Source organism: Gopherus evgoodei, chromosome 7 (assembly GCF_007399415.2).
Source record: "Gopherus evgoodei ecotype Sinaloan lineage chromosome 7, rGopEvg1_v1.p, whole genome shotgun sequence".
In the NCBI taxonomy this organism is placed as follows: domain Eukaryota; kingdom Metazoa; phylum Chordata; order Testudines; family Testudinidae; genus Gopherus; species Gopherus evgoodei.
In genome coordinates, this window is record NC_044328.1 from 71,628,743 (window position 1) to 71,917,100 (window position 288,358).

The following is a 288,358-nucleotide window of genomic DNA, read 5'->3' on the forward strand; positions in this document are numbered from 1 at the left end:
TTAGTGGGAAGGGAGGGAAGTGACAACAAGCATGGTTGAGCTCCTTTTGTTCAAAATATCACCCGGTGGAATAATCATTAGGTTTTTTGGTTTGTTACCATCCAGTTTTTAAGTTCTCAGCCATCTTGAATTGATTAATTACTCCCACAGGTACAATAAGGCATGTATTTAGGCCCTGCCCAGAATCCTAGACCATTGTAATATCCCGGGAAACTCAACCAGTCGCCACCTTTTTTCTACAGCTAACTTGCATGCAACAAATTCATTGGTTGTATGAGGAAGACTGCATAGAGGGTGGATTACTTGGACCAGCTGCCACACCCGAAGGTCCAGATGCCCCCTGTGCAAATCCACACAGCTCTCCCAACACAACACAACCACACACAAATCAACACAGCAACACAACCAGCATACACAATAATCGCAAACATCACATCGAAGCCCAGAATGTCTGTAGAGTCAGTGTGAAGTGAAGGAAACAGCTACAAGCATGGCTGAGAGTTCTTGATGATTAGAGTATCTCTACTTTCAGTCATCGTCTGGATGTGCAGCCTGATACAGTGCAGTTTTTAAGTTCTCAGACTTGTTTGGCTTTTTTGCACACATGACATTAAGAATTATACCTGTGCGACAGCACAGACTTTCAGCTACTAGTATTTATTTTATGTCACTATTTAATCCAGTTTTACAACATATAGATTTCAAATGGAGAGAGATAAGGGCATCATATGCAATTGGAAGATACCAGTAAGATTAAAAAAGAAGGTGTATAAAACTGGTTCATCAACTTTTACTGCACAGCTGTGAGTGTTGGGCAACAAAGAAGAAATATGAGCTAATGATCCAGTCCAGAGAAATGTAAATGTTGAGCTGGATGAGTGGTCTAAGTGAGAAAGACCACTTGAGGAATGTGTATGTTAGACATGCTCAAAATAACATCCATGAATGAAAAATGAGGGAGTTCAGGCTCTGATGGGTTGGTCCTGACAACTATATAGGTAAGAAAGTCCAAGAGATCAAGATTGAAAGGAAAAGAGAGGAAGCTGACCCAAGAAGAAGTCATGGGATGTCCTAAAGGAAGGCATGTTAGCATGTGGTGTAATAGAGGATATGGCACTGAACAGATCACTTTGGAGAGAGATGATTCATCAACCCCTTTTCACAGGATTAATGCAAGGAAAGAATCTCACTTACATTACACACAGAGGGTATGGGAAGATGGGACTAATATCAGGACAGTCCCGATGAAATCAGGATGTCTGGTAACCCTACTCAGAGCAGCTGTGGTAGGGAGGAAAAAAAACAGCTGAGCAGCACAGAGGTATGGTGCTGCCACCCTCAGAAATTGGTGCCCAGGGCAACCACTTTATTCACCTGCCCTAAAACTGGCCCAGGGAAGCCTGGAGGTGAATGGGGTCTGATGGAGTCTTCCCCATTGTTCTGCTTCCTGTTAGTCTCCCCCAATCAACCCCTATAGCCTGGGCCTGCCCCCTCCAGCACCTCAACCCTCTAAATTCAGTTCTGGGCCCAAGCCTAACCCCACATTTCAACTTCTGCTTTCCCAAGAGTCCCCCCTGCCCCCATTAACCTCTCATTCTCTCCCCAAGAGCCCCTGCTGCCCCCACTCAACAGCTTATGTCCCTTAGCTTGTGCCTGCTCCTCCCAGTACAGGGGGCGCTGACACCGAAACCCTCGCCTTGTGTAAACTGACCTCTGAATAGGTTTCTTGTTATAGTTTGAAATACATCCAAGGGGCACCCTATCCCCAAACCATTGACCAAGATTTAGTAATGATCCATCACAGAGGTGGTATAAGTTACTCAGCAGGTGAGAACTGGGAAGAGCGGGTTACATTGTGATAAAAGGTTGTTTAATGGTAGGCAAGATAGTAGAACTGGTTGTAAAAAAAGAATAATATAACAGGGATTCTATTAAAACCGGAACAAAGAGAACTGGATTCCACCTACCTAGAATAACATTTTAACCCTTCTGCCAGGTGGAGCCACCAGTAACCAGGGCCACGTTCAATATCTAGGGGTTCCTTTTCAACAATACAACACAAAATTGATTCGAGTCCCCACCCAGTAACCTAGAAAAATTACACATCATCCCTAGGTACCTCTGAGAGGCAATACTTCCCCACTCATAAGCACAGAGTCTGGGTGTAGAAAAGAAACTTAATGAAAGGAGAGAAGTCACCCAACATTAATTGGGGAAAGTGCCACAAGCAGGATTCATTAAACATAAAAGTGTGAGCAGGACACTCACCCCAGAGTGTGTGGGGCAGTGCCTTCCGCCTCATGTTCTTGAATCCTACAACCAAAAGTTTCTTTACTGTACCCATTTCTGCTCCCTCACCAGACCCCACTCACAGTGAGTTGTCCTTGGTCAGTGAGGACGCAGGGTTCAGAGGTAAATCTCTGTGAGTTCACCTTCCACCCAGGGAAGAAGACACCTTGCTTGCTCTGGTATCTGAGTGTTTGCCCTGGCTGCCAACTTGTCACTCCACTGGCCATGGTCCTGCTGGCTCACTGCTCCCATTGGCTGCTCCTGCTGGCTGCCTGCTGCTCCCACTGACTTGTCAGTCACCTTCTTCTTGGCTGACCTTTGCAGGTCAGTCTGTTCATGATTTTTAGCTCTTAGCAGGCTGGGCAGATACATAGTCACACCACAGCACATTTCAACTCTAATTGAGCATTTAAAATAACAAAGTGGTTCCTAAATGTAAACCTATTTAGCTCTGTCTTTGAGCAGTGGGGAGAAACAGGTTATACCTAGACCACCAACCCTTGGGGCGTGTCCACATTCACTGGCTGGAGCACCTATCCCCACCCTTTTACTTGAGCCCCGGACTCAACGAGGTTCTTTCAGTTGAGGGTGACCCACTCATTTGGGACAGGTTAAACACAATTCGGCTCCCCTTTATTCATACAATAATAACAACATTTGTAACAGCATTTCACTTCCATTGCATTCAGTACCAAAGTAATTTGTAACCCAACACCAGCCAAAGTTGATTACTTTGAGCAACACCACTCTATCTACTGGATATCTAAGCAGAGTAGATATGTTCATGTAAATACAGTTTGCTCCTGAAGTCTCTCCCCCTTCCAGCGAGCTGTCAGGGAAGAATTCATTCAGACCCTGCTTACACATTAAATATATGAAGAATATATATACTAAAAAAAAAAATTCAAGCACACACACTATAACTTACTACTAACTATACTTAACTGAATATAACCCTCTAAATAAAAAAAATCTCTCTATCTATCTCTGTATGCACAAGCTTTTATCTGATAGGTTAGTGATTCTCAAACAGAGGTCCATGGCCCTCTAGGGAGCCACGAGCAGGCTTCAGGGGGGCCGCCAAGCAGGGCCAGTGTTAGACTTGCTGGGACCCAGGGCAGAAATCTGAAATCCTGCCATCTGGGGCTGAAACCAAAACCTGAGCAACTTACCTTTGCGGGGACCTCATTGTTTCTTGTCCTATTCTCAGAGGTTAAAGAGAACAATTTTTCTCCCTCCTCCTTGTAACAACCTTTTATGTATTTGAAAACTATTATCAGGTCCCTCCTTAGTCTTCTCTTCTCCAGACTAAACAAACCCAATTTTTTCAGTCTTCCCTCATAAGTCATGTTTTCTAGACCTTTAATCATTTTTGTTGCTCTTCTCTGGACCATCTCTGGACTTACTTCAGTTTGTCCACAACTTTCCTGAAATGTGGCACCCAGAACTGGACACAACACTCCAGTTGTGGCCTAATCAGTGTGGAGTAGAGCGGAAGAATTACTTCTTATGTCTTGCTTACAACACTCCTGCTAATACATCCCAGAATGTTGTTTGCTTTTTTTGCAACAGCATTACACTGTTGGCTCATATTTAGCTTGTGATCCACTATGATCCCCAGATCCTTTTCCACAGTACTCCTTCCTAGGCAATCATTTCCCATTTTGTGTGTGTGAAGATTGTTCCTTCCTAAGTGGAATACTTTGCATTTGTCCTAATTGAATTTCATCATGTTTGCTTCAGACCATTTCACCAGTTTGTCCAAGTGTCACGGAGTGTGGGGGAGACCAGGCCTTGCACTTCTGGCTTCCTGAGATTCACTGTGACTCTCAGCCAGCCAGTAAAGCAGAAGTTTTATTAGATGACAGGAACACGGTGCCAAGCAGGGCTTGAAGGTACAACCAGGACCCCTCAGCCAGGTACCTCTGGGGCAGGGAGCTTAGACCCGAGACGTGGAGTTCCCTGCTTCTTCTCAGCCAGCCTAAATTGAAAACAAAACTCCCTCCAGCCAACTCACTAGCCTCCCCCCGGCTCCTCCTCTCCCTTTGTTCAGTTTCCCGTGCCAAGGTGTCACCTGGACCCACCCTCCTTTCAGCTCAGGTTACAGGCTCAGGTAGCGTCTCTCACTTAAAGTCATCCCCTGCTCTCCCATCCCCCATGCAGTCAGTTCCAGTAAAACTAAACAACATTCCCAGGTCAATCCGCCCCGCTCCCTACTGCGTCACACCAGGTCATTTTGAATTATAATCTTATCCTCCAAAGCACTCGCAACCCCTCCAAGCTTCGTATCATCAACAAACTTTATAAGTGTACTCTCTATGCCATTATCTAAATCATTGATGAGAATATTGAACAGAACTGGACCCCACTGGCTATGCCCTTCCAGCTTGAGTGTGAACCACTGATACTAAGGCTCAGATTTTGTCACAGATATTTTTAATAAAAATCACGGACAGGTCATGGGCAATCAACAAAAATTCACAGAAGTCCATAACCTGTCCGTGATTTTTACTAAAAATATCCTTGACAGAATGGGGAGGAAGGAGGGTCCAGCACCCACAGCAGCTAGGCTACTGTGGGGTGCCCCTGCCCTCCCCTGCCACCCACTGTGATGGGGCTGCTGCAGGAGGTCCCCCTGCCACCTGCCATGGCTGGGCTGCTGGGCGGGATCACTAGCTGTGGCTGGGTTATTGCAGGGGGATCCCCCTGCCCTCCCCCAATGCCCGCTATGGCTGGGCTGTTGGTTGGGGGCTCCTGCCACATGTCATGGTTGGGCTGCTGTATGGCGGGGGCCCCTCTGTCCCCCATGCCATGCCTGGGCTGCTGCAGGGTCCTTTGCCACGCACTGTGGCTGGGCTGCTGTGAGGGGTCCCTCTACCCTCCCATGCTGCCTGCCATGGCTGGGCTGCTGTGTGTGTGTGGGAGGGGGGTCCCCTTGCCACCCAGTGAGATTGAGACTTGTCTACCTACAAAATTTTGCTGGCATAGCTATTTCAGCCAGATGTGAAAAAATCACATGCCCTAGTTGGCACAGTGATGCCAGCAAAAATTCTAGTGCAGATGCAACTATGCTGATTTAGCAGCAAAGAGTCCTGTGGTACTTTATAGACTAACAGACGTTTTGGAGCAAGAGCTTTCGTGGATGAATACCCACTTCATCAGATGCATGAAATTTCCAGGGGCATGTATATATATGCAGGCAAGGTAGAGATAATGAGATAGTTGAATCAGAGAGGATGAGGCCCTGTTCTAGCAGTTGAGGTGTGAAAACCAAGGGAGGAGAAACTGGTTCTGTAATTGGCAAGCCATTCACAGTCTTTGTTTAATCCTGAGCTGATGGTGTCAAATTTGCAGATGAACTGAAGCGCAGCAGTTTCTCTTTGAAGTCCAACACCTACAAAATCTTCAACAAGCATTCTCAAAACTACAATACCCGCATGAGGATATAAGGAAACAGATCAACAGAGCCAGACATGTACCCAGAAGCCTCCTACTGCAAGAGAAACCCAAGAAAGAAACCAATAGGGCTCCACTGGCCATCACATCCAGTCCCAAGCTAAAACCTCTCCAACGCATCATCAGGGACCTACAACCCATCCTGGACAATGATCCCACACTTTCACAGGCCTTGAGTGGCAGGCCAGTCCTCACCCACAGGCAACCTGCCAACCTGAAACATATTCTCACCAGTAACTGCACACCGCACCAGAGCAACTCTAGCTCAGGAACCAATCCATGCAACAAACCTCGATGCCAACTCTGCCCACATATCTACACCAGCGACACCATCACAGGACCTAACTAGATCAGCCAAACCATCACCGGTTCATTCACCTGCACGTCCACCAATGTAATATACGCCATCATATGGCAGCAATGCCCCTCTGATATGTACATCGGCCAAACTGGATAGTCGCTACGGAAAAGGATAAATGGACACAAATCAGATATTAGGAATGGCAATATACAAAAACCTGTAGGAGAACCCTTCAGCCTCCCTGGCCACACTATAGCAGACATTAAGGTGGCCATCCTGCAGCAAAAAAACTTCAGGACCAGACTTCAAAGAGAAACTGCTGAGCTTCAGTTCATCTGCAAATTTGACACCATCAGTTCAGGATTAGTTGTGCCCACATTGACTCTATAGTGTAGACATTCAGATTGTAAATTCTTCTCAGCCAGGTGCTTCTCTTTGTTATATGATTGTACAGCACCTAGCACAATGGGGCCCTGACCCATGACAGATACCTAGGTACTACCAGAATAAGGAGAACTGACCTTGGGGATAACGTATTGTCTGAACTGGGTGTTTCTCACTGCAGCACATGGAATGTCCAGGGGGGCAACAGAGATGAACCTCAATCTCATGTACCGTGGTGTCCATGCAGGGTATTTGGCTTTGCTTTGCTATGCAGGGCATTTGCATTTGGCCAAACACACGGTCAACCTCTTAATGACATTTAAGACAATTTGTAAAGAACAAGCTTCCAAGCAAATTGCCCAAATTTTTGCCACTTTGTTTGCAAAGTATCTGCTTAGGCAGATTAAGACAGGCAATAATACAAACCTGGCTAATTTTATGTTATAGAAACTACTATCTATGATACCTAGAACAAAGTGCCAATAATGCAATTACTGGGCAGTGAAATGACTCATGCCTGGTTATATTACAGACTAGAGCACAATGTGATGTCATTGCCTGTGCACATTAACTGCAAAGCAAAAGAGTCGTAAAGCCCCTTCCTCAAAGCCAAACATCAACTTGAGATTGAAGGAAGCCCATGAGGTGAGAATTTGCTGCAATTTGAATAGCCTCCAGCATGGGCAGAGCTTTGATTCAGACCCTTTCATGACCCTGACACCTACAAGCTGATTAAATCCAAAGATGAAAGGACTTTGCCTTTATTTGAAGTGAAGGTGCCCATCTGCCAGCCCTACAATGTGAAGGTACCTGTTATCTACAGAACAGGAACAGCTCAGGTAGTGCCACTGCAAGCTTCTCTTGCACGAGCACACACATCTCTTCCCCTTGAACACTGCTCTGGAGATGATCTCTTGTGCCATGCAATACCCACATCTCCACAACACTCACAATTAGGTGTGGGTGCCAGACTGCGTGTGTATGTGTGTGTGTTAACCTTCAGTCCCTGGGTATTTCAGGAGGATCAGGAGTCCATATTTCAGGGTGGGGCTGGTTGTCCCCGTTCCCATGAGGAATAAGTCTAATGTGCTTCTCACCAAGTCATCGACATAAAACACCAGCTGGCTGTTCTGTGGAAATGCATGAGACAGTCTTGTGATTGTTGGCTTTAAACCCAGGTTCGGCTCTTGGTTTTTTGCCGCTGCTGAAGCAAAGATGCCGCCCCAAAGTCCGGAATGCCGCCCCTTGAGAAGTGCCGCTCCAAGCACATGCTTGGGCCACTGGTGTCTAGAGCTGGCCCTGTTTAAACCTACAGGAATTTAATCCCATGAGCAAAAAAAAAGTCTTATTTTCTCAGCAATATGTAGCCCACTTCAATGGGCTGACTTGCCCCTTGCAGGCTAGAGGCCTGGGGCCAGTGAACCCTGATTACTAAGGAAGCACATCTGAGCAGAGGTCCCCTGAGTCCCCTACAAAGAGGAGCAGGAAGGGGTGGGTGGTTGTTGAGGGGGATCAGAGGCTACTAATAGTGAGTAGGCTCCAGCAGAGGGTCCTGGGGCTGAGACTGCAGGGAATTCCTGTAGAAAGCAGACTGGGGGGAGATGAGAAGCCTGGCAACTGAGTTTTTTGTTTTCTGCCACTAAATTAGACCCCGGAAGAAGGACATTAACAGAGGAAAAAAGCCTATGTGGAGTTTATCTCAGGAGCTCCTTGACGGGGAGATGGACCTGGGTTGCAGGGCTGCCTTATGTTCACTCAGCGGTGCCATGGCATGGCAACTTGTTCAAACCCACCTAAATCTGGTGCTTACATGAGCATTTCTGCAGGGCTTTGGACCACTGCTCAGAGTTGCCATCTTTTTTTAAAAAAACAGGTGAGAATTGGAGAATGACTGTGAACAGTTTAGTTTACCTATCGTGCTGAAGTTGTTGCTGCTAAATATTGCAGGGAATTAGCAGGCCGGGCTTCCCTTGAAGAAGGTGGTCATTGTTTGACCTGTGGGTGTGGGCACAGGCCACAATTTTTGGTTCCTGTTTTGTGAGGTCTGTCCTTTTAGAGCTATGGTATGTGCAGCTTATTCATTGGAGTAGAGCCACTGTCAGTGTTCACATGAATGAGGCCAAGAGGCCTGGCCATTGTATTGTAAATTCCTTGGGGCAAGAACAGTGTCTTCCTTTCGGTTTTATATACAATACTGCAGCCTGTTGCATGATCCTATTCTGTTGTACTGTTTCTTGGGAGTTAAAGCATTTGAATTTCTCTGGGTGTGGATGTGAATGTTGCAACTGGTAAGTTCCTTGATTTTTACCAGTTGCATTGATAAAGAATGCCTCTGATTAAACTAACTCTGAGCTAAGTGTTTTGTGGAGCAGTATAAATCATCCTGAGGTGATGTACATGAAAAAAATAACTTTGGTTTTTATTCTATTAGCTACAGTGCCCAACCAGTGACATATAAAAAAAGTAGAGATAAGGCAGGAGAGGTAATATCATTTACTGTCTCATTATCTTTTACCTTTATTATTTATTTACCTCATCCACCTTGTGTCTCTAATATCCTGGGACCAACACAGTGACAACACTGCTAAGAAAGATAATGTGGGATGATGTCAAGTTACTTAGAAGGATTAAGATGTGGGAGGATATCTGCTGGTTCCTGCCTGGGACATGATCTCATTAAAGTAGATGATAGCAATGCCATCTGGTGGCAAACTTTTGGAAGGTAAAGTGGTCAGTCTCCTGCTGGGACCTATTGCATTTAAGCTTTGCATTTAAGATGTTCTGAGTATTTTATTTTTATAAACAGTTGGCAGGGAAACACCTTGGTCAGATAAATGACTCTATGAAAAGGACATCATGTTCCCATAGAGTAGAACCTCAGAGTTTCAAACACCAGCATTATGAACTGACCACATACCTCATTTGGAATCAAAAGTATGTAATGAGGCAGCAACAGAGACCCTCCTCCCACCCCAAATGAAGCAACTACAGTACAGTGCTGTGTTAAATGTAAACTGCTAAATAACAGGAAAGAACAAGGAAAGAACAACCATAAAGTTCTGTTCAGAGTTACAAATGTTTCAGAGTTACCAATAACCTCCATTCCCATGGTGTTTGTAACTTTGAGGTTCTGCTGTATTTTCTAAAGACCTTTAAGAACCTGAGGGCCTCAAGTGAAATAATATTAAAAATAACCCTTTGTTCATTGTGGGTTCTGCTTAGTCTAGTGAGGACCATGAGAGGGAATTGTGGGTATTTTCGGCAGCATATACTTAGAATAAGTGTCAAGTATCAGAGGGGTAGCCGTGTTAGTCTGGATCTGTAAAAGCAGCAAAGGGTCCTGTGGCACCTTCTAGACTAACGGACGTCTCATGCATCCGACGAAGTGGGTATTCATCCAAGAAAGCTCATGCTCCAATACGTCTGTTAGTCTATAAGGTGCCACAGGACTCTTTGCTGCTTTTAGAATAAATGATGGGGCTGGGGCTAGCAATTAGATATATACAGAATCCAGAAACATATCTTCAGTAGCCCTCCAAAAAATATGTCTGACATGCACCCAAACCAATTTCAGATCTCCCAAACAAAAATAACACAATCCAAAACCAGCTCGAGCCCCTACCCAGTGACCTAGGACAATTACATACCACCCCCCCAGGCGCCTCTAGAAGGCAATACTTCCCCTCTCGCAAGCACAGAGTCTGAGTGCAGCAAAATCCTTTTAATAAAGGAGGGAAACAATGTGGCATCATATTGAGGAAACACCACAAACAAGATTCATAACGTAAAACATGAGCAAAAGACCCACCAAGTAAGTTTTGGCAGTGTCCTTTGCCCCTTAGGGTCTTAAGTCCAATCACCCCAAAGTCTAACAACCCAAAAATCTCTATCCCTGGTCAATGCCAACCCAGAGTTCAAAAATTTACCTGCAGAGTTTTACCGCCCCGCCAGCCTGGGTGGAAATGGGGGGGGACACACAGGGTGTTAAGGGGCACCTTACGTGGTCTGAGGCCGATGCTCATTCTCTCCGTGGAGTTCTGCTGCAGCCTTCACCACGAACGGCTCCACTTCACCAGCCACTCCGCTCCTCCAGCCGACCCGTGAGCCGCTCCAACCGTACCCGCAAACCGCTCTGCTCCGCTTGCTCTTCCGTGGGCTACTCCAGCCATCCCACAACCTGCTCAGCTCCGCTCCACTCACTGTTTTGTGGGCTGCTCCCACCATCCTGCAAACTGCTCCGCTTTGCCAGCCGCTTAGTGATATATCTTCAGGCTCCCTCCCTAGTTAACACAGCACTCAGCTCAGTAAATTTAGCTCTTTTAGTGATTTCAGCTTGTAGTAGGGGAGCCCCAGTACTGGTGCACCATTCAAGCACATAAATAAGAGACCTGATTTGCAAAAGGACTGAACACCAGAAGGCTCTCAGTTACGCTGATGGGAGTTGCTGACACAGGTCAAGCCATAAGTCTTGAGTTGGAAGGTCTGTGGAGCTCAATATGGACACGTTAGCATGGCTGAGAGACCTGAGTCTAGTGGTGGAAGCGCAGGTTTACATTCAATGTGGACACTCAAGTGTGGGTGTAGAAACACCAGGTCCACATGCCTGGGTCCCACAGACCCAGGTTTACAAAGCAATTAAGACATACCCAGGGTCTCTGCTACAGCAAGTTAGCTGCAGTTGTAGGGCCTGTAGTATAGATGTACCCTAAGTTACAGTCTGTTCCAAATAACATTATGAGCAAGATTTGTCTAGTGAGCTACATGGAGTGACTTGCGCTTTTCCATGGACAGCACTTGGGTTGCACAAGGCACAACTAGAAGAAGGAGGAATTCGTACAGGTGTTGCTGAGGACCCACTAGGGTTGGCAGATCTGTTACTATTGTTATTGATGTAGGAGCTAGGAAGTGCAGTGTTCCTTGCTGTGAAGAAAAGACAAGGCTCAAGTGTAATAAGACTCACAGACTTTAAGGCCAGAAGGGACCATTATGATCATCTAGTTTGACCTCCTGCACATTGCAGGCCACAGAACCTCACTCACTTACTGCTGTAATAGACCCCTGGCCTCTGGCTGAGTTACTGAAGGCTTCATATCATGGCTTAAAGACTTCAAGTTACAGAGAATACACCATATACACTAGTTTAAACCTGCAAGTGTCCTGTGTTCCACGCTGCAGACGAAGGCAAAAAAAACCCAGGGTCTCTGCCAATCTCACCAGGGGGAAAATTCCTTCCTTACTCCAAATATGATGGATCAGTTAAACCCTAAGCATGTAGGCAAGACTCACCAGCCGGGGAAAGAATTCTCTGTAATGCTTCAGAGCCCTCCCCATTGGAGATATTTGCTGCTAGCAGTCACAGATTGGCTACATGCCACTGTAGCCGTCCAATTGTACCATCTCCTCCATAAACTTATCAAGCTCAGACTTGAAGCCAGTTAGGTTTCTTTTTTTGCCCCCACTGGTCCCCTTGGGAGGCTGTTCCAGAATTTCACTCCTCTGGTGTCTAGAAACTTTCATCTAATTTCAAGCCTAAAGCTGTTGATGGCTAATAAACACAAAAGGGATTCTTTACTGAGGACTGCTGGGTGCACACAGACATTAGGTGCCTGACTCACTACTAAGGGTGCTTCACAGTCTTGTGGCAATGCAAAGGGTTCATGCTGCCTTTATAGCCCCCTTGATGCTACCCCAGGGGGTGTAAAGCAGCTTGAATGCAACAGGGAATTGGGCCCAGGCCCTCCATAGATCTCTACCTTCCAGGTTTTACACCAGCTTAAATCAGTTTCAAAAGAAAAGTCCACTTCTAGGTAAATTAATGTACCTTTCGTATGTAGATAAGGTCTTAGACTCTGGAGCAAAGCTGAGAGGGTGTATTCTGGGCTAACAGGGAATAAAATATAAAATATCAGGGGGGCAGCCATTTTAGTAACTCCCTTCTCTTCATGTGCCAGTATATTTATGCCTGTATCTGTAATTTTCACTCCATACATCTGAAGATGTGGGTTTTTTACCCATGAAAGTTTATGCCCAAATAAATCTGTTAGTCTTTAAGATGCCACCGGACTCCTCGTATGTTTTTGTAATACAAATATTATATTAGCATTAACAGTTTATTTAGTCAAGATGAAGGATGTTTGTGAAAACCATTTTTTTTAAAGCCTGCAATACGATGAGTTGGACTATCTGGGATTGCTACTGTGCAAACGCTGGAAATGTCTCAGTTCTACTTGCATCAGACTTAATTTTATGCCCACCTACGACAAAATAGCTAAGAAGGACTCTTACGGCTTATCTTCTCTATACTTTGGGGGCAAGTTCTTAGTAGTCAGGTGCAGCAGGTTCCCTAGGATGAGAAGAGTGACAGGGCCTGGTGGTAGCTTCCCATTTCCAAACATCTTTCTCCATGCTGAAAAGAAAAGAAGGCAGAGAGACAAACCACCAGGAAAACAGTTTTTGTTAGAACCCAGAGGTCATATTCTGGGTTCTAGCACAGAATTTATTTTGTGGTTCAGAGTCCAGAATACAGTGCAAAAAGGGGCACAGGTAAATGGCAAATAGCAGTTCTCAGTTCATCGAGATAAACAAGATTAACTCCTGAGTAGCAAAGGTTAGCTGACATTATCAAACTAGGAACGAACTCCTGTGAACCTTTATTTGTATATTTACTGTGTTTGGCTTTCCTGTCTTTATTTCTTTATGTATTCCCTTTCCAAACCAGCCCCACACGTGTATCAAAAGGATATCACATCAGTGCTTCAGAATCTGGGCTAAATGGAAATCAAGGTGCTGGTTTTGCTCGTCAAGGCCCTGGATGGTTTGAGGCCTAGTTATCTGGAAGCCACGCTTCCCAGTTGAGATCAGTGGAGGCTCTTGAGCTGAAAAACTTTCTGATTTGTCCACATCCTTCTTAAAATGTGGCACCCAGAACTGGACCCAGTGTTCCAGTACTCTGCATGAATGAGAGAGTCCAGAGAAGAGCTGCAAAAATGGTTTTGAAACCTGACCTGTGAAGACAGGTTAGGAAAACTGGGTATGTATATGTAAGGGGATTGTTGCCCCCTTACTAACATTCGGTAGGGGTGTTTTGGTTGCTAGCTCCCAGCACTAAAAGGGGAGGGTCGATGGGAAATCAGGGGCCTGAGAGTAACAGCCCCCAGGAACAATGCGGAGAGGCCAGTCCTCGAGATCAGCCTGATTGACAGGGCAGGCAGGCTAATAAAGGAGTCAGGAGGCCAGGAGGTCCCGTCCTCCATGTGAGCCAGAATTGCCTGAGTCAGACAGAGTGGGGCCGAGCTAAGGAGAGAGCAGGGGCCCAAGCTGAGCTGCTGGAAGCAGAGCTGCAGCAACCAGTCAGAGGGACCAGACAAGCAGCCCAAGAAGCAGGTCAGAGCTGGGAGCAGAGTCACAGAAGCAGCCTGCAAAGCAGACTCTCCCTGGGAGCAGAGCTGCAGCAACCAGAGCCAGAGAAGCAACCCAGGGAGCTGAAGGCAGAGCAGCAGCAGCAGCCATGCTGAGGCAGTGTGGAGCTGGAGCTGGAGCTGGAGCTGGAGCAGTCTGGAGCCCGGTATGGTGAGCAGCTGGGGAGAGCAGTGGGCCCAGCACAGGGAGACGCCTCAGCTAAGGGGTTCTGCAGGCCAGACTTGGAGGGGAATTGTAACCCTGACAGGGCAGGGCTATGCTGGGAAGAACGGTCCTGCCACCTAGAGCCTGAGAGCCTGTGGCCACCGCCAGAGCAAGTGTCCAACCCGTAGCGTCCCTGCAGCACAACCAGGGCCTGAGAAGGAGGCCTGGGACCTACAAGGAACAGACTGTGAATGGCCCTGACATTCCAGAGACACTGTTTGTGATGTTCCCTGCCACAGAGCAGGGTGATGATTTGGTTTAACTTTTCCCATTTTTCCTTATTCTTTTTAAAAATTAATTATTAATTAAACAACTTGTATTTGCTTTAAATTGTATGAAATGATCAGTGGGTCAGGGAGGTGCCCAGTGCAGAGAGAGTACCCTGGAGTGGGAACACTCTAGCACCTGTCCTGGGTGACCACAATAGGGTTGGGGGTCGAGCCCTCCAGGAATCCTGGGCCCAGCCTTCTCGGGGTTACGAGGATCTGCCAGACGGGAAAGTGAAAGGGGAGTCCTCAAGGGCAGGGAGGCTTCTGGATAAAGGAAGTGGGAGCGAGGATTCAGATCCTTTCACTAGCTCACTTCATTGGGGTAGTGCAGAAGCCAGGAAAGATCCCCACAAAAGCGGGACCATTCCCACGCTTACATATAGCTTTGGAAACTAACAAGGGATCTGACAACTGTCTTCAAATATGTTAAGGACTGTTATAAAGAGGACAGGCACCAATTGTTCCTATGTCCGCTGAAGGTAGGACAAGAAGTAATGGGCTAAATATGCAGCAAGGGAGATTTAGCTTAGGTATTAGGAAAATCTTTGTAACTACAAGGATAGTTAAGATCTGGAATTGGCTTCTGAGGGAGGCTGTGGAATGCCCATCCCCAGAGTATTTTAAGAATGAGTTAGACAAACACCTAGATCATCCCTGACAGGTCACCTGACCTGCCTCAGTGCAGGGGGCTGGACTTGAAGACCCCTCCACGGCCCTTCCAGCCTTGCATTTCTGTGATTCTATGGGACAGTGTGGCTGGCATCTCTGAGGCCCCATTAGCCCTGGGATTTGGACACCCCTCCCCCCAGAGCCTTTCTTTAACTTTCAAGACATGCTGCAAGGCCCAGTTTTTCTAGCAGGAATTTGAGGAGAAGACGTTTGGGGATGGTGGAAAGGAGTAATTTGTATAATTTTTTCAGAGTTCTGTTGGGAACATCATGGGGTGATAAGCTACAATTATATTTATATTAGATTGGGACAACAGATGTAAGAGCATCCAGAGTGGAGGATGGGCCCCTGCAGAGCGACTGCCTGCCTTTATAAATCAATATATGTAAAAAACAGAAAACTGTCTGATTCCACTCAGCTTAATTTGTATAACTTTATATCTAGGTGACTTATTTAGACAGCTCTTATTAATCATGTGATCGTTGTGTTTAGTTCACTAAAGTCTGTTCTCTGTTTTCAGTCATTATCTCTTTTTAATCACTGTGTGTTTGTTCCCTGCAAACCTTTGGTTGAGGACTCTCCCTCCTGGTGTTTATCAGTTCATGCTGGTTCACCACAGGTCTAGCTAGTTCAGGCAGTGTTTAGCAGTTCAGATGGCTCTGGCTAATAGCTGCTGGATAGGCCTCAGACACTCCTAGTTGATCATTGCAAAGTCCCCCTTTCCTAAACCGAAAGGCCACTTACAGGCATCTCTGCCCCGTCACCCCATGCTACACCGCCCACACAAACCTCTTGCTCTATCTTGGGGCTCACTGTTACCTTTCTGCAGCTTCCTCTTCCTTCCAAATGTTGCCGCTTTTTACAGTTTTATATGTGTCTTAGATCATTTAATATATATTTTAATTGAATACAAAGTAACCATCTAGATTTGGGAAATGTGATAGGTACATAACTGCACACTTACTGCCTTGGGGGTGAGTGGGAGAAAACGTATGCAGTTAAAAGGTTTTTGGGTCACAGTGCATGCCCTCCCCAAAGACTGAAGACAATACTTCGGAGCTTGAAGACAACTTGTACTGACCTGACATACTGGGAGTCTTGTGTAACCCCTTTGGGGTTTAGAGAGCATGGCCCCTTTAAATCTTTTTCCCAGGGGGGAGGGGGAGAGTAAGAAAAAAGGAGGAAAACTCCAGGGGGTGGGTCTGGAGCTCCAGGGAGGTAGAGAGGCAGTCTGCAGGCCCTGGGAGAAGGAAGCAGGGAGAACCTGCCTGAGACCTGAGGAGAACAGGCCCAATCAGGGGCAGCTCAGGAGAGGAGCCAGGGGGAGCACCGTGCCAGGTGGGAATCGCTCGAGAAGGACAGGCCGGAGCTGGACCCAGTATCACGACTGCCCAGAGCTGCGTGGGGCTTTGAGTACTGGGGCGTGTAACTCTGCACTGGGAACAAGGAGAGATGTTGCTAGATAGTTAAGTGGGGAGGTGGTTGCTCTGTGTGGTTTTGCAGACAGCGGCAGAAGAGGGCACCGGAGGGGTTTGCTGGGGAGAGTTCACTGGCGCCAAAGACGACCAGGAGCACCCAAGACTCACCACCAGACTGGAACTTTGCTCAGGCCTCCTGAACTCTGTGTGCAGACACATTTCTCAGGCCATGGCTACACTGGAGAGTTGCAGTGCTGGTGATGGGGTTACAGCGCTGCAACTCACTCTGTGTCCACACTTGCAAAGCACGGCCAGTGCTGCAACTCCCTGGTTGCAGCGCTGACTGTACACCTGGTCTGCCTGGGGTGTAGCGATTCCAGCGCTGGTGATGCAGTGCTGGTCATCAAGTATAGACACCAAAAGCTCTTTTATTGGCCTCCAGGGTATTAGGAGGTATCCCAGCATACCTTTTCAGCCACTCTGCTCATCGTTTCACACTCCACTGCCCTGGGCTCAGGTGACCCGCCCTTTAAATGCCCTGGGAATTTTAAAAATCCCCTTCCTGTTTGCTCAGCCAGGTGTGGAGTGCAATCAATCAATCAATCACTGACCATGCTCCACGCCCCAAACAAGCCCCAGCATGGAACACTTCCGAGCTGCAGGACCTCATCACTGTTTGGGGTGAGGAAGCTGTGCAATCACAGCTGCACTCCAGCCGTAGAAATTATGATACCTATGGGCAGATATCAAAGTCCTTGCTGCTAAGGGGCCATGAACGGGACGCGTTGCAGTGCAGGGTAAAAGTAAAGGAGCTGTGCAGTGCCTATTGCAAAGCCCGTGAGGGAAACCGCCGCTCAGGTGCTGCCCCCACGACCTGCCATTTTTACAAGGAGCTGGATGCCATACTTGGGTGTGACCCCACTGCCAATCCAAGGAGTACGATGGAGAGTTCAGAGCAGGGGAAGTGGGGGAGGGTGTAGAGGAAGCCGAGAGTGAGGCTACTGGGGTGGAGGGAGACACCCCGGAGTCCCAGGAGGCATGCAGCCAGGAGCTTTTCTCAAGCCAGGAGGAGGCCAGCCAGTCGCAGCAACTGGAACTTGTTGGTGAAGAAGAAGCAGAGGAGCATGTTCCCGGTAAGCAGAGTTTATTTTTAGGATGGCAATGTTTTGTGAGAGGAGGCTGGGGGTTATGGCTGCCTGCATGCATGCCTAAATGTGTAATAGCCCATTGATTTGGTCTATCACGTCTCTGTAATCGGCCTCGGTAATCTCTTCAAAAGTTGCAGCCAGAGTGTGGGCAATGTGCTTGCGCAAGTTTATAGGGAGAGCCACCGTGGTCCTTGTCTCGGTCAGGCTAACTCGTCCGAGCCACTGTGCCGCGAGGGGTGGGGGGACCATTGCTGCACACAGGCAAGCTGCATAGGGACCAGGGCCGAATCCAGATTGCTGCACAAGACCCTTCCTCTCTTCCCAGGTAACACGCAGCAGTGATATATCTGGCAGTAGAAAATCCTGTTGAAAATGTATTGATGACTGTTCAGTGCAGGTCCCCAAGTATCTGCCCTCTGCTTTCCCCAGTGGAGGTCCCCAAGTTGCTGCCCTCTGCTTTCCCCAGTGCAGGTCTCCAAGTACCTGCTCTTTGCTTTCCCCAGTGCACAGAACCCCCAGCCCTCCAGCAGTTACCCTTCCCAGGTAGAAGTCGCGGCAGAAACACTCACCCCATTGCTCGCCATGCCTTCACTGCCGTGTCCTCTCTGTGCTATGTTTGGTATGTGGAAATGATGCTACAAAAAGTCTACAAACTCCTTCACTGTGATAATAAACAATGTAGCCTCTGTATTAAATGTTTCTATTTCTGTTATTTTAAGTGTCCTTGAATACACCAGCCCTGTCACCGCCTGCGCGAAGACTACAGAACTTGAGGAAAAATCCTCGAAAATCAAAACAAGATTTGATCAAAGCAGTTATGAATCAGTACGCCAGAGACAGTAAGAGGCTGCAGGACTGGAGAGAGAAAATGCATGAGTGTAGGCAAACACAGATAGGAGAAAGGAATTGGCTACCAAGAAAAGCACAAAGCAGCTGATAAGCCTCCTGGCTCGCCAAACTGACTGTATGCAGTCTCTCGTAGCCATGTAGGCAGAGCAGTACCATGGCAACCCCACCCCTCCCAAAGCTCTTTCCCTTGTTCCCCAGTGTTTGCACAAAAAACCTTTCTCCAGCAGCCTGGTTCTTACCACCACCAGCTGCCCCCAACACCTGTACATTCACCTACCAGCCCTGAGAACTACAACCCTTACCCTATGCATTCAACCCCCATCACGATGCAGCATATTAATCCTGAAGTGCAGCAGGCATTGAACAGCAATCCAAGCAGGACATATTCAAACCTCTGAATGTACAGTCCACCACCCTACCCCCCTACCCCCCGTCCTTTTATGTACTGTATTTTTAATAAATGATTTCTTGGCTTTTAAAACATTTTTTATTATTGCAGAAAGTGATAAATACTGTACCCCAAGGGAAAAACGGGCACAGCAAAGGCACTAAACATTACTGTTGGCTTTCAGCCTCAAATTGCTCCCTTAAGGCATCCCTAATCCTTGAAGCCCTTTGCTGGGCCTCTCTAGTAGCCCTGCTCTCTGGCTGTGCAAATTCAGCCTCTAGGCGTCAAACCTCGGAGGCCCATTCTTCACTGAGTCTTTCACCCTTCCCTTCACAAATATTATGGAGGGTACAGCACGCGGATATAACAGCGGAGATACTGCTTTCCCCCAAATCTAGCTTCCCGTAGAGACACCTCCAGCGCACCTTTAAGCGGCAAAAAGCACACTCCACAGTCATTCTGCACCGGCTCAGCCTGTAGTTGAACCGGTCCTTGCTCCTGTCAAGCTTCCCTATATACGGTTTCATGAGCCATGGCATTACGGGATAAGCGGGGTTTCCAAGGATCACAATGGGCATTTCGACATCTCCTACTGTGATCTTGCGGTCTGGGAAAAAAGTCCCGGCCATCAGCTTCCTGAACAGGGCACTGTTCCGAAAGATACGTGCATCATGCACCTTTCCAGGCCATCCTGAGTAAATGTCAGTGAAATGCCCACGGTGATCCACAAGCACTTGGAGAACTAAAGAGAAATACCCCTTGCGATTAATGTACTCTGATGCCAGGTGGAGTGGTGCCAGAATAGGAATATGCGTCCCATCTATTGCCCCTCCACAGTTAGGGAAACCCATTTGTGCAAAGCCATCCACAAGTCCTGCACGTTCCCCAGAGTCATGGTTCTTCTTAGCAGGGTGCGATTAATGGCCATGCAAACTTGCATCAACACTATTCCAATGGTCCACTTTTCCACTCCAAACTGGTTCGCCACCGATCGGTAGCTGTCTGGAGTTGCCAGCTTCCAGATTGCAATAGCCACCCCCTTCTCCACTGGCAGGGCAGCTTTCAATCTCGTGTACCTGCGCCGCAGGGTAGGGGCGAGCTCAGCATGAGTCCCATGAAAGTGGCTTTTCTCATCCGAAAGTTCTGCAGCCACTGCTCATCATCCCAGGCTTGCAGGACGATGTGATCCCACCACTCAGTGCTCGTTTCCCGAGCCCAGAGGCGGCGTTCCACGGTGCTGAGCACTTTCCTTACTGCAACAAACAATTTAGTGTCTTGCGCGTCAGGCGAATCAATATCATCGTCTGACTCCTCATTGTCACTTTGGAGCTGAAGGAATAGCTCAACTGCCATGCATGATGTGCTGGCAACATTCAGCAGCAAGGTCCTCAGCAGCTCGGGCTCCATTTGTAACAGAATCGTGCTGCAGACTCACAATGGTGCCAAACTGCTTGGAATGTGTAGCAAAGCACCACTGGGCGTTGGAACAGGAAGCGGAAAGACCCGCACCATTCCGTCCCCTTCCCGCAACCCACAGCGCCAAAATGGGACGAGGTGCTCTGTGGGATAGCTGCCCACAATGCACCACTCCCAACAGCACTGCAAATGCTGCAAATGTGGCCACACTGCAGCGCTGGTAGCTGTCAGTGTGGCCACACTGCAGCGCTGGCCCTACACAGCTGTACGAACACAGCTGTAACTCCCAGCGCTGCAGAAATGTAAGTGTAGCCATACCCTCTGTGTCTGCCCTTCCAGACTGTGCTTCCACTAGGCCTATGGGACCTTGGTTTGGATGCAACCCTGTTCTACTGCTCCCCTTATATTTCCTCTTGTTGTATTTCTTGGGTATGGCTACACTTACATTTCTGCAGCGCTGGGAGTTACAGCAGTGTTCGTACAGCTGTGTAGGGCCAGCGCTGCAGTGTGGCCACACTGACAGCTACCAGCGCTGCAGTGTGGCCACATTTGCAGCATTTGCAGCGCTGTTGGGAGTGGTGCATTGTGGGCAACTATCCCACAGAGCACCTCGTCCCATTTTGGCACTGTGGGTTGTGGGAAGGGGACGGAACGGTGCGGGTCTTTCCGCTTCCTGTTCCAATGCCCCGTGGTGCTTTGCTACACATTCCAAGCAGTTTGGCACCATTGTGAGTCTGCAGCACGATTTCTGTTACAAATGGAGCCCGAGCTGCTGAGGACCTTGCTGATGAATGTTGCCAGCACATCACGCATGGCTGTGGAGCTATTCCTTCAGCTCCAAAGTGACAGTGAGATGTCAGACGATGATATTGATTCGCCTGACACACAAGACACTAAACTCCTTGTGGCAGTAATAGACGTGCTCAGCACCGTGGAACGCCGCCTTTGGGCTCGGGAAACGAGCACTGAGTGGTGGGATCACATCGTCCTGCAAGCCTGGGATGACGAGCAGTAGCTGCAGAACTTTCGGATGAGAAAAGCCACTTTCATGGGACTGTGTGCTGAGCTTGCCCCTACCCTGCGGTGCAGGGACACGAGATTGAGAGCTGCCCTGCCAGTGGAGAAGGGGGTGGCTATTGCAATTTGGAAGCTGGCAACTCCAGACAGCTACCGATCGGTGGCGAACCAGTTTGGAGTGAGAAAGTTGACTGTTGGTATAGTGTTGATGCAAGTTTGCACAGCCATTAATCGCACCTTGCTAAGAAGAAGAATGACTCTGGGGAACGTGCAGGACGTTGTGGATGGCTTTGCACAAATGGGTTTCCCTAACTGTGGAGGGGCAATAGATGGGACGCATATTCCTATTCTGGCACCACCCACCTGGCATCAGAGTACATTAATCGCAAGGGGTATTTCTCTGTGGTTCTCCAAGTGCTTGTGGATCACCGTGGGCATTTCACTGACGTTTACTCAGGATGGCCTGGAAAGGTGCATGTTGCACGCATCTTTCGGAACAGTGCCCTGTTCAGGAAGCTGATGGCCGAGACTTTTTTCCCAGACCACAAGATCACAGTAGGGGACGTTGAAATGCCCACTGTGATCCTTGGAGACCTCGCTTACTCCTTAATGTCATGGCTAATGAAACCATATATAGGGAAGCTTGACAGAAGCAAGGACTGGTTCAACTACAGGCTGAGCTAGTGCAGAATGACTGTGGAGTGTGCTTTTGGCCGTTTAAAGGCGCGCTGGAGGTGTCTCTACGGGAAGCTAGATTTGGGGGAAAGCAGCATCTCCGCTGTTATATCCGCGTGCTGTACCCTCCATAATATTTGTGAAGGGAAGGGTGAAAGATTCAGTGAGGAATGGGCCTTTGAGGTTCGACGCCTAGAGGTTGAATTTGCACAGCCAGAGAGCAGGGCTACTAGAGAGGCCCAGCAAAGGGCTTCAAGGATTAGGGATGCCTTAAGGGAGCAATTTGAGGCTGAAAGCCAACAGTAATGTTTAGTGCCTTTGCTGTGCCCATTTTTCCCTTGGGGTACAGTATTTATCACTTTCTGCAATAATAAAAAATGTTTTAAAAGCCAAGAAATCATTTATTCAAAATACAGTACATAAAAGGGCAGGGGGTTAGGGTGGTGGACTGTACATTCAGAGGTTTGAATATGTCCTGCTTGGATTGCTGTTCAATGCCTGCTGCACTTCAGGATTACTATACTGCATCGTGATGGGGGTTGAGTGCATAGGGTAAGGGTTGCAGTTATCAGGGCTGGTTGGGGTACAGTATTTATCACTTCCTGCAATAATAAAAAATGTTTTAAAAGCCATGAAATCATTTATTCAAAATACAGTACATAAAAAGGCAGGGGGGTAGGGTAGTGGACTGTACATTCAGAGGTTTGAATATGTCCTGCTTGGATTGCTGTTCAATGCCAGCTGCACTTCAGGATTAATATGCTGCATCATGATGGGGGTTGAGTGCATAGGGTAAGGGTTGTAGTTCTCAGGGCTGGTAGGTGAATGTACAGGTGTTGGGGGCAGCTGGTGGTGGTAAGAACCCGGCTGCTGGAGAAAGGTGTTTTGTGCAAACACTGGGGAACAAGGGAGAGAACTTTGGGAGGGGTAGGGGTTACCACGATACTGATTTGCCTGCATGGCTACGAGAGACTGCATACAGTCAGTTTGGCGAGCCAGGAGGCTTATCAGCTGCTTTGTGCTTTTCTTGGTAGCCAATTCCTATCTCCTGCTCTGTGTTTGTCTCCACTCATGCATTTTCTCTCTCCAGTCCTGCAGCCTCTTACTGTCTCTGGCGTACTGATTCATAACTGCTTTGATCAAATCTTCTTTTGATTTTCGAGGATTTTTCCTCAAGTTCTGTAACCTTCGTGCAGGCGGTGATGGGGCTGGATTATTCAAGGTCACTTAAAAAAACATAAATAGAAACATTTAATACAGAGGCTACATTGTTTATTATCACAGTGAAGGAGTTTGTAGACTTTTTGTAGCATCATTCCCACATACTTAACATAGCACAGAGAGGCCACGGCAGCGAAGGCATAGGCATGTTGAGCAATGGGGTGAGTGTTTCTGCCGCGACTTCACCTGGGAAGGGGAACTGCCAGAGGGCTGGGGTGTCTGTGCAGTGGGAAAAGCAGAGGGCAGACAGTTGGGGATGAGCAGTGGGGAAAGCAGAGGGCAGATAGTTGGGGACCTGCAGTGGGAAAAGCAGAGGGCAGACAGTTGGGGACCTGCATTGGGGAAAGCAGTGGGCAGACAGTTGGGGACCTGCAGTGGGAAAAGCATAGGGCAGACAGTTGGGGACCTGCACTGAACAATCATCACTACATTTTCAACAAGATTTTCTACTGCCAGATATATCACTGCTGCGTGTTACCTGGGAAGAGAGGGAGGGTCTTCTACTGCAATGTGGATTCTACCCTGGACCCTATGCAGCTTGCCTGTGTGCAGCAATGGTCCCCCCACCCCTCGCGGCACAGTGGCTCGGACGAGTTAGCCTGACCGAGACAAGGACCACGGTGGCTCTCCCTATAAACTTGTGCAAGCACATTTCCCACGCTCTGGCTGCAACTTTTGAAGAGATTACTGAGGCCAATTACAGAGAAGTGATAGACCAAATCAATGGGCTATTCCACATTTAGGCATGCATGCAGGCAGCCATAACCCCCAGCCTCCTCTCACAAAACATTGCCATCCTAAAAATAAAATCTGCTTACTGGGAACATGCTTCTCTGCTTCCTCTTCACCAACAAGTTCCAGCTGCTGCGACTGGCTAGCCTCCTCCTGGCTTGAGAAGAGCTCCTGGCTGCATGCCTCCTGGGACTCCGAGGTGTTTCCCTCCATGCCAGTAGCCTCACTCTCGGCTTCCTCTACACCCTCCCTCACTTCTCCCTGCTTTGAACTCTCCATCGTGCTCCTTGGATTGGCAGTGGGGTCACACCCAAGTATGGCATCCAGCTCCTTGTAAAAACGGCAGGTCGTAGGGGCAGCTCCTGAGCGGCGGTTTCTCTCACGGGCTTTGCAATAGGCACTGCGCAGCTCCTTTACTTTTACCCTGCACTGCAACGCGTCCCATTCATGGCCCCTTAGCAGCAAGGACTTTGATATCTGCCCATAGGTATCATAATTTCTATGGCTGGAGCGCAGCTGTGATTGCACAGCTTCCTCACCTCAACACTGATGAGGTCCTGCAGCTCGGAAGTGTTCCATGCTGGGGCTTGTTTTGAGGCATGGAGGCATGGTCAGTGATTGATTGATTGATTGCACTCCACACTTGGCTGAGCAAACAAGAAGGGGATTTTTTAAATTCCCAGGGCATTTAAAGGGCGGGTCACCTGAGCCCAGGGCAGTGGAGTGTGAAACGATGAGCAGAGTGGCTGAAAAGGTATGCTGAGATACCTCCTAATACCCTGGAGGCCAATAAAAGCGCTGTTGGTGTCCACACTTGATGACCAGCGCTGCATCACCAGCGCTGGAATTGCTACACCCCAGGCCGACCAGGTGTACAGCCAGCGCTGCAACCAGGGAGTTGTAGCGCTGGACGTGCTTTGCAAGTGTGGACACAGAGTGAGTTGCAGCTCTGTAATCCCATCACCAGTGCTGCAACTCTCCAGTGTAGCCATGGCCTCAGTCTAGAAGTTATTTCTAGCAAGATCAGTAAAATGCTGGAATTGGTCAAGTAGCCATGACCAGAGAAGGGAGGAGGGATATTGAGGGGTCTCACTGTAAGGGGAGAGCAGCGAATGGCTTTTGGGAGCTGCACCGTGACATGGATCAGCTGAGAGAGGAGCTTCCTTGTCCTGAGAAGTAACTAGCTTGTTTGGCATCCTTTGGCCCCAACAAAAGTTAATTCTTCAACTCACTTAAGAGAGGATGGAAGGGATCTATTTCAAGTTTCAATTAGAAATGTCAACCTGTAGCTGTGTAAACTTCTCCAGACCTGGGCATCGGGTCTCTTTGTGGGGGGACCAAAGAAGCGAGAACTATTTTCCAACTGTGAAAAGAATACAACAGTACACACATGGAAGAATTGAAAATCACAGTGCGTTGTACAATCTGAACACAGACTTTCCAGTACTGCAGTGTTTAATAATTTAATAATAATTATAATATTTTTTAAATTACTGTCATAGCAGACAAGAAAAAAATGTAGTTGATTACATACTCAACATTTCTTATCTTATTTAAATACACTCTTTGACTTCTTTGCATGATGACTTTAAAGCAATGGTTCCCAAACTTTAACAACCTGTGAACTCCTTTCACTAAAATGTCAAGTCTTGTGAACCTCCTCTTAAAAATTAATATTTTCAGAGATTTTCTCCTTTACCTGAGTATAAATTATAAAAGCCGTGATCTTGGAAATATAAATTTTGTTTTTTCTTATTACATACTGTGTATTATTTATTAATTATTTATCATTACAGTATTTGTATTGCATTATGAAAACGGCAACACTGTTCCAAGATCTCACTTTCGTAGCTTGTATCACTTTGAATAAGCCTGTTATAGGACAAGGCTCCTATGTTTCATCAAGGAGTGTCAGATGTGAAACAGCATAAAGGTATTTAAGAAGCCAGCTCAAAGAGTTCCTCCTACATAAGCATTCAGGTCTTGAGCAGTCCAGGCAAAGAATGCACATTACAACACAGCTTAAACTTGTTCTTCATAATAATTTTAAAAACAATACTAGCTGCCTATTTAATTTTAAAAACAGCAAAAAATATCAACCTTAAAGACTCCTGATAAGAAATGGAAAGTGAAGTGAAGTCTCCTGTGTGATAGATCTACTTGCTTTGATCTGCTTAGCTCTTGGAAGTCTAGGGGCTCTGGGCTGCTGGCCCCATGCTGCCTGAGGTCCCTAGGGACAGCTCTATCGGCCATTAGGGAATTTTTCCCCGAGAACCTCCTGTAAAATTTCGTGAACCCCAGTTTGGGAACCACTGCTTTAAAGTAATCAACTATACAATCTGCACTGTCGAAACTTTGTGTCATATTTACAGTCATAACAACAGCAACAGTTGTATTTTTCAGTGTGATTTTTTTCCCCGTTCTTTGTGCACACTGAGTGGTAGTGTGGTTGAATTGAAATTGTGTATTAGAGAGGATATTATTACTATCTAGCAATGTTTCTTAAAGTTTGGTCCCAGTAATATGAAGGGCCCTACTGGACTTCCTGGAGGTTTTGACCCTTTTCCCCTTTGGGATATAGAGAGCTTTTCTGCTAGTGAAGTATAGACGTTTTTGTTTGTTTGTTTTGAAAGGAAAGCTCAGATTATGGCACATCCATGAGACATAAGTGTCAAGGGTTTTGGTAACTTTTTGTATGTTTTAACAGTGGCTAACCCAATGGGGCTTCAGAGCCCTACCGGAATAAAAATATTTAATACGTCCCTGTGTTTGCACGCACCTTCCTTGGTGCTACATTTGACAGTTTGCAGAGTTAATTCCCTACACTGTTGTAAGGAGACTTAGTTTCACACCTGGTTCACTGATCTGATGCCTAAGTGCAAGTTAATAACAAGATTGAGGTAACTGACAGAAGCAGCTGGAAGAAATGAGTGACTATAGCAATGTCTACATTAGAGATCTTACAGCGGCACAACCATACTGCTTCACTGGGAGGCTAAGGTCTCCCGTGTAGCTGCTCTATGCTAAAGGGCTCCGGAGAGCTCACCCATCGGCATAATTAAACCACCACCCAACAAGCAGTAGTACTATGTCAGCAGGAGAGCATTTCCCACTTAACTAGCGCTGTCCACATGGGTTCTTCTGTCCATGTAACTTATCTCAGGGGTGTCTTTTTTCACTCCCTTGACGGACAAAAGTTTTACCGACAAAAGTGCTAGTGTAGACAGTCTTTGTTAGCCTCCTCGATTGATGCAGTGTGCATGGTGCTTGGTACTGAAGTTTCTGGTTTGGCATTTGTGTTCCTAACCTCATCGAAGAGCATTTTCCCTACCTATGCTCGGTGAGATGGGCGCATCTTTCTCTCCTAGGTGTAGTCTGTGCTACAGTTATTCTTGTCTTCATCACCTTGATTGCAATGCTGCAGTGCAGCCTGTTACGGGGCTGCAGCTTAAAGTGTAGCCCGGCTCTGAAAAGTGACTTTGTGTAAATAGTGCAGTCGGGCTCCATGTTTACTGCGTGTCAGCAATTTCTAGCGAAAATCTTCTCAGTATGGCAGTAAAATGGTGTTATTTTTCTAACCACTGTCCTGGCAAAATGAAGGTAGGGAGGAGATCTGGTTGTGTTCTATAAATACATTAAGGGGTAAACACCAGGGAGGGAGAAGTGGGAGTCAGTGGGAGCTCAGGGTGGTGGAGGGGGTAGGGGCTCATCAGGATAGGAGTTTGAGTGCAGGGAGTGCAATGGTGGTGGTCTGGATATAGAGGTGGGGGTCTTGGGGCAGGGAGTCTGGTTGCAGGCGGGCTCCAGTTGCAGGAGTTGAGGTTCAGTGGGGTGGAGTTTGGGTATGGAGGGCTGGGGAAGGGTCTGGGTGTTCAGGGTGAGGTTTGGTGGAGGATGGGGTTGGGTATGGGAGGTCTGCATGCAGAGGGATTGGGAAAGCAGCTCCTCATACAGTGACCCCTCCTGCAGGAATGATGCTGAGCTTTCTGCTGCCAGGAGAGGTTTCTGGGGGTGGATCTGACACATCCCCAGCTACTCCTTGCAGGGGAAAAGGAAGGGTTGGGATGGGGAGTGATGGGGGTGGGAGGGGGGTTGGGACGGGGAGGAATGCAATGACGGGGGATGGGAGTGCAGGGGACATTGGGATGGGGAGGGATGCAGTCGTGGGGGGGAATGCAGTGATGGGGATGCAGTGATGGGGGATGGGGTGCAGGGGAGATTGGGATGGGGAGGGATGCAGTCACGGGGGGGCAGTGATGGGGATGCAATGACAGGGGGCTGGGGGTGGGGGGGTTATGATGGGGAGGGAAGCAATGATGGGGGATGGGGGTGCGAGGGGGTTGGGACACAGAGGGATGCAATGATGGGAGGGATGGGGGTACAGCCCCATTCCCAGCACTCAGCGATAGGGATACACATACCTCCAACTCCATCACTCAGAAACAGGGATATACATACCTCCTGGGTGCTGGTGATGGGGCGACAGTCCACGGTTCGCAGCAGGGCATGCATCGCAGCTTGAGCCGAGCCACAGGAGGAGCAAGACGAGAAGAGGGCCGGGCTACAGCGGGAGAAGCACATGTCACGCAACCCCTCAACAGCCACCTGTTGAGGGCTCATGAGTGGCACTAGTTCCTCTCCTGTCCTGACCCAACCAATGGGAGCTGTGTCTGAGGGCAAGGGGGTGGGGCTGCACCTAAGGCTAGGAACTGGATATGCTGGCTGCTTCCAGACCCAGGTGCCGCGGCACTTGCCAGGAGCCTGTCAGCCCCACTGCAGCGCCGCAAACCGGACATTCAATGGCCTGATCAGCGGTGCTGATTGGAGTTGTCAGGATTCCTTTTCAACCAGGTGTTCCGCTCCAAAACTGGACACCTGGTCACCCTAGCTCACCAGCCTCTCTGAAGTCTCCCTCTGACATGCAGGCTCCCTTCCTGCAGTGAGTGCATGCCAAATCCTCTAGATCTCTCCCACCCAGCTGTCAGTTCCCAGATTCCTCCAGGAGCCCAGTTAATGTTGCCAGTTCCTGTGAATTCTGTTGCGAGTCTTGTGATATTTGGTCATATTTAAAGCTCTTGAAGTCAAGCAATTCCACAAGAACGTCATCGTTTTCTAAACTAAGTTTCTACCCTTCATTGTTGTGGGGAAAGACTTGAAAACATGACTCTTAAGCTCAAAAACCTGCAGGCTGTTAACAGGCTTAAAAGTCATGAGATTTGGGGTGCTTATCTCGTGATTTTGAAGTGGGGGCATAACCCATGTTCTTTATACACCTGCGGTTGGCAGTACTGGACATACCAATTTGAGCAGCCTGGGTTCTGATTCAGCTTCTCTGAAAGGAAGCCAAATTCAAAATATCCAGCCAGCTAGGAAGCCCCCAGAGAGTCGCAGCTGGGAATGGTGGGGCCATAGTTGCTTTTGAAATCTGCTCCTGGCCACTGCATCCAGCAGCACCTCTGTGATGGTGCAGGTGCTTTCATTCTCATCTTCCTAAGCAAAGTGCCTTGGAGCGCCAGTCTCGAACAGCACTTGCCTCATCGCGAGGATGCTTGAATCCTTCATATTTGGTAAAGCTGAATCAGGAGCTGGTAAACGGATCCCAAATCAGCAGTTCAAAAAGTGAAAAGGCACCAGGGAATCTGGAAGGTGTGGGGGAGGAGGAGAAGAAGCTGCTTTTCAATCTTCCTCCACTATGGCTTGTCTCCAGCACATCCTGCCAAGCTGTCAGGATATGTTTTTCTATTAATAAAACGGAAGCAACCTCCCCCCAAACTACAGTAAATTCTCAGGTTAGCCTCTTTTAATAGGAAAACAATCTTGAAAGCTGCCTGTCTGTAAGCTCTGTTATATTGACCGTGACATTTGTTCTCAATACCAAGACTTTTTTCCTTTTTGTAGTTACTGTATTGTCATTTCTTAATCTTTGTATTGACTTAGTAGTTTCCTTTGAATAGTTTTTGTCATTTTATCTGGTGTTCGATAGGTTTTGTCAATTTCTCTCTGTCTTATAGAAAATATTGTGTTGGTTTGTGAGTCATTGGGAGATGCAGATATCTTTTAATTTAAATTGCTAGTCACTGGTTAGCATTAGGACCTTGAAATATGACGACTGTGGTCTACAGAGAACTGTTCACGTGTCTCAGTATAGGTCAGATTAGTTCAAAGAACCAGATGTGACATCTTGGGCTAATGGAGACACCTTGTCAGCCTTCAAATCCAGGTCTGGCCATGTAGGTTAGAGGGCTAATTCTGCTAAAAATCATGATGTTGCCTGTGCTTCAAAGGGGCTTCAGCAAGATCTCGATATTACCTGAATAGAGCTTTCACTGCTGTCCTTTTCTGTAATTGTTGCCCTGCGCCATTCCTCTGTGATCAGCATAGGAGCACTGATCATCATTCGCCATAAAAACATAACTGAATATCATGTTGGATTTATCTCCTGATTAGTTGGCCTCCCATTTCTCAGGTTGACATAAAGGGTTGGGGGGAGAGTAAGCAATGACACTGTCCAAAATACTATGCCCAATTGTAATATCTAGATTGTACAGCTTTTGATAATATCACTGTCCCTCTTTCTTATATGCTTGATCAGCCATGAAGAAGTTAAGTGGTGACAGACTGCCACTATTAGGCTTCAGAATCAACACACTAGTGATATAAGTTCACACCCTCTTTGAGCTATTGTTTCAGGATGTCTGCAGACTCTGGCAGGGATCGCTGCATCAGATTGCATTTGGAAGATTTTCCTTACCACCATAAGGTCAAGAGGGATTTAGCCCTTGTCTTCGCCTAAAAAGTTTTGTTGGTGTAGCTGTGGTGGTATAACTATTCTACCAAACCCTCCTAATGCAGGTGTAGTTTATACTGCCAAAAGAGTCCATGTGCTGATATTTTTGCTTGGGGAACTGCCTCAAATAATTTTTTTTTAACTCTATAAATTGCATCTAGACTGTGGCTTTTCAGCAACAAGTCACGCCCCAACATAGCTATGTTGGCAAAACATAAGTGTAGAGTAGGCTTTAATTTCTTCCTTTTTTTTTTTCTGTAGCATTAGTTGTCAAACAGGCAGGGAAAGTACCAGGTCATCAACACAATGCAACTAAGAGCAGTCCAACTCCCAAGTACATCCCCACTATTTCGTAGGTCTAAGTACTAGCTCAGCGAGACCCTGATCCTGCTAGTGGCCAATGAGTACTACCTCAGTAAAAATGGTTTTTTTTACTAGGAAGGAACAATCAGTTTCACACATACAGAATGGGAAGAGACTGTCTAGGAAGGAGTATGGCAGAAAGAGATCTAGGGGTCATAGTAGACCACAAGCTTAATATGAGTCAACAGTGTGATACTGTTGCAAAAAAAGCAAACATGATTCTGGGATGCATTAACAGGTGTGTTGTAAACAAGACACGAGAAGTCATTCTTCCGCTTTACTCTGCGCTGGTTAGGCCTCAACTGGAGTATTGTGTCCAGTTCTGGGCACCGCATTTCAAGAAAGATGTGGAGAAATTGGAGAGGGTCCAGAGAAGAGCAACAAGAATGATTAAAGGTCTTGAGAACATGACCTATGAAGGAAGGCTGAAGGAATTGGGTTTGTTTAGTTTGGAAAAGAGAAGACTGAGAAGGGACCTGATAGCAGTTTTCAGGTATCTAAAAGGGTGTCATCAGGAGGAGGGAGAAAACTTGTTCACCTTAGCCTCCAATGATAGAACAAGAAGCAATGGGCTTAAATTGCAGCAAGGGAGATTTAGGTTGGACATTAGGAAAAAGTTCCTAACTGTCAGGGTAGTTAAACACTGGAATAAATTGCCTAGGGAGGTTGTGGAATCTCCATCTCTGGAGATATTTAAGAGTAGGTTAGATAAATGTCTATTAGGGATGGTCTAGACAGTATTTGGTCCTGCCATGAGGGCAGGGAACTGGACTCGATGACCTCTCGAGGTCCCTTCCAGTCCTAGAGTCTATGAGTCTATGAGTTAATAATAATAGTAATAGATCCTCACAGGCTGAAATAATATCAGAACATTCTCTTCCCACAAGCTGCTCTTACATGTTCTCTCTCTATCTGCATTGTACACCACCACCCCAATATAACGCGACTCAATATAACACGAATTCAGATATAACGCGGTAAAGCAACGCTCTGGGGTGGGGGTGGGGGCTGTACACTCCGGCGGATCAAAGCATGTTCAATATAACGTGGCTTCACTTATAACACGGTAAGATTTTTTGGCTCTCGAGGACAGTATTATGTCAGGGTAGAGGTGTACTTAAGGTTGGGACTACTTTACTCTTTAACAGATAATTTTTCTAAGTGTTCTAAAATCCACGTGCTTGGTTGGATAGTCTCAAAAGTTATTCATGCCTATCAGTTTCACCCCTCAACGTGCTATTGTTTCTGTTAAAAAGGGATCCAAGGAAAGTGTTAGACATTGAAAGAAATGTGGTAATATGGCCGTTTTTAAAACATGTAGAACAACCCTCAAATGGTATTCCCACCCCCCACAAACTGCTACAGAAAAACCAAGCTGTCCACAAATTGCAGTAAATATTTTCAAAGTGATACTGTAACCCAAAAGAGAGAGTTTTTTTTAAAGGTCTTTTTTCACTCCTTAAAATGGAACTCCTGGTGCAACCTTAACTGGAGTAGTGTAACCATCGCACTGTACTATTGCTTTGCCACATTAGAACCGGGGTGAGGCATGTTGAGGTCATTTAGTCAAGGGGTTTGTTAGGGGGCTTATTCCTTCACCCTCTGACTTCCCTGGTCCTTCTCGCATGAACAGAGAGCAACAATACCCGAAGTCCAAAGGCACAAACAATTAGATGTTTATTAGGGTGAATTTCCAGCAAGCATGATTCCAGTTTCCTTCCTTAGTGTCCCCCTTCCCAGCTCTGACACCAGAGCCTTTCCTGTGTCCCTGTTTCTGTTCCCATCCCCGTTCCCATTTTTCCCTTTAGCAAAACATGATCCCAATTCCTCCATCCCCATCCCCAGTCCCTGTTCCCATTCCCCCCCCCCACACTTCCTGATTGTCTGCAGACTATATAGTAAAACTTGAATTCTGCTTAGCTATACCTTAACCAATCATTTTACTGAAATTTAACTAACCAATCCTAACATACTGTAACATGGTTATTTAACCAATTATATCCCACCACCTTAATTGGTTTACACCCAACAAAATTAATTATACAGCAGACAGAAACACTCACAGAACCAGACAGAGACCATGCAAGTAACATACAAAACAATACAACAGTGAGGATTTCACAACTACATCTATAGAGACCTAAGGGTTTTACAACTGGGGGTACGTCTACACTACAGCATAATTTTGAATTAACTAAAACCGGTTTTATAATACCGATATTATAAAGTCAATTTTATGCGTCCACACTAGGGCACATTAATTCGGCGGTGTGCGTCCATGGTCCTAGGCTAGCGTCGATTTCTGGAGCGGTGCACTGTGGGTAGCTACTGTAAAAGAATGAGGCCAATAATGTCGATTTGGGTCCACACTAACCCTAAATCGATATAGTAATATCGATTTTAGCGTTACTCCTCTCGTTGGGGAAGAGTACAGAAATTGATTTTAAGAGCCCTTAAAATCGATTTAAAGTGCATTGTAGTGTGGACGGGTACAGCGTTAAATCAATTTAACGCTGTTTAAATCGATTTAACTGCGTTGTGTGGACCAGGCCTACATCTATACAGACATAAGGGTTCTCCTGCTGTGTCTATTGATAAGTGAGTTCTTACCAGACAGAAAACTATCAAACTAAATTTCCTTTTACATGTTTTAGGCTCTTCCCTTTCTCTGGAGGTGATAGATTGAATCACCTTCCTAAAAGCCCCAGATTGCCTTATTTCAATATGACTAAACAAGGCCTCAGACTGTCACAGTGAGAGAAGGCACTTACACAGATAGACAATGATTTAGATTCTTTTATATCTCTATAACTAGCTGAGTGATAAGAATACCCTAAATTCTTGAAGTATAAGCCTTTGCAGACAGACTTGAGTATCTATATCCTAACAGGGTTCATCAGATACAGCACCCCCAATAAGGAAATGATTTTAATACACCTCTACCCCGATATAATACGAATTCAGATATAATGCAGTAAAGCAGTGCTCTGGGGGGCGGGGCTGCACACTCAGGCGGATCAAACCATGTTCGATATAACATGGTTTCTCCTATAACACAATAAGATTTTTTTGGCTCCTGAGGACAGCATTATGTCGAGGTAGAAGTGTATTCAGATTGCTCTAAAATCCACATACATGATGACGTTGTCTTGAAAATTGGTATGGTACAACAGGGGCTGAGGCAGAGTGGGGATGAGAATCCCCATTGACACAAATAGGCCAGTTCACAGCTCTTAGAGCTATTGTGACTGATTGTATTCATCTCCGTTGAATGTTCTGATTCATCTGCAGTCCTCTTATGCTGTAGTGGCTTGTGTAGAGCCCCTTCCCCCTGCATTAGCCCCGAAGTGAAGTGCAAAGACTGGGGTTCCACTCCACTCCCTCTTGCTGCCTCTAGCTGGTAGATGTGGTCCTTTCAGGTAGCAACTGATCATTCACCACTTCTCTTCTCCCCATGGTCCCTCCAGCTCTATTGGGGCCTTAGAGGGGCAGAGCTAGTGTCTGATTGGCAATGAGGTGTTGCCAAGAATCCTCCTTGTGCTCCACAATCCTGTCCCTTGCACTACCTCAATTTTCTTAAAAAACAAGGGAAATTCACTGCTCCAAAACTTGATTAATGAAGGGTTCAGGTTGACCAGCAGTTCCTTCTACTCTTCTAGAACACTGAGTGCACTTAACTCTGAAAACCAGGAAACAGAGTTAAGGTCCGCACCGCCCCCACCTTGCAACATTAACTCTGCTCTCTTTAAGCTATGCTCTCTCCCACCCCTCATACACAGCCATCCATCCAGTAGCACTCTGTCCCTCCACATGGGATGGAGCTCTGTAGAAAGCTAGGAGTGGGGTGCAATCGGATAAACTATTAGACCATGTCCTCACTTAAAAAAGCAAATTTAGGGTGGACTTAGTGATCCCAAGCTGACTATGCCTGGCCTGTACTCGACCACTTCACCTCCTACTGTGCACAGACCAAGATCAGAGTTGCCAGAGGTAAACAGATTCCCTTTCTTCCAGGGCTTCCTTCTGTAATATTACCTGCACTTTGCTCTGCAGTGCACTCTCATATATGCCACTAGACTATTACAAATCCCCAAATGTTGTAGGCAGTTTTGTTGTAGCCGTGTTGGTCCCAGGATATTAGAGAAAAGGTGGGGGAGGTGAGATCTTTTATTGGACCAACTTCTGTTGGTGAGAGAGACAAGCTGTTGCGCTTACACAGAGCTCTTCTTCAGATCTGGGAAATGCATATAGCTGTGACATGTGGAACACAAGATGAAACGGATTGTTTAGCATAAGTAGTTAACACACATTTCAAAGAGATCGTTCAAGGTGAAGTGGCCCATTAACACACCTCCAGTCATAAGGGGGAAAGGAAAAAAAATCGGAGGGGGGGCTTAAATGGGTCATAGATTGTTGTAATAAGCCATAAATCCAGTGTCTCTATTCAGTTCAGAATTCTTAGTGTCTAGCAAAGTTATTAATTTAACCTCCCAGGCGCACATTTTGAAGATGTTGTGCAGGTTTCCTTTGAGGATGAGAACTGAGAGGTCAGATATAAAGTGATTGTGAAAAGTGTTCACCCACAGGTGATATGGTGTTTTTGTCTCTTATTGTCCTTCTGCGCAAGTTCATTCAAGAGCATAGTGATTGTCTTGTTTTACCTATCCAGTTGTTGTTGGGGCATTTAATTCATTGGATGAGGAACACCACAGATTGTGATAGGACCCATGGATCTTGAAAGGTGTGTTGGGAGGGGTGTTGATTATTGAAGCAGTGAAGATATACCTATAGGCCATCTTTCTTGATCCCCTCCCCCACTTCTGGCCTTCAAACAACCCCCAACTTCTCCAATCTCATCAGCAGAACTAAGCTACCCACAGACCAGGACACACCAACCAAAGGTGGCACCAGACCCTGCCAGAACAACAGATGCAAAACTTGTAGATGTGTCGCCACTGCTACGATGATCAATACTTCCACAATGCACATGAGTCCTACACTTGCCTGTCACATGTGGTTACCTCGTCCAATGAATTAAATGCCCCAATAACAATGTCCCATTGCAAGAATAAACTACTGTGTTCCTCTGCTTGCCCAACAGACATAACTCAAAACAGAAACATGGTGTCCCTGGTCCATTTGGGTGCAGATACACCCTTCTCCATATTGCAGTATGAGCTGTGACAGCCTGCCACAAGTAACCCCTGCACCAGTTCAGTACAGCCGTACCTTCCACTATGAAGAGCAGTCCGAGTGCATGCACACAAATGGGGAACACAATGCTGATGGATATAACACAGAACTTTACTTAGGGCATGTTCACGCTACAAACATAAGTTGACCTATGTTAAGTCGAGTTACAGCTACTGCAGTAATTACTGCAGTGGTTCATGTCCACTTTACCGTCTTTCTGTTGGTGGTGAACATCTTCACCTGGAGCATTTTCACTGACTTAAGAGGGGGTTGAGAGCCCAAGCTCTCAGCTGCAGCCCAGATGCCCCTGGATTCTTGACTCACGGCAGCCACCCGAGCTCCAGATGCAGATCTCCCTACTGGGAGCCCGGCTTTCCTTGGGCTCTTGGCTCCTCACTGGAAACGTGGTTCTTCACCAGGAGGCTGGCTGACACCGCCCACCTCTCAACTCCCTCCCAGGAGCTTGGCAGCTGCCAGGGCTCCGGGTGTGGATCTCCCCACCAGGTGCAGCCAGGCTGACAGTGGGAAACAGGCAGCCCAGATTGCAGTGAGGAGCTGGGATCCCAGGCTTCTGAGTGTAGAGCATGGGCAGCAGCTCAGCTTGGAGCAGCAGTCCAGTGGGGAGCCAGGAGCAGGTTTTCTTGTCAATTTCATGGCTCCACCATGTGAAATTGACACTAAAGCCATTAAATTGACAATAATGACAGCCAACAGTCATGTAAGTACCCTGCAGTGTCTACACAGAAACTGCAGCAAAAAGTCCTGTGGCAAAAAGTCCTTATAGACATGGCTTTTACAGAGCCATACTGACACGGCTACTCCTCTGATACTTTACACAGAAACTGTTGCCCTAACTGCGCTGACATGAGCCCTATGCCTCTCTTGGCGGTGCAGTTATGATGCTGGTGTAGTAGGGCACTTATGTCAATGGGAGCAAGGCTGTAGTGTAATAACTGACATAAATAGGTTGGCATAACTGTGTAGTGTAGACCAGGCTGTAGTTATTCCTCAAGTCACTTATTTTAGGGCCACCCTAGCTGAAACATACAGTATAATCCTTGCCAGCTCCAGGGGGCAGAATTAATGTGCAGGGCTGGTATGTACTAAAGCTTTGTATTTCTGGGTTTTCAGAAGTTTAAGATTCAACTTTCTGGAAGAAGAGCAGCAAGAATTTACACACAAACTCATTGGTGGGTTATGCAGGAACTCCCATCTCGAGGTGAACCTAGATTTCCTGTCCCAAAATGTCTTGTGCGTGTGTTTAAAGGGTCTTACTACCACAATTTTCAAACAGTTCTTTTTCCTCTATGCAGTTGCAGGCCGTATTGCTTTGCTAGGTGTTCTCATTGCACGCATTATCATACTTCACCTTTTGCTCCTCTAGCATTTATTAGAAAGTGTTTTCACTTTCTACATATATGCCATGTAGCAGCTGTTTTTGATTTGTTAAAACACAAATTGAAGCCTTCTCACATGTTTGACTCCAGAGGAGATGTAACATACTTTTCACTGAGAGGAAAAACAAGATGAACATAAATACATTTGAAATGAAGCTAAGGGCATCTGTAATACTGGAAAGCAAGAATTTTAAAAGGCAGAGACATGGGCTCTGAACAGCAGTAATGTAGCAGAAGAGTGTAATTAAAATAATATTTGCAGTTTTAGAAAAAAAAACCTGTTTTGAGAGTCTCTTCCATGCTTCATGAAGAACAAATTGAGCGTCGCAGCACTTCTGAGAGGTAGGGAAGCATTATTATCCCCACTTTTTAAAAAGTACAGGCAGATCTGGGAACAGAACTTTACACACCTGCCTCCTAGTCCTGTGCTGTAACTGCAAGACCAATCAATCTCTCACACTACAGCACCTGTCTATGCTACAAATAAAATCAACTAACCCATCTTTTAATTCTGCAGTCATTTTCGGGATTCCCCTTCTTGCTCCTCCAGTTACAATATCCCTAGGGGTGAGGTGTGTCTCTATCTGCCTTGGGAGCTGCACAAGCTGCTGTTGTTGAAGCGCTCAGTTACTGCAGACAGAGGTTGAACCCAAATCAGTGCAGATTCCCTATACTAAATGAAGCCAAAGTATAATTTGACTTCATTTTAACTACATTTGACACAAAAGGGAAAACTATTTTCCCCTGCCTGCTCCTAAAAATATTTAATAAGCTAGCATGCATCCCTTTCATTTATGTTTCACCCACTTGTATCTCATCCTGAATTAGACTGTAAACTCTTTGTCCAGGACTGTCTCTTATCATATATCTCATATCCATAGCACAATGAGGCCTTGATCCTGATTTTTGGACTGTAGACAGTACTGGTGCATAATAATAATTACTAGTATTCATATTTACAACAAGCAAGGAGGCACATGGCATTCCACATGATTTTTAAAATCCAGTAAAGAATTATTTACAGTATTTAAACCTAAATATTATTAGAATCTCCTGAATTGGCCACTAATGAAATTGCATCCCCCTGTCATAAACAGATAGCTAAGGGTTAATGTCTCTTTCACCTGGAGCACCTGACCGGAGCACCTGACCAGAGGACCAATCAGGAAACTGGATTTTTTCAACTTTGGGTGGAGGGAATTGTGTGTCTGGGGTCTTTGTTTTCTGGCTGCCTGCTTTCTCTGAGCTTTGGAGAAGTAGTTCTGTTTTCTAATCTTCTGTTTCTAAGTGTAAGGACAAAGAGATCAGATAGTAAGTTATATGGTTTCTTTTCTTTGGTATTTGCATGAATATAAGTGCTGGAGTGCTTTGATTTGTATTCTTTTTGAATAAGGCTGTTTATTCAATATTCTTTTAAGCAATTGCCCTGTGTTGTGTCATCTTAATACAGAGAGACCATTTGTATTTTTTCTTTCTTTTTTATATAAAGCTTTCTTTTAAGACCTGTTGGAGTTTTTCTTTACTTCAGGGAAATTGAGTCTGTACTCACCAGGGAATTGGTGGGAGGAAGAAATCAGGGGGGAGATCTGTGTGTGTGTTGAATTGGCTAGCCTGATTTTGCATTCCCTCTGGGTGAAGAGGAAAGTACTTTTTGTTCCAGGACTGGGAACAGAGAGGGGAAGCCACTCTGTGTAGTTTCACAGAGCTTGTGTCTGGGTATCTCTCCAGGAGTACCTGGAGGGGGGAAGGGAAAAAGGATTATTTCCCTTTGTTGTGAGACTCAAGGGATTTGGGTCTTGGGGTCCCCAGGGAAGGTTCTTCAGGGGGACCAGAGTGCCCCAAAACACTCTAAATTTTTGGGTGGTGGCAGCAAGTACCAGGTCCAAGCTGGTAACTAAGCTTGGAGGTTTTCATGCTAACCCCCATATTTTGGACGCTAAGGTCCAAATCTGGGACTAAGGTTATAACATGGTGGCAGCGGTGGGAGATAGACAGAATCCAGAAGCCAGTAGGAATATTATATTTTTCTTTTCTCTGCTAAGGGCTTTTTAGCAGAGAGAAACAGTTGGTTTTAAAAGGGAACCAGAGAGAATTTTTTTTTCTGCTCTCTCTGGCAGTTTGTGGCTTGCATGTTAAGCAAGAAGTCGTTAAAGACTATTAACAGTCTTTTGTCACACAATAGCACTCCCATTGAGAGTCATACCAGCACTATATGAATGCAAATAAAGTGGTTTTTCAGGTTTATTTAACATTAAAGATTAGCTAAAGGCGCTGTTGCTAGGCAGACTTCAGGAGGCAACAGAGAGCCTGCAGTTCAGAAGAGAAACACCGGAGGGCACCCCAACACAAGAAAACAGGAACCATGTCTACCAAGGCAAAAATTGAGGCCGAAGACCAATTCAGAGAAGCTGAACACAGGCGAGAGATGGAAAAACACAAACAGGAACTAGAAATAAAACAAAAAGAGATGGAGATGAAAGAAAAGGAAGAAAACATCAAACTGGCAGCCTACCAAAGAGAACAGGCAGCCCAAGAGGCAGCACACAAAAGAAAGCTTGAAGAAGAAGAGGTGGCCTACCGAAGGAAACAAGCAGAAGAAGAGTTGGCCCACAGAAGGAAGCACGAAGAAGAAGAGGCGGCCCACCGCCGAGACATGGAAAAACAACAAAAAGAAAATGAAGAGAAGGAAAAACAGAGAAAACATGAACTGGACTTGGCAAAAGCTGGGCTGCATGTGCCAGCCAACCCTAACAACCCGGCGCCAACTATTGCTCCACAGCACAGGAAATTTCCCACCTACAAGGCAGGTGATGACACCGAGGCCTTCTTGGAAAATTTTGAAAGAGCCTGTCTTGGGTACAGCATCCCCAAAGACCAGTACATGGTAGAATTAAGGCCACAACTCAGTGGACCTTTAGCAGAGGTGGCAGCTGAAATGCCTAAGCGGCAAATGAATGACTATAAACTTTTTCAAACCAAGGCCAGATACAGAATGGGGATAACCCCGTCGGCGCTTCAGAACCCAAAAGTGGAAACCAGAGGTGTCATTTCCCAAACACGCCTACTACATTGCAAAAAACTATGAGGCCTGGATAACAGGAAACAACATTCAAACCTTGGAAGAACTGAACCTCCTCATACAAATGGAGCAGTTCTTGGATGGTGTTCCTGAAGACATCACACGGTACATACAAGATGGAAATCCCAAAGATATCGCTGAGGCGGGGGAGATTGGAGCCAAATGGATGGAACTGGCAGAAAGCAAGAAAGCTACTGTCAAGGGGAACGATTACCCCAGGGGGCACACAGACCATAAACCCTACAACCGAGGACAGCCAAAGACCCCACATACCACCCAAGTAAAGCCACAGACACCCTACCCTTCCACCTCACCAGTCTCCAGTAACTCACCTCGGCCCAGTGACCCATCAGATGGAAGATGCTTTAAGTGTAATGAACTGGGACATATCAAGGCCAACTGTCCCAAGAACACCATGCGTGTGCAATTCATTACACCACCATCACACCAAAGATCCCCAGGCCCGGATGCCTCTCAAATACCCTTGGAGCGAAGGGAAAATTTGAGAGTGGGCGGAAAGAAGGTTACTGCGTGGAGAGACACGGGGGCACAAGTGTCAGCTATCCACCAATCCTTCGTTGACCCCAAATTCATCAACCCAAAGGCCAAAGTTACAATTTACCCTTTCATGTCACAAGCTGTAGACTTGCCTACAGCTGAACTGCCTGTCCAGTACAAAGGCTGGTCAGGAATGTGGACTTTTGCCATCTATGACAATTATCCTATCCCCATGCTACTGGGGGAAGACTTGGCCAACCAGGTGAGGCGGGCCAAGAGAGTGGGAATGGTTACACGTAGCCAAACCAGGCAAGCTTCCAGACCCATTCCTGTTCCTGAGCCGTCCACAGACGCCCCGTCTGTGTTACCAGAGACCCAGACAGAGGTAGTGGACCCAGATTCCACGCCAACCACTGAAACAGCCACAGCACCTCCAGTCCCAGGCCCGGAACTGGAACAGCAACCAGCACCAGCAATTGCAACCCCATCTTCAAACTCCAGACTTGCGTAACATACTGACTAGTAAGTCTATGTGATCACATCCTTTTCCTTTTAATGGTTGGCACACAGAGAGCAGAGCCTACTACTACTAATAGTTTGAGGAGTTATTCCTTCAGCCCAGAAGGTAGAAGCTAATGCCATCGTCCCTGAAAATCGTGAGTTCTATCCCCACTGATAACCCACGATGCAAGAGAAGGAGGGGCTATTGCAAAGATCTCAAATTGTGGTGAGCTGCAGAGTTTGGGTCCAGGTGTGAATTTCCCCAAGATTCAAAGGGTTCTGAGCCAGATGCTGCTGTTTTGGATCCATCTTGGTCCAGCTGTCAACTTTGGGTCCAAAGTGGAACTTCCCTAGAGTTTGAGTAGGCTCAGGTCTAGGCTGGGCCACATGAGACATGCAGTTTTAAACAGTGCTGCTTTTCTGTGGTATTTGTACTGCTGCTGCACACTCCACAACACATCCCCAATAGCATTAGGATGTATATAATCACTAGAAAACAAGACAGAGGCCAAGCTAATTATAACATCAAATGTCTCTGTCAAACCAAAGTTAATCTAAGCTTCTCCTACCATGAAATGGCAGGTGAGTCTTTAAGTCATCATTCAGTGTGCCAAAAAACTGGCACATTTTTTCTTTCTGATTTCTCAATTCTCTATGAATTGTGTTTCACTGGTTCTACCCCTTCCTGCATCCCCAGTATAAATAAACTCACAGGCAGAGTTATTTAATTCATTGTCTTGCTGGGAAAAGAATCACTGCCTCTACGTTATGTGTTTGACTGGGTATGTCTGCACAGCAAAGAAAAACCCGTGGCTGGCTCATGCCAGCTGACTCAGACTTGGGCTGCAGGGATTTTTCATTGCTGTGTAGAATTCCAGGCTTGGGCTCAAGCCCCGGTTATAAGACACTGAGGGGTGGGAAGGTCCCAGAGCATAGGCTCCAGCAATGAAACAGCCTTGCAGCCCAAGCCCCGAGAGCCTGAGTCGGCTGGCATGGGCCAGATGTGGGTTTTTCTTTGCTGTGTAGACATACCCACTAGGACCAGGGCCTAGCACTTCACCTTGTAGGGCAATAGTTAGCAGGAAAGGAAAATCCTCTTGGATTGAAAAATTGTGTTGCTTTCTGACGTCAATCTTTGTATCTAGGCTTAGATAATTTGAAGATGGCCGCTTGGCTCATTGGGGAAAAGAATATGTCCTAGTATATCTTTCTAGACATTCTTGTGTTTATAACAATATTTCATTTAACTTTTATAATGCATTGTATTAAACTGCATCCTCAGATTGCTTTATAGAGTTTTGTTAAATAGAATTACAAAGCTAACAGAGAGAAAGAAATTGAGGCAAAAGTAAGAGAAAGGAGAGTAGTTTTCAGGCCCTTTTTGAAAATGATGAGGCTTAGAGAAGGAGGAAAGCTACTTTATTTGGCAAGAGGAAATGGGAATGGAAGAGAAGGCTTTTTCACCTGCCCTCATGAGATGATATGAATGGGTGAAGAGCAAGCATCACATGAGTGGAGGGAGTGAAGAAACAATGAAGATGTTTGAAGATGTGATTAACATGGTCATTGCTTGCTTTATCTCTTACTGTTGAGTTGTAAGAAGCAATGCTTTTTTAAATATACTCTTGAGGCTAGTGTTATACTTAGATTCTGCTGTTTTTTTATTCTGCCACTCTCAGGAGTAGCTCTTAGGCCAGGGATGGGCAAACTACGTCCCACGGGCCACATCAGACCCTCAGGACCGTCCTGCCCAACCCTCGGCCCGTCCCCTGCTGTCCCTCCTCCCCCACAGCCTTAGCTCGCTCACTCTGCCACCGGCACAATCCTCTGGGCTGTGAGATCCTGGGGCAGTGCAGCTGCAGAGCCCAGCCTGACCCAGTGCTCTGTGCTGTGTGGTGGCGGCGGCAGTGTGGCCTGGCTCCAGCTGGGCAACGTGGCTGTAGCGCCGCCAGCCACCAGTGCTCCAGGGAGCGCGGTAAGGGAGTAGGGAGGTTGGATAGGGGGCAGGGGTGTGGATAGTGGTTGGGGGGAAAAGGGTTTGAATGGGGGCAGCGGTCCTGGGGGGTTGGATGGGGCAGCAGAGGGTAGTCAGGGGCTGAATCTTCACCCTCCCTCACCTTCGGCCAAACCAGGAATTCAAGTGGGAGGTTTCACTTGATTCCCCAGTGTTTCCAAGCAGACCCATGCCTGAACCAGAATCCTAGATCCAAACACCTCCCAGTTTGGGGGCATTCAAAATTCAGATCTAAACTGTGTAAATGGCTTGTTACAGTCCCAGGGTGAACTGTATTTTCCACCTCTCATTCAGCTTGTCTGTGCACAACCCTTTCAAGTGACAGGACTGCACCTCTATTTTGTCTTTGTTCAGAACCAGGGCAACTTCCTGCCTGCTGCAATGTTTCTTTTCACCTCCAAGTGGTTTTGATTGTTTACATTTGTCTTTGATGGTTTTCCATTGACAATTCTGGGATTATGGCAAGGGTAGGCTGTAGAACCTTGCATTACCATTGCCTGCTGACAAGGGAGGGGTTACAGCTCCCTCTTGCTGGAGTGGGTCGTCGCTGAGACACGTTACCCGTGGTGCCTAATATTTACTCCAAGTCCACATAGTGTACTTTCAGTATAAAATACATTATTCCATAAATATTATCCGTACATACATGTTGCAATGCCAAGTTACGTGCTTTCTGTAGATACCTTACTTGTTGCTCTTTGTGGATAAATATCCTGTAAGACATGTCTTTGGTGTAGAGGGTTTGTCAGCTCTGAGATGCGAGTTGTTTGCAAAAAACAGGGGATCCTTTGCCAAGGGGTCTCTGAGTCACAAGCCTTGTTCGCTAATCATAAGTAAAGTAAAGATTTTGTCTTGGTTATTTTTAGTAAAAGTCACAGACAGATCTCAGGCAATAAACAAAAATTCACGGAAGCTCGTGACCAGTCCCTGACATTGACTTAAAACAAATTGACAAAATGGGAAACGGAGGTCCAGCACCAACTGCTGCTGCAGCTTCGGGGTCTCCCCGCCACTCAGGGCAGCTGAGAATGCCAGGGTCTCTCCACTGCCTGTGGTAGCTGAGAGTTCTGGGGTCTCCCACCTCCTGTGGTAGCTCAGAGCTGCTGGACCAAGAGGGCTGGGAGCTCTGGGACCCCCCGCTGCCCACAGTGGCTGGGAGCTGCAGGGGTCGCCCTTGTTGGCTGGGAGCTCTGGGATCTCTCCGCCGTCCATGGTGGCTGGGAGCTGCAGGACCCTGCCAGCAGACAGCTCCATCCCTGCTCTGCCCTGGGGCTGAAGTGGAAGATGTCACGGAGGTCTCTAGATGTCATGGATTTTGTGACCCCCATGACATAATTTAAGCCTTAAGCATAAGTCTTTAGCAGCTCCATCTGGGCCCTGCTATAAACTTCCCTTAGAGAGCTTGTGATCAGTGGAAAATACAATAACATGGACCAGCCTCTTCAAAACAAAGTATAATTTATCCATTGGAACATAAGAAATAGAGAGGAAGGGTTAAAACAACAAAAGGCCCAGATGTGTATTATCTTAACTAAATCTTAGCTCTTCTTTGCAAGTTTAGGTAGGTTCCACTTGTCCCAGGCACCCTAGTACTGGGGCAGGGCAAGACAATCTGCACCACTGCAGCCTCTGTCTCTGTCTGATCTTCATTCACCGTTCCCCTCTCTGAATTGACAGGCCATCTTTTATCCATTCCAGGTTCCCTTGGCTGCCCTGGCACCATGACACTGGTCTGCCATTTATGTACCCCATTAGGGGTAGGAAGTAGACTTCTGGCAGTGGATTGTCTATTAAGCACCAGTTATTGAGTTAGTCATTGCCTACCATCCTGCAAAAGAGTTTAGTCCCCTCCCCCAGGACTATGTTAATTCTTTGTACCCAAAGAGACAGACAGCATGATCATAATCATTAAAGATACCTCTGCACTGCAACTGGGAGGTGTTAATTCCCATCCCAGTGGACAGTCATACACTAGCTCTGCTTGAGCTGGCATGCTAAAAATAGCTCTGCGGCTATGGCAGTATGGGCTAGCCACCTGAGGACACCAGGGGATCGGGTGGGATTGTACTCTGGTGGCTAGTCCAAGGCACATCCGTGCAGCTGCAAGCACGCTGCTATTTTTAGGTACTAGCTCAAAGAGAACTAATGTTACATCTACCTGAACTGGGAATTACACCTCCGAGCAGTTCTGCAGGTATAACCATAGACGGGGTACACACAATAGTTATTAAAAATAATACAAATATCTCTCACGTTCTTCGCATAGCTTCCTACTCTTTTATAATGATATATACCAAAACCCCAACTCATAGCATCCTCCAAAATTGGAGTGTTTGGTATCTGGATTTGTGGTTTGAGCCCAAAAGTGGGTGCTCAACAGTTTATGTTCTCTCATAATACAGACCAGTTATTCATGCAGTTCTCCATCCATCTTCCATGCTTTTGTTCTTCAGCATGTCTGCCGGCAGCTCACCAGCATCAGCTCACCCCAGATTAGTAACACGGTTGGCTCAGCTAACTAATCTTGCAGTGACTGCCTGCACATTATCTAAGTTTCCTTTTACAGTTGATCTTTTCCAACAGGTCTCTCCACAAATGTGTGTCTGCCTCCCTCCCCCGAAGAATTAATGCTACATGGAGAATTTTTGCCTTCATAACTATTTGTTTCTGCTGACCAAATCAGCAGTTATGCTTGCCTGATTTTAGACTTTTAAAAGAAAATATTTCCAAGGCAGCAATTTCTTTAATCTTCTCTAAATAATTTAAGTGGCCATGTCAATGTGTATATGCTCCAATAATTACCTTCTCTAAACCCAGGATGCATAATTTAATTATGCATTTGTATTTTGGTAGCACCTGCAGCCCCACTGGGTGACAGAGCCACATTGCGCATCCTAAAAAGGCCATGCTTGCCCCCAAGGGCTTCCAATCAAAGGCTCTAATCCTACAATGGAATCCACATAGGCACCAGCAGGCACCCTTGCTGAGCAGCCCGTGGACTTCAATTCAGTTCCCTGCAAAGTCAGTTTCAGGACTGGGGCCTAAGTAAAATCATCTAACCTCCCTAGAGGGTTAATTTTGAGTTTAAAGTTTAGAGAGAGACACTTTATTTATTTTTTTTACATATAAATAAAACTTTTTTAGTCCTTAGTTGTCTGAGACATTTTTGAAAGCTGTTAGTCTTTTGAAAATGCATAGTATATTTAATAAATTATATCATCTGTTGTTCTCCAAAGAGACTGTATGGAGTTTACCTCTCTTTAACAGAGGGGTAAATCTGGAGACCTAAACAAGTTCTCAGCGTCCCTTTTGATCAAGCAAAGTTCACCGTAAAGAGACTTTCCAGAGAATTAAGGCCTTGATTCAACAAGATATATAAGCATGTTAGGCCACTGAATAGGGTTCTTCCTAACTGCACAAAACGGAACACCCTTGTCCAAAGCCCCACCCCTGTCTTGCCCCTTTTCTGAGGTTCTGCCCCCACTTGCTCCAGCCCCCGTCCCTCTGTCGCTGGGAGTGTGGGCTCTGGGGTGGGGCCAGTAATGAGGGATTCAGAGTGCAGAAGGTGTCTGCAGGCTGGGACAGGGAATTGGGATGCGGAAGGGGATGAGGGATCCAGCAGGGGGTGTGGGATCTGGGGTGGGGCTGGGGATGAGGGGGTTGGGTTGCAGGAGGGGGCTCTGGGCTGGGCCAAGGTGTTTGGAGTGCAGGAGGGGACTCAGGGTTAGGGCAGGGGTTGGGGTGTGGGAGAGGGTACGGGCTCTGGGAGGGAGTTTGGGTGCAGGAGGGAGTTCTGACCTGTGGTGCGGTTGGGGGTGCAGACTCTGACCAGGCGACACTTACCTGAGGTGGCTCCAGGTCGGCGGTGCAACAGGGCTAAGGCAGGCTCCCTGCCTGCCCTGGCTCTGCGCTGCTCCTGGAAGTGGCTGGCATGCCCAGCCCCTAGGCGGAGGCACCCCTAGGCGGCTCTGAGAGGTGCACAATGCTTGTGCCCGCAGGTGCCACCCCTGCAGCTCCCATTGACCATGGTTCCCAGACCAATGGGAGCTGAGGGAGCAGAGCTGACACGCGGAGCCTCCTTGTCTCCTGTGTCAAGGGGCCAGACATGTTACCACTTTTGGGAGCTGCACGGAGCTAGGGCAGGCACGGAGCCTGCCTTAGCCCAGCTGCGCCACTGACCAGACTTGTAACAGTCCGATCAGCGGTGCTGACCAGAGTCATCAACCGATCGAAAACTGGATGACTGGCAACCCTACCACTGAAGTTGGTTTATATCTTCCTCATAAAGCTCTGAGACCTCATCTTCTGGAAATGGCTTGAAATGTACTTTTATTCCATCTGATCTAAACTGACACTACAGTTCCATAATTGCCAAAGCCAGTTATGATATATGCATAGAATTTTACATGGTCACCTACAGTCAGTGATGTAAAATTTCTAAACCTGTTGTAATATGTATGGGCTTTCTTCATTAGGTGGAGGCTGAATGGAAAAATGGAATAAGAGTTAAGGTCATTTGTGGAACTTCTGTGAGTGTGTGTGTATTTCATATGTCTACAGTTTAAGTGCAAAGTCGAGCAGTCAAAAGTCACATTCAGTGTTGCCCTTGCAACCATAATTCTGTTCCCTTATGCATCTATTTCTGTGTACTGAACAAGGAAAGGAATCTTGTGGAAAAATTAATATGTGATCATATGTACTTGGGGGGCAGAATTAAGGTTGTATGGGCAACTATAAATTTATAGCATGTGACTTTGCAACTTAAATATCCTTCTTTTTAACATATGGTTAAAACATGTGGGTTTTAAAAAAATACTATTTCTTAGAGGTTTTTAAAGGAAAATGTTTACAACAAATTCTGTTATGTACAACCGTAACAATACCTCCATCATTTATAGCAGGATTTGAATCCTGAACCGTCAGCTCCTCAGCACAGATTGCAGTTACAAGTGCAGTGACCTGGCTAGTCTAGTGTATGCTAACTGGGAAGAGAGGTAGAGGCAAACCAAGACAAAAGGAATAATTACAATTTTTTAGAACTTTATATGGGAAATTGTACCAGGATTATAAATATTATAGAACATTACCAAGTATTCACTCACTTATGGTAAAAAAATACCATATGTCTGACATAGTGAATGCCAGTGTAAATGAGGTAGGATCAGAGTCTAAAACGGAAAGAACAAGTCAAAAATTACTTAGGCAAGTTAGATGTCTTCAAATCACCGGGGCCTGATGAAATGCATCCTAGAATACTCAAGGAGCTGACTTATGAGATATCTGAGCCATTAGCAGTTATCTTTGAAAAGTCATGGAAGACAGGAGACATTCCAGAAGACTGGAAAAGGGCAAATATCGTGCCTATCTATAAAAAGGGAAATAAGGACAACCTGGGGAATTACAGACCAGTCAGCTTAACTTCTGTACTGAGAAAGATAATGGAGCACATAATTAAGCAATCAGTTTGCAAACACCTAGATGATAGTAAGGTGATAAATAAGTCAGCATGGATTTGTCAAGAACAAATCATGTCAAACCAACCTGATAGCTTTCTTTGACAGGGTAATAAACCTTGTGGATGGGGGAAGTGGTAGATGTGGTATATCTTGACTTTAGTAAGGCTTTTGATACTGTCTCGCTTGACCTTCTTATAAACAAACTAGGGAAATGCAACCTAGATGGAGCTACTATAAGGTAAGTGCATAACTGGTTGGAAAATTGTTCCCAGGGAGTAGTTATTAGTAGTTCACAATCCTGCTGGAAGAACATAACGAGTGGGGTCCCACAGGGATTGGTTCAATATCTTCTTCGGTGATTTAGATAATGGCATAGAGAGTACACTTATAAAGTTTGCGGACAATACGAAGCTTGGGGGAGGGATTTGAAAGCGCTTTGGAGGATAGTATTAAAATTAAAAATGATCTGGACAAACTAGAGAAAAGGTCTGAAGTAAATAGGATGAAATTCAATAAGGACAAATGCAAAGTACGCCACTTAGAAAGGAACGAAAAGCTGCACACAAACAAAATGGGAACTGACTGCCTAGGAAGGAGAACTGCAGAAATGGATCTGGGGGTCATAGTGGATCACAAGCTAAATATGAGTCAACAGTGTAATGCTCTTGCAAAAAAAGCAAATATGATTTTGGGATGTATTAGCAGGAATATTGTATGCAAAAGAGAAGTAATTCTTCTGCTCTGCTCTGCGCTGATTAGGCCTCAACTGGAGTATTGTGTCCAGTTCTGGGTGCCACATTTTAGGAAAGATGTGGACAAATTGGAGAAAGTCCAGCAAAGAGCAACAAAAATGATTAAAGGTCTAGAAAACATGACCTATGAAGGAAGGTTGAAAATACTGTGTTTGTTTAGTCTGGAGAAGAGAAGACTGAGGTGGGACATGATAACATTTTCAAGTACCGAAAAGGTTGTTACAAGGAGAAGAGAGAATATTTGTTCCTCTTAACCTCTGAGGATAGGACAAGAAGCAATGGGCTTAAATTTCAGCAAGGGCGATTTAGGTTGGACGTTAGGAAAAACTTCCTGTCTGAGTGGTTAAGCACTGGAATAAATTACCTTGGGAGGTTGTGGAATCTCCATCATTGGGAATTTTTAAGAGCAGGTTAGACAAACACCTGTCAGGGATGGTCTAGATCAGGGGTTGGCAACCTATGGCATGCGTGCCAAAGGTGGCACACGAACAGATTTTGCCTGGCATGCGGCTGCCTGCCGGGGTCCCGGCCACCGGCCCCACTCAGCCCACTGCTGGTTGAGTGAATGGAACCCCAGGCCGGCAGGAGGCTGAGTGAGGCCAGCAGTCGGGACCCCAGACCAGCGGCAGGCGTGCCCCCCGGCTCCCCCTCACCATGCTCAGGTACTGCAGCTCCCAGGAGTGTGACCTGCTGGAGCACAGGGCCCTGAGTGAGCTGCGGGAGGGGTGGCGGTGGCTCCTTACACTCCTGGGAGCCACAGAGCCAAGCGCAGCAAGGGGGGAGCCGGGGACTCACGGGGACCACCGCCCACATGCATCCGCTGCGGGACACCCCGGGGGGGGCACTGGGCTGTACCCCAGGCAGGCGCACCCCCTGGCACCCTCCTCACTGCACTCGGGTTCTGTGGCTCCCGGAAGCGTGAGCCACCGCTGCCCCCTCCCGCTGCCTTAGTGCTCCACGTGGAGTTTTGCCTCCATGTGGAGCCAGCATCTGACCGGCAGGGCATGGTAAGAGGAGTCCAGAGGAAGGGTTGAATGGGTCGCGGGGAGCAGTTGGATGGGGCGTGGGAGTCCCAGGGGTCTGTCTGGGGGCGGGGGTGTGGATAAGGGTTGGGGTATTCAGGGGACAGGTAGGGGGTAGGGCCCTAGGCGGGCAGTTAGTGTGGGGGGAATCTCAGAAGGGGGCAGTCAGGGGACAAGGAGCAGGGAGGCTTAGGTAGGGAGTGGGATTCTGGGTGGCAGTCAGGGGCAGGGGTCCCAGGAGAGTGCAGTCAGGGGACAAGGAGCGGGAGGGGGTTGGGGGTTCTGACGAGGGCAGTTGGGGTGGGAAGTGGGAAGGAGTGGATGGGGGCCGGGCTAGGGCAGGGCTCTCCTCTCTTTTTTGATTGTTGAAATATGGTAACCCTAAGCGAGGGGTAAGCCGGGGGGCACATGGGGGCTGGCACCCACATACATCCACTGCAGCCTGTAGGAGCCCCCGGGTGGGGTGCCAGGCTGCAGCCTGAGCAGGAGGGGCAGGGGGGCACCACCACCGCCATCCGCTGTCGCCACCGCCGCCTTTGCTGGGCTGCTGCCCCTCTGCACCGCACCGGCTCCTCCATGGCTGGGGCTCGCTGCTGCCGCAGGTGGGAAGCTCTGGCTCTCCGTTGCCTCCGGAAGGCGGCTCCTCCCTGCCAAGCTGCTGCAGCGGCCCATGCCCAGCAAAGCCTCTGAGTGTACTCAGGGTGGGGGCCACCGAGGTAGGGTGCGGAGGGTTCGCGGGGGAGCTGTGCACCCTCCAGGGGAGTTCAGGGGGCGGGGAGGGGGGACCTGGTCTGAGGAGCAACCCCTGGGTAGGCTGGCCCCTGGAGTCTATAAAGGCTCGTTGGGATTTGCCCCTCAATGAACCGATGTGCGGGGATGGGGTCGCAAGGTGGAAGTTTCGCCTAGGGCACAAAATATCCTTGCAGTGGCCCTGCCCCAGGGGTGCGTGCACACCAGATTAAGAATCACTGCACTAAACTGATAAGATCTGAATTTTAAATTAATTTTAAATGAAGCTTCTTAAACATTTTAAAAAACTTGTTTAGTTTACATACAACAATAGTTTATAGACTTATAGAGGGAGACATTCTAAAAACATTAAAATGTATTACTGGCACGTGAAACCTTAAATTAGAATGAATAAATGAAGACTCAGCACACTACTTCTGAAAGGTTGCTGACCCTTGGTCTAGATAATACTTAGTCCTGCCTTGAGTGCAGGGGACTGGACTAGATTATCTCTTGAGGTCCCTTCCAGTTCTATGATTCTGTGACTCTACTATCAGAGGGGTAAGCATGTTAGTCTGGATCTGTAAAAAGTGACAAAGGCTTTGGCTACACTGGCACTTTACAGCGCTGCGACTTTCACACTCAGGGGTGTGAAAAAACACCCCCCTGAGCGCAGCAAGATACAGCGCTGTAAAGCCTCAGTGTAATCAGTGCCGCAACGCTGGGAGCGTGGCTCCCAGCGCTGCAAGCTACATCCGTAAGGGATGTGGTTTACGTGCAGCGCTGGGAGAGCTCTTTCCCAGTGCTGGTGCTCCGACCACACTCACACTTCAAAGCGCTGCCGCGGCAGCGCTTTGAAATTTCAAGTGTAGCCATACCCAAAGAGTCCTGTGGTACCTTATAGACTAACAGATGTATGGGAGCATAAGCTTTCGTGGGTGAATACCCACTTCGTCTGATGCATGATTCTAGGGCCTGGTCTACACTGGGGGAGGCGGGGGAGAAACCAGTCTAAGATATGCAACTTCAGCTACGAGAATAGCGTAGCTGAAGTCGATATATATTAGATTTAATTAAAATTACTTACTTCGCGGCGCGCCATGGCTCCCCCGTTGACTTTGCTTCCTCCTCTCGCCAAGCTGGAATCAGCAGTTGACAGGAAAGTGATCAGGGATCGATTTATTGTGTCTATATTACACACGATAAATCAATCCCAATAGATCGATCGCTACCCGCCAATCCAGCGGGTAGTGTAGACGTGCCCTGGGTTACTGACACGTTAACCTTTGTGAGCTTGTACCCGCTACTCTTCCTTACTCTGTGTAGTTAATACCGAATGCATTATTACCAAGAACAAACATGATTACTCAACAATAAACTGTCACTTCAGAGAAGAATCAACTTTTCCTCTCCTTGGCTTTAAGTCCAGCTGCACTCTTGCTCTCCTGTTGTTTTCTTTGCTTCAGCTTGAAATGAGCCTTAAGCTGTCTACACTACAAAGTTTTACCAATGCAAGTGATGTCGGCATACAGCCATTGGAGTTAGTATATCGCTTGTGCATGTGCATACTTGCTCCTTGCATTGCTGCTGCATGTCACTGCACAGTTGGGTGCACAATGGGTATGTATCCCAGCATGCAACCCGCCACCATTCAGCTCACTAACTTTTGAGTTGTTTTGGCAGTGCATGATGGGGCAGGAATGACTCGCACTAGGGTGACTAAAAGGACTCAACTTCCCATAATGCATTATTTCTCCATCCCGTAATATCATCTGTATCTTGTAGTTTTCACACGTATTTTCAGTTTCCCACAAACTCACATGGGATTTGTCACTGTCCACCATCTCTGACAGAAGCATAGAGCCTGCACAGCTCTGCATGATTGTCATGAGCATCACAAACACAGGATGCACGATCCTCTGGTATTTGCAGAGCTGCAAGAAGTACCATGGGGAACATAATTATTTTCTGGCAGTCAGTTTGTGGTGAGACATAGCGATAACCAATTCAAGGTTGTTACTGGCACTTATAGAGTAGCTGCAGACACTTCTGGGCCCGAGAAACAACTACTGATTGGTGGGATTGCATTGCATTGTTATGTAGGTTTGGGATGACAAGCAGTGGCTACAGAACTTTTGAATGCACAAGGCTACATTGCTGGATCTGTGTGCTGAGCTCGTCCCAGCAATCCAACACAGGGAGACCAAAATGAGAGCTGCACTGACAGTGTGGAGAAGCGAGTGGCAATCACACTGTGGAAACTTGCAATGCCAGATTGCTACTGGTCAGTGGGAAGTCATTTTAGAGTGGGAAAATCCACATTGGGGCAATTGTGATGCAAGCATCAAGAGCCATTAATCATCTTCTACTATGCTGGACTGTGACTCTCAGCAATGTGCAGGACATAGTCGATGACTTTGCAGCTGTTGGGTTCCTGAACTGCAGTGGAGCAATAGACGGCATGCATATCTCTATTTTGGACCCAGAGTACCTTGCCACAGAGTGCATCAACAGAAAGGGCTACTTTTCCATGGTTATGCAAGTGATGGTAGATCACCCGGGGACACTTCATTGACATCTGTGTTGGCTAGTCAGGGAAGGTGAGTGACGCTCAAATCTTTAAGAACGCAGGACTGTTCAGAATGCTACAAGCAAGGATATTCTGTCCCAACCAGCCAATTACCATTGGCGATGTTGAAATGCCAGTAGTCATCCTGGGGAATCCAGCCTCATGAAGCCATACACCAGATGAACCTATCCTCCGTGAACTTATCCTGTTCTTTTTTAACCCTTTTGTCAAGGTTCCTTCCCCACTCTGAACTCTAGGGTACAGATGTAGGGACCTGCATGAGAACCTCTAAGCTTAATTACCAGCTTAGATCTGGTTTTACTGCCCCCACCCAAATCCTTTAAAAGTTATTTGGGAAACTCTGTCTACCTTCCCCCCAGACTATCTCCCTCCCAGTAGCCTTGAGAGACCTCTCCACAAGTTCCTGGTGAACACAGATCCAAACCCTTGGATCTTAAAACAAGGAAAAATTAACCATTCCCCCTCCTTTCACCCCACCAGTTCCTGGTGAGTGCAGATCCAACCCCCTTGGATCTTAAAACAAGGAAAAATTAACCATTCCCCCTCCTTTCACCCCACCAATTCCTGGTGAGTGCAGATCCAACCCTCTTGGATCTTAAAACAAGGAAAAATCAGTCAGGTTCTTAAAAAGAAGGCTTTTAATTAAAGAAGGAAAGGTAAAAATCATCTCTGTAAAATCAGGATGGAAAATAACTTTACAGGGTAATCAGATTCATAGAGCCCGGAGGAACCCTCTCTAGCCTTAGGTTCAAAGTTACAGCAAACAGAGATAAATCCTCTTAGCAAAAAGGAACATTTACAAATTGAGAAAACAAAGATAAAACTAACACGCCTTGCCTGGCTGTTACTTACAAGTTTGAAATATGAGAGACTGGTTCAGAAAGATTTGGAGAGCATGGATTGATGTCTGGTCCCTCTTAGTCCCAAGATCCAACAACGCCAAAACAAAGAGCACCCAAACAAAAGCCTCCTCCACACCAAGATTTGAAAATATCTTGTCCCTTTATTGGTCCTTTGGCTCAGGTGTCAGCCCGGTTACCTGACCTTCTTAACCCTTTACAGGTAAAAGGATTTTGGCGTCTCAGGCCAGGAGGGATTTTATAGTATTGTACACAGGAGGGTTGTTCCCTTCCCTTTATAGTTATGACACCTTTATAGTTTTGGCCTTCACAACATCCCCTGGCAGTGAGTTCCACAGATTGATTGTGTAATGTGTGAAGAAATACTTCCTTATATTTGTTTCAAACCTGCTGCCTATTAATTTCATTGGGTGACTTTTGATTCTTGTGTTATGTGAAAGAGTAAATAACACTTCCTCCTTTACTTTCTCCACATCAGTTATGATTTTGTAAACTTCTCTCATATCACCTCTTACTCATCTCTTTTCCAAGCTGAAAAGTCCCAGTCTTTTTAAATCTCTCCTCATACGGAAGCTGTTCCATATCTCCAATCATTTTTGTTGTCCTTCTCTGTACCTTTTCCAGTTCTAACATATTTTTTTGAGATAGTGTGACCAAAACTGTACACAGTATTCAAGGTGAGGCATACCACGGATTTATATAGAGGCAATGTGATATTTTCTGTCTTATTATCTGTGCCTTTCCTAATGGTTCCAAACATCCTGTTAGCTTTTTTCACTGTCCTTCTTTGTCCTTTTTTGTTCTCCTCCATATCTGGATCAGTTGTTTGGGTGTGGAGAGGGAATCCCTCAACTCCACAGTAGCCACAGCTATAGATAAAACACTCAGAGGTACCACTGTCAGTATAGTAGAAAGGGAAAACTTAAGATTCAGGGCTTCCACCTTCTTCTGCTCCCATCAAGTGTTAAACAAGACGTGCTGTTGACACTTCTGCTTTGGCCTGCTTGTGCCTGGTGCCACTCTTGGCTCAAGGTAAGTATGGCGCACCAGAGAACGAGCAGGGAATTGCTCCGTTGCCAGAAACTGAATATTCAGGGGCTCTGAATACTGGCACCATTCTCCACAGATAATGGTGAGATAATCTCATATTTCACTCCTGAGGGTAACAAAGGCAAAGAGAGCGCTGCTGGTGGTGAGGGAGGGGAGTCTTCCAGTCTCCATGAACTCTGGGCAGTGGAGTTCACAATTGTTACCAAAGTGGTCAGCGTTGGGCATTATGGGACAGCTATTGGAAGATTGTTAGGGTTGACATAGATAACACAGTGTCTACACTTGTGCTGTGTTGACCTTCGTACATCAACTTTGGCTCAGTGCCACTCAGGAAGTTGGTGTTACTATGTCGGCAAAATAGGGCACTTAGAGACAAATTTAAGTGTAGGCACCATGAGCAACTAGGTTGACACAAGGTGGCTTACATTAGCGTAACTTTGTAGGCCTTAGGCCAGGCCTTAGATTCAATGTTCCTGTGGCTGTACCTCTTTTCACCAAGTTTATCTTCACCTAGTGGGCCCTCACTTGTACATTAAGTACCTTAGAACTGTATTCCTTGAATAGATGTTCCCACAACTGTTCTTTCAGTTCATGTACTTTAGGTCCTTTGTGGGTGGGCTTGTCTCTTTTCAGGATCTGTTTTCATCTCTCTTAGCTTTTTGATAAATTACCATTTTCACCAGTTATATTCCCTTTGGTTTTTTCCTTGATACACTCTAGTACGTCCATAGATTTTATTTACCAATACTTCTCTTCCCTAAAAGTGTCTGCTCACATTCCCAGGTCTATGTTTTTCTACTTCTCCTGACCTGAAACCTTTCCTATTTTTCTTCTTTTCTCCATCTCACTTCCAAGTCCCCTGCTTTTCTTCCCCCGTTCTTTTATTTTATCACCTTACCTCCTACCCCAGCTCTGGTTTATCTGCTAGCTGAGCATCTAGGTTCTTCTCCTTCCCTCCTCCTCTAACAACTTTTTCTAACTGTTCCCTTCAGGGAAATTCTGAGTCCCCACCCCAGCTTGAGGTACCTTTGCACTGGCTATCTCTCTGCCCAGGACGGCATTCTGTGCTGCTGTGAGTGACATAAGGGAAATAGAGATTTAAAAATGTTTATATCTCAACAAAATCTGAGTGGAATTTCATGGGACAAAGAGAAAGGTACTCCTCTGGCCAAAGAGCTTTCCCCCTGTCACTTTTCAAGAGGCTGTAGCAAATCGAGTAGATGTTAGAGTTTCTCAGAGGCCCCAAGAATCTTTTTTAATGGAAACTGCTGGCAACCAACACATATGGGTCACTACCAGTTCCCTCTATAATATTTATGGATTTTTGTTACTGAATTTACAATCTTAATCATCTAATTCATAAGCAAAATAATTGTGTATGGTACAGTATATCAATGAATATAGTAATGATCTAGACTGAATTATACAAATCTGGCTGCTGTTCTTTACTTTTGGAGTCAGTTTGAAACCAGATTGACAATAGCCGATCACAGAATATCAGGGTTGGAAGGGACCTCAGGAGGTGATCTAGGCCAACTCCCTGCTCAAAGCAGGACCAATCCCCAGAGAGATTTTTGCCCTAGATCCCTAAACAGACCCTCAAGGATTGAACTCCTAACCCTGGGTTTAGCACAGCAATGCTCAAACCCCTGAACTATTTCATATAAACTAATATACAATATTTGGATTTTGAAAAATACTTTGATGCGATTTTATATGACAAACAACCGCTCTAGTTAAAAGTTATAGGGAATGAAGGATAGGAGATTTACTGCAAATACAGGATTTATTTATAACCCATTCCCTCTAGGAAATACTTTTTAGAAAATGCTGTGTCAGCTTATTTGCAAGAATGAAGTCTGTTCCCCTAGAGGTCAGTAAGCACTCTGACAGCTGCAAGTTGTTTGTGTTTTAATATAAATAAATGAGCTAGACAGGCGGCCAGCTAAGTTAATTGCTTAATATTGCTAGTTTTCATTTGCACTTGCAAGGTAATTCACGTGTCTCAAATAACCTCAGGAACACACTGAATAGGATTTACTGTAACTGGAACACGAGAGCTTCAAAGGGTAATGAGATAAAATGTCTTCATTTAGATGGATAAGCAGCAATTCCAATAAACAAATGACTCAGAATTTTATTTTGAGTACAAACTATAGTCATTCCCAGGGTTGGTGTGGTAAATTTATAATTCTCCTCTTCATCTCATCAAGCAGTAAATGGCATTTAGCTCATTCAAATATACTAAAACCTCTACCATAGGCAGCTACCTGTCTTTAGAGACTGTCTGTCTCAAAGGATCCCTGAATGAATGGAGTACATTTCTGCTCCAACTATATTGGAAGACTATCCCTCTTCAGCAAACAGGTTGTGTTAGACCCCCAATCGATTGCTTAAGATAGCCTTCATTGCATATCTAATACAGATGATGCAGGTTTGATGGCTTGAGTCATACTTGTTAACCAAAATGGCCTCCGACAGGCATGGGCAGCCATATTGCTGCTGAGGCTTCTGTACTGTATGTGGTGGTAGGTGTAGATGCTTTCGGCGCTGTGCTTTGTGGTCATGCCGGTGGCTCTTTTGTGAGAACATCACTCAGTTATTTACTGGTCATTTGCAGATAGTTCCACTGGCCATTCTAGTGTGCATGAGTCAATTTGTGTCCATGTGCCTTAGTGTCAGTATTACGCTGCTGTCCATTCCAGTATGTGAGTTTCTTTAAAATGTTCCCTTGGTCTCCCTTGTGAGCATTTATACCATAAGGGTTATGATTTCCCCATGCAAGAGCAAAGCATATAGTTCTCAGTGTAGCTGACTGTTAGGTTATATGTTTTTTCTCTGTTTATTCATTTTCCTTTATAGGATGAGATTTTCAAAAATGCTTACTAAAATGCTTATTGACTTCAGTGGGAGCAGTTAGATCAATGCCGAGTGCTTTGGAAACCATGCCCATAAAGTTTCAATAAGAGACAGTACAAGTTACTCACTTTGTAATAGCCCATTTGAATTAACCACACCTTGGGCTATGTCTACACTACAGGATAACTTCGAATTAACATAAACCGGTTTTATAAAACAGATATTATAAAGTCGATTGCACGCGGCCACACTAGGCACATTAATTCGGCGGTGTGCATCCATGGTCCGAGGCTAGCATCGATTTCCGGAGCGTTGCACTGTGGGTAGCTATTCCGTAGCTATCCCATAGTTCCCGCAGTCTCCCCTTCCCCTTGGAATTCTGGGTTGAGACCCCAGTGCCTGATGGGGCAAAAATCATTGTCGCGGGTGGTTCTGGGTACAGCCTCACCCCTCCCTTCCTGAAAGCAGCAGACAACCATTTTGCGCCTTTTTTCCTGGGTGAACTGAGCAAACGCCATAGCACAGCAAGCATGGACCCTGCTCAGATCAATAGCGCAATCGTGGATGTTGTAAACACCTTGCGCATTCTCGTGCAGTCTATGGTGAACCATGAACTGCAAAGGCAGACGAGGAGGAGGCAGCTACTGCAGTGTGGCGACGAGGGTGATGAGGACCTGGACACTGAATTCTCCCTAAAGCGGGCCCCTGCGCTTTGGAGCTCCTGCTGGTAATGAGGGAGGTTCTACCCATTGAACGCCGATTTTGGGCCCGGGAAACAAGCACAGACTGGTGGGACCGCATAGTTTTGCAGGTGTGAGACGATTCACAGTGGCTGCGAAACTTTCGCATGCATAAGAGCACTTTCTTTGAACTTTGTGACTTGCTTTCCCCTGCCCTGAAACACCATAATACCAAGATGAGAGCAGCCCTCACAGTGGAGAAGCGAGTGGCAATAGCCCTCTGGAAGCTTGCAACGCCAGATAGCTACCGGTCAGTCGGGAATCAATTTGGAGTGGGAAAATCTACTGTGGGGGCTGCTGTGCTGCAAGTAGCCAAAGTAATCATTAAGCTGCTGCTACGAAAGGTTGTGACTGGAAAATGTGCAGGTCATAGTGGATGGCTTTGTTGCAATGGGATTCCCTAACTGTGGGGTGGCGATAGATGGAACCCATATCCCTATCTTGGCACCAGAGCACCAGGGCACACAGTACATAAACCGCAAGGGGTACTTTTCAATGGTGCTGCAAGCACTGGTGGATCACAAGGGATGTTTCACCAACATCCACGTGGGATGGCCAGGAAGGGTTCATGACGCTCACGTCTTCAGAAGCACTGTTCTGTTTAAACAGCTGCAGCAAGGGACTTACTTCCCGGACCAGAAAATAACAGTTGGGGATGTTGAAATGCCTGTCGTTATCCTGGGTGACCCAGCCTACCCCTTGATGCCATGGCTCATGAAGCCATACACAGGCAGCCTGGACAGTGGTCAGGAGCTGTTCAACTACAGGCTGAGCAAGTGCAGGATGGTGGTAGAATGTGCATTTGGCTGTTTAAAGGCGTGCTGGCGCACATTACTCACTCGCTCAGACCTCAGCCAAACCAATGTCCCCTTTGTTATTGCTGCTTGCTGTGTGCTCCACAGTCTCTGTGAAAGTAAGGGGGAGACCTTTATGGCGGGGTGGGAGGCTGAGGCAAATCACCTGGCCGCTGATTACGCGCAGCCAGACACCAGGGCGATTAGAAGAGCTCACCAGGAAGCGGTGCGCATCAGAGAAGCCTTGAAAACGAGTTTCATCAGGGGCCAGGGTATGGTGTGACTGCTGTGTTTGTTTCCCCTTCATGAACCTCCCCCCCTTATTGACTCCTTGCCTGTAAGCAACCCACCCTCCCCCTTCAATTACAGCTTGCTTAAGGAAATAAAGTCACTGTCATTTAAAAAGCATGTAATTATAAAAAGAGGAAGAGAATTAACAAGGTATCGCGGGTGTGGTTTCGGAGGAGGATAGGAGGGAAGGAAAAGGCCATTAAGCACATTTCAATGTAATGACAGCCTTTTGGTTGGACTGTCCATGGGGGTGGAGTGGGTGGGTGCACAAAGCCTTCCCCCACGCGTTCTTACACGTCTGGGTGAGGAAGATATGGAACATGGTGAGTACTGAGGGTGGTTAAACATGGGCTGCAGCGGCACTCTGTGACCCCGCTGCTCTTCCTGAAGATCCACCAGACGTCGGAGGATATCAGTTTGATCACGCAGCAGCTCCAGCGTTGCATCTCGCCACCACTGATCTTCCTGCCTACACCTCTGATCTTCCTGCCGCCACCTCTCATCTCGAGCATCTCTCCTGTCTTCATGTTCGTCCCTCCTATCCTCACGTTCACTGGCATCTTTCCTGTACTTTGCTACCACGTCCTTCCACTCCTTCAGATGAGCTCTTTCATTGCGGGTTACTTCCATGATTTCAGAGAACATTTCATCTCGCGTCCTCTTCTTCCTCCACCTTATCTGAGCTAGCCTTCGGGATGGAATAGGGAGGCTTGAAAAATGTGCAGCTGCATGAGGGAGGGAAAATAGGGAGAGAAGGATTTAAAAAGATACATTTTACAGAACAATGGTTATACTCTTTCACAGTGAACAACACTATTCACCTTACATAGCACATGTGATTTCACTACAAGGTCGCATTTGGAAACTTTTAATATTGAGTGCCTGCGGCTTTGGTGTTACAGATCTCAGAGACGCAGGTCCGGGCATCACAATTCAGCTTGCATGCGGTCATAGTAAGCCACAGCTTCTCCAGCCTTCATATACATAGTGCCCTCTGATGCTTCTTTCCTGTTAACAAGCAGCAGCAGATGCCAACCCCTTCCCTCCCTAATCCAATTCTCTAGGATTGCTTTACCCCTCCCCCCACCACATGGCTGGTATCATGGAAGATCACTGCTAATCACTCCCCTTTCTCCCCCTCGCCCCACCGCGTGGCTGGTAGCTGGGAAGATTCCTGCTGGCCAAACGCTAAAAAGCTCAGCGCCATTACCCCATCCCTCCCCCCGCTTTGCTACATGCAAGGAGGGCTTTCTTTTAAGCAACAGCCCAGTAGGAAAATGGCCATCTCTGTCCCCTTAATTAAATTCCTTAATTTCAGCCAGGTTACCATGAACGATATCACTCTGCTGAGGATAACAGAGCGAGATAAGTAACGGATGTTTCTTAAATGCCAGCAATCACCGGGACCATACGCAGCTATGCTTTGTCATGCAGTGATACCTGATTACTTGCTACATGCGTGGCGTGGTAAAGTGTCCTTCTATGGTGGACGGAACAAGGCTGCCTTGCCCAGAAACCTTCTGCAAAGGCTTTTGGAGTACCTCCAGGAGCGCTTCATGGAGATGTCCCTGGAGGATTTCCGCTCCATCCCCAGACATGTTAACAAAGTTTTCCAGTAACTTTACGGGCTGTGAATGCATCCCAAGCCCTCATGGCAAATCAATCATTAAAAAACGCATGCTTTTAAACCATATTTTATATTTACAAAGGTACGCTCACCAGAGGTCGCTTCCATGGCTTCACTGTCTGGGCTAGTGGCTTGGGAGGGCTGGGAGGGTAATTCCGTCTGGGTCACAAAAAGCTCCTGGCTGTTGGGGCTAACGGAGTGCTGTGTGCTCACTGCAAGGTCGTCCTCCTCTTCCTCATCCTCCTTCTCCTCATCTTCCCCCTCCGCTGAATCCTCAGCCATGGTTGAGATTATAACCCCCACCTCGGAATCCACGGACAAGGGGGGGGTAGTGGTGGCGCAGCCCCCTAAAATTGCATGCAGCTCAGCGTAGAAGCGGCATGTTTTTGGCCCTGACCCGGATCTTCTGTTTGCTGCTTTGGTTTTCTGGTATGCTTGTCTGAGCTCCTTAACTTTCACTCTGCACTGCACTGAGTCCCTGGTGTGGCCTTTTCCCATCATAGCCTTGGAAATTTTTTCAAATATTTTTTCATTTCGTCTTTTGGAATGGAGTTCTGTTAGCACTGAATCCTCTCCCCATATAGCGATAAGATCCAGTACCTCTCATGCGGTCCATGCTGGTGCTCTTTTTCTGTTCTCAGGAGACTGCATTGTTACCTGTGCTGATGAGCTCTGCATGGTCACCTGTGCTGATGAGAGCTCCACGCTGGCCAAACAGGAAATGCAATTCAAAAGTTTGCGGGGCTTTTCCTGTATTCCTGGCCAGTGCATCAGAGTTCAGATACCTGTCCAGAGCGGTCACTGGTGCACTGTGGGATACCGCCCGGAGGCCAATAACTTCGATTTGCGACCACACTAACCCTAAACCGATATGTTAATATCGATTTTAGCGTTACTCCTCTCGTTGGGGAGCAGTACAGAAATCGATTTAAAGAGCCCTTTAAATCGATATAAAGTGCATTGTAGTGTGGACGGGTACAGCGTTAAATCGATTTAACGCTGTTAAAATCGGTTTAACTGCGTAGTGTGGACCAGGCCTTGCAGACAGGCAGGAAGGCTCCATACACTGAGGGTATATCTCCACTGCAATAAAAGACCTGTGGCATGGTCGCAGCTGGCCCGAGTCAGCTGACTAGGGCCATGTCTACACTTACAAGCTCACAGCAGCATAGCTGTAAGCTCTCATGTAGCCGCATTACGCTGAAGGGAGAGAGCTCTCCTGTCAACATCATAAAACCAGCTCAATAAGTGGCAGTAGCTATGTCAGCGGGAGAGCGTCTTTATACCGGCAAAACTTACATCACTCAGTGTGGTGGTTTTTTCATGCTCCTGAGTGACAAAAGTTTTGCCAACATAAATGCTAGAGTAGACATGGCTTTTGGCTCAAAGGGCTGAGGCTGCAGGGCTATTAAATTGCAATGTAAACATTCAGGCTTGGGCTGGAGAGGGAAGGGTCTCAGAGCCTGGGCTGCAGCCTAAGCCCGAATGTCTACACTGCAGTTTTATAGCCGCAGAGCCTGAGACCTGCGAGTCTGAGTCTGCTAACCAGAGCTCTGAGACTCAGTGCCGTGGGGTTTTTATTGCAGTGTAGACGTACCCATAGACATACACCGAAAACATTAACTCTTTTACATGGACATAAGCTACATACTTCTTTCATATCTCCTCTCTAAACTAGACAGGCTGTCTCTTCAGCCTCGCTTCATGTAGAAGTCTGAAATCCTGTCCCCAGCGAAATAAATATCAAAACTCTCACTGGGGCCATGATTTTACACTGAGTGATCAGAGCCAAACACAGCATTCCTATTGAGGCTGTCCATTGGTTTTCAGTATTAATCTCCACCCTGGGCCTTATCCATACTAGCATTTTGTTTGCTTTATTGACTGCCATTCCATTTTGAGCAGAGGATTTCACTGAAACACCTGATCACTTTTAATTAAAGGCTACTGCCATACAGAGACAAAACTCCAAAATGGCACTCCTGAGGCTGATGGGCCCGTGTTTTACTTACTGTGCCTTACTGGAAGTATTCTGCTTTGCTCTATATTACTATACTTTTTGAGAATTTATTGATCTTGGTATCATGTCTGCAATATCGTTTAAATTAAAATGGCTTTCCTGGGAAACAACACTACAAAAACAAAGCTGGTGTCCTAGAAGCGGGGTAGTGCAGAGGTTGTATGGATGTATATTCACATAGCATTTGCCTTCACTGTGATGCCTGTCTGCTTCTTTCATGGGAATAGGAAACATCAAAATTTACGCCAATCCCATCTCCTGAGGGCTTACCCTGGCAAGAGCCTTGTAAATGCCACTATAGCATCTCCCCACCAGGAAAGATAAGATACAGTGGGGAAGGTGGGAACATGATGTACATTCATGCTAGTGACAAACTTCAGTTAGCAGGGACCCTTTTTATTGCACAGGATGTTACTAACTAAATCAAAGCTGCATGCTGAGTTTCTACGCTAGTGCTAATGCAGCTCCCACTGAAGTCAGTGGGAATCTTTTGGTTGACTTCATTGGAAGCTGAATCTGGCTATTAGTGAGCAATATTCAAGAGGTACAAAATGGAAGATTTCTAGAACTCTGGTTTTGTCATTCCCCTTGACAACTGCAATATAAATAACACACAAAAAGCCAGGCAGTGGATATATTTATCATCACTGTTTCAACCAAAGAGTTAGGAGCATCGTAACTCATCACAATTTCACCTCACCTGAGTAATAGGCTCCAAACATCTCTCCTGAGTGAGCAGCAATGCCTTGTCTCTGCTCTCTATTGTACAATGTAACACTTCTCAGCCAGTCTTTCATACAAACTGTATCCTAAAACTCCTTGCAGAATAAATGGGGTAAAATTCAAAGGCATGATCCTGAGGGTGTTCAGCACTAGCAGTTCCTGTGGGAGATCTCAGTAATTACAGGTTCTCTGTCCTGTCCAAGGATCGACCGGAAGTGTGGGTATAAAAGCCCGTACCTAAATCTTTGTACACTGGGAGAGGGGGAGGACGCTTTTGAGCACATGTTGAATCCTAGTGGTAACATGGACTTTTGTCATTTTACACCATATCAGATGATCAAATTAATAAATATATTTGTATCAGTGGGAAGTGATGAATGAGGAATCACTGTTTTACACACAGAACAATTAGTGGATGGAACTAACTGTCCATCAGGCTGATTTGTTAAAGCAGGAGCAGCGATGGGGTTTGAGAATGAGGCCCCAGGCACTTAGGGAAAGAAAATCACATTTAAGAGGAATAACTCTAATGGCCAGAACTGACTATTATGATGATCTAGCCCAACCTCCTGCATAACACAAGCCATTTGCTCCCAGCAGCCCACATTCTAATAGACCATGCCATAACACTAGCTGCAATAGTTCTACTTTTTGCCCAACCACAGAGGAACCTGACACCCTGTGTGCATAGTGCTGCATTTCCTGCTAGTTTAGTGCTGTTGTTCAAGATACTTTATCAGCTGGCAGGACAATCAGCACTGTACAACTACCAGGGCAGTTCCTTTCATTTATTTCTCTTTTTGAAACACCTTTAAATTGCAGGGCTTCCTGTGTTTTTTAGAAAGTTAATTTGTTTGGGGAAATATTCGTTTGACACCTGAATTTCCTGTATAATTAATTAGCCTGGAATTCAGAGTGATTCTATTAAGATTCCTTACTTCACTGCTCAAGTTTTCTTGCTATTAATAATTTTATTTCTCAGTAGGTTCTTGTTACAATTTAATTACATTACCTTTTAAAACAGAGAATTTACATTTTCTCTTAAATTAGTTTAGTTTCCTTTCCCCCAAGAACAGTGTTTTACTGGGTTTGGTTTATTTTTTTAAAATTTAATGTGGGTCTTTTGATATTTTTAAACATTAGTCCCCTTTGTTAACTCACTATTTTTTTTTCAAACTGTTGAGCTAGAAACGTGTTAAACGTGTGCTTAAAAACACTTCTGAATATTACAAGCCAGATTTTCACAGAGGCCTCAATCCAGCCTTTCTCTGTGTGCAAGCCCAGTTTATCCTGGCCTACACATTGTATAGTAATTGACACCACCAGTACAAAGTGGGTGTAGAATGCTGCCAGATCAGAATAGGAGCCCATTGCACATATTTTGTCCTGTTGTAGTTCATTGTTGACCTGCAGAATGACTGTCTCCATAATATGTAGAGCAGATGTTCTCAAACTGTGGTCCATGGATCATTGGCGGTCTGCTGAGTGCCTGCTGGTGGTCTTTGTCGAACTGGCTGGTCACATAGTGCTGACCCTTCCTTCTTGCCATTTGCTTTATCATACTTTTAGTGGTGTTTGATGTCTTAAATATTTCCCAATGTCAGTTGTGCATGTATATAGCTGCAGCGGGGATGTTGTGAGCACATGGGCCAGATGTGATCACAAATGGGAGAGAAAGTAGTCTATTAGACGCTGTCTATTAAGATGTGAAAAAGCATGAAATTCCTTGATCTATGATAGAAAAGATCTGTTACAGCATACAGTCCATCCCACTGCCAAGCTTTGTTCTCTATTATTTTTCTTGTAGTTTGCCCAGTCTGTTTTAAAATATCCCAACCAAATGGGCTTCCACTGCTTCTCTTGTGAGGTTATTCCACAATTTAGCAGTTTAATAATAAATTGCTGGTCTGTATGCACATATCCCACTCACATTTAACTTATACATCAATTGTGTCCACATGTTCCATCCTTTACAGAGACAGGTGGTAGCATGCAAAATAGTCCACCCGCCGGAGACTTCATGTGCAACATTAGGCACATGCAGGGAGAGGCCATGGTTTGAAAAGTTTGGCCTGGCTACAAACTATGTACATCTGCTGGCAGATTGAGGAATTTTAAATTGCTGGTTTCCTAGAGGGTTTTTAAAACTGTGGAAGTTTAAAATAGTTGATTGCATCGCCTAGTGGCTTGCTTTGGCATGTTGACATGTGTAGTGTACCATGAGAATTACAATGGTTACATTAAATGTAATTACTTTCCAAAAGGTAGAATATGTCAGTCCTTTCAATCTTATATAATTACTGACTTCTTCTGCACTGTATCTCTCTTGCCTGTGTTAAATACATGAAGTTATGAGTGGCAGTGCTGTACCAAACACCCAGGTAAGCTTAACACATATTGATTCTGTTGTAATAAAGGAGTATATTTTTTGTCATCTCCTTTGTAGTTCATACTTTTTGTTCCCCGAGGGGAGGATTCATTTTCTGTGTGGCATCATAAAGAAGTGCTCCCAGTTGAGGCAGGCAGGCTCTCTGGCAGAAGAAAGATAAGAAGAGTATCTACAGAACTTCTTGCACATGCCAAGTCTTTGCAATTTAGTTCCTTTTTATAAACTAGCCACATACATGTGCCCACATTAAAATTTAAAATGAATGTAGTGATGGTGAAAAGTAACAGACTGACAATCATTGAAACTGAAGTGCAGCGTGCAGGAAGTTTATGCCTAGTTCTGAGCTGAACAGTCAGAAAAGGGGGAAAAGATCAGAGGCTCACCGTTTCTCAAAGGGATCTGGGTCATGCAAGTTACCCAGCTTCACCTGAAATTCCTGCGCACTATCTGGCAGTAAAGTAGAGCAGCGCAAACTAAAGGGAAACTATAGTTTTGGGAAGGTGAGGGGGATGCAGATCAAAGGTGTGGTGAATAGAGGCCTATTGTAGTCAGCATTGGCACAGCTTGGCCCAATCCCCCTTTGGTCTGACACTAGTTGTTTGTGAGTAAACCCAGTTGGGTCGGGAGAGAGCTGGGTCACTTTTCCTAACTCTATCTGACCCCACGCAAGGCACTAAATTTAGCCATATGGAGTGGAAATCCATGTTCCTAACTCTGGGTCTCTAAGGCACACACAGGTACCAGCCTTCTTTGGGATGTGGGGCTCTGCAGCCTGGCCACCTGGCACCCCAAAACCAGTGCCTCTGCCCTCACGAGCACCAGTGGTTTATGTGTGTTCTCTTAGATTCCCACTTCATTGTGGGAGCTTTGAGCATCTTGCTTAACCCCAGCATGGATGCCATGGCAGGCGAGCAAGGAACCCAGGATTAGTAAAGGGATTTCTTACCAACAGACACTGTTACTCTCAAGAAAGCACTAGATGGTTACAGTTTTCTGTAAAATAACAGTCCTGAGATTCCCCTCCACCGTCTGATCTCACCTGTTCTGTGAGTCCAAGAGCTGATCAGCATTTTAGGCTAGGTAGAGTCCATCATGCCTTGTCTCCCTCCAGCCCCATCATCTGGTATGTGGCAGTGGAGATGCTTTCTCCTTAAATCCATTTTATGACTCTGTGTGCCTTGTACCTCAGCTGGAAAATTCCAAACCCCTCGATGCAAGTCACACATGGAAAAAAGAGTAGTGCCCCTGAGGAGGGTCAGTGCTTGAGAGTCATTCAAAGATCCTTGATAGCTCTCTTCTTGATGGTCTTCTCTGAGGTGTCCCACACCCCTCCCTGGCAGGGCAGTATCTGGAATTGACTGACCTTGTCCAGGTTAAGTTGGCTTTTCAACACCAAACACAAAATGGAAGACAGGGTCCAAAAATGAGGTCACAAAACAAAATGGAGTTCACAGTTTGATACAGACATATCCCACTCTGTCAGAAACATAGCACCCCCAGCTAGCAATTTAAGGCAGAAGAAGACAGCTCCCTCTCAGTAATCTCTGGAGGGGGTGAGGAGTTTAGGCCTACAACCATCCCTGTATGCTATTCCTGGTCTCTCCCCCTGCTGGAATGATTGGAGGTTATTACAGTCTGAAGTCTGTGATGTCACAATCAAGGCAACTTAAAAAAAAAGGGGGGGGTACAAAGTAGGCCATCCTCTGGAATAGCAGCTCTTGGTAATAATATATTAGCCAGCTTGGTTTGTGACCCAGCTGCTATGCTCTTTAGTCCCATTAGAGCTTTCTGATGCTGCTGTGACTGGAAAAGCAATACTATGCCCAATAGACATAATGCAAAGTGCTATTTTCTGCTGAAGTAATAAAATGTTGAATTCTATCAAGTCACAACATCCTAGTTCAGGCAATGCTGGGAAACTTTTCTCTTAATTGGAGAATTCATTGGCTTTGACAAAAATAATGAAAATAATGCACACATCTCTTTTCCCCCAACACGAGTTAAATCAGATAATTAGATGCATGTGCATGTATTGTCTTGTTTTCTGCTTTTCAGCTATAAGATTGTAATGTGAGATTTAAATAATTGCCTGGAAATACTTGATATGAAACATAATCACAGTTGCAAAATTTGTAACAACAGGGGTTTTTTTGTAAGTAAGGTGCATTTCTGGGATAGTTGTGATCTAATGGATTGATCACAGGACTTTGTATGAGGAGAACTGAGTTCTGCTCCTGACTCATACAAACTGCCTGACCTTGAGTGGTCATTTAACTACCCAGTGCCTTGGTTTCTTCATTTACAAAATGGGGTTGATGTTACTAGGGTAACCTACTTCGTAAAAAAACACTGAGATCTAAGGATGAAAACTGCTGCACAAATGGGATATATTATTTATTTGGATGCTTTTGGAAAATCTTTTTTTTTAGAAAGAAAATGTTTAGGTAGAGGACTTTCTCCAAACACTGTCTGTGCAGATTACTGCTGAGGCTGTAGCAGTCAGATGAAATGTCAATGCTTAAGATGACATTATAAAAAGAAACCTAAATACACATAACTGTATTAACATGACATTATGATTTCGGATGTAAAACCCCAGTTAGGCCTTTCTGTATCAAGGCTGTTCCAGAACTAGTTATCTCAGCCCTTTTGGGTCTAGGCATTAGTAAGGCAATATATGGAAGTGATTGCTTTTAACAAATAATTGCCTTGTGGGAATCTTTTAAAGTGTAACTTTGACACTGGGGCACAGCTGTAAAAAGAACATTGAAATGAAGCAGTTGTTTTTTAGTATAATCTTGAGTTATTCCCCAGCTCTGTTACTAATTAATTATTATTCAGAGCATTTCTTCCATGCAGGCCTGTTTTCATCTGGTTGGTCCTGCATTGAGGAGCCTACTCCATTTTCATCCCAATCATGTGATGGAAGGAACTGTGATGCCATAAGTTCAGGAGTATGGTACGAACAGTCTACATACACCTCTACCGCAATATAACACTATCCTCGGAAGCCAAAAAACCTTACCGCGTTATAGGTGAAACCGCGTTATCTCAAACTTGATTTGATCCGCTGGAGCGCGCAGCCCTACCCCCCTGGAGCGCTGCTTTACCGCATTATATCCGAATTCGTGTTATATCGGGTCGCGCTATATCGGGGTAGAGGTGTATTATTGTTAGTTGTCTATTGAGATCTGACAGTGTTCTCACATGAACACATGGAGAAAGACACCACATTAGATTCACCTGAGCAGGCCTGGAGCTAGCTGTTGACTGGCCAGAACTATATGGAGTTGCCCAGAGAGGGCGAGGACTACTGGCCAGGAGATGTACTGATTCAGTACTTGTTCTGAGCAGCCGCGATGGGAGGGCTGCTGTGGAGTTCCAGCTAAATCTTAAAGTTGTTTTCTCCAAGTAGAATCGCTGGGGGTGGCAGTGGCAGGACTTCCACCTTCCCTTTTGCCAAGTGAGTTCCTCTCCCCTCTCCCAGCAAAGAAGGGTAAAAATCGCACCATGCACATGAATCTGACCTGCAATTCAATCCCCATATAGTATAGGGTCTGAGTGAAAAGAGGAGATAGGTTGGTAGTAAAGAAAATAGTTATTTTAAAATTACATACACGTAATACCTAAAGCAGGGGTTTGGCAACCTATGGCATGGGAGCTGATTTTTAATGGCATGCTGCTGCCTGCCGGAGTCCCGAGGGGAGACAGCCAGTGAAGGACAGAGCCCATGCCCCCCGAGAGAAGAGCTGCCTCAGTGGCCTGCCCGTGGGCTCCCGCATCCCCTCACCCGGCAAGGAGCCCTGCTTGAAGGCACGGAGGGGTCTGTTCACCTGGACTGCTTTGGTATAGCTGGCCATGGCGGATTGGCGGCGCACTGGGGGAGCGGGTTCATTGCTGGACCCGGTCCTGACTCCTAGTGGCAGGAAGCGGAGGCGGGAGAGGCCGGCGGCGGCATCAGTGCCGGCTGCTGAGCATCCCCGAGAGGAGGCGCCCGGCCGCAGCCATGGATCGGTACCTGCTGTTTGTGAGCTGGGAGGAGCGGAGAGTCCCGTGGCCGGGCGGCACTGAGCGCATAGCAGGTTTGGGCGAGCGGGAATCGGTGGTGGCCAGAGAGCCCTGAGGTGAGAAGCTCACATGCTGCAGGGTCATGCGCTGCCCAGAGCAGCTCCTCCAGACAGAGCCAGAGGGGACTCTCTCGCTAGGGCATTAGTTGCGCTCATGTGGTGTGCCACAGGGCCCCGAGTAGGTGAGCCGACTCGGCCACAGGAATAGGGGAGCCCTCTGCCGAGTCCCCCACACACACACCCAGCCCTCTGCCCTGACCCCCCTATACACACCCAGCCCTCTGTCCTGAGCCCTGATCCCCTCCTCACACACACCCAGCCCTCTGCCCTGAGCCCTGCAGCCCCGCACACTCTCCAGGCCCGTGCCTTGAGCCTTGTGCCCCACACACACCCCAGGCCCGTGCCCTGAGCCCTGTACTCCCCTCATACACACCCAGCCCTCTACTTGACTCTTTTGCCCCTCCTCCATGACCCCAGCTCTGAATCTGGCACCTCCACATACGTCCAGCCCCCGGCTCCCTGACACCTGCACCCCCCTCACATGCTCCCAGCCCTCTGCCCTGAGGCTTGCACCCCCCACATTCCCAGCCCCCCCCACACCCCATGCACCCCTGACATCCTGACTCTTGCACCCTCCTCCATCCCCACCCCTACGCTGAGCACCAAACGGGAGCTCCTGCACCCCCCTACATCCCCACCCCCACCCTGAGCACCAAACGGGAGCTGCCCAGGTAAGTGCCCCCACACCCAAACCTCCTGCCCCAACCATGAGCCCCCTCCCTCATTCTATCTCCTGGCCAGACCCTTCACCCCCAGCCCTGTGCTCAGTGCACTCCCACCCTCAGCTCAGTGCAGAGAGAGGAAGAGAATGGCCAGAACCAGGGAGAAGGTAGGTACCCACTGTATGTGGGCAGGGCCGGGACCCCAGACCGGCAGCAGGCTGAGCGTGGCAGGAGCCAGCAGATGGAACCCCTGAGAGGCAGTGGGCTGAGCCGCTCAGCCGACTGCCGATCAGGGGTCCCGGCCGCCGGCCCCACGCAGCCTGCTGCTGGTTTGGGCTTCTGGCTGCCGGACTCTTGTCAGCCAGGGTCCCGGCTGCAGGCCCCGCACAGCCCGCCGCCAGCCTAGGTGAACAGAACCCCAGCCCAGCAGTGGGCTGAGCGGGCTGGCGGCGTAAGATCATTTTAATTCAATTTTACATGAAGCTTCTTAAACATTTTGAGAACCTTGTTTATTTTACAATACAACACTAGTTTGGTTATATAATATAGAGACTTATAGAGAGAGACCTTCTAAAAACCATTAAAATGTATTACCAGCATGCAAAACCTTAAATTAAAGTGAATAAATGAAGACTTGGCACACCACTTCTGAAAGGTTGCTGACCCATGACCTAAAGGATAGTCCCTATGAGCAAGTGAATGTGGCATTCTCCCAATACTTTGTGCATTTGCCTCCTTTTGGACCTGCTTCTGTAGGGAAAGTCCTGCAGCATGGAGTGGCGATGAATCTGGGTTAATTTTAAGGCCCAGAATCTATCTTAGCGCCCAAGTCTGCAGACTTCCAGTGACTTAACCTGGAGGGTCACTCAAGTGCAAAGACAAATGGTTGTGTGCTCAGGCGCCTCTTGTGTTGATGCATAAAGCAAGGGAGATGGTGCAGGAAGTCTTTCCTTCCTACTCCTTGTGCACTGAATGGGGAGCAGCCAGACTTGTGGTGCTTGTGCTCTCTGAATCCCATTCTCCTCTGACTTACTGATTTCACACAAGTGTGTTTTTTGTGACTTCCTGATTCATGCCAGTGTAACTCTGAGGAGAATCAGGCTTTCTGAGAACAAGCACTAGGGGAGGAGTGGCCAACCTGTGGCTCTGGAGCCACATGCAGCTTTTCAGAAGTTAATATGCGGCTTCTTGTATAGGCACTGACTCCGGGGCTGGAGCTACAGGTGCCAACTTTCCAATGTGCCAGGGGGTGCTCACTGCCCCCACACTACCCCGTCCCGCCCCCATCCCTGAGCCTGCAGTGCTGATCGGCAAGGCTGCCGGTTGCGGGGAGAGCTCATGGGAGGCTGCTTATGTATTACTGTGGCTCTTCGGCAATGTGCATTGGTAAATTCTCGCTCCTTCTCAGGCTCAGGTTGGCCACCCCTGCACTAGGGAGTCAGTGCATTGCGGGGAACTCTGCAACTCCTTATTACACAATAGCAGCAGCTACTGCTATACTGCATATGTTGTCACCCAGCAGCCCTCCTGCAATTATCCTTCCTCCGTGACTGGAATGAGCCTGATTATTATAATATTAGCTTTTGTGTTACTGTAGCATCTAAAGACCCCGGCCAGGATCAGGTTGTCCTAGGTTGTAATCATCATCCTAGGCAATGTATAAACAGTGAGAGAGACACCAACTCAAGAGTGCTGACACAGTAAATAGACAAGATAGATGAAGAGCAGGAGGGGAAACAGGAACAGAGAGCAGGTTAGTAGCTCAGCCAAGAATAGACCCCACGACTCCTGATTCCCCATCCAAAGCCTTAACCAGGGAACCATGCTGTCTTCCATGGGCCTGATTCTTCTTTCACTCACACTCATGTAAATCTGGAGTAATTCCACAGAAGTTAATGGAGTTACATAATCCTAGTACCACTGTGAGAGCACAATCAAGCCTGTTGCTTCTATTAGCTGGTGTCCCATCATGGTGGGCACTGGTATTACCATCAAATCACTCTTTTGAGTGTGGGGTTGGTTTTTTTTTGAGGGGTTTGAGTGATGATGCTTGCTTCGCCATAATTATGGATTACTTTTCTGAATTATCATCATGTTATGCTTCATCTTTGTACCCATTAGAGGCTTGCTGAGGTGAGCCTCCACCTGTGGAACTCCTTGCCAGAGGATGTTGTGAAGGCCAAGACTATAACAGGGTTAAAATAAAGAACTAGATAAGTTCATGGAGGATAGGTCCATCAATGTATATGAAAAATAAAACAGAAATTTGGAGTAGTGACACTACCACTGAGGCCTTTATATATATAAATATATTGTAATTAGTTACTACACAGTACTGTCCATTCATATTATAGGTTATCCTTAAGGCTGGTTGTCACCACCTGGTCAGCTTTACTGGGCAGCTTTCCATTGGGCAGCTTTCCACTGGGCAGCTTTACTGTGGCTAGTTTGTTTACAATGTAATAAGAACAATGTAATAGGGACCGAGCCTTTTATAACACAAGCTATACTTTTGCAATTGTTGTATAGACATTCATTTTCATTTGGGGTGCATTACGAATATTTAACACTAAATGTAATGCTTAACAGCTAAAATAAATGCTCACAATCTTTCATGAGAAGGGGTATTGCTTTCCCTTGCTGAACACTTTGTTTTAGTAACATAACTTCAACAAGTTTTTTAGAGTTAGAGTTAATTTGCTTGTGATACCAATTTTACTTTTAACAGTTTAGAAGCACAAACTTTAACAATTATTGCTCCCCATGAATATAACAAAACAAAACAAAAGCATATAAAATTAAACCAACTATAACATTAAACCAAAATAAATTTTAAATACAGATACATGCAAATACTTTGGGGATATTTGACGGTATACTTTTAAAATGCTTTGCTGTGTTTGGGAGCCAAAGATGGAAACTTGTTAAAAATGTGGAAACCTGTTGAAATTGTTTGGTTAGCTTTATGCATAAATTGTTATTTTAAAACATTTTGGTTATGACATTCTCATAACTATATTTAACAGTGCAAACACATTTATAAAAAGCCCAAACAAGAAATTGACATTTTGTTAGTATTATCTTTACCTTAATGTTGAGGTTTCCCTTTACATTTTTTCTTTGAATAACAATTTAAAAAAAAACTTAAAAAACAAAACTGCGGTTGATAAGAGAATTCTTTTTGTTTGCAATTGCATTATTTGTTGAGACAGAAATATATGTACATATATTTGTAACTAAAACCTTTTTGAACTTTGCACAAAAAATTGGTGTTAATAATACTATGATTATACCCCAACCGTGATTTTAAAATAGTGTGGTACCACATCTCATATATTTTTTAAAAGGGTATAAAGTTGACTTTTGTTGCAACAAAAAATAAAAATAAAAATAAAAATAAAAATAATTTTAAAAAATTGTCACGTGACACACACAACATAGACACAAGACACACACACAGGACATACAGGACAAACTTACAATTAAAAACAAATGGCGCCAGAATTCTATTCATAACTATACAAAATAACTCCACTAAAAATAAAAAGTAAAAAGGGTTAAACATTTGAATAAACAAGTTATTACCTTATTTAAAACTTGTAGCCTGAATTTGATAAAAAATATATTAATATTTGCCAAATGTATTAATTTGGTAACAAGGAATTTTGCATTACTTTATATTTAACATTATTTTAAAACTCTGCTGTATGGAAATAAGAAAAGCCCATATTTCAAATATCAGTTAGTGGTTAGGATTAGAAGCAGAGAGTGCATTTCTGTTGCTTGGCAACCATATCTTCAAGGAATTAGGAATAATTCCAGCTGTTGCATTCCTGAAGGGTTAAAATAATTAATTTACTGGATTTAAAGTTTTTACCTTATTATTTTTTTTCCTTGTTTTGTTCTGTTGTTATTGCTTTATCTTTTGGAGGTTTTTGTAAAAACTATAACTTTTCATTTTTAAAACAAAGAGGAAAAGTAGAAGTGAAGAGAGGCGGGGGGAAAAAGGGGGGGCAGGCGAAGAGCAACCTAGATAGGTAGCGAGACCTGAGCCAAGAGAGATTAACTCTATCAAGGTATTTGAAAGCACAGGCAGCAGCAGCGAGTTCAGCAAACTGAGAAAACATATAAAAGACAAAACTTAACTGGTATGTAAAAATATTTGAGAAAGAAGGTTCTATTTTTAGATATGAGTGTGGAGTGTGGTTCCATGGATCAAAGCAATTGGGAACCTACACAGTTAGGAATTGCGCCCCTGGTTTTTATCTTGGCTCTGAGAGGAGATTGAGAGTAGTTACCTGCTCTTGTAAAACCTGAATTTGTTCCCCCAGTGTCTGTTGCTTTTCTGTGCATGCCAAATGGATAGTGGGAGTGCCCTTTTTTGCTGCAGTTAACTGTTTTTGGGCAGCTCCATGGGTTAATGCATCAATTTTAGGTGTTAACCCGCTTAATTTTAGTTTTTTACTTTGAAATTCTTTTTTATTCACTCCCCTGCGATCAAGTCGCAGCTCCTGTCTCCTAATGTGCTCTGTGAACTGTTCCATTTTTTCCTTCATTTGATTTACCAATTCAATGAGAGTATTGTTTGCTACTCTTTCCTTCTGTGCACTTACTTGTCCCGTTCTGATAGGCACCAGTCTAGGTTCCGGTATAAGTTTAACTGGAACCCAGCTTTTATCATAAGGTGATGGTTGCAATGCAGTGGACCCAGTTTCATGTTTTAATTTTACTGGGACCACCTCTTTCCACTTCTGTCCCCATTCTTCAGGCACAGGGTAACTACCTGAAGCCTGCTGTTTACCACCAATATTTATAACAGGGGACGGCACATGTATTTTTTGTAGGTTCCTTACAGTTGTTTTCAGTGTTTCACTTTGTTCCTGTACTGGTTGTCTCTGGGCTGCTTGCCACCCTGCAAGGGCGGTGGGAGCATTCCAGGGCTGTGTAGCTTCTTTTGATTCTTTTAACTCTTTCTTTCTTACTGTTACTTGCCCTGCTTTTTCCATTACTTGTTTCAGCCATCTCACTGCCATAGACAGTAGTTGCAGAATTTTTGCTTTTTTACTTTTATTACTATTTTTCAGAGCCTCGGATTCTACCATCGCTCTATATATGCCAGTCCATGTTTCCCCACTTTCTTTTTAATCCGTGGGGATTAAAAGGGAGGGGATCAGGGGGTTCCCTAGCTCGAGGTTTTCTGTCATGTTAGATTGCGATTCTTACAGTGGACAGCTCGCTTACTCACCAGATCAGCGGTCCGGGTCACCAGTGTTGTCAGGAGGTGTTGTCGTTAGAAGCACTACCAGTGTGGTGCTCTGCTCTGCTCTCTCCTTGTTGGTATCACTCGGCTGCGTGCGTGTGTTCCCTCTGTGTGGTGCCCCAGCTCTGCGCAGATAGCTGACACAGCAGACCCGAAGAGAACCCCCAATGACCACAGAGTCTAGTAAGGTACAAAGGTACGTTGGCCAGGTTTATTGCGATCTCGGACACAATTGCAGTTCCCTGTAGGTTTCTTAGCCTAATTCAGGGCATACTACGAGAAAGTGCCTCTTGGCAATGGACCTGGCTCAGTCAGTGGCGGGACTTTCCACTGCCCCCTAGGCCAGACAAAGACATCGCCCCAGGGATACATTTTTATACACAGGTACAAACAAGTTACACATCACTCCTGACGTATTGAGGTGCAGCCCCTCTACGTAGTAAGGTACAACCCCTCTACATAGTAAAGTGCCACCTCTCACCTTGTACATGTTGGTTTGATCAAAATAACTCTATCCATCATGTTACCCTTTTGCCCCTGTCATTGGGATGGGTCGGCCTGTTCCTTGTTATCTGTGTGGAATGTGCAAGTATGTGAATGTTCTGATATCTAGTGTTCAGTACCTTTTAGGTACGTATCTTCTTGCAGCATCAGCCCTTTTCTTGCCAGCTTCTGTGTGCAGGGCCTGCCTCTGGCTTAAAGCTTCACTTTGCTTTATGTTAGCAAAGTCTCGGCCATTATTTTAGTTCAGGCCTCAGGCCTTATACTGGGCCTTTATCAGGGCCTTCACTTACTACAATGACTATTAGCCAGGATAGGCAGTGATGATGTTCCTAGCCTCTGTTTGCCAGAAGCTGGGAATGGGTAACAGGGGATGGATCACTTGTTGATTGCCTGCTCTGTTCATTCCCTCTGGGGCACCTGGCATTGGCCACTATTGGAAAACAGGATACTGGGCTAGATGGACCTTTGAACTGACCCCAGTATGGCTGTTCTTATGAGCCATGAGATTTGTTTTTTGTTGTTGTTGTTTTAGCACTTGTTCCATGTAAATGGCTCTGAAGAAGCATCTAGACCTGAAAAAAGAATGTGTATAAGCTGCAAAGCTTGTCTCTCTCCCCAACAGAAGCTGGTCCAATAAAATATACTACCTCGCTCACCTTGTCCTGTTGCTTTAGTCTGCTCAGCTGCTGTGCTAAGGAAATGGTGGAATTTGGAAAGAGGACAGTGTGGCATATTGGCTTTGTTTGTATCAGTGAGCAAGAGTTGCCCCCCCTAGTGACTGGCTTACTTTTGCCATCAGCAGCAGGAGATTTCTGGCTCTAGCATTCAAGGCTGGGGTTTGGGGAGCTAAGGGACCAGAGTTCTAGTCCTGATTTTGTGTGTGTGTGTGTGTACACGTTCCATGGATTTGTTACAGTAGGGAAACTGAGAAATACTGTGACACCCTGATTTTGACAGTGGGCTTGTGAGTCAAGCAAATGGGAAGAAAGGCACCAAGTCTGTGATTCATGGAGTGAAATGAGCAAGAGTAGCTCATTTTGGGATGAATTTCAAAAGGCAGGAGTCCGTTATCCTACATGGAAGGGCTGACCTGAGCCAGAAAAAAACTGCATGCTCCTTAGTGAGTGGTAATTATACAGTGAACAATCGGCAGATGCTGTATTTGCCTGACCTAATGCTCTTCCTGCCTTAGAGATGTAATCACCAGACTGGAGCATGTCTTGCTGCATGAGGAAAGGGCTCTGAAAAAGTCACTCTAACGCGTTCTTTCTACATGATAATGTTGACTGGATATCATCTTAGTCTTCTCGCTGGTCACAGTTTTAATCTGTGAACAACCCAAATGATTCAAAGATGAATGTACAATCAGAGGATGTCTTTGTTCGGAACAGAGTGATCCTTTATTATTTTAATTCCCTTGTAACTCATTATTATCTACTTAACATTTATTTTCCCCTCTCAGCTACAGTGGTTGCCATTTAAAGTCAGCCTTCACCAACAGCTATTTCTGTGGTATCACAGCTATTTCCCATTTTAATGATGGAGAAACCCAGCAGTTCTTTCATATACCACTGTGTGGTAAACACCGGCTCTCTAATGGTGACTGCTGTGCTTTTCCTTCATGATTAGATTGTTATCATTTTATTTGGCAAAGAAAACCAAACAGAACAGCTAGTGTTATGAACTCTCTTATTTAGAGGCGTTTCTGTTGCTGTTTAGTGATCCAAATCTTTTCGGGGGATAAAGGGAGGAGAGAATGCTGGAGTTTCTTCTCACCAAGCCGTTACTTGAACATTCACAATTCTGCTAAGTTCCATGTGGTGAAGTGCAAGTTGTTCTTTGTGAAACGAGCTCTAACACACTGAGATGGTCTAAAGATCTCTGTGTGTACGTAAACTGACGTGCAGCAGTTGCATCAAAAGTCTCTCTCTGATTCAGTGTGCTTATCTCAAGACCGCCTAGCATTACAGTGATATTCCAACTAAAGTGGGTGTGTGCTCAGGAGCTAACACTGGAGGTGTAGGTGCATATGTGGTGACTATGTAGTGGAGAAGAGTGCACTAGAAGTACCATACATGAATATTTTTGCGGAGGAGGGGTGATGTTACATGAAGAAGATAAATATTCCCATTCAATATTTCATAAGGAATTATTCACCCAAGAGGGTTTTCTGGATTATTTTTAATTACAGGATGATCCTTTTGAAATAACAGTACTGATTGTACTGGTTAGTCTGAGTGGTTGAAGCCCTTTATAGGTATGATCTCTAACAATACATCAGTAAAGATAATGTGAGCAGCTGTGTCTCAGCTGCTCAGAGCATCCAGCAGATAAAATCACAATCCCAAGAATTCAGCAGCAATTTTAGTTTCTTTGGTGTGGGTTAGAGCAGATTTTTCTCTGCATCATTTATCACATTGTGCACATATGGCTCCTGTACTTCATCCCATTCATTCTTACTAATTTCAACCTGTCCTTTTCAACACACCTGAAGAAGAGCTCTGTGTAGCTCAAAAACTTGACTCTCTCACCAACAGAAGCTGGTCCAATAAAAGGTACCCGACCCGCCTTGTCTCCCTTTTTAACACAGACATGCCTGTGTATTCAGTAATGATTCCTAACTTGGAACCTGCTGAAGGTATAGAGGTGTTTGGAGGAGGGTTGGGGAGCACAGAGTTAGCATGAAGAAACTTTGATCATTTCATTTTGTCTTTAAGGCGTTTGAAATCCAAGCCCTAATTTTCAGGCTCTCAGTGGCATGGAGTTATGTATTGTATGCCCCAGGCAGACGCTCCCTCACAGTCTCTCTCCCTAACCCACATGATCTTCCTTTACTTCACCTCCCACCCCATCGCTAGAGAGGGAAGTGAGTGTAACCCCACGGGTTATGTAGCTTTCACCATGCTCACAGGCCTGTGCCATTTTCTCTTCAGCAGAGCTTGTGAGCGTGCCCTCCAACCTTGCAGCATCATTCTTCCTTCCTCTGCCATCTCTAGTGTCAGCGAAGTTTCTCTGTTGCTGTAGTCACATTTCTGTTTGATGTGGTGATGAGATTGGATACTCAGCCACATAATGCAGTACTTTCTTGCAGTAGCACAATCCAAGATTAACTTCTCAAATGCCCCCAGTGTCTGTCCTCTCTCATTGGCTGCTTGTTCTTCTTCCTGTTCCAGACTTGCCAGGAACACTAATTTGTATGTAATAAAAATACTTCTCCAACTCTAAAACCAGTTTCAACCAGCACAGTCAATGGTGATTTAGGCCCAGTTACTCCAGGGCTGTATTTGGCCCCTGCTGATTTTAAATTTGACCGTCAGTTGCCTTGTACAAGATCTCAGTGGCACACTGATTGGCACTTCATTGAAAGAATGTTTATTGCCATGCACAAGAAATAGCTCCTCCTTCCTGGTGTTCTAACTGCTACATGGAATAACATGCAGATCTGGGGGAGCTGAATACTGTGCTCTGTATTTGCAAGCGCTATGGTAACCAAGCAGCTGCCTCTTCCTGCTCACTGCTTCCCTCAACTCCTCCCCTGCCAAACAGGCATGTCTCACTGACTATGGAGAGCATGGAAGAAGAGTCAGTTGTTGTCTCCCTGGCACATTCCAGCTGGATAGAAGGAGGGAAGAAACAGCTGCTGGTATTTAAATGCAGCTCAGCCCTCACTGATGAAATCTTGTTGCCTGCTCGTCCTTCCCATCTCCCTGCACAGAGCTTTTGACCAGTGCTAGGTTTGTGCTCATGAAACAAGCCTCCTGAAACATGATAATGTTAAAGTGTGAGGTTAATGCAGACCTGTAATCCGCACCTGCTGAAGGACTAACCTGGCTTTACACTGGCTTGACGTGGAATTAGTCGTTAATTGTCACCTTAATTGTAGCCAATCACAACCAGCACCCACCATAACATGCATGTAGATTTCATGTCTAAACTGATCTATGAGTACTGAAATCGACCTGATTTATGTATTTATATATTTAGTTTTACCCTTTCTCTTGGGCATAGTATTTAATCTCCCAGCTGCCTCAGTGGCCATCATCAGTGCTGTTTGGTGTCATATTTCCTGTCAGAGTCCCTTTTGTAGGATATAAAATGTGTCTCTTAGAGAGTAAAGAGCCACATAAGGAAAGTGAAACAGTTTGGTCCCTAAGGTGTCAAACAGAAGGGCATGTTTTTGGCAGCTCTCGCACAGGACCAGTTGTTATGGAAACGGCTGATAAAGGTGCCATATATTTTGAGGGCTAGTCTCAAACCAAAGCACCAGATCTGACCACCCCAAAGCTTGAGGAAGTTGGATCCTGATTTGCATCTAAACCTTGTGGATTGTCCTTATGTCTGGTATTTTTCTAAAAGAAAAATGTCCCTCTTGGATTCCATCCAGAACAAGCAAGCAACTTCCTTGCCAGATAAGCTGCTTTCACAGTCTCTCAGCATTGGAACGGACATGCCTGATCACACTCACGACTAAATCACATTACATGTAGAAAGTGGAATGGATAGGTGGAACTCAGAGGTGCTCAGCTAACAAAGGTGATGAGCACAATATAAATACCTAAAGGTCAGACTGGCAGGTGAGAGAGATAAAGAGGCTGCATAATGTATTCTTTACTGGATACAACTGTATGGATACTTGTGGAAACAAATACAGCACCTGATTAATTTCAGTTACATGACTGAACAGAATCAGCAGATCTTCTGCAACTCCAGCTGTCATGGTGTTTCCAGCTCTGTGTAACTCGGAAGCTTGTCTGTCACCAACAGCAGTTGGTCCAATAAAAGATATTACCTCATCCCTCTTGTCTCTCTAATATCCTGGGACCAGCATGGCTACAACAACACTACATACATATAGTGTTTCCAGTGTGATAATGCTCAGTGTTCCTCAAGAAAAGGCAGTTACGTGGTATTTTGTACAGACGCTCCCTGAGTTACATAAACCTGACGTACGCAAATCCGAGCTTCCGGAAAAAGTTCTGTTAGATAGAAATAGGAAGATGTGGGGGGGTTGCAGGTTTTTTTTTGGTTTTGTTTTGTGTGTGTGTGTGTGTGTTTATAATGGTCGGAGATACGTTTCCAACTTTTGCAAAATTCGAGTTACGCAAGGCATTCCAGAACGGAAGGCTTGCGTAAGTCGGGGAGCATCTGTATTATGAAATGACATGGATGTAATTTATTCAGCAGTGTTTTGTGATATAACTGGAAACCTTTTCCTGAGTAAGGACTGTAGAATTTCTCCTGGAGTGATTATAATTTCTCAGCAGATAAGAGGGGTGGGATTCATTTCCAAAATAACTGCAATACAGAAAAATGGTTTTGCAATATTGACTCAGAACATGAGGGCACTATCTTAATATTCCCCAGTTCATGCAAGTCTTTTCTAGTTGAGTTCTGTGTGGTAATATAGCCATTACAGAGATGAAAGGGCCCAATCATACTTCCACAGGAGTTTGTGGCAAAACTCAGATTGACTCCAATAGGAGCAAAATACTATAAATATTTGTTCTGGTATTTCATCTGTTTATTTGACTGTTAATATCTGGTTTAACACCTCCACCCATCAGCTCTCTGTTACTCCAATGATCCTTTTCTGTTCTCTTTCAGAATGAGAAGGCTTTGGGACATTCTGTGAGCCATTCCAGTAACATCTCAAAGGTATGGTATGCAATGGATTACGGTCTTTGGTAAATTTGAATTTGTGTGGTTTTGTTTTTTCAGATATGTAGGATATACATTCTGTAGTGATCAACAGAAAATGCATTTATAATGATGGCTAATTGTAATGGAAGAAGGCACTTTGTCTAAAAATTAGAATTGGGGATAATCTGTTCCTGTGACATACCAAGTGTACAATCTAGTCTAGTGAGTAGCTGTGTCACCCCTGCTCTCTAACCTGGCGTGCCCTTTACACTGCGTTGCTGTTGTTGCCTCCACTTCTGGACTGCTCACAATCAGCCTCCAGCATGTAAGTCACACCCAGCTATGGCTGTTTGCACTTGCAGCCTGCCAGTAACACCCAAACTTTTACCAGCCTGAATTATACTACAAGGTGACTCCCACATTCACCCAGTCCCAGATTTTCTCCAGAAACGTACATCTTGTACTGCCCATCTCTCTCCTGGACAATACAAGCTCATATAAAGTCCATTGTTTTATTAATAGAAACGATATGCAAAAATTTTATTGCCTCAAATGAAATTTCCCAGACACTTCAGTTCAAACATGCTGGATTAGATAAAACAAACAAGTTTATTAACTACAGGGATAGATTTTAAGTGAATACAAGTAATGCAGTAGAAAAATTAGAAATGGTTACAAGAAAAACAGAAATAAAATGCAACTAGTGCCTGACTTAACAAGCTACATTAAATTCAAAACCATGTTTTTCTCACATGTTCTCAACAATCTTACTGGCTGCACTGGTTAGCCAGAATGCCTTCTTTGTAATGGCTGCTTCCTTTGTTCCTTCTGGTTCAGTGAATCAATGGACAGTGAGAGAGTGGAGGAGGTGGGGGGCCATTGGGGTGTCTGCCCCTTCTTTTTGTAGTCCAGTCCTCCATTTGAGAAGCATCTCTAGCGGGGAGCATGGCACTAGGAAGACTGTGTGAACAGGAGCCCCTGCTGTTTCTTTGATAAAATGTGGATGTCTTGCCCATGCCCCTTTTCCTGCCAATGAATAGCTACTTAGCAGGTAGTGGCCCATTGACCTTGTTTACACCTGGCTGAGGTGTCAGCTTGTCCTTTGTCTTGGAGGAACTAGTTTGGCCACTCCACAGGCTTGGAATGTGTTTTAGTGAAACCATACAGTGGGATCTTATAAGTTTACATACAGTGTTGCTACACATATTTTACTAGAACATTAATGACCAGCAGATTATGAGTTTCCAAATGATACCTCATATGGTGTTCCTTGTACAAAGATTACCACAATAGCGTGCAAGGGCTGAATACAGGGTTACTGCTGTCACAGTTCCTAATAATGGAATAGTATTTAGGAAACTCATGCATGAAATACTTCTGAAAGTCATTTCCCTTTAGCCTTTTCGGAATCTGGGATCTCAGCTCAAAGGGCTGGATTGTGGGTAAGGCCACAGATGACATTAGGGGAGTGCAGAGGGGCTGTGCTGACTTAGACAGAATTTCTCCTGGGATGGACAGGCTCCAGTCCTTCCCCCACTGAAGTAGCTGATACCAGTGGTAGTGATAGGTTGGATGGAGGAGTCCTGCCATTCATTCAGTGCTAGGACCATGTCTGTGATTGGCCTTTACACAAGTGAAGTTGGGGGGCAGTTCTCTGCAATGTTTTCTTCCTCCTGTTCTCCTGCTCAGAGGCAGTCTCAGGGGAGACCTTTGGTATATCTGATATGGCTGAGTCAGAAGGCTCGGATAGGTGGCCGTTTAATATCTGAGTGCTCTGCCTTCTACGGATGACACAAGGGAGATGATCCCTTTCCCACAGAGTTTACAGTCTACGAAGTAGATTGTCACTTTGCAATCTGCCCTGAATAAGGGTGAAATGTAATTGTACCACTCGAGGCACAGACCAAGGCGGGAGCAATGACTCTGCGAGGCTTTATCAGTAGCAGGTTACAGTCCCCTCTCACCATGCTGGCTCAGCTCTGCAAGTCAATGAACTGAGGCTGGGGGATTGGAGTCAAGGCTCTGCTCATTCCCTGGCCCTGCCCACTCACTCCCCGCCCAGAGGAAGTTTGTTGTCAGCGAAGTGTGGTATTTGTTCCCTGGAACAGTGTCTACAATTACGCTAACACATGTATGCTTGGTACAAGGGACTAAGATCAGTTAGCAGCAGGACCTTCCACTGCCCTGTAGGTTAGACAAAGGCTTAAGGGAAAGTATCCTGACATTTATAGGCTGAGGCAAACAACTGGACTATACAGCTTACATCCTACCTTTATGTATTTTTTGACATCTGTTTGTTACCTCCCTTTGTTTATATTGCTCAAAACATCCCTATTAATCATTCTGTTAAACCATCGTATCTTGCACTAGATTGGGATGTATCTGTACTAACCTTGAAATGTACAGTAGAAGTTATGAACACCTCGGGAATGGAGATTGTTTGTCTCCCTGAACAAAACGTTGTGGTTGTTCTTTCAAAAGTTTACAGCTGAACATTGACCTAATAGAGCTTTGAAGCTACTATGCAGAAGAAAAATGCTGCTTTTAACTATCTTAATTTAAATGAAACAAGCACAGAAACAGTTTCCTTACCTTGTCCATTTTTTTTAAACTTTCCCCTTATTTTTTTTGAAGTAGTTTACATTTAACACAGTACTGTACTGTATTTGCTTTTTTCCTCTGCTGCTCCCTGATTGCATTCTGCTGGTTCCAAGTGAAGAGTGTGGATGACTGGTCAGTTCATAACTCTGGTGTCCGTAACTCTGAGATTTTACTGTATTTACTAACTATCTAATACCTAATATGCTAGCAACAACTCTACCAAATTCATAAACTTATAAACATCTACTCTGATAGTTGGCCTAACTTTAATTCATGACCTCTGGTTCTGGCCTCAGATCTTGTACTAGTGCTCCAGGCTCTCTCTGCCACATTCCCCTGCTTTTTGTTTACCCATCATCGTGGAAAAACATAATGCATGGATTGAAAATGAGCCAGTGATTGTATGCACTGTTTCTTGGCTGTTTTGCTTTACCTATCCATACATTCATGCCCCAGATGTCTAATGGTCTGCATGTTCCCTTGTATGATCTGTAGACAGTTTTCTTTTTCCAAATGTTCTTAGTTCCATATTGTGGCCCTGGGAGTGTTAGGTCTGGGACTTGGTTTGAGAGAGAATAGTTTTAAATTCATTTTTCAAAACTGGGATAGGCACTATTACAATATAATCTACAGTTTTTTGTACATAAGGAGTAAAACAGGAATTTGCAATAGTGACATCACAACTGAGGCCTTCGTATATATATTTTTATAATTAGTTATTACATGGTACTCTACATCCAGGTTATAGATTGCCCTTACTGCTGGTTGCCACCATCTAGGAAGTTTCTCTCTTCCATTGGATTGGCCACGCACTGGAGTTGCGATGTCAACAACTTTCCTGGCATAACAAGCTGGGCGTGGTGCTCTTTAGGTTGTATTGCTCTGTGATACTCCAGTAGTTGATGTAGATCCAGTTGCTTCTTGTAGATGCTGTTTTCCAGATAACTTACTGAATGGACAGTAACCAGTTTATCAGATATTGCTGTCAGGATTCAATATTGGTAATTTGATACTAAACAAAATTGTTTTGAATAGTATGTGCAGAGTACATCACAGCTCCAGAGTTATACAGAAACCTTCTCCCTTTGTATACATTACGCATCTCATTGTCGTTCTGTGCATTGCATCACACATTGCAGGAACCAATCCCTGTGCAGCATGCGCTGTCCATGATTCAACTTCCTCTTTACCTCATCTCTGCACTCTTCGTACCAAATTAGTGGTGTTAATGGACAGGGGTCCTATGGGTGCAAAGAGATTGGTCACCAGTGGCTCCCAATCAGCGTTGTCTGTCACGGCCTCTGTCACATTCTCCTTTATCTTTACACTTGGCCATAGAGCATGGGTCCCATTCTGAGTCAGAGAGGTGAGGTTTAGACAAAACTCATCCAGGCTCCCCCAGCATGGTGATGGTCCCCACTGAAAAGCTGTGATATCCCAGAGCACATACTGCGTACCGGAGCCGTACCACCTCCCGCATTCTCTCTTTAATGACTTGTTAGGCCTAACCTCCCTTGCTTGTGGTCAGGTTCATTTGGGCCGAACAGTCACAGAACCATCTGTGCTTGATTCTTTTACAGCAATCTGTGTTTATTTCATCTCCTCCTTGTGTTGCTGTCTCCACAGTGGATAATGCTGTTTATAGGTACCATTCTCTATTGGTCCCATACTGTTAATAAATACCAATTCTTTAGGACACCCTGTCCATCTGGGAATAGCAATCATAACTGGCACAGTCAAGTTATTAATTTCATGTGGTTCCCAGGGTCCAGGACCTTCTAACTTTGCAAACTGCATATATTTTTTTCCAGTGGTATGAATTCCTTTTTCCACTCGTATGATCCGGATAGATGTGCTGTTTTAACAACCTTGATCACTTCCCCTTTGTTTTAATGGCTTGACCTAATCCATCAATTATTGAGTTAATTTTAAATTTTAATTTCTTAATATTTGCAAACTCCCCATGCCACTCTGTATGGTTATCACAGTGTCCTGCTGACTCTACAGCTGGGTTCTGTTTTCCTGCACGTCCACCAATCATTTTGGGCCTACTAAAATACAATTGTTTTGCCTAGAAAACCCCAGACTTGTTTATATGCCACAACATTCAACATTTCTTTACCAATTTGCTTTTTCCTTGCCTTTATATTGTTCTCTGCAATTAGCTGATTAATTTTGGCTTGTATTTGGGTAAGCAGTTTAGCAATGTCATCCACATTGTAAATGGTGCACTGTTTCTTCAGTAGCCAAGCCCTAAATACCATGAATTACAGGTTCAGAGAGTTTCCGCTGTCTGGTGGTTACAATAGTTAATGCTCTATTATAAGCGCATATATACAGTGACTCCTCACTTAAAGTCGTCCCAGTTAACATTCAAGTATCAGAGGGGTAGCCGTGTTAGAATCCTGTGGCACCTTATAGACTAACAGAGGTTTTGGAGCATGAGCTTTCGTGGGTGAATACCCACTTCCTCAGATGCATGTAATGGAAATTTCCAGGAGCAGGTACATGCATCTGAGGAAGAGGGTATGCTCCAAAACGTCTGCCAGTTAACATTGTTTTGTTATTATGTTGCTGATCAATTCAAGAACATGCTTGTTTAAAATTGTGCAGTGCTCCCTTCTAACTGCCTGCTTTGTCCACTGCTTGCAGGAAAAGTAGCCTGTTGCAGCTAGCTGGTGGGGGCATTGGAGCTGTTGGGTCTAAACTTTTGGTGAACTTTGGAGCCAAAAAACACCCAGACTGGCCGTCTCTGCATAATCCTTTCTGAACCTTTTTTTGAACAAAGCACTGACCTGCAAACTACTCATGACACCCCCTTCCTCAAGTAGCCATTAGCCTTTATCTCTATGCATTTACTTGTTAAACTTGCTCTTCCTGTAAAATCTTGATTGATTATGCATGACCATTATCTTTTATTAATCACTTTGTTTACTTCTGTGTATAAATATTGATGCTCACCCCTAATAAAGGCGCCACACTTATTCTAAAGCTTTTGGGGTAGTGTGAGCCCGTTGATCAACGCATTAGTGTCTGGTCTCTGACAGAATTGTGTGCCCAAAATTCCAACTCCGCACGAGCTTGGGTGTTGGAGAGGTGAGTGAGGACTTGCTTTATTACCTAACAATTTGGGGGCTCGTCCGGGATTCCTTCTGGTGCGGTACCTCTGTCCAGTGGTCAGACCACTCATATATGAATTGGCAAGGCGCCACAGGAGATTTCTCCTAGCCAATTCAATATTGAGGGGTCGTGTATTGGACAGCAGGGTAAACGCCAGTTGGAGGGCTCCTGTCAGACACCATGGGTCAAGGGACTAGCGTGCCTCTTGAGAGTCCGTTGGGGATTGTAAATAAGTTATGGAACGAAGGGAAACTCCCAGTACAGACAGGAATGTCTAGGAAGAAGTTGTACACACTATGTGTAAGGAATTGGACTGGGTATACCGCGGTATTGGCCGACTCGGAGATGAGGTGGCCTTCGTATGGCTCTTTCGAGCAGGCTGCCTTAAGAGGAGTAAAGAGCCAGATCGAAAAAGACCATCCGGGACAGTTATGTTACTGGTTTTGTTGGGACACAGCAGCAGAGCTGTGGAAATCTTTAAAAATTATGGCAGTCAGGTACTCTCCCGAGAGTGAACCCCCTCCAGGTTATTTCGATGAAGGGTGTAGACCACGGCGTGTTTTGACTCGTCAGCTGGTCCCCTCTGCACCTGCCCCTATTCCTCCGCAAGGGGACTCTCTCCTTGTAGCAGAGGGGAATCTGCAGGATCCCAGATTGGAATTTGTGCAGAAGGATGAGGAGGAATTGGAGGGGCAAACCTCGGGAGGAGTAGTTACTAGGCTTAGGTCCAAGCAGGTACAGCAGGGTGCATGCCCCCCCCCCCCGAGGATAGCCCAGAGGATGTCTCCGTCAAATCTCTTGCGAATAATAAAAGTATAGTTAGAGAGATGCCTTTACAGGTGCACGATCAACCTTATATGGGCAATGATGGACGATTGCAACATGCTAGTATTGTGGAATATAAAGGATGGCTAGAATGGGATTTGAAAGAGTGGGGACAGTTGTCAGGGTCTTTTGGGGAAAATCCCCGAAAGATCATAGAACTTCTAGAAAGATTGTTTTTAAGTTATAATCCTACTTATACGGATGTGGATCAGTTGTTAAGTAGAGTTTTGACCGGAGAAGAACGTAGTAGATTGTGGATGGCAGAAAGGACATGGGGAGATAGCAATGCAGCTAATCTTACTTGGATGGATAGGCGGGATCTGGCCGCTGGCTGGAATCCCCTAGACTGGACTCAGCTAAGGCTGACTCAGCTGCGAACAGATAGAGAGCGATTGTTAGAGAGACTCAAGGAAATGGCTCGCCGCTCGCCTAATCAGGCTAAGTTCATGCAGATTCGGCAGGAATCTGATGAGCCGCCCAGAAAGTTCTGGTCGAGGCTATTGGAGGGGGCCCGAATGTTCACTCAGATGGATCCTGAGAGAGAAGCAGACCACCCTACTCTTATTTCATTTTTTGTGAATCAGTCGGTGCCCCCTGTAAGGGATTACTTCTTAAAGTTTCGCCCTGGTTGGGGAGGTGAGTCAGTCACTTCAGTGTTGGAAGTAGCTGATTTTGCCTGGGAGAAAGAAAGGGAAAGTAGTAAAAAGAAAGAGAAAAAGGAAGAATATAAGCTGATGGCTTTAGCTTTTCACGGTGGTGTTCGAGGCAAAGGCCGTGACCGTGGCAGGGGATTCCAGGGTGCCCGGGGAAGAGGGTCCTGGCGACCCCAGCCATCAGGAAATTGTTTTCAGTGCGGACAGCCTGGTCACTTTAAACGTGAATGCCCCTGGGGACGCCCAGAGGGTCTGGTTGCATCCGCAGATGCTTATACAAGTGAGGAATACACCCCTGCACCACCAGCTCAGCCCATCCCCCAGGCCTGGATCAACTACGGGAAACAGCAGCAGCCGCAGCAAACTCAGCCTCCTCAATGACGGTACCCCGGGGGCGAAGGCAAACAATGTGCTGGTCTTATTTCCTTAATGTCTTTAGCCGGCTCCTTTCTCACTTTCTCCCCTCCCAGCAAAGAGCCTCGTTTAACCCTTTCAGTCCAGGGACTGCCTGTCTCTTTCCTCATTGATACTGGGGCTACTTTCTCTCTTTTAAATCATGCCCCCTCTCCCTGGCTATCCTCTGAGGTTAAAACTGCGACTGGGGTGGAGGGCAACCCACAGTCTCTGGGACTCACTTTGCCTTTGAATGTTATTTATGCTGATAAATGTTTTTCTCACCGTTTTCTTTTTTCCCCAGCTTGTCCGATCCCTTTGATGGGCCGGGATTTACTCTGTAAGCTTGAGGCTACTTTAACCTGCACTCCTGAAGGGGTAGGATTATTGATGACAGTATTAGGAGATTCGGCCCCTACTCAGGGTAATTGGGAAACACCTCTCTCTCTCTCCCCTGACCTCACTGACTTGCCTTCAACCCTCTGGGGAATTTCTGACACTGATGTTGGCCTGCTCCTTTCGGCAGAGCCCGTAAGGATTCAGGTAAAGCCTTCCTTAACCCCCCCGTCAGTCCCTCAATACCCCCTGTCGCTGGAAGCCCGGGAGGGCATCCGCCCCATTATCGAGGGATTCATTGCACAAAAGCTAGTCCGCCCTCAGCGCACTCCCTGTAACACCCCTATACTGCCTGTCAAAAAGCCTCCTAAAAAGGACGGAGACCCTGTTCGTTGGCGCTTTGTACAGGATCTACGAGTTGTTAATCAGTATGTGGTCCCTCTTCATGCAGTAGTTCCTGACCCAGCTACTATCATCAGCCAAATCCCCTGGGATGCTGAGTGGTTCACTGTTATTGACTTAAAATCAGCTTTTTTCAGCATTCCTGTGCACCCAGACTCTCAGTATCTCTTTGGTTTCACCTGGGAGGGACAAAGTTATGTCTGGCAACGACTTCCTCAAGGCTACAGAGACAGCCCCACGATTTTCAGCCAGTGCCTCCGCCACGACTTGGAAGGTTTCACCAGTCCGCAGGGATCCACATTGGTCCTATACGTAGATGACATCCTATTAGGTAATCACGAAGAAGCTGCCCTCCGCATCGATGGTAAGGCACTTTTATTATACCTACACACCAGAGGCCACAAGGTAGACCCTAAAAAGATTCAGTGGGTCTCACAGAAGGTCCGATATCTGGGCTTCCTGTTAACCCCAGAAGGAAGACAGATGGACCCAGCCCGCATAAAGACTATTCAAAACTGCCCTCTACCGAACACCAAGAAACAACTTCGAGGTTTCTTAGGATTAATTGGCTTCTGTCGCCCCTGGTTGCCGTCCTGCGGGGAGTTAAGCAAACCGCTCCACCGACTCACTGCTAACCTTGCTCCTGACCCTTTGCAGTGGTCCCCGGACACTATTCAAGCCTTTCAGTTACTCAAGGACAGTGTGGCCTCCTCCATGTCTCTCCTCCCCCCCAATTACAGCAAACCCTTTCACCTTTTTGTCCACGAGAGGGGCGGAATTGCTAGTGGTGTCCTTACCCAGCTGAGCGGGCCCCACCATTTCCCGCTTGCTTTTTACTCTCAGCAAATCGACCCTGTTGCTCAGGGAACCCCATCCTGCACCCGGACTCTGGCAGCAGCTGCCCTGCTGATCACAAAGGCAAAGAGCCTAACCCTGGGTCATTTTACCACGGTTTGGACCTCTCATGCCTTGTCAGCCCTTCTGCGTAGGGGCACAACCCAAGTCTTTTCGGCCCATCGTCAGCAACAGCTAGAGGCCGAACTCTTAGAAGACACTAACCTAATTTTTGAAAGGTGTGGACCCCTTAATCCAGCTACCTTGCTTCCTGACCTGCCAGTCCCCCAGGACCAGCACGACTGTGTGGAAGTAGTTTACAGCATCTTACAGATAAGAGACAACCTGTTTGACGTGCCACTGGACAACCCCGATTGCATCCTCTTCTCGGACGGAAGCTCCTTCTATGTTGATGGCAAGCGTTTCACTGGTTATGCTGTCACCTCTGAATGGGACATTCAAGAGGCCGCCTCACTGCCAGGCAACTGGGGAGCCCAAGCCGCTGAACTCTATGCCCTGGCCCGAGCTTGCCAGTTGGCCGCTGGTAAGACCGTTACCATTTTTACTGATAGTAAATATGCTTTTGGAGTTGTGCATTGTCATATCCACCTCTGGAAGTTTCGAGGTTTCCAGACAGCTGCCGGTAAACCCATTCAGCACCTCCCCCTCATCCACAAGCTTTTGGACGCCCTCCAAAAACCCTCTGTCCTGGCTGTAGTTCACTGCCGGGCCCATACTAAAGATAGCAGCCCCGTTACCCGTGGGAATGCCCTGGCTGACGCCTCCGCCAAGAAGGCTGCCACCTTACCTTTAGCCATGCCCACATTGGCTATTGCAACCTCCTCCTTTACTCCACCGCACCCTGTACCAGTACCCGCTGCTGAACTAAAATCATGGGAAAGCCTCGGGGCCACTCTGGTCAAAGGGACCTGGCTTATGCCAGATGGCCGAGCCTGCCTCCCTCGCTCCACATACCCCGTGGCAGTTCGCTGGCACCATGATAAAGGGGGTCACTACGGCACGCACGCCCTCGTGGACACTATCGCCCGCTTTTGGTATGCTCCAGGCATTCAACCCTATTGCCTATCAATAGTGAAAGCATGCAGCACATGTCAGCGTAATGGACCTGCTCCACCTCTTAACAAAATTAAGGGTGGAAGACCTCCGCCTGCTGCTCCATTTCAACATCTTCAAATTGATTTTGCAGATATGCCAAAGGCTTTTGGGAAAAAGCACCTCCTTGTTTTGGTTTGCCCTCTGACTTCCTGGGTCGAAGCTTTTCCTACTGCTAATTGTACTGCTGCCACAGTGGCGAAGATTCTCCTTAGAGATATTGTACCCCGTTTTGGCATCCCTCTTGTGCTCGACTCAGATCGCGGACCTCACTTTACTGGTCATGTCCTTGGCCATTTAGAACAAGGACTGGGCATTTCACACTCCTTTCATACACCCTACCACCCCCAGTCTAGCGGGAAAGTTGAGCGTATGAATAGGGAACTTAAGTTTACATTGGCTAAATACTGTCAGGAAACAGGATTAAAGTGGCCTCAGGTACTTCCCTTGGTCCTGTTTCACCTTCGTACTCGCCCAACCCGCGCATTGGGATTATCCCCCTTTGAACTGCTCTATGGACACCCCCCTTTCAAAGGCGGGGCGCTACCACGTGCTGATGTTTCACTATTGGGAGGGGATCATATGACTGCGTGTCAGTTTCTCTCCCTACAGGCTCGCCTCCGTACCCTTTGGAAAGCCTCGCAGTTTTCCCAGACCGTGCCGATGGAGGAACAAATCCACCCGTTCCAACCAGGGGACTTCGTCTGGGCCAAAAAGTTCGTTCGTGACGACACCCTCCAGCCAAGGTTTACTGGACCCCACCAGGTTCTTTTGACAACCCAGACTGCAGTGTTCCTGGAAGGACGCAAATCTTGGATCCACCACTCCCACGTCAAGCCAGCCGTAGTGGACCACAGTGACGGACCAGCAGCTCTTGTCACCACTGAGGACACTGCCTTCGACCAGTGGACCAGCTTACCTCTCTCAGACATTAGACTTAAATTAACTCGAAAAAAATGAGAGGACCCTTTATTCTGACAACTGTATGTTTTTTATGCTTTTTCAGTTTATTTTCTGCTTATGAAGATAATGCTTTTATTAGATATTCCCACGAGGTTAAAACTCGTATTTTAGGAAATAGAAGTGATTGCTGGGTATGTACTCAATTTCCAGTAAATGCAGCACAGGGACTCCCCTTCACACCCATTCCCCTAACCACTGCTAATATGACTTGGATGCCACCGACTAGAATAAAAGATCCAGTCCAACCCAATCTTACATGGGACAAAACAGAAGTGCCAATTAACAAATATCTCAGGGTAACCAATCAAACAGGATCACTGTGTTTTGTTAAAGAAAAAGGGTCAACTTTTGTGGGAACAAGTAAATGCAACATATATTTTAATGGCACCGCCTTTAGTAAAAATCTTGGCTTCAAGCCTTGCGCATCCCACTTATCCCATATGTGGATCCCTCACCCCGATCCAACCTTTTCAACTTTTTCATGGAGGGGCAGGTTTTCAGAGTCAGTTTTTAAAAAGCCCTGCTCAGATCTCGAGGGTGTCCAACTAATTGTTAAAGGATACACAATTGCCTTCTACAACTGCTCAAGCAGTACTACACTGCCCTTTGAGGACAACACTACCAAATTGTGCCTCTGCAGTTCACACAACGACCCCTCTGCGTTACCAGGGGAACAGTGATACAACGGGTGGTGGGTTACCTCCTACTTTGAGAAATGGAATACCCAAAACGCATTATATGGAACATACTGGGTGTGCGGGCCCAAGGCTTATTATTTTCTCTCCCCTGATTGGGCAGGGTCATGTTATTTGGCATGGCTAGCACCGCCTTCTCGGATCTCCCTCACTCCCCCTCATTTTCCCCACGTTCGTAACATCCGTGAAACTGACAGAGATATTAATCTCCGTGATGGTTTGTCCTGGCAGCGGTGGGCTGGTCACACTAGCTTGAAGGGTGCCATCATCCGTCTACAGGGACTATTAGAATCTTTGACCAATGAAACTGCAACCCTATTTGAGAACCAGGCCGGGGAAATGTCCCAGCTGCGCCAGTTGGCTTTGCAAAACAGAATGGCTTTAGATATGATGTTAGCAGCCCAGGGAGGAACTTGCGCCCTCATAAATGAAGAATGCTGTGTTTTTGTAAATGACACCTACTCTGACACTTTTCAACGTACCAAACACCTAAGGGAAATGGCTAAAAACTACTCCTCTGGCCAGCCACCTTATGATTGGTGGGGAGCCTTATGGAATTGGCTGCCCGGATTTGGGTGGGTTAAAAACCTCTTGGTGGGTGTTGTTGGGGCCATGGTAGTCCTTATAATACTGTGTTGCTGTATTCAGTGTGTCCCCTCCCTCATAAACTCATGTAAGTCAGTTTATTCTTTTCCCACTTCAACTAAAAGCCTTACTCTCTTCGAATTGGCCCAGGCTGAAATTGCCAAGCGGCCCTTGAGATCTTGAAATAGGGTGTAGCTTTTTGATTAATAGTTATCTCAAAGCTACAAATGGAGGAATGTTGGGTCTAAACTTTTGGTGAACTTTGGAGCCAAAAAACACCCAGACTGGCCGTCTCTGCATAATCCTTTCTGAACCTTTTTTTGAACAAAGCACTGACCTGCAAACTACTCATGACACCCCCTTCCTCAAGTAGCCATTAGCCTTTATCTCTATGCATTTACTTGTTAAACTTGCTCTTCCTGTAAAATCTTGATTGATTATGCATGACCATTATCTTTTATTAATCACTTTGTTTACTTCTGTGTATAAATATTGATGCTCACCCCTAATAAAGGTGCCACACTTATTCTAAAGCTTTTGGGGTAGTGTGAGCCCGTTGATCAACGCATTAGTGTCTGGTCTCTGACAGAATTGTGTGCCCAAAATTCCAACTCCGCACGAGCTTGGGTGTTGGAGAGGTGAGTGAGGACTTGCTTTATTACCTAACAGAGCCAGGGTGGACCGGCAGTCTCCCATAAGCTCCCCCATCAGCTCCCTGCTCCCCTAAGTTCCCTGTGCAGCAGCTGCCAGCAGGCTAGCAATTGCAGTTATCCCTCCCCACACTGCCATGTGCTGCTCCTGCTCTCTGCCTTGGAGCTGCTTCCTGAGCCTCCTGCTTGCTGTGGGGGGTGGGGGCTCTAATGTCAGGGTGTCCCCCTCCCCCTGCTCCTACACCCGCTTACCCCTTCTCCATATAGAGCAGGGTGGGGACGTGGAGGGAGAGAGACAGAGAGAGCCTGGGGCAGCAGCTCTCTCAACTTCCTGATCCACTTAAAAAGACACTGCACTTAAGAGTGGGTCAGCTTACTTAAAGGGGCAGTGTGCATTTCTCTCTCTCTCCCACCCCCAAGGTGTGCGTCTGTCTCTGTCTGCTGTGCTATCTCCCCTCCACTCCATTCCTGCTGCCTTGTAGAGTGTGAGGCTACATTAACAACAATGTGTTAACCCTAGAAGGCTCAGCCGAGTGCTAGTTCATCATTTAGCACAAGGGTTCTCAAACGGGTCAGGGTCGGGATCCCTCAGGGGCTCATGAGGTTATTACATGGGGAGTGGCGAGCTGTCAGCCTCCACCCCAAACCCCGCTTTGTCTCCAGCATTTATAATGGTGTTAAATATATTAAAAAAAGTATTAATTATATTGAGGGGGTCACACTCAGAGGCTTGCTATGTGAAAGGGGTCACCAGTACAAAAGTTTGAGAACCACTGCTAGAGGAATCTTTTGCCCAACCCTTAACTCTTGTGTATGTTCCTGATAAAATGCTAGTATATTACTTAACAAAGAAGTATACAGCAGTAATACAGTTGCTTTTACACAGTAGCCAAATTCATCCATATTTCAGTGCAACCCTTCTGTCAATCAGAGCTGGCAGCAGCCAGGGCTGGATTCAGTATGTAGGGGTTCCTTTTTAACAGTACAACACAAAACCAGCTCGAGCCCCCATCCAGTGACCTGGGACAATTACACACCACCACCTGGGCACCTCTAAGAGTTAATACTTCCCCTGTCGCAAGGACAGAGTCTGAGTATAGCAAAAACTTTTAATAAAAGAAGGGAAGTAACCTATCATTAACTTGGGGAAACAGGGCTCATAAACATAAACCATGAGCAAAAGACCCACCCCCAAGTTAGTTGGACAGTGTCCTTTTCTCTTAGGTTCTTAAGTCCAGCAACCAAAAGTCCATTTAATGTGCCCGTCTCTTCTCTGCACCCCACTCACAGTTGCTGTCCTTGGTCAGGGCAGACCCAGAGTTCAGAGGTGCATCTGCAGAGTTCACCTCCCACCCTGGTTGGAGAGGGGAAAGAAGATACCTTACTCGCTCCACTGCCCGGGCACTTGCTTGCCACTTTTCCTTGCCAGTCACCCTGCTGGCTGCCTTGCCGGCTGATTGCTGTATTTCTCCAGTGGCCACACTGGCAGCCGATTGTTGAGATGTCTTCAGGCCCCACCATTTAACACAGCTCTCGATCATTTCAGCTCTCAGTGATTTCAGCTGCTAGTGGGGGGAGCTTTACTGCTGGTGCATACTGGGCAATCTCTTATATTAGAGACACTGTTCCAAAGCAGGTCTCATACTCAGACCTAAGTATCAGTGATTTCAGCTCTGTGGTGTGTAACAATACTCTTAATTGAGTCTAAATTAGCTATGATATTACACAGTGGAAAATAGAAGGGTCAAATGATGTCTACAATTCTTAAGCAGGGTCCACTACCAACTACAAGTGCCTATTCCTATCATCTCTCAACTCACTGGGCTTTGGAACCCATGTCCCCTGCTTAGTGAGTTCTGTTAGGTTGAGGGTGAGTCCATCAAGCAGGAAATGCCAAGTACAGTTCTGCTGCCCTTGATTCCCATTAACAAGGATAACATCCCTTTATTATTCCTGCCCCAATAACAAGGGGACTGGGGATCTAAGACCAACCAGAAGTGATCATTTGGGCAAGCAATCCCATCATGCTGAGCACTTAGGCAGTGCATGTGTCCATGCAAACGAGATCAGCTTCTGAAGTCCTCTTCCACAGCTCATCACTAGATGTCAGGGGAGAGCTCATTCAGACTCTGCTTACATCAGTAATAAAGATTTAAAACCACAGGCACGTGAGCTTAGTTTGCTCCATAAAATACATTTGTTGGTGTCACTAAGCATAACCCTACGTAACTCGGGAGGGTGGAAGGCCACAAGAGTATGGAGCCTTCCTGGTTTTAGGCCTCAGCAGACAAGAGTCCCTCCATGTTTGAACTTTAATCGACCTAAAAGGCCAGGTGTAACAGCCATTATCAGTCGCAACAGTTCTAACTGGTCTAAAGCAGAAATAATGAGGCCTGTGCACCTTTAGCAGAAGGACAAGATAACTTGCAGAAGGAAAACTTACTAACGAGCTGCCGCGGCCAAGATTACTTAATGCACCTGCGCTTACGTAATTGCTACAGGGGGAGGAAGGAGGAGGAGGGAGGGGAAACGGGGGATTGCTAGTCAGTGAGAAAAGTTCTCATGGATATAAAGGAACAGACTGCTTGTTTTAGGTGTGCTTGATCTGAGTCAATCTCCCTGCACCGCTTTGAGATCTCAAATAAACTTGGTTTGCTTCTCCACCCTGGTGTGTTTATTGGCGCGGCACACCAGGCGACGGACCCCCCCGCTGTTGCTTGGCCTCAGGCAGTTATCTGCCGGCAACACATTTGCAGAAGCAATTTGATGCTTGCTAAATTGCCACTCACAGATAGAGTTCAGTCCATTGCAGAAGACCTACATAACACCCTCTGCACAATTTAAGCCCTGTGTTAAGAGTTAAAATAATATAAAAATAGTGGTAAAGCAGTAAGAAAGGCTTCATGCTGGGGAAAGATCTCCCTACATGTGTTTGTGAGCAAGAGCCTGATTTTGAAGGTCTTTATATATTGCTGAATTCAGAGAAACCAATGCATACTGTACAAGTGCTTGAGATTTAAGTCTCAAAACTGCTCCTGTTGCAGAATACAGAACTGGGTTTTGCCATGCAATTCAGTGGAAACTGAATCAGTACAGAGGTGCACAAACATCTGCCAGCACCTAAGGATATGCCTGTGCTTTGAGCTGGGAGTGGGATTCCCAGCTCAAGGATGCATATCCATCTAGCTCTATTAGAACAAATGCACTAAAAATATAGTGTAACCACTGTGACACAAACTGGAGGAAGGGCTATCTTAGGGTCTCAGATGTGTAGGTACTTAGGGTGGCTAGCCTGTCCTTCCACTCATGCTGCCATGTTTACGCTTTATTCGAGTGCACTAGCTCAATTTTAGCTAGCGTGAGTCTGTCTCCTTGAGCAGGAAATTGCACCCACAGCTCAAAGTGTAGACATACCCAGATAGAGGAACAGCAGACAGACATGGTGTAACTTGGAAACGCTGCCAGTCATGCTTCTGCATGCAGAGCTGGGCCCAAGTTGCAAAATTAAATTCCAGATGTAAACGTCCCCAAAGCTTAGGATCTGGTCTGATGTTTTGGTTTGCCTCATAACAGAGAGGAGCCAGCTGCAAAGTTGAGACCTGGATCCAAAATTCCGCACAGTTCAGGGGAGTTTGGATTCGGGATTTTGGTTTCAGCCCTCTTCTATTCACAGGAGCAGATTTTTTTCCCAATGATAGAACAATGGGTGCTGTGTACTCTCAGGATTGCTAAATAGGTAATTCATACCACAGCACTTATCATTTCCACAAATTTGTAGTTTCAGATATTCACTTTGTTTGTTATATTATTTAACTGTTAAACCTAAATCGATTTAATGGCTGATGCCTGCACTAGACACATACCTAATGGAAATGAAACCAAACATTGTTTTTCTTTTTTGACTTGCACATCAGTGCTCAGTGCCTGGATCTGGTTTTCTTTGAATTCTAAGCAAAGTAAAGATTTTCTTGGTGTCTCCTTGGTGACTGTGTTTGTTTCAGGAATTGTGAGTGGGTGTGAATGTATAAGGTGGTAATATATAGTTGCATGGCTTTTGTGGTTTTGAATTGGACATTATTTGTCCTTGGCAATCTTAACAGTTGAACAGAGCTTTCTGTGTGTTTTGGTATTTTCGGGGTTCAAACTTGCACTTTTGAAGTTCTCAAACGCCCATGGACTTCACTGGACGTTTAGGGTTCCTTAGCAATGCCATATCAGTCCCTAAAGGCTATAGGGGGATCAGTGGGATCCTAAACCTTGCTGTAGCTTTCACAAAGAGAGCTGTGTTATGAGCACCACTCATTAGCAAGTGGACAATTCGGAAAGCCGAAGATTGCAACTTTTATGAGAAATAGTTGCTATAACAAAAATATGTTTTTTCTTGCGTAAAATTGTGAAGAGTATAGAATTTTACTTAAGTCAGAAGAAGAGTTTTTATTTGGCAATTCTGAGAGCGCAAGTTGTTTTCCACATTAATAGTCTTGATTTGATAGGCCTGATTTCAAGTTTAATGTCTGGCCTTGCAAAGGGCTCTGTATTAGGCCTTAGGCATGTATATGGGAGCCAATGTTTCCTAGTGGTGAGAGCACAGGACTAGGATGCAGGAGACAAAGTTCTGTTCCCACTTCTGCCACTGGTCTGCTGGGTGACCTTGGACAAATCATTACCCCTCCTTGTGCCTCAGTTTCCCCATCTGTAATATGGGAATAATGATACTGACCTCCTTTTTAAAGCACTTTGAGATCTATGGATGAAAAGTGCTGTATAAGAGCACTAAAAGCAGCAAAGAGTCCTGTGGCACCTTATAGATTAACAGACGTTTTGGAGTATGAGCTTTCGTGGGTGCATCTGACAAAGTGGGTATTCACCCATGAAAGCTCATGCTCCAAAACGTGTTAGTCTATAAGGTGCCACAGGACTCTTTGCTGCTTTTACAGATCCAGACTAACACAGCTACCCCTCTGATATAAGAGCACTATACCTTTAGGATCAGATTTGCCAGTTTTACACCAGTGTAACTAGGTGAGTAAAATTACTGACATAACAGAGTAGTAAATCAGGCCCTTCATACGCTTATAGGTCATTTCATGCATGTGACATTTAATTTATGGCTAGTGGAAACTTATTAGTCATAAACTGTTAATGTTTTAATATATATTTTTCTATGTGCAGTAGTCAAATAATATACAACTGACTAAGAACTTTTCCTCGTTGGCTGTGGATTTCTAAATTATTATCATTAATCCTGAAGTCCCTCTGTACGGTACCAGTTACTCAAGGTGTAATTCAGAGGTTCCCCAATCTGTGGGGTACCCCCCCCAGGGGGGCACTGAGGAATGTTGGGGGAGATGGCTGGAGTCCAGGCCAGCTCCCCTCCCCCCCCCGGGGGGGAAGGGCAGGGAGAGAGTGCTACCCTGCTCCATGCCTGGCCCTGACCCAGGCTGTACCCCTGTCTCCATCCCCACCTCCCAGAGCTATGGCCCTGCTCCCGGCCCCAGCTCTAAAGGTCGAGGAGTGGGGGCACAAACAGGGGAAAGGGAGAGTGTAAGGTAGCACGTTTGGGGACCACTGGTGTAATGGATCAGAACTTGATTCTACATTGCTTCTAAGCAGTTCCATTCTAGTCCATGCCTTGGCGGCTGATACACCCAGATGTATCTGATGTGTTGTTTTATAGATTTAAATGAAAACACTAAAGATAAAGAATGTTATTAGGCTTGGAAGGATTACATTTTTGTTAGTAAATGTCAGTAAACATCAATTTCACCGTACACACACAAACCACTATAAAAATATTTCAATCAATGATAATCAAAATGTGTAGATAGACAAAGCAAGAAAAATGCTGCTTGAGAACTTCTTAGAGTTTGATTTAAGGATATTTATTTTGTGTACTTTGACATGTGATGTTGATTAATTTGTGTTTTAACAGTTATAAAACTTTAAATTTTTGAATCTCAACAATTACTGTCACTAAATAATTATCTGATCCCCTCATTGTCTGACATCCCCTATAATTCCCCACAACTGTGAAAATTTCAATAATAAAAATAGAAAAAAAATGCTTCGAAATAAACATCTGTATTTGTAAAAGTTATTTTAAAAAAATCAAATTTGTGAAGCCTAAATATTATGCAAGGATACAATGGAAAATGATAACTGCTCCTTTGCAGCCAAACATGCATAGTATGATTCTGTAAAAACTCTTAGCTTATTGGGTAAACGTACTCATGTGTGTGCCTTTTGTAGGATTGACTGCTGGTTGTGTAAGAGTAACCGGGTTACAGAATTGCTGTCTTACTAACATGAGATCAGTGGATGTTGCATCATATTTGCAAGGACGGGGGATGGTCTAGCTGTTAGAGTGGGGGACTGGAAGTTAAAATACCTAAATTAAGTCCTAGCTCTGCTGCAGATTTGCTGTGATATCTTGGGTAAATCTTGTAATCTTTGTGCCTCAGTTTCCTCATCTGTAAAAGGCCTGTAAAATGGCTGTAATCATGCCTACTTCCAAGAGCTGATTTTTAACAGTGAGGGTAATTAACCACTGAAACTTACCAGGGGTTGTGTTGGATTCTTCATCACTGGCAATTTTAAGATTGGAAGCTTTTTTAAAATATGCTCACGTTCAAAGAAGAATTAATTCAGGGAAATTCTGTGGCCTGTTACACACCGGAGACCAGACTAGAAGATCATAGCAGTCCCTTCTGGCCTTTGGATCTATGAAGGTATATTGAAACAGCTCCATAATAGTGTGCAGTAAAGGCCTTGTCTTGCTGCCTTTGGATTCAATGGCACATTGCCACCATTCAGGCAGGATCAGCCCATTAATGAGTGTGTAACCATAGCTTACTTTTGGTGTTATTAAAATAGGTAAAACCATCCGCATCTTTACACAAAGGGCTTGATGGTGCCTAGGCATCCCTTTGTAGGAAAACAATACGATCTTAGTCCTCGCATTCCTGGTATGCTAGGGCTAGTGTAGTCTGACACGGAGAGAGGAATTATACTCCACAAGGGCAATGGAGGCAGCTGAGAGAAGAGACATGGCACTTCCATCCCTCCACACTAGCCACCCATACGGACACCAGTATAAGGTCAAACACAGAGCATATAAGTGTCCTTAGCTGGACATCATCTTTGTGTTAAACCTAGAGTAATCGATCTTTGTGTGTCTTGCATCATGCGTGGACGATCTGTGCACTTGTTCTGGTATCAGCAGTGGCATTTGGATAGCAGGAGTTGGAGCACTTGGGGCAACCCCTTATGAAAGAAAATAGCACTGGTCTCTCAGGCCTCCACTATCCTGGAGCCTCCAGAAGCACTGTTCCTGCCTCCAGCACAGTCCCTCTGGGCATGGCTTCTTGGATATGTCCACTCCTCAGACCTCCAACCCAGGGTCGTCCTTACCTATACACAAAGTACGCAGCTGCATAGGGCAGCAGGAAATTTGGGGCACCAAATTGCCCCAAATTTCCTGGTGCTCTATGCAGCTGTGTGGTGTTCCAGCGGCCAGCCTGATCCCCCGGCCTGCTGAACCGCCTAGGAAAGCTGCCCCGCCCCTGCCCCACCACCACTCCACCCATTCCCCAAAGCCCCCACCCCTGCTCTGCCCCCGCACCACCTCTTCCCATCTCTGCTCTGCCCCAGCCCCGCTCCCACTCCACCCCTTCCCCTGAGGGCTGCAGCAGGGGTTGGGTGCGCCCTGCACTTACCGCGCAGCAGGAAGTGGAGCAACCTGGCCCCAAGCCACTCTGTTGGGTCCCAGCCACGCCGCCAGTGACTGCTGGGGAGTGGTTACTCCGACCCACCAAGTCCCAAGGCAAGGAGCCACTGGCTTGTGCTGGGGGGCAGTTCCCCCTGCCCCCCAAGCCTGCTCTTGTCCCCCTGCTGAGGCCTGGGGCCAACCCCCCCCCAGGGGGGCTGCATAGGGCACCAAAATGTCTAGGGACGGCCCTGCACCAACCCCAAAATGGAGAATGGAGTCAAACCACAGTTTTGTCCTAAATGGTGAAAAATTTGGTGTATGTGTTATGTTGGGGGGGTAACATAAGCAATTTCCATGTCAATCTGGAGAAAATGTTATTCTCTGAACTCTTAGAGAATGCTTACCCTGTATGAAAACTCTTTTCAGATGTTTGATTCTTTAAAATACAGCTTTTAAATTTTCTAGTAACCCAACTAATGCTGCAGATTAAACCGATTTACTCAAATCATGAAATGCTATGCTGCCTTTGACTCCTTGTAGCCCTCTGAGTTTGCAGACACTGTACTGTGTAAGAGCAGCCATGTAACTGAAATAGCAAGCATTGCATCTGATCAGCTATGCACTGAGTCAACACAAATGTTGAAATGCATGTGAACAGAAACACTGCATACATCTCCTGCAGTGGCTCACAATTCAACTGTTCTCTTGTGGCGCAGATCTAGCTGCCTGCTACTTATGCTTGGCATTATCCTCAAGTCTTGATTCAAAACCATTCACCATTTCAGAGATGATGCAATATAATAAACTTGCTGCCTTCTTACTGTGTGTCCTTCTCCCATCCCCAGCTCTCCTGTGATGAGATGGAGGGAAAAGTTTGGGTAGTTTTCCGGAGGCCAAAGTCCCTGATCAGCATCTATCCAGGAGAGGGTGCTGAGCACTGGGCTAGGGAACTCTGCCAGGAGCAGCCGAAGGAGAGCAAGGGATGAGGTGTGGGAGGAGCCTCATGTGGAAATACTGGGGTTTGTGTAGTCATTTGCACACCAGGGGGCGTGGCTTTTGTCCAGGCCTCTCTCTGCTTTCTCTGTAGAGTATTTAGAGCAGAGATTATCAACCAGTAGATTGCAATCTCCAGCTACTAGAAGTCCGGTGGTGCAGCGGGGCTAAGACAGGCTCCCTGTCTGCCCTGACCCTGCACCGCTCCTGAAAGCAGCCACCATGTCCTGGGGGGAGAAGGGGGCTAGGGGAGGGGATGCATCTCCATGCACTGCTCCTGCCTGCAAGCAGCGCCCCCGCAGCTCCCATTGGCCGGGAATGGGGAACTGCAGCCAATGGGAGCTGCAGGGACAGTGCCTGCAGGGAGGGGCAGCGTGTGGAGCCACGTGTCCCCACACAGGAGCTGCAGAGGTGTGTCCGCTGCTTCCAAGAGCCGCGGGGGGCTGGGGCAATCAGGGAGCCTGCCTTAGCCCCCGGCACCACTTACCAGGAATCTCCTGAGGTAAGTGCCGCTCGATGGGAGCCTGCACCCCAGCCCTGAGCCCCCTCTTGGAGCCAGCACTCCATATCCCCTCCTGTACCCCGACCCCCTTCCTGCAGCCCAAATCCCTGGCCCAGCCCTGAGCCCCCTCCCAGAGCCAACACCTCATATCACCTCCTGCACCCCAACCCGCTGCCCCAGCCCAGTGAAAGTGAGTGAGGGTGGAGGAGAGCAAGCGACAGGGGGAGGGGGAGATGAAGTGGGCAGAGCCTCGGGGAATGGTTAGGGTAGATCCTGGGTTGCACTTAAATTAAAAAGTGACCTTGTGCATAAAAAGGTTGGAGACCACTGATTTAGAGCATTCCATTAAAATCCGCTCCGATCCCTTAAGGTGAATTTCAGCTTGAGTCTTTCCTTTTATGTTTTGAATTAAATATTAGCAGCATTTCCGAGCACATTAAGCTAGTTAGGCCACGTAAAAGATGAGATGTGAATATTTGTAACAGGAATCATTATAGAGAGGGCCAGATTCCAAACTCAAAGCTGTTTGTCTGAGGTAACTCCATTAACTGGAGTAGAGTTATTCATGAATTACACAGAATAAGTGGGCCAGATTCTGATCATTCCATTATCTTACATTAAACCAATGTTGTAGGTCTTTGTCTAGAAACCACCTTTGATGAATAACTGGCTTTCAGACAAACCAGATAGGAAAGTAATTAAACTTCATGGAAGCCTCTTCTTCTAAACACAGATATCTAGTACCCTGAAATAAAGTCAATGGTGCACTGTAGTTCAAGGAAGGTTTTTACTGTACTTGTGATTCAGGGTTCTTGACTTCAAACAAAGGAATTCTACTAATGAGGCGATTAAATTAGGTCACTAATGAAGTTAGTCTGTAAACAGTTACCCTCAAATTAATTGTAGTGTTTCGCTTTGAAGTGTCTGATGGAGCCTGAAATGGCTGATGTAATATATGGAAATATCTCCAGGTCATCTATGTGCTGTGTCTTTTGTCTGGAAGGATAATTTGAAGGCAGTGGGGATGCTCTCCTTTCATAGTCCTTTCAGGGGTAATCTTTGAAAATGGTAATACTGGGATGGAAGCGAAAAAATCAAAAGTTCACTCTTTAAAAAAATGTAAATACTTTGTCTTTTCTGAAGATCTGTACAGCGTTTGCTTTTGAGCGAAAGCACACTGTAAAGTATTGAATTATTCTTAGGCTGAATGGCAGCCAGTGCAGATGCAAAGTGGTAGCCTAAGCTCACTATGAAATTTAAAATCCATTTAGGCTGTTCATCAGCTTGGAACAGATTTAGAAAAGCATATGAACACACACATGGGCTGTTGCCTAAAGCTTTGGTGGATTCAATGAATGCTAGTCTATAGAAATGCAATCCAGATTTTTCAATCACTGAGCTTCTCTTGTATCCCATCAGATGACCAGGTCTTACTGAAAACAACTTCTACTCAAAGGTATTCTTTTCAAGTACCTGAGCCCTGGAAAAAGATGGGTGTTGGGTGTGTATGTGTGGTTGCCTTTTTAAATAAACCTGTTTTTTTTCAGAGCTAGTTGGACAGTAACTGCTAAAGCAGGCGGGAAGAAATCTATAATGTGAAGATTAAAATATGTTTGTATATTCTTTTTTTCCTGCCCCCAAGGCATGTAAGCTGGTGCTCAGGTGCAATGTGATAATACACTTATATGTGTCGAATAATCACCCAGTCTCTGGTGCTCTGTATTCTTCTTCGAGTGATTGCTCATATCCATTCCAGTTAGGTGTGCGCACTTCATGTGCACGTTCGTCAGAATCTTTTTACCCTAGCAACTCCAGTGGGCCGGCAGGTCGCCCCCTAGAGTGGCGCCGCCATGGCGCCTGATATATACCCCTGCCGGCCCACCCGCTCCTCAGTTCCTTCTTACCGCCGTGTCGGTCGTTGGAACTGTGGAGCGCGGCATAGCTGTCCTCCACGTCCCTAGCTCTCCTTATTGTACTGTTTATAGTTGTAGTTAGTAGTTAAGTGTAGTTAGTTAAGTAGTAAAATAGTAAATAGTGTAAATAATACTTGTAAATATTTGTTAGCCGGTTTGGGCCGTAGTCCTTCCCGGCACCCGGCACCCGGCACCGGGCCCATGCCTGGTTCGCCGGGCTTCAAGCAATGTGCGGCCTGTAAGAAGCCGATGCCGAGCAGCGACCCCCACGACGCGTGCCTAAAGTGCCTGGGGGAATTGCACATCTCGGACAAGTGCCGCATTTGTAAGGCTTTTAAGCCTAGAACAAAGAAGGAGAGAGACCAGAGACTTAGGACTCTCCTCATGGAAGCGGCACTCGACCCGGCAGCTTCGCAGACCGTCACCTCGACGCCGGCACCGGGAAGACTCCCCGGCACCGACCTTCCCCGGCACTGGGTCCAGAAGCAAGGCCCTCGAAGTCTGCAACTCCATCCAGGCAGACTCGAGTGGAGCGCCCGGCACCTGCATCTGCCGCGGCGCTACCGACAGGGATCCCGTTGACTCCGGGCCCGCCGAGCTCCCCCATAAGATCTGGGGTTGAGCTATTGGTCCCATCGACGCCGGAGACCTTCGCCTCGGCACGGGACCTAATTGCCCTGACGGAGCCAACTCAGCCTCCACCCCCGGTACCTCCGGTGCGGGTTGTGTCCAGAGGCAAACCAATGATGAGAGCGCTGTCTCGGGACTCACGCTCGCTGTCGAGGTCCCGACACCGTGGTCGCTCCAGATCCCGCCGCCGCTCGCAGTCCCGGCACCGCTCCCCTCGGCGGTACCGGTCACACTCGCGGCACCGATCGGCCTCCAGACAGTTCCGGTCTGGTTCCAGCCACCGATACCGGCACCGGGACTCTAGGAGCCGTTCCCGCTGTCGATTGGCTCCCCGGTCGACCTCCCGGCACTGAGCTGGTGGCAGGTACCGGTCCCGGTCGACCTCCCGGCACCGCGTCGGTGGCAGGTCCCGGTCCCGATCCCGGCACCGAGTCAGCGGCCGGTACCGATCCCGGCACCGAGTCCAAGACAGACCCCGGTTCCAATCCCGGCACCGGTATGACTCTCGGTACCGGTCCCCGGCACTGAGAACATCTTCGGCGCCAGGACACGGAGATTCTTACCAGCTGCGGTCGGCCCCTCCATTGCCTTCCAGACAGCCGTCGGTGTCGTCGCAGGCGGACAGTGTGTATGCGCTGGGCACAGACAGGCAGGCGGCCCTTTTCCAAGACCCTCCGCAACAGGACGAGGGACCGCAGCAGTGGGGGTTCTGGACACCCTGGGCGTATCACCAAGCCCAGGGCCCCCAACAGCTTCCTCCTAGGCCTGCGACGATGGAGCACAGGGCGCCGGAGGCGTCATTGTCTCGCCCCCCCCCCTCCCCGGACGGGGAGGACGGGTCAAAACAACAAGACCCTAAGCTCCCTCTGGAGTCAGAGGCGAGGGCTCAGGCAGACCCCCCGCTGGACACTCTCTTGCCAGGGGTCTCCTCCTCGTCTTCTCCTGATGAGGCGGTGGCAGGCACCTCTTCCAATAGCCCTCCTCCGCTAGATCTCAGGGCACATCAGGACCTCCTCAGGCGCGTAGCGCAGAACTTGAGCCTGCAAGCTGAGGAGGTCTCCGAGATCGAGGATCCCGTCGTCAGCATCCTCTCCTCTGATGCTCCCACTAGGGTCGCCCTGCCCTTTATTCGGATGATCCAGGCCAATGCCAATACGATCTGGCAATCGCCGGCCTCCATCCCCCCTACTGCACGCGGCGTCGAAAGGAAGTACATGGCCCCTTCCAAGGGCTATGAGTACCTCCAAGTTCACCCGACACCGTACTCCCTCGTGGTGCAGTCGGTGAACGAGAGGGAGCGTCATGGACAAGAAGCTCCAGCTCCCAAATCCAAGGAGGCCAGGTGTATGGACCTCCTCGGCCGCAAGGTCTATTCGGCGGGGGCCCTTCAGCTCAGGGTTTCCAACCAGCAAGCCCTGCTTAGCCGCTACGCCTTTAACTCTTGGGTGGCAGCGGATAAGTTTAAAGAGCTGTTGCCACAGAAGGCGCGTCAAGAATTTGCGGCAATTCTTGACGAGGGCAAGAAGGTCGCAAGAACCTCGTTGCAGGCCTCCTTGGACGCTGCGGACTCAGCTGCCCGTACCCTCGCCTCGGGGGTGACGATGCGCCGCATCTCCTGGCTTCAGGTTTCTGGCCTTCCACACACCATCCAGGACCTCCCGTTCGAAGGCCAGGGCCTGTTCTCGGAGAAGACAGACCCCAGACTAAAAAGTCTGAAAGACAATCGGGTCATTATGCGCTCCCTTGGGATGCACACGCCCGGGACGCAACGCAGACCCTCCGGCCGCAACAACAGCAGCAGCGCCGGCCGTACCCCCAGTTTTGCCAGAGGCAGGACCTCAATAGGCGCCGCGGCAGAAATGGCAGGCGCAGGCAGTCAGGGAATCAAGGGAGGCAGAACCAAAGCTCCTCTAAAGCCCCACCTGGACCCAAACCTTCGTTTTGAAGGTGCGCCCGAGGGCATAGTACCAGTGTCCCCCATGGATCCTTCCCCCCCGTTTTCCAACCGCCTTTTGTTTTTCCTCCAGGCGTGGGTGGACCCAAATAACATCCGACCGCTGGGTCTTACGCACGGTGCAGACGGGATACCGTTTGCAGTTTATATCTTTTCCTCCCCCCCGCCCCCCACCCTCGTCCCTCTCCAGGGACCCCTCTCACGAGCAATTCCTCTGCCAGGAGGTGCAGATGCTCCTCGACAAAGGAGCTATAGAGGCGGTTCCAGAGAACGAGAAGGGCAAGGGATTTTATTCCCGCTACTTTCTGATCCCCAAGGCCAAGGGAGGCCTCAGACCCATCCTCGACCTGCGAGAGCTCAACAAATATCTAGTGAAGTGGAAGTTCCGCATGGTATCCCTGGGGACCATTATCCCATCCCTGGATCCTGGAGACTTGTATGCCGCCCTCGACATGCAGGACGCTTATTTTCATATTGCCATATGGCCACACCACAGACGTTTCCTTCGGTTCGTGGTCGACCGCCATCACTACCAATTCGCGGTCCTCCCGTTTGGCCTCTCTACGGCCCGGAGGGTATTCACCAAATGCATGGCTGTCGTTGTAGCACATCTTCGACGCAGTCGCATTCACGTGTTCCCTTACCTCGACGATTGGCTAATTCGGGGCACGTCAGAGCTGCAGGTCCGCAGCCACATCCGCAGGATCACTGGCCTGTTTGCTACCTTGGGCCTCATGATCAACGTGGACAAGTCCACTCTGCTCCCCTCGCAGAGGGTGGAGTTCATTGGGGCCGTCCTGGACTCCACCTTGGCCAGGGCCCTTCTACCGTTGCCAGGTTCCAGTCGCTGTCGACGATCGTTCAGCGCTTGCTGGCAGCCCCCCTGACCTCGATAAGGACATGTCTAACCCTGTTAGGCCACATGGCGGCCTGCACTTTTGTGACAGGGTATGCATGGCTCCGCATGAGTCCCCTCCAATCTTGGCTAATCGCACAATACCGGCTGGCCAGACAGTCACTAGACACGCTTGTCACAATCCCCCAGGGGGTGTTGGATTCCCTCGGTTGGTGGCTAGACCAGTCCGTCGTGTGTGCGGGGCTCCCATTCCACCCACCCCAGCCCTCGGTATCTCTAACAATGGACGCCTCAGATCTCGGCTGGGGGGCCCACCTGGGAACCATGAGAACACAGGGCCTGTGGTCCCCGCAGGAGGTGGAGCTACACATCAACATGCGGGAGCTGAGAGCGGTCCACCTTGCTTGTCAAACGTTCTATCACCAGCTTCGAGGTCGTTGTGTCGTGGTATTTACCGACAACACGACGACCATGTACTATATCAACAAGCAGGGTGGCACCAGATCCTCTCCCCTATGTCACGAGGTGATGCTACTCTGGGACTTTTGTATAGCCCACTCCATTCACCTCACGGCTTCCTTCCTCCCCAGAGTACAGAACACGCTGGCGGACCGCCTGAGCAGATCCTTCCTCGCGCACGAGTGGTCCCTCCGCCCGGACGTCGCCCTCTCGATCTTCCAGAGGTGGAGTTGTCCCCGCGTGGACCTCTTCGCGTCCAGGGGGAACAGGAAATGCCAGGTGTTCTGCTCCTTTCAGGGCCGGGAACCCGGGTCTATAGCGGACACCTTCCTTATTCCGTGGACGACCCACTTGTTCTACCCGTTCCCCCCGTTCCCGCTGGTCCACAAGGTCCTTCTGAAGGTGCGCAGGGACAGGGCCCGCGTGATCATGGTAGCCCCAGCGTGGCCCAGGCAACATTGGTACCCCATGTTGCTGGACCTGGCCATAGCCAACCCAGTTCCCCTGCCCCTTCACCCGGACCTGATCACCCAGGACCACGGTACACTCTGTCACCCAGACCTCCAGTCGCTGCACCTAGCAGCATGGCTCCTGCGTGGCTGACCAGATCCGAGTTACGCTGCTCCACCCCGGTACGTGAGGTACTCTTGGGCAGCAGGAAGCCTTCCACCAGAGCGATGTACTCAGCCAAGTGGAAGCGTTTCTCCTGTTGGTGCACAGAGAGGGGTTTCCTCCCGATGGAAGTTTCGGTAGCCAATATTTTGGACTATATTTGGTCCCTCAAGCAACAGGGCCTGGCGATATCGTCCCTTCGGGTCCACCTGGCGGCTATCTCCACCTTTCACCCGGGTGGGGATGGCCGCTCCGTTTTCTCTCACCCGACGGTGACTAGATTCCTTAAGGGGCTGGAACATCTATACCCTAACGTCCGACCCCCTGCCCTTACCTGGGATCTTAACCTGGTTTTGACTCGGCTCATGGGGCCCCCCTTTGAGCCGTTAGCGACTTGCTCCCTGCTCTATCTTTCTTGGAAGACTGCCTTTTTAGTAGCTATTATCTCAGCTAGACGGGTGTTGGAACTCCAGGCTCTCACGGTAGATCCCCCGTATACGGTCTTCCATAAAGATAAGGTGCAGCTGAGACCGCACCCTGCTTTTCTCCCCAAGGTGGTCTCAGCCTTTCACGTCAACGAGGAGATCTTCCTCCCAGTTTTTTTCCCGAAACCTCATTCTTCACGCAGGGAGCAACAACTCCACTCGCTTGATGTCCGTCGGGCTCTCGCGTTTTATGTGGAGAGGACCAAACCGTTCCGCAAATCCCCCCAGCTTTTCGTGGCAGTAGCGGACCGCATTAAGGGGCTTCCCATTTCCTCGCAGAGGTTATCCTCGTGGGTAACGTCCTGTATCAGGACCTGCTATGACTTGGCTCATGTTCCTACAAGCCGTGTGACATCGCACTCTACCAGGGCGCAGGCGTCGTCGTTGGCTTTCCTCGCCCGCGTGCCCATCCAGGAGATCTGTCGGGCAGTGACCTGGTCATCGGTCCACACCTTTGCTGCCCACTATGCCCTGGTCCAGTAGTCCAGAGATGATACGGCCTTCGGATCTGCAGTGCTCCATGCCGCGACTTCTCACTCCGACCCCACCGCCTAGGTATGGCTTGGGGTTCACCTAACTGGAATGGATATGAGCAATCACTCGAAGAAGAAAAGACGGTTACTCACCTTTGTAACTGTTGTTCTTTGAGATGTGTTGCTCATATCCATTCCACACCCACCCTCCTTCCCCACTGTCGGAGTAGTCGGCAAGAAGGAACTGAGGAGCGGGTGGGCCGGCAGGGGTATATATCAGGCGCCATGGCAGCGCCACTCTAGGGGGCGACCTGCCAGCCCACTGGAGTTGCTAGGGTAAAAAGTTTCTGACGAACGTGCACGCACGGCGCGCACACCTAACTGGAATGGATATGAGCAACACATCTCGAAGAACAACAGTTACAAAGGTGAGTAACCGTCTTTTCAGGCACTGGACTCCTCATGTTAACTTCATTGTTTATGCAACTAAGAAGAACATCTTCAAAAGGGAAATGTGGGGGAAGCAGCAAGGGAAGAGTAGAGTTCTCTCTCCTTTCATACTCCCTCCGTCCAAGAAGTGTATTTTGAGGCCATTTTAAAGACAGAGGGTCCAATTCTCTCCCTGTAGAGTGTGAGTAGTTCTCATGGACTTCAGTGGGAGTTACTTATATCCTGGGAAGATGGTGACTTACATGCTGGGAGATTTTTAGAAAGATAAATGGCCCACTTTCTAGTGCTATATAAGTGGATATCACCACAATAAGCTCCCTCCAGAATCCTTCAATAGGCCTGATTCCAGTTTCAAGGAGAGTGCTTAGCCTTCGATGTATAGATTGTATGGTATGGAAAGGAGCAAATGTGGAAAATAGTGTCCCAGTGACCTACTCCAGAAAAGTCTGTTACTTCAGAACCACTGCTGGGAGTACTGTGCAAAGCTGACTTCCCTGAAGGTTTCAGGTATATTTTCCCTATTTTAATGTAGTGTTTCCTTCTTCATTAGATGATGAAATCCCTGCCCTGCTTCCCTGAAAAGACAGGAATGATAGTGTAAGGCTATGGCTACACTACAGGAACTATACTGGCATAGTTACGGTACCGGTACATACGTACGATACAGTAGTGTAGATGCAGCCTATACTGACGGAAAAGGTCTTTCCGTCAGTGCAGGAACATCATCTCACTGCGCTCACGGAAGCATACTTCCGCCTACCTAGCCAAGGCTGGCTTTAGGGCAATTCCTCTGATTCCCAGGAATTGGGCCCCGCGCCTAAGAGGGCCCCGCAGCGTCGGAAGAGGGGCCCCACACTCTCCACCGACATGCCGCCGGAAACAGCAGCAAGCGACTGAGCTGCCGCCGAATTGCTGCCGCTATCCTCTGTGGCAGCTCAATCGCTGTCGCTGTCTTTGGTGGCATTTCAGCGGCAGCTCTTTCAAATCGGGTCCCGCATGTCCTAAAGCTGACCCTGTACCTAACTGCATCTGCACCAGCAGTTAGGCTGGCAAAGCTATGTCATGCGGGGGTGGTTTTTTATACCCCTGAGCAACATAGCTGTGTTGTCCAGTCCTAAGATACTACTACTGCAATGACTTCAGAGCACACTTAGCAGACACTAATTTTTCTGTGACAGTGGGACTGAATTATTCCAGCTATTCTGCTATGGTCTCCTGTTTTGATTCTTGACCATTCTCCATCTCTGCAAGGCATTTATTCCAAGTACAGACTCTTCCATCAGTAAATGCTGGATGTAGTGCTTCTTACCATAGTTAAAAGGACCTATGCCTGACAGTAAGGGTTTACAGGACTGTGTTTAATGCTCAATCCTGCTATTGTACTATCTAGCACTATGGTATCTGAGCCCTTGAAAGCAACCTCTCAACTTCCACTCCTATGCCCCAGTCTACATGGAGACCACCTGTATTTATGTTGGCTACTCCAAGCAATGAGAAGGAAAGACTTTGGACATATAACACTGTGCATCACGAATTCTCCTTATTCTTTATTAATTGCAGTAGCACCAAGGGACACCAACTAAGGATCGGAACCCCATCATGTTAGGCACTGCATAGTTACACCGTGAAAAGACAGAGACCAGTGTTTGGGGATTGAACCATAACTAGAGTTTCCACCCAATTTGTTTGTGTGTTTTGCTGTATTCAAATAAGCTGCGAATGCATTTCATGCTCATGAAGGCGAGGTGTTGACAGCACTGGACTGAGCCAAGCAATTATGGTTATTCTGCAGTGGCTCCAAATAACTTATGAATGTATCCCTGGGGTTTAATGCGAACCTCCTCTACCTTCCTTACTCACGAGTTGCTGCATGTTTCATGGTAATTCTTAGAGCAGAGAATTAAAATTGCTCATTGGTATTTAGAAATATGTTGATTGTTGTGAAGTTTGAAACCTGGTGATAATGAATCTAAATATTTCTTTGATGATCTGTCTAACCTTTGTATTTCTACTATACTCCTCACTGTGGCATATTACCCTGGGGGCCAAATCTTGTAGCACTGTAGGCAAAAGTCCCTTTAGCTTCAGTAGGAATTTTGCCCATGAAGGATTGTAGAGTCAGCATAAGCATTCGTGGGACTAGTACCCAAGTCTGTAGAGCCTGGGACAGCTGATGTTCCCCCAGGAGGCCATGCAGAGCCATTAGGTGCCGCAGGCAGTACTGCCCAAAGGGACCAGAGCGAGAGCACCCTGCAGCCTTCGATTGGCCCATGCTCACTGTTTAACCCAAGAGGGTGCCCTAAGAAGTTGTCTGGGAAACTACACAAATTTGTGACTTGCTGCAACTCCAGACCTCACCTCGCTTTCTAATATCCAGTCTCTGACCCCAGGCTGACCCTGACTCTTGCCTCCTGATTCCAGCATGCAATCACTAACCTGCAGAGGGACAGTGGAGCCTGCACAGACTGAGAGGGGAGTGCTGGTGTTGCCTGTGACTGTAGGAGTCAGGGAGCTGACACACAGCGGGCACAGACAAGGCTTCCTCATGCCAGGGGTAGCAAGGTGCCTCACAACCATGGGTACCCCTGGAAAGCATCACAGGGAGCACTCAGCTCAGATGAGGAAAGGGATGCGAAAGTGGCATCCTTTGTGCCTCCCCAATCATGAGGCAGATGTGGGCAGATGCAGGCTGCTCTAAATTCCACCTGCATCCCCAAAAGATTTATACAGCGGCTGGGATTAGCGAGATGTCAGAGAGCCCAGTCATGCCCACTTTGCTCCTACAGCTGTGAGGGGAAGTGTGCAGGAGCTTCTCTAACAATTCTGTGCCATGGGGGGAGAGAGGGGTCCCCCTAATACTGGAGTGATTCTGAGAGCTGGGTAGACTAGCTGGGGGATTTCATTTTATTTATTTATCTATTTTATGTCGGCAGTGCAGCACAGAGTGGCTGGATCACAACACAAAATCAGAGGAAAGCTGGTTTTGTGAATAATCACTGACCTGGAATTCAGGGGAGCTGGGTTCGATTCTTGGCCCCGCTATAGATTTCCTTTGTAACTTTCTGTGTTGCTTAATCTCTGCTTGCCTCAGTTCTTCATCTCTAAAGCAGGGACGTAATGACGCTTCCTTTCCCTCACGCTTTGTCTCTATTTTTCCTATTTAGATTAGAGCAGGGAAGGTGTCTCACCACAGATATATACAGCATCTATCTAGCACATTAGGACCCTAGTCTCCTTTCAGGCTTCAAGTGTCACCATAACATAAATAATAAAAAGTACTAAGATTTTTGCCTGCTGTTGCAACTACATACGGCAGCATTGGCAGGGGTGGGAAAAAGCTTCACCTTCTTCATACCACATTTTTAATCAATGGATGAATTACCCTGGGGCTGGATTTGTTTTTAACTGTGTCTTCAATGAGTAACTTGATCATTTTGTTTGAATATGACAAGAGCTGTTCTTTAACGCTAGGGATAATTACTATTACCAAAGCACAGCTTAAAGTGGGATGACAGTACTGTAAGCAGTCACCTACTCAGAGGAATAGATAATTAGGAATATTGCTTAGCCATAGCCGGATCTACATCATGCACTACAACGAAAATTGCTTTGTTTTGGTTTGGGGGGGGGCGGGGATTTGACTGGTCAGATGTGCAGCACTTAGTTGTGGGCAGACATTACTGTAAAAAAGGTGCTGAGGTCCTTTGCTAACAGGAATGTTCAGAGGAGAAAAGGGAATTAGAATTAGAGGCTATCGCAGGCTTCTTTCTAATGGTGATCCCAGAACAAACTGGGCTTCAGCAGATTATCACGTTCAAACTCACTGTGATTACCTGAGTAACAACACTGGAGATTACACGCTGACTCTGCTGAATTGCATCAGACTGGAATGTTGATATACACTATTCACCATGTGCTGACCTTTCTTCTGAGTTGTTGTGGGACACCGCTATGGCAATATGGAGCAGTTTGCTAATTTAATTCCCAGGATTCATTCTAGGTGCTCTGGATCTGATTCTCCTCTCACAGAAACTGGTGTTCATCAGGAGCAAGTGCACTGAAGTCAATGCAGTAAAACTATATAAAACTGGAGTTAGTGATGAGGTCTTTTGTATGTAGGATATGCGCTGTGATGTCAGCATAACAAAAAACCTAATACAGTCAAGAATGCTTTGAAAAACACTACCAGCTATTGTACATATTTTAACTAATAATACTTAGAGACATACTATAACGTGCATAAAAGCTGGAGTAAGTAGCAGCAGCTACACTGTTGTTAAGGTTTTCTAAGTGTTTATATTCCAAAGGGGGTCTCTTTCAGTTGTTTATAATGTCCTCAAACTTTTATCTTTCAAATTACTGAAAATTTCTAGGTCTGGTCACTTTCTGAGGTTAAATTTATTTTTGGTTTGGTTTGCGTTTGGTGGGAAGTTTGAGCGAAAACAGTCCTGCTGTTTTTCCATAGGAAGAGAATGGGGCGGAGGAGGGGGAAATACACCTTTTCCATTACAATTTTTTTCAAGCTTTCTTGAACAGATCTTGCACTTTAGAGATTGACATTTGACAGGGACGTTTCCTGAAAAACAGGTACTTATATCAGTGACAATCTGCTTATATTTGACTGAGTTTTAAGAGTAGAAAAAATATACTTTGTGCATATCCTCTGTTTTTTATTGTACCACAGTAGATTTCTTTTTGAATGTAGAATATCCCAGGATTCTTTTGGTCCAATGTATGTGTGTGTATTGAAGTTGAAAGTTAATCAATGGATAGTTTCTCCATGTTCTGTTACAGTTGTGGATTTTTGCATAAGAAAAATGAATACAATTTCTCACATGCAGATGGAATATCATTTGGGAAGATTTAAGAAATGAAACAGAGCTTCAGACATTAAGCTTGCAAAGAGAAGCACTCAGAAATTAGTAAATACCACAGTTAAGGTTGTATGTACATGTGCATTACAATACAGTCTTTAATTTTTTGGTCATGTGATATTTTTGTGCAGGATCGTGGTCTCAGGATTACATTTACACTCTGTGTAGCGCGATGCCTTTGCAGCACTTTCTGTCCTGCAATGGGGGGGGCCAATCAGGAAGTTTTGATGGAAGTATTCATTGTTAGTTTAGCTGAGTTGATGCAAAGAGAGAATTTTAATGTAACTGTTTCTGTCCATTCTTGGCTTTCACAGCCTCTTAGAGCCTCACTTGGTTAATTTTAGGTTTTCCACTCATGCGGTTGAACCATTTCAGGCCAGCGTTTCTACTCTCCGTCTCTCTTTTGAGGGGTTTATAACTCATCAATAATATTTTACATTGCACTGGAGCCAAAGCATTGCACAAACTTTGGGCTTGATCTTGGTTTCGCTGGGAGTTCTGCCATTAAGGGTTTGCAGAATTGGGCTTTGTCTGCATCCAGCACCACTAATATGCAGCCTCCTCTGGGGAAGGGAGCAGCAACAAACAGTGCACACCAATACTGTTCTACAACGTAGAGGCGGGAGGTCCCCTATTCAGACAAAAATTGCCATAGGGACTAAAGTGATCCCTGTTGTAAAGTCTTGCCATTTTGTTTCTGTTTAGTTTTGTGTTTTTGTTTTTTTTTTGGGGGGGGGCATACTACTCCCTTTTCTGCACCCTCTCCCTGCTCCCCCATGAGAATAACCTCTGTGGGCCCCACGGAGAGCCGTCTGAGGGTTGAATGGTCTCCCCATCCCCAAACAGCCCATGGAGTGAGTGTATACCTTCTTCATCCCTTCTGCACATGCCCAGACACCCTAGGTGTGGGCCAGGCCCGTCGTGAGTCCACATGGACATTGTAGGACGATAGCAGGGTGGTCACCCCACTCCAGCCCTGAAGGGGTTGAAACAGCTCCGGGTTGAGGGCTGCCCTGGGGAGGGCTGGAGAAAAGGGGTTAAAACAGCCAAGCTAGGCTGATTGGAGCAGCAGCCACAGCTGTGTCCAGCTCAATTAGGGCCCAGCTGTCCCTGACAAGAGGGTTGTGGGCCAGAAGTTGGAGGAGTCTCTCTCTAGGCAGCTTTGGACAGAGATGGACCTTGCTGCTTGACGGAGCAAAGGGTACCGTGAGCAGAACAGTGCTGGGGAAGGGGCAGGCTGAGCTGGGGACCTCAGGCCTGGCAACCTCCCAGGCTATGGCCTGACAGAAAGGCCTAGAGAGGTACTGGGCTGCAGGGAAGGCAGTAGGTCCAAGCCCCCCTTGCCAATGATGAGTGGGCATTACACTGCAGTCTACCCCAGTGAACAGGGGCTAGATGATGACTGGCAGTAGCCACTGAGGCAAGGGGGGGATAGAGGGTTGGGGGTTCCCCTGGGAGGGGAGACCCAGCGTCTGGGGTACTGTGGTGGGCAGAACCTGAGGGTAAGGGGCACTGTGGTCCGGGAGGGTCATAGGGGCTGAGGCAGGTGAGCCACCAGCCAGCAGAGGGCACTCTGAGTTGGACAAGAGCTAATTCCCAGGATGACCAGCAGGAGGCACTGTGCCAGTGAGTCTCTCTTCTCTACATGGATGTTTGCATGGTCCTTCCTTCCATGGGAAGCAGAGCCGGGATTCGGTCCTGTATCCAGAGTCCATATTGCCAGATACTTCTTATATCTTTTTCTTTCAAGAGCCTGAGATGTATTTATCTCTTGAGTAAACTCCTGTGCTTCCAGCAACATCTGCATTTGTGTTTCCAAGGCACAGTGTAGTGTGCTGTTCCATTGGGTCAATATTTTGTTTTTAAAAGCTTGCTAAATATATCCTATAGCATTTACAAAAATCTCATTAATACACATTTGCATAATTACTGCAGATCCAAATGTCAGCTTCCACACTGATGTAGTGGTGGTGTTTTTGAAAAACAACCACAATGATCACAAAAGAATCATGTTGGGAGACAAGAACATTTAACATCCGAGAAAAACCTGTTTTGAAGTTGATGCTAAGGCAATAAAACAAAGAGACAAAACTAAAGCATTTCCAAAAAACGTCTGGCACTGTCTTGAACTCACCTCAACACGTGTAGGTGAGGACTCGCTCTATTACCAGGGTGTTGATTCACATAGTATAAAATATATGAGCGATAGTCCTCAGGGCAAAGCTAATATAACCAACTGTTGATGTGCAGTGTGTTGGTTTGTCACACCCTTAATGTAATTCAAACAGATTTTGGCCTGATGTTTTCTGTGACTATTATTTTATAGGTGACCCTCTCTGGTAGGATACCCATCTATCTATAAGTAAAGTCATGCATACTCTGTGGCAAGCTGAACCTAAATTCTGCAGTAAAATTCCTAAAGCTTGTGGCAACTTCATTTTAAATGTACCACAGAGGCTTTTAATAAATTAAATATGGGATTGAATATTACACTCGGTACAGTAGCCCCTGTGCTATATATTTTGATAGTAAACTGTGTATTTAACTCTGTCCCACATATTTAGTTTTTATATGACAAAGATTTTTGTACTGACGCTGTAGAACTGCATTGCAAAAGTTTCCTTTGGGAAGCTTGAGTTTTGGCAGCTGGATAAGGGGCAGTTGAGGTATCTGGTAGTTGAAGAAATGTAGAAATGTGAGGCAGTCTGAGGTTGTGGTCAAGCATATTAGCTGGATGTTTCTGCTAAAGGTTCGACAATAAAAGCATTAGTACTGTCATTTTAAATTGTCATCTTTTGGTTTCAGAGTTAGCACCTCACTGAGATGAATGGGGCATTTAGCTCCTTTCAAAACTCTTTTTTTTCAGGCTGCCCGCTGACTAAGGCAGATGACAATGCACTGTTCAGGTTTTCAAGGTTTGCTTTGCTTTGCAACCAAAATGGCTAGAAACATAATTTTACTTTTAAATAAAAGTTGGGATTCTAGAGCACAACTCTGCAACAAGGGTCAAAATACACAGCAAATTCTTCGGCCATGGAATGTAGAGGATCTGCCTACACATTACCCATGTACATAGAGTTTACACATACCCGATTCCTTCATCTGAAATTTCAGAATGGTAGAAACATTTCACATTCACCAATACATGAATGTTAGGTCATGTGGTCCTATTCCCTGTCAGGGCAAGAATACTCCATACTGTATTTCTGTTAGAGTTTTCTCCATTCTAGTTTTAAATGTGCCAGATGCTGGAGCGTCTACCACTTCCGCATGTTGATTATTCCACAGTCTAGTCTGTTGCTTTTCCTGAGATTCAACCTGAATTTTCCCTCTCTTAATTTCAGCCCAAATGGATGATCTTTATTTTTCATTTGGGTGAGCAGAACTCTGGGAGCTGGTACTGAACATATGCCCCAGAAGGATGTGTGGGATACTGGACTGTTGATGGCTTGACTCTTAGAAAGCCAAGACCCTGGCCTCTTGTCATCATTAAATGTCCCATGGTATTTTCAAATAGCAGTGTTAGCTCCTGTGTGCTAGCTAAATCTTAATTAGGTAAATACTCTCTCTCTGTTTAATTCCTCCTTTGAATGAATATGGCATTCTTCATTTCCTGAACTGTTGTTCTTTATAGAGTTTAAAAACTGCCAGGTTCCACCCCAGAGAAGGCTGCATTTTGGTGTGAAGAGGTATGCTCCAGGTATATGAATACCTCTTCCAAGGGTTGTGATGGTGTACACTCATTAGTCAAACAAAGCTCTTTGACATTCAGTGCTTGTCTCCACAAGCCTGACACATCTACAACTAACCCAATAGCATTGGATCTGATGCAGTATCTGCCCCCAGATACTGTGTTTGATACTAAAGACTGGTGCTTCAGAAAAGCTGACCTGTCATTTCTTATTGCAGGCTGGCAGTCCAACCTCCGTTTCTGATCCTCATAGCTTCTCTCGAACCTCTATTACGCCATCCAATCAGGACATCTGCAGGTAATGTTTGTTGTTTGTAGAGCTGCAGTGGGACCTGTACAAGGACCAATTTATGAAAAAATCATGTACACCAGGAAGTAAGCAATCTAGGGCTCTGATTCTAAATGTCCCATTTGTTTCTCTCGAATACTGTCTAGTGCTGCTCCATGGGATCCACCTCCTGTTTGCCTGCTGTGTTTACCAGCCCAACACTAGCCATAATTCTTGTTTCTTCACTTTGATTATACGTGTTCCCTTGTATAATTGTTTTTACTTTCTGTGCTTTTATTCCACTGTTCTGCATGCAGTTCCAGTGCAGTATTTTCTGAATGTTGTCATCACAGTCCAGTGCAGTCTGCTGTTGTTTTGAAAAATCCTCACTGCCAGAATTCTCTGACCCAGGGGGTCACAGTGACAGTAATCTGTCAGGACACGTTACAGGCATCAAAGAGAAACTCCCATGGGCAGGATTGGGTCCATGCGCTCGAGTCTGCTAAAAATGCAAAAGCCGCCCGAGCTCTTAAATTCTGCAAGTCCCTCAACGACGTGGACCAGAAGGCACAGAGCACCACAGAGAGCTCTAACTATGGGGAGCGAACGTGCTCTGAAGGCAAACTGACCCCGACACAGGAGCAGTGTTTAAGGATTAACAGATTTAATCAGAAAGAGAAGAAATCACACAATCTCAGACCTTCTTTTAGCAATTCTAAACACTCTTACATGCCGTCTCTTTCCCCCACCTACTTGAGCGCTTTGGGAGCAGCCGAGAACCACCACGCGGTGCATATACCTCTCCTGGATGACAAGGTGGACAATGAGACGTCAGCAAGAAGCAAAAAGCTGCTGCGCTACCTCTTTTCCTTCTCCCACAGCTTGAGTGCCAGCAGCCTGCATAAATTCCATGAACTAGAGAGCTATCCAAGCCACTTCCAAACTGCAAAATCCTCCAGCGTGCTGGTGGAAAGCACAGGCTTCTACTCTGATGACATGGGGGATGATGACGTATTCGAGGACAGTGCCTCCGTGAGGTTGAAATCAAAGGAGCTGTGGGCACCACTCTGTTCAGTTGAGAAAGACAGTGACCTAGACTGCCCTTCTCCCCTGTCAGAAAAATTCCCCCCTCTTTCCCCTGTGTCCACGTCGGGGGATGCCTGCAGGTTGGTTTACAGAGAACGCCTTCCTCTGCCCCCTCCCACACTCGGCGGTGACCTGCTCTGCTTTCTCTGCCTTTGTGTTCTCTCACCTTGCTTTAATATGTGCAGTTTGAGGCCTGCTGTTTTTCCAATGCTTTATTAGTCCACTAAGTGGAAGCTTGCCTTTCAGTCAATAAATTCTTTGCAACCCAAAGCAATTTGCTTCACAGCTCCGCATTCCAAAGTGGTTTTATTGGTGCCAAACCCAGGAATATCTGAGAGAATCAGCTACACATATTAAAGGCCAAGCTGAACGTTCTTAGCTTAAAGAGCAATGTGCTTTGCTGACGGTCATTGGAAAATGGGCCATTTAAGTGTCACTTCCTAGATTTGATCAACTTATGTATGATTTTTTTTGGTAAAGCTTTTCTGTTTATTTCCATGTATCTGTTCATAAAGGGCCTCGGGTGAAAAGCGTAATTCAAGGGCTCACTGTTAGTGATGAGCCAGAACATGGCCCTGATGCATGTCCATCGTGTGGGGCCAAACAAGTGAGGTGTGGTCTGGATGGACTGTGCCGCTGCAGAAACTTAACCAGATCCGGAAGACATAAAGCCCCATCAGAGGCAGCTGCCTAGTTCTGCCCCCTCATCCGGGTGCAGAGTCTGCCACTCTGCCTCAGCCTGGTTTTGGGTAGGCACTCGGTATAGTGAGAATTGGCCCCTGTTCTCCTACCAATCATCCTCTCCAACTCCTCTCTCTCCCCTACAAGTGACCCAACCTCTGCAAAGGCCCATAATGTATCCCCTGCTTCCTGACTCCTTCCTTGTTACCACCTGCCTCCCCAATGCTACTCACCCTGCCCCCTTGTTGAGCACAGTCCACCTCATTGCTGCTTCTCATCCCTGGGCCCCAGTGATACTTGCCAGCCCACTTACCTTCACCACTTGGCTCCTCAGCCAGCAGTCAGAGTGCAAAGTAGCAGCTGGATCACAGGAACTCAATAAGGGTTTCCGACAGTGGGTAGGTGGGATGCTCCAGAAGATATTGGTCCCATCCTCACTGACTGTCTGCACTCGTGCCCCCAGTGTTATTCTTCATTAACTTTTTAAAACAACCTCATAGGAAATTAATTATCCATCTGCTTCCGTGGCAATATGCAGAACCAAGTGTCTCCGTTAACTGGAGCTTGAAATGGAATTGGAACTGCAGTACCTTGGAATGGGAACGTATTGGGAGAGGAGCTACTCAGTGCCCACTAGGTTAAAAGATAGGGAATATGGGGAACCTTACTGTAGCTGTCATTGGCAGCCATTACAAAGTGAGTGAGTTGAGATGGGCAGAAGATCTAAACATTCCCAACTTTGGCAAGAGTCAGACCAGAGCTTTGCAGCCTGAGTCCATCTCTTGGTAACTTTTACTAGAAATAATCCATCCCAGAAGGCAAGATTCAGGCCTCATAGGTTAGCCCTTCATGTTCTTGTGGAGTTTGTGTGGGCATGGTTGTTTCTGGTTTTTTTGTTTTTTTTTTGTTTTTTTTTTAATTGTAAACCACAGTTAGGTTTACACCTCTGTGAGCATGTTCTGTCATGGGAAGTGTCCATACTGCTTAAATGCCACACTCAGTAAAGTACTATTGTTCTGGTAGACAAGACGATGCGTTGTAATTTCTTACCATGTTCTTTCTCTTTTCATTATCAAATCTCTTTCAGACCTTATGTGTCTGCCCAGTGAGCTAGAGATAAATTGTGTAGTTAGCAGTGTTTGTGCTCAGTTATTGTGTGTCATATTTTATTTTATTTGTTGGTATTTCTTATTGATAAATTTCTTGGTTTGAAATGTATGTCGTTTGGAATCTTCACTGGTTGACCGTGCCTGATCACAAATGTTAAAAGCCTCCTCTACGTTGTTTTGGTTTTCCCTGTCTCTGCTACTGCCTCCTAATGAGCTGCTTTGCTCCTGATTCAGGATATGTCACTGTGAAGGAGATGAGGAAAGCCCCTTGATTACCCCCTGTCACTGCACAGGAAGTCATTTTGTGCACCAAGCCTGCCTGCAGCAGTGGATCAAGAGCTCAGACACCCGATGTTGTGAACTCTGCAAGTATGAGTTCATCATGGAGACCAAATTAAAGCCCCTATGAAAGGTAGGTCCAAGGACTGGTTCCAAAGAAATAGTTTGCCTTAAAAGTGTGACACTGCTCGCAAAAGTGACTCTTTTTTTAAACATGGCACAGTGGGACTCCATGCTTATCATCCCTCAGTGATTCCATATACAATCTGCTCAATTTTATAAATCTGTATTTTCTACTTGAAAATGCAACCTGGGATCTGAGAGTCAAGCTGGATTTTTTCTGGTTTCATGCATCACCAGTAATAAAGAATCTGCTGTCAGAACTTAATTGACAATCCTGTTGATGCTGCCCAAGCCAGAAAAAAATCTATTTTCCTCTCCAGTGACTGGGTTGGCTCCACAGGACTAACAGGAATAAAAAAGAGGAAACATTTATTGTAGTCAGCAAAGTCAGCAGCTGTAACTCTGAAAGTACACCAGGAACTGATCTGTTTTGTTAGGACCTACCATTTCTACAGTCACCTTTCAGAGCTGAGACGCACTCTAAAGCACAGGATTTGCTGTACTGTTGCCCATATGGTTTATTAATTTTCTTGAAGATGTGGGAATTGTAGGCTCTGTATTTTTCATATTTATTTGTAAAATGATTCCACTGAAGTCCTTTGGTTACATAAAAAATAATAATGTAGCAAATTTTTTTTAAAGCCAAAATCTTATTTATGGTGCAATGAAATTCACCCAGAAAAATAATGTTTTGTTTCTTTTTTGCACTGAACATACATAGTAACATTTTATGACTTCAACTTGCTAGAACCAACAGCTATTATTTAACACTTTCTGCCATCTATACACCCACTGACTTACCTTACCGATACTGACGAACACAAGGATCTGTCCATTGTTGTGTCCGGTATCCATTTTCCTATCCCAAATACCTCTGTCTTTCAAAGGCAAAGTTGATGCTCACCAGTAGGATTTCTGGATAAGAACCACTAATATTCTTAGCACTGGCAAATCATGCTGTGCCTGCCCATGTTAGAGGTTAATAAAAATAACCTCAGTCTGGGACAAGAATAAGCATAGAAGATTAAAATCAAGCAGATGATCCTGAATCACTAGGATGGGGAATCCAAAGTGTAACCATCCAAGGGCTGTAATGGTAGTTGGCCAGGATACCAAAGCCACTACTAATCTACAGAAAATGAAGCAGATTTCAGCCACCTTCATCTTTAATACAGAAGTGCAGTCTGCAAAATATATAGCTCAGGACATGATGCTGTTCTGAACAGAGACCTCTTGGATCACGATGGAGACCTGCATTTTGGGGCCTGTCGTTTCTCCCAGCCACGTCTTCTTATATGTGGAGGAAGTTAGCTGTGAGCTGCACTGTAGAACATCCTGGGTGCCATTGGGCCTGCAGGTCATGCTTTGGCCATCCCTGATGTTGGACCACAAAGAAGACCAAACAAAAATAAATAAATAAAGGCAAGGATAAAAACACAATAGTCTAAATTAACAAACTGGCTAGTGGTTTGGGGCATATCAGTTTTTTGAGGTGTCAAATTTGGAACACCTTGAGTGGATGCTCAGCATTTTCTAAAAATCTCGTCCCTATCAGGCATACCACATTGGGCACCCAGAAAGGGAGGTATCCAAAATCCACTCATCATTTCTGAAAATTTAATCTATTATGAAGAAACCAGGTACCAAAAATGATCAGAACAGAACCATAAACGGGGGAGATGGGGAGGAGGGAACACAAACAAACAAAATGGAATTAGGCCTCAAAAGTTCCTGAGATTCAAACTGCAGTCAAGCTGACACCTCATCCTCAATTCCTCCTGTATTGTATCCTGTCAATCAGGAGAAAATAACCTGTAGCGGGACTGTGAACAAGAGAAGGCCAAAATATAGGCGTGGTGCTTGCCAGTAGCATAAGAACCAAAGTGATCATCCCAGGTTTAACTTCAAGTCCCCGTGGGGATAAAGCAGTCATGAATCAGGTCTGTAAAGTGTTTGGCCCGTTGACCCCGTAAGGAGAGAGTCCGAGTTTCCAACAGAGCTAGGAAACAACAACCCAGCTTATGAAGTAGAGCTGGTCAAAACATGGGAGCTTTTTCCTTGGAAAATTTTTATGAAAATGAAATAAAAAATCATTTTAATCTAAGTTTTCCACAGGAAAAAAATGCTTTTTGGCAGAATTTGGTAACTGGAATATTTGGCCAAACACACAAATCTTTTGATTTGGAAATGCTGCCATGGTGCCTCATGGGAGTTGTGGTTGGGAAGCCTCAAGCTCCTTTTTCTCTGTTATAAGCTCTGTAGGCCAAATTCATCCATGCATTGTCAAATGCAACCCAATGGGCTTGCATAGCTGTAACGGAGAAGAGACTATGCGTGGCTCACAGTGTACCTAGAGAAGGTGTGTGAAGGATTTGTCCAATGTGAATATGAGACTGAAATGCCAGACCCATTCTCAAATGCATCAAAAATAAAAGCCTTTTTCAAGTGATTACCAGTGGTAAATGTCTTTAAAAATGTCAAATTTTTTTGCATCCTTCCTATTTAGTAATGGCCAAAACGTTGTGGTTTCTAATGGGACTATAACAAAATCATTGATGGCTTGGTAATCAGCATACATCTGGGCATTTTAGATGGTACTTCATCTCATTGTCTCTACTGGTTATTCAGAGGGGAAGTGTGGTTCCGCATTAATGAACTCATAATGAACTCATAATGAACTCATACTAGCTATGGGAATAAAGGGAAACAAGAAGACTTTTTATCAATACATTAGAAGCAAGAGGAAGACTAAGGACAGGGTAGGCCCACTGCTCAATGAGGAGGGGGTAACAGTAACGGGAGACTTGGAAATGGCAGAGATGCTTAATGACTTCTTTGTTTCGGTCTTCACTGAGAAGTCTGAAGGAATGTCTAGTATAGTGAATGCTTACGGGAAGAGGGTAGGTTTAGAAGAGAAAATAATAAAAAAAGAGCAAGTAAAAAATCACTTAGACAAGTTAGATGCCTGCAAGTCACCAGGGCCTGATTAAATGCATCCTAGAATACTCAAGGAGTTAATAGAGGAGGTATCTGAGCCTCTAGCTATTATCTTTGGGAAATCATGGGAGACGGGGGAGATTCCAGAAGACTGGAAGGGGGCAAATATAGTGCCCATCTATAAAAAGGGAAATAAAAACAACCCAGGAAATTACAGACCAGTTAGTTTAACTTCTGTGCCAGGGAAGATAATGGAGCAGGTAATCAAAGAAATCATCTGCAAACACTTGGAAGGTGGTAAGGTGATAGGGAATAGCCAGCATGGATTTGTACAGAACAAATCGTGTCAAACTAATCTGATAGCGTTCTTTGATAGGATAACGAGCCTTGTGGATAAGGGAGAAGCGGTGGATGTGATATACCTAGACTTTAGTAAGGCATTTGATACAGTTTCGCATGATATTCTTATAGATAAGCTAGGAAAGTACAATTTAGATGGGGCTACTATAAGGTGGGTGCATAACTGGCTGGATAACCGTACTCAGAGAGTAGTTGTTAATGGCTCCTAATCCTGCTGGAAAGGTATAACAAGTGGGGTTCCGCAGGGGTCTGTTTTGGGACCAGTTCTGTTCAATATCTTCATCAATGATTTAGATGTTGGCATAGAAAGTACGCTTATTAAGTTTGCGGACGATACCAAACTGGGAGGGATTGCAACTGCTCTGGAGGACAGGGTCAAAATTCAAAATGATCTGGACAAATTGGAGAAATGGTCTGAGGTAAACAGGATGAAGTTCAATAAAGATAAATGCAAAGTGCTCCACTTAGGAAGGAACAATCAGTTTCACACATACAGAATGGGAAGAGACTGTCTAGGAAGGAGTATGGCAGAAAGAGATCTAGGGGTCATAGTGGACCACAAGCTTAATATGAGTCAACAGTGTGATACTGTTGCAAAAAAAGCTAACATGATTCTGGGATGCATTAACAGGTGTGTTGTAAACAAGACACGAGAAGTCATTCTTCCGCTTTACTCTGCGCTTGTTAGGCCTCAACTGGAGTATTGTGTCCAGTTCTGGGCACCGCATTTCAAGAAAGATGTGGAGAAATTGGAGAGGGTCCAGAGAAGAGCAACAAGAATGATGAAAGGTCTTGAGAACATGACCTATGAAGGAAGGCTGAAGGAATTGGGTTTGTTTAGTTTGGAAAAGAGAAGACTGAGAGGGGACCTGATAGCAGTTTTCAGGTATCTAAAAGGGTGTCATCAGGAGGAGGGAGAAAACTTGTTCACCTTAGCCTCCAATGATAGAACAAGAAGCAATGGGCTTAAACTGCAGCAAGGGAGATTTAGGTTGGACATTAGGAAAAAGTTCCTAACTGTCAGGGTAGTTAAACACTGGAATAGATTGCCTAGGGAAGTTGTGGAATCTCCATCGCTGGAGATATTTAAGAGTAGGTTAGATAAATGTCTATCAGGGATGGTCTAGACAGTATTTGGTCCTGCCATGAGGGCAGGGGACTGGACTCGATGACCTCTCGAGGTCCCTTCTAGTCCTAGAGTCTATGAGTCTATGAGTCTATTAATGTACTTGAATATAAAACATAGGTAGCAACTTCCATTGTTTCATCAAATAGCCTAGTATGTACGCACTGAATACCTAGACCTAAAAGCATCAGTTTCCATTGCTTGAACTAAAGTCAGGCTATACATCTGGGGACTGTAACAGACTCCTATCCTCTGTGGGTTGGGTACAGAGATGGGCATGTAACACACACTGACCAGTGGCTCGCCCATTCATTTCTATAGCAGTGTTTTTATATTAGTGGTGCCAAACCTTCCTGAGCAACTACCATTTTGCCAGGCGTACTTGCTGGTGCCCCGCACCTCTTATTCGGCCACAGAGCAGTGGGCACTCTTAACAGGCAGTGTTGCTTAGGCTGTACAAAACTGGGTTTGGGATCAGCCCGAGCCCTTCTGCACCACTGGAGTGTGTACAGGTAAATAAGGCGTGAGCAGCAGCAGTGCACCGAGGCCCAGCACAGAGATTTATTGTGCTCCTGCTCCCACTGAAGTCATGGGAGTAAGATTGGAGCCAAAAGTCACAAGGGAGAAACTGGAGTGCCAGTCACTACTGCTTGAACTTGCACCCTGATATATGGACTAGTGGGTTGTGGCAACTACCTGACATAATGACATTTAAAAAGAAATGCTTCTGTGTGTTGTGAGGAAAACAGCCTCTGCCTGTCAGGTGTGTTCACTAGTGTTCCTTTCATCCACTGCTCTCGCTTCCACAAACCTCTAACCGCTTGCTCTGCCTTCTGGATATCTTGCTAGTGGAGGAAGTTGCAGATGACAGCCAGTGAGAGGAGGAAGATCATGTGCTCTGTAACATTCCATATCATTGCCATCACCTGCGTCGTATGGTCTCTGTATGTCCTTATAGACAGGACTGCTGAAGAGATTAAACAGGGACAGACTACTGGTATGTTACTTTATTTTGTTTCTTATTTAAGTGACTCTGAATGGAAAGAGGCAGATCTGTTGAGCAAGATGATATGTTTTTTAAACTGTCAGATCTCTGACTTTAGTAATTAAAATAAGACCCGAAGTTGCACCATTTTAACTAAAGGTGTGATTCTAAACCAGGTTAGTTAAACTAGTGCAACTTTGTGTGTGGACATTCTTAAATCGATTTAAACCTGGCTTATCAGTGTAGTTTGCACCAGTAAAATGTATGGCTGCAAGCTAATCCAGTCTAACCAGTTTTAAACCAATACAAGTGTTCACGCACGAAGTTGCACTGCTTTAACTAAATCTATTTTTAAACTGGTACCAATCCTGTGTAGACAAGGCCTAAGTGTTTCCTGCTTTTTATTCCTAGTAGCCCTGCAGAGCTAGCACAGCTAAAAAGAGAGGGAGCTAGATTCAGCACCTCCTTATTCACTGGTAACAGAATTGTGTATTAAAGTCCAATCAGTTACATGATGCATTGACACAGTTGTCACTAAGGACAGAGTTTGTCCTGCTGAAATTTCATTCCTGGAAGTGATGAAGGAACCACAAGAACCTAGCCTGACTCTTAGATCTCAGGTTGCATTTGAAGGGCTAACAGTTAAAAATAAAACAGAAAAATATAACCCACATTTTTACGTGTAAGCAAAGCACATTTGCTGTGGAAATAATTGAGCGTCAATAAACTTGGAAGCCCACAGTCATTTTTAAGTGCAGCCACTTTTCAAAATATACATTTTCATGACTTACTGTCATTTTTCATTTTCAGTTGTAGTTTGATTGTACTTGATTTTTGTTTAGCAAAGAGGCTGCTTTGAATGAAAGCTTCTGGTCTCTCTTCCATCTGACAGCATCATCTATGGGCGTATTGAAAATTGTTGGCCTTTTAATGCAAGGGATCAATATGCTTATGAAAAGCATATGCTTTCAAACATTTACAGCCTTTAGGTCATTTTAGATGAGCATAAATAGGAATAGCATGAATATTTAGTACTTGGTACTGTACTCCGTTTCAGAATTCAAATGAAATGAGCAATCTGATGAGTACTACAGTAAGCTGGCTAGTGCATGTGTGTGTGCGTGCGTGCGTGCATGCCCCACTGCCTCCGTTGGATAGAATTGGAACTGCTGGGCTGCATGGCATAGGTCCTATACTGCTAACAGCTAATGGGGTTGCATTTGTAACCAAGTGGCAGGGTCCTGTGCTTTTTGAGCAAGAGAATCTGAGTTCTGTCCCTGCCACTGCTGAGCAGTTCCAAATGATCATGTGTGTGCAGCACAGTGACAGATGTCGTGTTCGAGGAGGTCATGGATTTGTTATAGTATTGTTGATTCTCCATTAAACTTGAAAATGGGTGGATCAGCGTGATGTCATGGTCTTTCCTGCAATGCCCCTGACCAGCCAGTAATGGAGAGGGTTGATATGTATAGTACCTACACTGGAGAAGATATACAGTACTAATGGTCTCTAAATCTAGCAGACCGAGCTATAACAAGATCCACTGGCTGGACGTCCAATAGGGACAAATTCAAACTAAAATAATACTGCACATTTGTAATAGTGAGGGTAGGCTTACCAAGGGATGTGGTAAATTGTCCACCATTTACAGCCTTTAAATCAAGATTGGACGTCTCTTTCTAAAAGAGATGCTGTAGTTCAACTCTAAGTTATTGGGATGGATATAGGGACTACTAGGTGAAGCTGTCTTGCCTGTGTTAGGCCTGAGGTCTGACTAGATGATCCCTTTCAGCCTCAAAGCCTGTGAATCCATATGTTGTGTGATCACTGAGTGGGCAGGAAGAGGTATAAAGGAGACTGAACTATTTGCGAGCTGCTAGTTATACCCTGTAGGGGGTAGTACTCCCCGTGGGCTGTACACAGAGTAAAGCAGGGGGGTTGAGTGTGAACAGACCTATTAACTGGAACTGACAGGCTTTCAAAAACAAGAACATAACTGTTGGTATAACAAGAACTGTTTGCATTAAACAAACCCTGTGACAGAGAACGGTGTACTTGTAAAGAGAACTGCCTACCACACTTGCACTCTGTGGACTTTGAGAACTGGACTAGCTGCTGCTCAAGTCCGGGACCTGACTTATCTCTTCTGTAAAGTGTCCTGTACACCTATGGCATCTTATCAATAATAATAAAGGAACCTGGGAGTGATCACATCTGTTTGCTCTCATACAGTACTGCCAAGGATTTTAACCCAAATTCAGATGGGTTTGCATGTGAGATTCTGATTGTGGCCTATTCTGTGTCTCTCATTTAAAGGATACTGTGCAGCCTAACTAATATTAATGTGGTCCTTTCCTTTCCTCCAGGGATTCTAGAGTGGCCATTTTGGACTAAGCTGGTAATTGTGGCTATTGGCTTCAGTGGAGGACTTCTATTCATGTATGTCCAGTGCAAAGTGTATGTACAGCTGTGGAAGAGACAGCTGTGGAAGAGACTTAAGGCTTATAACCGAGTAATATATTTACAGAACTGTCCAGAAACTAGCAAAAAGAGTATCTTTGAAAAACCTGCATTAATGGAGCCAAACATTGAAAATAAAGAAATGCTTGGGGTCCACCATTCAGATATAAACTCTTCACATTACACAAAGCCTGAAGACTGTGGTGCAGAAATCCTTCATGTCTGATCTTCGGGGGCCAGGGAACGGTGAGGGTTCTGTATGTTCCTGAGGATCAAAAGCATCATTGTTTACTGCAAACTGCTCTACCTTTTTAAAATCAGCTAACAGCCTAGCACTGGCAGATTACTTAAAAAAAAAAAAAAAAAAGCATTTGTTTTACCCCCCTGACATATCTGTCAGTATGTTATCATGGTTCCATACCTCTCGATGTTTCGTCTCTCAGACTGGCCTGTACAAAGAGACACCGGAGGCTTCACTGGATGAGGCAAGGCGTCAGAGTATGGCAAGTCTGGTGTGAACCATCATCAACTTCATGGAGTCTGCTTCTTTTTAAAAGACAGCTCGCTCTAAACTATCCCAAAATGCATGTGGGGTAATGTAAGCCTTGATGAGAAGATGGCTTCAGACATTGAGGAACAGTTGAGAGAGAGGAACGAGAGACCTAGAATCTAATCTACTGCTAACACTGCCACTAACATTTCTCGTAGGCAGCGTCTATAAGATTATCACAATATGTAAAGCATAAAGGACTCACAAAGCATATAGCACTTTTTAAAGTCTTTATTTTGTAGTATATGTGTCCAATGAGAATGAAACTTGAAAGAATGTCTCATTTCAAAATACCCCTTTTTAATACTCTCTCTTGATCCACTTACATCCTGTTAGGTCCTAAACCTCTTGCCTTACAAAAATCTAATGTGGTTTCCAACGCATACCCACAGCATAACACTAAAAACTCTGCTTCTTGGGGGTTTTCTCTCAGGAGAAAATTTTTCAAAGAATATTGCACTTGTGACTTGTAAATGGAGAGTAGTGGGTGTAAAATGTTTGTTTTAATATGTAATGGTTTTGTTGTTCTGTTCTGGGGTTGTGTTTTTTTTTGTTTGTTTTAAGTCAACTACATAATTGATAGACCTGCACATACCCCTGATGTAACTATCATTCCAGCCACTGGCGAAGGGGCTTGGACACTGTATTAGTATAATGTGAGCTCTTTAGAAAAAAAAATACAGCTGAAAATGGTCTGTCTTCTTTAATGCTGTGTTGTGTGTGACTCCCAAGAATTTGACAACACGAAGAAGGGTTGTTTGAAACAACTATTAAGGAGTAAATATTGCATAGGGTCTCCTATTTCTACATAGCTGAGGTTGAAACTGTCTTCTTGTTTTAGCCCAAATTTTGATATATTCCTTGGTCGGAGTGACTTTGATTTGTTTGTTTTAAACCCGTGAATGGCTGATTGTATGAACTGTTTGATGGGAAGAGGAACATGTATGGAGTCAGGATGAAGAGTGCTGGGTAGAGTTGTCCCAAATGTTTAAAAGTACATGAGCTTTCTTAGGGAATCATTCTTTCAACTAGAGTAAGGGTGAAGGTTGTCTCAATCCCAGACCTCATTAAACCAGACCGTAGTGTCAGCATCATTGAAATGGAAAAGTCATAATTAAAAGGTATTGCACAAGGTTCCTAGTTTTAAGAGCTGACTTGCTCCATTCGAGTCCAATCCAACTACCAATAAAGTCAATGGGAAACTTTTTATTGACAGTAATGGGAGTTGCATTGGGCCTCTTAGTTCATTAGGAAATCTGTTTACGTGTTGGAATATTTGACCAAATCCCAAGGTCTTTATCCAGGGGTTTTTCAATCCTTTCTCAGGCAAACTCCTACTGAGCAAGGGTTTGGCCCAATGAAAATAGTTGGACACTGGAAAGAAAAAACTGCAGATCAGAGAAATTTCCATAAAAATATGACATTAATTTCTGTCTTGATCTTTGTGATAAAAATCTGTGGATTTCTTTGAGGCAAAGGAGGGAGGATGCTAAGGGGACATCAGCCAGTGGTTTCTCAAACGTGTGTGTGTGTGTGTGTGTGTGTGTGTGCGTGCGTGCAAACTCCCCCCGCCAACTTACTGGCCCTGGTCTTTGTTAACAACATGTACCCTGTTTTTGGGATGCTTTAAAACATTGCAGGTCTCTGGACAATCTAGCAAACTGCATTGGCATAAACTTATTGCTGTGGTGGGGGCCATGATGGTCCATGCTCAGCCAGTGTAGACAGGCGAGAACCCTCCCTTCTACCATCCAGGCAGTCCTCATCTCCCCATGCATGCAGCTGTTGCCTTTATCCGGTGCATTCTAAAGTGCAATTATCTGGGCCCCTTTCTGAATGCCCTTCTTCCCAAGGTCCTGGCAATGACCATGGTCTGTTCATTAGAACTTAGATCATGTGGTATTTTTTATGCTTGGTGAACAGGTTAAGCAAGTCAACTCAGGTGGGTTAAATACCAGGTCTTCATCAAATTCTTATTCAATTTTCATGCACGCAAGGCTGCAATGATTAAAAATTAACATAAGTCATCTCCAGGGTGGTGCTGTCTGCGTTCTCATCTGACCAGGACCTTTTGAGAAACGTTACCAGAGTGAGTTTGAATTTTGGAAGCTTAGTTTAGCATATGCCAGCTGCTGTACAATATACTGCTAAAGACTCCGCCCCCTCCACCCTACCAATTACTCTAACAAATACATACTTTCTAATTGAAATAGGCTGCAAAAGAATCGCGTATGAGACTGTTAGCCATCCCGTTGTCATCCAGGGCCTTTCCCCAGTTCCTCTTTCATAAGCAGAATTAGGGCCTGATATTTCAACCCTTACAAGTGTAAATAATCGTCCTGTGTAGTCCCATTGAAATTATTAGGACTGCTGATGAGAGTAAGGGCTGCAGAATCGTCCCTTTACTTTGTATCTTACTGTTTTTCACCCATCCTGATGTTGTTCCTCATGTTGATTCTTTCCCACTGGGCCTTTTGAAACTTGATTTTCCTTCTTTCTCACAGTGCCATCTGGTGGTACACGCAAGTTTGAATGGTGCTTTATCACCCTTAGTAAGGAAGTTCTATTATCTGTTGCAGCCATCCCAAGGCTTTTACTCTGGCTCTAATGAGTCCTGTCATTCTCCCTAGATTTGGATCATGATAGTGACCATTCACCATCAAAATACACATTCCAAGTTCCTCTTATATGACATACTTTCAGATGAACAGATGATGGCAGAATTGTCTTTTCTTTCTCTTTCTCTTGTTCATCCCCACTGAAGTGAAGGAGCAGAGGTGCAAGTGAGAGGAGAATTTGAGTCAAAGAGGACATGTGCTTAATTTGACTTCTATGGCATTATCCATAGATTATCCATAGACTGTTGTGTTGATTGCTGTCTGCATAATAAAAACGCTCTGACGTAGTGGAAAGCCCCTCACCCGGCTCCCTTTCCCTTGTCTTGTCAGTCCAAAGTCCAGTCCAGAAAATGTCAGGCTACACCAAGGAAAATCTCCCTGCAGCATCATATCCAATACGGCGGCAGGATCACAAACCCCCAGTAGGTTAGAATTATATATGTGTATTAGAGACGGCTGATCATCTTTAAAATATTTTCATGTATTAAACCCTTATGAAGTCTCAGGATTCTCCTAAACTAACCCTTTATGGGAGGAGAGATTTAAAGGAAGCAAACTGCCACCATCACAACATGGTGCCTCTGTTCCGTAGAGATGGGCCTGAGCTGCCAACTTTGGATCTAGGCCTGGAGCCAAACATTCCTGGAGTTCTGATTCAGGGCTTTGCTTCCACATGTTGTAAAGACGGGGTAATTCACAAGGAGTTTGACTGAGCCTGTAAAGGCAGTAGGCCATGTAATGCCCCCAGAGGAGCCCTAGGATAGGATTGTGAAGGAGAAACAACTCCTCCCTTACATTTCTTTCCCTGCCCCCTCACTAGTTCAGCTCCTTTGACTTGGGCATTGGCTCCACCTACTCCCCACCATCCTGCTGTTGCGGTGGACAGTGCTGGGCGTGCAGCTCTTTCTCACATCCTTGCTGTGATGTGGAAGCTTTGAACTGGCTGTGCATGGGATTAGAGTTTTACTCCCTTACACAACTGCATTGGGCTGGGTCACAGTCTGGTCCAAAGTGGGCTGTGGATCCAGATTCTCCTAAAGTCAAGGAGTGTTGAGACCTAGTTTCCTGGTTTGGTCCATTTTAGAGAATGGACCAAGCCATGAAGGGAAGCCATGGATGTGAACTCTTCCCTCCTCCCCACCCCCAGTCCAGGTGTGTTTGGAACTGTGAATCTGGTTCAGATCCATCTCTAGTATTCTGATACATTGAGAGTCAAATACAAAAGCAAAGATATTGCTGGCTGGATTTTCACAGCATTAGCCTAGATATGCAAAATAAATTTTTTAAAGGAGAATTTTTATTTTGTGATTTATTATTATTATTATTACTATTTAGTTTGAAATATTGCAACATCTGTATATTCCAGTGAAGAACCGAAAACTAGAAAGCACTTGTCTTTGTATAGAAGATAATTGTTAAAAATTGCAGCTGATCTTGTAATTAGATAAAACGTTTGTACATAGCTAATTATATACTGTTTATCAACTTGACACTGGCATGTGTTGTATAGTTTATACAAGACACTTCACACTTCTGCAGAATTTTTTTAGTTAGTAACTTTCTAGTAACTTAAATGTATAGTTTTGTATCCTTTTCTGTATGGTCATCTCTTTCTCAGTATTACCATTTGCAGAATTATTATTATTAGTTTCTTAAACTGTAATTGGTTATTTGTGCTGTGATACGCAGGGTTATTGACTGCAGCAATAAAGCATTTCTATAAAAAGTAATTGGCAGAAAATTACTTTTTTGCAAAGAAACTAGAGGCCCAGTCCTCAGAAACATTGAGCTTTCTAGAGGTGACTTGATCATAGACTACAGGTACCTTCACATGGAAAAAAATGTCTGATCTATGTGGCTTCTCTCTAATTTAACAGACCTAAGTGTACAAGATCCAATGACAGGAGACTGATATCAGAAAAAAATCCATTTTTTAACAAGAAAGGTAATTAATCATTGAATAACTGGATGGATTCTCTATCACATTCAGAAGATATGCTTGTGTTCAACCACTCACTTAAAAAAAAGGTCAGACTAGATGATTGTAATGGGCTTGTCTTCCCTTAACAATCTTTTGATCTTCGTGAGAGGGCACTGTGAGATATTCTGAACCTTGCAAGTTTGGGCCCAGAGTTTTCACCTGGATTTTTTTCTGGAGGACACTTTTTTTTTTTTAATTTTTTTTTTTCAGCAGAGCGAGGGGAGCCCCTTGCCATTAGTCTTTTGCAAAGAAAAGCAAAGATTGTGTTGTTCTGCGGCAGATGAGCATTAAGCCCTGTCATTAAGCCCTGGGAAGCATGCCAAACAAAAAGAATTTTCACCAGTGTTCTCTGAGGTCCTACCTGTCCCACAAGTGAAAGAAGGCAGAAGATTTTGTATGTGAACCTCTGGCTAGATAAGTGGGGTAGGGTGGAGGGGTTTGGTTTTGTGAAACATTTGTCTACCTTCTATGAGGAAAAAGGGCTGTATAATTTGGATGGCCTCCGCTTCATAGAAGAGGGATCAGTCTGTAGGCAGGGCCGACTTTAGGCACCAGCAAACCAAGCACGTGCTTGGGGCGGCACAATTTCAGGGGCGGCATAATTTTTTTTTTTTTTTTTTTGCTTCGGCAGTTGCGCTCCCAGAGGTGTTTTTTGTTGTTGTTGTTTGTTTGTTTTTGCTTGGGGCCCTGGCTGTAGGCAAGTGCTAGGAGCCTGGGTAGCAAACAAGAGTAATTGGAATTGCTCATTTATGAGCATAAATGTGAACCAGTTGGTATTACTGGACGCTGGTGGAATGAATTAAAATCAATGGCTATAACCTATTTAGGAAGGATCAAGTGGGTAAAGGCCGGGGGGGTGGCACTCCATGTAAAATATATATATATATATATATATTATATATATATATATATATATATTATATAAATAAATAAAGGGCATTACCTGTTTCCAAGTCAGAAGAAAATGATCTTGAATGCTGATAGATCAGTGTCCTAACAGAGAAAGTGCAAGATGCGGTTCTGGTTGATGTCTGCTACAGCCCACCAAATCACACTGGGGCAGGATGTCTGCCTATTTATGCATCTATTCACAACACAGAGGATAAAAAGCTACATGATCATTGGGGGACTTCAATTTGTGTGACGTATGCTGGAAGCCTAAGGCTGCCAGTACTAAAACTTACTTGGAATTTCTAAATATTATAGATGGCAATTTCCTAACTCACAGTGTTGCAACCAACCTGGCGGTATTCTTTATCTTAAGAGCTGAAGAACTGACCACAGAAGTACAAAGTAATGATAGCTCAGGCACAAGCAATCACATTTATAATCTGCAAGCGGAATAAAGTCCAGACCAGTAATATATATACTTGATGTTTTAATAGGGTCAATTTCACAAAGCTGATAACAATGACGAGACAAATCAGAGGGGAGGAAGTATTACCTCAGAAAAATGTGAATGATAATTGGGAATTATTTAAAAACACATTCCTAGATGCCCAGAAAGCCACAATCCAGGAAAAAGGCCATACCAGTTAAAAAGCCAATCTGGTAGAAAGGGGCATTTGATAGTAATGAATATAAATCAGAAGTTAGGTATTGTAGAATATTCATTAGAAAAGTCAAGGAACACAAGGAGAAATCAATGGCCAGCAGAGTTAAGGACAATAAGAAGCTGAGGAGCTTGCTGAACTGTTATTGTTGATTTTTAATAAGTCTCTGAGCACCGAGAAAGTTCCAGAAGACTTCAAGAAAGCTAATTTTGTGCCAATTATTATAAAGAGTAAACAGGCTGACCTGGGTAATTCTAGACCTGTTAGCCTGACATTATCCTAGGCAAGATATTGGGGCATGTAGTCAATTAGTTAATTTTATCATCCATTTGTCATTGTGTTATGTGGTGTCAGTGGTCAATTCATATGCTATTTCATGTATAATCAATGTATGCTAAATAGATTTAAGTACTAGGCCAAAGGCTTAAGAACACCTGACATGAGTGGGTTACCTAGAGAACCCTATGCAAGCAAGGTCACAAGATTAATGGAAAGGATGTGCCAATAGGTAATATTACAAAAAACTAGATTGCAATAGACTGCAAGGTATAGTCCAAGAACACGAGACACCTGATGGAGAGGCCTGTCCTGACCATAGGGTCCATGTTGTGCATAGATGCTAATGAGACTAAGAGGAACAAAGAACCTATGAAAAATGAGGGACCCCAATATTCATGGGGTGTAGAAGTACAGATAAGGAAAAGAGAGTTGAAACCCTCATGCATATGCATAAGGTGTTAGATGTGATCAAAAGTACAATATAAAAAGTTTTCCTGATTGAGTAAAAGTAATCCACGGAACAACCCCAATGGAAGACCCCATGGGAAACCCCAGCAGGAACCTCCCACCACCAATAATCATTTATTGAGAGATTCATGAAAATACCTTTGAGAATGTGAGTATGGGTACAGTCCTAGTCATTGCATGTGTTTTTGTAGGATTTGTCTAGGCATGAGTAATTGTAACTTAGTGCTTTAAAGTGGTGCAGATAACTGTCAGGGCCGACCAAGAGAGAGCAAGTGGGGCAATTTTCCCTGAGCCCCAAAGGGGCCCCGCGAGCCCTGGCCTGGCGGCAGTCCAGGTCTTCGGCAGCATTTCGGCAGCAGGGAGCCCTTCAGTGCTGCCGAAGACCCAGACTACTGCCAGGTGAGTACAAGTGCTGCAGCTCCCCCACTTTTCCCCAGTCCCCCTGAATCCTCTGAATGGTCCTGATAACTACTTGTGATTGTATGTCCGTAGTCACTATCTGTGGGACACTGTGTTGCTAGAGTCTCCAAATTTGAGAAAAGCCTCAGAGATAATCTGTGATAATATGCGCTCTGTTGAGCTTGAAAGTGTAGCAACAGGAGCTGAACTCATGGTAGTTTATTTAAAGTGAATTTAGTAATTTTGTATTAAATAAAAAGGAAACAAGCAGCTGATACAAGACTCAATTATTAAAGAATAAAAGGAGAATAATATAATTCATGTGTATCAATGTGGGTTTATGTAGAATTGATCCTGTCAAACTAACTTCATATGATAAGCTTAAAAGTTTGGTTGATAAAGGTAATAGCATTGATGTAATATACTTAATGTTAAGGTGTTCAAACAGGAATTAATTCAGGGAAGTCATTATGGCCTGTGTGTTATGCAGGAGGTCAGATTACATGATCATAATGGTCTGTTCTTGCCTTAGAATTCAGGAATCCATGAATAAAATGCTGGGTGAATTCAGTTACAATTTCTATCATTGTCTCTCTCTCATGGAAAGCTTTTCACAATGAACACACCTTTGGTAAGACTGATATCTACCTTGGGCAGGGATATACTTCTCTAGGTAAATTAAAACTCAAATTGATAACGTATTACTAGAAATGGCTCAAAGGGAATTTGATGAAGTGTAGGTGAATCCAGTTCAGTTTATCATAAGGCTCCTGAAAAGCTGGTATATGGGCTGAGGAAAGTGGTAAACAGACCCAGGACCAGCTCCAGGGGTTTTGCTGCCCCAAGCAGCCAAAAAAAAAAAAAAAAAAAGAGCCGCAATCGCAATCTGCAGCAATTCAGCAGGAGGTCCTTCGTTCCGAGTGGCAGCGAGGGACCCTCTGCTGAATACCTGGATGTGCCGCCCCTCTCCAGAGTGGCCGCCCCAAGCATCTTCTCGCTAAGCTGGTGCCTGGAGCCGGCCCTGAACAGACCCTGGTATTTCTAGCTCTCTGACACTGCTGTGCAGGGAGTGGAACCTCAATTACAGCGTGGGTTATGGGACAGATACACAAATCTGAGCTTTAGATACTACTCTGATCCACAAATCCCCACTTGGCTGCCACTTAATGCTGTTGGTGCTTAAATTCATTCGGGGCTTCAATTTTTGCTCTAAAAGTCCCGAAGGTGCCCAAGTCTCTGTTCTGGGCATATGCACTCTTTCCCGAGCTAGGTGCCTAACTCATCTCTATGCCCCTGCATGTCCCTCAAATGAGATGAGGTTAGGCATGTCCCTACTTATCTTCCTGTGGAGCCCAGTCCAGTAGGTGTGCTCAGAGCAAGCAGAGCACAAACTAAGGGCGAATTCAGCAGGGACACTGGAGGAGAAGGTGGCTGCCCTTGTAACTGCTAGCTTAGGCTAGGGTAATTCCCTGGGATGTGGGGTCGGGCATGGTAACGAGTGGAGTCTCAGTGAAATTATTTTACTTGCACATTGTGACTGCACTGAGGTTAATGTATAGGATGCCGTGGGAAATCCACATATCAGGCAGTGAAAGTACAGAGTAATGACAGTGTACGTATAATGTGGTCACCCAAGAAGAACATCAACACAATGAAGTTTGAGATCAAGCTAAACCTTTGAATCCAAAATGGTTGGGTGGGTTGGAAATTAGGCAAACGGAGTCTGAGCCTCCCTCCTTTCATTCCTGTTCACCTCCCTTTTCCAGGTGGTATTACCCACAATGGAGTGCACCTGTTTCAGCTTGCGATTCACTGCCAGTGACCCTTCTCCTGGAGTCAGGCAGCTTAGGTATCTAAGCTGTGTCCTGCAAGAATGACATAGGCTCCTGCCTACCTCCACACAAAGCACCATGGGGAAGGAGAGAGGAGGGAAAGGCCTGACGAAGCCCCCAGTCTGCTACCCCCACTGATGGGGCATTTGGAGGTAAGGGAAGCATGTAGGGCTGCAGCATGCAGCACTGTGGAGATCTTGGTGTGATGCAGAGGATCGGCTGAGGAATTGCAGAGGCTCTCGCTCTCTCCCATAGGTACTGAAACTAGGAGTGCGGGGGTGCTGCTGCACCCCCTGGCTTGAAGTGGTTTCCATCCTATACAGGATTTATAGTTTGGTTCAATGGCTTTCAGCACCACCACTATAAAAATGGTTCCAGCACCCCTGCTCTCTCCTTCTGTTATGTTGGTTTGTTGCTGATGCCTTCACCAGATCTCTGGAAACTGGGCCAATGGTTGCATGATGTGCAGTGATTGGATGATGGTTGGATACTGGGTGCTGGTTGGATGATGAGTAGTGATTGTCTCAGCCTGGCATCTCCTCGGGCCCTGGCAGTACTGAGCCCCAGCCCCAGCACTCAGAGAGCACAGAGGGGAGAGTGCTGCAGTAGCTGAGCAAAGAGGTAGAGGAGCTCAGTCACCATCCAAGACACGGGGAATGTACCTACTGCCTCCCAAATGCAATGGGCAATGGGTCTGAACCCAAATCCGTCCCAGCCCCTACCCCCACTGGGGGCAGAATTAATTGCTAGGCAGAGGCCAGGCAGAAGTGGGGTGAGTGCTCCTGCAGCGAGGGCCAAAATCACCTCACCCCAACACTGATTGTGATGGACACACTCACACTGGGGAGGGATGGGAGCAATTCAACAATCAATAGACAGACAAAACCCACCCCACAGTATAAACTGTTAGAAAAATCTCATGAGTTTTAGTGTCAATCTCACGGAGTTTGGGTGTCTGATTCATGATGTTTGATCTCTTGAGGTTGGCTGTCTAAGATGGCTGCCAGAGTCCTCTGACCCCATTGCCAGCATGCTGCAAGTTGGGTGGGGGCGAGGACAGAAGGAACTAGACCAGTGGTTTTCAATCTTTTTATATTGGTGATCCCTTTCACACAGCAAGCCTCAGACTGCATCCCCCCACCACTCCTTATAAATGAAAAACAGGAGGGAGGTTAATTTAATGGGGAGGCTCAGGGCTCTTGACCCCCATGTAACCATCTTGTGACCCCGTGAGCAGTTATGACTCCCAGTTTGAGAACCCCTGAACTGGACAGTAGGGAGATTTCTGCATGGAGTGAGCTGCTGAAGCAGTCCAGTGGACCAATGAGAAGCCAGGGCTGCACAGCCCCCAGACTCCACTTCCTTCTCTGGGCCTGAGGAAGAGCTCTGTGTAGCTCAAAAGCTTGCATCTTCTACTAATAAAAGCTGACCTCACACTGTGAGGGGTTAGATCACAGAACCCTCCTTGGAGCTGCCAACTGACTACCTCTGCTCCTGTTTTCCTTGCTAGCTCAGGTCCCCAGCACGCTGTCTTGCTGAGCCAGACACTTCTGTCTGCTCCAACAAAGACCAGGGTCTGAATTACTTGCCTCAGAACTGCAGGTTTACCTGAAAGCAGCTAACAGAAGTGTACTAGTCTTTAACACTCAGATGCCCAACTCCCAATGGAGTCTAGACCCAAATAAATCCGTTTTATCCTGTATAAAGCTTATGCAGGGTAAACTCATAAATCGTTCACCCTCTATAACACTGATAGAGAGAGATGCATGGCTGTTTGCTCCCCAGGTATTAATACATACTCTGGGACAATTAATAAGTAAAAAGTGATTTTCTTAAATACAGAAAGGATTTAAGTGGTTCCAAGTAGTAACAGGCAGAACAGAGTAAGTCACCAAGCAAAATAAAATAAAATGCACAAATCTATGTCTAATCAAACTGAATACAGATAATCTCACCCTCAGAGATGCTTCAGTAAGGTTTTTCCTCAAACTGGAACCCTTCCAGGCCTGGGCACAATTCTTTCCCCTGGTACAAATCTTGTTCCAGCTCAGGTGGTAGCTAGGGGATTCTTCATGATGGCTCCTTTCCTCTCTTTGTTCTGTTCCACCCTGTGGCAAAGTACCTGTCTCTCCTCTCCTAGCTCAGTCCTTCTCAGCCTTGGAGACACAGGCTTGGGCAAAGCAAAAGCCCTTCTCAGTCACGCAGGGTCTGGCTGATCCCTTCTCAGTCAGGCCCTTGTTCTGTTGTCCTCTCCTTCTGGGGAGAGTGCAACCTGCCTTGCAAGAAAAGTTTTAGAGTTCAGCTGCCTCTACTCTCTGGCAGCTACTCTACTTCTCTCCTCCCCCTGCTTCCCTGCCAGGGAGGGTTTAAAAAGGTCTCCAGCCATTGAGGCCAGCTGAAACTAATTACCTCCCTGGTAACCCCTGTTCCAACTGAACCTTATTCCTCCATGGTTAAGCCTTCTGGGACTAATTACTACCCCTCTCTTGGTAGCTAAGTGTCCTGAGTTTGCCACAACCCCTTTATATATCTTTTGCAGGGGTAGGCAAGCTATGGCACGCATGCCGAAGGCAGCACATGAGCTGATTTTCAGTGGCACTCACACTGCCTGGGTCCTGGCTACCAGTCCGGGGGGCTCTGCAGTTTAATTTAATTTTAAATGAAGCTTCTTAAACATTTTAAAAACCTTATTTACTTTACATACAACAATAGTTTAGTTATATATTATAGACTTATAGAAAGAGATCTTCTGAAAATGTTAAAATGTATTACTGGCACATGAAACCTTAAATTAGAGTGAATAAATGAAGACTTGGCACACCACTTCTGAAAGGTTTCAGAGTAGCAGCCGTGTTAGTCTGTATCTGCAAAAACAGGAGTACTTGTGGCACCTTAGAGACTAACAAATTTATTTGAGCATAAACTTTTGTAGCCCACGAAAGCTTATGCTCAAATAAATTTGTTACTCTCTAAGGTGCCACAAGTACTCCTGTTCTTTTCACTTCTGAAAGGTTGCCGACCCCTAATCCTTTGCATAAGGTGGGAATCCTTTTGTCCCTCTCTGGGTTCCCATGCCCTCCTTCTCAATGGAAAGACACCAGGTTAAAGATGGATTCTAGTTCACGTGACATGATCACATGTCACTGCCAGACTTTAAGCCTTCATTCCTCCCAGCCTAACTCACAGGAAGGCCTGCCTGCAAACAGAGCCATCCAGTCAATTGCCCTGGTTAAAGGGAGTCATCAAGATTCCAAACCACCATTAGTGGCCCACACTTTGCATAATTTCAATAGGCCCTCAGAGTTATAGTTCATATTTCTAGTTTCAGATACAAGAGTGGTACCTTTATACAAACAGAATGATCACACTCAGTAGATTACAGGCAAGTCACATCTTAGGGGCATTTAACATGCGAGAATTCAGGTTTGCGCGGTTGGCAAAAACAGGAGGAAAGAAAAGAAAAATAACAATATAAAAACTGCATCTGTAGTGCAGGCGATTCCACACGCCATTCAACTCAATGAATGTTTCACTATATGCGGTTTTCGCTTTACGTGCTAACCGCGGAATGGAACCCCCGCATGAGATGAGACTTGCCTGTATAAGGTTTGTAATGATACCTTACAAGAGACCTTTTGCATGAAGTATATTTCAGTTACATTATATTCACTCATTAGCATATTTTTATAAAATCATATAGGCTGTAACATCACACCCTCCTTCTGAACTTACTGCCAGAGACTTGAACACTGACCATGGCGGAGGCAGTATACCTAAAATTTGTTTTTGGGCTCCCCCTATGGGACACTCTTGTGTCCCCCAAAAGGGAAAGAGACCCTGATCCAGCTGTAGGCTCACAGCTACCAGCTGCGACAGACCTTTCGCTGGCCAGCAAAATCCCCACCCCCCTTCACTCAGGTTGGGTTTGCTTCCAGCTAGAGTCCTTGAGGTTTGTTCCGACCGCAGTGGTCACCAGGACCCCAACTTCCTGGATACATGTGTCAGTGAACCTCTTCCACTCCATTACAACCAGTACATGCTTCTGGGTCTTAATTGCTTTGTCTTTTAAGTCCACGGTTTGCTGGTGGGCAGCCTTTTCTTTTTCCAGGGCAGTCTTTTCCTGAGCAAATTGCACATCAATTTTCATTTGTCTTCCCTTGAGACCGTCACTCGATGAGCTGGGATACCACAGATAACCCCCTTCTGCCAGAACAGGCCAGGGCTGCCCGGGGGGCGGGGGGAATTTGCCCCAGGCCCCCACAAGAGTTTTTGGGACCCCTGGAGCAGGATCCTTCACTTGCTCTGGGGGCCCCGGAAAACTCTCGTGAGGCCCAGGCCCCCGGAACTTCTTCCACTTTGGGTCTTCGGCAGCAATTCGGCGGCAGGAAGACCCCAGGCCCCCTGAATCCTCTGGGCAGCCCTGGAACAGGCACCCCTCCACTCCTGTCTCGCTAAGTTAGACACTCCAGTCAGTTTCAGCACAGACACAGAGGTTGGGCCACACCCATCTGCAGTTCACTGAAACTGAGATGCACTCAGCTCAGGGGATTCTTAGTTAACAGAGACTTTCCCAGTGCCCACTGTTTAGCCTTTCTGGGCAATTTACACCCTGGCAATTTTAGCTTCTTCTGATCTTCCTTCTTACTTATTTCGCTTCCTTTTCTTCTCCTACTTCCCTTACCCAAAATAAGCAAACAGAAAATAACAAACCAGTAACCACTTTGTCTGTTCTCCAGCGGACACAGTTAAAACTCACTTAAAATCACTACCAGCACCTCAAAGCAATCAGCTGTGTGCAGATCCTGCACGAGATTTCTGCATGGAGCGAGCTGCTGAAGCAGTCCAGTGAACCAATGAGAAGCCAGGGCTGCACAACACCCAGACTCCGCTTCCTTCTCTGGGCCTGAGGAAGAGCTCTGTGTAGCTTGAAAGCTTGCGCCTTCTACCAATAAAAGCTGACCTCACACATTGTCTCTCTCATATCCTGGGACCGACACAGCTACAACAACACTGAGAATAGCCCAAGGCAGTTAACTGGGGAGGGGACAACCTGTCTTTACAGACAAAGAAAACAGGGTTGACTTTCAGTTCGGAAGCTGGAAGAGAGTCAAAGCGGCCCAGGGAGTCCCTGCTGAATTCCCCCTTCCCCTGGAGGTAGTTTTGTACCACTCTGAGAGTTTAGCTGCAGGCATCAGGAACCTTCCAGCTCTGCATGACCAGCAACCAGAGACAAGAGATCCGACTATGGAGAGCCAGCCAGGCCACAGGAGGGTTCCAGGCTAGGCAGGCTGGCTGAGTCGGGAGAGGTTCCTGCCCCACCCAGCTGTGAAGAATTAGAGGACTTTTGTTTAAGCTGGACACTGCCATGGAGCTGCACCTCTCTGTCTCGGGACATGCCACCCTAGCCATGCTCTCTGCTTGGGAAAGTACCAGGGAGGCAGGTGGGATTGGAGGCGTTTGTGAGCATGGGGGGGTGGGACCTATTTATAAATGTTAAATTACTTTTCAGTTAACCTGAACCATGGTCCTCCCTGGATCCTATTTTCCTGTTCCCAGTAATCCCCCCTCCGTTCGTTGCTATTCTGGGTGTGTCGTCTCATCGCTGGGGTTTGTGCTATTTACCTTATTGTCCCTCGTGTAGCAGCTGTTACGTTCCTTGCCAGCTGAGCTTGTCAAGGGATACCACCCGGGCACAGTGCAAAGTCACTTGAGAGGAGGAAAATGGGCACTCTGTTCTGAGTTCTACCTCTAAGTGGCCAGTTCCCTCTTCATCTGAGGACAGTTACAAACTAACACACCTAGGAGGAAAGACTCCAAAATACAGGTAATGGTTGGGAGATACGCAGTCGATCTGAGTTAGCAATATAGCTGCAGAGGCAAAAAAGCTGGGGTAATTGTGGGCTCTGTGTCCAGAGACGACACGAGGTAGGGAGATGGTAAGAGAGGGAACTCTAGATGGCTCTGTGAGACCATGTTTAGATCACTGCCCACAATCAGCCACATTTTAGTGATGGATGATATCAGCAAACTGATGGGTATTCAGAGAAGAGAAAACTGAACACCAGAAGGTGTTGTGAACAAGGTGGATGAAGGTTGCTTCAGCTTCAAAGTGTCCCACAGGGAATCTCCAAACATCGTCACCTAATCCCCATCACCCAGCCCCAAGAAATATTGTGTCTGACTAGAGAACCCCCAACTCTGCCCTCTAGCTGTGCATCTTCCTCTCCAAATCTGAAAGCACGAAAAAAATAGAAGAGATCTGCCTCTCCAGCCCTTCTACAAACACAATGGTGTGTGAGCCTGATGGAGCACAGCTGATGGCTGTACTAGAGCCAGTGGCCACAAATACTCTTTAAATCTATAGTTTCCACCCTCCAGGCCACCATGACTGAGATTCAGAGTGCATAACAAGCTCTGTCCACATCAGTGGGTGAAGCAGAACCCAGAATTTCTGGAGTGGAAGATGATTTTAAAAAGAACACATTACAAGTTATCAAGAACATGAAGACCAAGCTAATTGATCTAGAAATGCACTCATGACACTGTCATATCAGAATTGTGGGTGTCCCTGAGGGAATGGAGAAACTATCTGAATTTGTCCCTAAACTGCTAGCTAAGTTGTTGGATCTGGCAGTAGATTTTTGTTTTGATATAGAACAGGCACACAGGCCCTTGCCCCCAAGCCAGCTCCAGGAGGTTGCCCAAGAGCACTGACTGTGAAATTCCTGAAGTTTGCTACTAAGGAGCTTACACTGCAGAAATTCAGGGATAAAAAAGGAGCTGCTATCAGGAGAACCAGCAATGAGAGTACGACACTTTCAAAATGATGTCCATGGCATGGTTTCAATGAAGGCTGCTTTTAACCAAGCAAACAATTGGCCGGAAAGATGGACTTAGGTATTTAAGAAAATATTTCTGCAATGCTCCCTGTTAAGAACGGCAAGAAGATAGTGTCATTCAATTCCCTTCAAACAGAAAAATACCTCAAAAATCTGCCCACTTCCCTCGCAAGAGGGGTCCCTATGGAATGATCCAACCATATGGAATTTAAGTACTGCTCTCTGAGATCTGATATGGCTGCTCTAAAGATGCTAATTGACAATGATAAGTTTAAACCATGTATAGATCTTTATCAACAATTTGGCTTGCCCTGCTCCGTAGCATGGAAAGAGCTCCAGTTAAAACATTTACTTGCAAATGTGTTTGGATTGGATGCCTTGGGAGCTCTAGAACATCCAAATTTTTCATTATTTTGGAGGAAACTTCCTCGATTTACTTGGCCAGAGGTATGCTTTTATGATTTTCTGGCCCCAAAATCTCTACCGATGATTGATAATTTGAGAGTTGCTTGGAATAGATATTTGGATACATGACAATCCAATCCAATGGAATATAATTGTATCTAATGTTAACAAAGCAACTATAAGCATGAGACTATTATTCACCAAATGTCACTTTTCTGAATATAATGATCCCCACATAGGCTAATGGTAATGGGCCTCACAAATGCTGCCTGCTGTTGGAAATGTGACTCCCTTGGTGTTAGCTCATGTTTTGGGAGTACCCCTGTGTCATGGTATAATTCCTCACTCTGGACCTTAGCGTCCAAAAGATGGGGTACCAGCATGAATTCCTCTAAGTTCAATTATCAGCTTAGTACTTGTAGCGCTGCCACCAACCAGGAATTCCAGTGCCTGTATACTGTGGTCCCCCCCCAAAACTTTGCCCGAGGACCCCCAAGACCCAGACCCTCTGGATCTTAACACAAGGAAAGTAAACCCTTTCCCTCACCGTTGCCTCTCCCAGACTTCCCCTCCCTGAGTTACCCTGGAAGATCACTGTGATTCAAACTCCTTGAATCTTAAAACAGAGAGGAAAATTCACCTTCCCCCCTCCTTCTCTCTCCTCCTTCCAGACTCTCCCTGAGAGAGACAGTAATCCTAACACAGAGAGAAAATTAACCTTTCTCTCCCCCTTCCCTCCTTTCTCCCCACCAATTCCCTGGTGGATCCAGACCCTGTCCCCTGGGGTCTCACACCAGAATAAAAAAACAATCAGGTTCTTAAACAAGAAAAGCTTTTAATTAAAGAAAGAAAAAACAATAAAAATTATCTTTGTAAATTTAAGATGGAATATGTACAGGGTCTTTCAGCTATAGACACTGGGAATACCCTCCCAGCCTAAGTATTCAAGTACAAATTAAAATCCTTTCAGCAAAATATAAATTTGAACTCCTTCCAACCAAATACACATTAGCAAATAAAGAAAACAAACATAAGCCTAACTCGCTTTATCTACCTAGTACTCACTATTCTGAACTTATAAGAGCCTGTATCGGAGAGATTGGAGAGAAATCTGGTTGCACTTCTAGTCCCTCTGAGCCCCCAGAGTGAACAACAACCAAAAACTAACAGCACACACACAAACTTCCCTCCCTCAAGATCTGAAAGTATCCTGTCCCCTGATTGGTCCTCTGGTCAAGTGACAGCCAGACTCACAGATCTTGTTAACCCTTTACAGGAAAAAGAGATATGAAGTACTTCTGTTCTATTAACTCTTACTTATCTGTTTATGACACCCTGTATCAAGCATTTCTGGTATGAGATGGGTCAAAGGACCAATTTGATATTGGATGCTAACCTGGAGGGCACCCCCTTAATTGTCATTCTTGAATATATTCCTGATATATGGCACGGTTCCATTGTGCAGCTTTGGTTGCTAAAAAAATTAATCCTGCAAAAATGGAAAAGTCGATCCTGGTCAAATATTGGTGTCTGACTCGGTGATATGGTAGACTTCGCAGCAAACAAATGACTGGTGTGGGGCAGGAATGGAACGCCTGAAAAACTCAAAGCAATTTGGGCTGACATTTTACTGGTCTGTGATTAACGTACATATATTGCTTCCCCTCCCCTCCCTTTATTGTAACCATCTTCATTTGCGTTGTATGTTATGATGAATCTGGTGAGTTGATTTACAAATAACTGAAGGGTTTAACCATCAAGGAGAGAGCACAACTCTTGATTAGTCATGAGAAGAAATACAGCCCAGTAAAATTTTGGCTGAATCTCATGCAACAATTCTGAAAAGTGAGTTCTACAGACAGTGGAATTGTCTCCCAAGGGAAGTTCCTTCATTTGGCACAGTAAAAGCTGCTCAGAGAAGGCCCTTGTCAATATTGCCATCCCAGTTATATCACGGCATTTCAGACAGAGCCTCCATTGACCTAAGCCAGAGGTGAATAGTGAGGGAGGAAGGCGGGCTCTTGTGTTACCAGGGGCCAGATCACCTGGGCCTTTAGAGGCCAAAAACATCCCCTGGAATTCCTGGGAAAAGGGTTTCTCTCAAGTTCTATCCACCACTAGAGTCATCTCACCCTCCTCTGCACTCAGCATAACCATGGTGGGCACATCTGAACACCCAGCCAGCTGGAGTAGGGGTGAATTTCACCCAGGAGAGATTACTTAGCGAATTAAAGCAACCTTTGTTGGTAGAGACCCAGAAAGGATAGTGATAGTGAGAAAATATCCCCTCCCATGGAGTTAGGGGTGAATTGCCTGATGGAGTCGGGGGGTCTCACATCCAGTGTTCTGATGGACTCACCTTTCCTTGGCTGCTGCTGCAGGCCCTGTGGCAATGCCGGAGAACAGAAGGGTGTGCTGTCTGCCTGGTGCTAAGATATGGGATGTGGACCTGAGGCTGAAAAGGATCCTAAGGGGAGCAGGAAAGAATCTGCTTATTGTCCTTCATGTGGGAACAAGTGATACGGCTAGATTCTCGCTGAAACATATCAAGGGAGACTATGCCAGACTGCGGAAGACATTTAAGGAAATCAAGGCTCAGGTGATCTTCAGTGGGATTCTGCCTGTTCCTAGAGAAGGGCAACAAAAGTGTGACAAGATTATGGTGATCAACAGATGGCTCAGGCAGTGGTGCTATAAGGAGGGCTTTGGGATGTATGGCCACTGGGAAGCATTCATGGACAGAGGACTGTTCTCTCGGGATGGACTTCACCTGAGTAAGGAGGGAAATAGACTTCTAGGATGGAGGCTGGCACAACTGATTAAGAGAGCTTTAAACTAGGAATTTGGGGGAGATGGTTGGGAGATGTCCAGGTAATCTCCATGCCGGAATTTAACATTGAGAGGGAAGAAAACAAAGCAAGAAAGGATACAGCCATGGGTAGGAGAATGGACATACGGAGGAAGGGTAGTGTAGATACCAGTCTAATAGGTGATACTGGTGGTAGAACGTCTGTGCCTAATCGGGTAAAGAATGTCAGTGAAGCCAAACAGAAAAAATTAAGATGTTTTTACACTAATATGAGGAGCCAAGATAACAACATGGAGGAACTAGAGCTACTGGTGCAGGAAGTGAAACCAGATATTATAGGGATAACAGAAACATGGCGGAATAGTAGTCAAGACTGGAGTACAGGTATTGAAGGATATGTGCTATTTAGGAAAGACAGAAATAAAGGCAAAGGTGATGGAGTAGCATTGTATATCAATGATGAGGTAAACTGTAAAGAAATAAGAAGTGATGGAATGGATAAGACAGAGACTATCTGGGCAAAAATCACATTGAGAAAGAAAGCTACTAGATCCTCCCTGAGAGAGTTCTTGGGGTGTGCTACAGACCGCCGGGATCTGATTTGGATATGGATAGAGACCTCTTTAATGTTTTTAATGACGTAAACACTAATGGGAATTGTGTGATCATGGGAGACTTTAACTTCCCAGATATAGACTGGAGAACAAGTGCTATTAATAATAATAGGGCTCAGATGTTTCTGGATGCGATAGCTGATGGATTCCTTCAGCAAGTAGTTGAAGAACCAACAAGAAAGGATGCCATTTTAGATTTAGTTTTGGTGAGTAGTGAGGACCTCATAGAAGAAATGGTTGTAGGGGACAACCTTGGTTCGAGTGATCATGAGCTAATTCAGTTCAAATTAGATGGAAGGATAAACAAAAATAGATCAGGGACTAGAGTTTTTTTTATTTCAAAAAGGCTAACTTTAAAGAATTAAGGAAAATAGTTAGGGAAGTGGATTGGACTGAAAAACTTGTGGATCTAAAGGCAGAGGAGGCCTGGAATTACTTAAAGTCAAAGTTGCAGAAACTATAAAAAGCCTGCATCCCAAGAAAGGGGAAAAAATTCATAGGCAGGAGTTGTAGACCAAGCTGGATGAGCAAGCATCTCAGAGAGGTGATTAAGAAAAAGCAGAAAGCCTACAAGGAGTGGAAGATGGGAGGGATTAGCAAAGAAAACTACCTTATTGAGGTCAGAACATGTAGGGATAAAGTGAGAAAGGCCAAAAGCCATGTAGAGTTGGACCTTGCAAAGGGAATTAAAACCAATAGTAAAAGGTTCTATAGACATATAAATAAGAAGAAAACAAAGAAAGAAGTGAGACTGCTAAACACTGAGAATGGAGTGGACGTTAAGGATAATCTAGGCAGGGCCCAATATCTAAACAAATACTTTGCCTCAGTCTTTAATGAGGAGCTTAAGGATAATGGTAGGATGACAAATGTGAATGAGGATATGGAGGTAGATATTGCCACATTCGAGACAGAAGCCAAACTTGAACAAACTTGGGATGAAATCAGAGGGCCCAGATAATCTTCATCCAAGAATATTAAAGGAACTGGCACATGAAATTGCAAGCCTATTAGCAAGAATTTTTAATGAATCAGTAAACTCAGGGGTTGTACTGTATGACTGGAGAATTGCTAACATAGTTCCTATCTTTAAGAAAGGGAAGAAAGGTGATGCGAGTAACTATATGCCAGTTAGTTTGACGTCTGTAGTATGCAAGGTCTTGGAAAAATGTTTGAAGGAGAATGTAGTTAAGGACATTGAGGTCAATGATAATTGGGACAAAATACAACATGATTTTATAAAAGGTAGATCATGCCAAACCAACCTGATCTCCTCCTTTGAGAGGTAACAGATTTTTTAGACAAAGGAAACGCAGTGGATCTAATTTACCTCAGTTTCAGTAAGGCATTTGATATGGTTCCACATGGGGAATTATTAGTTAAATTGGAAAAGACGGGGATCAGTATGAAAATTAAAAGGTGTATAAGGAACTGGTTAAAGGGGAGACTACAACGGGTCATACTGAAAGGTGAACTGTCAGGCTGGAGGGAGGTTACTAGTGGAGTTCCTCAGAGACTGGTTTTGGAACCAATGTTATTTAATCTTTTTATTACTGACCTTGGCACAAAAAGTGGGAATGTGCTAATAAAGTTTGCGGATGACACAAAGCTGGCAGGTATTGCTAACACAGAGAAGGACCGGGATATCATACAGGAAGATCTGGATGACCTTGTAAACTGAAGTAATAGTAATAGGATGAAATTTAATAGTGAAAAGTGTAAGGTCATGCATTTAGGGATTAATAACAAGAATTTTGGTTATAAATTGGGCACACATCAGTTGGAAGTAGGGTGACTAGATGTCCCGATTTTATGGGGACAGTCCCGATTTTTGGGTCTTTTTCTTATATAGGCTCCTATTACCCCTCCACCCCGTCCCGATTTTTCACACTTGCTGTCTGGTCACCCTAGTTGAAAGTAACAGAGGAGGAGAAGGACCTTGGAGTATTGGTTGATCACAGGATGACTATGAGCCGCCAATGTGATATGGCCATGAAAAAAGCTAATGCAGTTTTAGGATGCATTAGGTGAGGTATTTCCACTAAAGATAAGGAGGTGTTAGTACCATTATACAAGGCACTGGTGAGACCTCATCTGGAATACTGTGTGCAGTTCTGGTCTCCCATGTTTAAGAAGGATTAATTCAAACTGGAACAGGTACAGAGAAGGGCTACTAGGATGATCTGAGGAATGGAAAACCTGTCTTATGAAAGGAGACTGAAAGAGCTTGGCTTGCTTAGCCTAACCAAAAGAAGGTTGAGGGAAGATACGATTGCTCTTTTATAAATATATCAGAGGGATAAATATCAGGGAGGGAGAGGAATTATTTAAGCCTAGTACCAGTGTGGACACAAGAACAAATGGATGTAAACTGGCCATTAGGAAGTTTTAGACTTGAAATTAGACGAAGGTTTCTAACCATCTGTAGGGAGGCATCCTGGCTCCCCGTCGCGCCTGAGAGGGATCAGCCAGAGCAGGTGCTTCAGTGGGCAGAGTCACCGCCGCCTGTCCCCGCCCCCCGGAAGTCAAGGGGCGGGACAGGAAGTATAAAAGCCCAACCTCAGCGCTCAGTTGGCTGCAGGCTGTCGGAGAGGACAGACGCTGGTGCCCGAGCTCCCGCCGGGCCCAGCCTGCCCCGTGCTCACTACCCAGAGGAGCGCTGGCCTGACCTGCCTCGGGCCCGGTATCCGGAGGAGCGCTGGCCTGACCTGCCTCATGCCCGGTACCCGGAGGAGCTGCCGGAGCTTCCTGCTGCCCAGTATCCAGAGGAACCCATGGTCTGGGACCCGCCGGACAATGCCAATGGAGGACAGGTATCTAGAGAGGGGGAGACTGGAAGTGACCCGGGGGTAGCCGACCCCAGTCTGGCTCCAGGGGACCCTGAACCGATGTCAGTGTGTTGCGGCCAGGATTCCCCACTGACTGCAGTGAACTCTTGCCGCTGCTAGGGCCCCGAGCTGGGACGCAGTGGAGTGGGAGGGCCTGCGTCCCCCCTGCCACCTTTGGAAGGGTGGCAGACTTCCCCGTCTCCCTGGCCTGAGGAGGCCTCTGTATGGACTTACAGTTTAACTGCTGCTCAGCCTGCTGACAGGCCTGAGCCTGAACTGCTTACTGCCCCACCCTGCCCCAGGGCCGGGCTTATAGACTTTGTGTTTGCTCGGCCTGCTGAAAGGCCGGAGCCTGTCTGCCTCCTGCCCGTCCTGCCTAAGGGTCTGGGCTTATAAACTTTGTGTGTACCCGGCCCTGCTGAAAGGCCGGGATTCTGCCTTGTTTACAGACTCTTTATTCCCTCAGCCCCTGCTGAGGGGTTCTGCCCACATGGACTGCTACCTGTAGGGAGGCACCCTGGCTCCCCGCTGCGCCTGAGAGGGACATGCCCCAGCACCGGACCCTTACACATGTTACCAGAAGTTGGGAGTTCCGCCCAGGATGTGGGCGTGGACTCTTAACTCCGGTGAACGGGGGGCTGTGGGAGAGAGAGCTCCCTCCCCCGAGATGGACATGTCACAACTCGTTGCCCTTCTGACCGAGACCCAGGAGCGGCAGCAAGCGGCTCAGTCGCGGCAGCAAGAGGAGCAGCAGGTCGCCCAGCTTCAGCAGCAGCAGCCGCTCGTCGAGCAGCTGGGGACTCAACGGCACCGGCTGATCCAGGACCTGGTCAAGCAGCAGCAGGAGTTTCAGCTGAAATGCCTCCAGCACCTCGCGGCGGAGCGTGTCCCATGTGATGGGGCCCAGTCGGAAGGCACCGATGGGGACCCGCGCCCCAGCCCACCAATCGGCTGACAAAGATGGGCCCCGGCGATGACCTTGAGGCCTTCCTCGTCACCTTCGAGCGGATGGTGGCCATCGCGGGGTGGAGCCCGGACCAATGGGCCCCCATCCTGGCCCCATACCTGACAGGAACGGCTAAGGCAGTCTACCGAGGCCTGTCCGCTGAGGCTGCCCAGAACTATAGTCAGGTGAAATCCGCTATCCTGGACGCCCTCGATGTGAGTCCGGAGCCTTTCCGGCAGCGGTTCAGGGGCCTGACATACCACGCTGGGGCCTGGCCTCGTATGGTGGCCCAGGAACTCGAGGAGACCTGCCGGCGGTGGTTGCAGCCCAAACATCGAACGTCAGAAGAGCTAGCAGAACAGGTGATCCTGGAACAGTTCACCCACATCCTTCCATCGTGAGGAAGGGCCTGGGTCCTCCGTCATCGACCGACAAGCCTGGCCGCCGCTGTCACACTGATGGAGGACTTCCTAGCGGCGGAAGCCCCGGTGGGCCCAACTGGTCGAGCAACCCCACCAGGGCCATAACGCCCAAACCCCGAGAAGAAGGCAACGCCCACCTGGGCTGCAGCAACACCTGCGCAGCCGGCCCAAGCCCCGACTCCCGCACCTCGGAAGATGCGCTGGAGCCCTTCTAAGGACTTCCCCAGGATCCGGCCCTGATGGGAACGAACTGACCTGGGGCCTTGTTTCTCTTGCGGCAAGACAGGACATCTCCAGAGAGACTGCCCCCAAAAGGAGTGCACCTTTGGCCAAGTCTGCTTTAGGGAGGCTCATGCCTGTCGCCCACAGCCAGCCAAGATTACTGCGCCCGTGGTGGTTGAGGGGTACCCAACCGTGGCCCTCCTCGACTCAGGCTGCTGGCAGACATTGATCCGCGACCACTTAGGTCCCCAGGCGGATGCACGCCTGGGGGAAATCCGCCTGCAGTGCATCCACAGCGACATCCAGCCTAACCCCAGCACCCAGGCCCAACTGACAATAGACGAGATGACCCAACGGATGGTAGTAGGTCTCGCACCCAGGCTGGCATATCTGGTGATCGTGGGCCGGGACTGGCCCAAGTTCCCGGCCGTCCTACGCCAACATACCGGAGGCGGCCCGGGTCCCATACCAGCCTTGGAGGGGGAGACCCCAGAAGTGAAGGAAGATGAGCGGGAGGTCCCAGAAACAGAGGAGAATGAGCAGGACCCACCTGAGCCCCCCGCCGAGATAAAGGATGGGGAGGATGCTTCCCCAGGGGAGGTAGGTGATCCCTTGGCCCCCATGGACTTTTGCCGGGATCAACGAGCTGACCCCACCCTCAGCGGGGCATATGAGCAGCTGGCCGCAGTGGATAGGACCATCCTCAATCCGGGTCAAGCCGCCCTTCCAAGGGTGGCAGACTTCCCCGTCTCCCTGGCCTGAGGAGGCCTTCTGTATGGACTTACGGTTTAGACTGTTGCTCAGCCTGCTGACAGGCCTGAGCCTGAACTGTTTACTGCCCCGCCCTGCCCCAGGGCCGGGCTTATAGACTTGATGTTTGCTCAGCCTGCTGACAGGCCTGCGCTTGAACTGCTTACTGCCCCGCCCTGCCCCAAGGCCGGGCTTATAGACTTTGTTTTTGCTCAGCCTGCTGACAGGCCTGAGCCTGAACTGCTTACTGCCCCGCCCTGCCCCAGGGCCGGGCTTATAGACTTTGTGTTTGCTCGGCCTGCTGAAAGGACGGAGCCCGTCAGCCTCCTGCCCGTCCTGCCTAAGGGTCTGGGCTTATAAACTTTGTGTGTACCCAGCCCTGCTGAAGGGCCGGGATTCTGCCTTGTTTACAGATCCTTTATTCCCTCAGCCCCTGCTGAGGTGTTCGTCCTACACGGACTGCTGCCTGTAGGGAGGCGCCCTGGCTCCCCACTGCGCCTGAGAGGGACAAGCCCCAGCACCGGACCCTTATACCATCAGAGGAGTGAAGTTCTGGAACAGCCTTCCAAGGGCAGTAGTGGGGGCAAAAGACATATCTGGCTTCAAGACTTAACTTGATAAGTTTATGGAGGGGATGGTATAATGGGATAGCCTAATTTTGGCAATTAATTGATCTTTGATTATTAGCAAGTAAAGGGGAGGGAATGTTAGATGGGATGGGATCTGAGTTACTACAGAGAATTCTTTCCTGGGTGCTGGCTGGTGAGTCTTGCCCACATGCTCAGGGTTTAACTGATGGCCATATTTGGGGTTGGGAAGGAATTTTCCTCCAGGGAAGATTGGCAGAGGCCCTGGAGGTTTGTTGCCTTTCTCTGCACCATGGGGCATGGGTCACTTGATGGAGAATTCTCTGCACCTTGAGGTATTTAAACCATGATTTGAGGACTTCAATAACTCAGACATAGGTTAGGGGTTTGTTCCAGGAGTGGGTGGGTGAGATTCTGTGGCCTGCATTGTGCAGGAAGTCAGACTAGATGATCATAATGGTCCCTTCTGACCTTAAGTCTATGAATCTATGAATGCTGGGCTTTATTCTCTCTGTCCTGGGCTGCAAAGGGTGCTGTGGGGCTGCTTCTGGCCCTCCCCCAGGAGAAGGACCCTGCTGGTGATGGCTCGGCGGTTGCAGGTTCCTTCACCTGGGCAATTAGCACCTGTCTCATACAGTGGCACTTTAGACTCTTCAGTCTTCACACTAGTGCCACAGGTTGTCCAGTGGCATGGGGGCAGGGGGCAACAAGGGCAAAGGTCAGCTCATAGAGGGGCTGGCAGGGAAGAGGGAGGTGCAATCCAGCCCCTCTTATCTCAGCTGTATACTGTTCATCCAACCTTAGTCTAAAACCCGTATAACAGCATGAAAGGCAATCCTCACCGTAAGTATATAGTGTTCCAGCTGGCACCAAGCCATTCAGGGACTGGTACAACAGTCACAGGACAGTGATTTCATGGAAGCTTGGGCAACCTTAGAGGCATTCGCTTCATGATTAATTTTTGTGCTCTGTCAGTGTGTACACAAGGGGCAAACACAGATGATATGCAAACAAAGATTCAAAGGAGTTATTCAGTAACCTTTATAGACCATATTTAGGGTTGTTGACCCAGAAGAACTGAGAGTCTGTTGGCTAATTGCTTTACTTGCAATTGTGCTTTTCCACCACACAATATGTAAAAGGTAGGTTCTAAAGTACAAAGTCACCCCCTGTTAGAATCAGAATAATCGCTACACTGTGCAATGGAACCTCTGGGAGCAACAACTGTTTTCCTGGCGGTTTGTGTCTCTTGCCTTCTTTTCCTTTCAGCATGGAGAAAGATGTCTGGAAGTGGGAAGCTGCCACCTGGCCCTGTTGCTTTTCCCATCATAGGGAACACACTGCAGCTCAATACGAGGAACTTGCCTCAATCTATACAGGAGGTAAGGGGGATTTCTCCTTATGCAGGGCTTTGGCTCACATGGGTGTTAAGCAGAGCCTGGGGAAAGAGAACACTGAAATTTCTGGGGTTTGCACAGTGGCTCAACTCCTCACGTTTAAGGCTGAATGTTTTTTCCACAGAAATAGTTAATTTTGAATGCTAGATACAACCTGTTCCTGGCAATATGTTATTTTTATGGTAATGTATCTTATTCACAGGTAAACCAGAATACGGCCTCTCAGTTGTGCTGCAGCCTGTACAGGTTATACTGCAGTGAGGAGTGTGGTCTGGTGGGTTAAGCAGGGAAATGGCAGACAGCAGCCTTGGGTTCTGGTCCCAGGTCTGCAACTGATGCCACGTATGTGCCTGGGAAAACAACTGAAGTTCTTTGTGTGTTTCCCACTTGTAAAATTAATCTAATGATACTTGCCTTCTTCACAGGACAAGGGTAAGGCCTACACTGTTGCTGTATTCTGTCAAGTAAACATAGCCATTGGGCTACAGAGCGAGTGAGACTGACTCTGTATCCTAGTGGTTAGGTTACTCACCCAGGATGTGGGAGACCCAAGTTTGTTTTCCAGTGACTATTCAGCTATTGATATGCAATGGAACGGTTTCAACAGGAAAGACTGAGAGAGCCCTGCTCCAGAACGACCCACCGCGGGTGGTTTGGGGCACTCTCTAAAGAGAAGAGAGACCCAGTTTCAGATCCCTTCTTTACATCAGGTATGGGCAGGGGGGGAGTTAAACCCAGCTCTCCCATAGCCTAGGTGTGAGTACCATTCCCGCTAAGGTGCAGTTCTCAAACTACAGTAACTCCTCACTTAATGTCCTCCTGCTTAATGTTGTTTCAAAGTTAAGTCGCTGCTCAGTTAAGGAAAATGCTCGTTTAAAGTTGTGCAATGCTCCCTTATAATGTCATTTGGCTGCCTGCTCTGTCCACTGCTTGTACAATTCTGTGGAAGAGCAGCGACTTTACATGGGAGCATTGCACAAGTTCCTCTTCTCTCCCTCTCCCCCTCCCTCTCAGCGCTTCCCCCACTGCCAAACAGCTGTTTGGCAGCACTTAGGACTTTCTGGGAGGGAGGAGCAGGGAAGCGCTGCATCTTTGCTCTTCTCCCTCCTTCCCAGAAAGTCCTAAGTGCCGCCAAACAGGGAGGGAGGGGTGAGGGGGGAAGGAGAGGGGATGCTGCTGCTCCAGAGAGGAGATGAGTTAGGGTGGGAAGAGGTGGGCCTGGCGTGGAGTGGGGAAAGGAAGAGGCGGGCCTGGAGCATCCCCCAGCAAAGTTGATGCCTGTTCTCCTCCAGAGAAACTGCCACTGCTGCTGCAAAGGGGCACTTCCCAACCACAGAATAGTACAGTACTGTATATAATGCCTTTTGTCTGCCCCTAAAAATTTTCCTTAGACCCTAAACCCCCGTATTTACATTACATTGTTCGGGAAAATTAGATTCGTTTAACATGGTTTAACTTAAAGCTGCATTTTTCAGGAACATAACTACATTAAGTGAGGAGTTACTGTGTGTGGCAGACCTTGCAAGGGAGGCATGGGAATGGGGCAAGGGAGGCTTGAGCTGTGTGTTCTGGCTGTCAGACTTGAGTGGCTGGGCTCGTGCCAACGGACCCTGCACATCCTGGAGGTGGGGATACAAGAGACAGACTGAACTCTGCCACCGGGGCTGACAGCCAGAGCACTGCCACCAGGACTTGGGCTCTCCTTCCTGCCCCCACTCCCCTGCCAATCCCTCACCGGGAAGCAGTGGGGTTCTGGCTGTTAGCTCCGGGGTGGCAGTAGCAGCACAGAAGTAAGGTTGCCAATGTGGCGCTAAGTCTTATTGACTGTATTGATGAATATCCCTTCACATTGCCACCCTTACTTCTGTACTGCTGCTGGCATGGTGCTGCCTTCAGAGGTGGGCACTGAGCCATCAGCTTCTGCTGCTCTGCTCTGCCCTGCCTTCAGAGCTAGGGGTTGGTATATGTACTTCTGGGGTGGGAGCAGCCATAAATGACTACAGACACAAAGAAGGAGAGCAAGATCAAATAACTTTGAGAACTGCTGGCCTAGAGGGCTAGCTGGGGGTTTTGAGGATCAACATTTTGGATATAGGTACCTATATCCCTTTTTGTGTGTAACCCTAAGTGGCAGGAGAGCTCCTTCATCAGTTTGTAATTAGATCCACACTCATTCTTATTCTGAAGAGGCTATAGTAAAATGCATTGGCCCATGATGTTAATCTTTTACAGCTCAGTGTGAAGTATGGCCCGGTTTTCACAATATACTTGGGCTCACTGCGGGTTGTGGTGCTGTATGGACAGGAGGCTGTGAAGGAAGCTCTGATTGATCAAGCGGATGAGTTCAGTGGAAGAGGAAAACTGGCACTGGCTGACAAGGTTATCAAAGGAGGAGGTACATTTCTAACAACTCTGGCATGTAGCGCTGATGTTCTCTGTACGTGGAGAACATGACTGAGAAGACAGCTCGTGTTTCACTTAGCTCTGTTCTTTGAAGGATACTAACTTTACCCATCTATTTATGTCCCAGTGTATTTCTTATTTTTACATGGTATCAGTATATGTACTTTGCTCTAATTACTGTGACAGTTTACACTGTGTTGGAGAACAAAATACAGCCATTGGGCAAGGCAACCAATGGAATTTTTTTTCTTGTTCATAATTGCTATAAACAGCAATGAGATTAATGTGTGGGATTTTGAGTTACATACACATATCAGTGTAATGTAGTGTCTCCAGTGGAACACGCATACAAAAATGTTTGCGTTCACGTTGAACCTTTCAATAACAAATGTTTCCTTAGGTTAGAAATTTAGCAAACTAAGTCTTCTCCCCCACCCCATGCCCTCCTTTCATTCCTGTTCTCCTCACTCTTCCAGGCATTATTTTCAGCAATGGGGAACGGTGGAAGCAGCTTCGCCGATTTGCCCTCACCACCTTGAGAAACTTTGGGATGGGGAAGAAAAGCGTTGAGGAACGAATCCAAGAGGAAGCCCGTTTTCTGGTTGCAAGGCTCAGAAACACACACGGTAGGGATTTGCTGCGTGTATGTCAGGAATTGAGGAGTCAGCTAAAGACTCTTGTCTTCCTTTATTTTGTGATACTAACTTTGGTTCAAACACCTTATAACTCAATCCATTAGATGCACATATAACAGCCTCTGTTAATTTAAAAGAAAAATATGTGACAAAAGTTCCTGAGATGACTATTTCCCATGTTTTCTACCCTCTGATCTGTGGCCAATGGGCAAATGGAAAATGTTTGTCCAGAGTAGGCAGAAGCTAACACAGTGAACCATGTTAAAGTGGATTAGTTTATCTTCAGTGTGTTGGGCTATTAAGACACCCAGGCCTACAGCTTCCTTATTCTGATTTTCTTCTCTGCTAGATGTCTGATACAAGTCTGGCACCTATGTTGTACGGGGATGGCCTCCTGAGGAACGTTTGAAATCACTGTGTAAATTTACAGTGCTTTCTAAGAGATGAATATTATTTTATTATTTATTTATGTTCTATTAGTTTCTAGAGGTCCCAGCCAAGACTGGGGCTCCTTTGCCAGTAGGTTGTGTTAACAAACAGTACAAGCAACGTACATGTTAAATACTCATGAAAATGAAAAAATGGAGAAAGGAAGAATTATTTTCTCTCTTTTAGAGATGGGGAACAGAGTTACAGAGAGATTAAGTGATTTGCTTGAGGTCACACCTGGAAGTTTGTGGCAGAGCTGGGCATTGTCTCCAGATTTCCTAAGACCCAGGCCACTGCCTTAACCACAAGACCATCCCGCTTCTTGCAATATACAGTGCAACAGTTAAAATGAAGTTGACTCTCCATCTGGGTGAATTGTGTGTGTGAGAGGAGAACGCATGGAGAACCTTCCCCACCTATGATACAGGCACAAGAGAGAGCCACTTTACTGCTGTTGCCACTTGTATATCCTGAGCCAGGGGCAGCTACTCCTGTAGATAATGATCTAAAAGAAATCTGCCTGGGTGAGGGACATGAGCAGAAGTCTGCTGTGAGGCAGGAACACACTGCATGGAGAAAATGCTGCTTCTGGATGTTCTTCCTGTGCAATGTGGTCTTAGGTCAGATGGATGAAGTCTTGTAGACAATTCCCTTGAATATTGTATAGGTCTCACTGCATTGTAGGAGTTTGTGATGATGTGATAAGCAATGGCTCAGGCAGAATCTTCTGAATGCAGGATCCTGTTCTGAAAGGAATACTGTCTGTCAGGCCTGTGTAAGAAGCCCATGGCAGACAGGCAGGTGTCACTCAGTTTAGATCAGTGTGTGTCAAGCAGAGAGGGGCAGAGGAGACAGAGTGAAAACTGATTCCCAGCAAAATGGGGATAATTATTTAATATAAATTTACAGAGATAGTACTGGGGAAGCCCTGTGTGGAGAATGAAGGATATAGCTGTGTTATTTTTCATAAATAGCTTGTGCACCTCAGTTTAGCTGTGTGATATTATCCTGCCTGGCTGTACTGAATTAAATAAAAGGAGGCTGAAAGGGGGACGCTAAGAGGAAATGAAATAATGGCCAGGATAAGTACGGTCAGAGAGGATGCCAAGGGTAATAATTGAGAAGCTGTTAATCTGAGAACACCCCCAGCATAGCATCAGCTATTTGGAAACTATTCTCTTCCCAGACAGAAACTAGCATCCAACAGGGATACTCAAACCTTATAGATTTTCACCCAAGCAGGAAGGGGGTTGAGTGAGATGGAGGTAACTGAGCTGAATGGAACTTACCAAAGCTTGCAAGGAAAGATTGTTTAGGTAAAAGGAATGTGTGTAGAAGCCTTTATTGTTTCTAGTTTTTGCTCTGTGTGCTGCATACCTTTGGGAGGATAAATAACACAGTTTTGGAGAAATTGTGTTTGAGTCACTTTGATCCCCTGCTGGTCCCAGTCCCTGGAGGGAAAGGGCTCACGGGTGCCCAGCACAGAGCAACCTGTCCTGCTACCATAGTTGGGAAGTAATGAGCCTGCCGCCCAGATATTCAGTCCAGGGGTAGTTGGACTGAAGAGTTCCTCCCATTTAGAGAGGGGCAGGAACTCAGGCCTGTCACCTGAGGGGGGCTCTTGAGCGGGACTGAAAGGGGTCTGAAGCCCAGCTTACCGTGGAACTGTGAGACCATAACTCTCCCTCTCCAATGAATGTTAGGGACTACCCTCTTGGCCTGGGGCCAGGACATCCAGAACGTCCCAGTAACATCAATGGGTGTGATGCTGTAGGTGAAAATACTGAATTAAAAACTTGACTCTGGTTTGGTTTTATTGCAGAGCGACCCTTTGACCCCACCATCCCTCTCACCCATGCTGTCTCCAACATCATCTGTTCCATTGTCTTTGGGGACCGGTTTGACTATGAAGATCAGAAGTTTCTGACAATAATTAATCTCACACAGGAAAACAATGAACTCCTTCGCTCTCTCCTGGGACAGGTATGTTCAGTGGTTTTTTTCCACTCTTCTCCTTTGTAATGGGGGGAGGGACAGAGATTTCTTTCTTTCACTGTTACTTTTCCTTAAATTATTATTCAGATTCCCATAATGTTCCTATTCTCCTCATTAGGCTGCAGCTATTACCAGTCCCAGCCTCAAACTTGTTTTTGAGGATAATTTAAATTCCCGCACAAAACACTTCATTTGCTCAGAATTATGTTTGCTTAAAGACATTCCCTTTCAACACTATTGGTAAAAATCAAGGAAATTGCTAATTAAAACATTAGCATGCAAACCATGGCAATTCACATGCCTTAGTATATTCACAATGAAGTACCTGAATGTGGTCGCATTCCTCACCCGCAAAGCAAACTCCTTTTCATTTCTGGTACACAGCCACTCACATATCCCATTGCTGAAAACCTCACCAAATGCACAACAGTCAAACTCAGTGGAAATCAACAGAGTTACAGCAGCAGAGAATTTGGCCCCCTCACTCCAACTGGAGGAAGACTAAGATATCTTTTACTTGTATAGTCAATAGTGTTTTATTACTACCTACGAAAATCTGTATTCCGAGTTAGGTTTGGGAACTTGAGTGTGATTTTCAAGAACAACACGTTTGTATTGGTGATGCTGTTGCATTGGAAATAATGGAGATTATTGTAGTGAATAGAACTGAGTGTCACTGCAGTTTATGTGAGGAATAGGTGTGTATTGAGTAGAATGAGTTAGTGAAGTTGGGGAAGTTCTTTAGAATCCATTTGCACAGGAACGTGCCACAGAAGTATTGTATTGTGCTGCTGTAACTGAGTCAATTGAGTCAACTGATGATTTGTTGTGTCCAGATAAACCAAGATGTGCTTTTCCTTCCATCATTCTAGCTGTACAATTTTTTCCCAACTCTCATGGATTATATCCCTGGGCCTCACCAGCTGTTAATTAAAAATGCGGAGGAATTTGAAAGGTTTGTTCTGGAGAGGGTGAAGATGCACAAAGAGTCTCTGGATCTTAGCTGCCCTCGAGACTTCATTGATGCTTTCCTCATCAAAATGGAACAGGTAAGTGAGGGCAGCAGCCCTGACCCTTTGCTGTGGAGTGGGTTATACCTATCATAGGTATTTATCACTCTGTACAAGAACCAAAGACAGACCTGGTCTCTGCCCCTGGAACTTACATTCTAAAAGCCAAGCCCTGCTCACCTCATTTGTGTGAATAGTGTAGATGTTTCTGGGTCTCAGAGCTTGGGCTGCAGCCCGATCCTGTATGCCTACACTGCAATATTATAGCCCCTCAACCTGATCCCCACAAGCCCGAGTCAGCTGACCCAGGCCAGCCATGGATTTTTAATTTCAGTGTAGATATGTCTTAAAAGGACAAAGCACCCAAAGCAGGTATCAACAGCACATGGCAATGTGTACATTAGCTCTGTTGGAGGTTAGCCATTGAAAAGATTTTATTTATAAGGTGGACAGAAGCACTTTTACTGGTATGTGTTAGCATCAGTGGGATTAGCAGGAGAAACCAGTTTCTAATGGCTTCCTATGCCCACACCCACAGACCTAACCTATTACCAGCTTTTTTGGAAACCCCTCCTGCTAATCTCCTGCAATATTTTACAGCAACAGCCTATTAGGTATTCTTCCACTGCAGCCCTCGGTCAGCAGGTAGCCAGGCCATCTCCATTTTCAGTGGGGATCTCACTTCCTTTGGAGCATCAGACTCAGTCCTTCTGGCTCCAAGGCTAAAAATTGGTTAGAAACATTTGGTTTCCTTTCTGGTTCAAAGTTTTCAAGGGCATTAGTGCTGCCCATCCAAACAAAATATGAAAGCAAAGGGAATCAACAACAACAGTTAAAAATACAGATGAAAATTAACCAGGTAAAAGTAAAGCTCCAATTCTCCTCTAATAGAAAAGACCATGTGTTTCCACAGCAATGACCCAAAACATCCCTGCAGTGCTACTGCAATCTTCAGGGCTGTGGCCTATTTTTATAAGGATTTTTATAAAGATGGCAGGTGGGACACAGAGCAGGTAGAAGCTGAGAGACTTTGGGCCTGTATGAATAGATCCCATTCTCTTACAGTCAATGATCAAACAACCATAACAAGTTTCTCTGCAGGAACGTCAAAACAACCAGTCGGAATTTAACACTGATAACTTGGTAAGAAGCACATTGGATTTATTCTTTGCTGGAACGGGAACATCCAGCACCACCCTGACATATGCGCTCCTGATTCTTCTGAAATACCCAGAAATAGAAGGTACTGTACAGACACACACAATTTTAAGTCTTGGAGAGATGAGGGGATTACATGGCTCAAGGGATCTCTAACGGATACAGACCCCTGTCCCTTAAGTCATCAGATCAAATCTGGCTTGGGCTGGAAGTAACTGACATTACCGCCGTGTGCAAGCTGTTCGCTGGTTTAAACTGAGATATGTTTGGGGATGAGTGTTTTAGTTCAATTTGCATAGACAAGTGTCCACATTTGAAAAGCACCATCCCAACTGTCATTACTCAACCTCCTCATGGGTGATTTCAGCACAGGGTCCTCAGCCTGAGTAAGTCATTGTGACTGGATTCCTTTCTCACCTCCCAGTCCAAGCTAAGGATTTTGGGCTGGGAGAAAATGTGTGTGTTTGTGCAGGAGAAACCTGTGCTGCCACTGACAAGAAGGTGCCTGGTTTATGAGTAACAGGAGCCTTCGTATTCCAGGGCTGTCAGGTGGCCCCCTCTCTGACAGGATCCCTGCGGTACAACCTGGAACTGGAGTACCATTGTTCCCCCCTTAACTTTCCAGCCTGGGCTGTCTTTCATAATGCTTTGCTAGTGACAGGCAGCAAACCCCTTCATGAGCTGTTATCACTGAGTACAACTGCATGTGGATCCCCACACCTAGGTAAATTGCATGAATGTTCCCTGAGCCATTCACGAATCACACAGAGAAAGACACCAGCAAATCTCCCAAGCCCCCAGCCTTGTACCCCTGAGCTGTACCGTCTTGTCGTGGTCAGAAGCCTGACCAGTGTAAGTTCATTATCCAGTCCACCTCTTCCTTGATGTGGAGAGGACATGCACTAGCCTTTGTAAACTGAGCTGAGATTTCCCAAGCACTTCAACCAAAACACACTGTTTTAGGTAAAATATAAAAGAGGTTTATTTACTACAGAAAAATAGATTTTAAGTGACTATAAGTGATAGGCACAAAAGGTCAGAGAGAATTACCAAAGAAAATAAAAGTTAAGCACACAGTCTAAATCTTGAACCTTTTTAGACTATGCAGCGTTTGGATCAAGCCATTTTTCTCACCCCACTGGATGCTGCAGGTATGTTACAATCCTTAATTCACAGGCTTCCCCTTTAACCTGGGACCAGTCTCCTCAGTTCAAGGCTTGGTCTTCCGAGTATTCTTGTTGCTTCCAGTCTAGGTAGGGGAGAAGAAAGGCAAAAGCATGATGCCACTGTCTCCTATTTTGTATCCGCACTCTGTGTGCCTGGAAAATACTAGCTCAGATATGTCCTGGTGGGCTTTGCTGAGTCACAGAGTGGAGCAATCCCCCATTGTGTGATGCTTGTGCAGCTCTCTTACAGCCAGAGATGAAAGTAAGCTGGTATGGTACGGTACGGTGTACTGGCAAGAGCCAGTACGCCGTGCTGGACTGCACCGGCTTCCACGGTGGGGATTGAAAGGGATCTGGGCTGCCTGCGGCTGCGGGCAGCCCAGAGCCCTTTAAATCCCGGCCGTGGCTGGGATTTAAAGGGCTCAGAGCTCCCTGCGGCTGCAGGCAGCCCAGAGCCCTTTGAATCCCGGCCGCAGCTCTGGTGGCTGGGCTGGAGCCAGGATTTAAAGGATTCAGGGCTCCCCTCAGCAGCAGGAGCTCTGGACCCTTTAAATCCCTGCCCCAGCCCCACAAAGCTCAAGGTTCCCCCGGGGACAGGAGCCCTGGGCCCTTTAATTTGCCCCTGAGCCTGAGAGGGGGCTCCCAGCCACCTCTTCAGCTGGGAGCCCCTAGCTGATTTAAAGGCCCTGGGGCTCCCAGCCAAAACCGGTGCCCCCGGGCCTTTAAATCTTGAGAGGCCATGCCTCTTCCAGATGAGGCCACACCCCCTCAAGACTCTGGCAGTACTGGTAAGTCCTGTAAATTACTTTCACCCCTGCTTACAGCACTGTAAATCTCTTGTTTAAAAGTCCCCCCGCTGATTAATGGTAATTTCACACCCTCCTGGGAGCGGATCCCCTGCTTTGTTGTCACTGGAGAACTGGCAGTGGACGACTTTCAAGTGTACAGCATATTTCAATAACAACCATAGAGCAAAATCTCTGAATTTCATACAGATACAAAGTGCCAGACCCTCCCCTCAAATAAAGGCAAGTGTTAGAGATTTATCAATACCCGGCTAATATCCAGTGCTAATTCCCACGTCATGGGCTTCCTCCAAGCTCATGTGGATGATTGACTGGAGTGTGGGGGGGATTTTAGGCCGCAATCTCTTGCACAGCAGTTGGATATATGCTCTGGTGATAACATCACATTGTGCTCTTTTATAACATAACCAGTTATGAACCATATCACTGCCCTAATAGTTACATTATTGGCATTTTATCCTCAATACCATATACAATAGTTTCTGTAACCCAAAACTGTTATATTGTTATAACTCATTATATTCCCAACATGTATCTGCTGAATTGTGTGCATTTCTGACTATGTAACAGAATGGGGGCAAAATTATGGGAATCCTGTTCTTTAGCTTTATTGTTAATCTTGTTCATTTGATGACAGAGAAAGTTCATGAAGAGATTGACCGTGTGGTTGGCCGAAACCGAAGCCCCTGCATGGCGGACCGAAGCCAGATGCCCTACACAGATGCTGTGATACACGAGGTGCAGAGAACTGCTAACATTGTCCCGATGGGTGTCCCACATGCAGTGACGAGAGACACTCATTTCAGAGAATATATTATCCCCAAGGTTAGTTCTCAACGTTTCTGTGAGAGGGCCCGATCCTCCGCCTTTTCCACTATACAGTTTTGACTTATTCACAATAGAAATGTTTGCTCTGATTTTAGTATGACACATGTTTTTCACAGTTATCAACAACGTTCCAGTTGTTATCGGCATGAAGAACAGAACCCTGCATTCTGCAGGCTCAGCTCTCCTTACAGAAGATAGGGTTAGAGCCCAGTTCAAACTTTTAGATATAGAATAGATACCAAGCAGGCTGTGCAAAGCTTTCCTTCTTTTTTTTGAACCTCTTTTGGGAGGTCAGTTTCTGAGCTGGTTCCATCTCTCCTCCAGGATTTAGTCCTGATGATGTGTTAATATGTGTTAACCACAATTCACAGTGACCATGTCCTAGGTTGCTAACTGAGTTACACTGTGAGTTGTATAGGTCTTTTCAGCTTTATTATTATTATTTTTATTTATTATTATATTTTATTTTTTATAAATAGTGATGGGGAAACCATTGGTGCGATGACTAAATTATAAAGACAAGGGAATGTCAAATACTTCCAAATACCAGCTGAGAGACGCACCTAACACTTCTGGATCTTAGCCAGACGTTTCCAAATTCTTTGATGCAGAAACCATGAGATTCCAGAATCTTCTTGTTGAAGATGGGCTCCCATTTGATGGGCTTACCTTTTCTCATGGAATTTTAATATTTCTGGTTCTGGTTCTTGGGGATGCAGGAAAATGAAGGAAAGAAAAACATGTCCCACTGCCCAGCCCAGTGAATTCTGGAGGCTTCTCTGCTTTGGACAGTGTCCACTTTAATTCTCTTTGTCTGTGTTTGCTAATTCAGGGCACCACTATATTCCCTGTTCTGCAATCGGTCCTACATGACGGCAGAGAATTTCCAAAGCCAGAGCAATTTAACCCAGGACATTTCTTGGATGAAAATGGTGCCTTTAGGAAGAGTGACTTCTTCATTCCTTTTTCTGCAGGTAAAAAAGCCATGTTTGTTTCAGGTCCCAGACCATTCTCTCTTAGCTTTGTCTTGAGTATACAAAGAGTTCTCAAATTGTAGTCTGCAGAGCCTTTTCGGGCCATCCCTGAAGCAGAGCCTCTCACAACAGCGAAGCATCTGTCCGTCTCCAGTCTCTTTTTAACTAATTGAACATGCATTACTCTCAACTCTGCCTGGCAATTTCACATCTTCCTTTGTCTGTCTGTGTCAGCCCACCGTGGACGAATTGTGATTGAATGCGCATGCAAAAGTAAAATTGAAGGGAGTAACATGCAACAGAGCAGAAGCCATCTGCATAGTCACCTGGAGAGAAATCAGTAGGAGTTGCTTAACTTCTCAACTTTACTCCAATCAATGAAAATCCCAACACTCTGTCAAAAAACCCTGTATGCTGTTCTCCTCCATTCTGCTACTCAGCATGCCTACACCTCGCTGTCTGTTAATTCCTCCCTTAAATGTATTAACTGGCTTGGGACCTGCATTAACTATTATCAAACCCCACATCTGCCCACTGGTCTCCACATATTAGTTTTTAAAAGGCCACTTATTATATGGAGCTCAGCCTTTAAAACAATGGGTGAAAGGCTTCTAAAGCCCCCAAACACTTTCACACCTTCCTGAACTCTGAGAAATAGCCATTATCCTCCAGGTCGTTACCCTGAATCACTCTGTGCATCTAACTTTAATCCCGAGGTTTAGTTTCATTGTAACAATATATAACATGTGTTGCAATGAAAGATCTCCTGCATCTCCTCAATATTCCTTTTTCATTGCAGGGAAGCGGATTTGTGTGGGAGAGGGTCTGGCTCGGATGGAGATATTTTTGATACTGACAACAATTTTGCAGAATTTTACCTTGAAGCCTCTCGTTGACCCCAAGGACATTGATATAACTCTAGTGACGAGTTTTGTATCAAATACACCAAAACCATACCAGCTCTGTGTTTTGCCTCGATAAAGACCATGAAAAGCCACGACAGTGTGCTAGAGTAGTGCATGAATTTTGTTGTCTCAGGTCCTGGATTCATTAATACAGAAATTAACTCACTGTTTTGTAACAGAGACAGATAAATAACCCGATTTTGTAAACAACTGGGATTTAACAAAATTAATTGTAATACCAAAAAAATAAATATATTATGGCTCCCACCCCAGCCACGTATAGTAACCCTACAGTGTTCTCAGATGTGACTCTATTCTTGACAAAAGCTGAGTATGTTTTCAGTTGATTTTTGTGGTAGCTCATTTCCAGTGTAGCATTTTGGAAGCTTAGCGTGGCATGTGCTAGCTACTGTACAATACACTGAGGAGGCTGCAGACATTTTTATCCCCCAAACCTCATCTTGTCTTACAAATAAATATGCTCCAATTGAAACAGGCTGAAAAAGAATTGCATGGGAGACTATTTTATCCATCTCATTGGCATCCACTGCCTTTCCCTAATACCTCTTTTGTGAGCAGAATTTAGGCCTGATTAGAGGTATGGAACAGCTTCCATATAAGGAGAGATTAATAAGATTGGGATTTTTCATAAAAGAGACTAAGGGGAGACATGATAGAGGTCTATAAAATCATGACTGGTGTGGAGAAAGTAAATAAGGAAGTGTTATTTACTCCTTCACATAACACAAGAACTAGGGGTCACCAAATGAAATTAATAGACAGCAGGTTTAAAACAAACAAATGGAAGTATTTTTCCACACAACGCACAGTCAACCTGTGGAACTCCTTGCCAGAGGATATTGTGAAGGCCAAGCTATAACAGGGTAGAAAAAAGAACTAGATAAATTCATGGAGGATAGGGACATCAAACCTGTTCTGTTTATTTTATTATATGCTGATTACCTGTTCTGTTTATTCCCTTTGGGGCACCTGGCATTGGCCGCTGTTGGAAGACAGGATACTGGGCTAGATGGACCTTTGCTCTGACCCAGTATGGCTGTTCTTATGTTCAATGGGACTACACCTGAGAATTATTTAAGTCAATAGGACTGCTGATGAGAGTAAAGGCTGAAGAACTGGGCTTTTATTTTTGTATCTTACTTTTTTTTCACCCATCCTGAGTTGTTTCTGATGTTGATTCTTTCCCACTGAGCCCTAAACTTAATTTTCCTTCTTTACCACAGTGCCATCTGATGGTATAAGCAAGTCTAAACGATGCTTTATCACCCTTAGTAAAATAGTTCTGTTGATCTGTTGCAGCCGTCCAGCTGCTCTTCCCAGCCTCTGCAAGGCTTTTACCCTGGTTCTAATAAGTCCAGTCATTCTACATAGATTCGATTACGATAATGACCATTCACCATCAAAATACACATTCCAAGCTCCTCTTATATGACATGCTTCCAAATGATCAGCAAAACTAGTGCGGAATTCTGGCTTCTCTTCTTTTGTGCACCCTCACTGAACAGGGCTGTGGATCTTCAAGTGAGCAGAATTGAAGTCAAAGAGAACATATGCTTAATTTAACTACCACAGCGTTATCCATCGACTATCCATATACTATTGCTCTGATTTCTTCCTGCACATCAGAAACACTCTGAATTATAACTGAGTGGAAAGCCCCCCACCAGGCTCCCTTTCCAATGTCTCACAAAGTCCTGTGCAGAAAATGTCAGGCTTCACCAAGGAAAATCTCCCTGCGGCATCATATCCAATATGGTGGCAGAATCACAAACATATATTAGTTTAATAAATGTGTATTCTTTAAAGATCATCTTCAAATATTAAACTCCTCTGAATATTAAACGAATCCTTCAGGGGGAAGGAATTTAAAATCAAACTGCCATCATCACAACATGGTGCCCTCTGTTCCGTAGAGATGGGCCTGAGCTGCCAACTTTGGATCCAGGCCTGGAGCCAAACATTCCTGGAGTTCTGATTCAGGGCTTTGCTTCACCATGTTGTAGAGACGGGGCAATTCACAAGGAGTTTGACTGAGCCTGTAAAGGGCAGGAGGCTGCAGTAACACCCCAGAAGTAGCCATGGGATGGAATTTTGAAGGCAACACAACTTGTTCTCTACATTTCCCTTCCTTTCCCCACCAGGTCAGGACTGAGGGAGATGGGGCGGGGGTGGGGGAGGGAGGGGGCTGTGCTGAGAGGCTGAGGCAGAATTCATTGCTGGACAGGGCAGGACAGATATGGGATGAGTGCTCCTGCAGGAAGGGTTCAAAACATCTCATCCAAACAACAGTGATTGTGACAGACACACTCACCTGGGAGGGACGGGGGGAATTAAACTATCAATGGATAGGAAAAAACAACCCATCCCCCAATATAAACTTAAAAAAAAAACTTCATAATTTTTAGGGCCAGTTTAATTGTTTTTGGGTGTCTGATTCATAGACTTTAAAGTCAAAATGGATCATTATGATCATCTAGTCTGACTTCCTGCACAATTCAGGCCACAGAATCTCACCCACCCACTCCTGTAACAACCCCCTAACTTATGTCTGAGTTAATGAAGTCCTCAAATTGTGGTTTAAAGACCTCAAGTTGCAGAGAATCCTCCAGCAAGTGACCCGTGCCCCACGCTGCAGAGGAAGGCAAAAAACCTCTAGGGCCTCTGCCAATCTGCCCCGGAGGAAAATTCCTTCCCAACCCCAAATATGCATGGTGTTTGATCTCTTGAGATGGGCAATGCTGCTATAAATAAGATGGCTACTGATGTCCTTTGACCCCATTCTAAGAATGCTTGAAGATCAGGGTGGAGGTAGAAGGAACTAGATGGTAGAAACCCATGCTTGGGACTATAGGCGGACTTCTGCTTGGGGTGAGCTGCTGAAGCAGCCCACTGGACCAATGAGAAGCCAAGGCTGCACAGCACCCAGGCACTTAGCTGCGCAGGGGACAGCCTAATTTTAAAGACACAGAAAACAGGATGGAGTGTCAGCTTAGAAGCTGGAAGAGAGTCAGAGTGGCTCAGGGAGTCCCTGCTGAATTCCCCCTCTCTGTGGAGGAAGTTTTGCACCACTCTAAGAGTTTGGCTGCGGGGACCTGGCAGCTTCCAGTCTGCATGCCCAGGGACCAGAGGCGAAAGATCTGAGCCAGGCCACAGGAGGGTTCCAGGCCAGACAGGCTGGCTGAGTTGGGAGAGGACCCTGCCCACCCAGTAGTGAAGAAGTAGTAAGGAGACTTTTGTTTAAGCTGGCCGCTGCCATGGAGTTGCACCTCTCCGTCTCAGGATATGCCACCCCAGCCGTGCTCCCTGCCTGGGGAAAGTGCCAGGGAGAGAGATGGGATTGGAGGAGTCTGTGAGTGTGAGGGGTGGGGCCTATTTATAAATGTGTATTACTTTTCAGTTAACTTGAATCTCGGCCTTGCCCAGATCCTATTTTCCTGTTCCCAGTAATACCCTCCTCCATTTGTTGCTATTCCTGGTGTGTCATCCCATCACTGGGGTTTGTGCTATTTACCTTATTGTCCCTCATGTACCGGCTGTTACGTCTTGCCAGCTGTTAGCGTGGTCGCTGAGCTTGTCAAGGGACATACCACCCTGGCACAGTGCAAAGTCACTTGAGAGGAGGCAACAGGCAGTGGCAGCAGCAAAGGACCCAGCAGCTAACCCACGTCAGGAGAGGGGAGAAGCCACATCAGATATTGGTGAAAGCAAGCAGGAGGGAGAGAAAAGGGAGGGAGGAAGGTTAAGCCATATCTCGGGGGAGGGGCCACACCAGAAATGGGGGTTCTGTTCTGAGCTCTACCCCTTAGTGACCAGTTCCCTTTTCATTTGAGCACAGTTACAGACTAACACACCTGGGAGGAAAGACTCCAAAATACAGGTAATGGTTGGAGATACTCAGTGAGGAACAAGCCTTGTGGATGGGGATAGCAGCAGATGTGGTATATCTTGACTTTAGTAAAGCTTTTGATACTGTCCTGCATGACCTTCTCATAAACAAACTAGGGAAATGCAACCTAGATGCAACTACTATAAGGTAGGTGTAAAACTTGTTGGAAAACCATTCCCAGAGAGTAGTTATCAGTGGTTCACAGTAATGCTGTAAGGACATAACAAGTGGGGTCCCACAGGTATCAGTTCTGGGTCTGGTTCTGTTCAATATCTTCATCAATGATTTAGATAATGGCACAGAGCAATGGTGGGCAACCTGCAGCCCATGGGCCGCATGCATCCCATCAGGGTAATCTGATTGTGGGCCACAAGACATTTTGCTGACGTTGAGCTGCCCCGCAGCTCCTAATGGCCGCAGTTCACCATTCCCGGCCATTGGGATCTGCAGGAAGCGCCGGGCCGCCGGGATTACCCTGATGGGCTGCATGCGGCCCACCACTGGCTTAGAGAGTACACTTATAAAGTGTGCAGACAATACCAAGCTGAGAGGGGTTGCAAGTGCTTTGGAGGATATGTTTAAAATTCAAAATGATCTGAACAAATTGGAGAAATGATCTGAAGTAAATAAGATGAAATTCAATATGGACAAATGCAAAGTACTTCCCCTAGGAAGGAACAATCAGTTGCACACAAATGAAATGGGAAATGACTGCCTAGGAAGAAGTACCATGGAAAGGGATCTGGGGATCATAGTGGACCACAAGCTAAATATGAGCCAACAGTGTAATGCTGTTGCAAGAAAAGCAAACATCATTCTGGGATATATTAGCAGGAGTGTTGCAAGCAAGACACAAGAAGTAATTCTTCTGCTCTACTCTGTGCTGATTAGGACTCAACTAGAATACTGTGTCCAGTTCTGAGTGCCACGTTTCAGGAAGGATGTGGACAAATTGGAAAGAATCCAGAGAAGAGCGACATAACTGATTAAAGGTCTAGAAAACATGACCTATAAGGGAAGATTGAAAAAAATGAGTTTGTTTAGTCTGGAAAAGAGAAGACTGATGGGGGACATAAGAGGTTTTCATGTACATAAAAGGTTGTTTCAAGGAGGGAGAAAAAATGTTTTTCTTAATATCTGAGGATAGGACAAAAAGCAATGGGCTTAAATTGCAGCAAGGGAGGTTTAGAGTGGACATTAGGAAAATCTTCCTGTCAGGGTAGTTAAGCACTGGAATAAATTTCCTAAGGAGGTTGTGGAATCCCCATCACTGGAGATTTTTAAGAGCAAATTAGACAAACACCTGTCAGGGATGGTCTAGATAATGCTTAGTCCTATCATGAGTGCTGGGGACTGGACTAGATAACCTCATAGAATATGAGGGTTGGAAGGGACCTCAGGAGGTTATCTACTCTAACCCCCAAACAGACTTTTGTCCCAGATCTCTAAATGGCCCCTTCAAGGACTGAACTCACAATCCTGGGTTTAGGCAGGCCAATACTCAAACCACTGAGCTATCCCTTCCACTCAAGGCCCCTTCTGGTCTTATGATTCTATTACACTAAAAAAGATGGAAATAGCAAAATGGATCTGAGTCTGCAGTATGGATGCAGAGGCAAAAGAGCTGGTGTAATTGTGGGCTTTGTGTCCAGAGATGACATGAAGTAGGGAGGTGGTAAGAGAGGGAATTCTAGATGGCGCTGTGAACCTATGTTTAGATCACTGCCCACAATCAGCCACATTTCAGTGATGGATGATATCAGCAAACTGATGGGTTTTCCAAGAAGAGAAAACTGGACACCAGAGGGCACCGTGAGCAAGGTGGATGCAGGTTGCTTCACCTCCAAAGCAGCCCAGAGGGAATCCCCAAACTTTGTCCCCTAAACCCCATCACCCAGCCTCAAGAAATATTGTCCCTGACTAGAGAACCCCCCATCCTGCCTCTTGCTCCGCATCTTCCTCTCCGAACCTGAAAGCACAAAAAAAAAGAAAACGAAAAAAATGGAAGAGATCTGCCTCCCTCCCTGCCACAGACAAAATGGTGTGTGAGCCTGATGGAGCACAACTGATGGCTGTACTACAGCCAGTGGCCACAAATACTCTTCAAATTAAATCTACAGTTTACACCCTTCAGGCCATCATGATTGAAATTCAAAGTGCACGACAAGCTCTGTCCACATCAATGGGTGAAGCAGAACCCAGAATTTCTGGAGTGGAAGATGATTTTAAAGAGAACAAATTATGTATTATGAAGAACTGTAATGGTAACAAGAACGTGGAGACCAAGCTAATTGACCTAGAAATCCACTTGCGACAACGTAATATCAGAGTTATGGGTGTCCCTGAGTGAATAGAGAAACCCTCTGAATTTGTCCCTACATTGCTAGGTAAGTTGTTGGATCTGGCAGTAGATTTTTGTTTTGATATAGAACAGGCACACAGGCCCTTGCCCCCAAGCCAGCTCCAGGAGGTTGCCCAAGAGCACTGATTGTGAAGTTCATGAAGTTTGCTACTAAGGAGCTTACATTACAGAAATCCAGAGGAAAAAAGGAGCTGCTATCAGGAGAACAAGCAATGAGAGTACAACTCTTTCAAAATTATGCCCATGACATGGTTGCAATGAAGGCTGCTTTAACCAAGTGAACAATTGGCCAGAAAGGTGGACTTGAAATATTTTTTAAAATACCCAGCAACGCTCCATGTTGAGAATGGCAAGAAGATAGTTCAGAGGTATGATGAGATAACTAGCTCAGTGGATATGGAAAGCGGTGGATGTGCCATATCTTGACTTTAGCAAAGCTTTTGATATGGTCTTCCACAGTGTTCTTCCCTGCAAGTTAAAAAAGTATGGATTGGATGAATTGACTATAAGGTGGATAGAAAGTTGGCTAGATCGTTGGGATCAGTGGGTAGTGCTGGGGAGGAATGTAGAGATGCTAGAGGGTAGGGATAATGTCCAGAGTGACCTAGACAAATTGGAGGATGGGGCCAAAAGAAATCTGATGAGGTTCAACAAGGACCAGTGCAGAGTTCTACACTTAGGACAAAAGAATCCCAGGCACTGCTACAGGCTGGGGACCAACTCACAGACTCACAGACTTTAGGGTCAGAAGGGACCAATATGATCATCTAGTCTGACCTCCTGCACAAAGCAGGCCACAAAACCCTACCCATCCACTTCTATAACAAATCCCTAACCTATGTCTGAGTTATTGACATCTTCAAATTGTGGTTTGAAGACCTCAAGCTGCAGAGAATCCATCAGCAAGTGACCCATGCCCCACACTGCAGAGGAAGGCGAAAAACCTCCAGGGCCTCTGCCAATCTGCCCCGGGAGGAAAATTCCTTCTCGACTCCAAATATGGCAATCAGCTAAACCCTGAGCATGTGGGCAAGACTCACCAGCCAACACTCAGGAAAGAATTCTCTGCAGTAACTCAGATCCCATCCCATCCAACATCCCATCACCGACCACTGGGCATACTTATCTGCTGATAATCAAAGATCAATTGCCAAAATTAAGCTATCCCAACTGGCAAAACAGCAGTTCTGCAGAAAAGGGACCTGGGGATTACAGCGGAGGAGAAGCTGGATATGAATGTGCCCTTGTTGCCAAGCAGACTAACAGCATATTAGACTGCATTAGTAGGAGCATTGCCAGCAGATCGAAGGAGGTTATTATTCCCCTCTATTCAGCACTGATGAGGCCGCATCTGGAGTACTGCGTCCAGTTTTGGGCCCCCCGCTACAGAAAGGATGTGGACAAATTGGAGAGAGTTCAGTGGAGGGCAACAAAAATAATTAGGGGGCAGGGGCACATGACTTACGAGGAGAGGCTGAGGGAACTGGGCTTGTTTAGTCTGCAGAAGAGAAGAGTGAGGGGGGATTTGATAGCAGCCTTCAACTACCTGAGGATGGAGCTCTGCTGTTCTTAGTGGTGGCAGATGACAGAACAAGGAGCAATGGTCTTACGTAGCAGTGGGGGAGGTCTAGGTTGGATTTTAGGAAAAACTATTTCACTAGGAGGGTGATGAAGCACTGGAATGGGTTACCTAGGGAGGTGGTGGAATCTCCATCCTTAGAGGTTTTTAAAGCCTGGTTTGACAAAGCCCTTGTTGGGATGATTTAATTAGGGTTGGTCCTGCTTTGAGCAGGGGGTTGGACTAGATGACCTCCTGAGGTCTCTTCCAACCCTAATCCTCTATGATTCTATGATAGTGTCATTCAGTTCCCTTCAAACAGAAAAATACCTCAAAAATCTGCACAGTCCTCCCTTGCAAGAGGAGATCCCTATGGAATGATACAGCCATACGAAATTTGTGTACTGCTTTCTGAGATCTGATGTGGCTGCTCTAAAGATGTTGATAGGTGCTAGTTGATATGATAGTTCCTTTTCTTTTTTTCTTTCTCTCATTGGGGTTGAAGACTTAAAGGGCTATTATCAATTTATTTCCTATTGCTTTAATTCATGGAAAAGGAGCATCAATGTAAAATCATTTGATTAGTGATTATACATATATAATTTTTTCTTAGATGGTGCTTCCATATGGAGTAATGTATCAAGGTTCTGTTCATCGTAGGTGATTACTATGCTGTAGTTGTAACATTTGGCTGTGAGGATCTTCAAGTTTCGTCTGATCTGGTTGCGCCTCCTCTGGGTGTGAAGTGTGTGTTTTTAGCCTGTCTAAACAGATTCTTCTTTTTGATTGCATGGTACTAATGTGTAAGTCTCTCTCCATTCTCTTTCTTTTCTGTTTTGTTTTCCAATTTATTTTATTCCTTTTTTTGCCCCCCTCCCAGTACGCTCTGATTGCTTGGAATTTCCTTCTCACCCTTTTAGAATATGTACTAGGAAGTGACACCCTGTCCCTGGATAATTTAACTTTTCTGTTCAGATACACAAGAAGTGTCTGCTGCCCTAGAAAACTTGCAATTTTTTATTTTTTCACAAAATGGCTTTATATTTTCTCTTTATAATTTTAACAACATTGGCTGTGATAATTAAATAAGTCTCCTAGAATATAAAAGGTTTTCATAACCCTGTTAAAAGAAAAAAAATGCATTCAGTGGTAAAAAGGAATACTCGTTAGGTACTTCATGCATGCATGGTTGATTTAGCTTCACAAGATATGTGGAGAGTGGGTAATCCTATGGCCAGAGGCTATAGTATTTTTTTTTCCCTGCAGCTCATTTAAAATACTCAGGATTGGACTATTTCTTTGTGTCACAAGACTTGATCGATTCAGTGACTAATTATGACATTGATACTATTGTATCTGACCATGCTCCTAAACGTATGTCTTTTAGGCCCCCAGGAGACGTATCCACAACTAAAATGTGGAGTTAAAATACCTCTCTGCTGTTTGATACAACTTTTGTTAACTCTGTCCAGCAGGAGTTAGACCTTTTTCTAAAACAAATACCATCATCAGCTGCTGCACTTTGGGAAACCTTTAAAGCTTTCATCAGAGGCTGCCTCATCTCTTACGCCACATTTAAAAAGAAATGGAGAGAATATAGACTTGATAGCCTTGTGAAGGAAACTAAGTCCTTGGATGTAGACTATGCTTCTACCCCTTCCCCAGAGAAACTCAGAACCCCCATCAATCTAAGCTATGAAATCAACAAACTTCTATGCCAAAAGGCTGAGTTTTGCTTTATTCTCTTTGAAGCAAAACTACTGGGAATTTGTCAAGAGGGCTGGCAAGCTGTTGGCATACAGACTTAAGCAAAAGGCTTTCAGAAATAAGATTGTAGCTGTTCACAATAGTAGCAATAATTTATATTCAACATAGTCAGATATTAATGAACAATTTCTACAGTTTTATCTAAACTATATTTAACTGAAGAAGAAATCAGTAAAGAGGCCCTAGATAACTTTTTTTGGTAGATGGTCTCTGCCACAGATGTCTGACTCTCAGAAGCAATTTTTAGATGCCCCTGTAAGGGGTTCTGTGGGGCTGCTCCTGGCACTCCCCCCAGAAAAAGACCCTGGTGATGCCCTGGTGAGGACCCTTCTGCCCTTTCCTCTGCCGGTTGCAGGCACACTTAGCGCCTGACTCAGGCAGTTTGGAGAGCCTTCATGTGATGATTAATTTTTGTGCTCTGTCACTGAGTACACAAGAGGCAAAGAAAGGTTCGAAGGAGTTCATTCCTAGTTAGTTAATATTCAGTAACCTTTGTTAGCCCTAGATAATCTTGTTGACCCAGAAGAATTGAGAGCTGCAATTGGCTAATTGCTTTCACTTGCCATTTTACTTTTGCACCACACAATATTTAAAAGGTGGGTTCTGAAAGACAAAGTAACCCCCTGTTAGAACCCAGAATAATTTTGCAATGGAACCTCTGGGAGCAACAACTGTTTTCTTCGTGATTTGTGTCTCTTGCCTTCTTTTCCTTTCAGCATGGAGAAAGTTGTCTGGAAGTGGAAAGCTGCCGCCTGGCCCTGTTGCTTTTCCCATCATAGGGAACACGCTACAGCTGAATAAAAGGAACTTGCCCCAATCTATACATGAGGTAAGCAGGATTTCTCCTTATGCAGGGCTTCGGCTCAGTTGGACATTAAGCAGAGCCTGGGGAAAGAGAACACTGAAATTTCTGGGGTTTGCGCAGTGGCTCAACTCCTCATGTTTAAGGCTGAATATTTTTTCCCCAGTAATATATAGTCTTGAATGCTAGATACAACCTGTTTCTGGCAATATGTTATTTTTATGATAATGTGTCTTATTCACAGGTAAACCAGAATGCGGCCTCTCAGTTGTGCTGCAGCCTGTACAAGTTATCCTTTAGTGAGGAGTGTGGTCTGGTGGGTTAAGCAGGGAAATGGCAGACAGAAACCTTGGGTTCTGGTCCCAGGTCTGCAATTGATGCCATGTATGTGCCTGGGGAAATGACTGAAGTTCTTTGTGTATTTCCCACTTGTAAAATTAATCTAATGATACTTGCCTTCTTCACAGGACCAGGGTAAGGCTTAGATTGTTGCTCTGCTCTGTAAAGTTGACATCTCCTCCCAGGTGGAGATCCAGAAAGGACAGTGATAGAAGAAGGGCCCTCCTCCCCACACACACTCAGGGGTGAAATTGCCTGATGGGAGGACTCAGGCCCAGTGTTCTGGTGGACTTACCTTTCCTTGGCAGCTGAGACTGACTCTGTATCCTAGTGGTTAGGCCTAGGCTGCTCGCCCTGGATGTGGGAGACCCATGTTCCTTTTCCAATTACAATTCACGTATTGATACGCAATGGAATGGCTTCAACAGGAAAGTCCTCTTCCAGAATGACCCATAGTGTGGTGGTTTAGGCCTGGGCACACTCCAGAGAGAAGGGAGACCTGGTTTCAGATCCCTTCTTCACATCAGGTATGGGGGGGAATTAAACCCGGCTCTCCCACATCCCAAGTGACTACCATTCCCACTAAACTAACAGTGATGCGGGGGGGTTGGGGAGGGACCTCCTCCTCCTCCTCTTCTGGCACCTGGTGTATGGGGTCTATTAGGTGTGATTTAAGACCAGATGAGCTAGGGAGGGAACACTGCATTTGAGGATCCAGCCAGGGTTCGGGCATGTGTTAGGCACTGGCCATAAGGACTGAGGTAGCCATGTGCATGCCCAGCAACAGATGTTATAAGTGCCTCAGGGAATTCAGGGGTGGAAACTTAGACACTGAGGGAGTTAAGGTGCCTAGAGGGTTAGCTGGGGGTTTTCAGGATCTACATTTTGCATTTAGATGCCTATATTCCTTTTTGGGTGTAATCCTTACTGGCAGGAGAGTTCTCGCATCAGTTTGTAATTAGATCCATACTCATTCTTATTCTTAAGTGGATTTAGTAAAAATGTATTGGTCCTTTGTCTTAATCTTTTACAGCTCAGTGTGAAGTATGGCCCGATTTTCACAATATACTTGGGCTCACTGCGAGTTGTGGTGCTGTATGGACAGGAGGCTGTGAAGGAAGCTCTGATTGATCAAGGGGACGAGTTCAGTGGAAGAGGAAAACTGGCACTGGCTGACAAGCTTGCAAAAGGAACAGGTACATTTCTAACAACTTCGGCATGTAGAGCTGATGTTCTCTGTATGTGGAGAACATGACTGAGAAGACAGCTCGTGTTTCACTTAGCCCTGTTCTTTGGAGGATACTAAATTTACCCACCTATTTATGTCCCAGTGTATTTCTTATTTTTACATGGTATCAGTATATGTACTTTGCTCTAATTACTGTGACAGTTTACACTGTGTTGGAGAACAAAATACAGCCATTGGGCATGGCCTCCAATGAAATTATTTTTCTTGTTCATAATTGCTATTAACAGGAATGAGATTAATGTGTGGGATTTTGAGTTACATACACATATCAATGTAATGTAGTGTCTCTAGTAGAATACACATACAATAATGTTTGTGTTCACGTTGAAACTTTCAATGACCAATATTTCCTTAGGTTAGAAATTTAGCAGATTTAGTCTGCGCCCCCTTCATTCCTGTCCTCCCTTTTCCAGGCATTATATTCAGCAATGGGGAGCGGTGGAAACAGCTTCGCCGATTTGCCCTCACCACCTTGAGAAACTTTGGGATGGGGAAGAAAAGTGTTGAGGAACGGATCCAGGAGGAAGCCTGTTTTCTGGTGGAAAGGCTCAGAAACACACACGGTGGGGAATTGCTGCATGTAATTTGGAAACTGAGTCAGCTAAAGACTTGTCTTCCTTTATTTTGTGATATTAACTTTGGTTCAAACACCTTATAATTCAAGCCCAGGGGTGGCCAACCTGAGAAGGAACCAGAGAAGAACCCAGAATTTACCAATGTACATTGCCAAAGAGCCATAGTAGTACATCAGCAGCCTCCCATCAGCTCCATCCCCCAGCGCCTCGCACCTGCCAGCAGCCCAGCCAGTCAGCACCTCCTGCCTCCTGCAATCAGATGTTTTACATGCTCAGGAGGCTCTGTGGGAGAGAGGGAAGAACAAGGGCATGGCAGGCTTGGGGGAAGGGGCAGGGGCCTTTGGGGGAAGGTGTGGTGTGGGGGCAGAGCAGGGGTTTGAGCAGTGAGCACCCCCTGGCATATTGGAAAGTTGGCGCCTGTAGCTCCAGCCTATGCAAGGAGCTGCATATTAACTTCTGAAGAGCTGCATGCGGCTCCGGAGCCACAGGTTGGCCATCCCTGCTCAAGCCATTACCTGCACGTATAACAGTCTGTGTTCATGTAAAGGAAAAATATGTGAGAAAAGTTCCCGAAATGACCTTTCCTGGCTGTTATTTCCAGTGTTTTCTACCTTCTGATCTGTGGCCAATGGGCAAATGGAAAATGTTTGTGCAGAGTAGGCAGAAGCTAACACAGTGAACCATCAAAGAATCCTGTGGCACCTTATAGACTAACAGACGTTTTGGAGCAGGAGCTTTCGTGGGTGAATACCCACTTCGTCAGATGCATGTAGTGGAAATTTCCAGGGGCAGGTATATATATGCAGGCAAGCTAGAGATAATGAGGTAGTTCAATCAGGGAGGATGAGGCCCTGTTCTAGCAGTTGAGGTGTGAAAACCAAGGGAGGAGAAACTGGCTTTGTAATTGGCAAGCCATTCACAGTCTTTGTTTAATCCTGAGCTGATGGTGTCAAATTTGCAGATGAACTGAAGCTCAGCAGTTTCTCTTTGAAGTCTGGTCCTGAAGTTTTTTTGCTGCAGGATGGCCACCTTAAGGTCTGCTGTAGTGTGGCCAGGGAGGTTGAAGTGCTCTCCTACAGGTTTTTGTATATTGCCATTCCTAATATCTGATTTGTGTCTGTTTATCCTTTTCCGTAGCGACTGTCCAGTTTGGCCGATGTACATAGCAGAGGGGCATTGCTGGCATATGATGGCATATATTACATTGGAGGACATGCAGGTGAATGAACCGGTGATGGTATGGCTGAACTGGTTAGGTCCTGTGATGGTGTCGCTGGTGTGGATATGTGGGCAGAGTTGGCATCAAGGTTTGTTGCATAGATTGGTTCCTGAGCTAGAGTTCCTATGGTGCGGTGTGCAGTTACTGCTGAGAATATGTTTCAGGTTGGCAGGTTGCCTGTGGGCGATGACTGGCCTGCCACCCAAGGCCTGTGAAAGTGTGGGATCATTGTCCAGGATGGGTTGTAGATCCCTGACGATGCGTTGGAGAGGGAATTTTAGCTGGGGACTGTATATGATGGCCAGTGGAGTCCTGCTGGTTTCTTTCTTGGGTTTGTCTTGCAGTAGGAGGCTTCTGGGTACACATCTGTCTCTGTTGATCTGTTTCCTTATTTCCTCATGCGGGTATTGTAGTTTTGAGAATGCTTAGTGGAGATTTTGTAGGTTGTAGGTGTTGGTCTCTGTCTGAGGGGTTAGAGCAGATGCGGTTGTACCTCAGTGCTTGGCTGTAGACAATGGATCGTGTGATGTGCCCGGGATGGAAGCTGGAAGCATGAAAGTAGGCATAGTGGTCGGTAGGTTTCCAGTATAGGGTTGTGGTAATGTGACCATCACCTGTTTGCACCGTGGTGTCTAGGAAGTGGACCTCCCGTGTAGATTGGTCCAGGCTGAGATTGATGGTGGGATGGAAGCTGTTGAAATCGTGGTGGAATTTTTCCAGAGTCATGCCCCTTCTCTACTGACGCTACATTGATGACATCTTCAGTGTGTTGGGCTAATAAGTCACCAGGCCTACAGCTTCTTTATTCCGATTTTCTTCTCTGCTAGATGTCTGATACAAGTCTGGCATCTACACTGTATGGGGATGGCCTCCCAAATAAATCACTGTGTACATTTACAGTGCTTTCTCAGTGATGAATATTCTTTTATTTATTTATTTATTTATTTGTGTTCTATTAGTTTCTAGAGGTCCCAGCCAAGACTGGGGCTCCTTTGCCAGTAGGTTGTGTTAACAAACAGCTGGAGACAGTCCCTGCCCCAAGCAACGTACATATTAAATACACATGAAGAAGAAAAAGTGGAGAAAGGAAGAATTATTTTCTCTCTTTTAGAGACGGGGAACTGAGACAGAGAGAGATTAAGTGACTTGCTCGAGGTCACATCTGGAAGTTTGTGGCACAGCTGGGAATTGTCTCCAGATTTCCTGAGATACCAGGCCACTGCCTTAACCGCAAGACCATCTTGCCTCTTGCAATATACAGTGCAACATTAAGGGCTAAAATGAAGTTGACTCTCCATTTGGGTGAATTGTGTGTGTGAGAGGAGAATGCATGCAGAACCTTCTCCACCTATGATACAGACACAAGAGAGAGCCGCTTTACTGCTGTTGCCACTTGTGTATCCTGAGCCACGGGCAGCTGCTCCTGTAGATAATGACTCAAAAGGAATCTGCGTGGGTGAGGGACAGAGGTGAAAGTAAGCCACTGTGGTAGCAGCAGCAGAAGCCCCTGGCCCTTTAAATCACCCCTGAGCCCTGGGGCTCCCAGCCACCTCTGCAGCTGGTAGCTCCGGTGGTGATTTAACGGGTGTGAGGCTCCCAGCCGCTGCTACTGCAGCTGGAACCCTAGGCCACTTAAATCTTGATTTAAACGGCCCAGGTATTTAAAGGCCTGCCTCTTCCTGTTGAGGCCACGTCTCTTCTGGTCCTGCCCCCACAGCTCAGGGTCCAGCGTACGGTAAGTCCTTTAAGTTACTTTCTCCCCTGGTGAGGGACATGAGGCAAGAACACACTGCATGGAGAAAATGCTGCTTCTGGATGTTCTCCCTGTGCAATGTGGTCTCAAGTCAGAGGGGTGAAGTCTTGTAGACAATTGCTTTGAATATTGTATAGGTCCCGCTGCATTGTAGGAGTTTGTGATGATGCTACAAGCAATGGCTCAGGTAGAATCCTCTGAATGCAAGATCGTCTTTTGAAAGGAATACTGTCAGTCAGGCGTGTAAGGAGCCCATGACAGACAGGCAGGTGTCACTCAGAGAGGAGCCCATAGAGGGACCGATGATCCCTATTCAGACCAGAGTGTGTCCGGCAAACAGCTGCAAAGGAGACAGTGTGAAAACTGATTCCTAGCAAAAGGGGATAATTATTTAATATAAATTTACAGAAATAGCATTGGGGAAGCCTTATGTGGAGAATGAGGTAAATATCGGTGTTAATTTTCATGTGCACCTCAGTTTAGCTGTGTGATATTATCCTGCCTGGCTGTACTGAATTACATAAAAGGAGGATGAAAGGGGACACTAAGAGGAAATGAAGTAATGGCAAAGGTAAGTACGGTCAGAGAGAATGCCAAGGGTAATAATGGAGAAGCTGTTAATCTGAGAATACCCCCAGCATAGCTTCAGCTATTTGGAAAGTATTCTCTTCCCAGACAGAAACTAGCATCCAACAGGGATACTAAAACCTTATGGATTTTCACCCAAGCAGGAAGGGGGTTGAGTGAGATGGAGGTAACTGAGCTGAATGGAACTTACCAAAGCTTGCAAGGAAAGATTGTTTAGGTAAAAGGAATGTGTGTAGAAACCTTTATTGTTTCTAGTTTTTGCTCTGTGTGCTGCATACCTTTGGGAGGATATATAACACTTAGTTTTGGAGAAATTGTGTTTGAGTCACTTTGATCCTCTGCTGGTCCCAGTCCCTGGAGGGAAAGGGCTCATGGGTGTCCAGCACAGAGCAACCTGTCCTGCTACCATAGTTGGGAAGTAATGAGCCTGCTGCCCAGATATTCAGTCCAGGGGTTGTTGGACTGAGGAGTTCCTCCCATTCAGAGAGGGGCAGGAACTCAGGCCTATCACCTGAGGGGGGCTCTTGAGAGGGATTGAAAGGAGTCTAAAGCCTAGTTTACCCTGGAACTGTGAGACCATAACTTACCCTCCTCAGTGAATATTAGGGACTGCCCTCTTGGCCTGGGGCCAGAACATCCAGAACGTCCCAGTAACATCAATGGGTGTGATGCTGTAGGTGAAAATACTGAATTAAAAACTGGACTCTGGTTTGGTTTTATTGCAGAGCGACCCTTTGACCCCACCATCCCTCTCACCCATGCTGTCTCCAACATCATCTGTTCCATTGTCTTTGGGGACCGGTTTGATTATGAAGATCAGAAGTTTCTAACATTAATTAATCTCACAGAGGAAAACAATGAACTCTTTCGCTCTCTCCTGGCACAGGTGTGTTCAGTGTTTTTTCCCACTCTTCTCCTTTATAAAGGAGGAAGGGACAGAGATTTCTTTCTTTTACCATTCATTCTCCTTAAACAATTATTATTTCAGATTCCCATAATGTTTCTATTCTCCTCATTAGGCTGTAGCTGTTACCAATTCCAGCCTCAAGCTTGTTTCTGAGGATAATTTAAATTCCCACACAAAACACTTCATTTGCTCAGAATTAAAACATTAGCATCCAAACTATTGCAGTTCACATTCCTTAGTATATTCACAATGGGATACCTGAATATGGTCGCATTCCTCACCGGCAAAGCAAACTCCTTTTCATTTCTGGTACACAATCACTCACATATCCCATTGCTGAAATGCACCAAATGCACAACAGTCAAACTCAGTGGAAATCAATGGAGTTACAGCAGCAGAGAATTTGGCCCCTTCACTCCAACTGGAGGAAGACTAAGATATCTTTTACTTATATAGTCTATAATGTTTTATTACTGCCTACGAAAATCTGTATTCCGAGTTAGGTTTGGGAACTTGAGTGTGATTTTCAAGAACAGCATGTGAATATTGGGGATGGTTTTGTGTTGGAAATAATGGAGATTATTGTAGTGAATAGAACTGAGTGTCACTGCAGTTTATGTGAGGAATAGGTGTGTATTGAGTAGAATGAGTTAGTGAAGCTGGGGAAGCTCTTTAGAATCCATTTGCACAGGAACGTGCTACAGAAGTATTGTATTGCGCTGCTGTAACTGAGTCAATTGAGTCAACTGATGATTTGTTGTGTCCAGATAAACCAAGGTGTGCTTTTCCTTCCATCATTCTAGCTGTACAATTTTTTCCCAACTCTCATGGATTATATCCCTGGGCCTCACCAGCTGTTAATTAAAAATTCGGAGGAATTTAAAAGGTTTGTTCTAGAGAGGATGAAGATGCACAAAGAGTCTCTGGATCTTAGCTGCCCTCGAGACTTTATTGATGCTTTCCTCATCAAAATGGAACAGGTAAGTGAGGGCAACAGCCCTTCCCTTTTCTGTGGAGTGGGTTATACCTATCATGGGTATTTATCACTCTGTACAAGACCCAAAGGCAGACCTGGTCTCTGCCCCTGGAACTTACATTCTAAAAGCCAAGCCCTGCTCACCTCATTTGTGTGAATAGTGCCGGTGATGCCAGTGGGACTACACCAGTGAGTAAGACAAACAGGGTATGTGCACACTGCAATGAAAGACCCACAGCACAGCCACAGCTGGCCCGAGTCGGCTGACTTGGGCTTGAAGGGCTCAGTCCGCAGGGTTATAAAATTGCAGTGTAAACATTGGTGCTTGGGCTGCAGCCCAGGTTCTGGGCCTCTTCCCTCTTTCTGGGCGTCAGAGCCTGGGCTCCAGCCTGAGCCCATTTGTCTACATTTGCAACATTATAGCCCCTCAACCTGATTCTCACGAGCCGGAGTCAGCTGATCCAGGCCAGCCATCGATTTTTAATTGCAGTGTAGACGTTTTAAAAGGACGGAGCACCCAAACTAGGTCTCAAAAGCACATGGAAACAGGTAGATTTTTCTCTGTTTGTAATTTAGTCATTGAAAGAGTTTTTATTAAGTGAGTGGAGAGAAGCACTTTTACTGCTCTGTGTTAGCATTGTGAAATTAGCAGGAGAAAGCAGTTTCAAATGGCTGCCTATGCCCACACCTACAGACTTAACCTACTACCTGCTTTTTTGGAAACCCCTCCTGCTAATCTCATGTAATATTTTGCAACGGCAGCTTATTACGAGTTCTGTCAGTGCACTCCTTGTTCAACAGGTAGCCAGGCATTTGTGTTTTCAGTGGATTTTCGCTTCCGTTGGAGCATCAGACTCAATCCATCTGGCTCCAAGATTAAAAATTGGTTAGAAACATTTGGTTTCGTTTCTAATTCAGGGTTATCAAGGCAATTAGTGCTGCCCAGACAAACAAAATAGGAAAGCAAAGGAATCAACAACAACAAGTTCAATGTTAACAGTTAGAAATACAGATGAAAACTAACTTGGTTACTGTAATGCTCCAGTTCTCCTCTTTACAAAAGACCACAGGTTTCCACAGGAATAGCCTAAAGTACTCTGCAGTGCTACTGCAATCTCCAGGGCTGTGGCCCATTTTTTGTAAGGATTTTTATAAAGATGTTGAGTGGGTCACAGAACAGGTAGAATATGAGAGGGTTTGGGCCTGTATGAATCAATCCCACACTCTTACAGTCAATGATCAAACAACTGTAAGAAGTCTCTCTACAGGAGCAACAGAATGACCAGTCAGAATTTAACACTGAAAACTTGGTGAGAAGCACACTAGACTTATTCCTTGCTGGAACGGGGACAACCAGCACCACCCTGAGACATGGACTCCTGATTCTTCTGAAATACCCAGATATAGAAGGTACCATACAGACACACACACACAATTTTAAGTCTTGGGAAGCTGAGGGGATAACATGGCTCAAGGGATCTCTAATGGATACAGACCCCTGTCCCTTAAGTCACCAGATCAAATCTGGCTTGGGCTGGAAGTGAGCTGTGTCACCACTGTGCACAGGCTGATATATGTGAGAGGTGTTTGAGGATGGGTGTTTTAGTTCAGTTTGTGTAGACAGGTGTCTGCATTCAAAAAGCACCATTACAACTGCCATTACTCGGCCTCCTTATGGGCGGTCTCAGACTGAGTAGGCCATTGTGACTGGATTCCTGTCTCACCTCGTGGTTCATGTTAAGGCTCATGGGCCAGGAGAAAGTTTGTGTGTTTGTGTGTGGGAAGCCTGCGCTGCCATTGGTCAGATGGTGCCTGGTCTGTGGGTAACAGGTACCTTTGGATTCCAGGGCTTTCAGACGGGCACCCTCCACTCAAATAAAAGCAAAGACATTTCATTTTAGGATTTAATAATCTTGTAGGTGTCAGGATTGAGTAAGGGCTTAAATCAAAATCTGCAAGTGCTAGAGATTTATCAAAACCCAGCTAATATACAGCGCTAATTTCCACCTCATCGGCTTCCTCCATGCTGACGGGTATGATTGACTTTGGTGGGGGGAAATTTTAGGCCTCAGTCTCTTGCACAGCAGTTAGTTATATGCTCTGGTGATAACATCACATTGTGCTCTCTTTTATAACATAACCAGACATGAGCCATATCACTGCCCTAATAATAACATTATAGGCATTTTGTCCTAGATACCATGTACAGTAGTTTCTGTAACCCAAAACTAACCGTTATATTATTATAACTCAGGGGTCAGCAACTTCTGGCACACGACTCGCCAGGGTAAGCACCCTGGCAGGTTGGGCCAGTTTGTTTACCTGCTGCATTGGCAGGTTCAGCAAATCGCGGCTGCCACTGGCCGCGATTTGCTGTCCCAGGCCAATGAGGGTGGCGGGAAGCACTGTGGGCTGAGGGATGTGCTAATCACGGCTTCCCGCCGCCCCATTGGCCTGGAGCAGTGAACCACGGCCAGTGGGATCTGCGGTCAGCCAAACCTACCTACGCGGCAGGTAAACAAACTGGCCTGGCCCACCAAGCGAGCTGCGTGCCAGAGGTTGCTGACCCCTGTTATAACTTGTTATATTCCCAACGTGCATCTGCTGAGACGTGTGTATTTCTTACTATGTGATAGCATGGGGCAAAATTATGGGAATCCTGTTCTTTAGCTTTATTGTTAACCTTGTTCATTTGATGACAGAGAAAGTTCATGAAGAGATTGACCATGTGATTGGCCGAAGCCGAAGCCCCTGCATGGCAGACCGAAGCCAGATGCCCTACACAGATGCTGTGATACATGAGATCCAGAGATTCATTAACCTTGTCCCATTGAATGTCCCACATGCAGTGACCAGAGACACTCATTTCAGACAATATGTTATCCCAAAGGTTAGTTCTCAATGTTTCTCTGAAAAATCCTGTTCTTCTACCTTTTCCTTTTTTCAGTTTTGAATTATTCACAACAAAAATGTTTGCCTCTAAGTGTGCATTAGTTTCCCTCTTTTTGGGAGCCACTTCTGGGAGGTCAATTTCTGAGATGGTTCCATCTCCGGCAATCTTTAGATGTGCTGAGGTGTTAATATACACCACAACCCACAGTGACCACATCCTAGGTTGCTAACTGAATTTCACTTTGAGTTGTATAGGGATTTTTAGCATAACCATATTGTTAATTAGTTATGGGGAAACTATTGGTGTGATGACTAAATTATAAAGACAAGGGAAACTCAAATGCTTCCAAATAGCATCTAAGACTAACACCTAACATTTCTGGATCTTAGCCAGTCTTTTCCAAACCTCTTTGATGTAGAAACCAGGGTCGTAATCTAATGGAAGCAGCCTTTCTTATGAAATTCCAGGATCTAGTTGTTCCAGGTGGGTTGCAGTTTTGGTGGGGTTACCTTTTCTCATGGAATCTGAGTATTTCTAGGTCTGGTTGAAGGCATGAATTTCCAGGAGATGCAAGGAAATGAAAGAAAGAAAAATGTGTCCCACTAACCAGCTCAGTGAATTCTGGAGACTTTTCAGTTTCAACAGTATCCATTTAAACGTTCTTTATCTGTGTTTACTAATTCAGGGCACCACTATATTCCCTGTTCTGCAGTCGGTCCTAGGTGACAGCAGAGAATTTCCAAAGCCAGAGCAATTTAACCCAGGACATTTCTTGGATGAAAATGGTGCCTTTAGGAAGAGTGACTTCTTCATTCCTTTTTCTGCAGGTAAAAAAAGCCATGTTTGTTTCAGGTCCAGACCATTCTCTCTTAGCTTTGTCTTGAGTATACAAAGAGTTCTCAAACTGTAGTCTGCAGAGCCTTTTCGGGCCATCCCTGAAGCAGAGCCTCTCACAACAGGGAAGCATCTGTCGGTCTCCAGTCTCTTTTTTAACTAACTGAACATGCACTACTCTCAACTCTGCCTGGCAACTTCACATCTTCCTTTGTCTGTCTGTGTCAGCCCACCATGGACGAATTGTGATTGAATGCACATGCAAAAGTAAAACTGAAGGGAGTAACATGCAACAGAGCAGAAGCCATCTGCATAGTCACTTGGAGAGAGATCAGTGTGGGTTGCTTAGCTTCTCAACTTTACTCCAATCAGTGAAGATCCCTACACTCTGTTAATAAACCCTGTATGCTGTTCTCCTCCATTCTGCTACTCAGCATGCCTGCACCTCGCTGTCTGTTAATTCTGCCTTCCACTCAAGAACCACTGTGTCATTCCTCCCTTAAACATATTACCTAGCTCGGGACCTGCATTAACTATTATCAAACCTCACACCTGCCCACCCGTCTCCACATATTGGTATTTAAAAAGCTACTTACTCTATGGAACGCAGCCTTTAAAATGATCTGTGAGTGGCTTCTTAAACCCCCAAATAATATAAAACTTAATCCTGCCTTGAATGCAGGGGACTGGACTAGATGACCTCTCAAGGTCCCTTCCAGTTCTATGATTCTATGAAATGCTTTTATACCTTCCTGAACTCTGAGAGATGGCCATTATCCTCCATGTGGTGACCCTGAATCACTCTGTGCATCTAATTTTAATCTGGAGGTTTAGTTCCATTGTAACAGTATTTTACATATTTTGAAAAGAAAGATCTCCTGCATCTTCTTGATATTCCTTTTTTATTGCAGGGAAACGGATTTGCGTGGGAGAGGCTCTGGCTCGCATGGAGCTATTTTTGCTACTGACAACGATTTTGCAGAATTTTACCTTGAAATCTCCCATTGACTCCAAGGACATTGATATAGCTCCGCTACCAAGTATAGCAGTAAATGCACCAAAACCGTACCAGCTCTGTGTTTTGCCTCGATAAAGACCATGAAAAGTCATTTCTGTGTCCTACACCAGTAGTGAATTTGATTGTCTATGATCCCGGACTCATTAGTACAGTGACAGAAATGAACTCACGGTCTCGAAACAGAAAGTTAAATAATCTGGCTTTTTAAGTAACTGTGATGTAACAAAATTAAGTGCAATACCAAAAAAATAACATAGGCATGTACAATACTCCAGCAATGTTCTCAGACTGTCTCAGGTGTGAATCTGTTCCTGACATAAGTTGGGTATGTTTTCAGTTCATTTGTGGTGCAGTTGACAACAATGGAAGCTACTTTTGACAGCCATAAATGCTCCTTTATTTACAAGGGGCTAGTAACCGTTTCCACTCTTGAGGTCTGATCAGCCAATCAGAGTAAATTGTGGTGATGTAATGCTTATGATTGGACAGCCTGCTTTGATGTGGGGAGTTTCTGTGGCATTGGACTGAACTAGAGTTCTCCCTCCCCTGCTCATTCATGTAATTTCAATTTAGCTCAGTGGAATTAAACTTTCACTTAATAAAGATTCTTCTTATTTCTCCAGCTCACCTCCATGCTCCTACATATTTGTTTAATTCACTTATTTATTGAAGCTATCCAACACATTGCAGGTCAGGGATTGAGCTGGGTTGATGGTGCCTAGGGCAGGAGAAGTTGTGCTATTGTCTATCTTTAGCCTGTTGATCAGACACCCTATGCTAGGGATCTTTACACCTACAGGCGTCACATATACATCATCCTTAGGAGACAGCATTAGATGCTCGCAATCTGTGTGCTTCTTTCTCCTCTCTCTTCTTTTCTCCTTCCATCACTCAGTATCAAGTCATGTACTCCGCTGCCTCTGTACGTGGAGGGACTTTCCCTCCCTGTCTTCATTCACCAAGAGCCTTCTCTGCTCCAGCAAATCTCTCCTTGAAAACCAATCCTCCCCTTTGCTTTGCCTCATCAGTCATCCTCCATGTCCTGGTAGCTGCCAGGTTTGTGGAGCTCCTTGTGTGACATTTCACCCTGGTGACATGAAATCCGCCAAATAGTGGGAGCAATAGTTGGGAGTCAGGCATGGATCCTTCTTTCCTTAAAATCTATGATTCTGTCCATTCCCCTACTTTGTTTGGTTTCTGCTATTGGTGAGACCTTGGGGTCTTCTTACTCTCCAGGGGTGTGCCAGTTCTCAGAAGGAGAGGGGTGCATTCGTATATAATTAGCAAGTTAAAAGGAAAAAAAGTGAATGCAACCCAAGCCTTGTAGAATATCCATATTATAACATATGGTATTATACCATTGTTGTATAATCTTAATTTCATCTTTATACAGACCATTCTCATTGGAATGTTATAAACATTCTAATACATTTAACTCTGTAATCAAGCAGACTTCGCTAGAGGTAAGCTGTGTCCCCTGCTCTAGCATTTATAGCTTTGTTTATTATATACCAGGAACTATAACATTAAATTAACTGTAACTAAAGATGGATAGGAAAGTGAATTTCACTTTTGTGAAAAATTTCAAGGTTTGGGGAAATTTTCTCATCCTGAATTGGTACAAAAAGGCAAAAGTTTGGCAAAATTCATAGACATAAAATTACACAATTTTTCATTTTGGAAACACGAAAATATTCCTGCAATGGAAACATTTTAGTATTTCTGACATGAAATATGCTCCCCTGGCTTGCGGGCTGCTCAGTAGATGCTGGGGAGCCAGGCAATCTGGGAGCCTGGTTTCCATGGAGTCATGCCCTAAGAGCCCTGGCACTGCAGCAATTCTCCAAGTGGACTGACAAGGAGCTGGAAACCCTGGCTGCCAAGCTCCTTGCCAGTCAGGTCGCCGAGGAGCCAGGTGGGTGGGTGAATTGGCAGGGAGCTAGGCAAAGATATCACAACTGACATGCTCCTGTGAAATGTTCCACTGTTGATTAATAGGCATTTTCAATTAATTGGCCACCCCACATGAGCTCTGAGCAGGGATCTATGGACTAGGAGAGGCCTATTAACCTTAGATGCTGCACCTGGAGGGGAACCAGGAAGTGATAGGACCCAATGGCAGGCAGCTGGGAGAGGAGCTGGCCTAGGAGTGTAAAACCAGTGAAAGCACAAATAGGCTGCAGGGAGGAGATCTGCAGTCACTCCCTAGAGGGAAAGGGAGTTGGCAGGTCCAAGGAGGAAAACTGGGGTGGGGACAGTAATCCCTGGGTCCTGCCTTGGACTGGGGAGTCTGACGAGATCTAGAGCAGTGAAGTAGCTACAGGACATGGAGGAAACTCTGGTGGTAAACTCAGAAATAGGCAATGGGGTAGGAAGGCGCACAAGGACAGGAGCGACGCCAGGGTTTTTGGCGCCCTAGGTGCAAGGCCGGCTCACTGGTCCCGTGGCTCCGGTGGACCTCCCTGCACGCGTGCCTGCGGATGCTTCACTGGAGCCGCTGGACCAGCGGACCCTCCGCAGGCACGCCTGTGGGAGGTCCACCGGAGCAGTCTGCCACCCTCCCAAATCCTGGTGCCCTAGGCCACCGCCTAGGTCGCCTAAATGGAAGCGCCAGCCCTTCACAAGGAAACAATAACTGGAGATCAGCCTGATCAGACCTGGCTTGCTAGTCATTGGGTCCGGAAGCTGGAACTTGGTTTAGCAGGCAGGCCTTGGGTTCCCCTACCAGCCACTGGCAAAGTGGCACAGGACCTGGAGTTGGAACGGAAGACTGCCCGAGATGGCATAGGGACAGCTTATCTGGTGGGATTTTGTCATGCTGGAAGAGGAGAACAATATAGAGACCTACTTGGAGGGCGGAGTCACAATGAGGGAGTACCCGAGTCAGAGAGATGGAGGGGGATGGGATCCAAAGCATGAGCAACTGACAGAAGGCAGTGCCAGACAAGGTGAGAGCTAATTGCAATGCTTAAGTTGTAATGATATAGGTGCCAGGGTTCAAGCAATTTTTTTACTTTTATAACTGACACAGCAAGGCCAAAGGTGCCAGGGCTATGAACTGCCAAGCCTAGACCTGTCAGAGCTCAGCCCTGGCAAGCCCTGGCACAAAGTAAGCACTGGCTAATTCCTACACATAGCCAAATGGAGGCACACTTCAGTGAGTAGACCCCATGATATATGTCATTATAACCATAAAATATACTGTGTCCATGTGAATTGTTGTGGGTGCTGCACAACCCCCGTCTCTGTTTAACTGTACTCTGTTGTTGTTAAGTGCTGAAGACTGGAATGCCATTGCCTCGGTAACGCTATTCAGACTGCTCCACGTTTCTGTTCATGAAGCATCAATGTCACTAGTATTAGCTGGTAGTGCAGCATGTTGCTCATAAAGAAAGACCTCAGGCACTGTTTGGTGACAAAGGCCCGTGGCCAGGTTTATCACCCTGAAAGCACAGTCCTAGCACTCTGGCTCTGTGCTTACAGATTCACAAACACATGAGTGTCCAGAGGAAAGGAGTGGTTCAGTCAGCAGCGGGACTTTCTCCTGTCCCCCAGGCCGCACACAAGGTCAAGGTGAGGTACTCCAACATTTGTAGACTGAGACAGATAACTGGGATAAACAACTTATGTATTTCATGACATCTGTTTGTTCCTGATATTTTGGACAAAACATCCTTCTTCATTGTTCTGTCAGACCACCTGATCCTCTACTATATTGAGGTGTATCTGTACTAGCCTTCTGAAAAATATTGATGTAAATATCTAGTTTGGTGTAATTGTGGCAAGACCAGGCCTGCTCTGGTTCACAGCCTTTGGTTCAGGCCTTCCGTCTTGCACCATGCCCAGTGTTCCAGGCTCTCTCTCTCCACTACATTTGTCATCATCATCATAATATCTGAATATGATATCCATTATTCAGGAAAATGCTTTCACTCATACTCTAATCATGTTTTTCTGTCTCTGAACCATTCCATTTGCTTTCATGTCTATCCCGTCATCTTTGTTCTGCCTCTTTTCTGAACATCCTTGTACTCATAGACTCATAGACTCATAGGTCAGAAGGGACCAATCTGATCATCTAGTCTGACCTCCTGCACAAGGCAGGCCACAGAACCCCACCCATCCAATTTTATAACAACCCCTATCCCAGGACCGAGTTATTGAAATCCTCAAAATTGATTTGAAGACCTCAAGCTGCAGAGAAACCACCAGCAAGCGACCCGTGCCCCACGCTGCAGGGGAAGGCAAAAAACCTCCAGGGTCCCTGCCAATCCGCCCTGGAGGAAAATTCCTTCCCGACCCCAAATATGGCGATCAGCTAAACCCTGAGCATGTGGGCAAGAGTCACCAGCCAGCACCTAAGAAGGAATTCTCTGCAGTAACTCAGTTCCCATTCCTTGGTGTGGCTGATTTCCAGAGGTTTCTTGGTGTCCTGTAGCTGCAATGCCTTTATTCCCATTCTGTCTATTGTTCTTGAATGATTCACTTTTTCTCACACACCTCTGCCTCCCATGGCACAGATTCATAGATTCCATGGCCAGAAGGGGCCTTTGTGATTCTGGTTTGACCTCCTATATTATAATACAGGCTAGACAACTCGCCTAGAAGTAATTCTTCTACAGCAGGGCATTTAGAGCCCTGGAATTGGACATAGTATTCCAGCACCAGTTACACCAGTGCCAAATACAGATGTAACATACACTTTCTATTCTTACTTGAGATTCTCTGGGTCAGAGATTCTTTACCATAGGGTGTTCCCCATCTCCTTGTGAACAGGGGGCAGACCATATCTTTGCTGTGAGCAACAGCTTAGGGCTGTCACCTGGGAAGAGTTCCACAGAATTCTCTGCTTCCAAGCGGCATATGCAATAGACTCCAGGGCCGCTCAGAGGATTCAGGGGGCCTGGGGCAAAGCAATTTCGGGGGCCCCTTCCATGAAAAAAATTGCAATACCATATTCTTGTGGGGGCCCCTGTGGAGCCTGGGCAAATTGCCCTACTTGCTCCCCCACCACGGGCGGCCCTGGGAAAAATAAACCTTCCGCATCTCAGCACAAACCCAGTTTAAAGAAAACTTCTTTACAAGGTATCACTGGTTCTCAGCATCAGCTAGTGCTAAAAGGCACTAATGCTCAGTAAAAGGGTTGGACAAATATTTTCTGTCAAAACTTTTTTTGGATCGAAAACTAGGGGTTTTTAAAAAGCAGAAAAAAATCACGGACAATGTCTGCTTTCCTTCAAAATTTGTTTTGTGGTTTTTTTTAATTGAAAAGCTGAAATTAGTCTGCCAAAATCTGAATATGGTTTGGGGTTTCAGAAGTGTGTGGCCAAACGTTTGCTGCTTGCTGTGTTTGATTGTTTAAAGAAACAATAAAAAAAATTCTGCTTAAAAAAAATCTAAAACTTTTGAACCACCTCAGCTTGTGACCAAACCCCTGAGCCCATCCAGTCAGAAATTTTTCCAGGTTTCTGATACTCTGCTGGCTTCCTTGACTCATATCTGTCTCCATAACTTTGGGTTCATTTAGGTTAGAACATAAGAACAGCCATACTGGGTCAAACAAAGGTCCATCCAGCCCATAATCCTGTTTACCGACAATGGCCAATGCCAAGTGCCCCAGAGGGAGTAAACCTAACAGGTAATGATCAAGTGATCTCTATTCTGCCATCCATCTCCACCCTCTGACAAACAGAGGCTAGGGACACCATTCATTACCCATCATGGCTAATAGCCATTAATGGACTTAACCTCCATGCATTTATCTGTTTCCTAGAGACTGGCTCCATGGGGTCCCTCACAAACTGGGGGTTTGTCTTTAGTATAGTTTGTGTACATACTCCACGAACTAAGCATTTGAGCGTGTTCCAGAATCTGAGATGAGTCTATGTTGTGAAAACTGAAATGCTCAAAATAGCACATGCATGTGAATGGACACAGGGTGCTAAAATTAAACTAACCCAGGGGTTCTCAAACTGGGGGTCGGGACCTCTCAGGGGGTCACGAGGTTATTACTGGGGGTCGCGAGCTGTCATCCTCCACCTCAAACCCCGCTTTGCCTCCAGCATTTATAATAGTGTTAAATATATAAAAAAGTGTTTTCAATTTATAAGGGGGCGGTGTCACACTCAGAGGTTTGCTATGTGAAAGGGGTCACCAGGACAAAAGTTTGAGAACCACTGAATTAACCCCTTTGAAGCCTCAGGGAATGCAGGGGATGGGGGTCTCCCTTGGTAGGGTTGGGAAGGAGGTAGATGGTGTAGGATATTGCTCTTCTCATGTGATCTCTCCCCCATTGGCTAATTTTAAATGAAGCTACCCTTCCCTGACATGAATCTCCCTATGGCACTAAAATTAAATATAGACTATAATTTGACATTTGAGAAGTGAAAGGGATGGTAGCCCTAATGGAAAAGCTAACAGCTTGGCTCTTCTGCAAGCCTCAAACTGCTGAATGAGCTTTAGAGTAGGGAAGGCTGTGCCTCCCAGACAGCCTAGCCCTGCCCCCTATCTGACCCCCACCCACTTCCTGCCCTCCAACTGCTCACCCTCCTCAGAATCCCTGACCCATCCTGCTCTTTGCCCCCTCATCATCCCCCAGAGACCCCTCCCCACCAACACCCTGGGACCCCACCCCTGCTCCCTGTCTCCTGACTGCCCCGACCCCTATCCACTCCCCCCGCTGAGTCCTGACAGACCTATGGAATGCCCACAATCCAACCCCGCCGTTCCCTGTCCCCTGACCACAACCCCCAACCTCTGCCCCCTCCCTGTCCCCAGGACTACCTGCCCCTTATCCAACCCCCCTGACCCCGGCCCCAGCCTCTTACCTCCGGCTCCTTCCTCACCTGGAGCCTCAGCATGTCGCATCCTAGAATGTCCCTGAACAGCTGCAGCTTGCCTCCGGTGGGGCCTGAGCTCCTTCCCACTCAGAGCCATGTGGTAAGGGGGCAGGGCTGGGAGCTCAGACCCCGCTGGAGACATGCTGCAGCTGTTCAGGGACACTCCTGGATGCACTGAGGCTCCGGGAGAGGGGTGAAGGCAGGGTTGGGCCAGGGTGGGAGCCTCAGCTGGTCTCTTGGAGGCCCCTGCGGATCCTGGGGCAAATTGCCACACTTCCCCCCCTGCACGGCCCTTATAGACTCTAGAGCTTTCACAGGATTTTTAACAGATTTTTAACTAACTTTCTTCAGTCATCTCATTGGCTCGGAAGTTTTTTTCCTCAGAACTGCTCAACTAAAAAAAACTGAAACCCATCTATTTTGACTTTCTGAGGCAAGTCTGAAGGACAGCACCTCTGCGCCCCACTTCCCTCAGAAATAGCAGACTCAGGCAGCAGGCTGCAGAAACTCAGTTTCTAGCCAGCTTGTGGGCAGCGTCCACACCAAGACAGTTGAGCAGGCTGGAGCAGAGCCAACTTCTGGTCAGCAGCTGGGAAAGGTCCACACTGAGATAGTTGAGCAGGCCACAGGGACGCTCCTTTCATAGATACAAGGCCCGAATCACTGGCGTGGAATTAGCGGTAAGACTTTCAAATGAGTTGTGAAGTGCTTGCTGTGTAAAGCAGGGAGCAGAAAGGATGCGTGTGGAGGGTTTAGGAGATGCTTACTTTGGAGTTAGACTCTTCTTCCTGTTTCCATTCAATTACAGGAAAATGCATCTCTTTCAAGTTCTTTTAGATTCAAAGTTGGTTGCTGTCACCTTTTCATTGGCTCAGTACCTTCCCAGGTGTTCCTTAGAAGTTTCTCCAACTTTTGACTATGTCGTTTGTTAAGGCATATATGCATTAGAGTTATAATTCTTTCTCTACAATTATATTTCCTTTGTCATTGTGGTGGGAGATGCTCAGAACATCTTTAAGGTTAGAGTTTTAATTCTTCTTTTTATTCAGCCTGTTTTCTGCACTATTCCTTCAATTTTATTAAAATTCTGCCAGAAATGAAATTCTATTTTCAAAAAGTCCATCCTGTTCTTTACAGTTAAAATTTAGACTTCTGAAAACAGTCTTTTAAAATTAAATTATTATAAAGACTTTAGTTTACATACACCCAATCCAAACCAGCTCAAAGGTAAAACTGAAACGTGATTTTGTGCGATCCTGAGCAGCTCCACAAAACCCATGAAGCAGGAGATACATGTTGTCATAAACAGATAGTTAACACACCAGAGGGCACCCCAACACAAGAAAGCAGGAACTATGACTACCAAGGACCTGAAACAGGAACTGGCAAGACTGGATGCAGAGGAAAACCTCAGAGATGCCGACCACAAGCGAGACATGGAAAGAAAACAAAAAGAAATAGAAATAAGAGAAAAAGAGGTGGAGCTGAAAGAAAGAGAAGAAAAAATCAATGAGGAAGCCTACAAAAGAGAACAAGCAGCCAAAGACACGGACCACAGAAGTAAAATGGAGCTCCAAAGGGAGGCACACCAGGAGGCCATGGAATTAGAACAGGCTAAGCAACAGATCACAGCCAATCCTAACAACACTTCACCAGTTGTTGTTCCACATCCTCAAAAATTTCCCACTTACAAGACAGGTGATGACACTGAAGCCTTCTTAGAAAATTTTGAAAGGACCTGTCATGGATACCACATCTCTGAAGACCAGTACATGATAGAGCTGAGGCCACTGCTCAGTGAACCCTTAGCAGAGGTGGCGGCTGAAATGCCTAAGGAGAACATGAACGATTATAAACTTTTTCAAATCAAGGCCAGATACAGAATGGGGATAACACCTGAGCATGCCCTTCGACGGTTCAGAGCCCTAAAATGGAACCCAGGTGTGTCATTCCCCCGACACGCCTACCACATTGCCAAGATTTATGGGGCCTCAGGAACAAACGTTAACAATCTGGACGAGCTGCACCTCCTGATACAAATGGAGCAGTTCTTAGATGGTGTTCCTGAGGAAATAGAGAGGTACATCCTAGATGGGAAACCTAAAACAGTAACGGAGGCGGGGGAGATTGGAGCCAAATAGATGGAAGTGGTGGAAAAGAAAAAAGCTACTGTCAAGGGGAGCGAATACCCCAGGGGGCACACCGACAATAAACCCTATAACTGAGGGCAGCCCAAGACTCCACCTGCAACCCAAGGAAAGCCACAGACACCCTATTCTCCCACCTCACCAGTCTCCAGTAACCCACCTCGCCCCAGTGACCAGTCAACTGGACGATGCTTTAAATGTAATGAACTGGGACATATAAAGGCCAACTGCTCCAAGAACCCCAACCGAGTGCAGTTCATTACACTACCATCACACCAAAGATCCCCAGGCCCAGATACCTCTCAAATACCCTTGGGGCAAAGGGAAAATTTGAGAGTGGGCGGAAAGAAGGTTACCGCGTGGAGAGACACGGGGGCACAAGTGTCAGCTATCCACCAATCCTTGGTGGACCCCAAATTCATCAACCCAAAGGCCCAAGTGACAATTTACCCCTTCATGTCAAAAGCCATAGACTTGCCTACAGCTAAACTACCTGTCCAGTACAAAGGCTGGTCAGGAATGTGGACTTTTGCAGTCTATGACAATTATCCCATCCCCATGCTGTTGGGGGAAGCCTTGGCCAACCAGGTGAAGCGGGCCAAAAGAGTGGGAATGGTTACCCGCAGCCAAACCAGGCAAGCTTCCAGACCCATTCCTGTTCCTGAGCCGTCCACAGAGGCCCCATCTGTGTTACCAGAGACCCAGACAGATGTAGTGGACCCGGATCCCCTGCCAAAGACTGAAACAGCCACAGTGACTCCAATCCCAGACCCAGAACTGGAAAAGCAACCAGCACCAGTGCCAGCAATTGCAAACCAATCTTCAACCCCAAAGCCAGAGGGCGCCAGTGAGCCTAAACTGGCAGAAGCAGCAGACAACCATACCCAAGAGGCTCAGCCTGAGCCTGAAATACCACCTGGTGCACCAGCGGAGAGCGGTTCACCAGCAACGAAAACAACCCCATCACCTACATCGCTTCCAGAGGGACCAAGCCCAAGTCCACAGTCTAAGGAAGAACTGGTGTCTCCAGCTTCAAGGGAACTGTTCCAGACTGAGCAGGAAGCAGATGACAGCCTTCAGAAAGCTTGGGCGGCGACACGGAGCACCCCACCGCCTCTCAGCTCTTCTAATCGATCCCGGTTTGTTGTAGAACAAGGACTTTTATACAAGGAGACTCTTTCTGGTGGACACCAGGAAGACTGGCATCCGCAAAAACAATTGGTGGTTCCAACTAAGTACCAGGAAAAGCTCTTAAGCTTAGCCCATGATCATCCCAGTGGCCATGTTGGGGTGAACAGAACCAAAGACTGGTTGGGGAAGTCCTTCCACTGGGAGGGGATGGGCAAGGACATTACCAAGTATGTCCGGTCTTGTGAGGTGTGCCAAAGAGGTGTGCCAACACCAGGTCAAGGCCCCTCTCCAGCCACTCCCCATAACTGAGGTCCCATTTCAGCGAGTAGCTGTGGATATTCTGGGTCCTTTTTCAAAAAAGACCCCCAGAGGAAAACAGTACATACTGACTTTTGTGGACTTTGCTACCCGATGGCCGGAAGCAGTAGCCCTCGGCAACACCAGGGCTAAAGCTCTGTGCCAGGCCCTAACAGATATTTTTGCCAGGGTAGGTTGGCCCTTACAGATTCAGGATCTAATTTCCTGGAAGGAACCGTGAAAGAACTGTGGGAAACTCATGGGGTGAATCACTTGGTTGCCACCCCTTACCACCATCAAACAAATGGCCTGGTTGAAAGGTTCAATGGAACTTTGGAGGCCATGATACATACATTCGTCAATGAACACTCCAATGACTGGGACCTAGTGTTGCAGCAGTTGCTTTTTGCCTACAGGGCTGTACCACGTCCTAGTTTAGGGTTTTTACCGTTTGAACTTGTGTATGGTCACGAAGTTAAAGGGCCATTACAGTTGGTGAAACAGCAATGGGAGGAGTTTACGCCTTCTCCAGGAACTAACATTCTAGACTTCGTAAGCAACCTACAAAACACCCTCTGACACTCTTTAGCCCTTGCTAAAGAAAACCTAAAGGATGCTCAGGAAGAGCAAAAGGCCTGGTATGATAAACATACCAGGAAGCGTTCCTTCAAGGTAGGAGACCAGCTTATGGTCTTGAAGGCGCAACAGGCCCACAAGATGGAAGCATCATGGGAAGGGCCATTCACGGTCCAAGAGTGCCTGGGAGCTGTTAACTACCTCATAGCATTTCCCAATTCCTCCCTAAAGCCCAAAGTTTACTATGTTAATTCTCTCAAGCCCTTTTATTCCAGAGACTTACAGGTTTGCCAGTTTACAGCCCAGGGAGGAGATGATGCTGAGTCGCCTGAAGGTGTCTACTACGAAGGAAAAAGTGACGGTGGCATGGAAGAGGTGAACCTCTCCACCACCCTGGAACATCTGCAGCGGCAGCAAATCAAGGAGCTGTGCACTAGCTTCGCCCCATTGTTCTCAGCCACCCCAGGACGGACTGAACGGACATACCACTCCATTGACATAGGTAATGCCCCACCCTACCGAGTGTCTCCTCACGCCCAAGCTGCTATAGAACGAGAGATGCAGAACATGCTACAGATGGGTATAATACGCTCATCTACCAGTGCATGGGCATCTCCAGTGGTTCTGGTACCCAAACTAGATGGGGAAATATGCTTTTGCGTGGACTACCGTAAGCTAAATGTGGTAACTCGCCCAGACAACTACCCAATGCCACGCACCAATGAGCTATTGGAGAAGTTGGGAAATGCCCAATTCATATCTACAATAGACTTAACCAAGGGGTACTGGCAAGTACCGCTAGATGAACCTGCCAAGGAAAGGTCAGCATTCATCACCCATGCAGGGGTGTATGAATTTAATGTACTTCCTTTCGGGCTGCGAAATGCACCCGCCACCTTCCAAAGGCTGGTAGATGGTCTACTAGCAGGATTGGGAGAATATGCAGTTGCCTACCTCGATGATGTGGCCATTTTTTCTGACTCCAGGCTCGAACACCTAGAACACTTGGAAAAAGTCTTTGAGCGCATCAGGCAGGCAGGACAAACTGTTAAGGCCAAAAAGTGTCAAATAGGCCAAAACAGAGTGACTTACCTGGGACACCAGGTGGGTCGAGGAACCATAAAACCCCCCACAGGCCAAGGTGGATGCTATCCAAAAGTGGCCTGTCCCAAAGTCCAAGAAACAGGTCCAATCCTTCTTAGGCTTGGCCGGGTATTACAGGCGATTTGTACCACACTACCGCCAAATCGCTGCCCCACTGACCGACCTGACCAAAAAGACCCAGCCAAATGCAGTTAAGTGGACTAATGAGTGTCAGAAGGCCTTTACCCAGCTTAAGGGGGCGCTCATGTCTGACCCTGTGCTAAGGGCCCCGGACTTTGACAAACCATTCCTAGTAACCACAGATGCATCTGAGCGTGGTATAGGAACAGTTCTCATGCAGGAAGGACCGGATTACAACTTCCATCCTGACGTGTTTCTCAGCAAAAAACTGTCTGAGAGGGAAAGTCACTGGTCAGTCAGTGAAAAGGAATGCTACGCCATTGTGTACGCCCTGGAAAAGCTACACCCATATGTTTGGGGACGGCGGTTCCAGCTACAAACAGACCATGCTGCACTAAAGTGGCTTCATACTGCCAAGGGAAACAACAAAAAACTGCTTCGATGGAGTTTAGCTCTCCAAGATTTTGATTTTGAAATTCAACACATTTCAGGAGCTTCTAACAAAGTAGCTAATGCACTCTCTCATGAAAGTTCCCCAGAATCCACTGGTTAAAGTTGGTCCTTCAAATGTAGAAAGTCTTGTAGTTTACATACTTAGTAGTATATGTAAAGGTGCATGTGTTCTATCAATCTGTTTATTCTAAAGTTCTAGGAAAAAATCACCGCCAGTGAGGTTCCCCACTGTCTGCGATTTGGGGGGCGTGTCATAAACAGATAATTAAGGGTTAATGTCTCTTTTACCTGTAAAGGGTTAACAAACAGGGAACCAAACACCTGACCAGAGGACCAATCAGGAAACAAGATACTTTGAAATCTCCGTGGAGGGAAGCCTTTGTTTGTGTTTGTTGGGTTTTGCTTTGTTCTCTCTGGGTCCTGGAAGGGACTAGACGTGCAACCAGGTTTCTTGCCAATCTCCCTGCTACAGCCTCATATATATTCAGAATAATGAGTATTTAGTAAAGAAGGCGGTTATAGTCTTTTGATTGTTTTCTGTATTTCTAAATGTGTAGTTTGCTGGAAGTATTTTAAATTGCATTTCTGCTGGAGGAGGCTTTTTCTCCAGTTTCTATAAGCTGACAGACCCTGTAACTTTTACCATCTAAATTATAGAGATAACTTTTACCTTTTTCTTTCTTCTTTTTTTAATTAAAAGTTTTGTTTTTAAGACCTGTTTGATTTTTTCCCCTTGTTGAGGCTCAAGGGAACTGAGTATGTACTTTACAGGGAAGGGGAAGGGAGGGGAGAAGGGGGAATCCCTTTGTTTTAGATTCACAGAGCTTGAATCTGTATTGCCTCTGGGTGAGGGAGAAAGGAGAGGCGGGGGGAAGGGAAATTCCTCTCTGTTTTAAGATTCAAGGAGTTTGAATCACGGTAGTCTTCCAGGGTAACCCAGGGAGGGAAATCCTAGGAGAGGCACGGGTGAGGGAAAGAGTTTACTTTCCTTGTGTTAAGATCCAGGGGGTCTGGGTCTTGGGGGTCCCCAGGGAAGGTTTTGGGGGGACCAGAGTGTATCAGGCACTGGAATTCCTGATTGGTGGCAGCTTATCAGATCTAAGCAGGTAATTAAGCTTAGAGGAATTCATGCTGGTACCCCAACTTTTGGACTCTAACGTTCAGATTGGGGAAAGATAGTATGACACATGTCTTGTTAGACCTTTGCATCACAGGAGAGTCCACAACCCAGTGGTGTAGCCCAGGGGTTCAGATTTCCAAATCCGATGGGATCACTCAGATTTGCATGGACTTCATGAAGCTTAATTCAGTATCACAATTTGATGGCTACCTCATGCCATGTGTCAACAAATTCCTTGCACACCTTGAAAAGACTAAATACATAATCACCCTTGACTTAATAAAAGGTTACTGGCAGATACTCCTGGCTTCTGATTCCAAAGAAAAGACAGCATTTGCCACACATCTTGGGCTTTTTCAATTTATGACTATGCCCGTTGGACTGCACTGGTCCCTGTCCAGATTCCAGAGGCTTAGGGACCAAATCTTACACCACTATAGTGAGTTTGTAGCAGCCTATTTACATGATAGGGTTAGTTTTAGTACATTTTGGCAGTCACATGGATTCCTTGTTGCAATCACTGAAAAAGGCAAGGCTTACTGCTAATCCAGAAAAAATTGGAATGCTGGAAACCTGCTTTCTGAGGTTAAAAAATGCTGGAACTAGAACAGACTCTTTGCAGGAAAATCCACTCAGATGGGGGCAAACAGCAAGACAGTCCTCCAGAGACCTAGAAAGACCAGGAGTAAATACTGACAAATTGGGAACCATCAGGCCTGTTAACAAAGCTTACCTGCTTTTGTTCAGAGGCAGAGCTGGGTGAGACTAGGACAAAGGAACTCCACAGGACTAACCCAGAGCCAAGTTAAGGCCTTCCCTAAGCACTGCAACTAAGTGTTTATATTTTGAAGGCTTTCGCTACCCATTTTTGTGGAAAGCTGTAGGCATGTGAGGCTTGAGTTGCTGTTTTTGATACTTGACTGGTTAGTGACAGGTGTCAAACTTATGGCACTGGCTACCCTGCTCCAAGCAGGTGGCCAAATTTTGCAGACTGAGGCGGCGAGTGGCTGTAGTACTGTGCATGGCCTGAAGGGGTGCACTGCAGACTAGTCCTCTCAGCCACACCACCCTTGGCGTCTCTGGCACATTTCTTGTGCTGCAACTTCTCATTTTGCTTCCTCTTCGTGGAAATGGATTCGCTAAGCCCACCTGCCTAGGCCCCTAGGCCCAGTGCTCTGCAATACTGTGTAGCTTAAACACACCCTCTCCCAGAATTACACTGAAGGTACAAGCCCATCTGGGTGGCAGTTTAACTCTCTCCAGAGGCATGTGATAGTGGTGAAGCATGTCACATATGGAGACTTTACTCAGAAGTCTCACACAACTGTTTTCGCTTACTTGTGTGAAGAGTAGACAGAGAGTACAGGTGATTTAAAATACACCCTAAATGCAGTGCTTCTCCCTAGTTCACCCGTCCCTTGAGTGAGTCCTTGGTAGGCTCATCCAGGATTAAGTATCTCAGCAGGTTTCTCTGCCTCATCACACTTGTGAAACCGCTGCAACAGGGGCGTTGTTTCCATCAACCCCCATCCCCAGCAGACTGGTGCAGGTTTCTGAAACCAGGGCAAGCAAAGGAACATAAGAACTGCCATGCTGGGTCAGACCAAAGGTTCATCTAGCCCAGTGTCCTGCCAACAGTGGTCAGTGCCAGGTGCTTCTGAGGGAATGAACAGAACAGGGCCATTTACCAGGTGATCCATTCCCTGTCATCCACTCCCAAGTTCTGGCAGTCATGGGTTTATGGACACCAAGAGGTTGGGGTTGTGTCCGTGATCATCTTGGCTAATAGCCATTGATGGACCTATTCTCCATGAACTTAGCTAATTCTTTTTTAAATCCAGTTATACTTTTGGCCTTCACAAAATCACCTGGCAGTGAGTTCTACAGGTTGACTGTGTGTTGTGTGAAGAAGAACTTCCTTTTGTTTGCTTTAAACCTCCTGCCTGTTAATTTAATTAAGTGAACCCTGGTCCTTGTTGTGATGTTGCACTCCATATGTTTATGGAAATATGCTTATGAATGTGAATATAATGTAACTAGAATGTGCATTATGCAAAAGGTCTCTTGTAAGGTATCATTACAAAACTTATAAGCTACTGAGTGTGGTCATCCCATTTGTATGAATGTATCATTCTTGTATCTGAAGCTAGAAATATGAACTATTACTCTGGAGTCCTACTGTAGTTATGCAAAGTGTAGGTCATTAATATTGGCTTCGACTCTTGATGGCTCCCATTGACTAGGACAATTGGTTGTAAATGGCTGTTTACTTGCAAGTTTTCCTGTGTTCCTGTGAGTCAGCCCAGGAAGAATGGAGGCTTCGGGTCTCACAGGATATGTAACCATGTCACCTGGTACTGGAATCCACCTTAAACCTGGTGCTTTTCCATTTAGAAGGAGGGATGGGAACCCAGAGAGATAAAAGATTCCCGCCTTGTGCCAAAGATATGAAAGGGGGTGGAACAGAACAAAGGGGGCTGCCAGTTATGAGAAATCCCATAATTGCCACCTGAGCTGGAACTAACAAGGACTGTACCAGGGGAAAGGATTGGGCCCAGACTCAGAAGGAGTCTAGTCTCTGAAAGAAGCTTATTGGAACATCTCTGAGGATGAGATTTACCTGTATTCAATTTCTTAATGTATTAGGCTTAGACTTGCGCGTTTTGTTTAATTTTGCCTGGTAACGTATTTTGTTCTCTCTGTTATTACTTGAAACCACTTAAATCCTACTTTTTATACTCAACAAAATCACTTTTGTTTATTAACAAACCCAGAGTAAGTGATTAATTCCTGGGGGAGCAAACAGCTGTGCATATCTCTCTCAATATTATAGAGGGTGGACAATTTCTGAGTTTACCCTATATAAGTTTATACAGAGTAAAAGAGATGTATTTCAGGTTTAGATCCCATTGGGAACTGGGTGTCTGGGTGCTGAAGACAGGAGTACTTTCTGAGCTGTTTTCAGTTAAGTTTGCAGCTCTGGGGGCATGATTCAGACCCTGGGTCTGTGTTGCAGCAGGCTAGCATGTCTGGCTCAACAAGACAGGGTTCTGGAGTCCCAAACTGACCAAGAAAACTGGCTCAGAGGTAGTTTCAGCACATCAGATAACAGTCCCAAGGGAGTCTCTGTGACTGAACCCATCACACTTGTGTCATGTGAAGGGGTAAGTAAATCTTCTTTATTCATGTTCTCTACACCATTCATGATTTCATAGATCTGTCATATCCCCTTTCAGTCGTCTCTTTCCTAAGCTGAACAGTCCTCGTCTCACCTCATACCTAATCATTTTTTGTTACCTTTCTCTGTATTTTTTCCAAATCTAATCTATTTTTTGAGATGGGGTGACCAGAACTGCAGGCAGTATTCAAGGTGTGGGCATAGCATGGATGTATATAGTGCTATGATATTTTCTGTTTTATTATCTAGCCCTTTTCCTAATGGTTCCTAACATTGCTACCTTTTTTGACTACCACTGAACATTGAGCAGATGTTTTCAGAGACCTATCCACAATGACTCCAAGATGTCTTTCTTGAGTGGTAACAGCTAATTATATGTATAATTGGGATTAAATTTTCCAGTGTGCATTACTTTGCAGTTATCAATATTGAATTTCATCTGCCATTTTGTTGCTCAGTTACCCAGTTTTGTGAGATCCCCTTGGAACTCTTCAAAGTCTGCTGATATCTTCAGTATCTTTGTATTGTCTGGAAATTTTGCCACCTCGCGGTTTATCCCCTTTTCCAGATCGTTTAGGAATATGTTGAATAGCACTAGTCCCAGCACAGATTCATGAGGGAGCCTGCCATTACCTCTCTATGCCATGAAAACTGACCATTTATTCCTATCCTATCTTATAACTAGTTACTGATCTATGAGAGGACGTCACCTCTTATCCCACGACTGCCTACTTTGCTTGAGAGCCTTTGGTGAGGGACCTTGTTAAAGTGTTTCTGAAAGTCCAATTACACTATATCCACTGAATCATCCTTGTCCACATTCTTGTTGACCCCGCAAAAGAATTCTAATAGATTGGTGAAGCATTGAATTCCCTTTACAAAAGTCCCGATATATCATATTCATCTATGCACTTGACTGTTCTGTTCTTTACTATAGTTTCAGCCAATTTGCTTGGTAGTGAAGTTAGGCTTACTGGCCTGTAATTTCCAGAATTGCATCTAGAGCTTTTTAAAAAAATCGGCGTGACATTAGCTGTCTGTCAGTCATCTGATACAGAGACTGATTTAAGCAATTGGTTACATACCACAGTTAGCGGTTCTGCAATTTCATATTTGGGTTCCTTCAAAACTCTTGGGTGAATACCATCTGGTATGGGTGACTTATTACTGAGTAATCTACTAGTTTGATCCTAAACCTCCTTTATTGACACCTCAATCAAGGATAGTTCCTCAGATTTGTCACCTAAAAAGAATGGCTTGGGTGTGGGAATCTCTCTTAGATCCTCTGCAGTGAAGACTGATGCAAAGAATTCCTTTAGCTTCTCCACACGGACTTGTCTTCGAATGCTCCTTTAGTACGTCGCTCATCCAGGAGGGACATAATCTGTGCTGTAGCTCAGGTATCGTGGCAGTTCCCAGTACAGCAGTGTCAGAGACCTAGAGATACAGTCATCCTGTCTTCAAAGGGAGAATGAGCACTGATGAAGCTCAAGAAGGAAACACCCATCCCTGCAGACCAGAGCAGCTTAGGGAGAGTCAGGTTGTAGCCCCTATTCTTGGTGAGCCTGGTGTGAATAGGCAGCTCTCCACGTGCAGAAATTATCAATCGTGTTTTGGGCTGTACTCCTCAATAAGAGGTTTGGTAGCTACGGCTATGGCAATCTCTTTGTTTTAGGATTTTGCACTGCCACGTATCGCTGTAGTGTCAGAGCACCTTCTATGTGAAAGAAATTGGTTGTGTGTGTGTATTTATCCAACTTAAGGTACGAGCCTTCTGTATGACAGTTTAACTCTCTTTAGAGGCATGTGATAATGGTGAAACATGTCACACATGGAGGCTTTACTCACAAGTCTCTCGCGACTGTTTTTGCTTACTCCTGTAGGAATATACAGAGAGTACAGGTGATTTAAAAAACAGCTAAATGCAGTGCTTCTCCCTAGTTCACCCCTCCCTTGGGAGTCCTTGATAGGCTCATCCGAGGTTAAGTGGCTCAGCAGAGTTCCCTGCCTCGTCAGTTTTCTGAAACTGCTGCAACAGAGGAGTTGTTTCCATCACCCGTCCCCTCCCCACAGCAGGCGAGTGCAGGTTTCTGAAACAGGACAAGCAAAGGAACATAAGCACAGCCATGCTGGGTCAGACCAATGGTCCATCTAGCCCAGTGTCCTGCCAGCAGTGGTCAGTACCAGGTGCTTCAGAGGGAGCAAACAGAACAGGCCAATTATTGAGTGAACCATGTCCTGTCATTCATTCACAGCATCTGACAGTCAGAGGTTAGGGACACTTAGAGTATGGGGTTGTGTCCCTGACCTTCTTGGCTAATAGCCATTGATGGGCTTATCCACCAGGAACGTATCTAATTCTTTTTTTGAACCCAGTTATACTTTTGGCCTTCACAAAATTCCCTGGCAACAAGGTCCACAGGTTGACTATCCATTGTGTCAAGAAATTCTTCCTTTTGTTTGTTTGAAACCTGCTGCTTATTAATTAAATTGGCATAGATACTGGAACTATGGGTGCAGGGGTTGCTACTGCACCTCCTGGATTGAAAAGGTTTCCATTATCTGCAGGGTTTACAGTTTGGTTCAATGGCTCTCAGCACCCTCACTATACAAATTATAGACTCATAGACTTTAAGGTCAGAAAGGACCATTATGATCATCTAGTCTAACCTCCTGCACAACGCAGGCCACAGAATCTCACCCACCCACTCCGGTAACAATCCCCTAACCTACATCTGAGTTATTGAAGTCCTCAAATTGTGGTGTCATAAACAGATAGTTAAGGGTTAATGTCTCTTTTACCTGTAAAGGGTTAAGAAGCTCAGTAAACCTGGCTGACACCTGACCAGAGGACCAATGGGGGGACAAGATACTTTCAAATCTTGGTGGAGGGAAGTCTTTGTTTGTGCTCTTTGTTTTGGGGGTTGTTCGCTCTTGGGACTAAGAGGGACCAGACGTCAATCCAGGCTCTCCAAATCTTTCTGAATCAGTCTTTCATGTTTCAAAATTGTGAGTAACAGCCAGGCAAGGCGGATTAGTTTTATTTTGTTTTCTCAACTTGTAAATGTCCTTTTTTTTTTGCTGAGAGGATTTTACCTCTGTTTGCTGTAACTTTGAACCTAAGGCTGGAGGGGGTTCCTCTGAGCTATACGAATTTGATCACCCTGTAAAGTATTTTCCATCCTGATTTTATAGAGATGATTTTTACCTTTCTCCTTTAATTAAAAGCTTTCTTTTGAAGAACCTGATTGATTTTTCCTTGTTTTAAGATCCAAGGGGTTTGGATCTGTGTTCTCCAGGGAATTGGTGAAGTCCCTCAAGGCCACCCAGGGAGAGGAGAGTTTTGGGGAGACAGAAAGTGCCCCAGACACTGTAATTCTGGGTGGTGGCAGCTTAAGCTTAGAAGTGTCCATGCAGGTCCCCACATTTGTACTCTAAAGTTCAGAGTGGGGAAGGAACCTTGACATGTGGTTTAAAGACCTCAAGGTGCAGAGAATCCTCCAGGAAGTGACCTGTGCCCCATGCTGCAGAGGAAAGCGAAAAACCTCCAGGGCCTCTGCCAATCTGCCCTGGAGGAAAATTCCTTCCCAACCCCAAATATGGCGATCAGTTAAACTCTGAGCATGCGGGCAAGACTCACCAGCCAGCACCCAGGAAAGAATTCTGTGTAATAACTCAGATCCCACCCCAGCACCCCTGTTCATTGGGTGAGCACTTGTGTTATGTGAAGGGGTAAATAACACTTCCTTCTTCACTTTTTCCACACTAGTCATGATTTTATAGGCATCTGTCATATCTGCTCTTAATTATTCTTTTCTAAATTGAACAGTCCCATTCTTTTCAATCTTCTCTGACATGAAAGCTGTTCCATATCCCATATCATTTTTGTTGCCTTTCTCTACATTTTCCAATTCTGAGATATCTTTTTTTTTTTTGATGGGGTGACCAGAACTGAATGCCGTATTCGAAATGTCAGAATACTATGGATATATGTAGCATCATTATGATATTTACTGTCTTATTATCTAGCCATATCTTAATGGTTCATAATATTATTAGATTTTTTGACTGACACAGAATACTGAGCAGATGTTTTCAGAGAACTATCCACAATGACTCGAAGTTCTCTTTCTTCAGTGGAAAAAGGTAATTTAGACCCCCACCATTTTGTATATATAGTTGGGATTATATTTTCCAATGTGCATTGCTTTGCGTTTATCAACATTGAATTTCATCTGCCATTTTGTTGCCCAGTTTTGTGAAATCCCTTTGTAAGTCTTTATAGTCTGCTGCGGAGTTAACTGTCTTGAGCAATTTTGTATAGTCTGAAATTTTGCCTCCTCTTTGTTTAGCCCCTTTTCAAGATTGTTTGTGAATATGTTGAACAGCACTGGTCCCAGGACAGATCATTGGGGGGCTCTGCTATTTACCTCGCTGCACCCTGAAAACTGACCATTTACTCCTACACTTTGTTTACTGTCTTTTAACCAATTACTGATTCATGAGAGAACCTTCCTTCTTATCCCATGACAGCTTACTTTGCTTAAGAGCTTTTGGTGAGAGACTTTGTCAAAGGCTTTTTGAAGGTACAAGTACACTATATCCACTTGTCCACAAGTTTTGTTGACCCTATAGATTCGAATAGATTGGTGAGGCATGATTTCCCTTTACAAAAGCCATATTGACTCTTCCCCAGTATATTGTACTCATCTATGTGCCTGATCATTCTGTTTTTTACTACAGTTTCAACCAATTTTCCTGGTGCTGAAGTTAGGTTTACCAGCCTGTAATTGCCAAGATTGCCTCTGGAGCCTTTTTAAAAAATTGGTGTTACATTATCTGTCCTCCAGTCATCTGGTACAGAGGTTGATTTAAGTGATAGGTTACATACCATAGTTAGCAGTTCTGCAATTTCACATTTGAGCTCCTTCAAAACTCTTGGGAGAATACCATATGGGCCTGGCGACTTACTACTGTTTTTCTATCAATTTGTTCAAAACCTCCTCTAATGACACCTCAGTTTGGGACAGTTCCTCAAATTTGTCACCTAAAAGGAATGGCTCTGCCTCACATCCACTGCACTGAAGACCAATGCAAAGAATTCCTTTAGCTTCTCCACAACAGCCTTGTCTTCCCTGAGTGCTTCTTTAGCACTTTGCTCATCCAGGAGGGACGTAATCTGTGCTATAGCTGAGGGGTCCCTGCAGTTTCCAGCACAGCAGTGTCAGAGACCTAGAAATACAGAGTCTGTTCCTGTTGTCATGTCTTCAAAGGGAGAATCAGCACTGATGAAGTATGAGGTGCCCATTTTATTGCAGCAGCTCTTCACAGGAGTGACATGGCCTGCAGAGATTGATGTGACCTCAAGAAGGAAATGTCCATCACTGCAGACCAGAGCAGCTCAGGGAGAGTCAGGTTGTAGCCCCTATGGAAATCTCTTCATTGGAAATTGTGATGTCCCGAGATGAGATGCTTGTTTTATGTGCACGTCAGGCAGTCACTTTATTATAAGAAAGGTTGAGCCATTAAGCCAGCTGAGATTGTAGAAAAGAATGATCTTGTGCCTAAAGCATTGTTCTGCGATCTGCCATTAATTGACCAAGAATCTGGTAAACTTTGTAAACCCCTGTTTATCACAGCACGTACTAGATGCCTAGGGCAATAGTCTGCTCTCATTGCACGTTATAAATCTAGAATAACCCCACTAGTGTTAGTGGAGTTATTATGGGTTTTCATGAGTGTAAATGAGAGCAGAATTTAGGCCCTGGCCCATAAAATAGCTCCATCCCAATTGCCATCTGTCCTTGGTTCCCCATCTCCATTAGTGGACAAAGCCACCTATACAAGCTAATCAGTTCAGGGGAGTGTGTCCAGAGCAGGTAGTCTGTGCAGAAGAAATACTAGTAAAGCAATTGCACTAAAAAAAGACTTGGTGTGTGTGTGTTTGTGAGAGAGAGAGAGCACCAAAATGGATAAGAGTCTGCAATTCAACTGCAGAGGAAATGAAGCCAATGTACTTTTGGGCTGTGTGCACAGAGACCGTATAAGTTAGCAAAGCGGTAGGGGGAATTCAAGAAGGCTCTGTGAGATCACAGTTAGGTCATTGCCCACTAGCAGAGGCATTTTAGAGCCAGAAAAGTATCACCAAACTGACAGGAATTCAGAGGGGGTGAAAACTAAACAAGGAAGAGGCCTGTAGGCATTGACAGAAGAGGAGAGATTAAAATCACTACATAAGTACAGCTCAGCTGTGAAAGCCATGACAAGTAACTGAGGGATTTACACAGCAAGGAGGGAGAGCAGTTCCTGAGACTTCAGGATGGAACTAGGAGCCACAAGAAGAGATACAGCCCAGTAAAACCAACACATTTTGGCTGAATCTCACATAACAATTCTGAAAAGGGAGTTCTACAGATGGTGGAAGTGATGGAAGCCCCTTCATTTGGGACAGTAAAAGCTGCACAGAGAAGGTCCTTGTCAGCACTGCCATCCCGGTTATATGACGGGCACTTCAGCCTGACTCCATTGATCTAAGCTGCAGGTGAATGGCCAGGGACTGGGAGGGAGGCAGGACTCTTGGTCACCAGGGCTCAGTCCAGCTAGGCCTTTAAAGGCCAAAACCAGCCCCTTGAATTCCACCTGGAACCTCTCATGCAGACAACTGCTGTGCTGTAGAGTAATTTCTCTAGGAAGTGTAGAGGTTGCACACTCCCTTTGCCTTCTAGCTGCTGTCTCTGCTTTCCTGTGACACGTCTCCTGCTGGGCCAGAAACAGAGCAGCCACTGGCAGGGCAGGCTGCAGCTACTCAGAAAACAGTGGGAAGTTTCTCTACCTCATTTCTGTACCTAGTTCTGTCCGTAATAAAGGGTTTATCCTGACACTGGTCTGCTCGTCAGTAAGATCCTACAGCTGGTCTGGTCTTGGAGATTGGTGTGATATGCTCTCAGCATCAAGGTCCTCCCATTTATCAGGCTAGTACATTTAACACCAGTATCAGACAGTGGGTGATTTCAAGTAGTAGCCCCAGTACGCTACAGGGTCGCACATTTTGTTCCTTCTATAGGCTGAGTGTACAGCACTCACCAAGGGCTCCTTGAATTCTTCTATACTCCCAACTCCCTGCTTGCCATTCTTCCTTCACCCTCTATTTCAGGGACTCCTGAAAACCCTCACCCCCTCCGTCATGCAAGTGGCTCTTTGTATCCCCCGTTGCCCCCTGTACACCCACCATGGTCTGTCAATCTTTCCCCGAGCCAAGGGCTTTGTGTGCCCCCCTCATTCTCCTCTCTCCCCTATTTTCCTCATACATTCTTCTCCCCATCCAGGGTCCCCCATTCTCCCCCCCTAGAGGTTCTGTGTACTCCCAATTTCACCCTTCCCAACATTGGTTGGGGCTCTCTTGTGCCCTGCATTTCCCCAGACCATTGTCCCAATTCTGCCTCCCATGCCAAGGTCTCTGTGTGCACCCCTACTGCCCCCTTCCACCAGGCCTTCCCATTCCCCTTCCCTCCACCATTCTTACATTTTTTTTCTTTCTTCTTTGTTTCTTTCTTTTCTTTTAGGGTGTCAGCATCTAAAATATAAACTGGAAGGATCAGCAGAGCTGAGATGAGGGGTGCTGGTTGGAAAGTGGTAATAGCTGCCATCCATTGGTACGTTGCCCTGTGGACAGTGACAGAGGTGGCTAAAGCTGTTGGCTTTGCAAACCATATGCCCAAGGACTTTGTGGCTCCTCAGTGTAGCCCTTTCATTTTTGCCATTTTTCACCCAAACCAGTAGACTTCTGCTCACTGAGGCCTGGAACATTCCCTGAAATGTTGGAATCTATCGGCTGTAGCATTCAGGAGCTATCCTCAGGGCCGGCGCTTCTATTTAGGCAGCCTAGGCAATCGCCTAGGGTGCCAGGATTATTGGTGGGCAGCATTTTGCCAGAGGGGGTGGCAGGCAGCTCCAGTGGACCTACCACAGTCGTGCCTGTAGAGGGTCTGCTGGTCCGCGGCTCCGGTGGACCTCCCACAGGCACACTTGCAGCAGCTCCACCAGAGCTATGGAGCATCCGACCATCCGCAGCTATGACTGCGGCAGCTACACCGGAGCCGCGGGACCAGTGAGTGGGGTGGCGAAATTGCCGTGCGCCTAGGGTGCTAAAACCCCTAGTGCCGGTCCTGGTTATCATGTTACAGACAGACAGTCACGTACAGAAATGCCATTGAGATGAGTGTCAGCCTTGCTTCACTTGGCACATTACAGTAGTCTGGTCTTGAATAACAAAGGGATGGGTCTGTGTAACAAGGTCCCTGCATGTGAACCAGACACACTCACCTCACAAAGTGCACATGGAAGGATGTGTATCTCTTTCTGCTACACAAACATAGACCATGGGCTGTTGCTCAATCTGTAAACTGCACTCTGCAGTCAGTCCACCTGCTTTGGATCTCATGCATTGCTGAAGGGCAGGTGCTTCCAGGGTCGGTGCTTCCATTTAGGCAACCTAGGCGCTCGCCTAGGGTGCCAGGATTTGGGAAGGTGGCAGATTGCTCCGGTGGACCTCCCGCAGACGTTCCTGCGGCAGGTTCACTGGTCCCACGGCTCCCATGGACCATCCGCAGGCATGCCTGTGGCAGGTCCACTGGAGCTGCGGGACCAGCGGATCATCCGCAGGAACGCCTGCAGGGGGTCCACCAGAGTTGCGGGACTGGCGAGCTGGCCCTGCGCCTAGGGCGCCAAAAACCCACGAGGAGCACATCGTCAGAGTATACCGACAGGACCAGCCGCAGTTCCAACTCCCGAAGCACCAACCCCGTCAACCTCTTGTGGAGGAGACAGAGGAAGGGCTCGATCGCCAGAGCATACAGCTGGCCTGAGAGGGGACACCCCTGCTGCACTCCCCGCTCGAAGCTGACCGGCTCAGTCAGGGTCCAGTTGAGCCTGACCAGACACTCGGCAGAAGCATACAGCACCTGGAGAAAACCCACAAACAGGGGTCCGAAGCCGAATGCTCGCAGAGTGCCCAGGAGATACCCGTGATCCACCCTGTCGAATGCCTTCTCTTGATCCAGGGACAAGAGGGCGAACGACAGACCATTCCTACACCCCAATTCCAGAAGGTCCCGGACCAGATACAAGTTATCAAAGATGGTGCGGCCCAGGATGGTGTAGGTCTGGTCTGGATGAACCACGTCCGCCAGCACGGACCCTAGCCGCATCGAGATGGCCTTGGCAACAATTTTGTAATCTGTGCTGAGGAGCGAGACGGGATGCCAATTCCGTAAGTCGCGGAGGTCCCCCCTCTTCAGCAATAAGGCCAGCACGGCTCGCCTGCACGAGAGATGGAGGACCCCGCTCTGCAAAGCCTCGGCCCAGATGGTGACCAGGTCTGGGCCGAGGACGTCCCAGAACACACGGTAGAACTCCACGGTCAGCCCGTCCAAGCCTGGAGATTTATTGGTGGGCATGCGACGGAGGGCTTCTGAGAACTTGGCCAGAGTGAGAGTCAGCTGTAGCCGGTCCTGGTCGCCTGTGCTGACCGTCGGGAGTCCATCCCAGAGCACTCTGCAAGCGTTAGGATCGGTCGAATCTGGGGAGAAAAGAGTGGGGTAGAAGGCCCTGGCCCTCTCGCACATCTCCGCTGGATCTGTGAGGGGGGTGCCGTCCTCTGCCAGGAGGCAGATGATGTGCTTATTGGCCCCCCTCCTTTTCTACAGGGTGTAGAAGAAGCGGGAGCCGCGATCCATCTCCCGAAGGAGGTGGATGCGGGATCGAACAAAAGCACCCCGGGCCCGATGGTCTTCGAGGGCCCGGAACTCCTCCCGCTTCTCCCGGCACGCTCCGCAGAGGGATGGATCCTGGGGGCTGGCAGTCAGATGCCTCTCCAGCTCCAAGACCTCCCGCTCCAACTGCCCTATCGTCAAATCCCTCCGTCAGCTGGTGCCCCAGGTGTAGTCATGGCAGAAGAGCCGGGCGCGCACCTTCCCCAGACCCCACCACCGCCGCGCCGAGGAAAAGGCGCGCCTCTGCCCTCGCCAGGCCAGCCAGAACACCCGGAAGGACGTCACGAAGCCCGCATCTCCCAGCAAACTATTATTAAAGTGCCAATAGGCCGGCCCTGGCCTCTCCGCACAGAGAGGCCGTCACGGTGGCAAGGTGGTGATCCGAAAAGGGGGCCGGCCAAACGCTGGAGGAGTGGGCCCGTGAAAGGTGGAAACGTGACAAGTAAATACGGTCCAGCCGGGAGTGACACGACCAATGGGCCTCCACCCGGACAAAGGTGAACACGAGACATCATCCAGGTGGTGATCGCGCCAGATGTCCACCAGGGAGTGGCGTTCGACGATCTCCCGGAGGACGTCCGCAGCTGCCGGGCACTGCTCGGTCCCCGAGCGGTCCCGTTCCTCGAGGGTGGTGTTAAAGTGCCCTCCCAGGACCAGGCACTCACAAGGATCCAGGGAGCCGAGGAAGGCGGATGCCTGCTGATAAAAACGCAGCCTCTCTGGGCCCGATGTCGGGGCGTAAACGTTGACGAGATTAACCACAAGCCCCTCCATGAGGACCTGGAGGTGCAGCAGGCGACCCGGCACAGCCTCGGCGACCCCCAGCACCTCGGGCCGTAGGTCGGGGGAGAACAGGGTCGCCACTCCAGCCGCGCAGACCGAGAAGTGGCTAAAGTAGGCCCCGTCCCCCAACTCCAGCCGCCAGCTAGCTTCAGTGGCCGGATCCGTATGGGTCTCCTGCAGAAAAACCACAGAGTACCCAGCCTCCCGGAGGAAGGAGAGCACCTGCGGAGACCCATCCTACAGCCTCGGGTGTTTAAAGTGGCAAGGATGATTGGCGCCATGAGGAGGGCTGTGGGGGATCCTCGCCGGCAGACACGCCCACGGCCTCCGGCAGGCCGCGCAGCAATCCGTGACCTACCCCGTAGGTGAGTAAAGAGTCACGGAAGACACGGACCCGCCAGTAGGCCATGGTGGCCTGCTTCCTGGTCCTCTTACCCTCCCCCATGAGGGCCCTCGCGGCCCGGAGGACCTGATGGAAATCCCCCCACTGCTGGAGCGTAAGATGGACTTTGTTCCGGGAGCCTCGGACATCCTCAAGGAACTCCCGCAGCTCCTCCCTCAGCGCATGGGGGGGCGGGGTCACTGATCGATGACTGTCCCCCAGTGGGGCCCCTGTCACAGCCCCGTGGCCCACCAAGGCGGGCAGGCAGGGGGCAGATCCCCGACGTGGCAGCAGATGAGCCGAAGCCACGCGACCCGCCCCACTCCCAGATTCAAGAAGGGGCAGTGGAAGGAGAACAGCAGCCCCTGGGGGGTTGGGACAGGAAAAAACTAATGAAGCCGCTCCCTGGGGGGTATTCCCTGGGGTGGCACTGGCATCACAGGAGGTGGGGGGGACAAGGACATGGCTAATGGGAGTAGGGCAGGGATCAGGGAGAGAAGTTGGGAAGGAGGTAGAGGCAGGATCTGGAGCCTCTATATTTGAGCTGCCGGCCGGTGGCTCCTCCTGGCCAGGCTCAGGGATCTGGAAAGTGGGAAGGGGACCCCTAACGATGCCGAGCTCAGCCACTGTGGCACATGCGGCAGCCTCAGCATCCAGAGATAGATGTTGGTCAATGGGGTCCCTGCTGAGGAAGGAGGGCGGGTCCTCCACACCCAAGAGGGACACCTCCTGGGAACCGGGTCTCAGCAGCGGGGCACTGGCCGTCGCCCCAAGGAGCTCGGCGGCCGTCATCAGAATGGAACCCGCAGCCAGGTCGATGGAAGATTCCAGGGGACCCTCAGAGGTGGGAGCAGAAGCAGTGGTTAGGGGAAGGGATCTCGGGAACAGGGGGGCCGTGGTGAGGTCGCCCAGATCGAGGCCCGCCGGCAGAGGGTCATCCTCCCCCTGCGTGACTGGGGTCAAACCCAGGGCCTCAATCTCCTCGTAGATGGGAGGGAGATCACCGTCCACCACCCCAGGGCCCTCCCCGCCAGCACCTGAGGCGATACCCACCGCAGCGCTCGCAGAGGTGTCGAGTGGGAAGGGGACAAGAGAGGCTCCCTCGGGGGTTTCCATGGGAAGGGACCCTGGAGGAGGGGCGGTGTCACTTTCCAGTGCTGCCACGGCGTCCCCAGCCGGCAACATAAAACGGGAGTCATCAGGGGGCAAGGCAGAAGACTCGTCATCGGTGCCCCCCGTTCCTGCTCTTCCGGGAGGCCTCCGAATCTGAAGGAGGTAAGAAAACTCGAGCAGAGAACAGCAGCCCCTGGGGGGTTGGGACAGGAAAAAACTAGTGAAGCCGCTCCCTGAGGGGTATTCTCAGGGGTGGCACTGGCATCACAGGAGGTTGGGGGGACAAGGACATGGCTAATGGGAGTAGGGCAGAGATCAGGGAGAGAAGTCGGGAAGGAGGTAGAGGCAGGATCCGGAGCCCCTATACTTGAGCCGCCGGATGGTGGCTCCTCCTGGCCAGGCTCAGGGATCCAGAAAGTGGGAAGGGGACCCCTAACGATGCCGGGCTCAGCCACTGTGGCACGTGTGGCAGCCTTGGCATCCAGAGATAGATGGTGGTCAATGGGGTCCCCGCTGATGAAGGAGGGTGGGTCCTCCACACCCAAGAGGGACACCCCCTGGGAAGTGGGTCTCAGCAGCGGGGCACTGGCCGCTGCCCCAAGGGGCTCGGCGGCTGTCAACAGAGTGCCACCCGCAGGCAGGTCGATAGAACATTCCAGGGGACCCTCAGAGGTGGGAGCAGAAACAGCGGGTAGGGGAAGGGAACCTGGGGACAGGTGGGATGTAGTGAGGTCACCCAGATCGAGGCCCGCCGGGAGAGGGACGTCCTCTCCCTGCGTGACCGGGGTCAAACCCAGGGCCTCGATCTCCGCGTAGATGGGAAGGAGATCACCGGCAACCACTCCAGGGCCCTCCCCGCCAGCACCCAAGGCGATACCCACCGCGGCGCTCTCAGAGGTGTCAAGTGGGCGAGAGAGGCTCCCTTGGGGGCTTCCACGGGAAGGGAGCCTGGAGGAGGGGTGGTGTCACCTTCCGGTTCTGCCACGGCATCCCCGGCTGGCACCACAAACTGGGAGTAATCAGAGGGCAAGGCAGAAGACTCGACATCGGAGCCCCCCTTCCTGCTCTTCCGGGGGGCCTCTGAATCTGAAGGATGTAAGGAAACTCGAGCCTTCCGCTTGCCCCGCTTTCCCTGCACTAAGGACCAGCCCTCCATTGCATCATCTGGGGGCTGGCTAACAGGGGTCTGGTCGGGGAGCAAGGGCAATGGCTCAGGGACTCGGGGAGGCAGTGGTGGGACAGCAGAAACCGGGGAGGATTCCCCCTGGGATGAGCCCTCTCCCGCGTCCGGCGGTAGCCCCGCCACACCCTCCTCCACAGAGGTGGACCAAGAAGGAGGAGGAGGGGCAGCTTCGGGTGCCGGGCAGCCAGGGGGACTGGCGATGACAGGGCCGGCGCCTTGCCGGGGCTCGGGGGTCCCGGACGCTCCTCTGTGCTGGGCCAAGGGACAGTCCCTCCGGACATGCCCCATCGCCCGGCAGAGGTAGCACCGGGCCTGCCCCGTTGAGTAATGCACCCGGTAGTGGGCTCCCTGGTAGGGGACCAGAAACGACCCCTCGAGCGCCTCTCCGCCACACGCCGCCGGCGGCAGTTGAAGCTGCACTTGCCGGCAGAACGAGAGAACATGACAGAGGGCAGGGTCCTTGCAGCCCAAGGGGAGAGGGCTGATGACGGATGTGGGGTGTCCCAGGGCAGAAAGGGTAGGCAGCAGGGCAGCATTGGGCAGGAAGGGAGGGACGGAGGTCAAGATTTAGCGGACCCCAGGTCTTCCAATGGCTCCAGGGGGACAAACATACCCCCAACCGCCAGGCCCGTCTCTACCGCCTCCTGGGAGGCAGCATCCGATGCCAGGAAGAAGACCACCTTCCCGTACATTTTGGAGACCGCCACGATGGCCATGGGCCCCACCACCCTCGCCAACACCCGCACATAGGTCTCCACGTGGGGCGAGGCGGGTACCAGGAGGCAACGGACGCCGTGCTTCCTAGTCAAAGTGGGAAAGGGGCCCTGGCCGCTGTAGATGTTGGCAGAAGCGGCGGTCGGAGGAGCAGCGGCAGGCGGGGGGGCCGCCGCCACCCGGGCGTACGCCCTGGGGGCCGGGGGAGGGACACCTGCAGCGCTGGTGGAGGGAACAGCAGGGAGGGATGCCGCAGCCGGTAGTGGGGCTGCAGCAGCGGGGGCAGTCTCCGCCATAGAGGGTCTGGTCTCTTTTAGCGGGGCCCTTACCCTTCTTCCCACCCCGACCCTTCCCACCGGCTGGGGGGGCTCCCCCCGAATCAGAAGGGGCGAGAGACGTGGCAGCAACTGAGGTCTCCCCAGTACTCGCTGCCACCGGTTCCCCAGCAGGGGCGGTGGTAGGTGGATTGGCAGCGGCGGTCGAGGTAGGGGCGTGGGCAGTGGACACAGGGGCAGGTGGAGGAGGGGCAGTGGGAGCATCACGAGGGGTCTCCCCCGCCGCGTCCCCCGCCATAACGAGAGTGGGGAGGGGGACAAACAGCGAGGGGAGGGGAAGGAGAGGAGGCGGCCACCCCTCCCCGCTAGGCTGCAGGCAGGGGAGGAGGGCGTCAGAAGGGGAAGGCTCAATGGGCGTGGGGAGCAACCAAGGACCTAAGGGAGGGAGGGTTTCAGGGCACCAACGCAGAGGGGGGGTTCCAGCTCCTCCAGTTGCGCTAGGAGATCAGGGGGGACAACGGCAGAGGGGGGAGTGCAGTGAACAAGGGGAAACCAAATGGGGAAGGGCACAAGCGCCTGGGAGGGGGCGTGGGCACATGGAGGGGGACCGATCAGGGCTGGGGGAGCACTGGGTGGGGGGAAAGGGCGAGTTGGGATTGGGGTAGAGGGACCACGGGGACAGCTGCAGGGCTGGGGCAGAACTATCAGGCGGCAGAGGGAAATAGGTGGGGTGGACAAATGTGGCAAAGGGCAGGGGATCAGTCCAGGAGGAGGGGTGAGGTGGTGCACCCACAGGCACTTGTGCCAAAAAGTCAATGGTTGGCTGCTGCTGCTGCAGGCCCAAATGGTGGAAGTGGGCGTGGTGAGCCAGGCGAGCAGCTCAGACCCAGAGGCAGGAGTCCAAAGCAGAAGGGAAACAGCCAGCGGGGGTGGTGGAGGGGGCAACGATGGTGGTGGGGGCGAAGGGGGACACGGATGGATCGGGAGCAGGCTCCACGCCTCACCCCCGGTGCCCCAGCAGACACAGTCCAAACCCCCACCACAAGAGCACAGTTCGAAAAAGACTCAGTCCAGAAAAGCCCCCTCCACAGTGGTCTTCACACAGTCTCCAGCAGCAGGTGGTTCTCTTCTACTCCTCCTCCTCCTCCAGGCACCAACAGCTCCCCAGCAACAGCCACAGCAGCCCCAGCAGCTCCAGGTGGTGGTGGTCTGGCGTCCAGGCAGGAGGGACCCCGCTCAGAGGGTGGTGTCCTCAGCAACAAGAGCCGGGGTCCCTCATTCCCCTCCTCTCTGGAAAGCAGGCCAGCAGCCGCCCCCGCAAGGGGCTGTAGGTGGAATAACAGCAGTAACAGGTGGGGGGGAACCACCAGCCAGCCAGCAAACAGACAGCAGAGAAATGGGTGGGTGGTGGTGGTGTCTAGCCCAGCCAGGGGAGCAGGAGCAGCAGCAGCAGCAGCAGCGAGGGCCCAGTCCCCAGCAGCAGCAGCAGCAGCAGCCGCCCTCTCCCTCCTTCCCTAGAGCAGAGCAGTGGAAGGAAGAGCCTTTACTGGCCCCAGGAGAAGCAGGCTTCTGTTTCCTGAGTGACCAGAGTTTGGGCTGCACTAAAGTAATCAGGAACCTGCTAGAACCAATTAAGACAGACAGGCTGATTAGATCACCTGTAGCCAATCAAGGTAGGCTAATCAGGACACCTGGGTTTAAAAAGGAGCTCACTCCAGTCAGGCGGGGAGGAGCCAGAGGAGAGGAAGTGTGAGGAAGTGTGAGGAGTTGGGAACAAAAGGCACAAGGAGCTGAGAGGGAGAGGGAGAGGGAGAGGGTGTGCTGCTGGAGGACTATGGAGTACAAGTGTTATCAGACACCAGGAGGAAGGTCCTGTGGTGAGGATAAAGAAGGTATTTGGAGGAGGCCATGGGGAAGTAGCCCAGGGAGTTGTAGCTGTCATGCAACTGTTACAAGAGGCATTATAGACAGCTGCAATCCACAGGGCCCTGGTCTGGAACCTGGAGTAGAGGGTGGGCCTGGGTTCCCCCCAAACCTCCCAACTCCTGATCAGACACAGGAGGAGTTGATCCAGAGTGTGGGAAAGATCACTGAGGTGAACAAATCTGCCAATAAGTGCAGGACCCACCAAGGTAGAGAAGGAACTTTGTCACAAAAGCAATGCTAATACTCACGTTGCAATCAAGATCTTTATTTATAGGCAGCTGAATTTTTTTATTTTTTTTATTTTGTGAGTCTTCTGTGCAAATGTCCCATCTCTTGTCATAAAATTCTCAAATCAGCCCATGGGTAGATCTAATTCAGTATCACTGTCCTAAGTTATGTCTACCCTAAAAGTGCTACGGCTCTGCAGCTATGGCACTCTAGAACTGCAGCGTAGATGGTTTCTACATTGACAGAAGGAGTTGCTCTGTCAGTGTTGTTAATCCAACTGTCCGAGAGGTGGTAGCTAGGTTAATGGAAAAATTCTCCTCTCAACCTAGCTGCGTATACAGTCGAGGTTAGGGTTATCTAACTACGGTGCTCAGAGAGAAAGTTTTCATAGCCCTGAGTGACATAGCAAAGGTGATCTAATTTTTAAGTGTAGATCAGACATAGCAGTCTGTGGCTAGGATGTGACAACAGTGCTACAGTGAAGAAAACATAAGTCTTAGAGAAATGGAGGCAGAGTTAAGGTTGTTTGGTGATATTAGACACCCAGTGTGACACTGTGGCATAAAAGTCTTGTGTGGTCCTCCAGTGTATAAACAGCGGAGCAGTGAATAGGAATAGGGGTATGATTTTGCCTCTGTGTAAGGCATTGGGATACTGTGTACTGGTCTGGTAGCCACATTTTTAAAAGGATGTTGAAAAATTATAGTGAGCTCCTTGAAAAGCTCATTCTGTTTAGCTCCTCAAAATGAAGACTGAGAGGTGACTTGATTATATGGAATAAACACCTTCAAGGGGAGAAAATAGCAACTATTAAAAGGCTGTTTTAATACAGAGGGGAAAGGCAGAACAAGTCCCAGTGACAGGAAGCGGAAGCCAGACAAATTCAAATTAGAATAAGGCATGTTTTTAATACTGAGGCCTGGTCTACACTACGCGTTTAAACTGAATTTAGCTGCGTTAAACTGATTTAACCCGGCATGCGTCCACGCAACGAGGCCCTTTATATCAATATAAAAGGCTCTTAAAACCGGTTTCTGTACTCCTCCCCAACAAGAGGAGTAGTGCTGAAATCAGTATTGCCGTGTCGGATTAGGGTTAGTGTGGCCGCAAATCGACGGTATTGGCCTCCGGGCAGTATGCCACAGTGCTCCACTGTGACCGCTCTGGAAAGCAATCTGAACTCGGATGCACTGGCCAGGTAGACAGGAAAAGCCCTGCAAACTTTTGAATTGCATTTCCTGTTTGTCCAGCGTGGAGCTCTGATCAGCATGGGTGGCAATGCAGTCCCAAATCCAAAAAGAGCTCCAGCATGGACCGTAGGGGAGATACTGGATCTGATCGCTGTATGGGGAGACAAATCTGTTCTATCAGAGCTCCGTTACAGAAGATGAAATGTCAAAGCATTTGAAAAAAATCTCCAGGCTATGATACAGAGTCCACAGCACAGTGCTGTGTGACAAGCGTAACGGAAAGCCAAAGAATCAAATGGACACTCATGGAGGAAGGGAGGGGGGACTGAGGACTCCAGCTATCCCACAGTCCCTGCAGTCTCCGAAAAGTATTTGCATTCTTGGCTGAGCTCCCAGTGCCTGTAGGGTCAAACACATTGTCTGGGGTGGTTCAGGGTATATCTCGTTAATTTACCCTCCCTTCCCCCATGAAAGAAAAGGGGAAAAAATCGTTTCTTGACTTTTTTCAATGTCACCGTATGTCTACTGCATGCTGCTGGTAGACGGGGTGCTGCGGCACTGAACAGCAGCATCCTCTCCCCTCCCTTCCCTGGTGGCAGATGGTACAGTGCAGAAGGACTGGTAGCCATCCTTGTCATCATCCCGTGAGTGCTCCTGGCTGGCCTCAGGTGAAAATAGGAATGACTCCTGGTTATTCCCAGCAGATGGTACAGAACGGCTGGTAACCATCCTCATCATAGCAACTGGGGGCTGAGCTCCATCAGCCTCCCCTTTCATGTCTAAAGAAAAGATTCTCTACTGCCTGGACTATCATAGCAGCGGGATGCTGGGCTCCTCTCCCCCTGACAGTTTAATGTCCTGCCTGGACTATCATAGCAGCTGGAGGCTGCCTCCTCCTCCTTTTATCTCAGTAACAAGTCAGTGTTTCTTATTCCTGCATTCTTTATTACTTCATCACACAAATGGGGGGACCCTGCAATGGTAGCCCAGGAGGGTTGGGAGAGGAGGGAAGCAACGGATGGGATTGTTGCAGGGGCACCCCCGTGAATGGCATGCAGCTCATAATTTCTGCGGGATCTGACATGGAGCGGCTGTGCTCTCTAGTACACTGGTTCTCTAATACACTTGCCCCACATTCTAGGCAGGACTGACTCTATTTTTAGATACAACATAAAGGAGGGATTGACTCGGGGAGCCATTCCCATTTTTGTCCTTGCACCCCCGGCCATCCTCAGCGAAGGTCAGCCAGGAGCACCCATGACAGCAGCAGACGGTACAGAACAACTGATAACCATCATCTCATCGCCAATTTACAATGGCACAGCAGACGGTACAGAACGACTGGTAACCGTCTCTGCTACCTTGAAAAGGCAAATGAATGCTGCTGTGTAGTGCTGCAGTACCACCTCTGTCAGCGGCATCCTGTACATATACAGTGACAGTGACAAAAGGCAAAACAGGCTCCATAGTTGCCATGCTATGGCGTCTGCCAGGGCAATCCAGGGAAAAAGGGTGCAAAATGATTGTCTGCCGTTGCTTTCACGGAGGAAGGAATGAGTGATGACATTTACTGAGAATCACCCGCAACACTGTTTTTGCACCATCATGCATTGGGATCTCAACCCAGAATTCCAATGAGTGAGGGAGACTGAGGGAACTATGGGATAGCTACAGGATAGCTACCTGCAGTGCAACACTCCAGAAATCGACGCTAGCCTCGGTACATGGATGCACACCATCGAATTATTGTTCTTTGTGTGGCCGCGTGCACTCGACTTTATACAATCCTTTTTACAAATCCGGTTTATGTAAAATCGGAATAATCCTGTAGTGTAGACATACCCTGAGAGTGATTAACCACTGAACAGACTACCGAGTGGTGAATTGTCCATCTCTTGAGGTCTTCACATTGAGATTTGGTGCCTTTCTAGAAGATCTGGCTATTGGTTATACCCAGGATGTCAGAATAGAGATTCTAGATTATTCTGCCTGAAAATCTTTTGACTCAATGTTAGCTCTGCATTTCAAAACTTGGAAATCACTTGTTTTCTTTTAAGCTCCACTATGACCTGAGGAGTTGGTCCCTTCACATCCTGTTTCAATAATTTCTCATGGATCCTGATCAAATCCCATTAAAATAAATGGGAATATTTCCATTGACTTCCAGGTCACGTCAAATCTTGCCTCTCAGAGTCTTTATGTTTCAGTTTGAAACCAAGAATTGAACAGGTTCAATATAAGGGGGAGGGGAGGGTCACACCATTTTTTTAAATGTTAACCAGACTTTGTGAAATCTCCAAAAAGGTTCAGGATTCAGTTTCAATTTTTATCAAATATTCAGCTTGGTGTTTTTCTTAAGTGTCTGCTGCTCTTCGGTCTATATGCTAAATCTTGGAGAGCAACATGAAAAGGAATCATCATTATATGTATATAATGTTTCAGCTGGCACCAAACCGATGAGGAACGTTTAACCTGATGGGTCCAGAGAGAGGATGATTTCATGATAGTTTGGGCAGTTTGACAGGGATTCAGTTTATGATTAATTGTCATGCTCTGTCAGTGGGTATACAAGAGCAAACAGAGATTATATACCAATAAAGGTTCAAAGGAATTCATTCCTAGTGTGACAGCTCCAGTCACCATTATTAGTTCAGAGCTTATCTTGTTAACGCAGAGGAACTCAGAGCTCCTATTGGCTAATTGCTTGCACCCCCTTTTGCTGTATAAAATATAAAATTGAGGAGTTTGAAATACAAAGTAACCCCCTGTTAGAACACAGAATAATTGCTGCACACTGCAATGGAACCTCTGGGAATAACAACTGTTTTCTTGGTTATTTGTGTTTCTTGCCTTCTTTTCCTTTCAGCATGGAGAAAGATGTCTGGAAGCGGGAAGCTGCCTCCTGGCCCTGTTGCTTTTCCCATCATAGGGAACACGCTGCAACTGCATGCGAAGAATATACCCCAACATATAGAAGAGGTAAAGGTGCTTTCATGGTATCAGTTGCTTGGTTGTACCTATTGGGTGTCTGGGAAGTGGGCGGGCGAAGCCCGCCCACTGCTAAAGGATCCCAAGCCTAAGGGGAGGAACCACAGGGCCACAGAACCCACTGAGTGCGGGGGACAACTAATAAAAGAACAGGGACTGCTTGGTTGTAGGTGGACATTAAGCAGAGCCTGGCTTAAGCCTAGGCTGGTGGCAATTCCACTTCAACTCAAATTTCTGACTGATTATTTCACAAAACAATCAATCTTAGATGCTAGATCAGAGGTCGGCCACCGATGGCACGCGAGCCAATTTTTAATGGCACGTGGCTGCCTGCCGGGACTCCGCGTGTCATTAAAAATCGTGCCGACGTGGCAAGCCGCGGGGTCCGTGGTCCCGCGCCGGAGCCCTGGCCTAGCGCAGCAAGCAGCCGGCCCATCCCCCACCTTCCCCCAGGGCGCTGCCGCCGCCCGCGCAGTGTTCTAGGGGCTGGGGCTGCGCGCTCCCGCGGGGAAGCGTTTGCCTCCGTGGGGAGGGAAAGACGCTCCCCGCTCACCCGGAGCCCGGCTGCCGCGTGCTTAGCGCTCGGAGGGTCGGAGCGGAGCAGGGATGCGCGCTGGAGCAGCGGTAGGGCTCCGGATGAGCGAGGAGCAGGGCCAGCTCCAGGCCATGGCGCGCAAAGCGCGTGCTTGGGGCGGCACGCCGGGCGGGGCGCTCTGCCGGCTCCCACCGGAGCCGCGGGACCATCGGACCCGCCGCAGAAACGCCTCCGGCAGGTCCACCGGAGCCGCGGGACCGGCGAGCGGCAGAGCGCCCCCCACGGCGTGCCGCAGTGCTTGGGGCTGCGAAATTGCTCGAGCCGGCTCTGGCGAGGAGCCTCATGGTAGGGGGCCGGCTCCGGGGCTGGGAGGAGGGGTGGGTAAGGGGTAGGGGCAGTCAAGGGACAGGGAGCAGGATGGGGGTGATATATTGGGGGCTAGATAGGGGTGGGGGTCTCTGGAGGGGGCAGTCAGGGAGCAGGGGGGGTTGGATGGGGCATATGAGTCCCGGGGTCTGTTTGGGGGGTAGATAGGAGTCAGGGGACAGGGAGCAAAGAGGGTCCTGGGGGAGCAGTTAGGGTGGGGGGTCTCTGGAGGGGTCGGTCAGGGGACAAGGAGCTGGAGGGGTTGGATGAGTCGAGAGTTCTGGGTGGACTGCCAGGAGGTAGGGGTGTGGAGAGGGGTTGGGGCAGGCAGGGAGCAGGGGAGCGTTGTATGGGTCCAGAGTTCTGGGGATCCTGTCAGGGGGTGGGGAGTGATTAGATAGGCATGGGAGTCCAGGGGGTCTGCCTGAGTGTGGGGGTGTGGATAAGGGTTGGGGCAGTCAGGGGACAGGTAGGGGGTAGGGTCCTGGGGGGGCAGTCAGGAGATAAGGGGTAGGGAGGCTTAGATAGGGGATGGGGTCCCAGGAGGGGATAGTCAGGATATGGAGCCCGGGGGTGGGGGGGTTGAGGGTTCTGGGGGGTGCAGTCACCCAGCCCTCTGCCCTGAGCCCTGATCCCAGCCCTCTGCCCTGAGTCCTGCACACCCCCAGGCCCCTGCCCTGAGCACTGTACCACCCAGCCCTCTGTTGACTCCTTGACCCCTCCATGACCCCAGCCCTGACTGGCACCCCCACACATACCCAGCCCCCCTGCTCTGACACCTGCACCCCCTCACATGCCCCCAGCCCTCTGCCCTGACTCTTGCACCCCCCACATCCCCAGCCCCCCCCACATCCCATGCACCCTACACATCCCCACCCCCACCCTGAGCACCAAACTGGAGCCCCTGCACCCTCGCTCACATTCCCACCTGCACCCCTCACACCACATGGTAGCTGCCCAGGTAAGTGCCCCCACACCCAAACCTCCTGCCCCAACCCTGAGCCCCCTCCTTCATTTTAGCTCCTGGCCAGACCCCCAGCCCTGTGCTCGGTCCACTCCAATTCTCAGCTCAGTGCAGAGAGAGGAAGAGAATGGGCCAGAACCAGGGAGAAGGAAGGTACCCACTGTATGTGGGCAGGACCGGGACCCCAGACCGGTAGTGGACTGAGCGGGTCCGGCAGCCAGGATCCCGGCTGGCAGGAGCCGGAGGGTGGAACCCCTGAGCGGCAGTGAGCTGAGCCGCTCAGCCCACTGCTGGTCTAGGGTCCCGGCCACCAGCCCCACACAGCCCGCTGCCGGTCTGGGTTCTGGCTGCCAGACCCTTCCCAGCTGGGGTCCCGGTCGCAGGCCCCACTTAGCCCACTACCGGCCCAGGTGAACAGAACCCCAGACCAGCAGCGCGCTGAGTGGGTCGGTGGCGTAAGATCAACATTTTAATTTAATTTTAAATGAAGCTTCTTAAACATTTTTAAAACTTTGTTTATTTTACAATACAACGCTAGTTTAGTTATATAATATATAGACTTGTAGAGAGACATTCTAAAAAACATTAAAATGTATGACTGGCACGCGAAACCTTAAATTAGAGTGAATAAATGAAGACTCAGCACACCACTTCTGAAAGGCTGCCGAACCCTGTGCTAGATGTAAATGGCTGGTAATAATATATTGCTCATATTAGAGGGGGTCTGGCTAATCCAGAGTGCTCCCCCAGCCCTGCAGCTGCACTGCAATGATTATGAGTTATCACAGGGTGCAGAAAGTGGTCTAGTAGGTTAAGTAAGGAAATGGCAATCAGGTGCCTTGCGTTCTATTCTTACATCTGTTACAGATTCCAGGTGTGCTCTTGGGCGTGTCACTTAACCCCATCTGTGCCTTAATTTTCCCATCTGTAAAATTGCTCTAATGATATTTGCCTGCATCACAAAAGGATGGTAAGACAGAAACTGCAGCTCAGGTTTGAAGAAATGGTATTGTAGTGTTGCATGTTCTGGCATTTTAGCGAGCTCTGCAAACACAGCCTGGGATTGGACAGACAGGTTTGATTTGTTCCTTCTCGCAAATCATCTCAAATAATGAGGATTGTACAGGGAAAATTCTTCCCCCAGTTACAGCTGTTCACCCTCATTGTCTTCACATCATGCACTGAGATACAGATGTGTTTGTCCGTTGATTTGCATAGGTGTAATCAATTGGAACTTGAATAATAATTCTGTTGGTGATATAAAAGGGGAAACAGAATCTCACTTCTGTCTGTCTTTGGCTCTGCAGGGCCAACAGAAGTAAAATGAAGGGAAACGCTCTCTTGCTATTGTCAGATCAGCTGCCATGACTGAATAAACACAGGCAGCATTTCTGTGGAGTTAAAAGTGTCATTTTTACACATAGCTCAAGATCAACATTGAAAGGCCCCTGTATTAATGCAGTCTGCTCTTATAATGAGATACTTGTATAACACAGACAGAATTATCTTGGGAGCACTCAGACACACATCTGTAGGGAAAAATGTTTTTAAAATATGAGGATAACAAAGTGAAGCATTAAAAAGTCAGGAAGTCCCAGATCCTCCAAGATATGTAGGTATGTAACTCATTGAAATCTATGGAGTTAGGCTCCTAAATACCTTGGAGGATCTGGGCTGAAATGGCCAATTCTGGATGATGATCAGTAGTAAAACCTGCCTAGTATTAGCTCAGTGGCATGAGAGCAATTCGTCAGTTTATAATTTGATCTTCTCAAATTCTTATCCTAAATAAGTGGATCTAAGTTAAAATTTATTGGTCTTTGTGCTAATCTTTTACAGCTCAGTGAAAAGTATGGCTCGATTTTCACAATATACTTAGGCTCAGAACGGGTTGTTGTGCTATATGGATATGAAATTATGAAGGAATCTCTGATTGGTCTCGGGGAGGAGTTCAGTGGAAGAGGAAGTATGCCATTATTTGAAAAAATGGCCCAGGAACCAGGTACATTTTGAATAACTTACAGCATATAGAGCTGATGTTCTATGTATGGGGAGAACACAGTTGAGAAAAGTTTCAGTAATGCAGTAGTAAAAATTGGATAAATAGTCTTGGTGCAGGAAAGAGCTCTTTCTCCATTGCACCACTGGTTTACTGACCTGAATGGTTCCTAGCATATCACTACAGGTTTTTGAGAGGTAACAACCAGGCCAATCTACTTTACAAGGTGCAGACTAAAACCAAGAGGAGGGCTGGACTGGCAAAAAGGGTCAGAACAAACCATGAATTCCTATCCTCTTCCTCCCCTGCCCTTGCTAACTAGGTAGATTCCATGAGCAGAGAAGGATTTTTTTTTTATCCTTTCATGATAAAAAGTGAGGGAGTAATAAATATGGAAATGCCAAGATGTTCTTTTCAGGAAGTCCTTTATCTCCTTTATTCATTAAGTGAAGTATAGTTATCTTACAATCACAGTGACTGTGAAAACAACCTTCAGCGTAGTTATTTGATTACACAGAAAAAAACTATGTGAAAGGAACATTATTAAGGTTGTAAAGTCAAGCACTCAGAAGTTAGGAAATGCTAGAATTAAGATTTCAGAGCAGTAGCCATGTTAGATTGTATCAGCAAAAACAACAAGGAGTCCTTGTGGCACCTTGGAGACTAACAAATTTATTTGGGCTAGAACCCACTTGATCAGATGCATGAAGTGGAAAATACAGGAGCTGGTATAAATACATGAAAAGATGTGATATAATGGTCAATTAACACCTTTGCAGTGGTAGAATAATGGGGGGGTTAGTAGTCAGTAGGATGTCTTATAAATTGTTGCAGTGGGCCGTAAAAACAGTGTCTCTGTTAAGTGTGAAACTCTTTTGTAGTCTGTGCCACCTTGTTTTTAGCTTGGACACTATAATTAACTGCTGCAGACCAGAGGAAGAGCTCGGTGCAGCTCAAAAGCTTGTCCCTTCCACCAACATAATTTGATCCAATAAAAGATATTACCTCACCTACCTTGTCTATGTCATGTCCGGGGTCCAGCGTGGCGACAGCAATGCTGAGAACAGTAATTACAATGTAGCTGTAATGTCATCTCCATAGTAGAAAACAGGCACAATATCAGTTAAACTGAAGTTGAACCTTTGGCTCATCAATGTTTGGGTATTTTTGAAATAGGCAAACTGAATCTGGCCCTCCCTCCTTTCATTTCTGTTCTCTTCCCTTTTCCAGGTATTGTTTTCAGTAATGGGGAGCGGTGGAAGAAGCTCCGTCGATTTGCCCTCACTAATCTGAGAAATTTTGGGATGGGGAAGAAAAGCATTGAGGCGCGTATCCAGGAGGAAACCCATTTTTTGGTGGAAAGGCTCAAAAACACACACGGTGGGGATTGTTTCATGTCTGTTGGAAATTGAGGAGTCAAAGTCTCTTGTCTTTCTATTTTTCATGATGTTTAGTTCAAACGTCTTATAACTCAAGTCATTAATTGCACATATAACAACCTGTGTTAATGTAATGGGAAAGGATGGGTGAAATATTCCAGAGATGACCATTTCTGGCTGTTTCTTTCTCACATTTTCTCCCGTTATCTATGATCAATGAGCTAATGGAAGATATTTGTTTAGAGTGTGTAGATGCAAACACAGTGAGCCATATTAGAGCGGGTTAGTTCCAGTGTGTTGGATTAACAAGACACCCAGGCCTTCAGTTTGTGGCTTCTCATTTTTTTTTTCTCAGCTAGACGTCTGATACACATTTGGCACCTCCCTTCTATAGTGATGGACTCCCACAGGAATGTTTGAAATCACTGTGAGCAAACACAGTGAGCCATATTAGAGCGGGTTAGTTCCAGTGTGTTGGATTAACAAGACACCCAGGCCTTCAGTTTGTGGCTTCTCTTTTTTTTTTTTCTCAGCTAGACGTCTGATACGCATTTGGCACCTCCCTTCTATAGTGATGGACTCCCACAGGAATGTTTGAAATCACTGTGAACATTTATATGACGCTCATTCTTTCTTACGTTATTCCTCTTCATTCCTTGCGGAAAATAGGGCCATCCCTGGGGGCTTCCATCTTTGCCAGTCTCTTACTGCAGTCTTAGCTTCTTCCAGTGTCAATTTGATAACTAACAATTCTGCGTATATTGTGCATGTTCATGTTATTCATGGTCTACCTTATTGCTTCTTGCCATGGGGGTTCCAGTCCAATGCCTGTCTTATTATATTATTCCAGTCTTTTGTCCATGTATGTTCTATCCAGCTGCATTCCAGAATTTCCTGTCCCATCAGTTTTTGTTTAATCTTTCTCCGTAGTTCATTTGTGATTTTTTTCCTACCCTTCTGATATTGAGGACTTGTCTACAGCAGCTGTTTATAAGAACTTGGAGTATAGGTAATAAGGTTTCAATACGTCTCCACATTTCAGCATGATATAGTAAGACTGTCTTTACAATGGTGCTAAATGTTTGAAGTTTAGTTGGGAAGGTAAGATTTGTATTTCTCCAGATTGGATTTAGAGTTACAAGGACATGTCTGGCTTTTGCTGTTCTGTCTTTAATGTCTTTGTCTGTTGCACCAGTTGTATTTGATATTTCATATTTCTCAGCAGAAACTCAGAGCTTTTCTGTGTCAATACCAGTGACTCTCTTAAATAATTATTTATATTCCAGTAACATCTAACATTCTCAGGTGATATTGGGGATCCTTTGTGTATGGATTTTTGGAACAATTGGTTTGAGACAATCCCTGCCCCAAGCAGCGTACATCTTAAATGGACATGAATGAAACCAGTGGAAGAAATGAATGATTTTCCCTGCTATTTTAGAGATAGGAAACTGAGACCTATGCCAGTGTCTTAGCCACAAGATCATCTGCCTCTTGCAATATTTAATGCAACATTAAGGGCTAAATTAAAGTTGGCTCTGCCCATCTGGGAGAATTGTGAGTGGGAGAGGAGAATGCACTGAGACCCTTCCCCACCCATGGTACAGGCAGAAGAGAGAGCCACTTTACTGCTGGTTGGGCTGCTTGTGCGCTTTGAGCCAAGGGGCAGCTATTGCTGTTGGGAATGAGTCAAAGAGAATCAACGGGTGAGGGACATGAGCAGGGATCTGGTGCATGAAGAAAATGCTGCTTCTGGATGTTCCCCATGAGCACTGTTGTCATAAACAGATGGTTAAGGGTTAATATCTCTTTTACCTGTAAAGGGTTAAGAAGCTCAGTAAATCTGGCTGACCCCTGACCAGAGGACCAATAGAGGGACAAGATACTTTCAAATCTTGGTGGAGGGAAGTCTTTGTACTTTTTTGTTTTGTTCGTTGTTCGCTCTTGGGACTGAGAGGAATGGGACATCATTCCAGGCTTTCCCAATCTTTCTGAATCAGTCTTTCATGTTTCAAAATTGTAAGTAATAGCCAGGCAAGGTGGATTAGTCTTATATTTGTTTTCTCAACTTGTAAAGGTTTCTTTTGCTGGAAGGATTTTTTTACCTCTGTTTGCTGTAACTTTGAATCTAAGGCTGGGGGTGGGGGGTGTCCCTCTAGTCTATATGAATCGGAGTATCCTGTAAAGCATTTTCCATCCTGATTTTACAGAGATAATTTTTACCTTTTTCTTTCTTTAATTAAAAGCTTTCTCTTTAAGAACCTGATTGATTTTTCCTTGTTTTAAGATCCAAGGAATTGGGTCTGAACTCACCAGGGATTGGTGGAGGGGAAAGGATGGGGGATGGTTAATTCCTCCTTGTTTTAAGATCCAAGGAGTTTGGATCGGTGTAAAGCCTCTCAAGGCAAGCCAGGGAGGGGAAAGTCTGGGAGGGAAAAGGAGGGAGATGGTTAATTTCTCCTTGTTTTAAGACCCAAGGGGTTTGGGTCTAGGTTCCCCAGGGAAGGTCTTGAGGGAACAGAAAGTGTGCCAGACACCAAGACCTAAGCTAATAATTATGCTTAGAAGTGTTCATGCAGGTCCCCACTTCTTGTACGCTAAAGTTCAAAGTGGGGAAAAATCCTTGACAACTGTACTCTCAGGTCAGAGGGGTGAACTCTTGCCCATAATTCCCAGGAATGTTGTGCTGGTCTCTCTGATGCTGCAGCCCCAGGTTAGCTCTCAGTTACCAGCCATGTGTGTTCCTTGTGCTTTTGAGGAAAGAGCTTCCGTTTCAGGTTCTCAAGATGTCACTGGTGAACCAGTGGGAAATTCAGCCTCTCTAGCTGTGTTAGCTGAGCTGTGGGACCTGCTTAGCGCGCACTGAAGGCGGAAAGCAGACCATCCCCACTGCTGTTGTGCTGGGAGCCTTTATTCCTTCCCTAGCACAACAACTGTGTATTTGCACTGTATGGCCCTGGCTGGCAGTGCCAAGGGGAGATTGCTGTGCTCTGGGAGTTAGGGATGATGCTACAACAACAGAAGCAGTGGCTCAGGCAGAGCCCTCTGAGCAGGATCCTGTTGTGAAAGGGTTGAGATCCTTTCTGTGAAATGAACCCCAAGACAGACATGCAGGCATCACTCAGAGAGGCACTGATGCTCCCTGCTCAGATCAGTGTGTGCCAGGCAGAGAGCAGACAGAGTGAAAACTGATCAGCAGCAGAAAAAGTGGCAAGTGTTTAATTTAGAGTGTGAGAGGTAAGAGGGGGGTATTGGGGCAGTCCTAACCCATTCTCCCCAGGGAATATTGCTGTCAGCCCCACCTGGAGTCTTTCCCTGTGGTTGGAGATCCACAACATCTCCATGCTGCCAATGACTCTGATGCGGAGGCTGAAGACACTAAATTAAAACTGACTCTTTTTAGTTTTGTTTTGCTCCAGGGCAACCCTTTGACCCCACCCTCTTCCTCACCCATGCCGTCTCCAATGTCATCTGCTCGATCATCTTTGGGGACCGGTTTGACTATGAAGATAAGAAGTTTGCGACTTTAATAAATATCATAGAGGAAAATGGCAAGCTCCAGCGCTCTCCCTGGACAGCGGTATGATCAGGGGGTTATTCCATTCTTCTCCTTTATACTGGGCAGGGGCAGAGATTTTGTTTCTTTAACTACACCTCTACCCCGATATAACGCTGTCCTTGTGAGCCAAACATCTTACTGTGTTATATCAAACTTGCTATGATCCACTAGAGCACACAGCTCCGCCCCCCGGAGCGCTGTTTTACCATGTTATATCTGAATTTGTGTTATATCGGGTCGCGTTATATCAGGGTGGAGGTGTATTAATTTTCATTAAACAACTGTTATTTCAGATTCCCAAAACAGTCTCCTCCTCCTCATTAGGCTTCTGCTACTACCAAACTGATCCTCCAGCTTCTTTCCATGGGTTGTTTAAATTCCCTGACAAAACACTTCATTAACTCAGAATTAAGTTTGCTCGAGGACATTGTCTATCAACACAATTGGTAAAAATCAAGGAAATCACCAATAAAAACACTGATATCAAGATCAATACCAAAACATGCCCTAGCAGTTTTGCAATGTGATAGGTGAATGTGATCACATTCTTCACCTCCAAAGTAAACTTCCTTTCACTTCCAGTTCACACCACACACACACACACACACCCCTTTCCCGAAAACCTCACCAATTGCACAGTGAAGAGTTAAACTCTCTGCTGGCATATCCCAGTCAAAATAAATGGAGTTACACCACAAGAAAGAATTTAACCGTTTAACTGTCACTTCAGGAAGTCTAAAGTGTATTTTCCTTTTAAAGTCTATAATGGTTTATTGCTGCCTAAGAAAATCTGTGATCAGAGCTAAGGTTGGACACTTGAGTGCAGGGCCGGCTCCAGGGGTTTTGCCACCCCAAGCAGCCAAAAAAAAAAAAAAAAAAGCCACAATCACGATCTGCGGCAATTCAGCGGGAGGTCCTTTGCTCCAAGCAGGAGTGAGAGACCCGTCGCCGAAAAGCTGAAAGTGCCGTCCCACTCTGGAGGGGCCGCCCCAAGCACCTGCTTGATAAGCAGGTGCCTGGAACCGGTCCTGCTTGAGTGGGTTTTTTTGTTTTGTTTTTTTCCCCCAAGAAAAGGATGTGTATAGTAGGGGTGGTTTTATGCTGGAAGAAATGAAGTGTGTCTTAGCTGATATAACTGAATGTCTTTGATGGGGTCCCTGGGGTGCAACCTGGAACTGTGGTACTGCCGAACTTCTGTCCCTCCAACCTGAGATCCCTCTCACCTGCGATGCCATGCGAAGCTGCAAACCTATGGCAGGTACTTACACAGCAATCCACAGACAAGGACATATCTAGCTGAGTTACATGAATGCTTCTCCCAGCCACTCATGAACTAACAATAGCAAGGCTCCAGCCAATTCCCACCAGCTCCCTAGCCTTTCTTTCTCCTTGCCCTGGTCAGAAGCCTGACCAATATACGTTTATAACCTAGTGTGCCCCTCCCTCAATGTGCAGAGGACATGCACCAGTTTTTGTTTCTGAGCAGATTTCTCAAGCACTTCAACCAAAACCCACTGTTTTAGGTAAAATATAAAACAGATTTATTAACTACAGAAAGATGGATTTTAAGCAATTATAAATGGTAGGCATAAAGGATAGAGATGGTTACCAAAAATATAAAAATGAGCCCACAATCTAAATTCTAGAAACTAATCAGGAGTTGAATTAAGCAGGGTCTCACCCTGATAGATAGTCCAAGCAGGTTAGAGATCTTCAATACACAGTTTGGAATTCTCCAGCCCAGGGCCACCTCCCCAGTTCAAAGTCTTTGTCCTCCAGATGTGTTTCCAGATGTTGAGTTGTGGGAGGAAAGGGGCCAAAATATGTGGCCACCGTTCCCTCTTTTATATCCTTAGTCCCTGTGCTTAGAAGACACTTGTCTCAGCATGTCCTGGGCAGCTTCCAGAATCCCTTGGTTGAGAATCTCGCTGGAGTGGTATTGTGTAATGGGGTAACGCGGTCTAGTAGTCCACATTGTGTGGTGCTTGTGCAACTGTCCTTGAAGTGTAAATGCCTTGATTACAAGTCTCCTGCTTATTAATGGTCACTGGGTACACTCTGTCCTCAAGTACCCTCCTGTGAGTGGTTTGCTTTCTTTGTATATATTTCAGTAACAACCGTACAGCAAAATCTCATAACTTGATCCACACTAATGGCATGCACATTTGGACAGAAAAATATGTTTCAGCAGATCATGATTTTTCATATATCTTGCAGGGTATGCTTTCAATTAAACATATTATAATTATATGAGAGTGGTGAATATGGGGTTCCAGGGTGTTACTTAGGGGTACAGAGTGCCACAATGTCACTGCAGTGTTTGTGAGGAATTTATGTATGTTAGGTAGTCTGATTTTAGTAGAGTTTGCAATGTTCTGTTGAATCCATTTTGATAAAAAGGTGCCACAGAAGTATTGTATTGTGCTGCTGTAGGGAGTCATTTGAGTGAATGCTATGATTATCTGTTGGGTCCAGATAAATCCAGCTGTGTTTTTTCTTTCTCTCTTTACAGCTGTACAATTTTTTCCCGACTCTCATGGTTTATATACCTGGGCCTCACCACAAGCTATTTAAAAATGCTCAGGAGTTCAGAAGATTTGTTCTGGAGAGAGTGAATATGCACAAAGAGTCTCTGGATCCCAGCTGTCCTCGAGACTTTATCGATGCTTTCTTCATCAAAATGGAAGAGGTAGGTGAGGGAAGTAGCCCTTCCCCTTTACTGTGGAGTGGGTTGTATGTATCGTTGGGATTAATTTGTTAAGCAATAACAGAGTACATGGCTTTGGAGAAGACCTGAGGGGGACACATGGTCTCTGCCCAAGGAACATACATTATAATGGTTAAGCTCTGCTCTCCTCCTTCATGTAGAGGAAAAAAATCACCTTATTGGACAGAAAAGGCCCAATGCACCACAGTAATGATGCTGAAATCTCAAGTGCAATCGGCCATACGGGTGGGATCTTTATAATGATCAAAGGTGGGTCATCTGTTGGGTAGAAGAAAATATATATGAATATCTGAATATATTCTACAGTTTCACTGTCAAGAACCAAAAATCTTCACCAAATCTATTTACAGGAGCGAAAGAATGACCAGTCAGACTTTAATGTGGGAAGTTTGGTACGAAGCACAGTAGAGTTATTTGTTGCTGGAACGGGGACAGCCAGCGTCACCATGAAATTTGGGCTCCTGATTCTTCTGAAATACCCAGAAATAGAAGGTAACACCATTACAACGGACATTACTTGTCCCCATATTGACAGTCTGAGCAAAGGGTCCAAAAGGCTGAATGGGCCATTCTGATTGAATTCATCTCTCAAATCCAGATCAATATTGAGGCTCCCATGCAGGGGGGGAAGAATTAAAGCCGTGGGAGCCTCTGCTGTCACTGACCGTGCAGTTCCTGTGCTGTGAGTCACAGATACTTTCACACTTCAGGCATGTGAAATGGCAATGACATTGCATCTTCAGTTTTAGTCAGTTTGTCAGTGTCAGGATTGTGTAAGGTTCTAAATCGAAGCTCTGCCAGTGCTAGAGACTATGCACAGAGCAGTCAGGTGCAGGGTAAATTCCCACCTCATGAGCTTCCTCCATCTGCACAATGATGATTGACTTTGGTGGGGAAAGGTTTAGGACCAATCTCTTGCTGAGCAGTTGGTTATATGCACTTGTGGTAACATCCCACTATGTCTAATTTGTATCATAGACTCATAGACTCTAGGACTGGAAGGGACCTCGAGAGGTCATCAAGTCCAGTCCCCTGCCCTCATGGGTATGAGTACCTCATAACTGGGTATGAGTAAAATCACTGCACTGGAATTATATTATTGCATTTTGTCATAGCTGCCATGATCAGTAGCTTCTGTAACACCAAACTGACCAGTTTGGTTATAATCCCAATTTGCATACAGTGTGACACAATGGTGGGCAAATCTCTGTGAATCCTGTTTTTATCATTATTGTTAAACCTCATTAATCTGATGACAGAGAAAGTTCATGAAGAGATTGACCTTGTGATTGGCCGAAGCCGAAGCCCCTGCATGGCGGATCGAAGCCAGATGCCCTACACAGATGCTGTGATACATGAAATCCAGAGATACATCAGTCTTGTCCCATTAGGTTTGCCACATGCCATGACTAGAGATGTTTATCTCAAACAGTATCTTATTCCCAAGGTCAGTTCTCAATGTGTCTGTGAAGGGTCAAGTTCTTTTACCTTTCTCTTTTTAATGTTGAGTTATTCACTATAAAAATGCTTCAACTAGATTGTGTGTGGTGACTGGCTGTTTTTGCTGATTTATCAATAATGTACCAGTTATTGCTGAATCTTTTCAAACCCTTGCATGAACAGAAGAGCAGTTTGCAATCTGCAGGCTGGCCTTTCATTCCAGGACAGGGTTTCAGATTGTAGATGAGAAATAGGGAATAACTTTTGCAATGGTACTCAGCTAAGCTTTTGATATCAAACTAGTGTGTGCAAAAATTCTTCTTTCTATTTTGAGGCCAAAGGGATTTTGTTTCTCGGGAAATTTCTTGGCACAGTTAGTTGAAAAACAAAACAACATAGCAAATGTGAATGAGCAATGACTGAATACGTTCAAAAAGTTTTGGAACCCTCTTCACCTCTGCTTAGTTCTGAACTGAATTAGACTTGGATTTATATTAAACAGACTAACAGGTTCTAAGGCCGGAAGGATCATTCTGATAGTTTAGTCTGACCTCCTATTTAACATGGGCCATGGAACTTGTTCAAGAGCTGATCTTTTTAAAATAAAAACAAAAAACATCCAATCTTGATTTTAAAGAATTGTCAGTGATGGAGAATCCTTCACGTCACTGGGTAAATTGTTCTGATGGGTAATTACTCTGATTGTTAAGAAGTTCCACCTTATTTCTACTATGAAATTGTCTAGCTTTGGCTTCCAGCCAGTAGATGATACATCTCTCTCTGCTAGGCTGAAGAGCCCATTATTAAATATTTGTTCCCCATGTAGGTATTTACAGACTGTGATCAAGTCACCCCTTAACTTTCTCTTTGTTAAACTAAATGGATTGAGCTCCTTGAGCGTATCACCATGTCATGAACATACAGCTAAGGGTAGCATAAAATCCCTCCTTTTCCTGTAAAGGGTTAAGAAGTTCAAATAACCTGGTTGGCACCTGACCAAAAGGACCAATAAGGGGAGAAGGTCCTTTCAAATCTGTGGGGGAAGGTTTTGGTTTTGTGCTCTCCTTGTGTGTTCTTTCTGGGACAGCAAGGAACCAGGGCAGGGAAAATACATTTAGTAAAGCCATACTTGAACTAAGCATCTAAGATTACACATTGTAAGTAATAGGATGGAAATGCATTAGATTATTTTATGTTTGTGAATTTTCCCTAGGCTAAGAGGGACACTTATTCCTTTTTTGTTTGTGGTAACTTTAAAGTTTTGCCTAGAGGGGAATCCTCTGTGTTCTTGAATCTGATTACCATATAAAATTACCTTCCATCCTGATTTTACAGAGGTGATTCTTTTACTTTTTCTTTATAATAAAGTTCTGCTTTTAAGAACCTGATTGTTTTTTAGTGTCCTGAAAACCCAAAGGGCTGGTCTGTGCTCACCTTGTTTGCTCTCAAGCCTCCCCAGGAAAGGGGGTGAAGGGGCTTGGGGGGATATTTTGGGTAAACAGGAACTCCAAGTGATCCTTTTCCTAAATATTTATCTAACTCACTTGGTGGCAGCGATGCCATTCCAAGGACGAGGAAGAATTTGTGCATGGGGAAGTTTTTAACCTAAGCTGGTAGAGTAAGCTTAGGGGGTCTTTCATGCGGGTCCCCACATCTGTACCCTAGAGTTCAGAGTGGGGAGGGAACCCTGACACACCATAAGGCATGCTTTCTAATCATTTGAGTTGTGGGCACCAGAACTAAACACAGTGTTCCGACAGCGGTCTCCCCAGTGCCAAATGTAGAGGTAAAATAACCTTGCTACACCTACTCGAGATTCCCCTGTTTCTGCATCCCAGCATAGTATTAGCTTATTTGGCTAGAGCATTACACTAGGAGCTCATGTTTAGCTGATTATCCACCACAACCTGCAACTCTTTTTAAGAATCATTACTCTACTTGAGTAGAGGCCACATCCTGTAAGTTTGGCTTAACTTCTTTCTTCCCAGATGTGTACACTTACATTTAGCTGTATTAAAATACATATTGTGTGCTTGCACCCATTTTACCAAGCTAGCTATATTGCTCTGAATCAATGACCTGTTCTCTTCATTATGTACCATGCCTCCTATTTCTGTGTCATCTGCAAACTTTATCAATGATAGCAGCAAAGAATCCTGTGGCACCTTATAGACTAACAGACGTTTTGGAGCATGAGCTTTCGTGGGTGAATAACCACTTCCTCAGATGCATCTGAGGAAGTGGGTATTCAGCCACGAAAGCTCATGCTCCAAAACGTCTGTTAGTCTATAAGGTGCCACAGGATTCTTTGCTGCTTTTACAGATCCAGACTAACACGGCTACCCTCTGATACTTTATCAATGATGATTTTGTGGTTTTTTTTCCCTTCAAGTCATTGATAAAAATATTTAATAACATAGGGCCAACAGCCAGTCCCTGCAGACCCTACCAAAAACAGACCCACTCACTGACAATTTCTTATTGACAATTAAATGCTGAACTCTATCAGTTAGCCAGTTTTCAATCCATTTAATTTGTGCCATATTAATTTTGTATTGTTCTGTTTTTAATCAAAGTGTCATGTGATACCAAGTCATGCCTTACAGAAGCCAAAGTATATTAGGTTGTCACTACTACCCTTATTAACCACCCTTCTAATTTAATCGAAGAATGATAATAAGTTTGTGTGACAGAATTTATTTTCCATAACCCCATGTTGATTTGCATTAATAACATTACCCTCCTTTTGTTCTTTGTTAATCTAGTCCCATAAAATCCATTCCATTGTCTTGCCTGAGATCAATGTGAGGCTGATAAGCCAGTGATTACCCAGGTCATCCTGTTGATCCTTTTTTTTTTTTTTTTTTTTTTTTAAATGGGCACAGCATTAGTTTTCTTCCAGTCATCAGGAACTTCATCACTGTTTGAAAACTTATTGTAAATGAACATTAATGGTACAGCAAGCTCCTCGGCCAATTCTTTAAAAACTCTCAAATGCAAGTTATTTGAACCCACTGGTTTCAAAATGTCTAACCTTAGTAGCTTCTGCTTAATATCCTCCAAAGATACTAGTGGACAGAGATATAAGGCCAAAAGGGACAATTGTGATCATTTAGTCTGACCTCCTGTATAACGTAGGCCGTAGAACTTTCCCAAAATAATTCCTTTGATGTAGCTTCTCTCTCACTTGCAGGGGTATGTTACAAGGTCTAATATACTGAATAATAATTAAATTTAGCTCCTGTATCTCAGAGCACTTTACGAAGTGGAGATAGTATCACTATCCCCAATTTACAGATGCAGTAACAAGAGGTCTGAGACTGAAAGTGACTTTCCTAAAGTCACTCAGGGTATGTCTACATGCAGCGCTGGTTGTTACAGCTGTATTAGTACAGCTGTATAGGGCCAGCGCTGCAGAGTGGCCACACTTACAGCAACCAGCGCTGCAAGTGGTGTTAGATGTGGCCATACTGCAGCGCTGTTGGGCGGCTTCAAGAGGGGTTCGGGGAACGGGAGAGCAAACCAGGGAAGGAGATCAGCTTCGCTGCGGTTTGCTCTCGCGTTCCCCGAACCCCCCTGCAAACCGCAGGGAAGGAGACCTGCTTGCACGGAGGTTCGGGGAACGCGAGAGCAAACCGGGGAAGGAGATCAGCTTCGCCGCGGTTTGCTCTCGCGTTCCCCGAACCCTCCTGCAAACCGCAGGGAAGGAGACCTGCTTGTTCGGGGAACGCGAGAGCAAACCGCAGGGAAGGAGACCTGCTTGTTCGGGGTTCGGGGAACGCGAGAGCAAACCGGGGAAGGAGACCAGCTTGATTACCAGAGGCTTCCTCAGGTATGCTGGGATACCTGCTTATTTCACGGAGGTCAAGAAAAGCGCTGGTAAGTGGCTACACTTGATTACCAGCGCTGGATCCTCTACACCCGAGACAAAACGGGAGTACGGCCAGCGCTGCAAACAGGGAGTTGCAGCGCTGGTGATGCCCTGCAGATGTGTACACCTCCTAAGTTGCAGCGCTGTAACCCCCTCACCAGCGCTGCAACTTTGTGATGTAGACAAGCCCTCAATGTATCCTAGCTCTGCCAGTGAGTAGTACAAAGGGTGGACTGTAGTTCAGTGGGCATACCTGTGCTCATAAAATTTTAAGATTTCTGCTTCTGGTTAAAAGCATGACATTCAGGGCATGCAAGGAAATGAAGAAAAACAAAGATGGATCCCACAGTCCAGCTCAGTGAATTTTGGGGGCTTCTCTCTTTTGGATAGTATCCACTTTAACTCTTTTGTTTTTGTTTTTTTTGTTTTTCCTGCATTTGCTGATTCCGGGCACCACGATATTCCTTGCACTGAAGTCAGTTCTATATGACAGAAGGGAATTCCCAAACCCAGAGCAATTTAACCCAGGACATTTCTTGGATGAAAATGGTGCCTTTAAGAAAAGTGACTTCTTCATGCCTTTTTCTGCAGGTAAAAAGTTGTTTTTATTTCAGGTCCCAGACTGTCTTCTAGCTTTGCCTTCAACTTTCTAGCGGCTCTCAGACTGTTTAGTGCAGAGTGTTATCAGGTATCCCATGAAGCAGAGTCTCTCACGCTAGCAAAGCATCTATCAGTCTTTAAAGAGTGTCACTTCCTGCTTGTCTGAAGTGAAATTTTTTACTAGGTATACAATCCCCGCTCTTTGCTGGAGAGATATTGTAGAAATGCAGGGCTGGAAGGACCTCGAGAGGCCATCAAGTCCAGCCCCCTGCACTGATGCAGGATCACATAAATCTACACCATCCCTGACAGGTGTTTGTCCAGCGTGTTCTTAAAATCTTCCAAGAATGGAGATTTCACAATTTCCCTTGGAAGCCTGTTCCAGAGTTTTTAACTACCATTAGAGTTAGAAAAATTTTGCTAATATGCAACCTAAATCTCCCTTGCTGCATATTAAGCATATTACTTGTCATACCTTCAGCGGACAAGGAGAACAATTGATTCCTGTCCTCTTTCAACAGCCCTTAACATATTTGAAGACTGTTATCAGGTCCCCCCTCAAACATCTTTCTCAAAACTAAACATGGCCAGTTCTGTTAACCATTTCTCAGAGGTCAGGTTTTCTAAACTTTTGTTCATTTTTGTTGCTGTCCTCAGGACAAACTCTAATTTATCCACGATTCCTAAACTGAATCGCAGAATTGGAGAGGGTACTCCAGCTGAGACCTCACCAGTGCTGAGCAGAGTGGGATAATTGCCACCGTGTCTTTTATATATAACACTCCTGTTAATACACCCCAGACAGGGCTGGAGTAACCACTAGGCAAACAAGGCAGCCACCTAGGGCGCTAAGATTTGGAGGTGCCAAAAAGCAGTGACCCACAATTTTTTTTACACTGCAGTGGAGTCATATCTTACATGGGGTTAGGGTCTAAGGCCAGCACGTAAGAGGAAAATCACGTATAGTGAAAATTGCCATAAAGTACAGTACACACAATATGCACTGTATACACTAGAACAGGGATCCTCAACCTACGGCATGTGTGCCAATTTTTATTTCAATGGCAGGCTTCAGGTCCCAGCCGCCGCTGAGCCCACTGCCAGCCTGGTGTTCTGTTCACTCAGCTGGCAGCAGGCTGAGTGGGGCTGGCAGCAGGCTGAGCAGGTGTGTGGCTGGTAACCCTAGACTGGCAGCGGGGTCTGGGGACCATCCGCTAGCTCCTGCCAGCTGGGGTCCCAGCTGCTGGCCTTGCTCAGCCTGCTGCTAGCCAGAGTCCCAGCTGCCGGCCCCACTCAGCTCACTCAGCCCGCTGCCAGCCGGGGTCCCAGCAGGCAGCTCCGCTCAGCCCTCTGCCAGCCCTGCTCAGCCCGCTGCCAGCTGAGTGAATGGATCCCAGGCGCGGGCTCAGCGGTGGCTGGGACCAGCAGCCTGCCATTAAAAAAGAATCAGCTCGTGTGCCACCTTTGGTTCATCTGCCATGAGTTGAAGGCCCCTGTTCTAGTGTATACTGTGTGTACTGTAGTTTATGGTAATTTTCACTATACGTGATTTTCCTCTTACGTGCTGACCTTATAACCTAACCCCTGCATAAGACGTAACTCCACTGTATTCATTTTTGAAAGTTTATAATAAGCGATGCTCCAGGGGAAGGAGTGGGACGGAGGGAACAAGGTAGAAGTTTTGCCTAGGGCGCAAAACATCCTTGCACCGGCCCTGATTTTTAGCCTTTTTTTGCAATTGCATCACCTGGTTGACTTGTATTGAATTTGTGATCCACTATAACCTCCCTGGATTATTTTCAGCAGTTCTGTTGCTTAGCCAGTTATCCCCTATTTTATAGTTGTGCATTATAATAGTGCAAATATAAGCATATTCTCCACTCCATTATCCAAGTCATTAATCAAAATATTGACTAGTATTAAACACAGGAAAGGCCCTCTGTGACCCCATTTTATACACCCTCACAGTTGAAAGCAAACCACTGCTGGCTACTCTCTGAATACGTTTTTTTCAACCAGTTCTGAACCCACCTTAAAGTAATTTATCTAGACCACATTTCCCTAGCTCGCTTATGAGAATGTCATGTGAGTCTGTGCCAAAAGCCAAAATATATCACATCTACTGCTCCTCCTCTGTTTTCTAGGCCAGTAACCCTGTTAAAAAAGGAAATCAGAATGGTTTGGCGTGATTTGCTCTTGACAAATCCATGCTGGCTATTCCTCATAATCCTATTCTCTTCTGGGTACTTACCAATTGATTGTTTAATTTGTTCCTGTATTTTTCCAGGCTGACTGGTTGACAATTCCTCAGGTCCTCTTTGTTCCCCTTGTTAAAGCTAGGTACTATGTTTTTCCATTGCCAGTCTTCTGGGACCTCACCCATCCTCCATGAGCTCTCGAAGTTAATTGGTAAGAGTTTGCTTCACCTAGTCCCTTAAATTCATTGGGCCTTGCTGACTTGACTACATCTAACTGATCTGAATATTCTTTAACCTGTTCTCCCCCTAATTTGGAGTGTTTCTTTCCCTTTGTTGTTAGTATTAATTGTGTTGGGTATCTGGTCACCTTTTACCTTTCCAATGAAGACTGAAGCAGAATGGGCATTAAGTACCTCAGCTGTCTTGATGTCATCCAGGGGCTACTTAACTTCTCTACTTGACTCCAAGCAACTGGATCTCTCTGCCACTCTGTTAAGTGCCTTTCAGCCTTCTTCCTCCATCCTGCTATTCAGGACATCCACACCTCTCTACCTGTTACTTCTCCCCTGCTACTCTGTCACCACCACGTCACTCCCCCAGAATACTGTTTAGCTCATTTGGGAAATGTGGGGTTTTAGAAACAAATTATCCATCTTCCCACCCTTCATCCTCAACTGCCTTTAAAATGGCAATATAAGGAACTCAGTTCTTCAAATGATCTGTGAATTGCTTCTTAAATGCCCGCAAACTTTCTTACTGTCCTGAACTCTGAGACACAGCCATTATCCTCCATGCATTTATCTTGAATTACTCTGTGCATCTAATTTTTATACTGAGATTTTGCTTCCATAATAACCGTATTTAAAATGTGCTGCAAAGAAAGATTTCCAGCATCAACTCAAAATTCCTTTTTCATTGCAGGGAAGCAGGTTTGCGTAGGAGAGGGTCTGGCTCGGATGGTGCTATTTTTGGTACTGACAACGATTTTGCAGAACTTTACCTTGAAACCTGTCATTGATCCCAAAGACATTGATATAACTCCAGAGTCGAGTTTTGTGTCAAAGGCACCAAAATCATTCTAGCTCTGTGTTCTTCCTCGATAAAGACAATGAAAAGTCAACTCAATACCTTAGACCTGTGCATTTGTTTGATTGTTTTTTATTCTGAACTCATTAATACAAGGACAGAAATGAACTCTTTGTCTTCAAAGAGAAAGATCAACTACTAGTTTTTTCTGTAACTTCAATTTAACAATTATATGTTGTATCAAAAATTAACCATAAAATTGACTCAAAACCCATGCAGAATAACTGTGTACTGGTCTCATACAGGCTCAGGTGTGAAGAGAAGCTGGGTATGTTTTCAGTTCATTTGTGGTGTAGCTGACAATTATAGAAACTTCTTTAGGCAGCTGTAAGGCTTTATTGACAGTGAGTTAGTAACAGTGTCCAGCCCTTGTTCTCTGACCAGCCAATGAGAATAAATTGTGATGATGTAATGCTTTTGGCTCAATATCCTACACTGATAGGCAGCGTTTCTGTGGCTTCAGACTGAACTAGGGTTCTCCCTCCTCTGCTTGTTCATGGAATTTAAACTAAGCACACTGTTAATAAAGTTGGTCCTCGTTAATTTTCCAACTCACCTCAACACTTCTGTATATTTATGTAGTTTTGTGATGCATATTCCAGACCTGGGGCCAAGCCAGGAGGTGCGGATTTCTTCACCAAATAGTCGTTGAGCCAACAAGACACGGCACCATTTTAAATTTGTTATTGGGCAGGACAAGGTAGTGAGGACCTCATGGAACAACTGGTTGTAGGGGACAGCCTTGGTTCTAGTGATCATGAGCTAATTCAGTGTAAACTAAATGGGCAGAAAAACAAAAATAAATCTTTGCAACTAAGGCCCTTGATTGCAAAAGAGCTATATTTAAAAGCATAAGAGAATTAGTTAGGGAGGTGGATTGTACTGAAGAACTCAAGGATTTGAATGTGGAGAAAGCTTGGAATTAGTTTCTGCAACTTTGACTTAACGTATCTGAAGTCTGCATCCCAAGCAAGGGGGAGAAAATTGCTGGGAAGGGCTCCAGATGAAGCTGCATGAATAGGCATCTCAATCTGGTGATTCAGAGAAAGCAGAAAGCCTGCAAGGAATGAAAGATATGGATCAGCAAGGAAAGCTACCTCTTGGAGGTCAGAAAGTGTAGGGATAAAGTGAGAACTGCCAAAAGCTAATCAGCGTTGTAGCTTGCAAAGAACATTAAAACCAATAGTAAACTTTTTTTTTTCATCTATATAAATAATTAGGAAAGGAGGAGTGGGACCGCTAAGCACTGAGGATCGGGTGGCAAATGAAGATAATCTAGGCATAGTCCAGAATTTATACAATTATTGTGCCTCAGTTTTTAATAAGTGTGACGAAAAGCTAAGGGGTAGTGGCAGGGTAGCGAATGGGAATGAGGATATGGAAGTAGAAATTACCACAACCGAGGTGGAAGTCAAACTCAGACAACTTACTGGGATTAATCAGGGGACCCAGATAATTTTCATCCAAGAATATTAAAGGCACTGGCACATGAAATTGCAAGCCCAATAACAAGGACTTTTAATGATTCTGTAAACTCAGAAGTCATATCCTAGGACTGGGCAATTGTTAATAAAGTACTTATGTCATGGTATAATTCCCCACTCTGAACCTTAGCGTCCAAAAGATGGGGTACCAACATGAATTCCTCTAAGCTCAATTACCAGCTTAGTACTTGTAGTGCTGCCACCAACCAGGAATTCCAGTGCCTGGTACACTCTAGTCCCCCCAAAACCTTGCCTGGGGACCCCCAAGACCCAGACCCTCTGAATCTTAACACAAGGAAAGTAAACCCTTTCCCTCACCGTTGCCTCTCCCAGGCTTCCCCTCCCTGGGTTACCCTGGAAGATCACTGTGATTCAAACTCCTTGAATCTTAAAACAGAGAGGAAAATGCACCTTCCCCCCTCCTTCTCTCTTCCCCTCCCAGACTCTCCCTGAGAGAGAAAGTAATCCTAACACAGAGAGAAATTAACCTTTCTCTCTCCCTTCCCTCCTTTCTCCCCACCAGTTCCCTGGTGGATCCAGACCCAGTCCCCTGGGGTCTTACCAGAATAAAAGAAAAACAATCAGGTTCTTAAACAAGAAAAGCTTTTAATTAAAGAAAGAAAAAACAGTAAAAATTATCTTTGTAAATTTAAGATGGAATATGTTACAGGGTCTTTCAGCTATAGGTACTGGGAATACCCTCCCAGCCTAAGTATACAAGTACAAATTAAAATCCTTTCAGCAAAATACAAATTTGAACTGCTTCCGGCCAAATACACATTTGCAAATAAAGAAAACAAACATAAGCCTAACTCGCCTTATCTGTCTAGTACTTACAATTCTGAGCACTTAAGAGACTGTATCAGAGAGATTGGAGAGAAACCTGGTTGCACGTCTGGTCACTCTCAGAACCCAGAGAGAACAACAACCAAAAACACTAACAGCACACACAAAAACTTCCCTCCCTCAAGATTTGAAAGTATCCTGTCCCCTGATTGGTCCTCTGGTCAGGTGACAGCCAGGCTCACTGATCTTGTTAACCCTTTACAGGCAAAAGAGATATGAAGTACTTTTGTTCTATTAACTCTTACTTATCTGTTTATGACAACCTATTTTTCAGAAACTTGAAGAAAAGTGATTTGGGAAACTACAGGCCTATTACTTTGATCTCAATTGTATACAAGGTCTTGGAACAAATTTTGAAAGAGAATGTTGTTAAGGAAATAGAGGTAAATGGTAATTGGGATAAAATACAACATGATTTTACCAAGGGTAAATGGTGCCATGCAAATCCGATCTCCTTCATTGAGAAGATAATTGACTTTTTTACAAAGGAAATGCTGTAGATCTAATTTACCTGGATTTCAGTAAGGCATTTGCTACAGTTCCACATGGGAAATTTTTAGTTAAAATGGAGAAAATGGGGATTAATATGAGACATGAAGGTGGATAAGGAACTGGTGAAAAGGGAGACTACAATGGGTCATACCGAAAGGTGAAATGTCAGGCTGCAGTAGGATGACAAGATAGCAAGTGTGAAAATTCAGGATGGGGTGGGGAGTAACAGGTCCCTATATAAGACAAATCCCTGAATATCAGGACTGTCCCTATAAAATCAAGACAACTGGTCACCCTAGAATGGAGGGAGGATACTAGTGGAGTTCCTCAGGGATTGGTCTTGGGAAAAATCTTAGTTAACATTTTATTAATGACCATTGCACAAAATGTGGGAGTGTGCTAATAAAATTTGCAGATGATACAAAGATGAGAGTTATTACCAATACAGAGGAGGACCAGAATATCATACAAGAAGATTTTGATCACTTTCACAACTGGAGTAATAGAAATGGAATGAAATTGAATAGTGCAGGGTCATGCATTTAGGAACGAAGAACAAGAATTTTTGCTGTAAACTAAGGATGTGTCAGTTGGATGTGACAGAGGAGGAGGAAGACCGGGGTGTAGTGGTTGATCACAGGTTGACTATGAACCATCAGTGTGGTGTGGCCATGCAAAAAGCAAAAGCAATCCTAGGATGCATCAGGCACGATATTTCCAGTAGAGGGAGGGAAGTGTTAGTACCATTATATAAAGCACGGGTGAGACCTCATCTCGAATACTGTGTGCAATTCTGATCTCCCATGTTTAAGAAAGATGAATTCAAACTGGAACAGGTGTGGAGAAAGGCTACTGGGAGAATCAGAGGAATGGAAAACCTAGTTTATGACAGAAGACTCAGAGAGATTGGCTTGTTTAGCCTAACTAAAAGAAGGCTGAGAGGAGATATGATTGCTCTCTATACATACATAGGCATAGATACCAGAGAGGGAGAGGATTTACTTCAGTTAAGCACCAATGTGGACACAGGAACAAATGCATATAAACTGGCCATCAACAAATTTAGGCTTGAAAGTAGACAAAGATTTCTAACACTCAGAGGAGTGAAGTTCTGGAACAGCCTTCCACGGGGAGCAATGGGGATAAAAAATCTAACCAGCTTTGAGACTGAACTTGATAAATTTATGGAGGGGATGGTACGATGGGGCTCCTACGATGGCATGTAGCTGATTTGTGACTGCTAGCAGCAAATATCTCCAACAGAAAATGACATGACAGTAGCTGGGGAGGGATTTGAGTTACTACAGATAATTCTTTCTCATGTGTCTGGCTGCTGAGTCCTGCCCTCCTGCTCAGGGTCTAATAGATCGCCATATTTGGATTCAGGAAGAAATTCCCAGGAGGGATGTTCTCTGTGCTGCATCTGAGGTATGCTGGGAACTGCAAGTACAACATTGTCATCCTGTGTTCAAAGGGAGAATCAGGATCGATGAAGCAACAGGTGCCCATTTTACTGCAGCAGCTCTTTATAAGAGTGATTTAGCCTCTGGAGGTTGGTGTGACCTCCAGAAGGAAATGCCAACCCCTGAAAACCAGAGCAACTCAGGGAGAGTCACGTTGTAGCTAGCCCCCACTCTTTGTGAGCCTGTGATGAACAGGCAGTTCTCCAACTGCAGAAATTAACAATGGTGTTTTGGGCTCTACTCATCAATAATAGGTTTGATTACTGTGGCTATAGCAATCTCTTCTTTTTAGGATTTTGCACTGCCACGTTTCACTGAAGTGTCAGAGCACCTTTTGTGTGAAACAAATTGGTAGCAGAGGCTATAAAGCCAATGTAATATTGGGCTGTGTGCACAGAGACCTTATGAATTAGCAAAGAGGGAATTCTAGAAGGCTCTGTGAGACCACAGTTAGATCACTGCCCACCAGCAGAGACAGTTCGGTGTCAGAAAGATATCACCAAACCAACAACAATTCAGAGGGGAGAAGACTAAACAGAGAAGTGGCTGGAGGAATTGATACAGGAGGAGAGATTAAAATCACTAGATAGTTGTAACTCAGCTAACTGGGCTGTGAAAGCCATGGCAAATAACTGAAGGGTTTAACCAGCAAGGAGAGAGAGCAGCTCCTGAGAGCTCAGGGTGTAATTAGGAGCCATGATAGGAGATACAGCCCAGTAAAACGAACACATTTTGGCTGAATCTCATACAACAATGCTAAAAAGCGAGTTCTACTGACAGTAGAATTGTCTCCCAAGGGAAGTGATAGAAGCCTCTTCATTTGGGACAGTAAAAGCTGCACAGAGAAGGCCCTTGTCAGCACTGCCATCCTGGTTATATCACGGGCACTTCAGGCTGAGCGCCTCCATTGATCTAAGCTGCAGGTGAATGGTCAGGGAGGGAGGCAGGACTCTTGGGTAAGCAGGGCTCAGACCAGCTAGGTCTTTAGAGGCCAAAACCGGCCCCTTGAATTCCACCTGGAAGCTCTTGTGCAGGCAGCTGCTGTGCTGTAGAGTAATTTCTCCAGGAAGTGTACAGGTGACACACTCCCTTTGCCCTCTAGCTGTTGTCTCTGCTTTCCTGTGACACGTCTCCTGCTGGGCCAGAAACAGAGCAGCCATGGGCAGGGCAGGCTGCAGCTACTCAGAACAGTGGGAAGTTTTGCCACCTCATTTCTGTACCTAGTTCTGTTCATAACAAAGGATTTATCCTGATACCAGGTAGTAAAATACTACAGCTAGTCCGGTCTTGGAGCGCTAGTGCAATATGGTCTCAGAATCAAGATTCTCCCATTTATCAGGCTAATGCATTTGACACCAGTTTCAGACTTTGGGTGACTTAAAGGTGTAGCCCTATGTAGCGGGGTGGTCACCCTGCTCCGGTCCTGAAGGAGCACTGCAGAGGGCTATGGTGCGGAAAAGCTAGGCTGATTGGGGAAAGCAGCCATAGCTGGCCCTATAAGAAGGCTGAGGGCCAGAGGCTGGAGGAGTTGCTCTCTAGCTTCTGAGAGAGAAAGGCTTGGCTGCCTGAAAGCTGAGAAGGGTACCTGAAGTGGAGCAGTTCTGGGGAAGGGCAGAGGGAGCTGGGGAACTCCAGTCTAGCAAAACCCCAGGCTGCAGGCCTAGTTAGAGGCCTTTGAAAGGGTACTGGGGCTGCAAAGGAGCAGCACAGAGATAAGCAGAGGCAGCTGATCCATCCCCCCTTGCTGATGGTGAGTGGTTTATAGACTGTACTCTGCCCTGGGGAGCGGGGACTAGATGGTAACTGACTGAGGCAAGGTGAGGATAGAGGGTTGGGGTTCTCCTAGGTGGGGAGACCCAGATTGCGGGTTACTGCTGGGGCAGAACCCTGATGTAGAGGGGCACCAGGGTCTGGGAAGGACCCGGGGGGCTAGCGGCAGGTGACATGGGCCTGCAGAGGGCTCTCTGGGCTGGAAGAGCTAATTCCCAGGACAAATAGCAGGAGGTGCCGTGCCAGTGAGTTGTTGCCCTGCCACACCCCAGTACACTACAGGGTCTCACATTTTGTTCCTTCCATAGGCTGAGTGTACGGCACTCACCAAGGGCTCCTTGAATTCCTCTGGTCCCCCACAATCACCACCTCCCAGCTCCCTGTGTGCCTTTCTTACATCCCCGTCTATTTCAGGGACTCCCTGAAAGCCCCGCGCTCCCATGCAAGAGTCTTTCTGTATCCCCCCATTGCCCCTTCCCCCCCACATCATGGTTTTTCAATCGCTCCCCAAGCCAGGGGTTTGGTATGACCCCTCATTCTCCTCCCTCCCCTATTTTCCCCATAGCACTTTCCTCCACTATCCAGGGTCCCCTATTCCTTCCTCCACCAGAAGTTCTGTGAACCCTCCATTTCACCCTTCCCAACCATGGTTGGGGCTCTCCGTGCCTCCCCCACCCCATTTCCCCAGACCATTATCTGTCTTTCTGCCTCCCATGCCAGGGTCTCTGTGTGCACCCCTACTGCCCCCTTCCACCCAGGCCTCCCCATTCTCCTTCCCTCCACCATTCTTACTTCTTTTTCTTTCTCCTTCTTTGTTCATTTCTTCTCTTTCAGGGTGTCAGCATCTGAAATCTGTGTTGGAAGGATCAGCAGAGCTGAGCTGAGGGGTGTGATGCTGGAAGATGCTAATAGCTCCCCTCCACTGCTGCTTTGCCCTGTGAAGAATTATAGAGGTGGCTGAAGCTGTTGTCTTTGCCAATCAGATGCCCGGGGCTTTGTGTGTCCCCAGTGTAGCCCTTTCCTTTTTTTCTGTTTTCACCAAAATCGGTAGACTTCTGCTCATTGAAGCCTGGAAGCATTTCCTGAAACCCTGGAATCTATTGGCTGCAGCGTTCAAGAGCTATCAGACAGACAGAAATGCCATTGAGATGAGTGTCAGCCCTTGCTTTGCTTGGCACATTACATTAGTCTGGTCTTGAGATAACAAGCATGAGGCAGTGTAACAAGGTCCCTGCATATGAACCTGGCACACTCATGTCACCAAGTGCATTTGAAAGGATGTGTACCTAATGGCTCTGCTACCTGAGCATCAAGCAACAGCCCTGGGGCTACCCATAAACCGCACGCTGGAGTCACTCTACCCACTTCAGATCTCAGACGTAATGGTGAGGGGCAGGTACTGCCATGATGGACAGTCTAAACACCCAGGTGGGAGAGAAGAGGGTAAATTTCACCCATTGAGACTACTTAGAGGGCAAAAGGATGGTAATGGTGGAAACATGCTCCTCTCCCCCCACGTAGTGTGACCATCCTGATATTATCAGGACCATCCCGATATTAGGGGCTTTGTCTTATATAGGACCCTATTACCTCTCACCCCGGTCCTGATTTTTCACACTTGCTCTCTCGTCACCCTACCCCCAGGGTAAATGCCTCTCTGGGATGTTTGGTCCAGCCTGGTTGCCCTCCTTGGTTACTGCTTGCCCTGTGCAGTACAGAGGGGCTGCTGAGAGCAAGTCCCATCTCTTGATACTCACACCTGTGATTCTCATTGTCCAGTGGCACTGATAGGTGGGTGGCAGAAGGGGACAGTGTCCTGGAAAGCAGTTAGCGTGAAAAGTCACAGTGGACAGCAGGACTGGCCCACAATATTTTGGCACCTGAGGCGGGGAGCTCAAATGATGCCCCCTCACTTGGGCCAAAACTTTGAAAGATCTCAATTTTGCCTTCTTAATGTTCTACTCCTCTAATGGTACTGCTCTGCTACCTACCCCAATAAAGGAGAACTAACAACTTAAAATGCCTTGTTCAAAAATTTTAAATAATGCTTAACTTTCACAAAAAGAACAGGAGTACTTGTGGCACCTTAGAAACTAACAAATTTATTTGAACATAAGCTTTCGTGGGCTACAGCCCACTTCTTTGGATGCATGGAATGGAACATATATTGAGGAGATATATATACACATACAGAGAGCATGAAAAGGTGGGAGTTGCCTTACTAACTCCAAGAGCCCAATTAAGTAAGGGAAAAAACCAAAAACAAACAAACTTTTGAAGTGATAATCAAGATAGCCCAGTACAGACAGTTTGATAAGAAGTGTGAGAATACTTACAAGGGGAGACAGATTCAATGTTTGTAATGGCTCAGACATTCCCAGTCCCTATTTAAACCTAAGGTGATTGTATCTAGTATGCATATCAATTCCAGCTCAGCAGTTTCTTGTTGGAGTCTGTTTTTGAAGCTTTTCTGTTGCAAAATTGCCCCACAGGTCTGTCATTGAATGACCAGAAAGGTTAAAGTGTTCTCCTACTGGTTTTTGAGTGTTATGATTCCTGATGTCAGACTTGTGTCCATTAATTCTTTTGCGTAGAGACTGTCTGGTTTGGCCAATGTACATGGCAGAGGGGCATTGCTGGCACATGATGGCATATATCACATTGGTAGATGTGCAGGTGAATGAGCCCCTGATGGTATGGCTGATGTAATTAGGTCCTATGATGATGTCACTTGAATAGATATGTGGACAGAGTTGGCATCGGGCTTTGTTGCAAGGGTAGGTTCCTGGGTTAGTGTTTTTGTTCAGTGTTGTGTGGTTGCTGGTGAGTATTTGCTTCAGATTGGGGGGTTGTCTGTAAGCGAGGACAGGTCTGTCCCCCAAGATCTGTGAGAGTGAGAGATCATCTTTCAGGATAGGTTGTAGATCTTTGATGATGCGCTGGAGAGGTTTTAGTTGGGGGCTGAAGGTGACAGCTAGTGGTGTTCTGTTATTTTCTTTGTTGTGCCTGTCTTGTAGGAGGTGACTTCTGGGTACTCGTCTGGCTCTGGCAATCTGTTTTTTCATTTCAGCAGGTGGGTATTGTAGTTTTAAGAATGCTTGTTAGAGATCTTGTAGGTGCTTGTCTCTGTCTTTCCTTGTCCGGAAGACTGCGGTCTGTATGGGACATGGAGTTTGTGTGAAACTCCTAATGCTTTAAGCAGTAGAGTAAATATGTCTCCCATAAAGGATCCTCCATTGTCTGAGTCAATAATCTCGGGAGTCCCATATCTGCAAACTACTTCAGAGAATAGTTTCTTAGTAGCTGTGCGGGTGCCATTGTTCCTAGTAGGGAAAGCCTCCACCCAACCTGAAAAGGAATCTATGATTACAAGTAGATATCAAAATCCTTCTTTACTCCTTGGCAATTTATCAATGAAGTCAATTTGGATTCTATGCCAGGGTCCCAGCCTTCTTTGATGTAGCATCTGAGGCTGGTGTGGAGGACGAGCTTTATCTTTGGCACACTGTATACAATTTCTGACCTATGTATCCACATCATCTCTCATCCCCTTCCATTCTGCCACTTGCTTTAACCTTTCCAGCATCCCTTCCACTCCTTCATGCATGAACTGATGAGCTACGTTCACCAGTTCCTGCCTTTCAATTTTTCCTGGGATGCAGACTGCTTCTAATACCTTCTTTTCCTGCATTCTGGTCACCGCTGCTATCCCTTCATAATCTCTGGCTATGGCATCAGCACGGTTATTCCATACTGTTTCAGCTGCGGAGCCTTTTCCATGTGCCTTGACATGTTTGATTTTAAGCTGGTTGGGATGAGAAGTAACCCAGGCATAAATCCATCTCCATTCATCTACATATGCTATCTCTTTCCCGTCTGTGGCTTTCCAATTGTTCCTCTGCCAATCAAACATCCAATATTGCACCCCGTTTACATAATAATTGCTGTCAACATAGATGTATACAGTCTTGGGGAAGCTCTCTGTTCCATATTGTTTTAGGACTTGGTATGTAGTATGGAGTTCAGCCTGTTGTGCTGTGCCATGATCCAAATACCCCTTTAGTACCTCCTCTTCTAAATTGATGGCTGCATATCTGATTTTCTTTTTACCATGCACCACCATGGAACTGCCATCGGTGAACCAGATATGTCTCTTCTGACCTGCGGTATCCAAGTCTTCCGGGGGGGTGTCATAAACAGATAAGTAAGAGTTAATAGAACAAAAGTAGTTCATATCTCTTTTGCCTGTAAAGTGTTAACAAGATCAGTGAGCCTGGCTGTCACCTGACCAGATGACCAATCAGGGGACAGGATACTTTCAAATCTTGAGGGAGGGAAGTTTTTGTGTGTGCTGTTAGTGTTTGGTGGTTGTTCTTTCTGGGTTCTGAGAGCGACCAGACGTGCAACCAGGTTTCTCTCCAATCTCCCTGATACAGGATCTTATAGATTCAAAATAGTAAGTACTAGGTGATAAGGCGAGTTAGGCTTATGTTTGTTTTCTTTATTTGCAAATGTGTATTTGGCTGGAAGCAGTTCAAATTTGTATTTTGCTGAAAGGATTTTAATTTGTACTTGTATACTTAGGCTGGGAGGGTATTCCCAGTACCTATAGCTGAAAGACCCTGTAACATATTCCATCTTAAATTTACAAAGATAATTTTTACTGTATTTTCTTTCTTTAATTAAAAGCTTTTCTTGTTTAAGAACCTGATTGTTTTTCTTTTATTCTGGTGAGACCCCAGGGGACTGGGTCTGGATCCACCAGGGAATTGTTGGGGAGAAAGGAGGGAAGGGGGAGAGAAAGGCTAATGTTCTCTCTGTGTTAGAATTACTTTCTCTCTCAGGGAGAGTCTGGGAGGGGGAGAGAGAAGGAGGGGGAAAAGTGAATTTTCCTCTCTGTTTTAAGATTCAAGGAGTTTGAATCACCGTGATCTTCCAGGGTAACCCAGGGAGGGGAAGTCTGCGAGAGGCAGCGGTGAGGGAAAGGGTTTACTTTCCTTGTGTTAAGATCCAGAGGGACTGGGTCCTGGGGGTTCCCGGGCAAGGTTTTGGGGGGACCAGAGTGTACCAGGCACTGGAATTCCTGGTTGGTGGCAGCGCTACAAGTACTAAGCTGGTAATTGAGCTTAGAGGAATTCATGCTGGTACCCCATCTTTTGGACGCTAAGGTTCAGAGTGGGGGTTTATACCATGACGGAGTACTTGGGCTTGTGCTTTCTCTGTTCTAGTGTGACTGCTGGACATATATGCTTAGTTCCCTTTTCAAAAAGAGCATGTGTCAGCATGTCAGGTTTGGATACTGTTTCAGCCTGGACTCTTCTGTTTACCAGTGTTAGAGTCCATTGTGCCATTCGGGTGTTGGACACCCTGCCTCCTATTAGTTTTCCAGATAGGATGTATTTTAGAGGCATATGTGTACTTTGTATAGTAATTGTGGCACTGCCGGTAAATGGCTCGAAAGACTGAACGGCCCATACGGCTGTCAGGCATTCATGTTCACAGGCGTCAAAATTTAGTTCAGCTCCCTGTAGTTTTTTAGACTCATAAGCCACAGGTACCAATGTTTGGTTTTCATTTTGTTGCAAGAGAGTAGCTGCCATGGACACCTCATTAGCTGCTACCTGGATGACAAATGGTTTAGATTCATCCGGGAAGCATAAAGCAGGGGCTGTTAGGGCTTTTTGCTTCAGGATATTTAAAGCGTTCTCCTGGTCTGGACCCCATTCCCAATGCATCTTCTTTTTTAGCAGTTTCCATAAAGGAAGCGTAATCTCTGCATATTTATAGATATGGGGTCGTAGAAAGTTAAATCCGCCCAGCAAAACCCTTAAGGAGTGCACATCAGTAGGGGCTGGCGTTTCAGTTAAAGCCCGTACCTTCCTTTGATCTACCTGCCTTCCCTCCTGGCCAATGATAATACCTAGGTTGATGACCTGGGTTTGCACCAATTGTGCTTTTTCCAGGCTTACCTTGAAGCCAATGTCCTGGATCAATGCAAGGACGTCCTCTGTAAGTCTTTGCACCTGTGCCTCGAGTTGACCAAAAACCAAAATATCATCCACATAGGAATAGAGAAGTGGTCAGTCAGAGGGACTTAACTGGTCCAGCATATCTACCACATGTCTGTGGGCGATAGCTAGAGAGTCTTGGAATCCTTGGGGTAGGTGCTGAAATGTGTACTGCTGGTCTCTGACGGTGAAGGCAAACCGGTCCTGTGAATCAGGATGTAATGGGATGGCAAAGAAACACACAGATCTATAACTGAAAAATACCTGGAGGTGGCTTGCACCTTTTGGATGACGTGTGCCATATCTGCCACGATGGGGGCCATGGGTATACTTCCTTTTTTGATTCTTCTATAATCAATGGTTAGTCTCCAGAATTGCCCATCTGCCTTCATGATTGGCCAGACAGGGCAGTTAAAAGGGGAGTTAGTTTTTCTAATTACTCCCTGCTCTTCCAGGTCCTGAATAATTTGGACGAGCTGTGTCTCTGCTTCCCTGGGATACCGATATTGCTTCTGTGGGGACTCCAGTTCACCTACAATTTTAACACAAGCGTTAATTCTACCACAATCTGTTTTCTTCTGGGTCCAGACCGTGGGGAATTTAGAACGCCACTTCTCCTGCTGTTCTGCCATGAGCGCGGCGAGTTTATCACTTCGGTTAGTGACAAACTTATCATGGCTTGCTGTAGGGAGATACGGGGGACGGGTTTCCAGTCTCCATAGAGCGCTTCTGGGGAGATCAATAATAATGTTATTTTGAACAACCAGTCTGTGCCCAGGATCACGGCATCGGTCATATGTTTTGTCTGAATCAGATTCCCAGTGGTGTGGAATCCTTGGACAGAGAATGGTACCTGCACCCATTCTTGTCCGTTGCTGGGTTTTCCCTGAAATGAGTGTAATATCATATTTTGCCCTTTTGTTCCTGCTAGAGGAGTGGTTTTAATTAGAGAGACTGAAGCTCCAGTATGAATTAGAGCCATCAAAGGAGCTTGATTTCCCTGCTGGATGTAGATATAGGGTCTTCCTCCTGGATTCCAGGTCAATTCTCCTATAAACCTCCACTGTTGGGCTCCTATGCCAAGTGGGGGTTCCACGTCCAGTGGGCTTCCCTAGGAGTATTCCTGATAATCGAAAGGAGCACTTGGGTTGGTTACCCCGATACGCCTCCTCGCTGGTCCTGCAATCTAAGAATCTCTCTCACAATATCAGCCAAGGGGGCCTTATCCCATTTTTCTCTATCTCCTCCCAGCTGTAATAATAGCCTTCATGCCATGCGGCGCACATCAGCGACGGGTTTTTCCGGCTGTTTACTGCCTTCGGCTGACTGAGATCTTTGAAGGTCTGGGTACAGCCGATCCCTAGACTGGTTATTCCCCCTTCCCCTGAATCTGACTTTTGAGTGCCCTCTGCGGGATCCTGCAAATCCCTTTGTTCCACTTTCATTTGAATAGGTGACTGTTGCCTCCATTGCCGCCACCCTTTCCTTTTTAATATTGGGTTTTGATCCGACATGGGTAGTTATCTGTTGTACCATCCCTTTTAATTCTCTTAAGGTGGCAGGGTGCCCGTCCTGCCAAATGGCAAGCTTGCCTGAATAATAGGGAAATAGTGAGGCAGCGCAATCCCTGAGAGATGGTACGAAGAAGGGGATTAAATCTAAATCCGTATTAGCGGGTATGGTTACTATACCGGCCATAATCTGCATTAGGGCCCACCGGATGAGGTAATTTTCAGGATCTTTGTTAGTGTCCTGAGTAGAAGCCACGGCTTGGGCAATAAAATTTCACCTGCCTATCTGTTCTCCAAAGGTGGCTATTAGGGCCAGTTCACTATCACCAGCACCAATTCTTATGCAGTCCAGGGCTGCTTGTATTTCTGGTGCCACATATATGCCCATGAGGTGATAAATTTCCTGAGTGGTGAGTGCTTCTCTTCCTGCCAACAGGATGGCATTGGTATACCATCGGGAAAAGGTTTCTCTTTTTAGTGTTCCCAAATGGTCAGCCCTTGCTTTTAAGGCTGAGGCTGAGGCTGGAACGGTGGTGACCTGTTGACTCTCCCCACCGTCTACTGGGGGGGTCACAGTGCGCCGTTCTATGGTTGCCACTGGAGCCACAAGACCCTCTTGTGGGTAATGCCAGATATCTCTCTCTCCAATTTCCTGGGGGTCCCAAATATCTGTCTCCCAATCTGATTGTATTTTACATTCGGTTGGGTTCCATTCTGCTGATGTGACAGCCGCTACTGGGTGGGTTGCAAAACCTAATTTGTGTTTCAACTGCTTAATAATAGAATCGCAGTGGGTATGGCTTCCTGGGGCTTTGCCCTGTTCTAATGTTAATTTCTTAACCATGCTTTGTAGGACCTGGTTTTCTTTGATCAAAGCCTGATTTTCTTTCTCTAATTCTGTGAAGGCTGTCATTTGGTCCGTCAGGAAACTTTCTTTACCTATACTTTCCTGTAATGCTTGTTTTATTATTTCCATTTGGTTGTGAGAATTTGTTGCCATCACTTTCCAATTTTCTACCCCTTTTTCTAATTGGCATATTTTTTCTCTTAGAAATATTTTCTCCTCTTTACAGGCTGTGAGGCAGAGGTAGCTGTCATTACATGCCTCCCATAGCAGCCAGATTCCTGCGGCGTCTCTTTTTGCCGCAGTTAGGAGTTTGCATATGAGGATATATTGGGCCAATCTATCCTTTAGGTCCGAAATGGTTCAGATATCTGCAAGGGCTTGTTCAGTCAAAGGACTGTGCCCATATCTCTGAAGGATTTGTTTAAAAGGTGTTATCTCTTTAATAAAAGGTGAGGTAGAAGCTACTTTTGACTCCATTCCTACCTCTGAGACTGTTTTCCCTTGCCTTTTCTTAAACATTTTTAATTTTGTTCAGTGAGCAGCACTGTCTGGCCCTGGGACCCTCTTGCTGCCCCTTTTTTTTCTTTCTTTTCCTGCTACCTACCCAGAGGCCAGCAGTTTTGTTTAACCAAGAATAGAACCGTGCTCTGTAGACCCGCTTGTTTGCACATAGATTGGTTTACAATAAGTGAGACAAAAATACCAATAATCCCCCTTTCGCTATCCTCCACCAAAATGTTATACCAATTATATTAGACCAATAAAAACCAGCAGAATCTTATTAAAGGGGACAAGACATTTGTCACATTTATTGTAAATACCATAATAAAACAAACGATAACAGTAAACAATGTTGTTTGGCTACTTATTCCTATTACTACTTACTTCTATTACTACTTATTTCTTATACACTTATATATATATATATATATATATATACACACACATACTCATTCGCATGATCATTCATACAAGTTCTGTATAGATGTTATAGTTACCAGCCTAAATGTTGCTTGTGACAGAATACTGGCCAGGTATCCTGTACACAAGAGTGGAGCCGAGTCCAGGTGAGGTGCGCACCTGATGCTCCTGGAGGGTGGTAGCAGAACCAGAGACTCAAAGTCCTTATTCTTCAGAGTCCAGTTTTATAGGATTTTATCCCTGTGTCAGTCCATGAGAGTTGCTTCATTCTGCTGCTGTTAAATCAATCAGCAGATGGCTGGCTCCATGTTGTCAAATGTTTGTTTTTCCTTCTTTTGAGGTGGTGGGGTGGATTCCAGTTTGCTGGTGTTTCTGCCTGGTTTTGAACCAGGGACCTTTTGCGTGTCAGGCAAACGTGATAACCACTAAAAATCAGCAGGATCTTATTAAAGGGGACAAGACATTTGTCACATTTATTGTAAATACCATAATAAAACAAAAGATAATAGTAAACAACATTGTTTGGCTACTTATGCCTATTACTACTTTTTTATTTCTTATACAGGGCCGCTGCAACCATTTAGATGGACTAGGCGGTTGCCTAGGGCGCCGAGATTTGGGGGTGCCAAAAAGCGCCCCCCAATTTTTTTTAAATGGTTGAGCAGCCACTGCTGCTGGGACAGAGAGGGAGTCTGTGCTGCCGGAGGCAGCCGGCAGCCCAGGGTGTCCCCTGGGTTAGGGCGCCTCTGTGGCAGCCAGCAGTCCAGGGTGTCCCCTGGGTCAGGGCTCCTCCGCGGCAGCCTGCAGTCCAGGGTGTCCCCTGGGTCAGGGCGCTGCCGCAGCAGCCGGCAGCCCAGGGTGTTCCCTGGTCAGGACGCCACCAGAGGGGGCGGCAGGCAGCTCCTATGGAGCTGCCGCAGTGGTGCCTGTGGGCGGTCAGGTGCTCCGCAGCTCGGGTGGAGATGCCGCAGTCGTGCCTGTGGATGGTCGGCTGCTTGCGCAGCTCCAGTGGACCTCCCGCAGACACCACTGCAGCAGCTCCACCGGAACCGCGGGACCAGCACGCGGGGCATCGAAATTGCCGTCTGCCTAGGACGCTCAAAACCCTATCACTGGTCCTGTCTGTACATCACATTTGTTTTACAACCCCTATCAGGAGCTCAGATAGATTGAGGACAGGAGGGAAGTGCCAGGGTACCCTTTTCTCTAGCAGGAATGTATCTTGGAAACTAAAGTTCACAGAAGGGGGGCTCAAACCAGAACTCCCCAGACTTTGGTGTCACATCCAGATTTTACAGGTTTGAAACACAAAACACACCAAGATCTGTGCTTCAGTGTGACTATCATTTAGCAAATGGTGCCATTTTTACTGGTTCTGGATATCTTCATACCCTGCATCTGCACTCCTGTTAGCCCTGTGGAGCTAATACAGCTATGGGAGCAGGAGCTGGACTGAATTCTAGCTCAGCATTAGAACGGTTCACTAATTTCAAACAGCTAGGTCTCTGTGTGGTGATACAGCAAGAGGAAAAGTAAACCAGTTGGGTTTTCAGGTCCCATGGTGAGTTGGCAGTGCTCTCTTGTTACCTGTAGAATGAACCAACTGGATCGAGACATTACTGAGGTCCTAATCCTGTGAAGCATTTACGCCCATACATAACTGCAAGCCACTGTGAAGATGGTAGTGACCTGGCCAGACAGCCCATCAGCTGGGGGCTGACCATGACCATCAAAAACATTCTGACTTCTCCAGTCTGCCTTTGGGCTTGGAAGGCTTTGAGCAGAGAGTGAGAATTCTCATCCAAAATAACTAGTTCACATCTAACCTGGAGCAAATCTACTGTTGGATCCTGATGACAACCTTCATTCCCATCTCCAGAATGAATGACATGAGGCTAAGACTCAGCTGAGGGGCCTGGACTTTACAAAGTACAAGGTCCTCTTGGAGGACAGAACTTATGAGCATCTGTGCTTCTAGGCCTACCAGCCAATCACAACCTCAGTCTGCATTGCTGCCAAGAAACCCCAAACCTGGCCTGATTTCACGGAGACACAGCTGAAGCACCTGGAAAGGTTTCTTAGGACACTGGAGCAGAGAGAGTCCTGTAGTTCCATCCGATCCAGAAGCAGCTACTCAGAATACGCCGGGTGATCAGGCATATCTTTATTCTGGTTATTACTGAGAAGATGGGTAACAAACCAAGCAACCAGCGACTGGTTTACTCTAGAGGTTCCACCTCCCCTGGGTTTGTTCATTACAACTGATACATGTTCGGCTTGAAAGTTGATTAATTTAATTATTTAGTCTACATATTTAATGAAAATAAATGAATAACCTGACAGTGCTGACATTGTTATACACAATACACTGTCACAGAGTAACACGTTATAATTTAGAATGTATTTTTCCATGGGGAAGGGAAGCAGACCGCGTTCGGTCAGTGGGGGTTCAGGTTTGGCTGGGGAGTGCAATGGGAACAGACCGGGTTTGGTCTCTGGGAGGATCGGGTTTGGCTGGGGAGGGGAAGGGAAGCTGATCAGGTTTGGGTGTGGAGGGGGCAGTGGGCAGAGTAGGATTCAAAGAGCCGTAAGGTGAAATGGGCACTATCCTCTCCAGTCCCTGGCATGTAGCAGCAGTGGCCCAAGTGCACTTGCAACAAGGGAATGGGAGCGTGTGACCTGCTTTGCCTTCACAAGTCTGTCCTGCTCTTGCTCCAGCAGGGGAGCATGGGGGGCAGGCAGGATTGTGAAGGCAGAAAGTGCGCAGCCCTCACACCACAACAGAGTAGAAAGCTGGGGTGCAGGGAGGTGGGTTAAAGCGGCTTAGCCGCCCCTCCACACAAGAGAGCCCGCAGAGCTGCCAGGTGCAGCCTCCTTCCCTTCTCTCCCCAGGGAGCAGAGCCTCTGCCCTGGAAATCCTGCAGCCCGCTCTCCGAGCATGCCATGTGCAAGCCAGCCCCGCTTGCACCACACCGACAGCACAGCTTAGCCCCAGTGGAGGGGTCTTACACTTCCCGCCGCAAGCTGCTCCACTCTCCTTCTGGCTGCTGCTGTGCAATCTACAAGACAGAGGAGCTAGTACTATAATAATGTACCTACCAACACAGCAATCTGTATAATTATCAATTCACAATCAAAGGAGTTCACTGGCTTTCTAAATGGCAGGAGTGGGAGAGCAATTCATTGGGAGCGTGATTCTTATCACCTCCCTATAGTCTGCACTTTAAGCAAAGGACTTCCCTAATCGCTGGCTGTCTAAATGGCAGGAGAGCAATTTATTGAAAGTGTGGTTCTTATCTACATCCTCCCTACAGTCTGCGATCTGCAGCCTGTGTCTTGATTGCTATCTGGTCCTATTTTTAGGCACCACTTTTCGGTGCCCCCCAAATCTCGGCGCCTTTGGCAGCCGCCTAGTTTGCCCAGTGCTTGCACCGGCACTGACGACTACACTTGGAGTTAGGGGTGTGATTCACAGCTCACGTAGGCACTCTCACGGTAGCGCTCATCGAGCTAGCATGCTAAAAATGGTGTAGCTGCAGTAACATGAGCAGCAGCTAGTGGTGGCATGGGCTAGCTGCCCCAAGTACATATCCACTGGGTACAGGTAGGTTTGTGCATGGGCTTGCCACCCTGAGCAATGATCAGTCATGGCCATTAAGGCTGCCCTGGCCCTTTTCTGCAAGGATGTGGCTGTTAGTTCTGAAGACTTGGCCAGCATCATTTTTGGATAGCTACATTCAGCTTGTTTAAACACTGCTGCAGTTTCAGTGGAATACCATCATCTAGGTTTACTTGTGCAGCGGGCTGGAACTGTTGACTTCTTGAGGTCTCTTCCAGCCCCACATTTCTGTGATTCTTCGCTGGAGTGTCAAATCATTGTATAATGTTACTGTGCTCTGTTAAACAGTCACCGTGCCCTGACGTGGTGTCCACAGCGGTTCCTGCAGTTTGTGAAACGCACTGGGATCCTTTGGGATGAAAAGAGCTATGTTAACATCAGAACATTCTAGCCGAGAGGCAGCATGTCTGGGGCTTCTCCCAAGCCCAGGGAAATGCTGTGCAAGTGCTGGCACAAAAGGAAAGGAGCGTTTGGTGATGACCATCCTACATCAGTTCTTCCAAAAGCTGTTCTACCACCTGCTAAGTGAGGCTAGGAGTTGCAGGGCACCTCTGCTTTTCAGCACCCATGGCACATGTATCAGTGTTAACCAGCTGGGAAACAAGTTGGTCTCGGATGATCCAGACTCATGGAGGCAGTTAAAGGTCACGTCCCCAGATCTAACCATTAAGATACATCTGCAGGCAAACTCCAAAAGCATGATCGTCTGGGGAAATGGCTCCTTCTGGTGATGTGCTGATCTACAAACCCGAACCGACATCCTGTAGGCTAGATCTGCCAACAGGGACTGCATCAGCTTTCAAGAGGTAACTAGAACAGTGGAGCTGTGTGAGCCTGCAGAAGTCCCACTGATGTACAGGTCTCCCTTTCGCATGCTGGAAGATGGGAAACTGCCCTTGGCCTTCCTGCAGAAGAAGAGGAATCAGCTCACGCTGTCCAATATGGTAGGAATCTTGAAAGGCATCGCTAGCACTGTCAGGACCTGCCACCACAAAAGTGTCCTGCTATGTAATATCAGTCCAGCTGGCTTCACTGTGTTCACAGAAGTGGGAGGCGAGAACAGAACACTCAAAATCTGGACAAAGCTGTCAAAATTCCACAGTGCTGGTTCCCTCAGAAGAGGACAGAGATTACAGAGCCAGTGATTGTCCACATGAACATATCAAGTCCTTACACCTCCCAGCTGCAAGCACCTAAGGTCAATATGCCCATGGTATAGTGGAGTTGGCAAGGGGATGGGAACCAGGAGACTTGAGTTTAACTCTTACCTCTGTCACTGTGTGATCCTTTTTCAAGTCACTTCCTCTCTCTGTGTCTCAGTTTCCTTGTTGAAAGCAGCTATCAAATGCCCCCTCATTCTTCTCTTCTGCAGACTAAACAATCCCAGTTCTTTCAGCTTCTCCTCATAAGTCATGTGCTCCAGGGCCCTAATCATTTTTGTTGCCCTCCGCTGGACACTTTCAAATTTTTCCACATCCTTCTTGTAGTGTGGGGCCCAAAACTGGACACAGTATTCCAGATGAGGCCTCACCAATGTTGAATAGAGGGGAATGATCTGCTGGCAATGCCCCTACTTATACAGCCCAAAATGCTGTTAGCCTTCTTGGTAACAAGAGCACACTGTTGACTCATATCCAGCTTCTCATCCACTGTAACCCCTAGGTCCTTTTCTGTAGAACTGCTTGTCATAAACAGATAGCTAAGGGTTAATGTCTCTTCCACCTGAAGCACCTGACCAGAGGACCAATCAGGAAACCAGATATTTTCAACTCTGGGTGGAGGGAAGTTTGTGTCTGAGTCTTTGTTTTCTGTCTGCCTGTTTTCTCTGAGCTTTGGAGAAGTAGTTTCTACTTTCTAGTCTTCTATTTCTAAGTGTATGGACAAAGAGATCAGATAGTAAGTTATATGGTTTCTTTTCTTTGGTATTTGCATGAATATAAGTGCTGGAGTGCTTTGATTTGTATTCTTTTTGAATAAGGCTGTTTATTCAATATTCTTTTAAGCAATTGACCCTGTATTTCGTCACCTTAATACCGAGAGACAATTTGTATGTATTTTTCTTTCTTTTTATATAAAGCTTTCTTTTAAGACCTGTTGGAGTTTTTCTTTACTTCAGGGAAATTGAGTCTGTACTCACCAGGGAATTGGTGGGAGGAAGAAATCAGGAGAGATCTGTGTGTGTTGAATTTGCTAGCCTGATTTTGCATTTCCTCTGGGTAAAGAGGAAAGTGTTTTTTGTTTCCAGGACTGGGAACGGAGAGGGGGAGTCACTCTGTTTGGATTCACAGAGCTTGTGTCTGTGTATCTCTCCAGGAGCACCTGGAGGGGGGAAGGGAAAAAGGATTATTTCCCTTTGTTGTGAGACTCAAGGGATTTGGGTCTTGGGGTCCCCAGGGAAGGTTTTTCAGGGGGACCAGAGTGCCCCAAAACACTCTAATTTTTTGGGTGGTGGCAGCAAGTACCAGGTCCAAGCTGGTAACTAAGCTTGGAGGTTTTCATGCTAACCCCCATATTTTGGACGCTAAGGTCCAAATCTGGGACTAAGGTTATGACATTGCTTCCTAGCCATTCGGTCCCTAGTCTGTAACAGTGAATGGGATTCTTCTGTCCTAAGTGCAGGACTCTGCACTTGTCCTTGTTGAACCTCATCAGGTTTCTTTTGGCCCAGTCCTCTAATTTGCCTAGGTCCCTCTGTATGCTATCCCTACCCTCCAGTGTATCTACCACTCCTCCAAGTTTAGTGTCATCTGCAAACTTGCTGAGAGTGCAGTCCACGCCATCCTCCAGATCATTAATGAAGATATTGAACAAAACCGGCCCCAGGACCGACCCTTGGGGCACTCCCCTTGAAACCGTCTGCCAACTAGACATGGAGCCATTGATCACTACCCGTTCAGCCTGACAATCTAGCCAGCTTTCTATGCACCCTATCGTCCATTCTCTCAGCCCATACTTCTTTAACTTTGCTGGCAAGAATACTGTGGGAGACGGTATCAAAAGCTTTGCTAGTCAAGGAATAACACATCCACTGCTTTCCCCTCATCCACAGACCCAGTTATGTCCTCATAGAAGGCAATTAGGTTAGTCAGGCATGACTCGCCCTTGGTGAATCCATGCTGGATCCTGGGGTGGGGGCATGGTCATGGGGGGGGGTCCTGTGCCCCCCCTTTATCTGGTGCAGCATACCGATAGGAACTGAATTCTACTTGCACCACTGTTTAAAAAATAAACAAATACTCCAAGTGGGAGAGATGAAACCCAGAAGGGGAGATTTTCAGTGGAGAGAATCAACAAGGTGTGGAAGAGTGGAGGAGAGAGTCTGGAAGAGGGGATGAGAAACAGAAGGGCAGAAACATTAATTAGAAGAGAAACAAGCACAGACATACAGAGAGAGAAGAGAAGAAAAAACATGGACAACTGATAAAGTGCAGAATTAAAGACACAGTACATTACAATTTATAACATAAAAACTAGGTTTAAAACATTATATAGGTTGCAGAGTCAAGCACATGCAAACTGATTACATAGAAGACAGCTACATAAAATGAACATTATCTGGAAATGCCAGATTTAGTTGCCTGTGCAACCTTAATTCAGCCCCCTAGCGCACATGTATTATGATAGTCTTTATTTACATGATCACATACTATTTCTTCCACCAGATGCTTGACTCCATTAGTACAAAGGATGGACTCACAAGAAAGTCAAATTCAATTGCATGGGCGACTGTAAATTAGCATTTCCTAACTGTAGAGGCTTGACATTCCCCAACCTAAATGGTCTTTTAGTGAAGCTTTTTGTATGGAACCATTTGTGTGTCCCACCTTTGAGCTCATGTTACACATGGTGCCCCATGGCTGGACATTGGCAGACTGAGGATATGTCTACACAACAGCTAGAAACCCGCAGCTGGCCTGTGCCAGCTGACTCAGGCGATTGGGGCTCGGGCTGCAGGGCTGTTTCATTGCTGTTTAGACTTTAGCGCTTGGGCTGGAGCCGAGGCTCTTAGACCCTCCCACCTCACAGTATCCTAGAGCCAGGGCTCCAGCCCAAGCCTAGACATCTACACAGCAATGAAACAGCCCCACAGCCCAAGCACTGGCCAGCCATGGCTTTTTCTTTGTAGTGTAGACATAACCTGAGAGGTAAGTGTGAGTATGCGGAGTGCCCCAAGGTTCCGGTGCACGATTGTTAGCAATTTAACGGAACAAAATTTGGCCCAGTGGCAAGTAGTTCAGATACAAACACACACTGGGGTGGCATATTTGACATGTATTTTTTCAACAGGCTTAATTTTCTAAAATGCAGGAAATTTAAACCATTTTTTCCAAAATTTCCCAAGGCAAGGCCCTTAAAGCCAAACACTTTTTATATTCTTGGCCTCCTCACAGTTTCCTCCAGCCTCCTCTGGTTTAGCTGGCTGACTGTGGGCTGGGAAGAGATACTAAGCAGCTATTGTGGCTGAGAAGGAAACACAAAGCAAGAGGGTGGCTGGCAAGCTGTGGGAGGTGACAGTGGGCCCTCCTAGGGCAGCTAGAGCTGTGGAGACCACAGATGAGGATGACCAGGATCTGCACTAGAAGGCTTGAATCATAATCAGTTCTATGCTAGGGAAGAGGCAAAGAACTGTGATAGGCACTGTTTTGCAGTTCAGGGGCCAGATTCCCCATTCCTCCGGAGCCGTGTTTGTTGCAGAAAAGGAGGAGGGTGAAGGGTGGCCCTAGGCCAACTCTCACAGCTACCAGGCCAATGAGGTACGGGACATAAGCAAGTGCACTGCACTCTGGCCATTCTCAGCTAGTGTCTATTCCATTGGGGGGGGGGTTGTTGCAGCTGGGTGTAAGTTAGAGCAACCTCGAGGCTGCTCTGCCTTACACCAGATGTGTTTAGAGCTGTGTTGCTGCTTTACACGCCTCCCCCCCCCAGGAAACACTCTTATGCAGGAAGAGTTCCTGGGAGGCCATTTCTGCTGGGGGTAGAGCCCTTTTAGGCAGCTGCAGTGGTGTAAATGTTAGGTAATAAAGCAAGTCCTCACTCACCTCTCCAACACCCGAGGTTGCTGCGGAGTTGGAATATGGGCCCACAATTCTGTCAGAGACCAGACACAAATGCGTTGATCAACGGGCACACACTACCCCAAAAGCTTTAGAATAAGTGTGGCCCCTTTATTAGGGGTGGGCATCAATATTTATACACAGAAGTAAACAAAGTGATTAACAAAAGATAATGGTCATGCATAATCAATCAAGATTTTACAGGAAGAGCAAGTTTAACAAGTAAATGCATAGAGATAAAGGCTAATGGCTACTTGAGGAAGGGGGTGTCATGAGTAGTTTGCAGGTCAGTGCTTTGTTCAAAAAAGGTTCAGAAAGGATTATGCAGAGACGGCCAGTCTGGGTGTTTTTTGGCTCCAAAGTTCACCAAAAGTTTAGACCCAACATTCCTCCATTTGTAGCTTTGAGATAACTATTAATCAAAAAGCTACACCCTATTTCAAGATCTCAAGGGCCGCTTGGCAATTTCAGCCTGGGCCAATTCGAAGAGAGTAAGGCTTTTAGCTGAAGTGGGAAAAGAATAAACTGACTTACATGAGTTTATGAGGGAGGGGACACACTGAATACAGCAACACAGTATTATAAGGACTACCATGGCCCCAACAACACCCACCAAGAGGTTTTTAACCCACCCAAATCCGGGCAGCCAATTCCATAAGGCTCCCTACCAATCATAAGGTGGCTGGCCAGAGGAGTAGTTTTTAGCCATTTCCCTTAGGTGTTTGGTACGTTGAAAAGTGTCAGAGTAGGTGTCATTTACAAAAACACAGCATTCTTCATTTATGAGGGCGCAAGTTCCTCCCTGGGCTGCTAACATCATATCTAAAGCCATTCTGTTTTGCAAAGCCAACTGGCGCAGCTGGGACATTTCCCCGGCCTGGTTCTCAAATAGGGTTGCAGTTTCATTGGTCAAAGATTCTAATAGTCCCTGTAGACGGATGATAGCACCCTTCAAGCTAGTGTGACCAGCCCACCGCTGCCAGGACAAACCATCACGGAGATTAATATCTCTGTCAGTTTCACGGATGTTACGAATGTGGGGAAAATGAGGGGGGGTGAGGGAGATCCGAGAAGGCGGTGCTAGCCATGCCAAATAACATGACCCTGCCCAATCAGGGGAGAGGAAATAATAAGCCTTGGGCCCGCACACCCAGTATGTTCCATATAATGCGTTTTGGGTATTCCATTTCTCAAAGTAGGAGGTAACCCACCGCCCGTTGTACCACTGTTCCCCTGGTAACGCAGAGGGGTCGTTGTGTGAACTGCAGAGGCACAATTTGGTAGTGTTGTCCTCAAAGGGCAGTGTAGTACTGCTTGAGCAGTTGTAGAAGGCAATTGTGTATCCTTTAACAATTAGTTGGACACCCTCGAGCTCTGAGCAGGGCTTTTTAAAAACTGACTCTGAAAACCTGCCCCTCCATGAAAAAGTTGAAAAGGTTGGATCGGGGTGAGGGATCCACATATGGGATAAGTGGGATGCGCAAGGCTTGAAGCCAAGATTTTTACTAAAGGCGGTGCCATTAAAATATATGTTGCATTTACTTGTTCCCACAAAAGTTGACCCTTTTTCTTTAACAAAACACAGTGATCCTGTTTGATTGGTTACCCTGAGATATTTGTTAATTGGCACTTCTGTTTTGTCCCATGTAAGATTGGGTTGGACTGGATCTTTTATTCTAGTCGGTGGCATCCAAGTCATATTAGCAGTGGTTAGGGGAATGGGTGTGAAGGGGAGTCCCTGTGCTGCATTTACTGGAAATTGAGTACATACCCAGCAATCACTTCTATTTCCTAAAATACGAGTTTTAACCTCATGGGAATATCTAATAAAAGCATTATCTTCATAAGCAGAAAATAAACTGAAAAAGCATAAAAAACATACAGTTGTCAAAATAAAGGGTCCTCTCATTTTTTTCGAGTTAATTTAAGTCTAATGTCTGAGAGAGGTAAGCTGGTCCACTGGTCGAAGGCAGTGTCCTCAGTGGTGACAAGAGCTGCTGGTCCGTCACTGTGGTCCACTACGGCTGGCTTGACGTGGGAGTGGTGGATCCAAGATTTGCGTCCTTCCAGGAACACTGCAGTCTGGGTTGTCAAAAGAACCTGGTGGGGTCCAGTAAACCTTGGCTGGAGGGTGTCGTCACGAACGAACTTTTTGGCCCAGACGAAGTCCCCTGGTTGGAACGGGTGGATTTGTTCCTCCAGCGGCACGGTCTGGGAAAACTGCGAGGCTTTCCAAAGGGTACGGAGGCGAGCCTGTAGGGAGAGAAACTGACACGCAGTCATATGATCCCCTCCCAATAGTGAAACATCAGCACGTGGTAGCGCCCCGCCTTTGAAAGGGGGGTGTCCATAGAGCAGTTCAAAGGGGGATAATCCCAATGCGCGGGTTGGGCGAGTACGAAGGTGAAACAGGACCAAGGGAAGTACCTGAGGCCACTTTAATCCTGTTTCCTGACAGTATTTAGCCAATGTAAACTTAAGTTCCCTATTCATACGCTCAACTTTCCCGCTAGACTGGGGGTGGTAGGGTGTATGAAAGGAGTGTGAAATGCCCAGTCCTTGTTCTAAATGGCCAAGGACATGACCAGTAAAGTGAGGTCCGCGATCTGAGTCGAGCACAAGAGGGATGCCAAAACGGGGTACAATATCTCTAAGGAGAATCTTCGCCACTGTGGCAGCAGTACAATTAGCAGTAGGAAAAGCTTCGACCCAGGAAGTCAGAGGGCAAACCAAAACAAGGAGGTGCTTTTTTCCAAAAGCCTTTGGCATATCTGCAAAATCAATTTGAAGATGTTGAAATGGAGCAGCAGGCGGAGGTCTTCCACCCTTAATTTTGTTAAGAGGTGGAGCAGGTCCATTACGCTGACATGTGCTGCATGCTTTCACTATTGATAGGCAATAGGGTTGAATGCCTGGAGCATACCAAAAGCGAGCGATAGTGTCCACGAGGGCGTGCGTGCCGTAGTGACCCCCTTTATCATGGTGCCAGCGAACTGCCACAGGGTATGTGGAGCGAGGGAGGCAGGCTCGGCCATCTGGCATAAGCCAGGTCCCTTTGACCAGAGTGGCCCCGAGGCTTTCCCATGATTTTAGTTCAGCAGCGGGTACTGGTACGGGGTGCGGTGGAGTAAAGGAGGAGGTTGCAATAGCCAATGTGGGCATGGCTAAAGGTAAGGTGGCAGCCTTCTTGGCGGAGGCGTCAGCCAGGGCATTCCCACGGGTAACGGGGCTGCTATCTTTAGTATGGGCCCGGCAGTGAACTACAGCCAGGACGGAGGGTTTTTGGAGGGCGTCCAAAAGCTTGTGGATGAGGGGGAGGTGCTGAATGGGTTTACCGGCAGCTGTCTGGAAACCTCGAAACTTCCAGAGGTGGATATGACAATGCACAACTCCAAAAGCATATTTGCTATCAGTAAAAATGGTAACGGTCTTACCAGCGGCCAACTGGCAAGCTCGGGCCAGGGCATAGAGTTCAGCGGCTTGGGCTCCCCAGTTGCCTGGCAGTGAGGCGGCCTCTTGAATGTCCCATTCAGAGGTGACAGCATAACCAGTGAAACGCTTGCCATCAACATAGAAGGAGCTTCCGTCCGAGAAGAGGATGCAATCGGGGTTGTCCAGTGGCACGTCAAACAGGTTGTCTCTTATCTGTAAGATGCTGGAAACTACTTCCACATAGTCGTGCTGGTCCTGGGGGACTGGCAGGTCAGGAAGCAAGGTAGCTGGATTAAGGGGTCCACACCTTTCAAAAATTAGGTTAGTGTCTTCTAAGAGTTCGGCCTCTAGCTGTTGCTGACGATGGGCCGAAAAGACTTGGGTTGTGCCCCTACGCAGAAGGGCTGACAAGGCATGAGAGGTCCAAACCGTAGTAAAATGACCCAGGGTTAGGCTCTTTGCCTTTGTGATCAGCAGGGCAGCTGCTGCCAGAGTCCGGGTGCAGGATGGGGTTCCCTGAGCGACAGGGTCGATTTGCTGAGAGTAAAAAGCAAGCGGGAAATGGTGGGGCCCGCTCAGCTGGGTAAGGACACCACTAGCAATTCCGCCCCTCTCGTGGACAAAAAGGTGAAAGGGTTTGCTGTAATTGGGGGGGCGGAGAGACATGGAGGAGGCCACACTGTCCTTGAGTAACTGAAAGGCTTTAATAGTGTCCGGGGACCACTGCAAAGGGTCAGGAGCAAGGTTAGCAGTGAGTCGGTGGAGCGGTTTGCTTAACTCCCCGCAGGACGGCAACCAGGGGCGACAGAAGCCAATTAATCCTAAGAAACCTCGAAGTTGTTTCTTGGTGTTCGGTAGAGGGCAGTTTTGAATAGTCTTTATGCGGGCTGGGTCCATCTGTCTTCCTTCTGGGGTTAACAGGAAGCCCAGATATCGGACCTTCTGTGAGACCCACTGAATCTTTTTAGGGTCTACCTTGTGGCCTCTGGTGTGTAGGTATAATAAAAGTGCCTTACCATCGATGCGGAGGGCAGCTTCTTCGCGATTACCTAATAGGATGTCATCTACGTATAGGACCAATGTGGATCCCTGCGGACTGGTGAAACCTTCCAAGTCGTGGCGGAGGCACTGGCTGAAAATCGTGGGGCTGTCTCTGTAGCCTTGAGGAAGTCGTTCCAGACATAACTTTGTCCCTCCCAGGTGAAACCAAAGAGATACTGAGAGTCTGGGTGCACAGGAATGCTGAAAAAAGCTGATTTTAAGTCAATAACAGTGAACCACTCAGCATCCCAGGGGATTTGGCTGATGATAGTAGCTGGGTCAGGAACTACTGCATGAAGAGGGACCACATACTGATTAACAACTCGTAGATCCTGTACAAAGCGCCAACGAACAGGGTCTCCGTCCTTTTTAGGAGGCTTTTTGACAGGCAGTATAGGGGTGTTACAGGGAGTGCGCTGAGGGCGGACTAGCTTTTGTGCAATGAATCCCTCAATAATGGGGCGGATGCCCTCCCGGGCTTCCAGCGACAGGGGGTATTGAGGGACTGACGGGGGGGTTAAGGAAGGCTTTACCTGAATCCTTACGGGCTCTGCCGAAAGGAGCAGGCCAACATCAGTGTCAGAAATTCCCCAGAGGGTTGAAGGCAAGTCAGTGAGGTCAGGGGAGAGAGAGGGGGGGGTTTCCCAATTACCCTGAGTAGGGGCCGAATCTCCTAACACTGTCATCAATAATCCTACCCCTTCAGGAGTGCAGGTTAAAGTAGCCTCAAGCTTACAGAGTAAATCCCGGCCCATCAAAGGGATCGGACAAGCTGGGGAAAAAAGAAAACGGTGAGAAAAACATTTATCAGCATAAATAACATTCAAAGGCAAAGTGAGTCCCAGAGACTGTGGGTTGCCCTCCACCCCAGTCGCAGTTTTAACCTCAGAGGATAGCCAGGGAGAGGGGGCATGATTTAAAAGAGAGAAAGTAGCCCCAGTATCAATGAGGAAAGAGACAGGCAGTCCCTGGACTGAAAGGGTTAAACGAGGCTCTTCGCTGGGAGGAGAGAAAGTGAGAAAGGAGCCGGCTAAAGACATTAAGGAAATAAGACCATCACATTGTTTGCCTTCGCCCCCGGGGTACCGTCATTGAGGAGGCTGAGTTTGCTGCGGCTGCTGCTGTTTTCCATAGTTGATCCAGGCCTGGGGGATGGGCTGAGCTGGTGGTGCAGGGGTGTATTCCTCACTTGTGTAAGCATCTGCGGATGCAGCCAGACCTTCTGGGCGTCCCCAGGGGCATTCACGTTTAAAGTGACCAGGCTGTCCGCACTGAAAACAATTTCCTGATGGCTGGGGTCGCCAGGACCCTCTTCCCCGGGCACCCTGGAATCCCCTGCCACGGCCACGGCCTTTGCCTCGAACACCACCGTGAAAAGCTAAAGCCATCAGCTTATATTCTTCCTTTTTCTCTTTCTTTTTACTACTTTCCCTTTCTTTCTCCCAGGCAAAATCAGCTACTTCCAACACTGAAGTGACTGACTCACCTCCCCAACCAGGGCGAAACTTTAAGAAGTAATCCCTTACAGGGGGCACCGACTGATTCACAAAAAATGAAATAAGAGTAGGGTGGTCTGCTTCTCTCTCAGGATCCATCTGAGTGAACATTCGGGCCCCCTCCAATAGCCTCGACCAGAACTTTCTGGGCGGCTCATCAGATTCCTGCCGAATCTGCATGAACTTAGCCTGATTAGGCGAGCGGCGAGCCATTTCCTTGAGTCTCTCTAACAATCGCTCTCTATCTGTTCGCAGCTGAGTCAGCCTTAGCTGAGTCCAGTCTAGGGGATTCCAGCCAGCGGCCAGATCCCGCCTATCCATCCAAGTAACATTAGCTGCATTGCTATCTCCCCATGTCCTTTCTGCCATCCACAATCTACTACGTTCTTCTCCAGTCAAAACTCTACTTAACAACTGATCCACATCCGTATAAGTAGGATTATAACTTAAAAACAATCTTTCTAGAAGTTCTATGATCTTTCGGGGATTTTCCCCAAAAGACCCTGACAACTGTCCCCACTCTTTCAAATCCCATTCTAGCCATCCTTTATATTCCACAATACTAGCATGTTGCAATTGTCCATCATTGCTCATATAAGGTTGATCGTGCACCTGTAAAGGCATCTCTATAACCATACTTTTATTATTCGCAAGAGATTTGACAGAGACATCCTCTAGGCTATCCTCAGGGGGGGGGCATGCACCCTGCTGTACCTGCTTGGACCTAAGCCTAGTAACTACTCCTCCCGAGGTTGGCCCCTCCAATTCCTCCTCATCCTTCTGCACAAATTCCAATCTGGGATCCTGCAGATTCCCCTCTGCTACAAGGAGAGAGTTCCCCTGCGGAGGAGGAATAGGGGCAGGTGCAGAGGGGACCAGCTGACGAGTCAAAACACGCCGTGGTCTACACCCTTCATCGAAATAACCTGGAGGGGGTTCACTCTCGGGAGAGTACCTGACTGCCATAATTTTTAAAGATTTCCACAGCTCTGCTGCTGTGTCCCAACAAAACCAGTAACATAACTGTCCCGGATGGTCTTTTTCGATCTGGCTCTTTACTCCTCTTAAGGCAGCCTGCTCGAAAGAGCCATACGAAGGCCACCTCATCTCCGAGTCGGCCAATACCGCGGTATACCCAGTCCAATTCCTTACACATAGTGTGTACAACTTCTTCCTAGACATTCCTGTCTGTACTGGGAGTTTCCCTTCATTCCATAACTTATTTACAATCCCCAACGGACTCTCAAGAGGCACGCTAGTCCCTTGACCCATGGTGTCTGACAGGAGCCCTCCAACTGGCGTTTACCCTGCTGTCCAATACACGACCTCTCAATATTGAATTGGCTAGGAGAAATCTCCTGTGGCGCCTTGCCAATTCATATATGAGTGGTCTGACCACTGGACAGAGGTACCGCACCAGAAGGAATCCCGGACGAGCCCCCAAATTGTTAGGTAATAAAGCAAGTCCTCACTCACCTCTCCAACACCCGAGGTTGCTGCGGAGTTGGAATATGGGCCCACAATTCTGTCAGAGACCAGACACAAATGCGTTGATCAACGGGCACACACTACCCCAAAAGCTTTAGAATAAGTGTGGCCCCTTTATTAGGGGTGGGCATCAATATTTATACACAGAAGTAAACAAAGTGATTAACAAAAGATAATGGTCATGCATAATCAATCAAGATTTTACAGGAAGAGCAAGTTTAACAAGTAAATGCATAGAGATAAAGGCTAATGGCTACTTGAGGAAGGGGGTGTCATGAGTAGTTTGCAGGTCAGTGCTTTGTTCAAAAAAGGTTCAGAAAGGATTATGCAGAGACGGCCAGTCTGGGTGTTTTTTGGCTCCAAAGTTCACCAAAAGTTTAGACCCAACATAAAGGTACCTCGATGGACAAGAAACTCTGGCGACAGTGGGGCAGAATGAGTGCAGCCAAAGCACTCTGGGGATAACTATCGATGTAGCAAGGGAAAAAGCCAGTAGCTGAGCCTGGTAGAAAATCTTCATAAGACAGGAAGATTTAACACAAGCTGAGAGCATGAAGCCATTTGTTAATCTTTGTATATTACTGGCAGTGGCTGACTGTCACATCTGTCTGTAAATGCTGTGTTAATTGAACTGAGTCCAAGTCCACATAAGATTCATGATTAGTGTTTCCTCATCACTGAGATCAAGTAGATGATACCTGGGGGAAAGAGCCGTCCCGGGGCCTACATTTCATGCTGCCAATAAAGCTTTAACCTGGTCATTGTCCCTTGCTGGGTCATTGTCCGCTATTGCGTCCAGTAACTTTGTGAGGTTCACTTCCTTCATTCCACCCCCGCAGTTGCCTCTTTAATCATCAAACTCAAACACTTTGGGGAAAGTCGCAAGTTAGTATTTGAACTGGGTTTTGTTTTTAAACTTTTTGTACTTACTCACAGTCGTGCACACAAAGGAATCTAAGCCACAGGAGATAACAATAAAGAAAACCATTTGGAAAGAAGCATTGGTGTTATCCCTCACAAGTGACAGAAAATAAAATGGAATCCTTCCAAGCCTGATTAAAACCTAACTTGGATGCTTGAAACATTTAAAAAAATGGGTCTCTATCCCCCAAGGCTAGTTTAAAGGTCATTGTCTGCCGAGATGCCTACAAAACACTTGACAGTCGTTAGGCAGCAAGTGTGCCGCAACTGCTGACCAGCGTTGCCTCATTGTTGCCTTGTGCTCACCCAGTTGGCTCTTGTCTTATACCGAGACTGTAACCTCTTTGGGGCAGGGACTGTCTTTTTGTTCTGTGTTTGTACAGTGCCTAGGGCAAGGGAGTTCTGGTCCATGACTGGGGCTCCTAAGTGTTACCAAATACAAAGGAATAGATAATTTAAATTTTCTGGTCCAAGGGGCCTATATTGCCTCTTTGCTTTGGGAGCCATCATTACACAGGTGTCAGAGTCATTGATGCATCCTTTCTCCATTAAAGGTCTTGTGTTTGTGTCCTGCACAAGTGGCCTGGGTCCTTGGACAAAGGATGAAAGACCCCAGTCACCTGGCATCCTTGGGAAGGGGAAAGAACATTTGAGACAGAAGAAAATATGGTAGCTTCAATGTCACCATGTCTGGAGTGTCTCACAACTAAGCATGCCAATCTCGGGTCAGACTACGAGAAAACAGGGCACACATCCCAGTCTGGTGCTATGTTCTAGTGTTAGATTTCACCAAGTCAGTAACAAATGTGTGCTCCTGGACTACTATATTAGTCTCACCATGGAGCCACAGACAGTCATCTTAGGGGACCCCAGCCAAGCTTGCCACCCAGACAAACTGGACTTAATGATATTGGTCACAGAAACCAAATATCACATTGTACCAGCCAGTCACTTATCCCAAGTCAAGGTATATTTCAGATCTCACCAAAAACAATGCTGCAGTCAATGCTTTAGTAAACTATGCTAAAGATTTATTAGATAAGAAAAGAGAGTTATTAAAGTATGTAAAATACATTACAGATGAATCAGAGTTTGTAAATCCAATATAATGGCAAAGATGTAGTAATTTGTTAGTTTTCCATAAGTCTCTCAGGACTTTCCAAATTGGCTCTAGCGATTGTGTTTGGTATATTCCCTGACCA

General features: G+C 46.4%; 3 protein-coding genes and 1 long non-coding RNA gene across 4 annotated transcripts; 3 read left to right on the top strand and 1 right to left on the bottom strand.

Moving 5' to 3' along the window:
* The first annotated feature begins 71,642 nt into the window (after positions 1-71,642).
* Positions 71,643-173,984, top strand: LOC115655590 (cytochrome P450 2H2-like). Its single transcript, XM_030571211.1, has 15 exons — positions 71,643-71,713; positions 83,747-83,797; positions 122,771-122,850; positions 123,138-123,986; positions 125,931-126,108; positions 131,371-131,518; positions 161,338-161,450; positions 163,698-163,860; positions 164,345-164,494; positions 166,755-166,915; positions 167,800-167,976; positions 169,039-169,180; positions 171,705-171,892; positions 172,728-172,869; positions 173,669-173,984. The coding sequence occupies exons 6-15, from the start codon at positions 131,386-131,388 to the stop codon at positions 173,848-173,850; spliced, it is 1,551 nt and encodes a 516-aa protein (XP_030427071.1). The 5' UTR covers positions 71,643-71,713; positions 83,747-83,797; positions 122,771-122,850; positions 123,138-123,986; positions 125,931-126,108; positions 131,371-131,385; the 3' UTR covers positions 173,851-173,984.
* Positions 173,985-183,994: 10,010 nt separating this feature from the next.
* LOC115655593 (cytochrome P450 2H2-like) lies at positions 183,995-197,128 on the top strand. The gene is made up of 9 exons (XM_030571215.1): positions 183,995-184,197; positions 185,543-185,705; positions 186,172-186,321; positions 190,619-190,779; positions 191,604-191,780; positions 193,045-193,186; positions 194,479-194,666; positions 195,355-195,496; positions 196,415-197,128. Exons 1-9 carry the CDS (start codon positions 184,018-184,020, stop codon positions 196,594-196,596), a joined length of 1,485 nt encoding a protein of 494 aa, XP_030427075.1. The 5' UTR covers positions 183,995-184,017; the 3' UTR covers positions 196,597-197,128.
* A 395-nt stretch (positions 197,129-197,523) lies between these two features.
* LOC115655600 lies at positions 197,524-214,282 on the bottom strand. The gene is made up of 3 exons (XR_004001428.1): positions 214,197-214,282; positions 203,827-203,830; positions 197,524-197,535 (listed from the first exon to the last, which is right to left on the bottom strand). It is a non-coding gene; the product is annotated as an uncharacterized LOC115655600 (long non-coding RNA).
* Positions 214,283-233,849: 19,567 nt separating this feature from the next.
* LOC115655598 (cytochrome P450 2H2-like) lies at positions 233,850-254,759 on the top strand. The gene is made up of 9 exons (XM_030571222.1): positions 233,850-234,029; positions 237,743-237,905; positions 239,133-239,282; positions 242,701-242,861; positions 245,353-245,529; positions 245,919-246,060; positions 246,828-247,014; positions 251,328-251,470; positions 254,599-254,759. The coding sequence occupies exons 1-9, from the start codon at positions 233,850-233,852 to the stop codon at positions 254,757-254,759; spliced, it is 1,464 nt and encodes a 487-aa protein (XP_030427082.1).
* Positions 254,760-288,358: the final 33,599 nt, after the last annotated feature.

Bases quoted from the DNA above. Each gene is read 5' to 3' on its own strand.
- LOC115655590 (XM_030571211.1), top strand. From the start codon at position 131,386: ATGACAGCCAGTGAGAGGAGGAAGATCATGTGCTCTGTAACATTCCAT. The intron at 161,451-163,697 runs GTAAGGGGGATT...AATCTTTTACAG, and splicing joins TGCCTCAATCTATACAGGAG to CTCAGTGTGAAGTATGGCCC. The intron at 166,916-167,799 runs GTATGTTCAGTG...CCATCATTCTAG, and splicing joins TTCGCTCTCTCCTGGGACAG to CTGTACAATTTTTTCCCAAC.
- LOC115655598 (XM_030571222.1), top strand. From the start codon at position 233,850: ATGGAACCTCTGGGAATAACAACTGTTTTCTTGGTTATTTGTGTTTCT. The intron at 237,906-239,132 runs GTACATTTTGAA...TCCCTTTTCCAG, and splicing joins AAAAATGGCCCAGGAACCAG to GTATTGTTTTCAGTAATGGG. The intron at 251,471-254,598 runs GTAAAAAGTTGT...TTTTCATTGCAG, and splicing joins CTTCATGCCTTTTTCTGCAG to GGAAGCAGGTTTGCGTAGGA.
- LOC115655593 (XM_030571215.1), top strand. From the start codon at position 184,018: ATGGAACCTCTGGGAGCAACAACTGTTTTCTTCGTGATTTGTGTCTCT. The intron at 191,781-193,044 runs GTAAGTGAGGGC...GTCTCTCTACAG, and splicing joins TCCTCATCAAAATGGAACAG to GAGCAACAGAATGACCAGTC. The intron at 195,497-196,414 runs GTAAAAAAAGCC...TTTTTATTGCAG, and splicing joins CTTCATTCCTTTTTCTGCAG to GGAAACGGATTTGCGTGGGA.